General features: G+C 38.7%; 1 protein-coding gene across 6 annotated transcripts; it reads right to left on the bottom strand.

Annotated features, from left to right (window-relative positions):
* Nucleotides 1-68676: 68676 nt before the first annotated feature.
* On the bottom strand, nt 68677-287100 carry EFNA5 (ephrin A5). Of its 6 annotated transcripts, none has more exons than XM_032675812.1 (6): nt 286927-287100; nt 285093-286417; nt 113585-113877; nt 78535-78600; nt 78073-78153; nt 68677-72889 (listed from the first exon to the last, which is right to left on the bottom strand). In XM_032675812.1, exons 2-6 carry the CDS (start codon nt 285215-285217, stop codon nt 72768-72770), a joined length of 687 nt encoding a protein of 228 aa, XP_032531703.1. In that variant the 5' UTR covers nt 285218-286417; nt 286927-287100; the 3' UTR covers nt 68677-72767. The 6 variants fall into 6 exon arrangements, with proteins under 6 accessions (XP_032531703.1, XP_032531701.1, XP_032531702.1 ...); XM_032675810.1 differs by having other exon boundaries at nt 286931-287100; XM_032675811.1 differs by having other exon boundaries at nt 285093-286414; nt 286931-287100.
* Between the last annotated feature and the right edge of the window lie 1258 nt (nt 287101-288358).

Raw genomic sequence — 288358 nt, 5'->3', positions numbered from 1 at the left:
CTGTATCCCTTGTGTCTACAGCACAATGGCTAAAGTGGAAGCCACTTCAGCCACTTTCTCCATTGCATAATAGGAAATTTCATACAAACATCAATCTGATTTTTATTTTAGCTCCTTTGTGATACAAAGGTCACATATGTGATACATATTGGTTGTGCAAATTATTCTACACACAGCACCGATATGGGTCACACAGTGCTGCATTAGCAAAACTGTAAGCAGCTTGTCCATCCATTTGTCACCGATGAGGCCACATCTGGAGTGCTCTGCACAGTTCTGCACTCCCCTAGCATAAGTACACTGACTTGCTGAAACAAGGACATTGGAGGGCCACAGAGATGTTTATGGAGCAGGACTACCTGCTGTAGGAAGAAAAGCTGAGAGAAGTGTGTTTTTTAGCTTGGAGAGGAGAAATCTGAAGTGACCTGGAATAACGCAGTGGGAGTTTATAGAGAGGAAAAGAGTAAGGCACTTCTTGGAGATGTTCATTGAAAGGATGAGAGGCAACAGTCACAGCTGCAAAAAAATGAAATTCTGGTTAGATATTAGAGGTGAGGTTAACTAATGGTAATCACCAGGAGGTTGATCAAACACTGAAGCAGAGGCCAAAAGTACCTATGAAATCTTGGTCCTGAGAGATATCAAATTTGATAATACACAGCCCTGACTTGAACAAGAGGTTGAAGTAGGGAATTTTTGGGCATCCCTTCCAACATAATACATTCTGCATAGTGGCAATCAGCAAACAAAAGAGGTTTTGTCAATCAGTGTAATCATACCTAGATATGTGCCCATGTGACAATCTTCCACTTTAATCTCACCCTAAATGAGTTTCAAAATGTGAATTCTAAATCAAATCAAGACTTTGAATCATTTCAGACTTGCCCCATAACTTGCTATGTTATCCATCAGACTGCCAAAGCTTGTAAATCTTGTCAAGTCCGTACATGATTCAAACATGCGAGGAGTTATGATCTTATCAAACACGATACATAGGACCTAATAATAAAGATATATTAATCAATTTAGAAATCAAGATCTGGTTCATTTGTCTTATGTTTTCTAGACACCATGAGTTCCCACTGTGACTTGTGTGAGTCTAAATTTAACAAAATTATCTTCTTAATAGGCAGAAATAATGACACATGTCTGTCCTGGTCTCATGAAAGCAGATCCTTTGACGTTGAAGCTGAAAAATTTAATTAACAATAAATGTGCTACCACCATAGGCCTTTGGAAGAGATTCTTGTTTCATTTCCCAGTTATCTGGGTAGAGTTCTTTTTATTTCAATTTGCCTGACAGTTCAACAAACCATCTTCATCCTAAACTTGTTCTTCACATTTTATATCTACCACTATCTATCCATTCCTATTATAATTATTGCCCAGGCTTTTATGAATGACTCATATAGAAAGAATATCAAGCATATGCATTCATTTGTGCTGTTTCATGAAGAACTGCTTTGTTGGATGTTGACATAAAACATTTGTGACAACCTGTTAGAAAATGAAATTTGCCCAACAAAGTTCACATAGAGGAATCTATCAAAATAGTCATCAACACAGATGAAAAAAAAAAAAAAAAAACAAAACAAAAAAAAAAAAAAAACCCATATGGAATTCTTTCATATATTTCAAGGAACAGAAAACTCTTTCAAATTTGTAGGTCAAAGGCTACATATAGGGAGCAGTGTGTCAGTCAGGCAGAGGAAATGGTGCAGAAATTCAGAGAAAGTTTCATATTTCCCCTCTCCTCTCTGGTGATTCTTGGTTGCCTTTTTTTGACAAAGTGTTGTAATGGGAGACAACTTTAACTGAGGTGTAGGGGGAAGGTACAGCAACAAAGGAAGGAAATACAACTCTGTGAAACAGAGCAAAACAAAGGAAATATTCTCTACACCTCAGTAACAAAGCTGGGACTGTGCTGTAACAGCACTTGGGCTGCAACAGGTGGGTTTATGGTTTCACAGAACTTTTTGCTCTTCCCCATAAAATCACAGAGGTCAAACCAGTCCTCAGCCTAAATTACAGATATGTACATTTGGTGAACAGGCCTGAGGATGCTTTGACTACTGTAAGCAGAGAACACCTCTCACTGCATTGCAGTACATAGCATACAAAAAGAATAGAAAGATGTGGGGCCCTCAAACCACATTAATTCTTGGAACAGAATGGTGCTTTAAACATTTATTAGCTATAATACAGTCTTTTTACAGCTTTCCTCTTTTTACATTATTCAGAATAATGTACAGATTTAGAGGGATGATGAGCACTCAGACCAGTAGAAAATACACTATACATGCTGTCAACTGCCAAAATTTTTTCTTTATCTCCCCTCTGTTTTAAGTCATGGTAAAGATGAGTTTTCATAGTCACTTACATTCAATTTCATGTCTACTAAAGCTAAAGTTTTAAAATGGCATTATACTCCAAGACATTTTCTAAAAGATCCCCACCAAAGTCAATTAATATTAGACAAACAAAATCATAATCCTTTCTGTATCGGTCCAGAAAAAGAGCTGCATGCTATTTATCAGATAATTTATCATATCATGCTAGTATGTTTAAGCAAACCTAACATTCATTTGGAGGGAAAATAATTAGGAGATATTTTTTCCTTTACATAGAACATGCAGGCATATAAGAACTTGGTAAACTACACTTCTTTTGCTCTGATATTTACTTTGACAGCTTACAAAGAGCACAGAATGTATTTATTTGCTCTCACACACTAGTTCAGACAAATATATAATTTTCTTTCTGATATAGTACTGATCGGTATCTACTGAACTTCAGAAAATACACAAATCTAATCAAGCTGCATGTCAGTAGTTAAAAAATGCTACAGGCCACTGCTACAATGTTGCATCAATACTGATATGATAAAGCTATAAAGTCATATCAATACTAATATAGATTTTTTTTTCCCGAAACCACATGGATTACACTACACTAAAAACTCAAATAAATCATATTTCATATTGTCTGAGTTAATTCCAATGCCACAATCCTACCAGTCAGATATGCTGGTCTCCAAATTTATTGAAATCAAAGTGGAAAAACAGTTTTTACCACATCATAAAACTGTTGTTCATTCCTGTCTGACAATCTTTTTTTCAAGAGAAGGTCACACATCAAATATGTAAGAAATTTCAAAACATTCTGAGTTCCTTTCAGTGGTCCACATAACATGACCTAGTGTCTGTCATAGGTCATACCTATGATAAAAGAATTCTATTACTTTCCTGATTTGATTGCATGAGCAAACAACTCATAGAGTGAAAGGAAAGGGAAACATTAAATGCAAGACTTAGATCACCACTTCTGAAATGGTATTATAATGTACACAGTGACACTTTCAAATTTAAACAAACGTATGTTCATCAAACAACAAAACAAAATCAAACAACAGTACATAAAAGCAAAGAACAAGTTAACTTTTCCCTCTGATTTCTGACATGCATAAAAAATCAGTGAAAAACCTGTGAAATTCAAAGAAACAATGTAAAATCCTTCTGAAGCAATGAATGGCTGTTCTATTCATAGAATAACTAATGAGTCTGAACTGCATCATAGTAACCAAGCTCTTGATGACTGCCTTTCATTTTTCATATTTCATGAACAGAAATTTACACTGGATTACATGGTGATTTAATTTGTACCTACGAAACCACTCCAATCTTGCATTATCACAGTATTTTCCCAGTGCAGTCTCAAACTCCTAAGATCTAATCTAGTTAAGGAAGGCAGCTTGTAGAGGATATATTGTATTTAAAATATCCAGTAAAGAATGACAAAAAGAATCCCACCATACTCTAAAGTAAATTTAGTAACCAGTATTACATGAAATGTGTGGCATACACCTAATCGATAAGGGAGTGTCTTATTTTAGCCCAAGAAATCTCCATCATGTATGTATTTTAGGACATGTGAGTGAGCATAGAAACATGCATCTAGGTACAAAATATATTCCAAAATGTGAAGTTCTTAGAGCTATTCACACAATATACTTACTTGGACACAATACATACATCACTGAAATAATAGCGCTACTTGAGCTCTGACACAGGAGCGAACTGAATGGCTTTATATGGGATTAGTAAATGCAAATCACTCAAAATGCAGTACTTTCATGTACTTTTAGAGTACACAAAAGAAGTCAATATAAATTATGTACCTCTGTGATTCATACAGCTTGGGTTTATGCTAACCAAATCAAATATTAGAGCCTCCAAAACTCATAGGGTCAACTTACAAATTAATGAACAGTACGCTGCTATTTAGTACAATTAAATCGCATACAAGAAAAAAAATTAAAAAAAAAAGGTGAAAGTAAAGTTGCTATAAATGTTTTAATGGGTTCAGTATAAGTTCTTTTGCAAGTCAGTAATGCTAAAATAAAATTTCTAAGCCATTAAATAACATAATGAAAACATTAGTATATATCTCCATTTTTCTAAATAATCAGCATGTAAGCAACCAAAATAAGATTGCTCTTACTACAGGAATGGAAGGGACTTTAGAAATATGGTTCATTTCTATTATGGTTGTAAGAACTAAAATAAAATATCATGCACCCATTGATAGGGTGTCAGACATTTGCAGATAAATAGTGACACACACATCTCAGAAATCCAATGATAAAAAAGATAGCTAAATGATTACCCACTCCCAAGCACTGAAGTGAGCAAACCAGAAGAGAAATGTTCTGCTGCCACTTTAGCTTTGCCAGCTAAATATTCCCAGGTGTAGAGGCTTCTTCTGACACACCAGAGAAAGACTATGCAAATTGAAAGTATTAACAACATAACTAGTCCTCAGAGCACAGATGGTCTCATTACACTAATGAAAAGCAAAGGTTGTGCTTAAGAGATAATGTAGAATATGAACACAGAACAATAATTTCAAACAAAAACACTGTACTTAGAAACTCCCTTCATAAGGAAGGGCTAAAGAACTTTAAATAATTTTGTAGTTCCGATATTTGTTTGCAGAGAGATTAATCCCCAAAAGATTTTTGTGAAATAGCAAAAAAAAAAGTGCAGTTTCTGCTGGTTTGTTACATGTTGTGTGGGCAAGGATGTGGGAACAATCTTAATGCATCAGTTTTACTGTAGAGCTGAGAGTCACAGTTTAGTGTTCTAGCATGCACTAGTCATCTACTCATCATGCAGAGTATGCCCTTCTTTCTCCAGAGACATGATATTCACTGTTTGGGCTGCATAAAAGGTATGGATTAAGACATTAGGACAGAGTGATCTTTGGTATAGTCTCATTTGAATCACACTCAGTGAAACGCCAGGAAATCATCATCACCATCACTATGATAATGTAGTACAAGGGAATCAGGAGGAGGTGCTGCTCCTGGTTTTAGTTTCAGACAGGGGATTTCACACAAAAGGAGGAGAACTGGGCTGAAATATATTTAATAGCTGTTAGCCCATTTTGAGAGCTAAGGAATGAATTAAAATGCTTTGTTCATCAAATCCTTAAGGGCCTACTAATAAAATCCTGCCGGTAACATTACAAAGGTAATTTTGTGCAGTTTTAATTATATGTTCACTGCTATGACTAGGACAAATAATAAGATTTTTTCCCCTTCTTAAAGATATACCTGGGCCCTATCACATTAGAGGAGAAGGTGTTGCATCTCTCATTTGTTCTGAGGAACATTAATGCCTGCATTTTAAAATACTCTTAAGATACTCTCTGGGAATTAAAACTGATGGAAAAGGAATGAGTTTGGCAAGGTGACTCATTGTAACATCAATGGAGATCAAATTCAGTCCAATGCAGAGCAGAATTCCTGTGCATCTATGTATGAAGTAGCAGGTTTTTCTAAGCTACAAAAAACATATACACCGTTCCAGCCTTTAAAAATCCATGCTTTCAGACACCATGAACTCCTGCAGCTCTTAATTTATTAGTTTTATAATTAAGTAAAACAACAACAAGAAAAAGAATAAATTGGACCAATCCGTCTTTCCTAATTTGTGAAAACGATTCCACTGTTGGGACCCATCAACTAATGAAAATGTGGGAGAAGACTAGTGTATTGTTGCTGTTTTGCTACTGCAGAATTTGTGACTAAACTACTTCCTTTGCAAAGTGAATGGGCAACACTAGGTGATGCAGGGACATGGATTGTGTCACTATTTTACTTAAATAGATTTAATACATAATACTTGCTCATCGAAGGGCTTCCTAGAATGATGTCTCATTTTGGGTTCTCTGCTATATCTAGGTTTTTTGGAAAATCCTGATAGAAAATTGCCTCCATTCTCCAGGGCATGGACATGTATTTAGCTGTCCTGAGAAACTACAGCAAACTTCAAGGGATTAAAAAATTTTAACTTATTTTAATATTTTATCAAGTATCAGTAACATCAGAAAGATAGAAAGAATGGAGATCTCAGGTTTGACCTATGTGGATATTAAGGCACAGTTATGTCTGATCTCCAGGTCACATGGACGTGGGGAAATGATGGAGCAGTGATGGTAATTCTCACATTCACACACCCCAAGTACAGATTCTCTAGCTGATACAATTTCTTTGCAGCTATCTTTTTGTTTTTTAAAATTTTTTCTCTTTTTTTTTTTTTTCAGGCAGTAGAGCTAAGCAAATGAGATCTATAACATCCTGTACCTAGGGTGCAGGATTTTTACAGCAAACCAATATAAACTATAAAAAATAATATGAAGAATTATATAGAAATTTTTATCTGGAGTACATAGGGATCCTGGAAGTGAATGAGAAATTTTATTGTCCTATTCACTGCATAGACACAAAGGAAAACAGCTCTACCCCAAGCAGCTCACTGAAAAGGGCAAGCAGATAACATCAAGCAGATGCAGCAGATAATACAGATAACAGAAACCTTCTTCAAAACACGTTTTGAATGTTTTAAGATGTGAGAAGTCAGCGACCTTACTGGTTGCAATCACACACAAGAGTGTCAAATGATAAAACTAGTAGAAATTCTGCCTTTTTTGTTTAAGACATGTCCAGTTTCTCCTCCACTGTTGATCCTGTTCCCCCCTCAGACTGGCCTTACACTTCTTATAAGGTGATTATTTTCATCATCATTCTCCTGATGGATTTTCTCTGTTAGTGGAAAATGGCTGATGATCTCTGTAAGTTGTAACAGGGTTTACGTTACATGTTTGCACTTGGAAGTGTATATAAACCACACATGCCTCTAGTCTAGATTGTGTGGCAGATGCCAAAAACACAACTACTTCATCTGAAATAGTAAAAAGAGCATTATAAAGATCTCTGCACAATTCTACAGGGACTGGAAGGAGTGCATTGCAGGAGACAGTGGCTGTCTCAGTGCTTCCAAGTCTGCCGAGAGTTGTCTTTTTCTCTGCCACCTGGGCCTTGCAGGATAGACCTCATAGGAGCAGCCCTGCTTTGGCTTAACCAGAAGGACATGACATTCAGAGCATAGTGCTATATGACAGGAACTTCCACGCTGTCAAATATCATTTGTAATAATCACTGTCCAGCCTAGTTTTCCATAGGCGTGTCTTAAGGCACAGATCTTTCCATTAGTGTTCTTTTTTTTCTGTGAGTCATAACTTCCTTTGCCAAATGAAGTTATTTTTTTACATTTAAATATCATTTGAGATGGTTTGAGTGAAGGTCAGATAGCCTGCCCTCAGAAGAAATTCCATTTATTTCACAGTAATGTGTACCAAGTCTGGCACCTTAGTCTATCATGTGCAGGACTGACTATCATCAGAACCAAGTCACCAGAAAGAATGGATGATTATTGATTACTTTTGTTTCTCCTTAGCACAAATATAAAGTTGAAATCTTTCAGTATCTTCTTTCTTCTAAGGCCTCTACAGTACTTTCTCCAAAAATTTCATTGTGTAATCACTTCCATGATATAGCAGTTATCTTGGTGAACAATAGCTTAGAAATTAGACTACGATATGGGAGAGAATAATTTTTTTTAATTGCACTGTGCATCATTGTAACTATCAAGCTGCTTTTGTCTTACTATTTTTTTTTCCTCTCTTTACTTGTTAGCTTCCTTTCCAACTTTTTTAGCAAACACAGTTTAAATGTTCTAAATAAATGTTACGGCTGTATCAGTGAAACAACAGGATTTTTGAGAACAAGGAATATATTTATAGAATTTAATACTTTGCCTTCCATGTTGCAAGTCTGCTAAGTTAGAATACCAGTGTTGTTAATTTTTAATCTAGAAATTACTCTAAAATGTAAAACTAAAATTGATGTAATTGAGGTGGGGAGACATAAAAAATTCAGACGTGTTAGTAACTGAGCCTGTTTAATATCTTTATCGATAATCTAGACATGGGGATTGAGTCAGTCAGTTTGCAGATGACACCAAACTGGGCAGGAGTGTTTATCTCCTGGAGAGCAGGAAGGCTCTGCAGAGGGATCTAGGTAGCTGGATCAATGGGCTGAAGACAGTAGTATGAGATTCAACAAGGCCAAGTGCTGGGTCCTGCCCTTGGGACACAACAACCCCCAGCAGTACTACAGGCTGGGGACAAAGTGGCTGGAAAGATGCCTGGTGGAAAAGGACCTAGGAGTGCTGGTTGACAGCACCTGAACATGAGACAGGAGTGTGCCCAGGTGGCCAAGAAGGCCAGTGGTATTCTGGCTTGGATTGGCAATAGTATGGCCAGCAGGACTAAGGAAGTGGTTGTACTGCTGTCCTGGGCATGTTGATGGACACAAGTGCTGTGTCCAGTTCTGGTCCCTTCACTACAAGAAAGACATTGAGGTGCTGGAGTGAGTCCAGAGAAGGATAATAGACCTGGGGAAGGATCTAGAGAATAAGTCAGGTGAGGAGCAGATGAGGGAGCTGGGGATGTTCAGCCTGGAGAAAAGTAGTCTTAGGGGAGACCTTATCACTCTCTACATCTCCCTGAAAGGAGGTTGTAGCCAGGTGGGGGTCTGCCTCTTCTCCCAGGCAACCAGTGACAGGACAAGAGGCCTCAAGCTGCACCAGGGGAGGTTCAGGCTGGACAGTAGAAAGAATTTTTTCACTGAAAGGGTGGTCAAGCATTGGAATGGACTTTCTAGGAAGGTGACAGTGTCAACATAGCTGAAAGTGTTCAAGAAACAGCTGGGTGTGGCACTTAGTGCTCTGGTCTAGTTGACGAGGTGGCAATTGGTCAAAGGCTGGACTCAGTCTTGGGAGGTCTTTTCCAACCTAAATGGTTCTATGATTCTATGCTCTCTGCAGCTACTTCCTCTATGGCAGCTAGTGACAGGACACCATCTTCCACATAACTCTGCTCTTGCCTTCAGTTAGTTCAACACTAATTGCCTGGCCATTCATCAAGAGAGGGTGTCCTATACAGCATGTTTCAAGCAGGTTTCTCTAGTAGAAAGAAAGGAGAGCCTTAAGTCTTGCTTGTACTGCATTATAACTCATAGTAAGTGGAAATATGTTTTCATTTCTCAATATCGCATGAGAAACTGTAAAGGTGATAACTTATAGGGCAGCACTCTTCATTTTCTTCCATCTAGATTTTGTACTACTGCCTGATTACAGTCTTTGCAATGCCCAGAGCCAAAAAGCATACTTACAAATGTTTCTAAAATCACCAAACACAGACGCATCACTCATACTAAAAGCAAGAGCGAGTATGATATGTCAGACTAGTTGATTTGATCTTTTGGAAATGGTTTAGTATCTAAAATTTTGTATGCCATATATGAAGAAATAGTGTCAGCAGGATATTGAAAACCACAGAAAGCTCTGTAGGAAACATTAGGAAAGAACAGGGCAACTAAATGAATACCCATGGAAAACAGGTACTATAAAATTGGACCCCTGCTGTATCAGCCTTTGTGGATGATATTGCCAATTTGGAGAACAGTAGCTTTCACGGGGTTGGGTAACCAGAAGTTATATGGAATATTGCTTAAGTCTCTATTTTTACGTTGGAAACTACAACATTTTCAAGTATAGTAGAAATAACTCTATCTTCCTAGTATCCAACAAAATTGTTGTCTCAAGCTGCATTATCTATTTGGATTCACAGTAAAATTGTTGAAAGATGAAACACTGCAGAATCCATTTGTCAGCTGAGTCTGGGGATTAATTGACACAATTTTCTTAACATATTTTTACACTTATGTCTCATGTGATAAAGCAGTGCATCTGTTGCACTTATTTCCTTACAGAATAAAAATAAAAGGCGATAAAAGCCACATAAATATAAATATAAATGTAAATATAAATATAAATATAAATATAAATTATAAATATAAATATAAATATAAATATAAATATAAACAATATAAATATAAATTTAAAGTGAGTTATATGGGCAAATATAACTCCTTAGTTTTAGTTCTTCAATTTCTTTATGTTCAACTTATAGTTCTAAATAACATTCCATAATTGTTGAAAACTTAACTTTCACAAGCTTTTCTGGACTAATAAGCTGAAACTTGAAAATTTAATATGTTGAAATTGTAAGAAATCCTTCAAAATTTTAGCTTGTTTATTTTCCCAGTGAAAATAATTTTGCTAAGGAATTTTTGAAAATGGTAACTGACAAAAGCTTGAAGTTGGAAAAACCCCTTCTATCTGTTAGTTTCAAGTTCCTCTAAGAAATGAAAATGATAACTCTTTAAAGAACAATGTGAGAAGTTCACAATCTCCTGTCAAACACTGGCATCAAAGAAAATTACAATTATCTAGAAGGATTTTTTTCCCCCTATCTTTTATTTAGTAAGCCTGTTGAGTAAATAATGTCATATTACCACTCTGTCTCCTAGGGACCTGTAATTCTAAGATAAGCAGCCACTTCATTTTGCAGGAGGTTTCTTCTTGGTTTCAGAACTCTGTTGCAGCACACTAATTGATTTGCACTCAAATGTAATTGTTCTAAAAAGCAACAAAACCCTGACTCTCAAAAGATACAGACAAAAGCAGTTTCCAAAACATGCACAGTTGACATAAGACAGCCCTGAACTTCAACATGAAGAGTAAAAGAAGTATCATTTCCACAAAATGTAAACAGCTAGGATACATTTAGCAGGGTCAGAACACTTGGGTGCTACTCAATCTGGATTAATGATGTACAAATAATGAGTTGCACTTAAAACAGCTATATTGTCAAAACATTGCTCTTTTAATCCCTGATAAATTATGACGTTTATAAAAGCAGATTTTTGCAGATAATTGAAGATTATTTAAACATATGTGGAAAGCAGATTAAGTGTGAATCTACTGCCACTAAATTAAACTCTGTGTCTGTCATGAGTCTTTGTACTTCACCATTTCATAAATCCAGAGCTGGTTGTGTATATAAAATCCAGAGCTGGTTGTATATATATTTTTACTATAATCTGCTTTTATTTTATGTCTAGACTTTTCACAGTAAAAATGCCATACACAAACTAAGTTTTTAGGTCTTTTCAGTGCATCAGATCACAATGCATTAGGTTTTAAAACAAAATAAGTAACTTCCAGATTGGATGACCTGTTTTCACCCCTCTCCAACCTTCTTAAGTGGGAAATACAGGAAGAGCTTTCCTTAAGGATGTTTACATAGGTCCTCTGTTAGCATGGTTGTATCTTATTTAAAGGTGAGTGGTATTTCTTCTTGATTTTACAAAAAAACCCCAATAGTATAAACATCCTACTGCTTCACTTCTATCCATCTCCAAGTTACAAGAACACACAAATTTCTAATAACTTGTTTAAAAAATCCATATATTATTTCCTTTTTTTTTTTTATGATGGGTTAATGTCTTCTTGTAGTTTATTGATGAAGTTCCATGACTTGGGCCAACTGCAATGAGCTCCATCTTTAGGCATTTAAAAAAAATTCTAAATTTTTATGATGTTAAATAAAATTATATTTATAATTAAAACTGTAATTTAACAGTAAGTGTTCTTTGGCTAGTTCTCCTCCTTCAGCCTACCCTCCTACAGGCATACACAGCCCTTTTCTCAGAAAGAACACTATAGAACTTGTTGTGAAACTGTGTCTTGTACTTGGAGTAACAGTAGGTGACAGGCAGGTGCTTACAAGCTTGAAAAGTTGTCCTCCAAGCACACCCAGCAGAGCACCTCCATTCCTGTTTGACCAGTGTCAGCCAGAGCCATGGGCATGAGTAAACCAAAAGAAGTGGATGTGGAGTCTGTAATTAGTAATGTCCATGAAAACCATCAGCAATAATCCTGGCACAGCAAAAGCAATAAAGGGCTGAAGAATGAAAGGATTGTGTACAGGGCAATTTTAAATTCAAGCATACTACTTCATATAACATTTGAGGTTTTTTGTAAACCAACACACGCAGGGCAAGCTCTGCTGCTTGCGTTTCCTTACCACTCCCCAGCTTTGCCTTTGCCAAAAGTTGTGTTAATGATTATTTAGTCTTTGCTGCCTGTAGTTTCCTAATAATGGGAACAAAACAAACAAATCAGCTTCATAAATCTAATAGAATAAAATAAAATAAAATACCCCAAACATTATTATTCCAGAAGCTCTGAAATTAAGAGGTTCATCTTAAGCAGTAAAATATTCTCTTCTTGGCATCTCTCCCTATCGACTTTGTGGGCTGCCAACTTCAGTGCTTGGTTTATTGCCTTCATTGCCAGATCAGCATTGTATGAATCTGCTATATGCCAGTGAATAAAAACAGAGTTTATGTGAAGATAAACAGATCCATGTCTGATTCTGAACAGTGATGATAAAGTTGTGGGCAATATGAAGGGGGCAATTGGCAGACCCAACCATTTTGTAAATCAGGTTACAGGATAAAGGGTTTGTGTAGTTGCTGCTGTATCTTTGACAGTACAGAATGCAGTCACTGTTCAATGACCTGGCCAAAAGATCTTCTCATTGTGGGTTGCAAACCAGACACAGTAACACACAGATAAGAAAGTCAAAATAGTCCATTTCTTTTCTGTTGGGAGTTGGTTTTGTTTTCAAAGTAGGTTTAGGCAATCGAGACGCATTCTTGCCTTCAGACATACAAAGTGGTCTGTACATTGAATACCTTCTTTTTTCACTTTGCAAGACTATTTGGAATCCCTAGGTGGGGAAAACATCTAGATCAGTGTAGCAACCACTACTGTCTCAGCTGGTATAATGTTCTCTAGGAATAAAAGGTGGATTGATTCACTAACCGGGAAAACTGCAGTTTCAATTTCCATCATTTTTCTGCATTTTGCATCTGCAGCCCTCCCCTTTGGGATACTGAGAGAGTAAGGGAAAGACCACAGCTGTGATCCATATTCTCCACAGAACAGTCTAAATAATTTATCATTAAGAGTTACACCCCATAAACTCTTCAGATCTATAAAAGTCTGCACATAACTTTATCAGAGAATTTCCCTTACATTTACATTCATAAATCCAGTCTGCTTTCACCAAAATTGATGGAATACTTAAAAAAAAACACAGAGGTACTCACCTCAGGGAAAGTAAGTCAAATATCAAACATACTTCATTGTGATTACACTGCATCTTGATGGTCACTTTATATTTAAATATTTAAACTAATTGTTTGACAAAGTCTTGTAAATTTTGATGAACAGTTTTGAATAGTCTCCACATCCTGCCTTGCATGCAAATCATCACCTCCAGATTTTTCCAGTTTTCTGAAACTTAAGCAGTACCTAGTTTGATTATCCATTAGTGCCTCTCAGCATTTGGAACACTTTTTTAGATTTAATTGAATCCCTTGCGCTTAACAACCATTCCTGAGTTCCTCTCAGCAGAACCATCACAGGGCAGCTGCTTCCTCCAAAGTACAGGGGAAATGCAAACCTGCAGCAGTAGCAGAGCAGCTGATTCCCTGTGGCAAGAGAGGCAGAGCAGTAGGAACTGCTGGACTGGGCAATGCGGGGCCTGTGGGAAATTTTTGGGAATGCTTGAGTTTTCTCTCTCTTAAGCTCTTTTTTCCCCCTTGGGCTCCTACTTTTTTTCACCATACTAGTATAGTCCACTTCTTACCTTTCTTCTCTGGGTACAAATGGGGATTTCATCATTTTCCAAATGCTCACCTATTTCTACTGCACAAGAAGTGATGCAATTTCAGTGAGTTTCCATTGTGCTTCTTTTAAGTTATAAAATCTTCTTCACCCTAGCATAACTGCATCTACATTAGGATATTTGCACTGATCTAACCTACTGCTGTAGCAAGACTGTCCTTCCTTTTTGAGACAAGCAGGAAGGCCACAAAAACTGCAATTATAAATTATAATTACTGTAACGTGAAATTTTGAATATTGTGTTCACAGAAATGTTGTTAGAATGTATTTATATATTATTTTATGGTTGAGGTGAATTTATTTGTTAAGTAGCTAGATAAGGGGACCCCTTGTGGTCTAGTGGTTAGGATGCAGCACTCTCACCACTGCAGCCCGGGTTCGATTCCCAGTCAGGGAGACTCCCCCGGGCAGATGGAGCTCGTCAGCCCTGTAAGGCCATCCATCTAAGAGAAGGTCACTCTAAACAAACCTACATCCTGAGGACCTCGCTGCCACTGTCCAAGCTCGCTCGGCCCCGGCAGATGAACCTTAGGATTAAAGGGTGGGCTCAGCTCAGCGCACACTGTGTCTCACCTAAAAAATCCACTGCGCAGGCTCGAAGGGTAAAGACCTTTCCCAAATCTTCGTTCATGAAGACTGGCCATACAAATACAGCTAGATAAGCTTCTTACAGTGAATGAAATATGGGATGTAGAGGATCTACATCTAGAGGACGTATGGGTAGGGTTGCAGCGCATTCAAACATAGGAAACCTGAAACACCTGAGTTGTCTGAGACTGCAGGATCACAGATTAGCAGTCTCTCCACAGTAGTGTTGCTCTCAGACCTTACTGAAAGGCAACACCAAAAAGGATCTTCTCCAAGTAAAATAAAACTGACCTTGTTTTCGCCAGATTAAAAATTCACAACAGGCTTGTTTGACACAACAGTGAAATTATGCCAGTAGTCAAAGGATGATTGTACTAAAATAAACCAGAAGTTTCTCTCTAATTCTTCTCTATAGTTAGTTAAATTATCTATTCCAATAGAAGCTTTCTAAGCCTGAAAAAATTTATATTTTTTACCAGAACATATTGGAAAATTTTTTTCCAATATATTTACTAAACTTATTTCTGCAAAATCACGTAGTTTAAGTAGACAGTTAATTTTTATTTTGAATGCTCAGGTGTTTACTAGCATGCAAATTTTTTTCATTTTTGAAAGTTATGTTTGCATGCTTTTATCCTATTTGGCTTTCAAATAGACTTTTACTAGATGATGTGAAGTCCTTCTTCATTGCTTAGATGCTCCCTTGGAATATTCAGGGGGTGGGGGGAGACTGGCATCATGCTGCCAGTATCTGCTCTTAATGTATCTTCTAGGCACTTCAAAAACAATTACTTTGTTCCCAGTCCGTTCATGATCCAATAAGACAGGTAGAGAGGAAGGATAAAGCACCTGGGAGCAGGAGGAAAGATGAATAAGGTCATGCTTTCAGTGACAAGTACCCACATTCTGCCCTTTCTTGCCTCAGGTGCCTCTCACTATAGCTGCAGCTCAGCCTTTCACAACCCCTCATCTTCTATGCCTCACTCTGCCCTTTACTCATGTGAAGTTATTAACACTTTTCCTCAAGTCTCAGTATTAGATTTAAACATTCACTCAACCATACACGTGCACTCAATCAACAAGTAGAAACAGCCACTCCACGCATCTACAGCAAATTATTTTGTCTTTTGGTGGGGTTGCCACAAATCATTTTTCATTGATTGACTCATCTCCCACTTCTTATCTCCTGAATCTCCTCCTGCCACCAAAAGAAAAGGACAGGGTACAAGTCTCAGACATGCACCCGTGCTATTCTTTCTCCACTCAGCTCTGTGCCTAGTCCAGTCAATATCAGGTGGTCTGCTGACCATTTTTATCAGTGTCCTTAACCATGACACAAGTGCTGTGTGGAAATTCTTTAAAAAATTGTGATCCTAAAGATATTAAGCTCAAATATCTCCTCTTCTCTTGTTTTTCCCTTTCTTCTTAGCCTTCCTTCACCTTCTCCGCTCTTTTCAGAGGCTGACAGGAAGGACATATTAGCACAACATTTTTCTGGCAAAGTCAGCAGCTGTGTGTCCAGTTACTTATTTTATTATTTTTTTTAATAAGCCGTATTTCATGTCAATAACATAACCAGAAGGTCAAATTCTTCAATTTTAAAAAGCACAGTTATATGGTATAAAACTTAAATAATCATCAATACATCAGTACAGTGAGGGGTTGGTTCTCTACAGTGTTTTGTCTCCTCTTTACTTGGGTTCATAATTTTCAACAGGGTGGAGAGATTTGGCTAACCAGGCTCCTGAGATTTTCTGAAAATAAACACATTAAAAAAGTGGTAATCAAAGATATAGTTGTGTCTAAGACATTCCCAAAAATGGTACTATACAGAACAAGAGATTTTACTTTCTAATAGAGACACAGATCACAACTGCATTACAGATTCTTGGTTGGGATGTGTCTATTGTAACAAACTGCAGTGCCAGGCCAGGTTCCTCCTGCTAGCCCCCTAAGGATGCCATCTGGAGGCTGGCAGCAGGCCAGCTGCATTAGCTGGGGTTTGTGGGGGCTAACGAGCTGCTCCCAGGGGCAGGCTCTACATGCCAAGGCAGGGCACTGCACAAGTGTGAGGCTGTGGCTTCCAGACTCCCAGTGAGTTCTTTCAGGATGTCATTGTGGGGCACTGCACTGCACTACATTGACACATCTAAGTGGTTCTGCCACTTGGTCTTCTTATGCTTTGGAGGGAAAATAACACATAAAAGGGCAGACACCAACTAAATAGTGAACTATAATGTGCCAGCCACTTGACTGACCAGTCCTGTCCCACAGTCCACCTGCACGCTGTGACAAAGCCACAATTAAAAGAGCACAAGGGCACCAGTTACCACAGAGCCACCAGCGTCTTAGGCTTACAGCACACTGTAAGGATTTGGTTACATGTGTTTCTACAAACAGAATAATCCAGTGATTAAAAGTCATGCTTGAACCTTTACTGTCTTTTCTTCACAGAGAAGAAATTTGTTTACAAGCATTAAATAAGAATACACACATTCAAATATATTGAAGTCATTACAATTCTCTGACACTGTATAAAGAAAAAAGAGGCCCAATCTTCCTTGCACTTACTCAAGTAGTGCAGACACATTAATCCTTTCATTCAGAGAAGAATGAATAGGGGAGACTGCAAAATTTTTAGGGAGTTATTCAACCAATATAAAAAAAAACCAATAGAAAAGGAGAGACTAAAAGGTAAAACACACTTGATAGAAAGTATTCATCAATGTGTGAGCTATGACACACCTACTCTGTTAAAAAATTATGTTTTTAAGACTTTGAAGAGTCTCCAAATTCCGAATACCTTAATTTGAAAATTAAAATGGCATGTTTTTACTTCATTTTTGTTCTATATTAAATCAGCATTTTTTTCCTATGGGAATTACCAACTTTTAATCCATAACTTACAGCTGAAATACACATAAAGTCAAAATTCAGATGTACCTTTATAAGTCACCAGCACTACACTGTGTGGACTTAAGGAGCACTTTTCCTCATCTGACTCACATAGATAAGTATCTTCTCACTGTGACAAATTCAAGTTTAAAATCTCACATTTGCAGCTCATCCATGACGCTATGATGGAGGAAAAATGAAACATATAGTAAGAACACACAGAAGAATCATTATACAGATGTACCTGCACCTTGACTATCTCACAGAATCACAGAATGTGCTTAGTTGGAAGGGACCCACAAGGATCATCAAGTCCAACTCCTGGCCCTGCACAGGACCATCCCCAGGAGTCACACCATGTGCCTGAGACTATCATCCAAACACTTCTTGAACTCTGTCAGGCTGGGTGCTGTGACCTGGGGAGCCTGTTCCAGCACCCAACCACCCTCTGGGCAAAGAACCTTTTTCTAATATCCAAACTAAACCTCTCCTGACACAACTTCAGGCCATTCCCTGGGCCTGGACACCACAGAGAAAAGATCAGTGCCTGCCCATCCTCTTCCCTTCATGAGGAAGTTGTAACTGCAATGAGGTCTTTCCTCAGTCTTCTCTTCCATGCAGAACCGCAAACCATCAGTTTCACTGGAAGAAGTCATGAACCTATGCTAAGCTTGGTTAAAATCTGATCTGAATTTATAATAAAATAATAAGCCAAGTGAGCTTGTATTTCTTACTTTTTATGAGCATTTCAGAGATCTGTAGTTCTTATCTAATTTTTATGCTGGTGTGAAGCTGTGTCATTCAAATGAACTAGGATTATGATACAGTCCATATAAATGTCTTACTGAGGTATGCTTCTGTGGGTTAATCAATTCAAGTGATCTATGAAAATAAATTTCCTCAGTCAAAAGTGGTTGGGGACCCTAAGATGGCATTTTTTGGCTATGCTAAGAAAGCAGCAAGCACGCCTTTCTACAACTTCACAATTTTATTTGCATTACAGTCGTGTCTATAAATGCTTTCAGGAAGCTGCTGAAGTCTAAATAAAGATCTAGGGTTTCACCTTTATTATTTTTGCTGCTAATGCACTAAATTAAAAATGAAAACAAATAAACTTAAAGGAATTATGTGAGATGTAGAAAACAATGCCAGCATTAAGTTACTTTTCCCAAAACTGTGTTTCATTTTTAAACAGAGGCAGATGAAACCAAAAACACTACATGAGTACAATTCAATGCCAAATGGGGAGAAGGGTGCTGTAAATCACAGCCAGGTACTTTCTCACATACATCTGTCTCCAGTTCTGGTCTGTCAATGTGGAGAGACCTTCACAGTAGCCCAAAGGAATTTTGCCACCTCATTGTACTTGAGGCTTACTAGGAAGATCCCCACTCATGCTGAAGCCTACGACAATAGGAAATTCTGCAAAAGATGTTGATAAATACAGTCCTATGTATTGAGCTTCCCTGTCATCACACAGAACTATTTTTAAACATGCATATACATGTACATTACTATATACATTTTACTTTTTTTTCTCAGTGCAAGCATTATGAAAGATTTATATAAAATTCTGTGAATTATAGTTAATTTACAGGTGGATCTGATTCCTTTTAACAAAGATGAAGAGAAGTATCAAGGACACCATTATTTCCTTCACAATAGTCATGCTATTTTCAACCATAAGAAAAATTCCATAGCTTAACCTTTCATGTGCAACGGGTTCCATTAGAAGAACAAGCTAATAGCATCTGATTCTCATTTAAATGAGTCATCCAATTATGCCACAAACATCAAGGAGAAGAATGGGCTTAAGGATAGTCTTGGCCATTGGATACAATCTAAAAATATCTAAAATCTTAAGAACTGTAAACAGAGATGAGAGATTTATTATATGTTCAGAAGATCATAACACCACTGCCTTGATATGCAGCTATGAAGAGTCAGTCCATGCTCCAGTGTCTAAATTGGAAATGGCAACATTCATTCCAAATACAGGTAAAGAGAATGGAAGGGAATAAACTTTGTCTTTTGTGACCTGTATCACACAATATGTTTTTTTGTATTTTTACAGTAAACACACACACAAACAAAGCAAAAAGAAGACTGAAAAGCAATGCAATTGAAGTAACTACTTGCCCACAGGAAAGTACAAGTCTTTCACAACTAAGGACTTCAGATCTGGGGATTTGTAGTCCACAAAGAAGCACAGTTCATATTAAAGAAAATGTGTGAGAACCAAAGGACTCCAATATAAAATGGAAAATCAAACAAACAAACTAACAAAAGAAACCCCCACAATTTCACGCCATTTTGAACATACAGAGTAAAATCTTACTGCTGGTCTTTGAGACTGACAAAGAACAAGGGGCAAATGAAAGATCCCACAGCTGAGCTCAAAACAGGCCAAAAGCTTTGAGCCAATTGTGCATCAAACACTCATCCAGTTTAGATTTCTGTGCCTCCATCTACTTAGAACATGTGGAGATGGCGCCTGGATAATCATTGCGTTTCTTACCTGGCAGCAAAGGAAGGGCAAACTCCCTGTGACTGACTGACACTTAGCCATGTCAGGGAGCCTAATTTGATCACTATCCATATGTTCCCCAGGAGAAAAAGGAAGAAAAGCAAAAATTTGATTCTGGCTGCAAATGACATTTAATTCCTGCATTTAGCACTTCAGTTTAGCAATATCTGCACATACAATTCTATTAAGAAAGAGCAACTGTATTACTTATGGCAATCTTGTTTTACTATTTTAAGTGACGTAGTTTGTGTGGGCGCTTGTAGCTCTGCATACTTGTATGCAAATGAATAGAAGAAAAGACTGAATGCCTGCCAAACCGAAAAGGAAATAAGCAGCAGGGAATTAAGTGGGGTTTTCAGACTTCTAAGAAACAGTTACCAGGAAGAAAGAGTAAAACCCAAAAGCACAAGTACTCAGTAACTCATGCTCCTTGAGAACTGGATCATGTTAAAGGATCTGTTCAGGTGTATACAACCTTATTTTGTTATTGTAAATGCATAGATTTTTAAGGACAGGAGGGATCATTAGTTATGATCATCCATTTTCATCTAACACAGGCTATAAGGAATTTCTGCCAATGAAGCCTGAATAAAACCTGACACTTAATGAAGTAGGATAACATCTTTTAGGGCCCAGTCAATTTCCACAGAAACCCTTTCTTCCTGCTTCTTCTTGGAAAAACTGCACCAGCTGTGTATACTCTTGTGCACATTGCAACTATATGCATCACAGGACTGTCGGGGAGATTCTCTCCCATGCAGAGTACCTGAAGAGAAACAGGAAGCAGTGATGAGGGTCTCTTCAATGGCATAAATTTTATCCAGTTCCACTGTATATTCACATTAAAAACAGTAATCCACAGGGAAGTCAGCAATGACTTTCACTAGTCATTGCTGGATTTTATTGACATACAAGGGCAAGAAATCAAAACAAAACAAAACAAAAAACTTTTTACATGAAATAACAGAAAAAACCAATGCTCTAAATCATGGATAGGAAGAGCCAGCAAATGAAAAACACCGTGTAATGAGCAGCCCAGCTGAGACAATTTGGTGCTTCTGTTACTGGGTCTGATATTCTCCTAACCGCAGCCCTTTTCCCTTGCATGTCCTTTCTAGGTTCTCTGGTCTAGGTTCTCACCAAATTAGAAACCATTTGCTTGTCCACCAGCCTCCTCTTTCACCAACTGAAGAGCCAAGAGGGGACCACACTACTGCTGGTCCAGCTTGAGTTTTGTGTATAGGTGCAATAAATGACTTTATTATAATACCACAAATCATCGGTGAACTAACATCCAGAGATGTGGGAAATTTTATTTAGCTTGAATAAACAACAAGCCTCAACATTTTGTTTCTTTGTTTCCACAGCAAACTCCTTCTTTCTTGGCCACAGAGCCTTCCTTAAATCTCCTTTAATTCAGAGAATAACAATCATGGCTATAATCCTCAAACCTATAATTCAGATGTAATATATGGTAGCTATAGGATAGCTCGGGGTAGACTGATGAAATAGTGAATAGACAAGAGGTGAAGTTTACTCATAAGCAGAGATAAAATGAAAAAAATCTTGACTACTGAGTCCTGCTTTCTTTCTGACCAAGTAGTAATCGGTATCACTGAAGGAAAAGGGTACAATAATTCCTCTGAGGGTCTACATAGCAATTGTTACAGTAATTTGCATTTTACCTCAAAACCCCACACAGAGGTCTACCTCACAATGACAGTAAGCACTTTGACTTTCTGTTCAAGGAAAAGTATTTCACCTGGGAATACCAACCCCTACATGAATGGGTTTTGTATACACGTAATATAGGCCAAAATTCTGCCTCCTATCTGAGAACAGATGTTATCCTGCTGTGACTAGAGGCAAAAAATGAGAGAGAAGAAAGAAAGAAAAAGTGACAAGAAGCCACAATAATTTTCCCCTAAACTGTGACGGTTGTTCTTTCACCTTTGCAAATAGGCTGCATATTTGTTAGCCTACTGTTACTATTTTGTACTCTGCGTGTATCACATCAGGATTTTAAATATCTAGTACTATATTTTTGAAATGTTTTCAATTACATTAATATTTTCAGTGAAAAACGTGTCTGAAAACTGAGCTACTTCTGAAGCTCAGCATGGAAAGACTTCAAAAAACATTTATTCTGAAAGTAAAATAAAAAAAGAAAAAGAAAATAGAAAAAGAAACTGTAAGCATCTAAGCCCCAAATGCTTCTGCTCCATTTTGTCATGTATTTCATTATTGGGTTTTTTCTTTCTGTCAGTGTTGTCATAAAGTTTTTCTCGGGCTGTTCCTAGAAAAGACCCATCTTAATTTCCAGACACAAAGGTACATCACAACAATACTCAGTTCAGAGCTAGTGAAACTTTGAATATAAAAATATAAACTCTTATTTCTCTTAATGCTTTTAATATTAGACTAAAGGTAAGTTTAATAAAGAGAAATTGCAAACAGGTAAATTACTTCTTGTCTTTCTCATTAGGGTGCGGTGAAAATTAATTCCTATGCAGAAAGTGCTTTGAGAACTTTGCATGAAAGGCATTACTTTGGTTACTAGTATTATTAAGTGTTATTAAAATAAATTGGAGGCAGAGAACATCACGAGTGTTTCCCTGTGGGATAAACTGGAGAACTGGTCTCTGTTGCCTTGTAGCTCAAGTTTAACCTTTGAAGCACCGACATCATATGCATCTCATTTACACTGCAGAGATAAGGCTCCTCTGGGCCTTCCAACATCCCAGCCATGGCCTAAACACCTAGTTGACAGCCAAAATACTGTAATTGTCAAGGAACTTTGTAAGGCAATTTTGGACTACAAAAGGAAGCAATCACAACTTCACATTTAAATTTGTTTTGGTTTAGGAACACACAATTGTGAATACCCGGCCATGTGGATCAAATGCAAAATCCTCATAGTCTTAAAAGCCCATAACTTTATATTATAACCCTCAAACCAGTGTCTACCCATACATAAATTAAAATACTTTGAAGGTTTTACTTGAAAGGAATGAATAGAAGATAGCAGAATTATCAGTTTTCTCTCTGATTCTTGCTGTTGGTTTTCATGCTTTAGGAGGCTAACTAAGACTATTAAAGTGCCAGCCCCAGAGACCTTGTGTAACAACAAAATATGCATATCACAAAGTAGGATCAATGCACACTTGCTAAGTCATTAGTAGTGCCCACATGCAGAGGTCTTGACAGGATTGTACTGTTCATTAATTTGTTGTTTCAAAAATCAGGCTGTATCTGGACACAGGTAATCATATCAATTTCAGTCATATTCATTCACTGCCCTAATGTCCATCTGGATTTTGAGCTTTTAGGACTTATGCCTATAAGTACAAGGCAATGGTCATAAAACCTGCTTAGAAAGGTTTTAACTGAGAATGGCAGCCAAAACAAGAATGTAACTGACAAGAGATAAGACATTTCAGCTATTAACTCTGACATTTTTTGCTTTGTTTAAGATGTCAAAAATAGAGAGAGAGAAAATGTTAGTTTGTAAAATCGTTATTTTTTACATATAAAATTTTTAAAGCTTTAAAATATGTAAAGTGACCAATAAAATAAAATTCATTTTGTGTTGTTCTCATAAAGGTTATTTAGAAAGGTACCTTGGCATAGGCAAAACTGTGTATCCTCTTGAGAACACCTGTGAACTGTTGAGTTTAATTGGGGAACAGCTGGTGCTGATTGTGGGTTTTCTTGCTGTATCTCATTACTAGTTTCCCCTTTGCTCTTTCCTGATTCAGTGCTGCTGGTGTGCAGTGCTTAAAGAACCCTAGCAGGAATAAAGACAGTCAAAGAAAATTACTGAAATAGTTTCTGTGTGCATCTGTGTGCTGTTGAGACTTCTGCAGACGTGTGAGGTACATGGGTGGTGGTCTGAGGATATTACACATTGACTGGCAGTCCTCACAATATCTTTAGATCTCCATTTAGGCATCAAGTTTTTCTGTAGAGGTTAGGAGAAGCTATAATTTAAAACTATTTATGGGCTAAAAAGCTCAAGGAAGACAAAAAAAAGCACCCATAATAACCTTGTCATTTTACAGTGGAATATATCGCTTGCTCTCACTTCAACAAAATTATCAAGAAGTAATTATGTACATCCTACTGCATTATTGTGCTAAGCAGACTCAGAGCAAAGTTGCTGATCCTGCGAGCCAAACTGCCATCTTTTGCAATGTTTAGGAGAATTAGGAGTTCAGAGAGAAGACATTTTGAGTGCTGACCTTGACAAAAGTGGAGAAATTCAGGAGTGCACGAAGTACAAGAGTAAATGGCAGAAGAAAAATTAGGTTTTCTGGAGAACAGTAGTAAAAGAAAATAAAAGAAAAAGCCCTTTGCAGTGAAATTATTAGGCAGATGTCTATTTCAAAATAAGAACCTAATTCTGAGAAAGCCTGAAATTGACAATGGAAGAAAAACATTAAAATATTTTTAGAAGTTATTAATGACTTGCGTGAGATCAGAACTAGACTGAGACTACAGTCTTTTGAAAATGGAAATTCCCACATCTTTTCCCGATACATATGATCTTCCAGAGAGAAAACAGGACTAAAATTAGCCCTTCAGCTTGTGCCGTTTAAAAAAAATCGCAAGTCATCAGATATAGTGCTCTGAAACAGCTGTTACATGAACACTCACTTTAGCTTGAGCAGATAGTAAGTTTAAACATAAGTCACTGATGACAATTTTAATAACACAGATATTCAATTGATATTTATAAACTAGATTACTTTCAATTTGGGTAGTACTACAACATATAATGAAAATAGTACTGTGTAAATTGATATTATCAACATACAATTTACATTAATATACCTCATTATAACCACATGAATCCATTAAATACTTTGTCTTTCTAATACTGTTTTGATTTCCAATGCCTTTAACATTAAGCTCCTTTCTCATTTTCATATCTTTAAGTACAGGGAAAAAAAAGGCAACAAAGAAGATCATAATGTTGTATGCAGCAAGTGAAATTAGGTTTTAATAACATATATAGGACTTTGGGGTATAAGTATACTTTACTTACATATATAAATTTGGAAGTTTATGAATAATTTAAGTGACAAGACTTAATCTCTGCACACTAATCTGATGTAATGTCTCCTTAAATGGTATAGGACAGACGTATATTTTGACTTATTTTATCTTTGCATAGGGATAGAAGTATTAAATATATAAATATGCTCAGAAATACTTACACCTATGAGAGTACTGGGCATTTATGAATATTTATAATCCTGAATTGTGATGAGTTGGAGTTGTGTTAATTTGTGTTACCATTGATAATTTTAGATTTACCTATTAGCATTCTTACAAATCTCATTAATAGAGGTTCCCTTAGCAATGTGCTTTTACTATTTCTGCAGTTGGAGCAACAGAAAAAATGTAGTTGTTTTGAGACAATTTTCAGCTACTGTCCCTGCATCTAGGATGACATATTTACTTTGGCATTGTCATTTTTCTCTCTATTAATACAGTGCTATCATTGTTATTACCCTCAGAATTTCTATGTACACAGAATCCCTAAAAATGAAGAAAGAATTTATTTACTGGTCCTGGTTAAGATAAGAAACTTATTTGCCATGTTGAAACATATTCTTACTTTAAGACAGTAAGACATTCTTTATGTTGAATCAGATAAACATTAATATCAATTTTACTGTCACTTTTATGATTCTGGTAACTCCAAAATTTATAGCCAATCTAGACTATAATATTTTGTTACTAAAATTTGGTTTACCTACTGGGCTACTGAAGCAACCACCTCAGCATGAGGTGGCAGCTAGGTTCTGTGTTTGGAAAAAAGGACTCACTGATCACCTCCCTGCTTGTAAGGTACCTGTTCCCAAACAGAACTGTGCACATATCCATCCCATCTCTGTCAGACCCACCCACCTTGCTGAGTCAGATGCAATGATAGACCCATAACGATATCTCTCTGCTCTGCTAATGATTTCCTCACAAGAGAAACTATGACAGGTCGGTTCACAAGGAGCCAAAGGGTTCTGTTTAAGATGAAGACAAATATAACATTCGCCAAGACTATGAAATTATCTCTTTTTAAACAGCAGGTAAACAATTCTAGGACTGCAGCCTTTAAAAACATCGATAAACTTCCTGAAATTCACCACAGTAAAATTAATATATCTTTCTTAAGCTTGGTGCAAATAAGAGACATCACCCTAAGCAGCTCACAGTAATATCAAACAAAATCAGGTTATGGCAAGACACCTTGTTTTCATCATTCACCTGCATCTTACAGTTGCAATTTATATCAGAACCAAAGCCATATTTCCAAAGGCTAAAGATTTTTACATCAAAGGCTTGATTCTTGGCAGAAACAACTACTCATCTAGAGGAATTGTGTTACAAATGCAGAAATACTAGTTAGTTATGTTCAGAGAAAGAAAGTAGGTTAATAACAGTACCTTGCTCCTCCAAGGCAAATCACACCATTTTTAGCCACTCAAGCAGTCCTTGAGAGGTTTTCTTTAGGCCACTGTGAGCCATTGGAAAATTCACTGACTGATTTTAATGTGAGATTCATGTAACACGTGTACACACACAGAATCACAGAGTGTTTGAGGTTGGAAGGGTTCTCTGGAAGTCATCTGATCCAAACCACCAGCTCAAGCAGGGCCAGCTGGAGTCAGTTGTCTGGGGTCAGGTCCAGACAGTTCTTGAACATTTCCAGCAATGGCAAATCCACCATCTCCCTGGACAACCTGTGCCAGTGCTCGGTCACTCTCACAGGGAAAGAGTTTTCTTACAGTCAGAGGGAATTTTCTGTGTTTTAGCATGTGCTCATGACGTCTGGTCCTGTCTCTGTGCACCACTGGAAAGAACCTGGCTCTGTTATCTTTGCACCCTCCCTTCAAGTGTTTATATACATTGATGAGCTCCCCCCCGAGCCTTCTTTTCTCCAGGCTGAACAATCTCCACTTCCTCAGCCTTCCCTCATAGGCGAGGTCTTCCAGTACTTTATCTTCCTGATCCTTCACTGGGCTTTATTCAGTATTTGCATGTCTCTCTTGAACTGAAGAGTCTGGAACTGGACACAGTTCTGTCCAGGTGTCGCCTCACCAGGTCTGAGCAGACAGGAAGGGTCACCTCCCTTAGCCTGCTGTCAATGCTTTTCTTAATGCAGTCCAGAATACCACTAGCCTTCTTTATTGTAAGCAAATATTCTTCACTCATGTTCCAATTAGTGTCCTCCATAACCTCCAAGCCCTTTTCTGCAAAGCTGCTTTTCAGCTAGAGCAACTCACTGTATTCATAATAATTAAAAAAAAAAAATAGAAGCCAATAGCTATTACCTATAATCATTGTTCTGTATTTACATACAACAAGGTCTGAAAGCTATATTCAAATTTATGGATTCAAGGGAACATATACACATGTCTAAAATTAAATCTGGCTCAGCTAGGCACACATTTGTTCCAGAAAAACTATGTCCAGAAAGAACGAAAGCTTGTCCTTGTGATGATGAAATAGATAAATTCAAAAATTGCACCATCATTTTGTAGCTATCTTCTTGCCTTAGGAATCTTCAGTCTTTGAGACTAATCCAGGTGAATGAGATTCATAGATGTCTGAAGGCTGAATCATCTCTTCCTGACAGAAGGAAATGCCATGAGGAGAAGTGACCATTGAGCAAGCAAAGATAAGGACCTGAGACATGAGTGTTTCTCATGCCCACATGTCAACAAGCAGAAAGTTACATGTACAGGAGTTCAGGAACCTGTTGGGTTGGATGGGAGGATGCCCATATTTTTGAAGATGTCAGCAGACATCTGCAGAGGCAGGGCACGTGGCCTAGCAGAGGCACACATTGAGGGCGTGATTCTATACAAACTACATAATATCATGTCCAAACTCATCAATCCTGCTGCAGAGCAGGTTTAGTTAACATAAGTGCAATGTCACCCTGATAAAGGTCTGCACTGCTTTTGGATGTGGTCCTAGTTCAAGCATGTTATCTTGAACATGACTGGATCAGGCTCCACAGTGAAATACAAATATGTTCCAAGCATCTATGGATGCTTGGTAACTAAAACTAGCAGATATTGAGTAAGGTATTATCAGTAGCTCAACTAGCTTCTCAGTGTGAGAGATGACAGCTGACTGATATCTCTAAATCAGCAACCAAAGCCAACATTTTGGAGTCATTAAAAAAAGACTGCAGTAAGACAGGATGATAATACCAACAGTGTTCAAGAATTCATCTTATAGTTTACAATGCTCATGCCACTGTTACTGTGGCAGTAATACAGAAATGTGACAGAACAGTGAAAAATTATGAAGTATCCAAAAATGAAAGGTCCCATTGATCAGTCTCCACTGATAAAGATATGAAGTTTCTCAAGTGGTTAATCTGTTATTGCCAATCACTTCTTTGATTACCTGGGTGATTAGGTGTTTGACATTGGAACTGAAAGCAAGAGAAAATTCACTATGGATTTATACTCAATTTCCTACTTAGAGTATCATAAAATTGTCCATGCCAACTGTTAAAGCAGCTCATAATAAATTATGACTAAATTCAGAGTAAACCACAACAAGTATGTAATTCTCTTCCTAGTCTCCACAGGCAGCTGGGGGGACAATCATGTTTTCTCTTCTCTCCCTTTCTATTCCTTATTTTTGCTTCTCCTTTTGCCTTTGTCTTTTCTTCCTGGGCATTTTTAGCTGCAACTTTGAAAAAGCGAAGTTGAAAAAGTGAGCCTTAGCTATTGTTCTGAAGGCAGTGAGATTTGTGGTCTTTCTTATTTCCTCTGATAATGAGATCCAAACCACTTGCCTTGGTGCCAAGGAAGCCCTATCTCCAGTTCCCACAAGCTTCACCCTTGAGGCTGACAAGCTCGTAGTTTCTGAAGGAACATGTTTGCCAAAGGGTGTCAGTAATGCAGAAAGAGAGGTCCTCTCAGGGAAATCTTGACTTGTGTTCATCAGTTGTCTTGAAGATTAATAATGGGACCTTGACTTCGATCCAATATGTTTATGATTTCATAATAAATTTATTAAATACATTAGTTCATTAATTTTGCACTTTCTTTCAGCCAGAATGTGAAAATGGGGTTATAGAACTGAGAAAGAAGAGGAAAACAAGTGTCTATCATTGAGTATTGTGGTGGTTTGAAACTCCCAAGGATCTAATTTTTAAGTTCAAGCCCCTCCTTCCAGTTTGCCCCTGTGAGAGGATTCAGTGATGGTACGGACTTGATATCTTTTTCACCCCATGTGGAGAGTTTTCAGACAAAACACAAGCATTCGTTATTGGGGGAAGGGGAAAGTATTTACAGAGGTTTATTTACACTCACATATATATATTTACATTAAATTAAATTTCTCCTTTTCTTCAATAAAAGTCCAAGAAGAAAAGAGAAAAGTCTTTCTGTCACTCCTCAGGCCACAGTTCCTTCATTTCAGTTTTTTGTGGCACTGCTTAGTGTCCTTCATTTTTCCCAAGGCAGCAAATTCAAGTGTGGTAGTCAGGATTTTTGTTCTTACTTTGTGGAAACTTCAACCCTGAGCCCGAGCCTTCGGGGGATTTCCTTGTAGATCTTCACTCCTCTTGGGTTAGACCACTGAAGGCAGCTTTCAGTTCAGTCTTACCAAAGCTCTTTTGCTCTGTCTCAGCTCAGTAGCATGATAGAAGCAGCAGCAGCAGCAGCAGAGGGCAAGGCCACCTCCTCTGCATTCCGTCCTGGCTCAGCTCTCAGGACAAGTCAGGGTTTTTCAGCTCCTTTCTCTCTCTCCCTAGCTGCTGCTGCATTTTGGGACTCCCTAAGGGTTTGGAAGTCCACCCCTCCTCTTCAAGGAGTCTCTGGGGTTTGGGAAAGTGATACAGTCTTAGCCCAAACCAGCTCTGTTGAGTTTTCCTCTGTTTTGTTGTCAACTCTCCCTCCTGCAGGAACATCTCTGCGTCTTTCAGCTTCACGTTACATCTTTGTTACTGGCTATCTTTTGGCTTTTAGCCATCGCTGTCTCTGTTCAGGACTGCTCCGCTACTACTTTCATTGTCTTCTGCTGCTGCTGACAGTAAGGTGACTTTTCCAGCTCTTGATTACGGGACCTGGTCCAGCTTTGACACTATACTGGGTCTCCTGTGGCCTCAGGTGGGGGTTGGGGGCCCTCGGCCCCCAGAGGGGCTCACTGGCCCCCTGCTTCCTTGTGGCTCAGATCATGGCTACCTACCTTCTACACTGTCTTCACTACCTTCTCTTCTGTTTCTGTGGGCATGTAATTTCCATAGGGTGCACGTGGACTATTGATTGGTCCAGTATTATCAGTGGGGCAAACCATTCTTCATTACTACCTCAGAGAAAAGGTTTTTCAAACCACCACAGTATGTTTAACTCATTAGAGCTTTATAATTTTGTTTCTACCTTTTTGTCACACTGGTGACTAGTTGTACAACAGTTTTTAGTTAATTGATTATTTTTATACAGACAAACAGGAAAAAGTTAGGTATTCATTAATTTTTTTTCTCCCTATTTCCCATCTGAGGGAACTGACAGGCAAGACTTTCCATAGGAACTGGATTTATGTAGTACTCGTACTCTTCTCCAACTGTTTGTCCTGCTGCTCTGCTGGAGTTACCATAATCAGGTATGAACCAAACTCTCTGAAGCTGTTGCTCACAGCTTGGCATATCAAGTTAGACTCTAGTTGAAGGCGATCTAGACTAACACTCCAGACTCCAAGAAGTACCATCTGAGGCACTGGACACAGATTCACTCTTGCTGCCAATACCCTGAGTCAGACATGGTGAGGCACAATGAACTCACTGCATATAAACCCCAGACCCTTCACATGCATGTTGAAAGAAGGTTAACTTTTAGCTCAGAGATGACTGATCTTTCTATATAGATTGTCTTCTTTCTCTAAAAGGCAGGACATTTTGTAGACCAACTGCATACAATTCCCTAGCCTCCAACAACTGTAAAGATTTTCATTACTTAAAATATTGCTAGCATCCATCTTAAAATACTGATATCTTGAATATTAGAGGCATTCTTATCTCACTGGATCATGTAAGGTCCAGATTCTGAACACTCAGTTGCTTCTGTCAAGCAGGCTCCAGTCTGACGTTTACGCCTGTGCACTTCGGTGAGTATCTGTAATTTCAACATCCTGTTTCATTTTATCTGGTCTAATAAATGTGCATACCATACAGATGGTATTTTCTAATACTGATTGATGGTCTCAGCTGTATTTATGGCAACTCTCATGAGACTGGTCAGTAAAGTGACTCATTGTTCAACCGCTGCTACAATTTTTTAGCATCTGTCTGACTGACATGGAAATTAAAAACTGTTGTTCTATCACTTTCTTGCAAAATAAAAGAAACAATTCCAGTTGGGAAAATGTATTTCCAACTTGTGCTTTCCTTATTTATTTTATCACTCTACTACATATTATTTCCCTCCCGTTGTTTGGGCCCACAATAGAACTGCTCAGCTGCTTTTCCATGTGTTCTTCTTCTACCTGAACTCCTAACACATCATTTCAAAATAATGGATAAAAATATTTAAAAATTCCTTCCATGTTTCCATTTGAAAATATATCTCTTCCAGTCCACAGTGGAAAGCCCTGTTTGCTTTCACTGGCAAATGTACACAGCCCAGCAGCTAGAGACAGTAACAAGGGACCATAACCTGGGTGGGAGAAACAGTAATGTGTAGGATCATTAAATTGCCTTATTGCCAGCCTGGTAAGAAGTAGGAAGGTCTCCAGGACAATGCTGAAGCAGGAAACCTGTGAGATACAATGGGTTTTGCTGACTCGCTTGCTGGTACCAGTTCCTTCATGACTTCTTTAATTTGGCCTTTTTCTGTTCCTTCCTGTGGTGCTGTCGGCACTGATGCTTCTTGCCTGTTTGTCAGCTTTGATGTTTTTAGGGTGTGCAAAGCCAGTGTGTCAGCAAAGCCAAAAGCACAGTAATAATAAATTCCATCTGATTATAATTCAACAAGAGCTTGTACCAGCTTGATTGTCCTTTACCTTAAGGCTATCTGACAACACCATAAGGCTAAATTCAGAACGAACATGTAGAGGAGCTTTAGTTCAAAGGCTTTGAGGCTGGGCTGATTAACCTTCCTGGAATGTCAGGGTAGTCTTGTGCTCCACAGCCCAAGCAGGGACAAGCTCAAGTAGAACAAGTGACCATATTCTCACTCCACTCCTTCAAAAACGTGAGTGGGGGAGGTAAAGACATATGAAAGTGTGTGGATGATAAGAGAGTGTGTGGTGCTAGGCTGGAAAGACAGCAGAGACTCATGAATGTACACCATACTGGTTTTACCAGCCTCATGATATCTGGCAACATGAATGCTCTTGGTGCCATATTACTCTTCTTTAAGGCTTTTCTGCAGTGGAAGACCTCTTTAAGGTTGACAGACATTAGTGAGAGTTAAATCCAGAGAAAATCCCAAGAAAGTTGCTCTGCTGAACACCCCAAAAGCAGGAATGCAGAGACTAGATGGATTCTAGGGCTGAACTGTGGATTATTTTGCTTACCCATTAAAACGCTGCAGGGGTTTATTTATATAGACAATTTCTGATTTCACTTGACCATCTTTTTACTTGGTTGTTATTGCTGTTGTTGTTTTACAAAACATATCATTTTCTTATAACTTCTCCTACTTCTTAAGGTCAGTCATAAAAAATTGCTTACACATAACCCCTGAACTTGAATTTATAGTATCTGTCCTCCAGCTACCCTGTTATGGATTGACAGCCATGCTGCTTATGTCAAATACACCCCACAGAAACATCTAATGGACTCAGCAAATCGTTTAATGAAAGGAAAAGGAAGGACTCCCCACCAGTTTCATGCAGATCAATATAGCAATGCAGGAAGCACTGATCGAAAGTGGACAGATTAGTATAATATGACTGAAACTGAGAGTTAGTTTACAGAAAAGCAAAAAAGCATATCAATAGGTTTTAGACTTCCACACTGACGGAGAGAAATATCGACAGTGGTGGAAACCTGTCAAGAGGAAGATGACACTAGAGTCCTCCGGGAAATTCCTCATGCAATACACCTGGCTCCATCCCAAAGATAATACCAGGTGTTTATTCAGGAATGGTACAACAGCAAGAGGAACAAGAGGAAGGTCAGAGTAGAAGTGTCTTGGAAAAACTGATGTTGGAAACTTCATCCAGAGATTGAGAAAAAGTCAGGACAGGGGGACAGAGTGGGACTGAGAGGGCACACACTGAACAGGGTGCACAAGCAGCCACAGAGAGGGCGGAGGCTCTCGATCTTCATGGTGAGGATAGCCCTGATGTAGGACAGCTACCTTGCAAACTGAGGAGCTCAGGAAGGGAGAGTTCCCACAGTAAATCCTGTCCATTAAAAAAAAAAAATAAAAGTAAGGTTGGAGCTGGGAGCTGTTGTTGCAGAACACTCACGGTACATTCTGCCACTTCCAAATAACTCTCTAATGAGGATAAAGCAAGCATTGGTCTGCCCCACTCTACCAGCATCACTTCATGTGGCAATCCTCCCTTATCATCTGTGCAGTAAAAGTGATTCTGCTTTTTCTTGCTCTTCTCCCTAAATTGCGCACAAAATACACTCCACATCACCTACAGTTGGTATAAATTGTAATACTGTTCCTTTAAAAAGGCTCTGGCTCTGCAGAATATTGAAACTATGACAGATGTGTTATGTTTAGATACAATAGTTAGATAAATAGTTACATGATTCAGTCAAGATTACACAGAAAAGACAAGGCAGGAAAAAGGATGAAATATCTAGTTGTTTTTACTAGTGACCCAACTAGTGACCTGCCAATTCCCTCCTCCCTGTATCAGTGAACCACAGGGGAATGGGTCCTTTTCCAGCAAAGACAACCCAAGAAACAGCATAAGGTGGGGGAAGAACAAAATGGATTGGATTAGATGATCTCCAGAAGTCCCTTCCAACACTAACTATTCTGTGATTCTGTAAAAATAGAACGGAATACTCACAATAAATCCATTGAGCAACCATAACAGCATAGTTGCTGAATTCTACTGCCTTCCTCAAAACCTTTCAAATACTGTTACTCTTGAAAAGTAAGCACTGGTACACCCTCAGTATCCAAATTCACAAAGAGACAATGTCAGCATCATCCTTCTCCCCTCCCCAAATCATAAGATGTTGCAAACATAGGACAGCTTGGAGTGACTGAACCTATATGGCACAAAAAAACTACCAAAAATAATGGCTAGTAAAATCTTCTCTACCAATCCCAAAAGCGGTCTGTGGAGAAGTTAGCTATTAAGCTGAGCTTTGAGATCAAAGTACACAGAAGAACTGTTTGGAAGGAAATTCAGTTTTGTAAGGTGCTGTCTTGTAGCAATAATCAAAATGACAGGATTGCTGAGAGTTACTCATTTCCTGCAACTACCTAATTTGTAATTGTGGTAGCAATACTAGAACCACAGTGAAGCATTAGCTAGGTGTGATTTTCCCCTTAATTTTGTCAAAGAAGAGAAGTAGGCATTTCAAGCCCTGCCTTTTTTATGTGTAAACACACGTCTTCATTCAGAAACCAAAATTGGACCCCTCTGCCCTATGCAATTACATTTCCCGGATTCAAAATGGTTGTTTGTGCTTATCCTGTTGATTAATGGCGTTCACATTTAAATGGTCACAACCAGCCTTTGAAGTCATTAACAGCCTATTAAGATAAATGGGGTAACTTCACATCTTTTGTTTCAGTCTCCTGACTGTGGAACCAACAAAACCGCAGCATATTGATTTACAGATTAAAGACTACCTTCACAGTCAATGAAAGAAAAATATGGGGATTTAAATACAGGACTATGCTTCAATATTTGCTGAATAACTCTGGATAATGAACTATCCTGAAATTTCAACACCTGGAGAGACATTGTTACCTTAGTAATGGGGTAATGACATTTAAATCACTAACGAGTCGAGCACAGTTTGCACTATGATGCAAATAACTGTCAGCATGAAGTTTCCATTTAACATCTTCTAAGAGAAAATATATAAGTATTTGCAGCATTTAACTTCTCTGTAGAGAAAACATCTCCCAGGGTTTACGTATTTGCTGACTCATATTTATTCTTATACATAAAACAATAATGAGATCTCTATTGTATCTGTTTATTTAGAATGCAGCACTGATTCACGAAATCTAGTTAGAATTAAGTGGGGGCGGAGGGGGGGGGAGTGTTCTTCACAACAAGGAGTTGTAAATAGAACCATACTGTGTCTACATTATTGTGCACTGTCCTGGCTCAGCTACATTAGTCTTACTCAGCAGAAATGTAATTTACATGGGCTTTTGGAACACTCTCCTACACTAGTCTAATTCTGCAGTAATTTCTGCAGTAACAAGGAAGCTCAGCTATATACCAGACAAACACCAGTACTCTTTGACCTGGTAAGCTGTGGAAGCTCTCCCATGACCACATTTAAACCACACTGCACAAAAAAGCAAATAAGGAACAAAACAGGAAAAAGCATGCCACGCAAATTCTGGCTTTGAGCCCTCTGTGGCTCATGAATTTCCTGATAGGAAAAGGTGCATTATCATTATTGTAGGAAATGAATAAGACAGTTTTATTACAAGCAGGGGTTTCCATGGTTGCCTTGTGCCGAGATACCTGGAGGTCATTTTATCTGGGAAGCTGGGGAGCTATTTTGTGGCCGAGGACTGGTGGGCTGCTCACTGTTCTGCTTACAGTTACCTATTGCTGCTTACTGTTCTGCTTACAGGGTTGCTTACAGTTACTTACTCTTACTTACAGTTGCAGTGTGAGGACAGTAAGACCAGTCTGGGCTCACTGCCAAGGGACCATGCGGCCAGGGGCAGGGGAACAACTTGATAGGTTGGTTAAAACAACCCATGGACTGCAAGAAGAAGACTATATCACCTTTTAAGGAAAAAAATAGCGAGGCTTGGCATGGGAGGAGTGAGGGAGCGGTTATGTAAATCAAAGGGTCTTAAAAGGGCTCGTCCCTCCCATTTGGGGTGTGCTCAGACTTGGTCACGAGTCTGGTGCACCCAGCACACTGACAATAAAGTTCTTTGTTTCACTTTATTTGGCCATCTCCAAAATTTTAATTAGAGATATTTCTCACATTATTATAGAAGCTGAAAATAATTTTCATTAATTTCTACAACACTCTCTTTCCATTTTTGCCTCTAGAAAGTAGGAGGCAGATATCCTACATCCCCATGAGAAGTAAACAGATGGTTTATAACAGATCATAGAGATCAATGATTTTTCAGTGCACTGCTCCAGGTTTGAATCAGGTAATGAATTGGGACTGTTGATATAGGAAAGAACTGTTCAGATTGATTTATGGCAACAGATTAATAAGGCATCTAATTAATCTGCTTAACATTACTGAGGGACAGTTAGGCATTGTTATTGCTATTCTGGAGAGACACAAAGAGTAGCAGACAGGCAATGATTTGCCCAGGGCACCCAACAAGTCAGTAGTGAAACTGTAATCAGGACTTGGTAACTCCTATCTCCCTGCTGCCAAGACTAAACAGCCTAATGAACAGCACTCTGCACTGGTTCACCTTTATAAGGTTGTTCCTTGCTCCAGATTCCTCATGTTGGGGTTTTCTCTCTGCCACAGTAGAGGGAAAAACAAATTAGTTTTATCATTGAGCACTAAAAATGCAATGGACAAGCTGGTTGCAAGAAATCTTAATTTTGCTTTCAATAAGAGAAACTTCACCTATTATACAGTGCCAAAATCAGAGAGGTGGCTCTAATTTCCTCATCAGTGATCAGGTAACCTTGCTTAGGCAAAATATCTGACCTTTAGACAGGTTGTTAATTCACCTGGGAATTGGAAATTGGATTATTCCCTACTAAACCAGGAGATTCTTCTTATTGACCCTTAAGTATCACCATAATATTTTGTTCCAAAACAGTAAATAAATCGTCATTACTGACTGTTACTTTAAAACAACCATCATGAAAACTATTGTGGTATTATTCTGAAAATATTAGTCAGATAAAGCAATCTGGTTAAATTTAACTAGTTTTAAGTTTGCTGCTCTGGGGTTCAGTGTATTCTGGACGGAATTAGATTTGTGTGACTTAGATATTTTTTAATGATAACTGTTTGTTGGGGTTTTTTTCGTTGCTATCAGACACACATCCTACCAGAAGTATATTTCAGAAGCACAAAGATTTAAACCTAATTACTCACCCTTCACATTAGATTTAAATAGGGACAATATGAATCCAAAAGCTCCTATTTCCTCACTGGTTTTAAATTTTTTTTTTCCCCTCCATGAAACATGAAGAGAATCAATATTTCACAGCAAATCTATATATAACTGAAAAAAAGGCTACAAGCTCTGTGAAGTATGGCTACATTTGGGTTAGAGTTTTGGCATTATTTGAATAGAGAAATCTGGAGCATTTCGTCTTGATTATAAAACCCTAAGGAATGCCCTCGGTGTTTCACCACGTGCTAGGAGAGATGATGGGAGAAAACTGGCAGAAGTTATCTCTTCCCACCCAGTTTAACTGATTCAGACAGCGCAATTTTGTTGGAAGAGTCTGCTGGCAATCAATATGTCTCAGCTTGCTCCTATATGCCTTGCTGAGAAAGAGCAAGCTGTTGGAAAAGAATCAAGACGTGAAACTTTTTCTACTCTAGTTTAGAGCTTATGAAAGCAAATGATCTCCAAGGCACTAATCCTTTCACCTTGGTAAACATGCAACGAATCTAAATGAAAGAAAAACAGGAGTCCTCCCTACTCCTCTTCCTTCTGCAGCAGCACTTAGTCTTACAGGCTGCATGATGGTATCTGCCTTGCCAGTCCACTGCAGCCATCCATAAAGCTCAATTTTTTAAAAAAAAAATAAACTAAAATAAATAAATTTGAAGAAAATTGAGAGAAAGGAAGAATATTTTTTCCTACCCATTTCTCAACATGCATTATCAAACAGAAAACCAGACTTCGCCCTATATGAACAAACACAGGTTTACAAATGTGAATCTTTTCTGGCAACATCTTTGTTGCTGCCAGTGACAGGCACTCATTCTTCTGATCTGCCTGTCTTTCTTGGCACTAATTCTGCAAGTAAGTAAAAGAGCCTGTCTTTGAAAAATAAACAATTTAAGAATTACTTGTTCCTAAATAATTATTTGACAGAGTTTACTTATTGGCCAAATATTTTTGTACATGATATAAAGAAACCTGACTTACTGAGCTCAGAAGGCAATAAACACAATCAGGATTTTTACTGAGGTATTTGCTTGCTTACTTAATAATATTAATGGATTATCAGTAATTTAATCTGGCAGCTCAGATAAAATTATACCCTTCTGGAAACTTAGCATCAGGTCAAAGAAGAGAACTTTCTCTTTGTACCCTTAAGGAACAAAGACTGTGCCTAAAATAGCATTTTTTGTATATCTTTCTAAGGTTAAAGTGAAACAAAAGAGTAGTGAAATTTACAAAAACTCTAGTCAAGTATATTATACTTGGATTTTAATCAATAACACTGCATGTTTCTTCACTGAAGCTGTATAAGTCAGCAAACTGCCTCTGCCTGTTTAGGAAACACTTTTCTAAGAGCTGCCAGTCCACTCCGCCATATTTTTATATCCATTGATGTCTTAGGAAAGATTATTAGGTATCAGCTGTTTGCTGGCTGAATGATATAGACCAAGAACAGTTTACACTAGACCAGGTTGCTCAGAGCCCCATCCAACCTGGCCTTGAACACATCCAGAGACAGGGCATCCACAACTTCTCTGGGCCACCTATTCCAGCGTCTTACCACCCTCACAGCTGAAGATCAGTCCAAGAAGTTCTGCACTGCAGGAACAGGAGATGAAATGGAGAGTCAGAGTAGCTTGAAAGAAGTAATTGTCCAATACTTTACAAGATAGCTGACCTATCACATTTTTCTTTCTTGATATTAGTTAGTGTCACGGCTCAAGATAAATTTCTCCATGCTCTAGCATTTTTCTTTAAAAAAAGCATATCTCTGAGGGAGAGCGAAGTATTCCAAACCTTCTATAACTATATTTATCTGCTTCCTACTGAGTCAGAAGGATGGTTACATTGATGCAACAGGCCAAATTCAGCAAAATCTGCCTAATGTGTGGTAAGAAGCACTACCGTGCACAGGCATATCCTAGTGAAAAACTTTTCTCCTAATATTCTACCAAGAGGGAGCCTGCAAGGGAACAGTAGGAGTTTTTGTCTTTCTGTTATGAGGCTCTGGTTAAGAACAATTTTAGATCTCTTTCATGCTTTCCTTGAACCAGTCAATCCAACATAAGGATTTCATTATCCCTCTGCCATGGAAGTATGGCATGTAATATAGAAGAACATAAATAAACATAAATAAAGAAGAACAAACAAATGGACCAATGGATAACACACATATAGGGTTATTGGCTAGGTGATGTCTTCTGCTCCTACATATCTCACCTCTCACCTAGGCTGCAGTTAGATTTACCTGCCCAATACTGCTCCCTCAGTGCCATTCTATGACTAGTTGTTTACTCCAGAGCTGCCGTCAAAAGGCATAGTCTACTTTTCAAGAAATGTGCATGAATTTTCCTCTTTAGATACTTAACAAGTCAAAATTAGCTGGTGCAGAAAGTCAGTAAGTAGGAAATTCTTTGTCTCACCTGAACTCCAAAACAGCCTGAGATCAGGTACTACATTCCTTATTCATTTGCATTGCATATTTGGGTAGCTCACACAGGTCAGAACACAGTAGGGAAAACTTCTATAGGGAGGAGATCAGCCATGTGATTGCAGGACACAGTCACTAGTACTCTCCCCAGAAGTAATGTTTCAGTAGCCTGAGTGAACAATATCCATAACACAATCCCAGGCTCCATAATCTGCTTGGAATTTCTTCTTCTGTGAGCCTTAATGAAGCACAGTCATGCAAGCCTGCCATGCTCCTTCATCTACATTAAAAGCAAAGTAGCTATGATTAAGACTACTTTGTGGGCAAAATGATAAAAACAAACCACTGGTAGTTTTTACAACTAGTCACTCTATTTCAGTGTGTACTTGAAAATATTCCCCTTGCTATGGGGGTGTATGCGGGGGGTGGGGGGAAAGGGCATGACGCCACAACAAAGCTACTCAGCAGTTGCTTGTAAAGCATATATGTACACTAAGAGCCTGTGACTCCCTCCATGTAGTCTGAGGTCTCGGAACTGTGTTTATGCAAACTGCATGCTGAAATGCCAAAGCATGCTTAGACTAGCTGAGAGAGGCAATTAGGAGTTTCCTCACTTTGTTGCTTCATCAAGCACTTTAAAGGAATTTAGCTTTTTTTTTCCCCACGGAATGAAAGTGTTACATGCTCTTGCTTAAGAAATGCTGACTAATTCCAGAAGCCATTCACAAAAAAGTCATCCAATTACCTGGTGTTGAGAAAAAAAAGGTAAAGAATCAGTTCCGGATCATGTAGAAAATTTGTCTCCAACTCATTGATAGGAAAACATTTTATGACATTACTATTACGATAAAACTAGTATTATATTAGACAAAGGGGACTCCACCCATGGAGTTAGGGCATGGCACTAACACGTAATTCTTTCAGTGTAACAGTGACTAGTTGTAGTGGTTAACCAAATGGTTCTACTTATCTCTTTGTATTTGGAGGAAGAAAAAGGAAAAAAATGTTGTTCAAAGAACTGCATGAAAGTGCATGTTTCTTTTATGCTGAAGTTTTAACTATTTAGATACAGCTGCATTTAATCAAGTTGTCATCTATCATATCACAATAATCTCGAAGCTTTCTTACAAAATACCAAAATGTGGTCTATTTACTCCAATATTCTATCTCTAGTAGTGGCTAACATCAGAAGCTTCAGAGGTAGGCAGCTGCTGAATTACCTCTGCCCATGACAGAGCACCTTCTTCACTCTCTCCTAGCCATCAAGGTTTTATTCTAGCCTAGATACCCAGAGACAAACCCTGAAGTATAAGATTCTCTGTTAATATAAAAGTCCCTGGGTTTTGAATTGTGTTTTATATTATATTTATATCCATTTATACCATATCAATTTAGCTGTTTAATCCCAAATTGCCAGTGATTTCTAGGTGTCAACAGTATCCCACACTAATAAGAACTAAGTGCAAGATGGGGAAGTGTTTCTTTTTCTCTGTTGAATTGGCCATCTTTGGGGGACATTGAGTAGAACCTTGATCTTATAACTTTTCAAGGCCCTTTCAGACTTTTTCCCTCTCATTTTGTGCAAAGATTTCCAAGTCTAAATCAAATAACAAACTTAGCAGCATGGTTAATGCTCAGGAGGCTAGTGAACTGCAAGAAGGAAAAAGAAAAACAAGAGCAGCTTGTTACTTACTGCATCAGAAGCAGTTGAGAGACAACATTTCTAAGATGATGCTAAATAGTGAAGAATGAAACAAAGAGAAAGTGAAGGCAAAAAAAGTTTTTTAGGCAGAAAAAGGGAGATAACCCCATCATAGGCTCTTTCTTGTTTCACTTGTGCTGACAGAGGAAGTAGGCATGAGAAGAAACAGAAGGCTTGTCTCTCAGCCTGGACTGCTACAACTCTACTTGAGTCAGCATGCCAGGCACCATTTATAACTGGATGGGAAAACAAAGCCAGATGATTTTCCACCAGAGGACCCCAGGACCACGTGTTTTTCTAGGAGAGACAGACCCTTACATATTGCACCTTTTGAGCCCTCAGTTCTGCCCAATTCCCAGGAAACTTAGACTAAATTCTGCTTGTCCATGGTCCCATTTCAAGACTCCATGTGCAAGTTGTAGAGATGGATTATATACTCCACTCTAAATATATTGATATATCTTTTTTTTTTTTTACAGAAATAATTGAATCATAGAATGTTAAACAGTTAAAACGGACCTTAAAGATCATCTAGTCCCAACTCCTCCTGCCGTGTGCAGGGACACCTTCCACTAGACCAGGTTCCTCAAGGCCTTTCTTAACCCAGTGTTGAACACTGCCTGTGTTGGGGCATCTGCAAACTCTCTGGGCAACCTGTTCCAGTATCTTACCATCCTCACAGTAAAGAGTTTCTTCCTAATATCTAACAAAAATCTCCCCTCTTCCAATTTGTACCCTTTACTCCTTGTTCTATCACTACAGTTCCTGATAAAGAGTCCCTTTCTGGGTTCCCTGTAGGCTCCCCTTTAGATACTGGAAAGTTGCTATGAGGTCTCCATGCAATCTTGTCTTATAAAAACCCTTTTAAGTACCAGAAACATGATTTATATAAAAAGAAATGTAATGGCTAGCCTAGAAGATGTATTATTTTTCTAATTTGCATTAAAAGCAACATATATTCAATATATTACCCTGTACTCACTACAATTTGAGCTAGTGTTCATCAATGGTTCTAAATTACTGGGAAGATGGTAGAGGACCATCCATTTCCTTCTGTTTTCCAGCAGCCATGCCAAGATAATAAGTTGGAATAAGTCCTTTAAAACTATAAAACGTGCTGCAACTAGTGGAAATTTTTCCAAAATATGACTTTAATTATCAGCTAAGAGATTGCAGCATGGAGTTTGTGCCAAAAGGAAGCTTACATTTGAGTGCAACTGATGATATGATGAAGGACAGCTAACAAATCATCTCTAAGGAACAATTTCTCTTCTACTGAAGCCAATTAGGGTACAGGAAAGCATTCAGCGAACCCATTTCTTCCTCTGTCCAGTTTTCTCTATGCAGCCACAAAACTAAATTTACTGTAGCTTTGAAACTCCAAAACTGTAGACCAGGGTCTAAGGGTGGGGAACATCAGTTTTCTTTGGACTCTCTTGCGTAACTTCTGGGAGTGGCAAGAATGGGTTTAAGCATAACCACCTCCCACGGAGAAGTGCTACTGCCTTCTGAAGGGAAGGAACAACACAGAGATTGGGAAGACAGACAATTAAAGGTCATTTTTCCATAAAAACACAGTAACAACACAATGTGTCTAAACCTGCCTTAAACAGAAAGCCCAAATCACAGAAAATGGTCTCAAACTGCATTCTAGCCAAGATCCAGAAGGGACTTCCCCCATGCTCTAATAAAAAAAAACAGCTCAAATTCTGAATATAGTGCAAGATCAAAGGCACAGCTCCTATAACACCTGTTCAGTGCTAATTCCCCACACCAGCTGGATGTTCCAGTTGGTGATCCAAACCACTCATCCAGCCTGCTGTGACTCCAGAGCTGTGGGTCCAGCATAAGTTTAGCATATCTACCAGTTTACCCTGGGGATTCTCTGCTTCTTCAGCCTGCACAAACCTTAGCCCAGTGTGAAAGGCTGTGCTAAATATCACTCACCCAGGGCAGGTGTCGTAGACAGGCAATTCTTTCCACTGAGTGGGAAGGCTTGCAGGTCCATTCTGAGCATACATCCGTCCTGTGGCAGCATCCCTTCTGTCCAGCATGGAGGAGACATCTCACGGGTTTCTGTCTCAGTGAAGCTGTCCAACCTCTGCTCATCTTCTCAACAGGAAAGGCACATGAGGAATAGGAAAAACTCTTTTTATGATGACATATTTCAAAGTCTACACAATCAGTACTTTTTTAAAAAATGAGTGGTTACAACTTAAGTTCCCATAATCATGTTATGAGTAAGACATGCTGATGGGTGAAAAAATATTCATAATATGTTGATAGAGGTGGGATGAGATTTTCAAATGCCTATGGGTATTCAGTTCCCCTTGATACTACATGAATATAAGCAACAGGGTGCTACTGAAAATCCTACTCTCTGTCTGCATGTTTAGTTGCAAAGTACCTTTACATTCTGATTCTTAAGACTGAAGACTAAAACCCTAGATCTGTTTAAATCTGTGACAAATTCCCATTGACTTCCACAGTCCCAGGATTTCATCTTAAAATCTGTATTCAAGCACCTAAATAGTCTGGTTTAATAAGTATTAAAATCCCTAACAGGTCATTGTGCTGTCTACTCTTTTATATGGATCTGAATCATGGGTCACCTACCGCCACCACCTGCGATTCCTAGAATGCTTCCATCAACGCTGCCTTCGCACAATCCTAAACATCCACTGGTCAGATTATGTGACCAATACATCTGTTCTAGAACAAGCAGCAGTCACAAGTATTGAGGCCATGTTGCTGAGAACACAGCTGCGATGGGCAGGACACGTCTCAAGGATGAAGGACCACCACCTCCCTAAGATCCTGCTTTATGGTGAACTTGCCACTGGCTGCCGCAAGAGAGGAGCCCCAAAGAGAAGATACAAGGACTCCCTGAAACAACATCTCAGCCTTGGCCATATTGATCTTCATCGCTGGTCTACTCTGGCCTCCAACTGGGAGGTCTGGAGACACACCATCTATAATGCTACTGCTTCTTTTGAGAACGCACGCAGGATCACTCTCGAGGAGAAAAGACAACGCAGAAAGAATCACGTCTTGCCGAAACCATCCAAGGAGTCCTTCTGCTGTGCCTTTTTGCAGCCAGACTTGTCTATCTTGCATTGGCCTCTTTAGCCACCAGGACACTTGTAGCAAGTATGGGTAGAGTCCTTCCCAAATCTTCATTCGCTAAGCCTAGCCACGATGATGATGGTGATGAGTCCTGGTGTAAATTTTTAAATTTAACAGTGGATCTATATTTTTAAAATCTTGCCTCCAATCATATATGTGATCATTTTCATTTTATTAGTCATTTTAAAAATACAGAATACCCAAATATAGACCATATTTTGAACATTAAAATAGGGTAAAAATGTCATGTGTTGTACTCCTGGTTATGCCTTTTTCTTTTTTTTTTCTCTTTTTTTTTACGGCATAACATATGATAAAGGTTCATTTTAGAGAGTTGGAAATTTGACTTGACTTCAGTGTAGGGTGTAAAGGTGAGAAAAATAACATGTCTGAGTGTGCAAGTGTAAGAAACTTACCACTGGAATAGCCCAAGTGCTACAGGACAGATTTGAAAACATTTTGGCAATATTGTAGCTGGATCTGGGGCAGCACAGGGTGAGCTGGTTTTGTAGCTCACATCACTTCTTTATTAAGACAGTAAAACATTACCATAATTAAAGAAAGAAAGAAAAACAGTGGAACACTTGAAACAAACAAGCTACTTTAGTAAATGGATATTGACATGTAAATGAATGTGTTCTTTTAATAATTGATTTTAAAAATTGCTCTTTGTCTGAGACCTCTGTTGCAGTTTCTGTCCAGTTCAATTTTTACATCTGAAATAATGCCTGAATTACAGATCTCATAACAAGACCAGTGACAGATCCTAAACAGTAGCCCTATAATCAGGTTCTACTACAAAGAAAAGTATAAAAATCCTAGGATTACTGCATTTTCCTTTGTTTGCTTACAGTCCTATACAAAACAAAACCCTAGTAAAGATAAATTCATTACTACTGCTTTTCTCCTGCAGAGCATTAATAGGTTTTACAAATGAAATTCTTTTATTAATTTGATTAAGTCAAAAATCCAAGGTTCCAATGAATAATTCAAACTAACATCATATCTTCAAAGGTCATATGTAAAACATTATTATACGTCAAAAGTTCCTCACAGTCTAACATACATTTAATTTTCAATAATGTTGATTTATAGTTTTATAAAGGCAAATAATAAATATAATAAATTACCCTTATATTTTCTGATCTCAGTCACTATAAAATAACTGCTGTAGTTTTACATTTTCAGTGTGAAATATTAAATACATAAATCAAAACAAGATTATTTTTCATCTGGAGCTAGCTGGAAACTGGTTTTTGAAACTGACAAATTCATTTTAGCTGAAACGAATGTTTTAGGAAAAAGATCTCTACTGAGTCCATAGCTGCTCTAAAAGAAACAAGAATTTTTGCATTCTAATATCCCGCTTTAGTTGGCTTCCCTCTGACAGGTGCTGAATCTTGTAAATGCAATGGGTAGAAGCAGCTCCAAGCTTCTGAAAAGCGTTGTCCTCTTCTCCTTGCCAGTGTTCTCCTTGCTCTCTTTGCCTGCTCAAAGATCATTCTCTTCATGGTCCACAGCCACATTGCTGCTAGGCTGACATTCTTCTTAGCTGAAATCTTTTTTACGATATGTTCATATACACAAATATATACATACGTATGTATGTAGGTATGGAACTGTCCCTACAAATAATTGTTTACCAAGAAAAAACTTAGGAAATAATAAAAACTACTCTGATGTGTAAAGGTAGATTCAGCTGCTTTTACACATTTGTTGCCTCAATAGAAGCTTCATTGAGACATAGAAATACTGTTTTGCATCCTTGATTAAAAAGAGTAAATCTATTTTTAAGGAATTGTTACAACATTTAAATACATGTCAGCTCCTAGTGCATTTAAACATGCCTGAATAGGAAGGGAAGCAAAATAGAGTCCACCCAAGGCTAGACATTAGATGGTTCTGGAAACCACTACACACTCACACCAGGGCCTTTCATGAAACCTGGAACTGATCAAATCTTAGCAGCTTTTTTTGTCTGTAGAATTCAGTTTGTGGTCTACACACATTGTTTTTTCCCTTGATTGCTTTTTAAGACATTTTTAAGCTTCGCAATAATACATTGAAAGGACATCTGAGCAACATAATGTGGAAGAGGCCAATCAAACAGCATCTTTTGGAGCTACATGCTTACCTTTCCTTCCAAAGAGATAATGCTGGATTTTCCTTGTTCAATATACTTGAGAAGTATTTGTGTTGGATTCCAAAATATAATGTCTGCAGAGAGGGATTTGAGCAGTCTCTGCAAAAAACCATGAGCTGCAAGAGTTGGGGGAAAAAAATTCGATGCAAGAAGCAAACAAGATAGATCGGTATGACATGCCCTGTCCAAGCCAAGAGTGTCCCACCTTGATTTCATCAACCCATGCAGGAGATCCATTGTGTTTTATCTCTCCTTCTGTGTTTTGTGTATCCTGTGTATTTTACAATCCTGAATACCTTTCTCCCCCATAAAATCCCCCCAGATAAAGTGGGTTTTTCCTATGATGTAATTATAAGACCCTCATGATTTGTCAACCCGGGTTTTTCCCTTACCTCATTCTTGTGAAACCCCCCAATTGTAATAGGATGAATATGCATGCCCCCTGTTGAATATGTAGATCATGAACCCCTTAAATACCAAGCTGTAAGTCCAAATAAAACATTCCAGTTTCTGCCTCCACTGGGATCATCGTAGTTATTGACTCGCTACATATTTGCATGAACATAAAGAATAAAAGTTAATAAAAGAAAGCGTCTAGTATGGGGCAGTCCAATATTTTAACTTGGACTGTTTGTTGTTGGATTTTTGATGTGTGCATTTTGTTTTGTTTTGTTTTTATTTCAGCCTAATTTCTTTTATTTTGAGGGGAAAACAAACTCTGAAGCCCATGTAACCTGTTGTGGAGTTGTATAGCACATCCATGTGATAAGTTCCTGGGCTGTCCCACAGCTGAACATTATTTTGGCCTAGCTCCTTGGATAGGCTATTTGGTAGCTTACTGAGTATGACGGTACACACAGAGAGAAAGTTTTTTGAGCATGATTTTGAATTTTCTTTTTCTGCTAAGTAGATAATGCTAAAAAAGCACTTATGAACAGAGAAGAAAATAGAACTTTGCTATCGAGTTTGCTATTTGAGGAACCACTACTTTTGGAATTAATTTTCTCATAGTAACATTATTTTTGTTATTGCAGTTTACTTCTTTCGCCTTTATTTCATAGGTTTCAAAATAATGTGTGTTTCAACAGCTTTGTTGCTAGCTGCATTCAAATTCTCAAGTTAGCATTTCTCTTTGCAGTTGAAAATAGAACTTCCCTTTTGAATCATTGGAAGGAGACACAACTGGATGTCACAAATTAGTTAAACTCAGACAGCCAGGAATTTCATTAATGGTATCTGTAATTCTCTGTATTCATGCAGAGCCAGATCTTGAGATCTCTATGTGACTGTCATTAAGACAAAAATCCACTCAGGTAACTATGAATTTTATTTGCTCAAGACCTAGGGAAGGGTTTCAATTTGCGTGTTGTGGTTTCAGTCCTTCAGCCAAACCCTTACAGACTGAAAAGGCAATGAATCTTGATTTCATCCAGCTATTTGCAGACTAGTTTGATCTGACAAGAGAGGTGGTATAAAATCTGAACTAAAACATAATAGCAATGTACACTATATACTGGCTGAGAAGTCTCTTTTTTCATAAATGCTTCACCACGAAGCTATTTTACTTTTTTTATTCTTCCGGAGTCAAAGTATCCAGTAGACTGTGAATAGCTTGCCCACAGAAAATATTAAATGAACAACTGTAGAAAACTATGATCAAATAGAGAAAAAAATGAATGCTGGCCATTAACTCTGGCAAGTCCATCTTAAGTTAATACAAAAAGACACAACCATTAACTTCAGTTATTCAGTCTTGGAATTCTGCTGGATTCTTCAAGGGAGTCAGTGATACAACAGGGGTTGAAAAAAGACAAACATTCACTGCCATGTGAGGCAGAGATGAAGCATGTAAATGATCCAAGGATCTGTTTTCTCTCTGTCTTGTGCTTCTCTGTGTGCCATAAACTGTGTCCCATGCCTGTCATATCACAGGTAACTAATAGTCAGTAGTTACTCAACAGAAGCAGAAAGAAGACAAGAATTTAGAGGATGAAGTAAATCCACTGACAAAGAACCACATAGATTTCTAACACCTCTAGAATCCTATACTAAGTTGTCTGGTTGTTTACTTCTAAATTCCTTTGGGACTCCTAGTCCAAATCAGCCTTTATAAAATTTATCAAATCAGCAATTATTTGACAGGACTTTTAAAAGTACATTGAACAAAATAATTTATATGCATAGTTAAGCAACAGTCTTCGTTTTGCTCACCTCTAACCATTTGCAATTTAAAATTGTACAACTGCAGTGCACTGTGTGATTAGAAAAGTATGTATATATTATGCATATACAGATCATCATAAGTAACCACAAGAAAAAAAAAATTATTGCATCATGCTCTTATCCAAATTTTTTAGAAGCTCAAGCAGTTCTCCTTTTCTCTCTTTTTTTTTTTTTTTTTTTATCTTTTGCTTTCAACTACTATCTTCTGCTGACTTTAAAGGAAAGAAAAAGTGAACAGCAATTCTCTTCTGCATATATAAACAGCTGCTGAGGTATCGCATTATCTCCATAACGTAATTAACTTTATCACATTAAGCTCAACAGTTATTTGGTTTTTTTAAAAATCACTGTATTCTTGTAACTGTCACTCAAAGTGTTTTCCTTCATATTTGTCAATTTTTACTTTCCAACTTCATGGATATGTCTTCATATATTTAAAATATTGAGTTCTTATCAGTCCTCATGGTTACCTTTGAATTTTTATATCCTCTTGTTGTTTTGAAATTTGCTTTAAAGTAGAATGAAGCTGCCAAAGAAAAGACAACACTAAGTACACATTAAACAATTAATATCTGTCAAGGTTATGAAAATCTGAGTCAAATTTAGTTTCTATGAAGTCCAAGAGATGATGCTTTACAAATAGGTGAGATGGAGATCAGATGTAAAGAACTTAGACAAAATAGAAAAATTAACATCCTGAGGCTTTGAAACATGCAGAATTGCTGTAGAATCTTTTTTTTTCTGCTGCAGCTTGTCTATGTTGAAGTAATCAGGCAAGAAAAGGACTAGTGGATAACATAGAAAACTTATGATAAATTGAAAGCGAGGAAGTGAATGAAGATGAGGACAGTAGGTTAAGAGCAACTTATAAGGAACTGTAAATTAGGAGCTCATTTCTTAATAAGAGAAGAGAAAACTGAAGGTGACTGCAGAATAGTTTCATGAGGGGAGAAATCTCAATGAAGCAGCTCCCCGGACAGGCTGGCAACCTCAAACTCTGAAAGACCTAACCCACCTTGCAGAGGGTATTCTGTGTCTCTCAAAATGACCATACCCTGTCAGACATCTTGGTCATAAATCTTGTAAGTTTGTTTAAACTGTCGGGGATCAAACTGGTATGGTTTACAGAAAAGCAGGGGCAACCCAGATGTAAGGAAGAAGGAGTCATTGCATCATGTGGACTTGGGCAGAGACTGACCAAAACCCATTTACTCTCATGAACATATATGTGTGAGGGAGAGAGAGTACATCAAAAAAATCCATCATTATTATAAGTCACAAGGAAGAAAATCTTACCTGAACTGGCCGGTTGATATGTTTCTGTGATTTTACTTTGCCTGATAACAAATCCTTTCTACGGTTTGTGTCTCTAAGTTTCAAGGCTGATTGCTCACTAGCTATCTGTTTACAGGTTTTTGCCATCAAATTTTGATAGGCTCCATTGAGTGATTCAGTTGTGAGTTACGCTCTGCTCAGGAATTGCCAACATCCAAGCGTACTGCTTTCAGTTCAAGAAGTATGGTCTGTGCAACGTCCCCAGCAAAGTGCTTTGCCATACTGACTACCTTTAGTCTTAAAGATTTTTAAAATAATAATGTCCTTACATCAACCATTGGATGAATTAAAAACAATGGGTCTAAATGTGAAGACAAAGGGCATTTTGCTCTAGGAGGAGTGCCAACTGAGTGATGCTATTTGAATGGGCTCCAAGGCCCTGACTCAGTTACCATCACTTAGACGTCTGGTGCCATGTCAGATGTCATGCTGTATCTCGCTTGGCCTCCATCTGTCTCTCCAGAAGGCTGCAGGCCTCCTCATGTGCTATATCTACCATTTCAGATAGATGTCTTAGATACTTTAGGTTATCTAAATATTTGTGCAACACAACACAGTCAACCCTCAAATTTTCAACTTCACTCACTTAAGAGTGCAATTTTATTCAAAGAACAAAACACATACTGCTAAATATGAGTCACAGCTGGGAAGAAGACTCGCTATCCAAAATCCCATTATAGTCAAATGAGAATCTGGTCAACAGAATCTAGAAAACTACACACACTTTATAATAGGCACCTACATTAAGCCTATTCTAGAAGAGCTATTGCTGACAGCTAAACTAAGATATTTTAATCTGGATATTAATCCCATGCTACATATCTAAAGAAAAAAATATGAACACAATGTACAGGAACCTCTTCAGAAACCTCTGAATCCTTTAATAATTCAGAGCACAGAACAGGAATAGTGTGTGCCCAAGACCAAATGGATAATTTTCAACCCAAAAATCACAAGTGTTCAAAATTTCCAAAGTAAACAGAGCAGACCTTTTTCTGTTCTGGAGAATAAGAGAACACAAGAACAAAAAAGCATAATCTGATATAGATCAAATTCTCACTGTGTTTCTCTGCCTTTTACAGTATATGAACTTCAAAGGTTTTGCATCTCTATCAACTGCTTTGGACTACCTGTAGATTGATTCACACACTAACTATGTAGGATATGTAACAATAGCATTTCCTAATCATGGCACAACATGAACCATTTTGTTAATTAAGAGTCATCTGACTACCAAATAATGCTCACACCTATTTAGACAGAAACCTAAGACCTTAATAAGGTGCAACACTTCAAGCATTTAAAATGTAGATCTAAAGAACTGTGAAGATTTTAAATTACCAAGTAAGCATCACACTGGTCTAGGCAACACAATGAATCATTGTGAATCACTTGGCAGAAACTGCAACTCAACTTCAAAGCAAAAATTAGTAGCTTGGACCTCTGAGTGGAGTGAGCTATAAAACACTAATATCAGCTTTTGTATGTAGCAAGCTCATTAAAGAACTCTGCCCAATATCTTGTATCACTAATTTAAGGATTCTTCTTGCAACTCACCTTCTTTTCCTACACTCTCCTTCAATGTAAATGCAAATGCAAGAGGTAATACCACTGTAGTATGTGAACACATTTTCTCCCTCTGCAGTAGTCTTTTCCTTTCTATTTACTTTCCTCTCTGCAATAGCTTTCTGAAAATTCCTGTTTTCAGGCACAGCACTCCCAGAGGAGGCTTTGAAAAGAATTCTCAAGTCATTTGGTCAATCTCCTCTATGATATCCCTTCCCTCCTTGCCCTGTTCAGTGTTTTCATGATTTTAAACTGCGAGGAACTAAACTAGGATCAATAGATTCCCTGAGTTTGAGTCTGTAAGAAGTGGGCATTTCATGGAAAGCTGCAGTATTCATCCATTCCTCCTGCACCCTACTCTTCTACTTGCTCTCCAAAGCAGATGCAGAACAAGCTTTTCTTCCCCTAACTATGTCTGTTCAGAGATCCACTACTGAGACCAGGCTGGAAACACACCATACCACCCAGAAGCAACACAACTGATTTTAAAATTATTCTTCAAGTACCAGAGAGCCAAACTTTTGTTTACAATCAGGCCTTTTCCAGAACTCCGGCATGTGCAGGATGAATGCTAGCAACTTACTGAGCCAGCTGGATCCTAACAAGTCTATGGGACCAGACGGGATCCATCCCAGGGTGATGAGGGAACTGGCAGAAGAGCTTGTCAAACCACTCCCCATCATCTTCCAACAGTCCTGGCTCTCTGGGAAGGTCCCAGATGATTGGAGGTTGGCGAATGTCACCCCAATCCACAAAAAAGGCTGCAAGCAGGACGCTGGCAACTACAGGCCTGTCAGCCTGACCTCGGTGCCTGGCAATCACACAGCACCTTCAGGATGGACAAGGGATTAGACCCAGCCAGCATGGGTTTAGGAGGGGCAGGTCCTGTCTGACCAACCTGATCTCTTTTTACGATCGGGTGACCCGCCTGGTGGATGAGGGGAAGGCTGTGGATGTGGTCTATCTAGACTTCAGCAAGGCCTTTGACACTGTCTCCCATAATATACTCCTGGAAAAGCTGGTAGCCCATGGCTTGGACAAGTGTATCCTCTCCTGGATTAGGAGCTGGCTGCAGGGTCGGGCCCAGAGAGTGCTGGTGAATGGAGCTGCATCCAGCTGGCGGCCAGTCACTAGTGGTGTTCCCCAGGGGTCTGTGTTGGGCCCAGTCCTGTTTAACATCTTTATTGATGATTTAGATGAGGGGATTGAGTCCATCATCAGCAAATTTGCTGATGATACCAAATTTGGAGGGAGTGTCAACCTGCTGGAAGGCAGGAGGGCTCTGCAGAGGGATCTGGATAGACTTGAGAGATGGGCTGATTCCAATGGGATGAAGTTCAATAAAGCCAAGTGCCGGGTCCTGCACTTTGGCCACAACAACCCCATGCAGCGCTACAGGCTGGGCACAGAGTGGTTGGAAAGCAGCCAGGTAGAGAGGGACCTGGGGGTACTAATTGACAGGAAGCTCAACATGAGGCAGCAGTGTGCCCAGGTGGCCAAGAAGGCCAATGGGATCTTGTCCTGTATCAAAAATAGCGTGGCCAGCAGGACCAGGGAAGTGATCCTTCCCCTGTACTCTGCGTTGGTGAGGCCACACCTGGAGTACTGTGTCCAGTTCTGGGCCCCTCAGTTCAGGAAGGATATTGAGGTGCTGGAGCGGGTCCAGAGAAGAGCAACAAGGCTGGTGAAGGGACTGGAGCATAAGTCCTATGGGGAGAGGCTGAGGGAGCTGGGGTTGTTTAGCCTGGAGAAGAGGAGGCTCAGAGGTGACCTCATCACCGTCTCTAACTACCTGAAGGGAAGTTCTAGCCAGGTGGGGGTTGGTCTCTTCTCTCAGGCACTCAGCAATAGGACAAGGGGGCACGGGCTTAAGCTCCGCCAGGGGAAATTTAAGTTGGATATCAGGAGAAAATTCTTTACAGAGAGAGTAATCAGGCATTGGAATGGGCTGCCCAGAGAGGTGGTGGATTCACCATCCCTGGAGATTTTTAAACGCAGATTGGACGTGGCACTGAGTGCCATGATCTAGTAAATGGACTGGATTTGGACCAAGGGTTGGACTCGATGATCTCAGAGGTCTTTTCCAACCCAATCGATTCTATGATTCTATGATTCTAGGGGTGGTTTTAACCAATTTACACTGTCAAAACAATGTATTCAAATATTCATTATAGATGAGAATCAGACTCAGGGTCTCAGTCTTGTATAACTCAGCTGTGGGTATGTCTGTATGCATGAAGACAACTAACAATGAAAGTGGACTGAAAAAATACCTCCCTACTCAAAAAGAGCTAATTAAAAAGTGGAATGCAAAATAAATCAGCTAACTCGTCTTAAAAGGCAGAGAAGTGCAGCCCACGCAGGAGGAAGAGCCAAACTACTGCTATCCTCTTTCCAGAGGATAAAGGAGGACATCTGTGAAAAGTCCTCCCTTCAGTTTCTCCAGAGTAGTAAGTGCGGGAGTAGAGTAGACATTAATCACATTCCACCCTTTGTATTTGAGAAAAAAAAAAAGCTCTGTGGGGGGAATAATCTGACTGAGAAAAACCACCTACTTCTGGGGTCAGATTTCGTAATGAAATATAATGACTTTTTTGTTGCAGAGGTTCTGAATTCCTGGGTCTGTGTAAGTAGGAAGTTAGCTGTGTTTCTCTATTTTACAGTGGGAAAGATTCCCATCAAATCTCTCTGTCTCAGGATACCTTCCAGCAGTGAAGGGGAAAATATGTACAGACTTCTTGCAGCATAAGTATACTCTTAAGCTGTCCTTTCAGACGGTATGTAAATTCAGAGCTTTGATGGTCAGGACTGGTGCCACCACCCAATTAGTGGCTGTGCTGTTAGGGCTCTCAGATGTGTGGATGCTCTGTAATAATTTCATTTGAATATGATTAATGTTCTTTACTTTCTAGCTCAAGGTGTTTTCTTGTGTTGCTTTGCACAGCCAAGCAGTTTACACCCCAGTGGTGGCTAAACTTCACAGTGAAGGTGAACTGATTCATACATATATGTTGTCTCTAAAAAGACCTTGGGATCCAACAGGACAAAAGACATATTTAGAAATGCAAGTCATCTTTATCATCAATAAATTGGATGTTGGGGTCACAAAGGCCACATTCAGAGGCATGAATATTTTTTTATTTTCATTTGTATCTAAAAATATGGGAGATATACACCACAGTGCTCATGAAATTGTTCAAGCTGGTTTTAATAACAGTTACTAAAATGAAACTTCTCCTCGTGTCACAGATGAACTGGGAAGAAACAAAGAAAGAGAAGTAACTCCTGCAGCACCTTTGTGCCCTTCTAGAATTGCTGGTCATCATTCTTTCAGCAGTTCCCTTGTTCCTTTTGTGCAAAAGGTACCACCACCTAATGAAACAATTAAGGCCTGACAGTTTAAACATGTTTCTCTGTTCTTTTCAAGAATAAGTGCCAGCCATCAAGACAAACTGTACCCACTGCTTCACTATCAGCAGAGTCATACCAGATAGAGTGCCCTAAAAATAAAAGCCAATCTGTATGTGCAGCTTCATCAAGTCAGGTCATGTCAGCCCCGCAGGGTAGACAGCACTGTACTAATTTTATTATTCTATTTTTAAACACAACCTCCTTAGATCTTTTAGTGTGTCCCACATAACAATGTAGAATTGACACACTGCATTCAAGTTCCTACTCCCAACTACCCCCCCCAGTTTCTGAATATTCTACCCAGTCAGTATGTTTGCTGTCCAAAACAATGAAGAAGTGGTCATATTTGCCTTAGTGTCACCTGTTGTACATGCTTGGCTGTTCAGGGGTCATGAGATCAAATCAAAATTCATATTTGCAAAATCAATCAGCGTCAACAAATTAGTGCCCTCAGTACTAAATTTCACAGAGGGTTCCATCCCTTAAAACTGAACTGAATTTTAAAAGCACATGAACGCAGTGGCAGTGGGAGGGTTACATCCTGAATTACCACAGACACACTGATGGCCAGAAGTCACCCTGAGTGTGATTGTCTCACAGAGATAAAACAAAAATTCTTATTTTTTGGTATATCTGAGGTATTTGATCCTCAATAGCTGTTCTCCCACAAAACCAAGGTCACTCAAACTATCTAAGAGTTATAGTGCTAGCACAAGACATAAAAATAGAAGAATTGCCTATATTTTTCAAGGCAAATTGACAGACCTCCATTTGGTGCATAGCTTTACACCAACCTGTAGCTCTTATGTTACCATTCATATTTGAATTTTTTACATCAGTTGACACTGAGCAGGTACATACATTGTAGGGCAGCCTTTTCAAACATGAGCTGAATAAAAAAAGTACTTTCCCTTCCTTTGCATCTATTCCTCGCAGCAATTTCACACAACATGAAACTTTTAAAAAATCCTACCCTACACCAGCAATTTAGGAATTTGCACTTTGTGCACTGTTGACTAGAAATCTAAAAGAGTGTCAAGGCAAACAAAAGATATTGCATTTGGTGCCACAGTGCTGGTTCAGAACATAACAAGAATCCACCCAGTGTTCAACATGTGCACAATAAATATTACACAATCCTATGTGAGAGAAATGTAAGGAAGAGGAACTAGGATGTATCGAGCAGTTTGGCTTAGCTAGTTCTTTAGACACTCAAATTGTAATTTTTATCATAAGCATCACCATACTACCAAGGGTCAGATAGGCACATCTGTTAGGAACTTTAGGCTGAATCTGTGGACAGCAAACAGCTCTTGATACCCTGTCATAGTACATCCTTGAATAGCCATACTCTTCCCTTGTAGTGGTGGATGATGTACTGGGTTTGTGTGGCAAGGTGTTCATAGCAGGGGAGAGGGGGCCGACAGGGGTGACTTCTGTGACAAGCTGCCAGAAGCTTCCCCCATGTTTGTTGATGCCAATGGCAGGTGGTACCAAGATAAACCCACCACTGGCCAAGGCTGAGGCCATCAGTGATAGTTGTAGCACCTCTGGGATAATGAATTTAAGCAGAGGGGAAAATTATTGCACAGAAGCAGCCAGGAGAGAGGAGTGAGAATATGTGACAGAAACGGCCCTTCAGACCCCAAGATCAGTGGAGAAGGAGGGGGAGAAGGTGCTTCAGGCACTGAAGCAGAGATTCCCTTACAGTCTGTGGTACAGATCATGGTGACACAGCTGTGCCCCTGCTCTCCAGGGAGATCCACGGGAGTGCAGAGATCCACCTGCAGCCCAAGGAGGACCCCACACTGGAGCAGGTAGATGCCCAAAGAAGGCTGTGGTCCCAGGAGAATCTGGAGCAGGCTCCCAGAAGGACCTGTGGCCCCCTGGAGGGAGGAGCCCACAATGTAGCAGATTTGCTGGCAGGACTTGTGACCCCACATAGCATTCACACTGGCGCAGGCTGTGCCTGAAGGACCACACCACGTGGGAGGGACCTATGCTGGAGCAGTTCATGAAGAACTGTAGCCTACTTACTTTGAATTTCATGGAGAACTGTCTTCCAAGGGAGGGACACCATAGTGGAGCAGGGGAATAGTGTGAAGGAGAAGAAGCAACAGGGACAGTGTGTGATGAACTGATTGTAAACTCCATTTCCACCTTCCTGAGCTACTAGTGGGGAGGAGGTAGAAAATTTGGGAAGCCAAGCCCAGCAAGAAGGGAGGGGTGGAAGGAATGTGTTTTAAGATCTGGTTTTATTTCTTATTATTTTACTCTGATTTTTTTGGCAATAAATTCGATTAATTTCACTGAGTCTGTTTTGATTGGGATGGCAATTGGTGACCTAGCTTTCCCGCTGCCCATGAGCCATGAGCCTTTTGTTGAATTTTTCTCCTCCCTGTCCAGCTGAGGAGAGCATAGTGAGAACAGCTTTAGTGGGCACTTGGTGTCCAGCCAGGGTCAACCCACCACAGCTGGTAATACCATCCCAAGGAAGTTTAGGTCATGATAATGAGGTCACAGGAGACACCTAGGTCTGGTGCCTGCTGCACTATATTTCATTGGCTAATCCCCAGCTGGGTTTCTTTGAACTTGGCAGGGTGCTGCATAGTTGTTTTTCTTTTTCATTTTGCCCAGTTATCTCTTTGTATGTAAGGGACTGGAGCTTGTTTTGTTTTGTTTCTTTTATTTGTTTGGGTTTCAGCCAGGAAGGAAGGACGGACTTTGGCCTAATATTTGAATTGCACTTTAGAAATTACCTAATTTCTCTTCCCGCATACCTCATTAGCTAAGAAAATAGCACTGAAACAGGACTTAGAGGTCGCTATCGTCTCGTCTGCTTGACTACTTCCACAAAAATGTATACGCCTTACTACATGTAAATGATCACCTAACACAGCAGGATAATGACCTGCCGGCACCCTTGTTTATCTGGTTTCCAAAGGCTTTTCTGCAGCTTATTCAAAGAAGAGCAGACTGTAGAAAACAAAGAGCATGTCTTCGCAGAGATAAAATGTTGTGAAAAAAAAAAACTAACTGCAAGCAGGACAGTTTTAGGCACTAGTATGTGTTAACACAGCAGCATGTCTAACATACTTGGCTCCCAAGATGTTGGGAAGGTTTGCTCAGGTGATTTTTTGTTTTTGGTCTGCCTTAGCATATCTATGCTGTTACCATTATCCCAGTCAGCCAGGTGGCACAGAGCCCAGTATCATTCCACATGAATACATCTAAGAAATCAGTGTTAACTGGTCAAATACTGAAATTCAAACCTGACAAAATATATGCATCCTACCTATTTATCTCAGTTTGTTGTTCTGCTTTCATTTTGTATTTTCTATCTGTCCCAAGAATGATCAAGGCAAGAGTGAACAAAGAAGGATGAAAAACCCAAGGTTTGTGTTTATCAGACACAGTCTGAAAGACTTGCTGCTCTTAAATGTTTCTTTCACAGGAAGCAACCCTGACATGTATTCTTACCATTGGGCAGAATGTTGGGCAATGTTGATATGTTGGGCATATCAACATGCCAGTTTCACACTTGTGTCACTTACTAACATTGTCTCAACTTTACTTCTCAGAAAAATGGAGAAGAGACATACCAAAAGTTTCTCAGAAACATTTTCATAACTTCTCTTTTAACATGTTTTGTAGGCAGACAGAAGAATGCTGAAAAACAGCAAACTATGGAGATGCTAATAAATATATTTGTTTTGAAATATATATTTATAGCTGGACTCATGCTGGACACATGGGACAGTAAGTTTCACACATATCAAAGCAATCAGAAATTATTTTCATCTCTCTCACCACAATCTGCTTACGCTTCACATCCCAACAGGCTGAGATGTCTCTCCAATATAGCTTTTGGAATTTGAAGCCTTCACATATGGCCTCAGAGAATTTTGTTCCAGCAATTCCTGTCCAGCCATTTTTGTTGGTGTGAGGTTTAAAAGTGTTGCTAAGTGGCAATTCTACTGGAAAGCAAAGACATATCTATGCTGGGAGAGCTTAAATCCCCCCAAAATACAAAACACAGTGAAATGACCTTTTCTTCTGTTTGTTCTGTTGCAACAGTGTGTTCATGTAGCGATTTTCAGGCCTTGTAGCTGACTGTTTCTGCAGGACATTGGCATTCACTGCCTTCTTTGTTTCTGCATGAATATGTAAAAACAAAAGTGTCATGTTGTTTGAACAGATTTCTGGCCAGCCTTAATTTAGAACTGGAGTGTGTGCGCATAGTTGGCTATTTCAAACTATCAGTCAATTCCAAAAGGTTTGCTTTGTTTATTTAAGAGGTGAAAAAACAAGAGCTGGTGAGGCTAACTCTTGGAGGCTGGAATTATCATATCAAACAGTGTTCTAAACTTGCGACAACCAAGTGTCTCTTCATCTAGCTCATGCTTTTGGAATAAACAGTGCATGGCTTAGACTCAGTTTTCATACACATCATAAACTCCAGCCAAAGGGAAAAATAAAAAGAAAACCCTAGATTGTTATAACATGGCTATAAATACAGACAATGAATTATAACGGTAAAATATGTTACGCAAATTACAGCTAATTTTAAAATAACCCGATCTGACTGGCTACAAAGTGTAGAATTATATAATGTTGTTGAAACTCTTTTTACCCCTTCCAACCATTCTTATTACTCCAAGTTTTTAGTTTTAATAGCAATTGAGGAAGGATTGATATTGCCATGTAAAAACAGAAGTGGGCAAATCTGTAAAGCACTCCGAGTTACAGATTTTTTCTTATTTGCTTCAAGTGGGTAACTAGTGATTATTCCTCCTTGTGCACATTGAGTTTCTGGTGTCTACTCCTTTCTGTGATGCTAGATAGAGAGATTTACAAAGATGCCATTTGGCAGAATATTTTAGAGAGGTTTGTTATTGGTGTTTCATGAGTGTTAGGCATCACAAGTGGTTTTAGTCTCCCAGGTGTGTTTCTCAGCACATGGGGCTGGCAAAAGCTGCATGTGATGTGACAGCACAGAATTAAGTTTGAAACAACACTTAAACACTTTCTTTAAAGAAAGAAAGAGGGTCGCTGTCCAACTGATAGAAATCACACTTGGTAAACAAATTCAGTGAGAGGTCAATGAATTCTGATTAAGAAAAAACCCCAAATCTTTGGACCAGTAAGAGACAGTGCCCAGGAGCCATTTAAAGAGACCACACTACTTGACACTGTCCTTTTCAGGCTGTGATTGTCCTCTATTTCACATAACATATGTCTTACAAGGAGAGTTTTCTGATTTGGTGGATATTTACCCACCAGACAAAATGCTCCGTCCTTCCCCTCACCATCACAAAAATGTGGCCAAGGCAGTTTATTACGATGTATGAGGAGTTTCAAAGAAACAGGGCTGGGTGGAGGGAAGGGAATCAGCCAGGGAGTAATGCCAACCTCTGATAGTAAAGCTAAAATATGTTTGTCTTAGGCGTTTTTCCTGTCTCCCTGTTTCTGTGTGGAGTGCCAGGTGGACTTCAAAAGGGAAAATCTCATTCGGGAACAAAATGGAAACTCGGCAGTACCTAGAGTGCCTGTTGCCTCTGTCTTCACCTGCCAGCAAGTCCCCAGTGGGCCCATGGCCTGTTGCAGTCAACACTTTCTGGGTAAAATAGAGCTCTCTTTCCCATGTTCAATAGCCAGCCTCAGCACAGACTGACAATGTGTTAACAGTGTTCCTTAGGGCCTGGAGCGCTTCTACTGATTAATGTGTAGTTTGTCGTAGTTTGTCATAGCCATGGTCACCTTCCTCTGTTAAAAATAGTCTATCATACACCTTTTGTTTGTGCAAAGGCTTTTCAAACACATACATGTATCCACACCTCATGCCCTGCCCAAACAAGTTTGTCATAGGATCTGTTCTGGCCACCAATCCTGCATTACAACATTAATGATGGGAAGACTCTAGAGTTTGTTTACCAAGAAATGACTAGCTGCTGGAGTTGGGCTAAAGGGAGAGAGTACACTGACTCACAAGGAATAACCAATATATTTCCTTAATTCTGTGGTAGCTTGCTCCCTATTCTTGTTCCCAGTCCATTCAACACCTGTATTTGAAAATATTCAACTTATACCCCTAAGTTTTCATTTTAAATCTTAAGGGTAGAACTAACAATTCCCTGAAAGTAAACAGACAGGCAAATTACACAGCTGGGTACATAAAGCACAGTGGTGTGTGAGTGTATTTGTTATTAGCTGAACTAGGACTGTTTACAAGACACACTTTGTGTGATGATACAGTGTTTAAATTCTATTCTCTCCAGCATGCCCTACAGAGACAGAATTGCTATTGGATAGGCTACCTTGTCTTCTAATTTAGTTGAAAGAAATTAAAAGCCAGGGATCACAGCACAGCACTAGGTGACCAGTTCATAAAGCTGCTCTTTGTTTATTATTGGATTTCATACACTTTCATTGTTTTTCTCTTGCCCTTTTTGTCTAACAGTGGATACTTCTGAGGTTAGATGAGACATGATGCTTTACAGACTTGGTATCACTCATTCCGTATATGCAATAAGTGGTGCATTGTGCTGATGTAGACAGCTCCTAAATCTGGCATGTTAATACTTCTTGCCTAATTTTTCCAAATGGAAACTACTTGCCCAGAGTCACTGTGTGTTTTCTTCTTCCTTCAGAAGACTCTTCTTGGAAACCTCCATGCCCTGATGCTCCACCACAAAAATGGTTTTCTTTTTTATTTTCTCTGTAGGATGCCCAAGTAGGACATTCTTCTACCTTCCCCACCCCCCCCAATTGCATTGCAAGTCTGCATGTATTTTCTTTTTCCATTACCAAAATCATCATGTTTTCCAATTCCTCAAACACAGATTTAGTGCTGGGATATATATTATGAGGACTTCTCCTGGGTTACATACGTCTCAGTTCCTGCAAACACAAGTGGTGCTTCACATGGCAGAGGTGTGTGTTTTGATTTCAATCTTGTCCACAGCAACTTCTTCAGACTTCGTGATTTGTTCAGCAGAGAAACAGGGAAAACACAGAAATACAGAGTTTTGGTAATGTACTCAGCCTCCTGAAGCAGAAGCAGTTAGTAAGCTGCACTACGTCTCAAAATAGAAGAGCTTTATTATTCTTCACTGTATTAAACCCCACATTTAAGGGGTTATAAGTTATCTGTTGCCTAAGAGAGCTAAAACCAGGGTAGTGGTTGAGATGTTTAATTTACTCCATTGTAATTTGCTTGGTTTAATTATGTTTGAAACAAAGTAACTAGTTTCATAGTGGCTTCTGGGGTAGGTTTTCACTGAAAAAAAAGCAAAAAGGGCAAATAGTTGACAACAACAGTGACAAAACATCCAGATAATACTGCCAGGGATAACTTCTCCATGATACTGGTTGTGTTTTATGTATAAACACACAGAGAAAAGTATCTACTTGTTTTATAGCAAGCTTATTGCCCTTGATGGATGTTTTTAAAATAGTTTAAAAAAAGTTTGATTGTTTAAAATCTGAAGGATTTTTCTCTTCTCTTCTCTTCTCTTCTCTTCTCTTCTCTTCTCTTCTCTTCTCTTCTCTTCTCTTCTCTTCTCTTCTCTTCTCTTCTCTTCTCTTCTCTTCTCTTCTCTTCTCTTCTCTTCTCTTCTCTTCTCTTCTCTTCTCTTCTCTTCTCTTCTCTTCTCTTCTCTTCTCTTCTCTTCTCTTCTTTCTCTTCTCTTCTCTTCTCTTCTCTTCTCTTCTCTTCTCTTCTCTTCTCTTCTCTTCTCTTCTCTTCTCTTCTCTTCTCTTCTCTTCTCTTCTCTTCTCTTCTCTTCTCTTCTCTTCTCTTCTCTTCTCTTCTCTTCTCTTCTCTTCTCTCTTCTCTCTTCTCTTTTCTCTTCTTCTCTTCTCTTCCTCTTTTCTCTTCTTCTCTTTTCTCTTCTCTCCAGTGTTAGATATAACACCAAATAAACCTCTACAAGCAAAATACAGCAAGAAAGTAGCATAAGGTCTATGATGATGTATTTTAGTCTGCACTTAAGGTTAAAATCTTCTTTTATTTCTCTGATTGTCCATCCAAGCAAATTAAATAACTCTTTTTAAAAACACTCATCTGTGACTTCTTTCAAGTGACTGTTTCATTTTAAATTCTATTTCCTTTTAAGAAAAGCAGATTTACTGTAACAAATTCCTTTATTTTCCTTCAAATGCCTGTGATATCATGTGTCTGGGTCTCTCTGACTCATACATACTGCAGTGCCTAGCACTTAGGCAGCTTTTCTGGGCCAACTCTTAGCTGAAGCATCTTTTAGCTCCTACTGTGAGACAAAGGCTGCTACCAGTGACCCAGTTTGAGGCTTGACCTTCATCAGATGCGTAGTGAAATGTGGCAGGCAACCTTGCAACAAGGCACAGCCCCAAGTATCATAACAATCTTGAATGATAGGTTTGGCCAAAGGTAACATCCAGGCAAATGGTTTTTTGGTATCTTCAACTGGCAGAAATACGGAATGCACAGTAGTTACCCAGGATCCAAACCAACACCTGAATTGAGCTGGGATGGCAGCAAAGCAGACTGTCAACAGGACAGTGAAGGGAGACACTGGCCGAGAGAGTGAGGGTAAGCATATCCTTTAAGTGGATGTGTGTTTGTTTGCTTGTTAGACATGGCTTATATAAATGTGCATTGCCTGACACCTGCTCCTACAGGTCCAGCACCCCTGCAGATAGTAAACATGTAATTAAACACTTGCTCCAAAATTCATCGGAGGGTAAAATGTTGTGTCCCCTCCAAGCACAGTTATAATGAATTTAGAGCATATCACTTAAACACTAAAGAGATGAGGCTTTGAGCAGCTGTGGCCATAGACAAGTAAAATGAGTGCTGTTGTCTTCAGGACCTTGCAGTTCCTCACTAAAGACAGACCTTAAAGCTTCAGCATCGTTCAGCTGAAGCAGGGAGTAGAGTGGATTACCCTTCCCTGCCTCAGCTCATGCAAACCATGCGGCTTTGACTTGCGGCCCCTAAACCTCTGCATGTTGTAAACATGTGTTAGCCAGCTGCTCCTGAAAAGACCAAGCGAAGTGGCAGCTTCAAATTCAAATACAAATGCTGCTGGAGAGTATCTGAAATAAAAATCGTGTTCAAAAGTTGAAGGTCCCCTTTCAGTCAGAAACCTTGAGCTTTCTCAAAGTAAGCATGCAAGAGGTGGCTGTAGAACAGACCATAGATAAAACATCTGCTTTCTGCAGAGCTATCTGAAAAATCTGCATGTCCCATCAGACTAATTTTGCTGCTAGAGGAAAAGGAAGGGGAGGGAGATTGCAACATCTTCTGCTCTCAGTTAAGTCCTGCATGGAGAGGTTCATGTATTAACCACTTCACTGGTTTGTGCCAATCTTGTTATCTGTTCTTGTTAAACCTTTATTATTCATGGATCCAAAAATTCAATCATTAAAGCAGCATAAATATTCATAATGTGTGCATTCCATTTAGCCGCTTGGCAAAACTTCTCTGGAGTACAGGAGTTTTGAGGAAATCTGGCCAATGAGACCAGAGCATAGGAAGTGTTCATGGGTTTTCCTTTCTTTTTTACCTGCAAATAAATGCAGAATAACTAATCAAATAAACAACCACAAAAGGGGCACATATTCACCAGGAAGGATGATATGCACACTTGCTTTGACTTCTGTGTCAAGGGGAATGCAAGGCTTTTTGTAATGTAATTATGTGCAAGAACCAGAATATTATAAAACTAATGTAGAAGGCGTGATAAGCATCACTGCATGGGTTCATCTGGCTTTGCCGCACATTTAATGTCTAACCATTAACATCCTGCATGGTCCACACTCTTGTTCAATCCTTTTTTAAGGCAGAACTGCCATTCTTCTCTCTGCAGCTACACTAAATCAAAATGTAGCTGTATCCTGCTCTGTGAAAGTCAGTTTATCTACATTCTGCACTCCTGATCCAGCTTCAGGACCTTTCAGTGGCAGACATAAAACAACAAGAAGTTACTCCCACAACAAAGTTTAAAAGCCACTATTAAAGCATCTGCTACATGGGGTACTCAGCAGTGGGGAGGAGTCTTCTCATGTGGGCCTGGTACATCAAAATCCTGAGCTGCCAGCTCAATACGCAGCACTTCAGGAGAAGCCCTGTAGAGTGCAAGACTTCAGGTTTTTGCTGTTTTAGAATAGCAAGATGAGGTGTGTATTTTTAAATGCTAGCGGGGTTTTCAAAATTGAGCAATGTGGGCCTGATTGAACGGCAAAACTTTCCCTGACTTCTGCAAGCATCATGTTTTACCAGAGGACTCCTTCTAGAGAACACAGTCAGGCACTTTTCAGGTTTTCCATGTCATGTTTTTATGAATTTCCACAAATAAGCAAGTCTTCTACTCAGAGGCAGTTTACACCAGTAACCACTTTCTTGGCTTAAAATCTGCTGTGTACTTCCCACTGCTGCTTAGCCATCTGTGATTGAATGAGCTCTTTCTTCCCCACCCCTTCTCCACCCTCATTGTAGTGAACAGAAGCACTGGGATACATGCAGCGCCATGTAATGCACAGCATGCCAAGCTTCCACTGAAGTATTCACACCCAGCCAAGGGCTTGATTCTTCTGACCCTCCTCAGGCAAGGATTGTTGCTGCGGGATCACAGCTTGTCATTTTCAATATGTAACACTCCATTTATTCCCAATACCCAAGTATAAACAGACTGGAACTTCAGTATCATATCAGGGCTGCCACTTTAGGTCTGAAGATGCTTTGCTTTCGCTGTGTTCAGTTTCTAGACTTCTTATTCCTTAGTTCAACTATAGGTAAAGTGACAGTGAGAAGAGAAAAAAAAAAAAAAAAGGCCTCCTAAACTCTTTGGACTAGTGGTCAGTGATTAGGTAAACATTTAATTAAGATACCACAAGCTACAGCACACGAGAACAGAAGGCACAACTGGTTCTTAGCACTACAAGGATCAGAGGGACACTTACACCTACCGTATCCTAGTAATTTACTTGACCTTTCCTTTTACAAATACCACCCAGACAAAAACTTCAGTATTGCCAACAGCACTTTGGCTGTGGATAAGGAAGTGTGTTTAAATGTTAAATGTAAAAATTAGTACTGGAAAGTACATATTGCTAAGTGGGCAAGTGCGTCCCACGAAATAGAGCTTCATACTTTGAACTTAAGAACTGAGAGATGGCTGTGTCTAAGTTGCACTTGAAGTTGTGTATACCTTCCTTTACTTCAGAGATACAAGGTAGATAGGCATCTGGAAATCACTCTATACTCTTGATCTTGAATGCAGTGTATGCTTTCATAAAGTGCTGAGCAAACCAGAAAAATCTTCTTCTTTCCCTCCAAATACACATCTAGCTTTCCACCCTGCAGTTTCTCATATTTATATTCCTCCTTGTGTAATCAAATGACATGAGAACTTGCTTGAAGGACTACCATAGGAAAAATGAGTGTTTCAAGATGTGCTAGTGGCTGCAAGAGTTATCTTGCGGTTTGAATTCCTCCAAATAAAATATGACTGACAGTACTAGTCAGCTAAGAGCTAGGGAGGAGGGAACCAACAAAAAAAATCCTCAGCACAACATTTTTTGCAATATTGCTTCTTTATGAATTTTCCTTAAAGGTTATTTTTACATCTAACAGAAACTTCGCTTTAAAAGCTTCTATGTGGGTCTAAACAAAAATTTTAACAAAAATTTAAATTGGTGGTATTTCAGCTTGCTCAGTTAGTGGCAGCAAATGGAAATGATGCTGAAAGCAAACACAAATGGCCATGTACAAGAGCTGTCTGTACAGCATTTACAGGAAAGACTGAGTCTTGGTCTGGACTCCTAGACATACACCTGCAGTATAAAGTTAAATCATGTTTTAAACTAAACTTCCCAGTAAAGGCAAATGCTAACAAAAATAAAAGTTATAAGGAAGGAGATGCTTTTCACTCCTATGCTGTTAAAGCCTGTAAAAAATTCAACCATCCCAGTTGGTTACCACATCTCTAACCTATATAAATCAAAACTTTGTTTTAAATGAATAAAACCACTTTGGCACACAACCATATCATAGCAGTCTGATGCATGCCTGAATATTCCTAAGAACGCCCTCAGAGGTACTCTGTGAGCAGAAGTATTCTTCAGAAGGGAAGAAGAGGGAGTACAAAGACCCATTGTGCACACTAATGCAGAAAAATGAAATCAAATACCATTCTCAGCAAAAGCAGAGTGTCTTCTGAGCAAAGGCTATTAAGTGTGTCAGACTGCAGGATATTTTCTGGACATGGCTATTATGTTAAGACATACTGAACATATGTCACTTATAATCCTGCCCTGGTTGTAACATCACAGCTTCAGAGGAAAAATGTCTGGTGCAACAATTCTTTGTATCAAATACACACAGTTCTCATGAAGCTGTCACTTCTCATTTGTAAAGAAGGTTAGAGTTAAGTTATAATTACTACTTGCTGCCCTGTCAACTAATTAAATATAATAAAAAGCTTTCTGTGAGTTTAATGTTAACATGGTGCAATTACAGCAGCTTTGAATGCACAGTGCATGTATTACAGGTTTCGGTATTTGCTCCCCACTTTTTATGACCTAAATTCTCAGGTTTAACCTGTCATATGACTAGTGCGCAGGCACTATCAAAGACAACTATTCAGACATAAATACAAGTCACCCAAAGCAGTCCTGTGCATTTTTAGAGGCACATCATCAGCCTCTGGGGGCAGAGGTGGAAGAAAGGAGGAGAAAGCCAGCCAGTTTCTCCCTTCCACTTTTCTTCCTCTTCCCTTCAGGAGGCACCCTTGCTCAAATTCTCCCATCCACGAGGCTCCCACTGCTCTGAGCCTTTTTCCTCCCTTTAGTAAGGAAAAATACTGCTAATACTTCAAAGCCACTTCCAACCCCATCTCTTCATCAGTCTGAGGAGCATCTTGGTAGAGGAGGACTGAGTGCAGCTGCCCAACTCTGGGGCTGGTTCTACTCTTCAATAAGTAAGAGTTACACCATACAAAAAACCTTTTACCCAGGGAAGGAAGCAAGATTGCTTGGGAGGCCTAGAGCAGAGTAGAAATGATGATGAAGACCATGTAATGCTCCAGCACTTGGGCTGACATAGCTCCTTACCCTCCTAAGTATTTGGATGATCTTTGAACACATTTAAAAATGGTGAAGAGCGGAGAAGTCAGGCTTTAGATCGGCCAAGACATTGGTAGCTACAGCTCTAGTCAGTTGTGCCTACTGCATTTTTCACACTTTCCCATTCATTCTTCTCACTCCTCTTCTTTCCCTGGAAACATTCAAGGTCAGGTTGGATGGGGTTCTGAGCAACCTGATTTAGTGGAAGATGTCCCTGCTTATTGCAGGGAAGTTGGATTAGAAGAACTTTGAAGGTCCCTTCCAGCAGTGACCATTCTGTGATTCAATGTAAGTTAGGTACAAATAGCCCACAAAATAAAAATGCAGTTAATTAAACAAAAATGTAGTCTAAAAGAACCAATTAAAATGATGAAAATCTTTAATTTTATTTAAGTATAGTTGTACGGACACGTGTATATACAAATACAGATCTTATGGGGTAGGGATTTTGTTGCCTTTTTTTTTTTAACATTTTCCTTTAAGTTTATATAATGTAAGCATTTCAAAAACAGCACTCAATGAGTAAGTGCAAAGAAACTGCAAAGCAGGGCAGTACAAGCACAGGACCACACTGAGCTGGACTTTCATACCCAGATGCATACACAATGAGTGTCTTCAATGGGGTGTCAAGAGTAAGCATGGTAAGCGGATTTCGCAGACTCATGGGTAACCTCCAACATGCCAGCATCTATTAAACTGTACAGACAATGGCAGCAAGCCTATTGTAGGGAGATTTGTCTCACATCCGAGAAGCTCGAGGGTGAATGCATGGGAAAAACTCAGTGATGCCAGACCAGAAACAGATCTGCCCATTCACAGCTCCAAATTAAAAAAGGAGGAGGGTGGGAGAGGAGGAAGGGCAGGAAGAGGGAAGAGAAGTGTAGAGGGTTGTACATTAAAACTGGTGATTACAAAATCCAAGTGTAATGAAAAGAGGGGAAGAGTTAACACTCTAAGCCTCTGAAAGTGACTGAACCACTGCACTCATAAGGCAACGGATTAAGTTCAGTTTTGAGGGCTAGGGGTGAGAATCAACAGGTACAAATACAACCATTTTCCTTCCACAGTTACAGAGGAAAGGAAACAATCTACTCAACTACTCTCAGTACTTCCCAAATTTGTTTCTAGTTCTTTTGGAACCAAGTACATACACATATCGCAAATGACACTGGCAAGATCCTTTCTGGAAAAAACTACTCATGGGAACAAAACCAGAAGAAAAACAGGAGAAAAAAAATACAAATAAAAAAGAAACAAACAAACCAAATAACATAAAAGTTGTTATATCCCCAAAGCCTTTTTAGAAACAAACATGATACAAAAGAACAAAAACTAACACATAAACCACAGGGCTCCAACATCAGACCTTTAAACACTGAGGACAAAACACTGATCATCAAAAGTCATGTTGTTCCAGGTCTTGACATTGTGAAGTCTTGCAACAGATGAACAATTTTCAAAGATGAGTCCTGTATGCTGCAGTGTCATGGCCACTTGTCTCTCAGTTCCCAGCCATGATCACACTTGATGCTTCAAAGCTCTGTCTTGTAATCAACACGTGATTTTAATATCCTGAAAGTCTATTGTTCTCACTTACAAAAGACATAAGAATCAAATTAATACTTTATTATCAAACACTATATACAACAGAGGTTGCTAATAATACAGAATTTAAAGAACATAGCTTTAAGTTTTACTTGTCTTTCCTTCGCCATCCAAGTAAGTACAGTACAAAACAATATTCTAAACTAACACGAAATGTTACCTTGTCTACTGAAGGATACACAGTATCCACTAAACTGACTGATCCCTATTTTGCCTGCTTCACATTGCAATGCACTTGGCAGCCAGGAGTGCAGGTCATGGGTATAAGTAACCCACCTAGGCTGAGGGAAAATCAGTACCTCAGACTTGAGCTGGGGCAGATGAAGGGTAAGGAAGCAAAAATCTCCTCAATTTGCAGCAACATCTGCATTTAAAGCATCTAGAGATTTGCAATGCAATACAAAGCCCACCAACATTTATGTATCATGGTATGACTGGGATTGCCTAATGCCATCAAGTATCAAACTGACAGAGTCTGGTATGCTGTTCCCAGCCACGCCGTGCCAGGCAGCACTGGGATCTGCTGTGCAGTCACATCATTTTGTGTTGTCCCTCACCTACCCAGCAAGGTTCTGTGAAAACATGAAGGGGTGAGTTTCACCAGGAGTAACACTAGTGACAATCCTTTGTGGATAAATGTATGTCTTCAACTCCAACATCATTCAGAGACAAAGGATGACAAATGAAGTCACTGTTCCTACATTAAACTGGCACTGCTGGTATGACTGCCTGCAATTGCTATGAATCATTTTAATATGGTTACACATCATGCAATATTATCTGTACTCTGGTTAATAATCCATTTGATAAGGTGTATTTTGAATAAGCTCACCTCATCCAAAGCTTTATAATTCCTACATTCAGGAAGTATTAGTGTGTGTACCAAGCATATACAAAAGAGAGCAAAGTACCAGACAGCCTGTAATGAGATGATGACTTCCCTCACTGTTTGGTCTGTGTATCTTTATCCTGTGTACTTCATACTAGAGCAAATTTCCTGCTTTCCTCCTGTAAGTACAGGCCCTGCATTAATGAATATTGTTCGATATCAGGCAAGCCCAGGTCATAGCTCAGCATGCATAAAACCTCCCTTTACATCTCAAATTTATTTTTCCTGCTTCAACTCCTGGAAAGCTTTTTGCCATTAAAAAAAAAAAAAAAAAAACCACCAAAAAACAAAGCCTACGAAGTGCTGTTCATTAATGGCATCACTCAATTTTGTTATGGCAGACTTTTTCTTCATAATTAATATGGAAAAATCTTGTTTTGCTTGAATGCACTCCGTGTTTTGTTTCACATTTAATGTAATTACCACAGTTTTTGTCAGAAAAGCTCTGTTTCAGTCTGGGTCTGAAATTTCACTGATTATGCTTAGCATCCAAATTCCATGGTAGCCAAGCCAAAAAGCACTCCAAGGCTTGCACTTCCTGGCAAACTACTTTTTAAAGTTTTGTGTTAGCCAAGGCTCAGATTCCTTAACAAGGTCATACCTAATTCCATCAACAAGACAGTCCCATTTGCTAATTGCATCAAGGGTTACCACTTCTCTCACATGTTTGAACAGGACAAGCATATATACTCACTCTCAGCATAAAGTATATCTAAATAATGTATTTTCTATTCTAGTGGATTTTTAAAAAAATATTTTGTTAAGTCTTTGGGAGCCCATCTAGTTTATCTCCGGTAGATAAACATGTTTCCTCTACTCTTCAAACTGTGCTGGAAGGTGAAAAGACAAAAATCAACACTTGAATTCGTATTCCACACTTCTTTTCTTTCCCCCCACCAAACAATGCTATTAGAGTGCCCTGGCTTCTTCTACATGTGATTTATTCCCATGACTGAGGAACTTGCAGGAGAGACAAATCAAGAACACACTGAAGATCCTGTGTCCCAAACATGTTTCATCTGGCTACCGATGTCCTCTTTTAGCATGTATTAACACCCAGAGCAGCATCCAAGGCTATCAGCTACTAAGTCAGTGCTGGGGAAGGTCACTTTATTCTCAAAAGTGCCTCTGCATTTCAAGAAAAAATTGTAGCACCACGGTTGATTTGTTTTAAAATAAAATAATCCGGTGTGCATTATCCCCTTAAAACGAAATAACAGAGGCACTCACACCCCCAGTGAAGTTTCCTAAATCTGACCTTGCCTGCTATATGCTAACATTCCTAAATACCAAACTTCTTCCTCTCACCAAAGACAGCATTTCTACTTGTAAGCACAAATTTTACTGTCAAAGACATTTCAAGACAATCCTATAAGAAACATCATCTTTCCCTTTCAGAAGCCAGTTCATTTAGAAACTCCTGGAGGTAAGGGTGTTATGTCTACTCTTAATATTTCCCCTCCAGTCCTGACATGGTGACACAATGCCTTGCATGATCATCCTACAGTGCTGAATGAGAAGGCATAAATATTGTATCACAGAGAAAGACTCTCCCAGGTTTTCACTCACTTTCCTTATCCCTCACTGACTATATCTGCCACTATTCTTCCTAGTCCACATACGGATGACACAGTGAGCTAACAGAGATGACTTTTTAAAGGAGAATGCAGAGGAAAATAAGAATCACTAGTGTCACTATTATAGTTTGGCATTTTCATTTGGAGTCCTTTTATTTATATGGAGGGGTTAAGAAAGTCACAGGGTAGGTAGGGGTGGGTGCTGAAGCTAGTTATCCCCTTCAAATTTTTGCTGAGTTCAGGCTAAAAGGGAGAAGAAAAGGGAAAAATAACAATTTGACATCTGCAAAAACAATAAAGTCCCTTTCCTGGGATGAGCAGTTAGGTGGATCTTTGATGTTCCAAGACCCTGATATTTTCTGCGACAGGTTGCTGGAGCATACTCTGCTATAATATCAAAAGCATTGCCAGGAGGAACAACAGAGTTGCCAAAAGCCAGCTGGGTATCCTTGGTGTCTGTGCCGCGTTCTCACCACGGGATGGCTCGGCTGACTCATGTACGGTATCATCTGTTCAACAGAAAGCACACATTCCAATGAGATTTTGCATCCTTAATAAACTCTCACTGAACCGACAACCATAAGTAGATTTCAGTGCCTTTATGAAATAGGGCAATGAACCTTGTGCTGTCATTGACATTCACAAGCATGTAATATCTCATCATGTAATCAACCTGGGGCCTAGTCCTGCATTTCTTACTCGAAAAACTCCCATTGAAGACCAGAGGAGCAGAAAGTAAGCCTGATTTCAGTGGATTGAGGAATGAAAGATTCCTCTTCCACTAAAAGACTGTAGCTCTAGCTTTGGATGGCTCATTAGATAGCAATGTCAGCTGGGAGGCAGCTAAATAAAAACACCTGATTTTCAAGTGTTGCACATGCCCAGAATTAATTTCGCAGTTAATCCCCTTACTCAGTTACAGATTCAGGCTCCTGAATTTGAAATGCCAGCCTGTAAGCCCAAGCATATATTCCCTTCCTCACATAAAATTTCCACTGAAGTATACTGCACCTGGGGATGTGCAGGAGATCTAAGATCATTCCCCCCTTCTTGAAACAGAATTTTTAAGGCTAACACATGACAATCACCAATTTTATAGAATACACACTCAATCTGGAAAATCTCACTCCCTTTTATTGTACACAAAATAGAGAAATACATATGTGCTGTAAAACTAATGAGAAAAAGAACCAGATGAGTTGGGAAAACATGCTTACGCATTAGTGGCAGAAGAGAATACAGTAACAAATATTAAATTTATGGTACATAATAAAGCTTTGTTTAGTTTTCATAAACTACAGATCAGCCTAAAAGCCATAGATTGTAACATAAAAAAGGTCGGTAAAGTCAAATTCAGCTTCCGTGTTGTTACAGCAGTGGTATTTTTCTCTGCAAAGCCACCCATATCCCCCATATCCACATTCGGCCCTTCATATCCCCCATATCCTAATCTGGCTATTTAAAAAAGCAATCTGTCTGTCTGAGGTTTGCCATAAACAGTTAGCTCTGACAGAAATAAGCTAAACCTTTTTGGGAAGTGTGAAGTGGACTCAAAATGTATTCGTAAGTTTTTTAGAGTCCTTTAAGTTTCCAGCAAAATTAAGTGTAATAAGCTCCCCTATTTATAAGAGATATCAACATATCTATGATGTTTCTGTCTCATAGCTCCTATCTCAAGAAACTGCACTGTCAGGATTACACTGGGTGAGAGCTGTGCAAGTCCACCTAGAGGACTAAGGGAAGCAGGAGTAAGGACACTGGGCTCACTGAGACCACTTTGGAATAGAGCCTTTCATATTACTTGGCTTTAGCTACTAACAAGCTCCCACCCTTTCCTACCCGCAGAACAGCAGACAGAGCACTTAGCATAATTTAGGTTACTAGGCTCTTCAGCCCCAGCTCAGTTACACAGCAAGATGCACGGTAAACTGAATTAGCAATTTATCACCTGTACTTTTTTCAGCACTAATTGATGCTATAATCACATAAGGCTTATCAACAGGTTTCAGTGCACCTCAAGGCAAAAGTATGACAAGCAAGCACTGATCAACTGTAAATAGTTCACGTCTGTAAGAAAGGGACATCATCTCTACTTTGTGGTGCCAAGCAATAGCACAGAAGGCAATAGGCAGAAATTGATGCACAGGAAGTTCCACCAGAATAGGAGGAAGAACTTTACTGTGTGGGTGACTGAGCACTGGAAGAGATTGCCCAGAGAGGGTGTGACTCTCCTACTAAAAAGCCATCTGGACAAAATCTTCAGTAAAACATACTCTAGGGGACATGCCTGTGCACAGTGGTTGGACTAGGTGACCTCTGGTGGTCCCTTCCAGCCCTACCCATTCTGTGATTCTCTGATGTCAGTGGGAAAGACTGGCTGGAATGACTTTAGCTGCAGCTCTGCACCACGTATGACAAGGAGACCCTCCCAGGTACATTGAGCAAGGCCCCAGTATTCTTCCTCCAGAATTTTTCCAAAGGAATCTAAAAATTTCAGTGAATGCTGGCTACTGAAAAGTGACAATTCCAGTGGTTGTCAATACCAAAAGCTGTTTCACATTTCAGTTCCGAGTTACAATCTTGTACTTTGATGACACTGCAATGACAATACAGTGCTTCACAAACGCTTCCTTCCCAATTAAAATATACTCTAGGAATTTACAGAGAAAAAATAACCCTGTTCTAACTGTCAGTTCTATCTTCTTTCATATATTTAAAGTTAGCTCCTCCCAATTTGAAAACATTTACTCACTGCTGGTGAACTAAAACTAGAGAGAATTATGTGTATTACCTTCTATCTCTTGCATCATCAACAGAATGGCAAATAAGTCTGAATTTGCAACACTGAATGTCAACAGTTTTGTCCTAATTATATCAGTGAGTCAGCACTAAAACACAACAGGCCACAACTAGTGTAAAGCACTAATAAATCCTCATCCTCTGTGACTATCAGATACTGCCACAAATAGAACACTGGCTACAGCTAAAAAACTCAATAACAAAGTACTAAGCTAAAAACATTACTTTGCTTAAATGAAAAATATGGAGATCTTCTATGATGCCATTTTTATAAAGCCGTTCTTCACAGAAGAATTGATTTCCATGTAACATTAAGGGATTCCTTTTGAGAAATCATCTGGGTTTTCTGTCAGTGCTGTTGCAAGGTTTCTGCACTTGTCTATTAGAAGACACAATTCATCTGTGGTTATGAACATTAGTCTACATATACAATTTTCCTTGGAGGTGCAGAGGTATAACTGCACTTTCTTTAAGGCTTGGGAAAAAGGTTTTGCTTCATTTTAAACACTAAAGACAAGTAATGAACAGGAAAAACTCCTGAGTAAAATCCAGAAGGTCACTGCTAAAGACTGGAAATGCCACCAGTAAATAGAAAAAATTATTTTGACAGCCATAAATTTTTCAGATCACACGGCCTCATATCACATGCCCTTCAGGTATAACTTTCAGATATGCACAGCTGCAATTTTTGTTTAGGGGCTTTTTATTTTTATTATTAAGGAGAAACAGAAGGGGAGGACAGCAATAGAGCCAATTACTTATGAAATAAGTGTGACCATTACAGATCAGCTTCCTACCAATTTCTGAACAAAACCAGTGAAATTACAAGGGTTCAAAAATCATACAAATGGTGATTTTTAAAAGAAAGACGACAGTAAGTAATCTGCTGAACATGACCCTCCTGCCTTCCAATTCTTCTGTCTACTGTGGAAGAAGACAATGGCAGGTCAGATGAGAGCACAGAAGCAGAGGATGTTCGCCAGAGACATGCAAATTAGTACATTACACAGAACACATGCAACAAGATCCACCAATTAATAATGCAAACACACACTGATGTCAGCAGTGGGAGTTTTTTGGTACCAAACCTTCTCATTAAAGCTATTATTTCCTCCTGGTAACATAAACAGTATTTCATCTCAGACTGCAGGATGCTCTTTGTTTGATTTTGGTTCCTTGGTTTGCCTGCTGCTTTCTAATGATGTGCTTTTGTGATGATGCTAGCTAGTTATAGCCATTCAATGGGAAGTGAGCAGCACTGCTAAAAAAAATAAATATTCAGCAAGTTTACTAAAATCAGGCATTTATTACTCAGATGATCTCTTTTGCAAGCCAGTAACGAGAGAAATACACATTAATTAGACCATGTTTACCAAATCACAAAATGTAAAAAAGTGCATTGAGTTTTTAGATTCGTAGGTAACACAGAGACAGTGAAAGAACATCCTTATGTCTTCTGTACAAGAATGTTGTTATCAAATGTATAAATGTATCTAATGTAAATGCACTGTCCTTGCATTTAGGTTTGCTTAGAAAACATCTTTGATTCTCAAACCCCAAAATTTTAGGAGAGTCTTGAAAATTATTTCAAAGAAAAACAATAAACCCTATTGTTTATCCATAGGCATATCATTCAAATTGGATAATTTGTGAAAATCTTATTTATTCTTCTGCATAAATAATGAATTTTAATTAAAGGAACTGCACATAACAGAGAACAAAAAATTAGTACATTGCTACATACATAAAGAGGAAGTCTCCTTTCAAACAGCAGAAGAGAAAAAAATCTTGGTAATTGTTCTTCAGGGTATGTAGTAAATGGCATATGTGCAATATTTTCTGGTATAATCTGTTTGTTTAACTGTGTATTTTAATTATTGAGGCTTTAATAAACAATGTGTGAGCACTGTGTAGGTATATATAAAACAAACAGGTACACCACTACTACCAATACTTCTACATATCCACCTAATTTTAATGTCATGAGCCATCTCATTTATGTTGTTGGGATTACACATATACCTAGAATTAAACATGCCTCTATCTATCATAAACTTGAGCCACTCAAACAACACACATGCACTTTCTACACAGAGACATGTCAGCTTGACTGATGTTGGAGATTAATATAACTTTGCCCTGGGCAGATAAGGGGTTTCATCATAGCAAGCATCCTTATTCTTAAAGCAGTGTTTTGCAAAAAAAAAAACCAAAACAGAGAAGACCCCCCCAAATTTAAGTTTGCTTCAATAAAAACAGGAGAGAAATTTTTATACATACACACACACATACACACACACACACACACACATATATATATATCAGTGTATGTGCATGTGTGTGTGTATGTACACATATGTAAAAATGATACTTTGCCTAAGCATGTATACACACAAATATATATAATTTTAAAGGACTAATTTCTATATAAACACTAACTCAGTTAGTTGCATGCTTGTGTCATGCACCAGCATTAAACAAGCAGTGCTTCTGTTTTTCGGAAGGTCTTTTGAAACCATATATAATAAATGAGGTGTGCCCATTGACTTTTATTTGTAAACTTTGGACCCAGTTAGTAAATAGAGTGTTTTGCCAACATGCTGGGTGTTTGGCTTGGATGGGCCAGTGACTTCAGGATACTGGTGAAATTTTACACTGGCACACACCATATTACATTAAACCATGTCACCCAAAAAGCAAATAAGCAACATTTTTCTTCCCCTGATTAGACAAGGATGCAGGAAATATATCATACAGTGCATTAGCACTGCTGGAAATGTGCAAAAGCAGAGCAGTTGTACCATGCAAAGCATGCAGAGAGAAGAGGAAAAAACTACTGAAGCACCAGAGGGATACACGCATTTGTTAAAAGAGATTCTCTAAGCATACTAACCTGCTGGTTCTAATGAATTTTCTACTTTGTCGTTAACATCGAAAACACGATCATGAACACCTATAGTTTTCATACAGCTGTCTATAACAAAAATAAAGATAACAGCCAAATATGTTAGTGAGACACCCTTAAACTCCCCACTTTCCTTGTTTCCTCTCTTTTTTTTTCTCTCTATTTACTACATATAATTAAGCATATTCATATTTAAAGTCTGTGGCACTTGTCCAAATGCCAGTACACTCTCCTATCTGTACCCATTTCTAGAAACAAGTTAGCAACTGCGATGTAACTAAAGCTTTATGAAAAACAATAAGAAATACGATGAAAATCGTAACACAAACTTTGTATGTAAGAACAGATACAAGATTTAACAGCTAAAAAAAGATTTACTGCTGTTTACCAGACCACACAGTAAAGCATGCACTAGAAAGCCACCCTCAAAACTTAATCTGAAGAACTTACTTGCTGGTCGCACAAAGACCTTAAGCTTTAGGCAGGATCTCCTTCCGTTATCTGGGATCGCAGAAGCTGTAAAATGAAGAACAAGGAAAGACAAGTGGAGGAGTAAGAGTGTGCAATGCAGAACATATTTTGTGCTAAAATAAACTACCCTTTATCTTCCCTTCATCTGAAGGGCTGGACACATTTCAGTCTCTGCACGTAAGACTTAAAAGTGCACAAAGTAGCGTGACTACGCAAAAGCAGGAAAAGAACTGTAGGTTTTATTCTAATTAATTTCTTTATATTTGACATGGAAGTAGTGAAGCACATAGTATTTTTCAATGTTTCATTATCTCCTTTCACCTTTCCACACCTTTTTCTTGGAATCTTTTTTGATATGGTTTTTGCTGTAATGCATGTGTCCACTCCGAAAAAACAACACTTCAGAACACTTAGAGAAAAGCTAGTCTTGAAACACTAGGCCATAGGCTTCAACAACCTAAAAAGACGAAAAAACAAAATGACACCAAAAGTGACGGTGCTAAAAATGGAACTCTGTATATAGTCCCAGAAAAGTAAAATACACACCATTAAATTTTACAGCAAAGTCAGCCTCCATATGCATCTGCCTTTGTTGACAAAATATTTATCTTGCTTCAGTCAAAACACAATTCCCCATGTTATACAACTAACAAATTAAAATCAGTTTATTCCTTCTTTCTGCCCTCCCTCATCATTTCCCATTAAAAGTATTTAATTTTAAGAATACTTACTGTATTAGGAGAAAAAGAGTAAGTGGAAGCATGTCTAATCCTAATGCAAAGATCACACACTAAGATCTAGTGTCAACACCTACTTATTTCTCTGGAAAAGACTGCTGTTGTGAAAAATTCCTTTCTAGAACCATTCTTGCCTCAAAATACATGATCATAATATGCCTGCCTGTCAGCACAGACTGGACTCCCTTGTGTAATGTCTGCCAATCTTTACATACCGGTAACTTTCCTCAATTTTTAAATTGTACACTGGCCCACAGCTGAACATGTACACTGGCAACCAAGCAACTTGACTGGCGCATGCAGACTTTCACTTCCAAAAGACCATTCATGTTTTTTTCTTGCAAAACCCCTCAAAAGCTATTGCCAAAAAATATTGCCTGAAGCACTACAGAATAACTTCTATTTTATTGCATTAAAAAAGCGCCATGTATTAGGGTTAAAACGAGCTGTGTTTTGCATTAAATGGCAACTATTGGGAAGATGATTCAGCTGGCAAGATGTTAGTTTGTTCTGTTTATCCTTTTTTCATCCATTTTTATTAATTCTGTTCCTGTGTGTGACAAATAAACTAACACGATTTATACACAGAGATATGAATGCACACTCTTTGTCTTCACGTTAAGCTCACACTTGAAGGGCTCCTCAACTATTTGAAATAATTTCCTAAGTCTTTGATGATGTGCTTGGAAAGGTAGGCATCAGATTTTTCTTAGAGAACTTACCAAGAACTAGAAAACTCAGTACAAACAGAAAAAGGAGAAAGCAAAGAACATAATAAAGCTAAGCTGTGGTTCCACATCTTGAAAGTTCTTGAAAATTGTTTCCTTTCTTTAATCAAAAGATAAAAGTGAGTAGAAACTATGCTCCCCCCTTCACAATCCCAAGCAGTCAAAAGAGAGTTAACAGATAGTTTTGCTATAGGATCTTACTAAATCAAAGTCAGAAAATCTCCATCTATTGACATTTACAGTAACTGGTGTGTTATTTAGGGTATAATACCTGCACTCTGTGGCTATATTCAGGAAACTGTGTCCTTTCTGTGGTCCTCACTAAATATACATAACTGGCTAAACGATTTGTTAAGACTGAACAGGCAGTTGTAGATTTCTCAAAGATAAGAATCATACAGTCATTACCAAATTACCAGTATAAAGGTGGAAATAACACTTGCAAAATTAGACAAATAGAAACCCCTACAGTAAATTTACCACTAACAGATTTTTTCTGCCCAGAAATTATTCCAGAAGTGCATTATGACACACATTTATTTAAAGGTAAATTTTTAGCTCTGATGCTACATGCAGTTGCTTAGGTCCATCAAATAAACATGTTTTGCTCAGTGCTGATTATTATAATACTCTGTTATTCACTGACTAACTAGAATACCACTGACTAGCTAGGAGCCAATAAAAAATCTAGGCAAAAAAAATCCATTCTTTCTGGAAAACACAGAAAACTAATGCTTTGTTCATAGTGTTCAAAGGCGTACAGAATATTTGCACAGACTTAGGAGCAAATAAGAGGTAGTGATTGGCCATGTTCTTTGAAGAAAAACATTAAAATCCATTTGCTGTTTAAATCTCTTTCCCTCATTCTTCACTTTCCCCCATTGGTTTGCAACTACGAAGTATATCATGAACTACAGTCCTATGCAACCATAGCATTTGCACTTAAATCATCATCACAGAAACTGACACAATTTTAGTGAAAAGTATGAAAAAGTGCTTTCCAGAAAATTATGTACTCTCAATTTTTTGCAGTAAAGTCAGGAAGATGCCTCTTTAATCGATGTTTTACTCCTTCAAATGGAATAATGAAGAATAAAAAAAAAAAAATCAAGTAGCATTTTTCAGCACTCGCATCTGCCTAACAACCAAGACCAAAGTGGTGAAGGGATACAGTGCAACCTCTTTGGCCTTCCTGAGACATTAGGTACTTTTTGCCAAGATGCATGACTGCAATCAATTTTTTTCCCTTCCTTTCTTTTTCTCCCATCCTCCCTCCTTCTCCCTTCTCCTTTTCATCTTAAAAGAAAAAACATACCCCAGTGGCAGTTTTCGTCCTAAGACAAGATGTATCACCCACACGAAAGAGTCAGGAAAGGAAAAAGAGAACTCCTCTTTGTCAGCTGGGATCTGTAAAAGCTGTTTCGCAGGTAAACAGGGCTGTTGCTGCTACATGCCACTGAAATTAGCTACAGAATAAGAAAAGATGTCCTTTCTAGGTGCTACAAAGAGAAATTTCATTCTCCTTCCTGCACCAAATCAGGTTAGCCCCTGCGGCTTTGCTATAAGGTTTTTCCGTTTGCCCATTTTAAAGGTGATATTAGCAATAAATAGAGGCCAGTTCTGAGAGCAGGAAGCCTCTGATACTAATGGAACCTGTCCCAAGCAACACTTTCCATTTCAAAAGCCAGAATTCATTGCAGCCTTGCTGCACAACGAAAACAAACCTTTGAAAAAATGCCTTATAAGGCGCAAAAGTAGTTACATGCTCTTTTTCTTCATGGATGATATTAGACTAGAAAGATCTGATCTCGTTTGGTTGTGCCAGGAAGAATCACAACTGAAAACAGAGAGGAACTCTGCAGCGTTGCTAGTTCCTATATGTCACTACAATTCCTATGACACTTCCCTCCTCCCTTGCCCTACCTCACCTTTATCAACAACTTCATGACAATCTCTTGGGTCCCTCTTTTAAAGAAAATGTTTTAGACTTCATGGTTACATAAAGACTTTGATTAGAAGGAAAGTGAAACACTAAAATCCCTCTGAATAACAAGATATATGAAAACATCTCAGTGATTACAGAAATAACTGGTTTGGGCTCTTCATTATTTTTTTAAATAGGAAAATTTCACAGTTCAGAAGAATTTAAGTTCAGCCTCTGTATTCTTCAGATTGGAGATTGGAGATTCATCTCCATGAGCTGAACTAGAAAAAAAACCCATGCAATCCACACAGGACTAGATCTATACTGGATCCAAAAATGAAGACAAATTAGATAGGAAAATTTCTCATCTCTAAAACACTTCTGGTTATCATTTTTATACCCTGTAAGGAAAGGAAAGAGAGTGACAAAATTATTCTCTCCCTCATCTAGAGCCAACCATAAATATTTCAGTGTTTGTAAGCTATATTTAAATATATAAAAAATAAATTACACAGCTCTCAGCTAGAAAACACATGGTACATTATTAATATATTAGATATAAATAACAGGTTAGGTCCTTCCTCAGCCTGATAACACTTAGCAGTTATTCAATGACTGCAGGAAGCTGCAGATAGAGAATAAAAAGTAACATACACAGAAAACAGTTATGTAGTTCAACTTACTAGGATAAATCCCTAAAACTCATTAAAGAAGTCATCAAGATACGGCCCAATCAGTGTACAAAGTAAGCTAATTAAAAAGTAAATGTACAAACAAACAAACAAACAAAAATAAAATTTCAAAAGTAACTTGATTATCAGGACCTGCTAGAGGTGTGACAAAAGCTGCAATTATTTCCTTTCCTAAGACAGGCAAAAATTTGGCTGGCAACTACCCAAGGCTCAGTTATCAGGACGCCACAAATAAAAAGTGTCCTAAAACCATCCTATTTACTGATATTCACATGTAATCAATGGTTACTTCTGCTTGCCTCCTCACTCATTCTTTGCTTTCTAATTACAGGATTGCATCTTTCCCTAAAATACATCCTGATACAGAGAAAAAAGGAATCACAAATGCAGTCCAAATCCTCCTTTAGCACTACACAAGACATTTAACATTCAAGGCACAAGTCACTCTGGGCCCTATTAGACAGCAAACCAGTTCAGTGTAGAAAAGGGCTCCGTTTTTCTAAGTCACTCAGATAGTACCTTTGTTTAGAATGGGGGTGGGGGATACTGGTAAAGGAGCATCCTTTCCTTTATGAAGAAACCCAACACCTTCAGTGCACCTTTTGCAGACACACTGCAGATAGTAATTCTCTACTATTTTGTATTTCAATTACTGTTACCAGTTCACTTGGAGTATTCTCTAAGGGATTACAAACCAGTGATCATGAAACACAGGAGACAGTCTGTTCTCACTGCATTTTGAAAAATGTAACAAATGTTTCTTCTGCTCTCTGCTAAGAAGTCCATAAAACAGGGTCTCCTGTAGGGAAGAACTGAGAAATCACACCAAGATCTCACCTCAGTTCACTGCAGAGGTACTACTACCACCACCTCTGTTACACAAATTCTGGCCCTGGTAAGTGCTTCCTAACATAAGCACTAAACAGAAGAATTGTTTCAGACTGGGAAGCCAACAGAGGATTTAATTTGAACTTCTCCCCAGCACACTAAACGAGACATGCATACAGCTTAAGTAAACACCTAACACTTACTGTCCAGGCAAAAGGGCTGCACATGTAACTTCTGTAATCATGTGGAGAAACACCACAAAGAGAGAACCTGCAGCAATCCCATAAACAGAATGCTGCATGTTGTAAATCAGAAACTCATGTTACACAGTCCTTGCACTCTCTTAGTCCTGCAAGTACAGACAACCTGTCCAGCAGAAAAATATTTATAGCTCTGATTGCCTCTAGCCCTTTCAGGCACAACAGCACTCCCATTAGTCAAATCCATATTCCAAGTAACCTTATACAACATGAAATCGTAATTCCACCAACCTGAAGTGTTTTAAGCATCCAATATCCTGTGTTACCTAGCAGAGCTTTAGAAAGTTTATTTTTAAGAAGAGTCATGTGCTTCTTTCTTTGTAAAGAAATGAGTATGTGTGAGAGCATTAAAAATGCAGTTTTCCATTATGTTTGCCACCAGGCAATATTCTCAATTTGTGCAAGTAAGAAGAAAAAAACAGCCTATTAGTTGCTAGAAGAGCTCAGCCCTTCCCCCTGAAGGTTTTCATGTGATTTACCATACAACACAAATGTATGCAAATTAGCCAGGTAAATGCAGAATTAGTTATTAATATTCTTCTCACAGTTTAGATTGAAAAAACGTATAAATTTGCATAAACTTACAACTGAAAAAGTCAGCTAGAATTAAATCAATCATAAAGCACTCCTCTGTGCATACATAAGTAACACCACAGTTAATTGAAGGTTCTTCAAAATTATTAATCAAAAAGAATTACTTGAGAGGATGTATAGATCTTTCTTTCTTGTACATGTTAAAATAAAATAAAACTAAAAAATAGATAAATATTAGCCTTATGGAAAGCACAGGTCTCACCAATACTTGAGTTTAATTTAAAAGACTTTCCATGATTGCTCTTTCATTCCAACCTAACAGCAAAAGCTTTGTTCTGGTAGCATACGCAACTCCATTCTGGGAAATGAAAATTTAAATGTCCACAACTTACTCATTCTTCAGACCAACAATTAAGCACAATTCCTCAATAAATCACCACTAAACTTACTGGTAGAGTTGGCATAGCTGAGTCCACTCTCTCTGTATTCAGTCACAACCAAGATGAGAACGACAAAAAAAAAAAATTCCTGAGCAACTTAAAGACCAAAAATCTCAAGCCAAGAGAGAGAATCTCATCTGAAAAGCCACTTGATCTAGGACTGCCAACAATACTTGAAAACTAAGAAAAACTAAAATGGAAAGTAAATAAACAAACAAACAGATGACAGATCACAGCTAATACTGCCTATGGCTTAATAAAAGCAAAAGGACTATGGATACCAGCATTTCCAACTGTGTATTTTAAAATCCACAGTATTAATATGACACCTAATACAAAGGCATATTTGCATTACTCTTGCATACTCAACTGCATCTGTACAAAGTGAAGGTAAAAACAGTCACATTGCATTTTTGTACTGACCCTGTCTGTATGAAGATACATGCCTACACACAAACATGGACTTACATTCTGCATTCATTCAAAATATAAACGACAAAGTGCACAGCAAGAAGAAAAAGACTTGATAGAAGCCAAGTGCACAACACACAGATTGTGAAATGCTACGTTTAATTCCTAATGTCTTATACATAATTTGCACTGGCATTGCACTGTGTAAAACCACTGGATTATTATGGCCTACCTCTCAAGTGACTGTATTTCTCAGACCTCCTAAAAATAACCTAGTGAGTGGAAATGACTTGCCAGAAAAATGCTATTTTAGTGAGAGTTCTTGGAAGAAAGTAACAGTTACTGTTTCTGCACTTAATGCTGAATTAACTGTCCCAGTGCAACTGTTGGTCAGAAAGAATATAATTTTTCTTGCAGCTTCTAATGCATTGCAGCTTATATATCTGATTGAAGGCTGCATAGATTGAAAGTTGGTTTCACACAAAGTCATATAAAACAATACCAAGCCATGTATGTTAAGATATGTAAACCATGGACTTCCAAGCTTAATTAAGCCATTTGTTCAGTATTTCCTCTTAGCATGGTCTAGCCCTATATGTCTCTCAGGATGGTCCCTTTTCTGCTCTAAGGGGTGATTAATGACAAGCCTTCCCTGTTGCTGGCCCAGCTGGTGTACTGGAGTCAGACCTTTTAGTGCAGAACATCAAAGAAACCCAAACCCCAGTCCTTCTCAGTGCTGGACACCTCCAGAGGTGAACAGCATCTGCAGGCTCATATGAGGCAGACAGCATCACTTTTCCAGTCCAAAGGCTTATTATAGTCATACTGTTATCATCTGTCCTCCTCCCAAGTTGCCGGGTCCTGCTGAGTTCAGGAAAACCTTGGTGCAGTGCAGTTGGTACCCTTCACACCTTCAGGAGAGCAACAAACAGACGTTTCAGATGCTGGAAAATCCAACTGTGCCTGTTTGTATCTCTGAACCAAGCCCTGAACCAGTAAGAAGACAAAGCTCAGTTGTTCTTTGCAAAGACTATCTTTTTTTTTTTCATAAAGCAACAACATTTCTGTTTAGGGCAATGCTGTCATCTAACTGCAGCCTGAGCGCCTAAGAGAATCAGTTTTGCTTCTGTGGTGTTTCTTCTCATTAAAAAACAAATAAAGCTCTGCTGGAAATAAATGAAAGGCATACCTTACTTGGAATGGACTTTTAGTTGCATGTAAGTTCCTGTGAAATATAAGGAGGAAGAGATGAAGAATAGACCATACAGGTACTTCCACATGAAATATTTGCAGGTGTTCCTCTCTATAAAAGGTTTCTCTTTCATAAATGCAAACCGTATTACGTACCTTAAAGTAAGCGCTAACATTTCTGCACTAGCCCAATATTAATGACTGATGTCATACTTTCTATTGCAACAAACCACACTTATTAACTAGAAAGAATAAAAACCTCACATCTCATTACTGTTTTCAGTGGCATTAACAAAACCAAGTACAGTTATTGTACAACATTAAGAGCAAATTGATAATAAAACAAGTTAATACTATCAAATAAAGCACTTAGAGAAAAATATATCCTCTCAGAGTTTTCATAAGCACTTTTGTACTTTGATTTCCCTTGGTATCACTAGAAAAAAATGGTTTTCTTCAAGTAGTCTATCCATTTTGCTAATTTCCATCTCTAAGAACTAGAAGTAAGTAAATCCTTTGAAGAGACATTATAGTCTTGTTAGTAATGACTTTTCTTTTTGATCTTTAAAGCAACACATTCACCCACACGGAATTTGTGGGTATTGTATCATGTTACTAACTCATACACTTAATAGACTTCGTATTACTCATGGCTAGCTTTATCACTGCTGACACTATATTAAGGCAGAGAGAGGTATTCCATTCTACTCCATCTTCATGGGCTTGCCACTATCTTCAAAATATTTAGAAACTTTTCTGTCTTTATATGTCATCCTCGAAAATTCTGTCAGTTTATAAAACAAAGTAACTATAAATGTTGTGTTTTGCTAGGGTTGTGATGTGTATGTAGACATGAAAAGATATTTTTGTTACTCACCTAAGCAAAGCAACAAAATATCTTGTTCATGTCTAGCAGGGGAGGGAGAAGACAAAGACAGGAAGAGATCTTCAAGAAGTAGCCTTAAGATCAGGAGAAATTTAGGGGGAAAAAAAGCACAGAATGGGGGTGTATTCTGTTGTTATTTAAAATGAAGGTAAATGAAGAACAATACAATTTTGAATGTATTGAGTGCACATGCACTCAAAGTTTGCAAACGCTGCCTAGAGATAACCTTTGGTCAAAAGATTTGGAAGGGCTTTTTCTCTTGCCCAATTTTTAATAGCACCTTGGCACAGCCTTTACACAGATAAACCCAAATTTGTGCAGGATGGAAACCGGATATGAAACAGAAAAGATAAAGTTTGGAAAACACATGATAGTCCACTGTAATTCAAGCTCTTATTCTAAATGTAGAGATTCTCAGGCAGAGACCTTCTGTTTCATTACACCTACTATGGTGGAGTCCCAGGCCATGACTGAGTACGAACACAGTAACAGATGCCAGCACTATATTAATAACAATACATCTTTATCATGCGAATTCCCAGTTTGCTCAAGTCTTGCAGAGGGACTACTGAACATTCAATCACTCCACCAAACAAGCCAGGAATTTATATCCAGTCCTTGGAAGGATTTCCTTAACCCTTCAACTTGTCACCTTTACCATGAAAAATTCAGGAACACATCAAGCTGAAGTTTCCTCTTTACTCAAAATTTGTCCAGTGTACCAGGCATAGCACTTACATTTAAACTTCTACATTCCCGCTTCTGTCTTTCACTTGTCTAGCTGGTGTTTGGTGCCACCAGTCTCACTCATGCTTTGAAATCCGTATTTCAAAAAGCCAACCTATCTGAGAATAGGCACAGTTTCATCAAGGAGAACTCGTCAAGACTTTGACATGTCTCATCTATGCCACAAAAAGACCGTAGTCTGTCGTTAGTATGACTGTGGGAAAGTCTAAGACACCCATGGGAGAGCTAACCTTTCATTTTATTCTGCCACAAATTATTTCCTTCTGTGCTTTTTTTTTCTTTAAGAATAATGTATACCACAGGATGTTTAGCTCTATTCCCAGTGATCACTCCCAGATGAATTCAAATTTAGTGCACATATATGCACCTTTTCCATAACTGGGACTCAAAAGCCCTGGTGGTTTGGAAACCATTTTAAAAGCAATGAATGCCTCATCAGACATGAAACACATGGGTACCTCTTGAGGTTTCCTCTTCCTGAATGCTGTAACAACTGTCCGCTCAGAATTGAAGAGAATGCTACCTCTCTTCCAGAAAAGCCCCTGTTTCGCACTAACAATCTGACCAAGTAGATAGGGAAATTATCTCTATTTTCTACCTCCTATATCATGATCTAAGCAAGTGCCTCCCCAGTGCAACTATCTTCTTCTATTCTTTACATGTTAGCCAGTTAAGAACTAGCATAACCAAGCCATGAGCAGCTTCTAATGATGTTTTCCATATATATATATATAAGGTCATACATTTGGAAAACAATACAGGATAACACAACTTACTGGAAAACCTCCTTGCTGACACATTTCACTTCAAAAGAAATAGACAAAAAACTCTGCCAAATTAACTTTTCTCAACGACACAGTATCCTTCACTGCTCATTTAAATGCTCTAACCTACTGTGCTGTCTACACTCATCATTGCAGAGAACTCAAGCCTTGTCCTACTAGAGTAGCCCTGACAGTGAAGTGCACAATCCCATCCTCCTTTCTGTAACTATGAAGATCCACTACATTTGGTCTCAGCTCCTGGCTAGTCAACATTAACAAACACTTGCCTTGGATACAGTTCTGGTAGCTGTGCAGAGCTGCACGACAGTGTGCACCAGGTGCTTCTTTCTCCACATTAAAAAGAGGTTTCCGTACACTGAGTTTCTACAAAGAAATCTGGACACACTGTCATTTCCCTCAGTTAGGAAAAGAGTCACGTGAAATGCAGAGATGCTCTCCCTGAGTTACTACAACAAAACTAACAACCAAACGAACAAAAAATCCCAGTCTGAGATCACATCTCTCACTTTGGGATGTGAAGGAGATATGTGTGCATGATCTGATCTGGAGTCTTAAACGGCAAGGGTAGTGGATGCTTTCATACATATCTATGAATTTCATGATATGGTACTGTTGGCTTGAAGGCCAAAAAAACCCTGAGTATGCCTACATGGATGCTGTAGTGCCAGTTAAGGCAGGCTATTCATGCCTGGTGCCTGCCTATCCTACTCTCACAGCTGCCTCCAGGAGCACCAGCCATCCTGGAACACAGAGAGTTATGGCATCCAGCAGGCCCTGCATGACTTCCAGCCAGGACAATGGTAAACCTGGCTGTCTCATAGCCTCTTTCAAAATTGCATAGCCAGAACCAATGACGCCGAAGGATTTTTCCTGTTCTGTGTTCCTAGTTAATTTTTAAGATCTCTGTAAACTTCCAGTTCACCTTTTAGGGGTCACTGAATAACTTGGTTTTTAGCCAAGTAAAAGTGCTCGGGGTACACTCCTGCACTTTTCTCTTCTACCCTTGTGAAATATCCTGCAGAGACAAGAATATTTTTTTCTTGGATCAAGATGGATTTTTTTTTTTCTGAAAGCCCACGAGGTGTGTAATGAAAGATGGCACTGGAGCATCCTAATTACAAAACCCAGCAAGGCGCTTTCACATGCAATTTCTGGACTTCAGATTCTTGTTCACAGAATATTCTGCTGAGAAAGAAGAGATCATGAGAAAAGTTCAGAAAACAGAACCCAGACTGACTGTCAATAATTTTTCACTTCTGCCTTTAATACCAAGATCAAATAAAGAAAAATTGACCCTGTATTTGTAACATGTCATTCCATTTTTATTTGAGAAAACATCCTGAACTCCTCAGACAGAACTAACATGGGGAGAGGAACAACAGACATGGAAGGAAGGAGGGTTTATATTTTTGTTTTGATTTATTCAGAAAAATCATGCATCTTCATTGAATCATAGAATGCTTTGGGTTTGGAATGGCTCTTTAAAGATCATCTCGTTCCACTCCACCTCCCCTCCATGGGCAGGGACATCTTTCACTAGACCAGGCTGCTCAAAGCCCCACCTAAGCTGGCCTTGAATATTTCCATGGATGGGGCATCCACAACTTCTCTGGGTGACTTGCTCCAGTGTCTCACCACTCCCTGAGTAAAAATTTTCTACTAACACCTAATCTAAACCTACTCTCTTGTAGTTTTAAAACAGCTCCCCCTTGTCCTATCACTTTATGCCCTTGTAAAAAGTCTCTCTCCCTCTTTATTCAGGCCCTCTTTATATACTGGAAGGCTGCTTTAAGGGCTCCTTGGAGGCTTCTCCAGGCTGACCATCACCAGCTCTCTCACAGGAGAAGTGCTCCAGCCCTCAAGGTCTCCTCTGGAATTGCTCCAACATGCTCCTCTCTTGCTAGGGGCCCCAGAGCTGGACATAGTACTCCAGATGGGATCTCACCAGCGGGAGTACAGAAGGAGAATCATCTCCCTAGACCTGCTGGCCACTCTTCTTTTGATGAGCCCAGGATACGATTGGCTTTCTGAGCACACATTGCTGAGTCATGTTGAACTCTTGTCAACCAACAAGTCACAGTCCTTCTTAGGGCAGCTCTCAATCCATTCTCTGCCCAGCCTGTGTCTGTGCTTGGGATTGCCCCGACTCAGGTGCAGGACCTTGCACTTGGTCTTGTTGAAATTCATGAGGTTCACAGAGGCCCCTTCTCAGGCCTGTCAAGGTCCTCTGGATGACATCCCTTCCCTCCAGCTTGTCAACCACAGGTGTCATCTGCAAACTTGCTGAGGGTGCACTGATCCCACTGTACACATCACTGATGAAGATGGTTAAACAGCACCGGTCCCAACACTGACCCTGAGGAATGCTGTTTGTCTCTGGTCTCCACTTGGACATCAGAGCTCTTGAAACAGAGCTAGAGAAAAATAGCAGGTCTGAAGCACTATCACTGCTGGCTGCTTTCTGCTGAGCTGAAGTGACCATTTTCAGATCCTTTCAATCTGTGGTGAAAAGATCGTTATCATGCTACTCCCAGGAAGTCAGTCCTCCTGCAAGTTAAGCTCCTTTGTTATGAATATGGAACAGATGGAACCAAATCTATCTGCTCCATAGGAACAAAAACACTTTACAACCTAGCTCTTTCTATATTAAAGACTGTACTTAGCTCCTTTATAGCACTGGCTTTCTGTGCACTGCTGTGAGGTTTTGACTTTATAGGAAAAGGCGCTTCATAAAAGCAACAGTTCTTACTCCTAAACCAAAAGCAGCCTAAGAACAGTGGAAGATGAATGCAGTGTTTAACCCGCATGGCTCCTTGGAGATATGCAAATATTCAATTACTATTTTTTTAAAGCTACAAAAAGGATTTTTCTGAGGAGGAAAAACAGCCATATGTCGCAAAAAGACTGTGCATCCATGGCAGTGAAGTACACAGACGGTAACAGGTTACTACTTTATAAAGGTTGAATCCGACTATGTCATTGCAAGATATAACTCAAGGTTTTTTGTAGATGTGTAATTGTGGATTAAGAAGACACTTCCGTGAAGAAATTTGTATTGGTATTTCAAAAATTGACTTTTTTTTGGTAGGAAACAAAATACTCTGAAATTAGGTCCCCCCCATGAATACAAAAAAAAAAGATTTAATGCATCAATTTATTTCCAAATGCTGCATCATGTAGGACCTATTTCCTAAGACTTTAACAGAACTACATCAATATAGCAACAATTTACTGTCCAAATTGACAATATGCACAAACTGTAGCTGAAACCGATAGATTTACTTACTCACTGATCATTAAGCAAGTACACATAGACGATCTGTCACTTCTCTCACCCTCAGAACAATAACGAATGTTTATTCCTAGCCACACATGCACACATACACAGAGATATTGTTTATATCAACTTCTCATAAAAACCCATACAAAAAAAGTCAGAGGCCTTCTTTACTCACAGTTTAATATGTTTATACATTTAGTGTTTGGCTGCTTTTTCAGAATGATTCAAATAAGGACTTCTGTTGCTGAATGCTCTGATTCTAACCAAATCGAGTCTTCAGGCAAATCTCTCCCCTGCCAGAGAAGGCACAGCTTGCCTTAAGTCATAACCTTTGTTGGAGGAAGGGAACTGGCCTTGAAACAGATCATGAAGTAGATGTTTTACGCCAAATCAGAGTCTAGGGATACATATTCTATTGAAAATAAAACTTTTCTGCTGTCTGTTCAGTCATTTCAATTCCCTGTAGTGTGAAATACGAAGTTGCCAACAAATGGCCAGTATGCTGTGCAGCACAGCAGGGAGAGCAAGTGTCACAGATGCACCCAGGGCTGGATAACTCCTTCATTAGCTCTGCTTTTCAGCCCAAGCCTCAGCAGTGACATGTGGGTCATCCAATGGAAGGCGATGGTGCTTGTAAAGACAGGCTTCCATCAACTCCAATTACAGAAATTGTGCCTGCTTGCTTGAGGGAGAAGGAGTTTCATATAGCTGTATCCACAGATCATTAGTGGTTCACAAAAAAGTGGGTGTTTCAAATGATTTTTTTTCTAAATTTTCTCACCTGAGACAGACAGCTGATAAAATACCCATCTACAGGCTCACAAAAAAAAAAATCCCATCACCTTAATGTCAGGGTTCTGCTAAACAATTTATGTCAGAAGACCTATAGGAAATCCCATTGTTAAAGCATGGAGTACCTCCATACCAAGGAAGTGTAAGAATCCCACTACTACCATCTCTGTGGAGGTTGCATTTGAACAAAAGGCCAAGACAGGACAACTCTCCAGCTCCATCTGTTATTGGGCTCTTCATCTAAATGTTTCCATCTGATTAAAGCACTACCTGTCTGAAGACTCTTACTCTTGAGAGACAGATTTTAAAACCCTAGTTTTAAGACTTTTTTTTTCTTAAAAGGAATCTTGTACTTTCAAGTCAGTTTCCATCCACATTAACACTACGACTCTTTTATGTGTTTCTAGGCTAAGAACTGCATTTTGTGTTAAAAGGAAGGAAGAACTAACAATACTAGACAATCTTAGTCCTTGATTATGGGAGAGCAGAAATGGGGCTCAAGGTGATGATAATACTGTACTTGCACTTAAAACCCACAAACAACACAAAAATCCTGGTAAAAATACAAACATTAATTCAAAAGAACCTACTGACAAGCTTTCAAGATGTTTACAATTCACAACAGAGATCACATTTGCAGAGGAACTCTGTGCTTCATGTGCAAAGCATTTTAGAAATCAGCCCACTACTTGGATACTGAAGTGATAGCTATGTACTTCTAAAATTATGACTCTAATTGGGAATGCTAAACACTTCTGACATATGGCCTGTAATATGAAATCTATTTTACCTACTTTGGACTGGAACCAAGGAAGAACAGGGTTGAAGAAACATATGTGCAATTTATAGAAAAAAAATACAGAAACTGTGTCTACCCTTGGGTTAGGCGGTGAGTTTTCTTGGAGTTTTTTGTTTTGTTTTGTTTTGTTGTTTTCTTTCAATTGTGTGTTAAGATGTATTTTGGATCAGTGTTCTAAAGCCTAGATAAAGGGTCCACTTAAATATAGATGCACCAAAACCAATGTTATTTTCTAAAGTCAAAAAAGACCACTATGATCAAGTAGACTGTATCCACAGTTGTCAGAATGTTTTTTCAGAAGTCCAGTAAAGTGAACCAAATCACTAAATTTTTGTTTTGTGTTCAATGCACATACACAGTCTCTATTTACTTTTTGAATCTGAAGTAAACTACCAGTGGGAATTTATGTCTGTAAATTAAAAAAGCTGTTTCTTCATGAAAAGGCAAAGAAAAAAACCATACCACTATTTTTAGTCTTTTTCTCCCCCTTCTCTCAAAGTTATTATTTCAGGGGCTGCTTTTTTCAGCCTGTAATACATTTGCTCAAAAGCTAAAGCAATTTCATGGGACTTTCTGTTGCTGTTTTATTTGTGTCTCTTTCATTACTGTTTTTTGGGGGTATTTTTTTAGAATGTGCAGTGTTAATAATTTTACCTTGTATTTAAAAAGGGTGGAGTGCAGATTTACATGTACAGAATACCATATGCTGTTCACAAGCACTCCATGGAAAGGCATACATCTTTGTGCAAATCCAGCTGTACTCACACAAGTATCAAAATTGTGACTTTAATTTACATTTCCAAAGCACAGTGTTCCTCACCCTCCTAGTCAATACAGTTCCAAAAATTCTGCCTTCCTTTTCTGCCCATAACTTCAATGTGGCACCACGTTCCTCAAGAGACTTATTTTTGGTTTAAGTCTATATTTCACTCAAATATTCTACAGTTCACTAAAATGAAAAAATCCTAGGTGGAAATATATATTCTCAGCTAGGTTAGCATATTAAGAAATATTCTCCCTAGATAGTATTTTTAAGGGCTTTCCCCAAGCTAACTCTTAATGTACATCTTTTAAAACTTGTGTAAAATCTAAAATCAGATTTGCAAATTAACCCATATAATTTGTTTAGAAGCAATGCTATTGTTTCTAGTAAGAACTGGTGTTTCTAGTAACAGTTGGTGTTTCTGAGCTGGGACTGGTTCAAGGGTTTGGGATTGTACAGCGCCCCCAAATCACAGCAACACTGATTATTACAGTTTACTGCAAAGCTCCTGGAAAAGTGACTGTCCCTCAACCAAGAAGGCAGCAATAGCATGGCATGACACAGAGTTGGGAAAATCCCAGGGAAAATGAATATTTTATATTTTGCATCCCAACGATTTTGGTGGCAAACTTTCTGAGAAGTTTCCTTATGGAAGTTGGAACACATTTTGTAGAGAATGGCTCCTTCTGCCTTTTCTTTTGGAACGTTTAGGTTGTCCCCCCAAGTTCCTTAAAATTATCATCTCACTTCATGAGGATCAGCACGGCCAGTCAGATATGGCAACGCACTTTCTGAGCCCTTTCTAATAAGAATGGTGTGAAACAAGGCTGCGTTCTTGCACCAACCCTATTCACCGTCTTCTTTAGCATGATGCTCCAAAGGGCCACAGCAGACCTTGATGATCAGGACGGCATCTACATTCGATATGGTACTGATGGAAGCCTGTTCAACCTAAGGCGACTGAAGGCCCACACCAAGACCTTAAACCATCTTGTCTGGGAGCTGCTCTATGCTGATGACGCTGCCCTTGTTGCCCACACAGACAGCTCTGCAGCGTTTAACATCCTGCTTTGCAGATGCTGCTGAGCTCTTTGGGCTGGAAGTCAGCTTAAAGAAGACAGAGGTCCTCCATCAACCTGCACCTCAGGAAGTCTTCCATCATCCCCCATCACATTGGCCAATTAGAGCTCAAATCAGTCCAACAGTTTAATTACCTTGGTAGCCTCATCTCCTCAGATGGTAAGATCGACGGAGAGATAGACAACAGGTTAGCTAAGGCATATAGTGCTTTGGAAAACTCCACAAAAGAGTATGGCGTAATAAACACTTGAAGAAAAGCACCAAGATCGGTGTTTACAAAGCCATAGTGTTGTCTACTCTCTTATATGGTTCCGAATCATGGGTCATCTACCGCCACCACCTGCGTCTCCTAGAACGCTTCCATCAACGCTGCCTCCGTACCATCCTAAACATCCGCTGGTCAGATTATGTGACCCAATACATCTGTACTAGAGCAAGCAGCCGTCACTAGTATTGAGGCCATGTTACCGAGAACGCAGTTGCAATGGGCAGGGCACGTCTCCAGGATGAAGGACCACCGCCTCCCTAAGATCCTGCTCTATGGTGAACTTGCCACTGGCTGCCGCATGAGAGGAGCCCCCGAAGAAAAGATACAAGGACTCCCTGAAACAAACATCTCAGCCTTGGCCATATTGATCACCATAACTGGTCTACTCTGGCCTCAAATCGGGAGGCCTGGAGACACACCATCTATAACGCAGCTGTCTCCTTCGAGAACACACGCAGGATCACTCTCGAGGAAAAAAGGCAACGCAGAAAGAACCGTGTCTTGCAGATTACACCATCTAAGGAGTCTTTCTGCTGTGCCTTTTGCAATCGGATATGTCTGTCACGTATTGGCCTCATAAGCCACCAGCGTGCCTGTAGCAAATGTGGATGGTGCCTTCCCAAATCTTCGTTCGCGAAGCCTAGCCATGAGAGATTTCAGTGAGAATGTCTCTCCTTAGTGCACATCCATTACCATGAGTTACCTACAAGAAAGGAACTAAGTACAGAGAAGTAAAGAGAAGACTTTACAGAAGATACTGCTGTTCCCTGAGAAGTGTCATGAGCAGTCTCCAACTTACGTAAGGTTGAATTTATCTTTATCTCATTTTCATTTTCAAAGACACAAGCGATGTGCAGTGATAAGAGTATGGTATGCCACATCAAGGAACAACTGGTCAGATCATCCCATAGAGGAAGGAGAATGATAATCTAGTGAAATTATAATACAATGCCCAAGAAACACTTCACCCGACACTTAATATTAAAATATCTTTCAATGCAGCTAAATTATGAATATTTTTAGTTTGTTAAAATTAGCATTTTATATTCACAACAGCTAAAGTCATTAACACATAAAAATTATTTTTTAAACAGAGGTCTAACCAATATTGGCCAGAGAGGTTTGGAGTATTCAAGAATTGACTGGACTCCATCCTGTCCCATGTGCTTTGGGATGACCTTGCTTGAGCAGGGAGGTTGGACCAGATGACCCACAGTGGTCCCTTCCAACGTTACCCATTCTGGGATATTGGGATATAGATGTGTATATATTTATATATATACATATGGACATAAAAGAGAAGAAAATCCCTATGCACATACAGGCTAAACAAACACAGTAAATATAGGAAAAAAGCTCAGTAAGTTGAGAAGAAAACATTATTAGAAATGTTTTGTCTTTTTGAAAGAACAGTATCTCTTAAGACGACCTTCATTCTTGGGGAAAAAAAAGTAGTAATAGATTCACTGCAAGTTTCACATATGCTTATATTAAGCCAGGAACATAATCAAATTCTCAGACCCATTGTATTCATCAGCTGCCCTGTACTGATTTTGAGGAAAGACAGGGCACATTAACTCCATGACACAAGATTTCCAAAACCTCCATGAAGCAGAATCACCCCTGCAGAAATCTCTTTCCATCTGATGTTGAACAGTAGCCTTCCCTATTACAGTTTGAGTATTAGCCAGAGGAAGTTTCTCAGGAGAATAACACTAGCTCTCCTGATTTTATCGTGCCCTTTTCTTGTGAAATATTTCACTGAAAATAATTAGAACCTAATGATGCTTCAGAGGAGTCTCTACACGAAAGAAAAGAAATAATAGGAAGAAATGTTATGTTTGAGACTATCCTTCTTTTTACAGGATCCTTAGACATCCAATGGGAATGTCAGAGCCACCAACCAATTAAGTTTCTAATCTCTCTATAATGAGTTTTTTTCTCCTTCAACCCTTGTTTGCCTCCTTTGTAGAAAACAGATGATTTTCACTACCTTTTGATTTCCTTCATTTTATACCATCCTAAAATGCAAAAGTAGAAGCAAAATGGGAGCTAGCCATAACAGAATAAAATATAGCATAAAAATAATGCCTTGGAACATGATAAGCTCAAAAGGAGTATGCTAGAAAAATGATTTTGTCCATCCAAAACACATTGAAAGTGTGAAGATCATGTTGGCAGCTGCCTGAATTGCTGTTAAAATCCTGCAATATTAATTTCACCTCTTTCTTATCATTCTAGTAATTTCTTCCCACCCTGTACCAGGTTCATGGACCACTCCTACAGTATTCCATAGAACTACTTGCAGATACACAGAATAGGAAGCGGTCACGTGTACTACTTTTTCCCAGACATCTAAATAGGACTCATGAACCATCTTGAGGAAAAAAAAGGCATGATGTGGGCAAAAAAAAAAAAGAAGCATGAAGACAAAAATGAATCAAAACGTGCTGAAACCGCAGTCAGATAGACATCTCACTTCTCCTATGGAAATTTGGACTTGCCAAAAAATTCAGAAATTTGGGTGTGGGGTTTTTTTTAACCTCATTCTGCTTTGTTGATTAAACTGTTTCTGTTCTTAAATGAATTACACCATCTTGTATCTCCACTGCATAATTTTATCAAGGAGGCAACAAATCATGCTGGTTGTTGATGGTCCACGCTGAAGTGGAATGTATGGTAAAATACAGTTCTCCTCAAATGAATTGCTGAAACTGTTAATCTTTATCTAAGTGCCCATAATAACTATTTTGTTCTCTGTAGCAGTTGGGAGGAAAAAAAATGTCTTCCAAAAAGGATTTTGGCAGCCAATCTGCTTGTTAATAAAACCTGGAGAAACATTTATGATTAACATAAATTACTAATTCCTCTTTTAATGCCTAAACGTGACAGTGACTAATTTACACAGTTTTGCTTGAGCTGTCATTGAGTATTTCAAGTGGGACTGCGAACAAAAAATGCCGTTGCACTGGTGTACGTTTCTAAGCAAAGCTACCACAGGTGTAGGAACTACAGACAAGGAACTCCATCTCTGGCAATAACTTCTAACCATGCTGGCTGATTGTTCTGCTCAGGATGGTGGGAAAGTGCCAGCAGTGAAAGCCACCTAACACTCCTATTATAAGCTGAAAGTTGCACATTTTGTCGAGATCTCTGAAGTGGCTGTTGTTTCTGATACCTAGTCAGCAGCATGTTTTAGTGCAGACAACTAGTTCAAACAATTAGTATCTCTGCCTTGTTATAAATGTACTTTAAATGTATTCTTATGCGTGATTATTAATTTGAAACTCCAGCAGCATTATAATTTACCTGCTTATATTGAACTGCCAATAAAATAAAACTTTTGTGAAATACTAGAAAATTTGATAAAAGAGATTGCTAAACAAAACCTACCCATATCAGCTGCTCATGTATGAACTACACACATAACTTCATTCCAATTTTCATGGGGAAACACAAATTCATGATGTATCTGTGCATCACTAGCCAGAAGCAAAGAGGTGTTAATACTAAGCCCTCTTCAACAGGACATGTTGCATTCTTTTACAGTCCCCAGGTTCATGAAGAGAGGCACTACATTTAAGGCAGACAGCAAGTCCTGCTGCAGCTGCTGCTACAGATCCTGACTTCAGTCCCAATACAGAGCTCTATGCTGTAGGATAGCACATTCTTCAATGCCTCACAACCTGAATGTCTCTTGAAAAAACCTTGAAATATTAGAGAAAATTAGTCCACATGCAGTTACAAGCACTAAGATAAAGGAAAATGACCCAGTATTACCACAAACAGGTGTGTCAAAAAAAATACTTAAGAACAAATCCAAGCTTGTATCTTCACAACGTCCTCACCCACAACGCTTAAATATAATTTAGGTTAGCTAAGCGTTCTGTTGTACTTTTGCCCGAACACAGTCTGAATGTCACTATGACTGAATTGTCAGGGCTCTCTAAATTGATTAAAATACTGCCACTCTGATTATCCTTCAAATAATTAAGATCATTTCACCCCCAGAAGATGAGCAACAGCAGTGTTATTCCCCATATCCATCATCAGGAGCCTGGTTACTCTTGTGCACAGAGGTATGGCACAAGTGAAATTCTGATACACCTTCAAGCCATTCTTAATTCCCTCAAGCAGTGCTGCATCTAGCTGGCTATATCACTTGATACTTTAAATATTAAATATCTACGATCTAAAAGGGAAACCAGGGAGATTCTAGAGGGCAGTAGAAAATCTCATTTGGCCAATAATGTAGATCTGAGGATGACCAACTGCTTTTCTGAGGAAAGTACAAACATTTAAAAGGCTGGAAAAGATTTTTCAGAATAAAGCACTTCTATGTAGTTCTGAATACTCTGTGAGAAAAAAATCTTATTCTCTACATAACTTTTGCTGATTTGCCAAGACAGAAGTATTAACTGCATGTGCCACTGAACAGTATGCATTACTGGGGAAATAAAAAGAAATTATTGGGAATTCTGTAGCCTTTTCCTATTTTAAAGCCTCCTCTATTATCAGAGGGTTAGGTAGCTTAGAACAAATCTGCTTCTTTTAATCGAAGCATTTAAGAAAATAATGGAGTTAGATACTGAATATTAACTTATGAAACAAGATCATCAGCCAATTGCTCAGCATGTGGAAGCATTTTTATCTTGAGGTACTTTGGGTTTGGTCTACTGGTTGCAGGCATGCATGTATAATCAAGTTTGTATCATGACACACACAGTATCACTAGAAAAAGTGCTACCTTGGTAAGTTAGTCTGAGGAACAGGGAGACTAACATGCTGATGACATGGAGGCAGTGAAGTACAACACTGCTATTCCAAATGTCACTGCTATGCTATTTCCATTTCTGTTGTCACCTGCTCCATGTTACAAAACGTGTACTTCCAATACAACAGCTCATTAAACAGGTTTCAGTTTGCTCAGAAATCAAATTAGAACACTGTTACAGAGTTATAAGCCCTCAGATAATTATTAATATTACTCTCCACTTCTATGAGTTCTTTCATCCAAAGAATCCACATGCTTCACCTTATTAATCTCATAACATTCCAGTGAAGTACCACTACAGCGAGTCTCACCCACCAGCTATGTGCAGCCACCTCAGAGATGTTAAGTTGCAGCTGTTGAACATCAAAACTGATTTAAAGAAAGGACTGATGAATGGTCCATCAGGATTTAAAGAGCTGTGAGCAAATCATTCAGTGGTACTTCCAGCAGAACACTGAAATTTAAACACTTACCCTTAAGAAAATTGCAATGGGATTTTTACAAGGATCACAAATGTAAAAAAATCACAGTCATCAGTATGGAACATTTAGTCACATTTGTTTTAAGGCAGGTGCATCACATATGGCCTCATCAAGTTCCTAATGCTCCTTAAAGGTTTTTTATCCAAGGTCTAACCAATCCATCTTTTTAATGCCTGGGATTTGATGATAACAAATCTCAAACATGCTTTATTTTCCTACAAAATTAACTGACCTTTGTCAAGCAGTACAGGTGAGAAACAAAAAAGGACGAGAAAAAAACCTTGTCATCCATCTTTCCAACTGTGGTCACTCCTTTCTTCTGCTAATGTCCAAAAATCAGCACTTCACTAGATAGCAACACAAGTCACTGGTCTTCATGAGGGGTGAAGACCTTACAAAATATGCTCTAAAGAGCATATTTTAAAAGATGCAACTTTAAAAGATGCAGATATTTAGTATAACCGCCTCTCTTTTATGTTTTTTCCTACTATCAGGATGTTAATGGTATCTGAATTTTTGAAGCATGTGAATCCAAATCTTCTTTAAACTTGTTTTCTGAAAGACATTCATTCCCTTTGAAAAACTCAAACAATAGAGACCAGCACTTCCATGCATTTTCTCTTCATTTTCTCATATGGATTTCTCCCGAGTCCCAAATTATTCAGCACCTTTTAACGTTCCTTTTGAGGATTCTAAGAACACGACCAACGTCAGAATCTATTAGACATTAGTGATTATTTCTGCTTTCTTTTAAGCAGGACCAGCACTTAATCCTTCTGATGCTTTCTAACACAAACCAGTCCTTTAATCTACATGCTAAGCTAAGCATGAATGCCCTGTAAAGTCACCTTCCTTGTCCGTCTAATGTTATCACAAAAATACTTTTTAAAGTACACATTTATAAACCCTCTCAATTGCTTTGATTTCATTCAAAAACATATCAAGTGATTCTGGTAAACCAGCTATCAAAGCGGGATTCGTAGTAGAGTGGCATGTCTGATACCACTGCTGTCAAAGCAGCATCAGTGTTTATGCTGATCATATCTTGACTAAAAGGTTAATGGAGAACCTGGCAATAAACGTTTATCCAAAAGAAAATTGCAATTAACACACTTAAGATGTTTGTCATTCTCTCAGCATCCTTTAATAATGTTCTTTAGTTAATCTTAATTTTTCAGCTTTTGGTGTGAACCAGGATGTCCAGAGAGAGAGTTCCAAAAGTGATCTTCTGACATCATGTCTTCAAGAAACAATGAGGAAATGTAAGCATCAGCAGCACCTAAATTAACTAACACCTGCTGAATTGAAGAGAGATTGCATTTTTCCACTTGATGAAAGACAAATCCTGTCTTCACTTCCAAAGAAAAAGATCTCCTACTTAAATCAACCATTTTGGCAACTTCTAATAAAAGTTTAGCCTATGAATAAATAGAGTTCACTGTCCCCAGTACAAGCCAAGTATGTCACGACAAGATTTACCATTATTCTGCTCTACTCATTTCTCTAGAGTTCATACAACCCTATAAAGCTAAACTTTGTCCCAAGGATTTCAAGTTCCAGTATTTACATATTCAAGATGGAAAAATATCCAAACCAGGCCTTTTACATCATGTAAGTCACTGATATGAGGGGAAAAAAACCACCCAAAGAGGGTTTTTCTGAAAGACTTTTTCATAAAATTGCTCAGTGAAAAAAAGCAAAACAACCTGTCTTCATGTGTGGGTAGTCTTATTTGGTCCTGCAGAAAAAAAATACCATGGGTATTGGTCAAGAAGTCAAACACATTTAGCTAAGGACTTTGTGAGACAAGTAGTACTTAGGTCTGTACAAAATGACCTACTGCCTGAACTAGCTGATACACAATGTACTCAATAGGTAATTGCAAAAGATATCAGGTCTTTATCATAGCTACAAACAGAAGAACAGAAATTCCCAGAAATACAGAATATTGCTATGAAAATAGAAACGTATTTCTTTCCTGCAACTCTAAGGATGTTCTGAGGAGGGATCAGTATTAGGTGCCCTGGTGAACACGAAGACACCGTTCTCCTCTACATAAAGGCAATTTTTAAATCAGACTGATAGCGTATATACATTTACATGGGTAAATGCATAGATAAAACATTCATTGTGCCTTCCTTGAATTTTCAAGATGGTATAATTTGTCACTTATGCCAAAGTCAGTTTGCTGATTAAGAGATTCTTCTTTAATGGTATGACAGTTTACAGAGAAACCATATATCCTAAGTGCTGGATGATTTAAAAAACAAAACAAAACAAAACAAACAAACAAAAAAATCCCACAAAAACAAAAACAAAACAAAACAAAACAAAAAAAAACAACCAAAACCAAACCAAAACAAAACACAAAAAACCAAACCAAACCAAAAAACCAACCAAACCAAACCAAACCAAGCCCAGAATCTCCCCCCCAAAAAAGTAATTTCTACAATATTAGCAGTTAAATATTATTGTACTACCCCCCAGCTGAGATACAACAACAAAAGCACCAACTTCCTCCAAAAAAAGTAAGTATTCTAAGTAATCTAACCAAACCATTAGCAAAACTGTCTACAGTAACCTTTGATTGATTCTAATACTCTCCAGGATGCAATTGAGTAGTTGTGCTGTCTTCTTTACATTATCTCCTTTTCTAGCAGGAATTTCCTCAAGTCAGACTCAAAACCTGAGAAACAGTGTACTTACACCCCCAGAGAGAACCTCCTACCAAAAGATCTACAGTCAACAGCAGAAACTGCTGTGCTGACAACACCAACTGGTTCTGAAAAAGCAACATTTCCAGGTTTATAACATGATGATAAAAAGAGAGAGAAGTGTAGTTTTTTGGGGGGGACTTACATTTATCTGTTCTGATAGGATAAAATTACAGCTCACAGTCTTTCTGTTTTGTGCTCCCATTACATCAAACTAAACCTCTAGCAAATGTAGAGATCCCTAAATCAAATAACCATCTTACAGTGAGTTGTACCCATTCATGCAAAACATTGATATCTACTAATATTAAGGTGGTACTCAAGCAAGGGCAATGAGTTCTGTGCAGCTGTTTAATATCCTTCTTTTGAGCACATGAAAAATACCAAGTAACTGTTAATAAATTATAGTGTATAGATTTCTCTGTAATTTTCTCCCATATAGTATCACAGGCTATTCAACGTTGTCTCTGTAAAGTCACCTTTCTTAATTCTTGCTACACTGAAACCACTCCTAAAAGAATAAGAGCCAAGCTAGCAATCTGGAAGCTATTCCAGATTCGTAGTCATAGAAAGCTATTGTTAGGTCTGTGTTAATTTCCATAAAAAGTGAACACTGCCCTTCCTATGCTAACTGCTGATCTGTATATGGACATGTACAGTTCTCCCCAGTGACTTAAGACTTCTAAACTCTGCCAATTATTCTTCATTAATAATCAAAAATCCTTACACAACCACCACCAGCAGCAAGCAGTGGTACTTTCATGTCCTTACCCATCCACAGAAATTCAGTGGTTAGGCCACATGGAGAAAGCATTTCAGTACAGGTTCTACTACAAACATCTCAGTTGGAAAGCAGTGAAGAGACACAGGGCAAGTTGATGATAACAACTTACAGTTTTGAGACAAAAAGCCAGTAACCCTCCCAAAAATTAACCTGATCACTAAACATAAAATTGCACAGAATAGAGAAACAGACAGAGGATTGTAGCAGAGACTAAAGAAAAACAAGAGCACAAACAAGCACTCAACTCTTAAATGCACCGCAAAACATGGTAGAAGGGGGAAAAGAGAGCAAGTTCAGCTTTGCTGTCATCAGGGACAGCTACTGCCTCAACAAGACTTTAGCTAGAGACCTCCTTAATACGATAAGCTAACTACCTAATTAATAGGCAGTAGACGTGGAGTATTCAAACACTTTTTTCTACTACTTCTTTTTTCCTTAAGATCTTTAGAATCAAAGAACCCTCCAGAGGTGTGCAGATGGTTGCAGAGGGATGGTCCAACTACCTGGCAGTTGTCAGAGAAAAATGACAGCAGGATTTTTAAACAGTTCCACAGTTTTTGGAACATGGTGAAGATAACTTCCAGAGACGGAACGAGCGAACAGAAGAGAGATAATTTAATATTAGAAATAATGCAAATCACAGGTTTTCCCATAGAAGCAGCAGCTAAAACTGTTAGGGTGGAATGTCACTTGAATAAAAGCACTCAGAATCAGAAATTTCAGGAAAAGAAGGAATTAGCACAGAGAAACAAGGATGATGAGGGACAAACACAAACAAAAAATCAAGCAACAGGTAATATTGCAGGTTGCTTGGGAATACATTCTATGAGGAAAAGGAGTACAGGATGGTTGGATGTTATTAAGAAGCACATGTACAACTGAAAGTACGACTTTACAAACTGCTTCTTAATTTAATCGTAAATATAAGAACAACTTAAAAAAAGTTATTTATAACCATAATTAAATTTGAATCATAAAATCACATTATCTTGATGTGGACACAAGCAATACAATTTCCCAAAGGCCTTCTGAACTGACAATCAGAAGCTTCATGAAAATAAATGGTGACAACAAAGGTGACACAAAGAAACAGCACAAACATTTTGAAATAAAATCAGAAAGACACATGCAGAAGATAAAACTAGAAAGAAACTTTAACAAAAAGAGTTATACAAATAAACCACAGGTAAAACAACAGTATTTTTAAAAGATTAAAGGAGCTCTTTTCTCAAGGAGAATGGGAGAAAAAACTCATAAGTTATGTTTAGATACATTTCATGTAAAGCTCGCTAACTGCTAGAAAAAATCTTCAGGATCTTGTGGAGAAGAGGCAAGCAGCAAGAGGACTGTGAAGAAGAGCAAACCTACCTGTCTTTCTAGGAAAAGGGTATAAGCATATATAAATGAAAATATTCATAATGATCAAATGCCTAAATAAACAATACCTATAAAATCTTGGAGGATAAGATGATAAAAATGCCACAAATTTCTGAAGGATAAATCCCGTACAATACCAAGTTCTTGACTGAAATAACCGGAAAAACATATGCTACAGTTTAGTACTGGTACAACCTTTGACACCACACCAATGATGCACTGTTTTCATGAAAAGAGTAATGTGCTCTAGCTTAAATCAACACAGGAGCATGGTTTGGAAACTGAGGTCAGGATTCTGCAGTAATCTGTAGCAGCCTGCTTCTAGCCACGTCTTCCTTTTTTTTTATTTCAACAGCCCTGATGTGTATTTGCCAAGCTGTCACTGGTATTTTATTCAATACCTAGCACATTAATAAAAATAAATCACCCATAATTAAGTTAAAATAATGGAAATTATACACTCATTTTGAAATATATAATTAAGTAACATTATACATTTTAGGACTTTCTTCCCTTCCTTGCTTTTGAGTTCAACTCACTGTGCACGTACCTCACATTAACCCGAATATCAAAACTTATGTTCCCTTCCAGAGGACATTAAAATCACAGCCATGACACTATTTAGTTTCTGCTTTCTCTATATTCCATTTGCTTCTGTTTCAGTAGCAACACTATTTGTTTGTTTTCACACTAGCATACACTAACCTGTGGTGAGCACCTGCTAAGAACTAAGTAAAAATTGAGACTTCAGGTCATGATACATTATTTACTTTCCCCAGCCCACCCTAAGTAAATAAAAGTTAATTTCTCTGTAAATATTTAATAAGCTTTTCTTCTTTCAAAAGTAAACTTAATCAGTACTTTTTGATTGCATAACTATAATATTTAATTGACTTCTTCAATGTAAATTTTATATCAGACAGACAAGATTTTTTTTTCTTGCATTTTCCTAGAATGAACATGCCAAGAAGGGAGATCCAAGTTCATCTGAGCAATATATGAAGGCAATGGCATAACAAGGAAAACTGACGTTTTCCAAATGAACTGTTCACACAAACAGACAGTGACTGTTCACAAATTATTGCATTTGCTGAAACTAATGAAAGGAAGAGAGGCAAGCCACATCCTTAAAAGATAAACAGTGAAGAATTCTGACAAAGCACCAGACAGTAACTAAGCTAACCAGCTACTTATTATTTCTGTCTTTCCAGAGGTCCAGGCGACACAACATATTTTGTAACTCTTAAATAGAATGTGCCAGACTGATGCTATATAGTCAGCCTTCCATTTCTCCTGCAGAGAGGGCAAAAGTCAGAAAGGAAAGGAAGCCTTTCATGGCAAAGCACTAATTTCTTTAACATGCAGCTACAGAAAAGTAACAAAAGTGGTCTCCATTGCCTGAACTAGTACCTGCCTACAGTTGTGATGAGAAAACAAGAAACAACATTTTACCAGCTTGTTTCTTCAGAACAAATTATGAGAAAAAACATTCCAGGATGGACAACCGTGCCCTGAGAAGGTATACATATTATTGCTAACTTAGTTTACAGTGATTCCCTGTAACTGTTGCAGTGTCAGCCATGTCAGTGTTCTCATCAAAGTCAAGAATGAAGGAAAAAATACTTAAACTACAGAAAAGAAGGAAAAATGCTTTTTTTGTCCCTAAACCATGAAGTTTAGTTTAAACTAATACCTTACATCTCTTTGCTAATTTTTTGCTATTTTACCTTTCTTCAAAAAAAAGAATTCCATCTCAATGCATCATGGCTGGGCTTCGCGAACGAAGATTTGGGAAGGCACCATCCACATTTGTTACAGGCACGTTGGTGACTTATGAGGCCAATACGTGACAGACATATCCGGCTGCAAAAGGTACAACAGAAAGACTCCTTAGATGGAGTATTCCGCAAGACACAGTTCTTCCTGCGTTGCCTTTTCTCCTCGAGAGAGATCCTGCGTGTGTTCTCAAAGGCTTCCGCAGCGTTATAGATGCTGTGTCTCCAGGCCTCCCGATTTGAGGCCAGAGTGGACCAATTATGGTGATCAATATGGCCAAGGCTGAGATGTTGTTTCAGGGAGTCCTTGAATCTTTTCTTCGGGGCTCCTCTCTTGCGGTAGCCAGTGGCAAGTTCACCATAGAGCAAGATCTTAGGGAGGCGGTGGTCCTTCATCCTGGAGACGTGCCCTGCCCATCGCAGCTGTGTTCTCATCAGCATGGCCTCTACACTTGTGACTGCTGCTTGCTCAAGAACAGATGTATTGGTCACATAATCTGACCAGTGGATGTTTAAGATTGTACGGAGGCAGCGCTGATGGAAGCGTTCTAGGAGACGCAGGTGGTGGCGGTAGATGACCCATGATTCGGAACCATATAAGAGAGTAGACAACACTATGGCTTTGTAAACACTGATCTTGGTGCTTTTCTTCAAGTGTTTATTACGCCATACTCTTTTGTGGAGTTTTCCAAAAGCACTGTATGCCTTTGCCAACCTGTTGTCTATCTCCCCGTCAATCTTACCATCTGAGGAGATGAGGCTATCTAGGTAATTAAACTGCTGGACTGATTTGAGCTCTGATTGGCCAATGGTGATGTGGGGATGATGGAAGACTTCCTGAGGTGCAGGTTGATGGAGAACTTCTGTCTTCTTTAAGCTGACTTCCAGCCCAAAGAGCTCAGCAGCATCTGCAAAGCAGGATGTTAAACGTTGCAGAGCTGCTTCTGTGTGGGCAACAAGGGCGGCGTCATCAGCATAAAGCAGCTCCCGGACAAGATGGTTTAAGGTCTTGGTGTGGGCCTTCAGACGCCTTAGATTGAACAGGCTTCCATCAGTACGATATCGAATGTAGATACCATCCTGATCATCGAGGTCTGCCATGGCCCTTTGGAGCATCATGCTAAAAAAGACTGTGAATAAGGTAGGAGCGAGATCGCAGCCTTGTTTCACACCATTCTTAATTAAAAAGGGCTCAGAAAGTGTGTTGCCATATCTGACTTGGCCGTGCTGATCCTCATGAAGTGAGATGATCATTTTAAGGAACTTGGGGGGACAACCTAAACGTTCCAAAATCTGCCATAGACCTTTTCTGCTCACAGTATCAAAAGCCTTGGTGAGGTCGACAAAGGTTACATAAAGACCTTTGTTCTGTTCCCTACATTTCTCTTGCAGTTGTCTGAGAACAAATACCATGTCTGTGGTGCTTCTGTTGGCTCTGAAACCACACTGACTTTCAGGTAGGATCCCTTCTGCTATAGTGGGTATTAGTCTGTTCAAGAGTATTCTTGCCAGGATTTTGCCAGCAATGGAGAGCAGAGTAATACCACGGTAGTTTGAGCAGTCAGATTTAGTACCTTTCTTCTTATACAGGGTGATGATGACAGCATCATGAAGACCTGATGGTAGTTCACTGAGCTCCCAGCAGCGCACCACAAACTCGTGAAATTTGGTGTGGAGGGCAAGGCCCCCATGTTTCCAGACTTCAGGTGGAATTCCATCAACCCCAGCTGCCTTGCCGATTTTTACCTGCTGTATGGCCTTGAGGGTTTCTCCTAAAGTGGGGGCTGTATCCAATCCATACTTTACTGGTTGTTGTGTGATGGACTGAATTGTTGAGTCTTGGACTACACGGTTGGTACTGAAAAGAGTTTGAAAGTGTTCAGACCATCGATTCAGAATGGAGGTTTATCTGTTAGAAGCGTTTGGCCATCAGCACTGAGTAGAGGGCTTTGTACCTGGTATGTAGGCCCGTATGCTGTCTTCAAGGCTTCATAGAAACCTTTGTGATCACCCATATCTGCGCATAATTGAGTTTTTACAGCTAGATCGATCCACCACTTGTTCTGGATGTCACGGAGTTTCTGTTGGAGCCTGCTGCATGCGAGACGAAAGGCTGTTTTTCTTGCGTGACAGGATGGCAGTGCAAGGTGTGCTTGGTGGGCGGTTCTCTTCTTCCTCAACAAGTCCTGGATTTCTTGATTGTTTTCGTCAAACCAGTCCTTGTTCTTCTTGAGGGAGAACCCTAAGGATTCTTCGGAGGATTGCAGAATGCTGTTTTTAATATGCTGCCAGATTGTTTCAGGAGAGGAATCTCCAGAAACTGTGGAACAGTTTTCAAGCCTAGTTTGAAGGTTTGCCTGGAATCTCTCTCTTACTGTGGCTGATTGGAGATTGTTAACTTGGAGTTTTCTCCTTGGGATGTTGCCCATTTTGGGTTTGAATTTAAGATTGAAGCTGAGTTTGCAGCGCACAAGCCGATGGTCTGTCTGGCATTCTGCACTGGGCATCACGCGGGTATGGAGGACATCGCGAACATCTCTCCGTCGCACCAGGACATAATCGATGAGATGCCAATGCTTAGATCTGGGGTGCATCCAGGTTGTCTTCAGACTATCTTTCTGCTGAAAGATAGTATTAGTGATGGTGAGCTGTTGCTCTGCACAGAATTCTAGCAGGAGTCGACCATTATCGTTGCAGTTACCAACACCATGTTTGCCTAATATTCCTTTCCAGGCATCAAAATTCTTACCTACTCTGGCGTTGAAATCACCAAGGATAATGATCTTATCATCTGCGGGCACTTTTTGGGTAAGGTGGTGCAGGTCAGCATAAAATTTGTCCTTTTTGGCAGGGTCAGCTTGGAGAGTTGGGGCATATATACTAAAGAGGACGACGTGTTGGTTGTTGTGGAGCGGAAGGCGAAGGGAGATAATGCGGTCAGAGTGACCTGTTGGCAGATTTTCGAGTTTAGGAACAATAGAGTTTTTGATCATGAAGCCGACACCTGAGAGATGTTTTTCAGTTCTGGGCTTGCCTGACCAAAAGAGTGTGTAACCGGCACCATGTTCTCTGAGGCTTCCTTCCTTGTGAAGGCGAACTTCACTGAGGGCAGCTATGTCGATGTTGAGACGAGCCAGCTCATGGGCAATTAGGGCAGAACGCCGCTCAGGACGTCCACTATCCGTAGAATCAAGCATGGTTCTGATGTTCCAACATGCTATAGTTAATTTAGGTACACCTTTGGAGGCAGGTGCATGCCTCTGTCTTTTGCTCTTTGTGCGACCGCATTGGAAGAAGATGCCCGTTGGTCTGCGGTTAACCAACCGGGTGAAAGTGGAGATGAGCTTTGTTTAGGCCACCTTTTCTAGGCCCCTCTCCGAGTGGAGCAAGCAGTGCTGTCCTTGAAAAGGCTGCTTGGTCGTTCAGGGTGCTGCCCCAAGAGACTGTCATCTCCGGTCAGTCTCAAATGACCAATATCCTGAACCGCCTGCATGCGGAGTTGAGTCTGCGGCTCCCAGTGCACCTTTCACCTGCCGTTTCAACCCTCGTCCGTCGCTACAGGACTTTTTGCATGTGGGTAAAGCCTTCAAGCCTGCGCAATGGATTTTTTAGGTGAGATGCAGTATGCGCGGAACTGAACCCACCCTTTAATCCTTAGGTTCATCTGCCAGGGCCGAGCGAGCTTGGACGGTGGCAGTGAAATCCTCAGGACGTAGGTTTGGTTAGAGTGACCTTCTCTTAGATGGATGGCCTTACAGGGCTAAGCGAGCTCCATCTGCCCGGGTTTGAGATTAGAGTTGTCCTTCTCCTAGGATGACTGCCAGGAGGCTAACGAGCTCATCCTGCCCATAGATTTATTGTATCTGGCCCTGCTGTTTTGACCTGTCTGGCATGGGCGGCCCTACCGAAGGCATGTACCATCGCCAGCATAGCCCAAAACCACACAGGGACATACAGGCTACGTTCCTGTTAGAATGGTATGCAGTTGAATATCATAAAGCTCTTCAAGTTTTAAAGCACTTTGGACAATTATTTTGAAGGGAGCCCTTGGCAGTTAAATGACTCAGTTAAACTAAAGTTACAGGTTTTTAAATTAATGTTACATGATTTTTAGTGACCTATTGAATTTAACCACAGATAAGAAAAAACAGGTATAAGCAACCTGGGTGTATTTCAATAATGTCTTTCTTGAGAGTTCAATGGATTTTGTATGGTCTAAAAATGAAGCTATTAGCTAGACAGCCCAAGCTGAGATTGTTCATATTTTTTCCTTCACTTTCATGTTTGGTTTTCACCTTTATTAAACATTTATCTTTTTTTCTTTTTTTAAAATTTAAAAGACCAATTTTTATTTTTATTTTTTTTAGGCTTGCACCTACTTATGCCAACCCTGTGCTACATTTCATTGCAACCTTGTGATGATAAAGACTGCATTCCTTAACCTAACTATTCCTGCTTATTTTACAGAAGGTCTGGAAATGAATTGGAAAAAAAACCCAAAAACAAATTAAAAAGTACACAACCCCCCCCCCCCCACTGTTCCAAGGGAGCCTGATATCAGAGTTCTGATTGACACAGAACTCTGGTTGAAGTGACACAAGTACGACCGAGCCTACACAATGGAGACTGATTTACCTTGAACATTATCTACTTAACTCTGATATTTTTACATTATTTTGCATGCCTATATAAAAAACCAGTTTTAAATAAAATTAAAATTTGCTTTTTGAATTATTTTTTGTATTATTGTGCTGAAGCACAGTAACAAGGCACAGTTCTTCTGATGACAAACCACCACTCACTAAAGGTTTTTATTTGACTGAAGAAAAAGAAATCAATGGAAAACTATCCACTAGGACCCTTATTTCCCTGTAGATTAAGAAAGAGAAAACAAAAATCTCAATGATGAAGAAATGAGGCTGAAAAACAGGGATCATACGTACTCAGTTTCTCTGGTGAAATGAGCCGGAATGACTGTTTCACAGTAGAAAGGCCAGCTACACATAAGAAAGCGATATTTATTGGGATCTAGAGTCTGTCTAAAGCTTTTAGCTCTGTAGTCTAACACTGAAAAAAGAAAAAAATACTGCTGGAGCAGTCGAAACTTGTTACAAGTGACAGATACAGGTACAAAACAAGTTGATGTAATAAGATGTTTGTTGAGAGTATTAAATAAATGAGTTGCTCAGTGGAGTCGGAGAATCAGTTCTGTTAATTCACTGTTTTTAACCTCCTGCTGTTTTTACTTGCTTAGTAAAAAAGTTTTTACTTGCTTATATGCCATCTCCTGCACATCCTCTGGGTGCCCAGAGCAGCCCTGATCAGGCCTTCTCATCTGCTTGCCTCCTGCTCCCAGAGCACTCCCATCACCCACACTGAGAGAAACAGCTCATCCATGAAAAAGCTGGTGGGGGAAAAAGGAAGGTAGAAAAAAGGAGCCACTTAGCTACATACTGGGACTACTTAGCCTAAGAAATTATGACTTTAAATACCACTGACATCAGTACCATAATACCACTGAAAAACTGCACAGACCTCATTTTCCTTGGGTCATAAATACTACAGAGACAAGAATATTTCATCTGAGCAAATAAGAAAATCCAGGTAGTTCATATGCAAAGGATTAATGGGTTTTCCTCATATTTGGGGACAGCTACCATACTACCCTTCTTGCCCAATCCTCCTCCACCTCAGAGTGCTGAAATAAAGTAATAGCGCATTTTACTTTAAATGTCAACTGCAGTTCAGTAAACAGGCTGACGTGCTATTTCATGTGAGACAAGAAACTGTGATTTAATCTCATTTTCACTAGCTAGATTCCTAGCTAATGTATCTGGGGACAGTTTAACCCTGTGTTCACTCTAAGACATCTGCATTTTATACCACTTGGCCCTCTGTATTTTCACAGCACATAGGTGAAAAATTATCTGGGTTTCTTACACCTGCTGTGCAACAATGGGAAATCTCTATATACTCACAGATGTAGAAATATTCCCGGCCTGGCCTGAACTCAAATCCTAGTGAGAAGGGCGTGAAGAGTTGGAACTTTTCCGAGAACTTCAATGGTCCATTTGGGGAATGCGGTCGATTACACTCCCACCTCTTGAACCCCTTGGAAGTGTGATCACAGGAGCTGTAGCCATCAAAGTTCACCATGTACAGAACATAGCGTTCGGTCTTATCTTCTGGCACTGAGTCTTCGTAGTGAGGGCAGAACACATCCAGGTAGTCATTGATGCAGACATCGATGTGGTAGTCGCCTCTCTGGAATCTGAAATCACAAGAGGAGTTCAAATATGAGCACAGTTAACTCAGGATGACCTTGTACCCAGGGTAACATTCTCATAAAAGGGGCATCACTAATGGCACTTCATTTCACTCCAGCCATGCACATTCACTCTGAAAAATGACCCTTACAATTCACCAGAGCTATCAGAGACTGATTATGCAGGACTACAATCACACAACCTTCTGGATAAAGGTTTTGCTCTATTCTCTTACAAAATGAGTCTGTTGCTAACACCAAGTTATAGGCACTCTTCCCCTACAGTTTACTGAATAAACAAACAAAGAGAGTACCTGTTTTATCTAGTAGTGGTTTGGGGTTTTTTTAAGTGAAGAAAGAAGCAAGAAGCAGCAAAGAAGCCAAAACTGCATCAACCTTCCCAAATCAGTGTCTATATAAACATCTGCCTATGTATGCAAATAAATAAACCAGACATATCTTTTTCTCTTAATCAGGCAATAATCACCCCTGTGCTGAAAGCAGATTTGACTGCAAGTACTTATAGTTACTACATGAACACAAATAGGTTACTCTTTTTTCATAATTAGCAGCAGTTTGTCAAGATGTAAAGAAACGTCCATATTGCTTTCTAAAGAAATTTGCAAAGCAGTGCTTCTCCTTTGCCAAAAGTACACAGTGGAGACGTTGCTCTGTTCAGGTGACAGGATTCTAGGATATGAATTATCAGCACTCAGCCTAATGTGACAGTTCTGAGTGAGTGCCAGTTGAGAAATGCAGTGCAAGGCACCAGCTGAGATGTATTTTATTATTGCTGTTATTATTACTGATGACTCCTTAGGGATGAGAATGCTCATTTTGTTGGGGGGGAGGGGGGGGGGAGGGTTTCCTTTTTCCTACCCTCCATGTTTCACTTACATTACTTTTCTAATGCCTACCATAGTATCTGGAAGAAACTATGAGAACAAATTCACTGCCTCCATGGGAGCTTATACTATGATGGATTTAATGATTCCATAAACGAGGTCTGTATGTCCATTAAACTCCCTGGGGCAGCTAAAGAAACCAACCACTGACCTACTCCACTTCAGGCTGACTGGGCTACTTGTAGCTTCTCTCTTTCATGGCTGCGCTTGTCAAGTGTACCACAGAGCAATAAAAAGGCCATGACAGATTAAACTATAATACTTTTTAGCTGAGGGGCATATTTTAAACACCTGATGGGCTTGAAATCTGCCATCTGGATCCTTCTATCTAATTTCAGAGAAAAAGCAATGATTTGCTGGCCCTCTAAGGATAAATTCAGAGCAAACTATACCTTTTCATATCGCTACAATAATTTAACTTCAATAAAATAGCTTTTTAAAGAAGAAAAACTGCATACACATCAAAGCATGATATATCTGTATAATTTCAACCAGTGCACAGCCTCACAGTTCCACTCTGTAACATGGAAAAGCCTCTCTGAACAACAGATCTTCCAGCAGAATTTACATTTATCGAAACTATTGGTTAAAATATATATTTTTGTACTCCAGTTCTTTGAAAATGTGTCACCTGAACAGACATCTACTTAACACACTTGCAAAAATGTATTGTTTTCAAATTGGTGTCTGTTCTCTGAATCAGTTAACAGTACGCCATTTCTTGCAGATAATGAAAAAGAGTGTAAGTAACAAATACAGAAGTCACATTTGGGCAGTGACATCTCTATTTTTTCAGTTACAGTTTTAGTAAGTAAAAAGTAATATATATTTATATATCCGTTTGTGTGTGCATGGGGGTTTTTTAACCGTGTAGGTGATAGACAATGGAATCTTCTCAAGGGATTGTCAAGGTTACCTCTTATATCAGCCTATGCCTTCACAATAATGCCCAATTACAGTTTTCTGACAGAAAGTGTATGCTTCCAGGACTATACTTGATACATTATATGCATTATTATTATTAAACATGTTATTATTACTAAAATACTTAATACTATACATAATACAGTCAAGATCAGACTGAACTCCTTAATATTAGACTTTTACAACACAAATAACCTTATGTGAACTGTTTTTCCACATTTTAAGTCAACTTCTGAAGTCCAATTCATCTGGCCTCTTTAGGGCCAAGGTACATTGTAATAAGATGCAGCTATTTCTCTCCTTTAACAAAAAGAAGAGTCTAGAGGGGTAGTCTGCCCTGTAAATAGCTGAATTTGAAGGGAAGAATCTAGCTGCACAGTCCATGATAATGGAGATGGTAAGTACAAAGAGGCAGACAACTAAATGGGTGAGCACACCTTAAATCCATGTTAGCAATGAAATCAAATTCATAACCTGCACCACTGACATGTTCTACCCAATACTGCAAAAATAAGCTAATCTGTTTCCCTTTCGGCGAAGTTTCCTACTGTATTCTTGTTAAATAAACAAAACCACAATGCAACTTTCCTCTTTGATCACTGGCATTTCAGCAGATTCCTTCTTATTTCTCCTTTATTTAAGTGCTGAAGCAGTTAAGTGTCTTCGTTCATTCCACACACCCTTGCCTGTTAAGTGCAGTCTGCAAAGCAGGTCTTAGAGTGAAACACATGGACCAAGTCATTTTTATCCCAGTGTCTTTTCCTCCCTGTTCCCCTGCTCTCTTGAGTTTCATTCCACAGCCATTCACCATAGCTAGAAAGTGTTTACATTTACACATTTAAAATGGGAAGAAATGGTGCATATTTTAAGTGATCTAAACTGGCCTTTAGCCAGTATTGTTGGCACAGCAGTACACCTGCTCCAGGGAAAACACGTACTGAGGTGTTTTATCAGGCAGCTCTGAGTGAAGTCTCTTTATTCCAGGTTATTGGCCAACTAAGATTCAGAAAGCAAGTATTTTTTCCCCTCTTGGAGTATCTCAAAGAAATCAGTAATTAAAACCTCATCAAGTTTACTAAAGAGAGGCAGAACTAATTTTATGTTTCCAAAAGTGGCTGAGACCATTCTCATTTCTCCATCTACAAGCAGTGTTGTATTTACCTCCTCCAAGAGGAAATGCAAAGTCCTCTAATCTAAACAGAAAGACAAGAGATGGCCATGAGTTAACTCACAAAACAATTCATCAACTCAGATTCCTCAAAATTATTAAAGGAAATACCTCAGAAACACACTTCTAAGAATCTTCAACCACATTTGAGAAGAAAACACAGGCTGAAAACCTCTTACTAATAGGGTAATGTCAAGTACTAGACTGAAACAAAAGTTCCATTTCAAATTAAAGTTATCTATATATGGTGAAGATCAAAACATGTAAAGGGAGGGTGGAATCCATTAACAGATGTTTACCGAGATGATAGGAATAGCAGACCTCCCGTCCCTTTATCCAGTCCCATTCAGAACAGAAAGCTTTCTAATAGTGCTACTGATGTACTTTTCTCAATTAGGTCTTCATCCTGTTCTGGCAGATCCTCACCCAGACTCTCACACCCTTCTGGAACCATGTGATATACATAAGGATCTTTATACAAACCCCACTGCAAGGAAAAAAACAGTCCTCTCTAGATTTCCATAAGAGAACATTGTGTTGAGGCAGAAATCAATCAAAAAGACTTCTCGAAAAATCTGACAGGATCTACAAACCTTCTTGCTAATTATGTTATTTGTCTCCACACACTCTAGCTTAAACACAGAAAAACACAGCTGTTCTTCAAACATAATTAACCTTTGTTTTTTGTCAGGTAGCATTCATATAATGTCTTGGGAACCTGCATACTACAAAGCTACTATTAGGCAGTAGTGTTATAGAAGCCATTTTAAAGACAGAGTTAAGTAGTTTCTTAATCTAAGCATTTCCATAACCAACAAACATTAGCTTGCTACGCAAAACTTGCATGCTGCTTCCAGCAAAGGCTGTCATAGGAATGTTTCTGTGCTCAAGTGCCACTGATGAAATGTCCAGGTATTTAGGATGCAGAGAAATAACTTAGTGGTTATTTTAACCACAGAAACACAAGACTAGCAAAACACTTTTAAAGTAATTAATGCCTTCTGTATTGTGTTTATCCATTAACAAAAAGTGAAAGTACACTGTGTGCATGCTTCTCCTCATAATTTTAAGTCCTGAAGCATAAGTGGTTCATCTTGAATTTAATAACTTTGCTGGTCACTGAAACAAGTGACAATTTATTTGAACGGATATTTAGATCGCTTAGATAGATAAAAAATTGCAATAGTTTCTGCTTGTTGCCTCCCCTACAAATCCTATTAGTTATATGCTATAGCCCTTCCTGTAAAATCGACATACCAGATGCTCTACTTCAAGGCAAGTGTACTGGAAAATTTGCCTTTTACTATGTCAACCTTTCTTTGTTTGGAGTCTGTTCTGTCAAATGCATGTGGCAAGGCCTCACTTTGAACCAGAAAAGACTTCAAATAACTGCTCTGACAATGAATTACGAAATTCTGGTCTTCAGTCAGGTATCAGAAGGGATCAGATGCAAATGACCCCAATTCTGACGCCTGCTCAGCCTGTTAACACCAATGGACAGAGGGAGGACACTGCCACTGCTGAATGCCTTACACTATTCGCCCTGTTGTCTGATAATCCAAAATGTAAAGGAACATCAACAATATTCACTGAATTAATTTATTCTTTGGGTAAATACAAACCACAATTGACCATAGTTTTTCAGAAACAGCACAGCAAAAAGTTGCCTGCTCTGTTTCCTAAGGTAAAAAGGCTTTTGTGAGCAGCACATGTGCATACCTCGTGACTGCTGGTCACTCAGCTTCTCCCTTTTATTTTCATGACCAGTAAGCCACTTTAAACTAAATTTAATGGAAACAGTGAGGTCTCTGAAAGAAGTCTATTCCTACAAGTACCATGAACAAGGTAGCCAGACAAAAAGATTCCATAAGTATCCCAAATGTAGTTAGTTTCTGTGGCTGGGTTTTGGTAGCGGGGGGAGGGGGGCTACAGGGGTGGCTTCTGTTAGAAGCTGCTAGAAGCTTCCCCTGTCTGGTGGAGCCAAGGTCAGCCAGCTCCAGGATGGACTTCCTGCCACTGGCCACAGCCAAGCCAATCAGAGTAACAGTAATGTCTCTGTGATAACATATTTAAGAACAGAAGATTGTTGCGCAGAAGAATTCCAGCCAGGGAAGAGTGGAGTGAGAACATGGGAACAACAAAGTAGACACCAAGGTCAGTGCAGAAGGAGGGACAGGAGGTGCTCCAGGTGCCAGAGTTGAGGCCCCTGCAGCCCGTGGGGCAGACCATGGTGGAGCAGCTGTGCCCCTGCAGCCCATGGAGGACCATCGGGGTGCAGAGACCCACCTGCAGCCCATGGAGGAGCCCATGCTGGAGCAGGGGGATGCATGAAGGAGGCTGTGACCCCACGGGAGGCTCAAGATGGAGCAGGGTTCTGCTGGAGACCTGCAGCCCATGGAGAGGGAAGCCCACGCTGGAGCAGGTTTTTCCCGGGTAGGACTTGTGGCCTCTGTGGGGGACCCACGTTGGCACAGCTCATTCATGAAGGACTGTACCCCATGGAGGAGTGACCCACAGGACAGCACTTTGGGAAGAACTGCTGCCCGAGAGATGGACACACTGAAGAGGTGCATCAAGAACACTGTCCTGTGTCCTCCCCATGGGAGCAGGGGAAGGACTCCTCTCTCTGAGCAGCGACAACAACTGACCGTAAACCCCCTTCCCCATGCCCCTGCACCGCTGGGGGAAGGAGGGAGAACATGGAAGGAGTGGGGGGGAAGGTGTTTTTAAGACTATTTTATTTCTCACTGTTTGGCTCTTATCCTGTTAGTAATAAATTTAAGTACTATCTCCACTTTGAGTCTTGTTTTGCCCATGAAGGTAATCAATCACTGAGCTCTCCCAGCTCTTAACTCAGGAATCCTTAGCTGGTCTTTTTTTCTTTCCTCTGTCCAGTTGCAGAGGGAGAGTGAGAGAGCAGCTTTAGTGGGTACCTGGTATCCAGCCAGGCTCAACCCACTACATCGACAAAGGCTGAATCTCCAGTAGATTAAACATTTATTAGACAACAGAAACATCTCTTACAAATGATCTCAGGCAAAAGAAAGGGCTGAACTGAAAAAACAATCAGGTTGAAAACTAATTTTTCAACTTTGCGTCAACTGGTTATGAAATAATTTGCTTAAATTATTAATAACAGAGAGATAAGTTGGTTTTCGTATATGAAATAATACACAAACCCCAAACATTTTCTGGAAACCATTAACACCATTTAAAAGGACTACATTTTGATTGCTCTTAGGACGTGATAATGTAGTTACTTACCATTCCACAGTACTGAGCTCTCTCATAGCTTTTGTCTCTGTTTAGGTAGGAAGTGTGGTGCACCAGACCATTCCAACCTCTCCTCACATCCTATGACTGGAACATGGCAGTGGAATTTATGCCTTGTTATTCTTTTACACACGTCAAGCCCCCTCATTTCAACTTAAAGCTGTTAAGCGTGATGGGGGAAATCTTGTGGTTGTTAATTATCTGAGGGGTTGTGGGATTAAGTGTACCATTTTACTGCAGATAATTTTAAAGATGCTATTTCTGTGCTATGGAAAAATAACCTCTTTAATGCTTTCCTGCTCTTTTTACTGGCTTTGTCACAACATTTCATAAACTCTGTTTCCATAGCTCTGCCGACATCAACAATGATTCCAATGCACAAACAATGAAGCAATCAAAGAGCTATTTTAATTTTAGCTCTATTCAAACAGAAAGAAAATTCAACATTTTCCAGATGCTAAGAGAAGTGTGTTTGCTACCAGTAGCAAGCCAGTGACATTTTAGATGTCTAGCAGGATATTGCTACCCTGAGCAATCAAACAAAAAACCCCTCTAATAAAAAGAAGCAGTCTGTGATCTTTTAGTCCTTAGGTTACAGTTTCACAAGTTAAAACAAGTTCAAGACACCATGAAAAAGCACTATGTAGGACACAAAATCAAGGTTGTTGCTCAAAAAAACAGTATTCAAAAATTATGCCGAGAAAAGACTCTAAGCTAAGTATACAATGCAGAAAGAAACTTATTCTCTTGTCATTAAGTCCTCTATTCAATTAGCATTTAGTGGAGTAATTAAACACTGGGAAAGGATGCCAGGCTAATTGTTAGATTATGATAATTACACAGCTTTGCTGTGCTACAGCTGATCAAAATAAGATGTGGTCACACACATTCCACTAAAGCTTCTCTGCAATCATCAGGCTACCATGGGAAACTTATGACTATAATAAGGCCACTTATTATTCATTCATTATCAATCAGGCAGAGAAACTTATTATTTGTAACCTTCGTTTTACTCTCCCACCCACTCTGCCAGAACAAGCCTCCCAAAAGGTTGCACCCAGGTCTCTGCCTTCGGCTGGCTCCCTTCTCTCATAATTACACAGTTGAGCAGAATTAGGCTCCTGCACTTGAAAGAGTTCATCAGACTTCAAATTACTGTTTCACGACCAGCCGCAAGCGCCTATCACGTTTCTTGAACAAGCCCAGTGATCTCCCTGCATTTCACTTCACATGCATCTGTGGGAGATTTACCTTCCCCTTTGATTCTCCTATGTCCCTCTCATCTGGGAGATTTTTCACATTTACTTGGATGGGTCCAAGAGCAAAAAGTAGAAAAAAAAAAAAGCATTAAGATGGACCTCATGAGAAAAAGCGTCAGTTTTATGTGGCTCATCTCCCTAGAGAATCTCATGCCTTTACCCCTTCTTATCAGCCAACCGTACAAGAGAGACATTGTGCTTTCTTGTTTGGAGTGCTGGGGGGAGGTTTCTTGTTAAAGAACAGGGTTCTCATCAGCTACCATTGTACCTGGTACTTTATACTGCCTATTTACATGAGACAAACAAGCAATTTACTATGGGGACTAGAACATGGGAAAAAACATGAAACAAACCAGTTTGATCTAGCATTCAGGTTTTTAAAGAAACGAACTCATTAAGCAGTGAGTAGCTCTGAAGAGTCACAGAATTTTTGGCCAGAACTGAAGAAATTCACCCAGAAAAATACTAAATTCATGAAAATTATTTTTATTCTGTGCTGACTGAAAAACTAGACCTTTTAAAATGTTGGAAGCACCAACCCCTTCATTGGCAGTTGATCTGGAAATGTCTTAGATAGGACAGGCCAAGGTTTACAACAATGGTAAAATAACTGATCAAGCTTCCCTTTCTGGAACTTCACTTTTCCCATACTATTGAAATTTACAGCTATCCTGCAGGTAACACTTACAAAATTTTTAATTCTCTTAACTTCCAGAAGCAAGAAACTTCCTCAAACCAGTCTGGTAGAAGTCTTTAACCTTCTCGAGGGAAAAAAAAAAATCAAAAATTTTCACATTGTATGGGGGGGTTTTGTTTGTTTGTTTGTTTGTTTTTTTAATGTGCCTTGGCTGAAACACATTGTTTGCAAAACAAAGAAAGCCTGCATCCAGAGTGAGGCTTCTACTAGAACTGTGGCAAAAAAGACTGCAAAACACAGGAGGGAAAGGAGTGGGTTTTAATGGGAAAGGGATATGTCCTATTTAAAATGTACAAGTTCTTTGAATGACATACCTGTGTTAATTCCATTAACCTGAGAGACATGAAATACCTTTTTTTTTCTGGTTCTATTGCTGAACAAAAATTTCAGTTGCATCATAACAGTAAATAGTGCCAATGAATTTACAGTATAGACATATATTTTAGTTATTTTTATTATTTAAAGGCTCTTTAAGAAATAAATTCTATAAAAAAATATGTTTACTCCACTTACGGTTAATAATTTCCCCCTTACACTCATAATTATGTTTATTTATACAGCTGAGTCCTGTATGTATTTTTTATAGCTAGCACTGCAGAAAGATGTACGTTCAGTGACAATGCAAACATTAAAAAATAGAAACTAATCGCTCTTCTCTGAGTAGATATGAGGGAGGGAATTAACAAATCAACGTTTATTTCCCAACTATAAATCCAGAGATTCTCAAGCAGTGAAGCACCTTCACCCACTTAACTTCACACCAATCTGCACCTCCTAATCAATGAGCTGGACGTTTTTCATGTTGTGTATTAAAAGTGTTTCCTCAGACTCTGCATTTGTAAAGTTTGTTCAAAGCTGGCACATATGACTTTCACCTATCTCTTAGAATTTCTCTTTTGCTGCAACATGTGAAGCAAAGAACTCCTTGCATCTTGGGAGCTTCAGTAACACAGGCATGCTGTTGATGATCAGGGTGGTAAAGGGGTGCAACATGTCAGAGCATTGCTCCTGATGAGGTCAAGCTCTCATTTCTCAGCTGCCTCAGCTCTGATAGCTTTAAACCCAATGACTACAGACTACCTGACTATTTATTTTCCACTGCTGTGGGCATTTAACTTGCAGAGAAGGATGAAGATAGAAGGGAGGCGAAGGTAAAGGAAGAGCTACTGTTCTGTCAAAGGCATCACTTAGATTTACAGGGCAAACTTCAGTGTTGAATTGTAGTAACAATATCTGAAAGGTATCACACCCAACCAGATACTGAAGGCAGCCTCAGATTTGTGTTTAGAGCCTCTATCCACACTTTGAATCCAAAATGTCCAGGTTGAAGCCAGTCTCTTTGTTAAGTTGATTTATGGACACAAGCCCATTACTTGTGTTCACATTAGTACTACTCTGGAGTTCACCAGCAACATTTATCCCACTTTATCTGATGTGGAATGAGGAGATCTGGTAATTACTACTCACATATTTTTAAATGTGGTCATCAATATCCTCCACACATGACTCTACATTTGTCTGCTTTAGACATTAACGAAACAGAACATGTCAGCTTCATCTTTTATTCCATGCTTTTGCTTGAAAATACAAAACCTACCTCAGCTACCTCCTTCCTATACCAGAAAAACTGCAGTCTGCTTATTCAATAACCTATCTACTGTTCTTAAAAAAGTAAAAAGGTTTTACCTGAGCTCTGCTGTAGTGACACACAGTTACTGTCAGTCACATTTCAAAGATAATAACCTTTCCAGAGTTTAAATTCTTAAAAACCAAAATAAAATAAAAACAGAAAACCCCCACAGGTAGGAGTACTACTAAAGACTCTGAACTGGACTCTTAACAACATATGTTGACCATGTGCCTAACGTAGACGACACAGTCTATCAGCCTTGATGGAATGTGATTCTGAGAGTGGTATTTGCTAACCCTGCCTGAGGCATGTGCTGACATCTGTTAATGGATATGGAGAACAATGCCCTATCTGCAGAAAGGTCTTGCTTCTCACACTCACGAAATGAAAGAAAAGAACATTTGTCCAACAAGCATGTTGACCTGCACACCGAGTAACAGAGATAAACCTCAGCTAGTTTCCAGAAGGAAGTGCACGCAGCACAAGTCAGCTTCACAAATTTGTTTTCTCACTAATATATTAAAAGCAGAGTGATGGCTAACTCCTATAAACTGAAACCTCCATCTCTTTCATACTCCCAGAGGAAAAAAACTGCATCAGTTTGCACCAGTAAACACACATGGGCAGCATTTGAGAAAAAACATACATTTTGATAAAACTATTTGTTGCATATACCTACAGTTGCTGTTGTAGAGAAATGCTTTTCTCTGACATTAAGTTATAGTGGTTTATTATTAATCTCAAAATCTGTCAACAAAATTAATTTAAAATATTTTGTCACTGAATTAGAATTTGGAGACTCAGACACCCTAATAACTTGTAACAGGTAAAATCTACAACTTAATTTCCCAACATGCAAAAGCATAAAATGAAACTAATCCTCAAGATGTTTCACAGTATTTTTATGTTTAATAAACCGTGTATATTTTAATAAGCTCTGGTCATAATCCACATCCTTCAGCTAAAAGGAATTAATCCAGACATGATATAAAATAGCCTGAGTAAAATATACAGGGGAAAAAAAAAAAGCGCCACAGACCCATACAAACAGACCCAGCAACATAAGAAATTCCAGTATGAAACCACAATTTGCTATTAACATGAATAGCCTATAAATTCAAATACATTACTAAAAGCAATTTGAACTTATTAAGGTAAAAACCAAGTTAGAATAGCTAACAAGTACATATATTTATTTATCTGCATACAATTTGCTATCAGGAAAGTGGGCTTCTCAATCAATGAACTTATTTCTTGCTACATTATTTTCTTGTGTCTATTTAAGAGACCCACAGGAAAAGTATTTTCTTTCCTGACAAGGAAATGGCATTTTAGAGAAAGTTCTATGGAGAAATCTAATCATTTATCCTTGTTCCTGTTACCCTTCTTTATTAGTCTCTCTCTTATGCTAGGCAAACTAGGAAAAGAAGAACAACTGCAGTTTCAAATTACAGGAACACCAGTAGCACAACTATTATTAATGGTAGAAATTTTTTCTTTTCATTCCTAGAAGTAATTTATTCTAAACACTTATCAGCATATGGAGTAGAATTTTCCATCAGGTTTAATCTTGATACACACTGTCTCTGAACAATAGGACTTAAAACAATTTTTCACCTAGAGACATTTTTCTTAGGGTTTGTATATCATATGAATAAGATAGGTCCTGATCCAAATCAGTTTCTCTGTTTACAAATAGCATGTGAAAAAGTCTGCACTATAAAATGCCAATTAATCTTTAAAACACCTAAGAAATTGCAAAGATTATGATCTGATGGGCAACAATTTTTTTTTAACTGAACGAGACTAACAAACCATGGAACTCAATGCAGCTTTTATATTATTCCTCCCATTCTTTTTCAAATTATGAAGCTCCCATAACATTGTTCCTATAATGGAGTTGTGGAACTCTTATTTCTTCAAGAGTGACTGAAAGAGTTTTTCAATATGTAAAACTGAAACTTGAATTGATAAAAGTTGCAAAACCTGCTCATTTACTTTTATATATATGTGAAAGTTGCTCACATGGGAGAAAATAGAAAAAAATGCACTACTCTCAGATCAACCAGAAAATTCTGAGGTAAAACTGAAGCTACTCCCCTAATTTCCCTATTGCAGTTTTCTTAAAAGTGTTTCCAAATTAATCTTAAACAAATTCTAATGTTCAACCTGTAGTGAAATCGCTACATGCACAACTGAATTATGATCTGGCCTGCATAAAACACAGTAATATTTTTCAACGTAGAGACAAAGTTCAGGATAAGAAGCAGAGAATATCACAGGCAAATTAAACCAATGACTTCTTCCACTGCCCTCCCTTCTTCTTCCTACTTATAAGGGCACCAGAAGGCAGGTGTGACAAAGGGACTGCACAGGTAGCATGAACCATTACTGTGTATTGGGAAGCCTTTATATCCTTCCTCAGATGTTACAAATTAACTACTGAGCATACAAACTATTTCTTCATTTAGTTTTTACTCTTAAACACTAGTTTTGCATTAAAGAAACAACCCTAAAACTGAAGAATTAAGTGTTCATAGCTTAAGCAGATATGTGGGGCATAACCAAAAAATCTGAGGCTAAACAGCTTATACAATTTACACCAATTGTGTGGGCAAAATCTCAGTTACAGCACTCAAAGTGAAAAGCAAGAGAGCAGTCATCCTGGGCCAGAGCAAACTCCCATCAAGACCAACAAAATATTCCTCCCACACTGGCCAACATAAGATATCTAGAATACATTAAATAATAAGTCATACCTCCACAGCATGTTCTCACAACAGCCACCAATCTTTTGCATAATCAAGAGATTTGGGCTCTTTGAGCTTAGTAAGAATGATGGATTTTTCTTAATCAACTATTCTGACTATTTTTTGAAAACCTGGAAACTATTGGAATGTAGTGCACTATGGTTTGTGGATACTGAGTGGTACAGTTGGGTTGCCAAATGGAAAAGAACTGCTCACCTGCATTTCTGGGCCTGACAACTGACAATTTCTACCAAACATTCCAATTATACCATGATTTTCATAGCAAAGAAAGTAACAGAGAATCTATGATGCTACACTGTAGAAGAGTGATAAGACCACAAGTGCCTAACCAAATGCAGAAGTCCTCAAATGATTATCAATTGAACATTTTCACCTTTGCTACCTGCAACAGTAAAAGGCAAGAGTGCACTGTATCAACTCTTGAGAGACAAGATTCCTTTTTAAGGACAAATTTATTCATTGGAGAAAATGTAAATCTTGATTTCCATTATCCCAGATTCTAATTTTAATCACAATAACATAAGAATATATTAAAATCTGTTTAAATGCATCTCATCAGGTCTCCAAGGAGTCTTCCATATAAAAAAAAAAAAAAGCCTAGACAAATGAAGGCTGCTTAGTTTTCTACTGTCTCCAATGTAAGTAGCTACTTACATTTTGATGATTTACTGAAAGGGAATTCAGACCTCAATATTTGTCCTTTCATCTTGTACAACTCATAACAAAAATACTGCAACTGAAAAATCTTGTATTGCACTTCAAAGACATCCTAAGACTTTTATTGTCCAGCTTGTCCTGTGCTTTTAGGGATGTGCTTAAGGATTCGTAATCCTTTTCTTTAGGGACACTCTTCTATTGCTCAAATTTTCTCTATAAGGTTGCTGAGAGGTTATCTACGCCCAAAGATGTGTTTGGTGTAAGAACGTTTACAGCGAAGCAAACATAACCAAACTTGGTTGACATCTGTTTTTTCCTACCACATGGCAAGAAACATCTGTAGAGAACCCCACTTCCCACTCTCAAATGAAAAATCATCTCCTAAATTATGCCTTCCAAGCTCCCAGGAGCAAAGTGCAATTTAAGGCTTTGGAGTTCACCAAACTGGCAAACAACATGCCGCAGATGGGGGTCTTTTGCTTTTGTTTCCTTCTTCTTCCCTTTATCAATTAAGTGGGGGAAAAAAACAACCTTTAATTATTTTGTACATTAAATATGTCTAATTAAATAAAAATCATGGTTTAAAATACACTATAAATAAGTTTTAATTTATTAAGACTCTAACTTAAGTATATTAAGTATAGTAATGCGTCTATCTACTTTAGCTTTTACATAAAAGAAACAAAGCAGCCTGAACCTTCCAAATCGTTTAAAAAAGGTTAAAAGTTCCTTGAATTACAGAAAGAAATAAGCCAACAGAATATTACTGCCTTTTGCTAAACCATGATACTGTTTTTGCTGAGTTGCTGAATCAAGCTATTTAACTATTTTTTCCATTTCATCAGCCATTTTGCCTCTGTTTATAAACTAGTTCTGTTAATGATCAAGCTCTCTTAGCTTTTTAGTACATTTTCTCCCTTACTCACACCTTGGCATTTTTTAACTCTGGCATTTAAATGCCCTTAAATATATGCTAGATACTTTGCTAGATTACAGAATGGTCTGAGTAACAATGCATGAATATTTATTGTTTAAATCATAGCTATGACTGATGTAAAAAACACATCCTGACACTGCAGCTCCAAAGTTCCTAAAAGACTACAGACATGTGACTATTAAGGCCCTCTGTTCTAATAAGCAGCTCTGTTCAAGACAGCAATTAAACTGCTGCTTCAGATCTAAGCACATATTAAACCAAAGGATTAAGGTAAATGGTTAAACACTTTCCTGAAATGAGGCCTAACTGTGCAGAAAGCACTCAACAAAGCAGTGAAACTGCATGGACTAAATGTAAAATTATTCATTATTATGCTGATGTCAGAGGAAAACTACCTCAGCCAAAGGAGAATGTGTGAACACAGCATTTTATGATATGAAACATGGTAACGAATAACTTCATACCGAGAATCATTCATTACCAATATTATTACAGCAATTCCTCTTATGCCTCTCATTTAATTATTCTGTCTCCAGAAAACTGAACTACAGATATCTTAGTGGTCAATACTTGACTCTTAATCCACAGAGGGAAAGGGTTAAAAAGCTGTTATTTAATCAGTTGGCACATTTTACAGCACCCAAAAAAAAAAAAAAGTTCTTACTGGCATTAACATTTTAAATATGGTTCTTTGGTCCATCAGAAGATCATGACATTACCACCACTATCTCCACAATAAGCAAGATAAAAAATGACCTGAGACTTTATCAAGACACTACCATTGATCTTACTACTAATCTGAATGTAGTGGCAGCACGTAATTCCTGTGTGTTCAAACATTAAAGCTTAATTCACTTCACCCATGTAATTTTCTCAGTTTTATGTGCTAAGACAATGTTCTTCATTAAATATCCAGACAGCAAAAGACTAAAAAGACTATTGATTCCACTGTTTAGCACCAGTTATGTATCTGTATGTTGCATAGAAACACAAAATGTGTTCAAATGTGTGTGTGCTCATAACACATGGGGTATGGAATAGCCACTGTTCTTAATGCATTACAAATTACTAACTTGTGTTAAGGCTAATTGAAACCTGTTCTTCCTTTCAAAATCAATTATTTTAAACTTCTGAACCTATAGAGATCATTTCCCAGTGCAGCACAACAGAGAAGATGACTTCTTAATATGTTGGGGTTGATTGCCTAAACATTGTTTTTCTCATTTCTATATCCTTAAAATTGAATTATTTTATCTGTTGAACATTGTTATTTAAGTTCTTCAAGGTATAGAAAACTTAAGAATCTTCATTTTGCTAACACTACAAAAACCAGCTTCTGTTCTCAAAACTCTATTAAACTGCAGTGGTAGCGAGATCACATAGCTACAGAACAGCCACTTAAGCCGAGTTCTTCCATCAACAAATACAGAAAAAGAATCATCTTGACATAATTACTTTTAAGAACAGATAAATTTGGTGTAAAACTCCCAGACTGTCCCAAGATGGAATTCTTATATTCATTATTAACTGAAGGAATTCATATTCTGGAAAAAAAAAAGCCAACACTTTTTTGCTATTACATACTACTTTTTATGCTACAGAAATATTAAGAAATTTACATTAACAGTAATAATTTAGATATCAAGTAGACCACTTGGGCAGATAAACACCAGCAAAGCAGAACAGCATCAAAGCAGAACAACATCAGCTGAGTGCAAAAATAATATGGGAAAGCCAGAATTAATGACTGAAGCAGGCTTCAGGTAGAAGGAGCACATTGCCATTTACAAATACAAAGGCTCACCACATGACACCCACAAGTTGTATATTTGATTACATAGCTGACTGCTTAAAATATATGTGCTTATGTATGAAAATAAGTGTTACTGATAAAAATACAGAATTAGGTACACACTCAAAAACATATGCATGATATACCAATATAATGCCTACAATTTCATGCTACACACTAGGAACTTAAGCTCTATTTATTGCCTAGGTTAGTAAGCTTTCTCTTTTGAACGACAGTTCATGCCTTCCGGAATCAGAGTAATATAAATAGAGCATGAACACAACCGAGCACTTCAACAGAAGGAAAGAGGGTCTTAATGACAACAGGTGGAGCAAAACAGGTATTACTCAAATACTTGTTGATAGGATTCAAGAGTGCTCAAGGCCATATGATGCTTAGGGCCACAGGGGAAATCAGCAGAGACCTAACCTAGCTAATTGTCTGCCTTGATTGTGATGGTTCTGATTAGAAAAATAATCAGCTCTCAGCAGCCCTTAGGCTAAAATGCCAACTGAGAGCTTTTTTTTTTTTGTCCGATGATCGTGCACTGCAGAATGAATGACAGATCACATCATTAAACCACTCTTTCAAATATTAAAGGGGTTCCTATATGAACAAAGCCAACAATTCCCTTTGTAATTAGCTTGAACATTCTCCTTTGTCATGTTGAGATGGCAGTCACATAGCCTAAAAAAATGCTGACCTCCATTTTTTCTTGGATATGGAGAACTTTGTGACTGCAAAACAAGAGCTGTACAATTCCAGTGGTAACTGGACCAGTCAAAGGTTAAATAATGTTTTATTAAATTATTAAGAGCTGGCTGCACATGACACAAAATTTATCTTAATTCATTTTAGTGTTGTTTTCATTTTATCTAAATATGTCAATCCACAATAAAACATCCATTTTTCTTTCTCTAATTGACCACATCATCTCTACCTTTTTTTTTCAATACACGATTCACATTCACAGTCATCAGGAAAACTTCAAGCCAGACATATTCAAAACAGCTATCATACTACGCTTTCTCAATACTGCTCTCTTCTTTATTCTGAAACTTTTGGTTTATGACTACAATAATTTCATCCTTCCACTAGTTGCTTACTGCTGTAAAAAAAAAAAAGTGAATATTCATTTGAATGCAAAGTAACACGTATAGGCTAGTAGTTTTAAGATGCACATGTCACCATTTTTGCACCCTGGTAGATTAGCTGACTTAATAACTTCCAAAACAGTTAAGCATATCACACAGAAAAAGCTAAAAAGCAAAGGAACAAAGGAGCGCAAAACAGCTTTTCATAATGATCCAGCTTTCAGACACATAGAATGAAAGCCTTAAGAGTAGCTTTCAGTGTATCAGTTATGCAAGGACATGTAGGCATCCCTCCACATGGCTGACTGAAAAAGGAGACCCAAAAGCATGTCTTCAAAACAATTATCTACAATGAAATACAAGCCATTTCATAAGGGAAAGCAAAGTCTGAAACATCTGATCTTTCACATCCTCCCTTTAAGAATGTCCACATTAATAAAACTAAATATGTCATCGACAACAAGGTATATATATCTGAACAGCAAAAAAAATTAAAATCAACAGTCACTAAGTACACTTGACACCTAAAGATAATTATACATGTATGGGAATCCTGACAGCAGCTATTTCTCCTGTGCCCATTTTGAGCTATCTGTCTTCCAGAAAGTTCACCAAAAGAATGTGTCAAACTGTCTATTAAAAGTACAACCAAAATATGCAATAAACACATCCATATTTTAGCCTCTGACCCTTGAAAGCCAGCACATTTTTTACATTCTTCTTGTCAGGATAAGCAAGAATCAGCTAGTTGTGTGTATCTATGCCCAGCCCCACTCATGTCGCTAATGGGTTCTGTATAAGGGGAGATGTGCAGAACCCTTTTACATTTACAGCTGCCAAGTGTGTTGTCAGAAATAATTTAACCAAATAAGGAATGAGTAAATGTGTGAAAGAGCTTACTGCAGGCCTAGTTTATAATCCTCTATGTTTCAGGAGACCATACGTCTTTGCCAAACAGAAATTTTCTTGAAATGATAACTGTCCCCAGCTCTCAGAACACTGTGCAAGGACTGAAAGAGAAAACATGTTTTTCCCCAAACCAAGCTCCCTCCAGTTGTCTCTCCTCAACACTGTAGTTGAGGCTCAAAGTATTCTGGAGACAGAAACTTTTCAGTCGGCTTAGTGTGAGCTGCTCATTTCACCAAGACTGCTAATGAACTGTAAAACCAACATTTTGGTTCAGTTAACATTGGCATTCCAGCTCCCATAATGTATGACAACCCTGACTTACTGAAGTAGAACCTCCTCTTTTGACTCTTCAGCATGTAAGTTTCACCTGCATAATTCTGTTTTGCAAGCAGGATTTTCAGTCCATTTTTAATGCATATATACACACATGCACCTCCTACACCTTACGTTAGGGTAAACCTAACTACAACTATTCTTCTGATATGAAATCCAGGAAGCCACTAAACAATATTGTAATTAGAACCAATAGCTAATTAAATCAACTTTTGATTGCATTACTCTTTTCACTTATTAACTTTGCTGATGCCTGATGGTTTACATGGGTGTGATCAATAGCGTAAGTCAAAGGCACTGCCTATGCTACTACAAAGTCTCGCCACTGTCAGATTATTGGATCTGCTCCTCTGTCCGTCACCTGGTTCACAGTCTCCACAGACATGCTGGTGAAGCTCTTACAAAAAGAAGCAGTGTACAGTAGTAGGACTACACAGCAATACAAGAGATGAAGAGCCAGCTGCTCTCAGAACTGCCATGTAGCCAGGAAAGGTTTGTCTGAACAAGTAGAGCACGAAGTTGCACTACTTTCAAGGTTTCTAGCTGTAGAAGCATGTGCTCAATCTCAGTTTCAGCCAAAAGACACATCCCAGACTTTTCAGTACCCATTAAAACTGCAGAAAATTTAAACATCCTCTTGGTACAAATAGTGAAAATCTCAGAGTAAACAAATGTGCCTATGAGCTTAACCAAACCACTGATGACCCACAAATAGTCTCATACAAGGGTCAGTGTGGAAGAGTTGCCTTACTCACTGACTTATTACAACTTCAAGAAACAACTTGGGATTTTGAACTCTAAATCCTCCCTGTCAGTAAGCCTTAGATTTACATTACCAAAAAATGTTCTGCAGAGATGGTTTGGATTTGGCCAGCAGGGTTACATCCAGCATCTACAAAACTGCTCACGTTTTTGTTTCCAGCCTGCTCTGATAGACTTTGCAGATCAGCATCAAAACATTTTTATTGACAGTCAGTAGAATACCTGTGTGGAGTTCTATTGTTTCACTATTCACAGCCACAGGCTGTAAAATACCGCGTCGTAATCTTAGGATAGAGTCAATAGTTCCACGCTCTTCTCTGTTTTGGTCTAGGGCTTTGACAAGTCAAGTCTGTTATTTTCCATCCAGATGACATTCTACAGACCAGATCTCATTTGACTTAAACACAGCTTCCACAGTAGGAAAGGCAAGTGACAGAAGACAGGTTTTAAGGCTCTGCCCCTCTAACTTACCAACTGAGAAAGTGCTAAGAAGCCTTTCCCCACACCTACAGACTACTCAGCAGGATCTTGAATGCACAGAGGGCTGCACCTCTCAGCCACTTGGTACCTGACAACATATTATTCTGAGTGAGACCCATCACCTGATGAGCACAAAGTGTCCCAGAACAATAAGATTGTTACTGTAGGGGATCCCTGTTATCCCGTTTTCTCCTGCAAAGAAAATAATTTCTGCACAGTTTTGACATAAAGAGAAAGAAGCTCATCAAGGCATTTTGAGACACTGAAGGAGCAGAATGCATTAATAAATACATGAAGTTAGACCCTACTTTGACTATCCACCTTATTTCTTTGTCCATTATGGCTGGCAACAAAGAGGCAGGTAGATAGTCTCCATGAGAGAGGACAAGGTATCAAGCAGTAGATAAGGCATCTGAACAAATATGGTCTAGTGTTGGCCACATAACAGATTTCCTGTGTGCAACCCTGCCTCAGGTTTTCCTTGGTAAAAACAGCAGTATTTCACTGTTGTGGGAAAATAACCACTGACCACTGAGTCATTTGGATACTATGGGGACATATAAGTACCCAGTCAGGAAGATGAGAGGAGCAGTACATCCAACTTCCAAATTTATCTGCTATTCCTGCAATTTCAACACTCGGTTCTGTTTTCTGCAATGAAATTTGAGCAGCTGCACAGGCAGGAGACTTGCCAACATCAGGAGTAGCTTCTGCCACCTGAACTTCACCCAAATCTCTTCATACAGTCAGAAGATACAGACACTTACACAAGGCCATTTCCTTGCTGAAGCAGTCATCCCAGGAGTCAGCTAGAAGGAACTAGCTGTTGAATAAACATATAAGCATTACTGCTGTGCAAGTAACTTTTGGGTTTGGGACAGGGGAAACATTTAAGCCTCATAATTTAATTCTTAAAATTTATTATTTTTTTTAAATGCTGAAATTATTATTTCACCTTTTGTAACTGTCTTCCCTAAAACCACTCAATGAATTTGAGCATGGCTTTATGAATACCGCTTGAATATGATTTTTAATTATTATTTCCGTGCAAAGAAAAACAGCTGAAAAATAGAACTCAGTGAACCACAATTTGATTTTCTTCCTCTTTCAATAAATTCTAAACAGGCATTTCAGGAACCAAACATAACTGAAGTCAGTTTCTTTCACAAGAGGCAGGAGTCCCCTCATACAAATGGAGAATATGGGTGAGAACATAATACAAGAAACAACAAACTAACATTCAGCATCCATATTAGTCTGCGAACCTAATACATAAAAGGAAGAAGGAGAAGATATAGCATAAGATTTTACTAACAGAGAACTAGAACTTGCTGTCAGAGAGATCGGTTTCAGCTGGCCAAGGGCTCAGACATCAAAAGGAGTCCAAAGAATCCTCCTCTTCCTCTTTCTCTGTGCCTGCTTCTTCACTGTGTTTCACCCTAGCAGCAATACCTGGGGCTTACCTCCCCTCCAGCTGCCTTCCTGCTTCACGGCCAGCAACCCCTCCAGAGGGCAGGACCCTTCTCTTCCACGTCTCTCTTCCATTCCCTCCGTACCCCCGGCTGTAGCTTTAGCTCGATGTCTGGAATCCAGCTGGCAGAACAGCACTGCTTGGTGGGCTGGATGAAAAGCAGGGGAATCCTTGGGCCTCCCTGTTGACTGTATCAGGACTCAAGGACTGCTTGCCAAAGGCATGTCACTAGGGATATGCAGCACTTGGCAGTTCTGCCTAGAAACCTGGCTTGAAGAGTTTCTTTCCCCTTTAACCTATTGTATTACTATTACTTCATTTTGTTTTTATTAAATGCATAGTGTTTTGTTTAGGCACTTTTCAGGCCTGCTGCACACTGTAAAGTCTCAAGTGTGCACAGTGATGAAATGCTTCAGGGAGCTAGTTTGCAGAATATGAGGTAACATCAGCTTTGTAATTTAATTCCCAGTGTGTTTAGCACATTTGAGAACTAGAAATAAAATCAAACAAAGTTTCAGAGAGCAAGTCTCAGCAGCCAGTGAGGAGAAAAAATAAGAAAAAATGTTGTCTTTTTAGTGAGAGACTGGCGAAGCCCACTCCAGGGAAGAAATGCATCAAAGAGGTGGGTGACAACTGTCAGTGAAGGAATATACTGGAATTTGCCCTCAGTGGACACATTTATAGCATCAGCTGCCAAATGTCAATGAGTGCACCTGTGTCTTTTACAAGGAAAGCAAATGGGACAAGGCAGAGAGGAACAGTAACTGCCCTGCATCCAACAGCACTCACATAACTGCAGAAGTCAGTCATTCTGACATGCTTTTCTGACTGATTCCATATCCTGACCTTTCAGGTTGCCATCTTACTTCCAACTTGTGTAAAAATGTTCAACAGACAATTCAGGGAACAGTTTAAGAGTATGAAATTATCAACAGAGCATGCACTCCCCAATTCCTTAACATGTGTACTACATCAGCAAGTGACACCTTCTAAATTTTTATCCATATTTACCAAGCTTCTAACAACATACTGCTCTTTCATTCATGCTATAAACTGCATCTCAGCAATACAAGGAATACAGTAGCCTGGCTCTGGCAAGACTGGCCTGCCAAATCGATGCCTTTGAATAGAATTACACCCAATAAGCAATTACAGCTAGGTATGAGCCTTTTCTGCCAATCAGACAAGATGGAGACCTTTTCCTACCCTCATTTAACTTTCTGCCTGTTACATGGTGAAAGGATTGATTTATAAAGAACTAAGAGTGCATCTGCTTTTTGACTTAGCATCTGCTTTGTACATATTGATGAGACAAGGAAAACCCTCAAAGTGGATGAAAGAAGGGCCCACTGACACAAAGAAAGAGGTTGTGGACTCCATCCATTTTTTGATCTGCCTTCTACTACTGCCAGCTATTTTTGCTCATAAGAGTGTGCAAACTACCCCTAAGTGCAAAATGGATAGAGTACAAAGAGATTTGGTAACATCGCATAGGCATATTGAATGAATAATGAGGTTGAGTTGCAGCCTGTCACACAAAAAGAATAGCAATGTAACTGATTTTTTGAAAAGTCGACTGAGTAACATATAATTCAGCAATAGAAAAATACAAAAATAACATCTACTCTTGATGTACTCCTTCTTTGCATTTTAAGAAATTATTTCCTGGGGAAAACCATATGTGAAGTTATACTGAGTCATATTCCCTTACAATTAACTCTGAAAACTTCAAATGAAAAACTGGGACCATATTGCCAATGTAATCTTTATTACCAGCTAAATCCAAGTTCTTCTGAAAGAGATTGTTCATTGGTATGAAACACTCCAGAATAAGCAGCAGATCCATCTGAATATCTTCAGTCTTTAAATTTTCAGCTATCTAGATCCTTCACAGCTATTTCTAAACTCAGATAAGTCATTACTCAAAATGAGAATGGTAGGCAACATTATTTCATTCTGACCAACTCACAACCTATGCACAATGGACACCAATTCATTCTCAGTCAAGGCTGTAGTCCTTATACATAGTCATGGACAGTATTTTCCTCTGACTAACCATTCAAGCTGTTCAGTAGAATTGTGTGACTACTGTAATGTCTGAATTACCTAAGGTAAGAGGCAAGCAAATACTATCTGTGGGTGAGAGAAAAGCCTGGGCAATGTACCGTAGGCTATTTTACTTCAATATATCCACTTGGGTTCATAAAGTCCCAGTAGCTATGCATTAGCATGGCTTTGTCAGCCCTACACTGGCTCCAGAGGCACTCAGTAGACATTACATCAATCCCTCAGGTCTTAGACACATTAGATAAACTTGAACGCAGGACAAGTGTCTTTTTTTCTAGCTTTCAGCCCCTTGGCAGCTCATGGTTTTAAGTAGTGCCTAGCCCTTCTCCCTCTCAACTCCAGAAGAAAATCCCCAACCCAAGGGGGTGACGGCCCAGGGGTAGCACAGCTCCTTATCAGCCTCTCCACCCGGCAGCCCAGCACAGCCCAGGGTATTGCACTGATTGACTGGATAACTGTGACCCACGCAGTTTCAACACCAGGAGACAGGTTTCCCCCATTTGCCTCCCGCACCTGTCAGAGCCTCTCAGAAAGCAGGGGACATCCCAGGACCATGCCAGCTGCTTCTGGCCATACCTGCATCTGGGCAATCCCACACTGACCCCTCAACCATGACGTAGCTGAGAAGTGTCTTACCACTGAAAAGTGTATTAAGTGATGATGGAATCCAGGCTGCCCTCTTAGGCAGAAGATCATGGTAACAATCAATCAATTTAAAGCAACTGATTTAATCTAGCTGATTTGTCAAAAAGGCAATTATCTAATATAGGCAATACCTTTAAATAACCATCTAACTTATTCAGTGGCAATACTGTAGATTCAAAGAAAGCTAAACTGAGTTCTGAATTTCTCACTAAATACTTAGAGGTTTGCAAAAAGGTTAGAAATGAAGAAGGAATTTTCTGCTTCAGGCTACACAGATTCCAATGCGTTCTACATACTGTAATCTCTTGATCAATTATCTCCTTCAGTTTTTCAAAACATTCTTCTTCTAGGTTTGCCTTGATAAGCCTTGAGTATATCAGGTGATCAATGAAACTATAATAATTGTATGTCATGGTGAAGATCTTAACTGCATGCAGTTATTTGACCAGAAAAAGACACAAGCATTTTAGATGCACATAATAAGCTTTTGGCTGAAGCAAGTAGTCTTGCAGTGAGGAATGTAGCAAATAAACAGAAAATAAAACATCTGCTCCACTGATGAGCTGGTGTTAGTACTGTAAATTCAATTACAAACTTTGTTCCAAGCAAGCCACCCACAATGCTGCATAAGAAACAACAATTTCATACAGAAGGTCTGAATCTATTTCCATTCATATCACTGGGAATTCTACCACTATTTTAAACAAGATTTCACAAGACCTCTGCTTCTTGGCTGCAGATTAAGAAATAAAATAATTTAAAAAAAAAATCAGCACCTAGGTGGCTAGACTTTTAGTTTTGATTTTTCTGATGAATCTCACTTGTGCTTTTAAAGCTGTCTTTTTTGCAGGTTTAGAGTAGCCTCTGGTCACTTTACAAAAACAGCAAAACTTCTGGTTCCACCACGATAGCTTCAAGAAAAGGAAAACTGAAAACCAACATAACCTAAGAAGTTCATTCAAAACAGCTGGACACTAACACTGTGCCTGAAAAAATTCCCCAGTTTTGTTAAACAAATACAAGGAAGTATTCACATTGAATTGCTTCCCTTAAGGGGTGGTCCCCTTTCGGTAACTTTGAGACTTACTGTTGCTTTTAACTGCACAATCTTTCTTAGAACAATCCCAAAAGCCTCTTCCCAGCCAAAAATTTCAGAAATGGATTGAATACCTCTTAAATCACTATGAAGCAAGAAAATAGATTAAGCTAAAAATATGTTTTCTAAAAAAGCATTCAGAAATAAAATCACTAGGGCTTAACACTGCAGTGTAAGAATGTAATATTGATATAAAACGGAACTGTAACCAACAGAAGGACTGGATCTAGAGAATATGCCTGAGAAAACTCTTGCCAGAATTCATCTATTAATGATATAGATAGGTTTACCCACACAATATGTTTTACATAATTTTATATAAATCCACAAAACTCTCCACATCCCATTTTCTCTTTCCTTTTGAGGAAGGGGGAGGGAAGCAACATGCAGAGGAAAAGAGACTGAGAGACTTTCATCTGAAAATGCTACAATTGTGCATGGTTCATGATCTGTTTTAGAGGTATAAGGATGCAGTTATTGAGCCACATGTCTGGGAATGAAGTGTTTAGCTGGCAAATCTCTTCTAAGCACAGAAATAGTTTTCTTATGCAGGGTTCACTTTCAGTAAAGCTGAAAGCAGGAGGGCGTTTAAGTGTAAAGGAAAGTTACTCAAAGCAATACATAAATTTAAAGAGCACTGAAGAACTTTAAGTATGAAAAGCTTTTAAGGTACAGTAAAAGCAATTGCTTGCTGATAGAGCATCAAGGGGAAATTTATTATACACAATTTCACTGAGAGACAAATAAGTAGCACTCCTGCACTGAAGCAAGTTACCACAAAGTATTTTGGCCCTGGCTTTGCCAGTAAAATGCTGTAGCTTTCAATTGCCTGCCTGGCACATAATTTCAGTTCTTGACTGAAATAATAGAGCAATACAATTCAGACTTGCACCGCACTCACAACTGTCCTAAATTTGGAGAGAAAAAATTGCTCCAGGTTGCATCTCCTCTACCAAAGTGAAACAAATTTCAGCTGAAATAAACCTCTTTCCTCAATATCTCAATTATGACTTTCTTCAACAGAACCTGGGATTAAATCAAATACTATACATGGAAGGTAGTTGCCTCACACACAAAAGGAACATAAACCGAAGAGATAAGATAAACATCTGGAGAACAGTTTACTGCTTCTCAATCCAAGCTCTTTTGTTTAAGGGATGGGTGGCATTTCATGGTCTCCTGTGTCTCCTTAAGTGAGGGATGTTACCCGTAAAACTCTTTTGTTTTGTCTTTGATGTTAAATTCATGGAGCTGTAGGCAAAACAGCACCAAAAGGTTTATATACCTGTGATCCAAACATAACTAACCCATGTTTTCCTCGGTGACCATTCTATAATATACATTTTTGCTTTCCACCAAGATGGTATTTTCACAAGAAGAGCCGATGACAACATGCATCCTGTCCTAAACAGAGGAATATTGTTGAGCCTTTTCAGTTTTTAAAAATATAGCTCTTTTTCTGCTTGCATTGCTTCTACAGGCTAATGTAGTCTTACACTGACTTAACAAACACTCAGAAATGAACTGGCACTTCTTTCTATGCCGCTTTCTATGCCCTTGAAAACTTCTTCAGCTTCTTTCTCCTCTTTAAAGAGAGTGAAATATAACAGATTTAAGATTCTCTTATGATAGCTATTTAAAACTGAAAAGAAAACTCCTGGCAAAGAAAAATCGTTGATGTATTCTTTCTGCAAACATGGCTTAACGTGTTGGCCAAGCCAAACTGTTTTCATGTCACAGTAACTAGAGAGAGAATTCAGACCACTCCAGCTGAAAGCGTATGAAGCAGATAATCGAAATACTTATTAGACTTTACTCCTAAGTAAATTCATCATAGGTTCAGAAAAAAATCACTGAACACTCAATCATGTAGAGTTCCCATCAATTTCTATTCCTATTTTTCTAAGGGATTTCCACTTAAAATTATTTTGTCCAAACACATCAGCCTAACAGCTTGGGGACAGCAAAGAATGTAGAGAAAAACCAGATCAAGGTCATGGCAAAACAGTCCTGGATTCCAGGGAAGGGAATGCAAAGCCATGCTCTTTACACTCCCTACCTCCTACACCATCAGCAGGACAAAGTCACACAGACCACATCATGTATCTTGTGACTATAATAATAGTTCCAAAATTGTAACTGGGGCCCAGGAAAAGAGGTTGAGAGGGAGTGAATAAGCAACCACATGTATACCTACACATGTTATGGGAGAGCACCTCAGGTCAGACTCACTTAATTGGTAAAGAGTTCATAAATATCTAGTCAGGGGCTTCAAACAAGCCTAGGCTCAGACAAACCAAGACTCAACATTCCATTTAGATGTGTTATTCAAATACAGAAAGCTAATATGTGCATGAACTGATACTTATTTCTAAACATTTCTTAGGGGGGATTACTTCTCTTTTGGATTGGTTAGGGTATATTGCACACATGGGCACACAGAGCATATTCTTCTAGCACTTGCTGTGACAATCTGCACAATTGTGAAGCCAGCACAAATTATAATTTGCATGGATGTTAGAACAGAGTGTTTCAGCAGATGCAACAGTACAAAATCATAAAGCACAAATAGCTCAAATCATAAAGAATTAGGAGGAAAAGAAATAAGCACGTGTTTTACAGCTACAGATTTTTTTCCAGTCTACAGAGTAGAAAAGCACATGTTACTACAGGACTGAAGCTAGCAAAAGGTATGTTGCCTATTACTTAAATTCTCATTTCATCTCTCATGTGGTTATCATCCACTGCTCAGCTCTTTTTATATTTATTTTGTAAGAAACAGGCTTGCTAGGTTGTTGGTATGGGATTATTTGCCTTGCCTGGCTTTTTGATCAGAAGGATGTGTTTTGCTATTTCTCTTCTGATCTCTGCAGAATTGCAGTTGTGTTTGCCTTGAAACAGAAAACTAATATGCATGTCAGGTGCACAGATAGCACAGATTAGATGGAACAAATATATCTACATAAAATCTGTCTCAAATGATATTGAAAGGAATATTAAAACACAGATGCTTATTTATTTAAGTAGAAGAACTCTTGAAATTTTTTTTTCCCAAAGCTTGAAAGTTGAAAACCAGTTAATCACCAAATAAAATACAATTACAATAAAGATTTAAACAGGCAAGACACACACCAATAAAAAAAATTTCATTTTAAACAATCTTTCTTAGGCAGAGAAGGAAAAAATTGCTTTTAATGACAGTATTTTTAGCATGTACTTCATGCACTTTCAAGACAAAGAGGGGAGAAGTTGTTTATGAGAAAACAAACTAATGGTTGCATTACTAAGAGAACAGAAGAAAATGAATTCTGTAGTTTCTCATTTGTCAGCAAATTACTTCATAAGGTATCAGCTCATGCTAGAAGCAATCCTTTCACAGACATTCCACAATCATAATCATGCCAATCAACATTATTTAGAGGAGTAGGCTCACTTTCCAAAGGTGTTTCTGAAATATTCCAGTATTCAACTATCACACTCCTACATTACAAGGAGCTCCCTGGGGTCCTACAATAAAACCTCTCCTCCTCCCTTTTGCACACACATGTATTTTGTTTTTGGAACCAACTTTGAATCAGCAGCTCTGACAGATCTAAATTGAAATTCTATGCTAAAATCCATGTGACTGAATATTAACCATTTGTTTTCCCCTCTCCTCTATTTTTCTCTTTCTTTCTTGTTCTACCCTGTCCCAGAAAGCTCTGTTTCTTTCACAGTTTTCCCATCTCAGTTATGGGAGAACCTCCAAGTAAAGGAAATAAGAAGCCACACAACAGAAGGGCACTCCCTTCAGGGAACCAATAGGTAAGGCAAAGGCAACTTGAAGGGGAAAGAAAGTTTTTCCAGTCAAGAAATCTCCTATCTTTCTTTTCACTTACCTTTCCAGCCTCCTATGGCCCTCTGTCATGCTAGAGAGAAAGACTCAAACTACATTTCCTTTAAAAATAGCGAATAGAAGAGGGAAACACTGGGTAAGTTGTCACACATTTGTACTTGGTGGTGGTTTGGCACAAAACTTCCACCCTAGTTGGTTCGAACAACAGCAATGCTCAGTCAACAGACTGGCACAAAAAACATGAGGAATATGCTGGTCCACTGCTATCTTGATGAACATTCTCTCCACTGTACTTAGATAGTCGACTGTGTTAAATGTGTGTTCCTTTGATGTGCACCTATTTCACTTACAGACTTTTCCCTCTCTGCTCAGTCTCACCAGACAAAATGGCACTTGAACCATGCTAAGGTTGATGAGATGATCTTACCACTTTGAACTGTTTTAGTGACTGAAGATAGCAATCCTTCAATGCTTTCAAGGTAAGTATTTGCTTGTTTTGACAAGTGAAGAGATGTTGTGGCCATTTCCTGTTTCTACAGTATGTAATGTAGAATACAAAAATGTTGGTGCTCAGTGGACAGTCAAATCTATCACTAAGGATTGTTTGTTTTCATAAAGAGCTTGAGTCTGGTACAAAGGAACAAGGTGCAGTCATCTGGAATGGGAAAACTGCAGGCCACCCCTGTCAGCTTGACCATTCCTCTGTGCAGTTTTTCCATCCTTACTTAATGTGTCTTTCAGTACAAGACAAAATGCACAAATGAGACAAAGAAAGCCACTGCACCCTTCTCTGCCAGTGAACACCATTACATATTTCTGTGCAATAAACGATTTTCTCAGTGCAATATTTAGCCTCTAACGGAAGTTTGACTAACCAAAAGACAATAGAAACAAATTTCAAGGAGAACAAAAAAGGTATATACCTAAATTATACTTTCCCAGCAAAAGATATGTCATATGTAGTCTTCCCTTGTTCAGTGATTCCAAATGCTCTTCCAATGTAAGAATGTTCTCTAGTGATGAAATATGAAGAGGTGATGATTTCCTCAAATTAGGAGGACATTAACAATTAAGTGTTAATGTGAACATTGTTACATTAAGGCAATTATAACTGTATTCCATGAAGAGCAATAGGAAATAATTACTCTTATTCTCAAGCGATAGATCTAAGAGAATGGGATTCCCAATCTTAAATTCATTAGACAGGCAATTCCCATTTTCCAGTCTATGAAAGTATAAGTCTTTCTTTATTGGAAAGGTATCTCCTATCTTTCATTACCAATAGTATCGAGAAGTGAGCTACATATATTTTCAGGATATCCAGCCATCTCCAAGTACAATTCCTCCTCATCAACACTGCTCACCTCTTCCAGGTGCCACTAATGCAAAGTTCACCAAGGATACAAATACAAATTCTCTAATACAAAGAGAACCAAGGAACAGTCATGCTTATATAGGACAAGAGATTCCCCATGAGTATGCAAGTACTCTCCAACTGATGGTCCTCTGACCCAGTCTGAGGAAAACCTTATCTGGGGACAGGTGCAGGACACAGCACAATCACCACTTAAAATGTGCAGTACAAAGAAGTTGGCCCATAGTAACTTGCATGCCAATGTTCGGCTGCAAATGATCTTTCCAATGTAGATCTTCAAAGAAACAAAGAATGTCACAGTCCTCTCTGTGGGATAGGAAGCTTTGATAAATTACTAGGTGAAGAGAGAGGGTGGGAAATCTTATAATCTTATCTATAGCAAAGGAAGCCTAAGTGCATTTTTGGTGCAAAGCAAAATAACGTAGAAAAAAAAAAATTAAATCAGGCATAATGGCAGCATCGATGCCTCTAACCACCAAACAGATACTGAAACCTTCCATCCTCATCAACCTGCACTCTTTGCTGACTTTTATACGCTATCACTTCACACTCTCTGTATTAAACACAGAGGTACTGGTTAGCTGTAATAATAAGGAAAGCTTTCCAAAAAGATGTTAGCACAAGGAATGCGTCAGGTAACACAACAGTGCCTCCAAGGACTCTGGGACCTGTCAACCTCTGTAACTATATCCTCCTGGCCTGTCACAGTAGAGTTAACTGGAAACATCTGTAGTATAGAGATCAAGCAGAGGCAGTGGTGGCAGCTTATTTGCACAAGAAAGGTACAACTCATATGGGAGGTAAAGAATGTAGAATCACAAACAGATACAGATCAGTTACATGAACCTGATCAGTTATTTGAGATATATGCACTTATGAAATAAAACTACCCAAGTAATACAAATGCAAGACTGATGAAAAGCCTTTAACTGTAACATTGGCAAGCTAACCAGAATCTTCACAGTGAGAGCAAGTCTCCACTGACATGCAAAACACCATAAATCTGTTCAGCTGCTACACATGCTCCTCTGAAAAACAAACTATGTTGCTTTATGTTTTTGCTAAGGACCTTACAAAAAGCTAAAAATGGTAATTTGCTTAATCAGAGTTCATGTTGCACTTTATGGCAAGAAAATTCTTTTAACTATAAATTCTCTCCTCCTCCCAAAATGTGATGTACTTTGGGAAAATTCTGTTGGAGGTGGAACTACAATTTTTGTTTTTCCCAGTCCCAAAGCACAGATCTTTCAGTCTGTCAATAGTAATGTAGTACAACCTGGGGCTGTATGACTGATTATATACCAAACAGAATTCAAGAAATTCAAATGGTAAAACAAATTTATGGCTGGAAGAGAACTTGGCAGAATTGTGCACTTGTTCAGAGAACTTTGCATTCCTACAACTCTGTCCTCCTACTTCTTTATTAGAAATCAAGAGCTTTCAATAAATTAGTACAGGCTAGCTGCAGATTTTTAGGCCAATCCCTCCTCTTTTCAACTACAGAGTTTTTCCATGCCTGGGCACGTAAAAACGTGTCAGAGAAAACAAACAAAGTGAAAAAAAATAAGAAGAATCATTTTTGTTTAATCTGTAAGACACATGATTAAAGAAAAACTGGATGCAGAGTCCTCAAGGTGAGCATGAAGAACTGCATGAGCAAACCACATGATCAAATAAAAAACCTGTAAACAATTTCTGGTAGGCATTTTTTGAAGCACTTTTGCTCTACTTGCTTTTCATTTTATATTCTACTGACCCTTGGGCCCCGGCACATATTTACCACGGAAACAGTTGCAGTAGTTTACTGATTGTCGCCCCAGAACCACTCAGCCCTCACAAACTGCCTTGTTACCATGAGAATGGAGGCATATGGAAACATTTCCCCAGGAATCAGAAGGTACACACTTTGCCCCCCATAATCACAGCACAGGCAGATCTGGGCTGCCTAAGGAAGCAACCAGGAGTCCCCAGAGCATGGGTGCCTTCTGCAACCTCCACTGCTGCACCAGGGCTGGCAACAAGGTATGACAGCCAGCTCCACACAGCAACATCTGCAACCATCAAACCTACATTTGTTGAAAGTAATTTGTTGGAAATAAAAATTTCCTGAGAAATTTTGTGGAAAGACGATCGCCCCCAAACGCCCAGAGCTTTTTTGCTGACTGTAGTCCTCCTCAGTCCCTCTCATGTCCTGCAGTCCCACTTCTGAGAGTCCTCAGTTTCAAAACTAAGTCCATTTGTATCTACTCTTCGAATTGCTCTTTTTTCTTTCAATCTCAATTTCCTCTGTTCAACCACTTAGAAATTCAGAAGGTTTGTATTACCACATTGCCAAGGAACAATTCATATCATGGTACCTAAACAACTAATTATAAGATTTTGACATGTATCCACTTAAAATAAATAAATAATTAAAAAAAAAAAGAAAAGATGTTCTGGGTTTTCTTTTAGTAAAAGAAAAGCTCTCAACAGTCAAGAGCAATACACAGAGGCGCATGAAATAACTGGAAGGAACCACATTAGTGCTTTGTAAAGCTGGGGAACTAATAACAAGACTGCAGACGTTTACCTGCTTTGGTTACTGATAACTCTTAAGTGTGAATGTTACTGAATTCTGTAGCACAGCCTGCAGCAACACAAAACTGCAGAGTGGCTGAACAGAATGCAAAGATTATGACTTTCAGTGTTCCATTTTCACCCAAAAAATGCCATCAGCAGTTTTCTATGGGTAAAATTTCACTAGTTTATTCAAACTTGGAGTGTGCGGCCCTAAATTCCCTGGTAGAAGTTGAAAAAGACCCCAGTATTTCAACATTTCTTGTATATTCTATTACAAGTAAGGTACCTCATGGAAGGAATCCAATAGCCTGTGCTGAAATGGAATTATGCTTCTTTTTCCAGATCACTTTTGCTGACTGAAATATCTGTACTATATAACACTGCAGAAATACTTAAACCACCAAGAATATCAGTGTGTGATTTAACGGGGCATCTAAAGAAGACACTTGCTGACGTGTAGGCTACTTAAGGAAAAATATGCAAAAGCAGCAACAGATTTTTAAATTATATTGTTTTGTTTATAATTTTTTTTTTTCTTTTAGGGGCTAGGGGTGACTCCTTTGGGAAAAAAAATGTCCCCTTATGGAAGGAAAATTTCTTTTCTTTCACACCACCAGAGTTTGCTGCATGTTTCAACTGCTTTCAAACCTATGTCTGTGCAATTATAAGAAAAAAAGAACTGCTGATTATGTGTTTCTTCTTTAACAGTAATTAGGAAATAGGCCCTTATAACATTTTCAAAACATGCAGTACAGGATGCATTCCTGAACAAAAGAGGAATTAAAATTTTGTCAGGTGTTCAACTTCACAAATTTCTAATTATAAAAAAATTATCTAAATGTAGCCATGCTGCCTAAATATTTCCAAATCCATCCCCTCTGTGTTATGGCTGTGTCCACAACAGTGTAGGCTGAGCTCCCCATGGCTTCCTAGCTCAGTTTAACAAGCCATCAATTACAGCCAGATATTTAGAGGAAGGAAAAGTGATTGGTTGCACAGGGATTTCTGGACATTTTAACTGATACCCACTGAAAATACATGAGAAGGATTTCAAACTTAGAAAAAACCGACTGCCAAAAACTTGACGGATATATAATGCCATGATAGAAATGCTACACATTATGTCATATCTAATAACCCACTTGTGCCACATTACACAGCTGTTTTTGTTACACTGTTAGTGCCAAATACAGTCCCCTCCCTCCTTCTTTCTTCCTCACTTTAAATTAACAAAGAATAAAATTAAACTAGCAGTTTTGTGGATACCACTTCTATGCAGAACACTTAAGTTTTACCCTAAACCGAAGTTACAAAGATGAGATAAGTAATATTCTTGAGAGGGAACTAAATTTTTAGTTGCTTTCCCAAAGTCATTAAGAAAAGGCCTTATTCCCACAAGTTTACCCAGAATAATTAGCAGCAACAAACACTGGTACAATTTCAATATGCAGGTCAGCCTACGAGATTAGTCACAAAGGTTTTGTAAATTTCACTACATATGTACACAGATGTGTGGAAAACAAACAAAAACAAAACAAAGCAAAACAAAACAAAAAACTCCCCCCCAAAAACCAAACCAAACAAAAAAAAAATACAACAACAAAAAAACCCCCTATATAATGGATGAAGCCAGAATCATCAAGTAGTTTAGAATTTCTGATGTTCCCACAAACAACACGTTTTACGGAAAGAATCACATAAGTCAGATGTTAAAAAATACATAGCATAAAAGCTTCAAACTTTTAGACAGCTTGTAAAACAGTGGTAATGCAAGAGGGAAATGGTAAACACACTAACAAGGTTCATCAGTCTTAATAAATAGGACAGGGTCACACGGGTTTACTTCTGGAACCCATAAAGGTCCCTAAGTATCTAATTATTTCTGAAAAAAAGACTAAGGTTTTATTCCCTTCTATTTCTCAATAGACTAGCTCGTTCTTCATCAGATACCATTTTAAACAGAAATATACTCCTTCTAGGAAGCTAAGGTTTGTTTCTTATTGACATGATAGAATACTATGTACCAAGGGAGTATTACTAAGCAATATTAAACACTGCATCCTAATGGAAGTAACACAATATGTGTTTCTTAGGAGAAATATACAACAAAATCAGTCATGGTATTTGGTCATATAGTAGCTATAGATTTTGAAGAAAATGTCAGATTAAGACCAAGAACTTTCACTCCTATATTTCTGTTTTACTGCTGACTCTAAATACATCTTTTCTACCACCTTTCCAGGGGAAAGATGGGGTTATACTGTCACCTTTACAGGGAGGCAATTATGCTCATCACTAGGCAGATATCTAGTTCTTTGGGCCTAACATAAAATTGACAAGTGCTACTTGTTCATGTTTTTGTACACAATGATTCTATAGCACTGCTCAAGTTGGTAACTTCAGAAATCATAATTAACAAATGGTACCTTTGGGACAAAGAAAAACAAATAATGCATAATGCATCTGTAACTGCATGGTATATATATAAGGAAATACACTGTAGTGGCTAATAAAAATAGGACTTTGTTCCAACTGTGGTGCTAATTGGAATGTGATTTGCCTATTTAAAAGCAATAATTGAGCAGAACCCATGCTACCAAGATTCTCAGGCTTGTTCCACTTTTGGGGAACTGATGTACTGACCTCAACAGCTTAAAATCACAAGAGCAAATGGGAATAAGGTCTTAAACATACCCCTGCCCTCTGTTACTCTGCCAAGTAATGAAATGCGTTCAAGTGATGTGCTTCTTTGCTGAAGAGGCCACTGAAGAACTTGCTAGGTATCCCTGACGCCAAACAGGACATTACCAGAGAGCTTTAGAAAGTAGGACATGACACAGTAATTGATTTTGAGAGTGTCTTTCCCTCCTCCCTTCCTTTCCCTGGTTCCTTTTTCTCTTTCCAAACCCACTGCTTTGTTTTTCAAGCTACAAATCTTTATTCCATAGCAGCATACCTAAGAAATGCAACCTCAAACACAGCAGGTGATTACCACCTAGGACATAACATTTGCAAAAAGACTCTTCTTCATTAAAAACATAACAGGGAAAAAAACTCTAATCATTCAAGTAATTGATAAGCAATAATGTAAATACTAACAGCTCTCAAATTCTGCACTGGTTATATACAAAAGAATGTCACATGTGTCCCGTGGAATACAAGAACCATTACAAAACCCACAGGAAAAAATCAAGTCTCCTCCCTTCATCTCCAGATGATGAAGCCTCATCTAAATGATGCATGCACTATGTCCTTATTACGTTATCTCTGCAATATATTCAGTGCCCCTCAGATATTATTTAAAAGCCCTTGGGCTATTGTCTAAATTGAAATGTTCACTGTCCTCAGTATTTCAGTACTATTAAAAGTACAACCCAAAGTCACAATGGGATTTCTCCCTCCTCATTTTCTCTAAGCAAAATTAATCTTATACTTGTTCAGGCACCACTGAGCTCTACTCTCTGATGTCCTCATCTGATATGAAAGTTTATGTAGGGTTCCACATGGTCTTATACTATATACTGCTATATTCCTTAGAAAAAGAGGAATCTATATTGCTATATTTCTGTCAGGTGGCAAAATCCTGGGTACTCAGGATTTTGATAATGCCCAGTATCAAGAAGTAGGAGTATCTTCTTACAAACGTGACAATACTAGATATAACTGATTAAGTGTTTAGGTACCAACAAAAAGAGTAATTTAATAAATTACATATAATTCATCAAGTTATAGTTATTAAATTATAATGAGAAATAATCACTTCTATTAAAGCTACTGGTTTCCTGAAGGAAAACTACTTCAGTGCTTCAGCACAAAATGTGCATTCTAAAGAGTATCTGGAACACACACACGATTTGGCCTGTTACCCAATTCATGTGTCAATTGACAAAGACAAAAATCCAAAGTCACTGAAACACTTACCATGCCTAACACCTGTCACTGCTATTCCCCTGTCCAGCCAACCTCCTGAAACAGCTCACGGTCAGAGCCTGAGCAGTCCTCCCCATTTGCTGCCTCTCTCCCAGTCACCCCTATGCTGGCTAAACTAATTAGGGACTTGTCAGCTCGCTTGTGCATAGCTTAGCACAGAGCTGGGCACAGGGCAACAAAAGGAATCCCTCTGGGCTTCCTCACGACATCATTACGGCAGTGGAGCCTGTGATAGCAGAACATGAAGCCAGTATTTATACACAAGCAATAGAAGGGGGCCCTCCTGTATCAGGCTTAAGATGACAAAACGTCAGCTTCAGTCATCTGACAGGCTTTGGTCTCTCTCTGTAACCTCTTTCTTTTGGCTGCTCTTTTTTTATATACACATATGACACTAACAGAAAAATAAATTGAAAAGAGCACTGAGGCAAGGTGTATTTCACACACTGGTGCCAGTGTTTCATATCTTATGAACCTCAGGAAAACAATTCATCGAACTAATTAGTTTACAGTGTTTAAGCAGCTTGTTTCTCGTCTTTAATCTTCTTTATGTAATACTGTGAACAAAGCCATATTATCTTCTGATTTTTTCTTACACAGTTTAACAAATATGATCTTTTCTTTTTTTCCTAGAGATCACTTCATTTAGACCTCAAAGTACCCTAACCTCCTTTACTTTTTCTTTCTTCCTCAGGAGAACAACATATACATACCTACTGTTCTTCACAGACATTCAAGATTATGCTACATACATATACATATTTTCTTTTTTAAAAATATTATCCAGTTTGTTTAATTTCTCGTTTTCTCATAGAAAGCAGTTGTGTTTTGTTTCCTCTGAGAATAAGACGACCCGCTCTTCTCCCTCACAGGTCTGAGTACTCAAAGGGTGTCCCTTGCTTACAATCTCTGTACAACTTCCTTTAAAAAGTAAATAAACCAAGCAAACCTTTAAATCTGAAATAAGTCCATCTTTTTACTTTCATCAGCAATGACCGGCTTGAATTACAAGAAAACGTAAACATATAACTAAACAAATAACCCCTATTCATGAGTCTGGAAGCATGACTGTTTCCTATTCCTTAAAAGTGCCTTTGCTGATATCCAAGGCTGTGAGTGTGTCTGAAGCTGACTCAGATCACAGCACCGTGGACTACCACTCCCTGTTTCACACTGTGGCCCAAAAATGTAAGCAAGTCCTTTGAAATGCTTGACTCAGTAGGGAAACAGTATGAAACCTGCAAGAGGATAAGACATTACTGTCCCCACCTGGTCATTCTGCCTCTTGTCATTATCAGCAAAAATCAGCCAGGTGTGTGAACTGCATCTGCACGGAGGCAGCCAGGCTAACTTCAACCAATGTTGATGCTGGGTTAAATAAACCCATACTGAAAGATTAGATTTTCTTAGAGAGCTAATTGTATTTTCAAGTCAAAACATATGCTCAAGTGTATTAATGGACAGCTGGGGACAGCAGCCATTTAAGTGACTTCAACCAGGGACATGGGAGGATTTTGTTTTATGTCCAGCATATACAGACTTTTTGCAACAGGCACAGCCACTGCCTTTTTAAAATGTGAAAAGGGAGGCTGGGTACATGCCTTTTATCCAGTAGTACAGAGGCATATTCTACCAGTAACGTACATATTATTGGTATAATTCCTTCCATGGTTTTATACGAAGGCATTTAAAATGCGCAAACCATTCTGGAAACAGGAAACTGATACTCCAGCCACAAGGTGACAAAGCAAATATATTCTGTACTTTTTAAAGCTTTTATGTTTAAGCAAGATGTCAGATATCTCAGTGTTCACTGGTAAGTGTCTAAACCTTTTCTTTGATATTGCTCTCTCATAGGGAGATGTCATTTGTGAGTGACCCAATCCCCTACTTGGACATTTATTTCATGCCGATTGTTGAAGTCCCACGCAGTCAGCATTACTTTCCCTTTTGATCTTTTGCTCGCTTTAGAACTATCTGCTGTCCTCCCACGGTTATCCACACTGAAGTTCATTCATGATGTCTTTAGTTGTCAGATTCCCAGTAATTCTTAATTAGTACTGAGGTGACATTGCTGCCACTTCACAAGCACAAGAACACTGGTGAAAGCTCTGTTCTGTTGTGCCCTAGGAACTTCTCCCATCTGCCTCAAGGTTAATGCCTGCAACTCCTCTGGGAGCTAGCAGCTGCTTAAGTGAAGATACCCAAAATCTCCCAGCTTCTTGGGGATTTAGTGGTGACTGCAGACCGCTTGCATTTATTTCTGAATGCCTGAAAGGTTACTGGAACAAACTTCGTAAATGAATGAAAAGCGTGAAAAATATGAATGCTGTATTAACTTCCATTAACCTTCAATTTTGATCATGAACTACTGGATTAAAACTTTATGGGTTGAAGTTTTGCTTAAAAATTTTCTCTTTAAGAACATGTGCAATACCAGAACTGCCTAATGTTAAATATATGCAGGCTTTTCTGTTCAACATAGACTGGTACCTGTGGCTGACAGGAATGCAAGATGAAAAATTTCAAAGTTGTATAAGCACAGAAATCTTTAACCCCATATTCATAGGAAGATTTTGCAATCTTCTTAATTTCTCTCCTCATTAGTCTAGTTTTGGACTAATTTAACGAGGAATGAAGAGGGATGAAAGATGTCTGATTGTTCTCAATTCCTTTCTCTCATTTAAAGAAAAAAGCATTATTTTTTTCTTAGCAATATATGAAGCAGATCTGTTGTTACTCATAATATAATCCATCAATGTAGCCCAACATCCTCTAGAAAGTTTTAAGTGTTAGTTCACAAGGACAGAGAAGAGTTTTCTTCCCAGAAAAAACAGACTTATGGAAGCTGATGAAACAGGCACAGTTTTGATGTTTGCAATACTACTTAAGAGCATCAACTGCATCAGCTAAGACTGGATAAGACCAGTTTGGCAATTTTTTTTTCTGGTCAGCAGGAAAATTAATTCTGTAGCAGAAAAATCAAGTCTCCATAGGCTCATCTTCACAGATAAGTCTTTTAGCTTGTTTTTTTCTTTTTTTCTGATTTTTCTGAACCTGTTATTCTGAGTGACAAAAGACTGAGGCGTCATATTAAATGTATTCAAGTGGATGAAATATACAACATACAACATTTCATGTTTTGTTTTATTTCTCATCTTCATCCCATCATACTGCTGATGAATGAAGAGCAAATAGCTACATGATTTACTGTGGCTAGAAAACATCTATGCATATCTGGAAGAGAAATTCCTCCTCTTCAGTTCAAATCCACAAACAAGACTGCTCATTAAATGGCCATGTGACAGAAATCTATCAAACACTGATCCTACTAAATGCAACCCCTCAACCTATCAACTTTGTGATCAACCAAAAATATAATATAATCAATATTTGGCTCAATTGCACGGTTTGTGCGGTTTTTTGTGTTTTTTTGGTTGGTTGGTTGGTTGGTTAAGTCAGTATTCAAAGCCTGGCTAGATTCTTTGTGTGTGATATCCCACTATCTTTTCTTGAAGTTTGCGGGGGGGGGGGGGGGGTTGCAGCATCCTTTTTTTGGTTTTTTTTAGGGGGCTTTTTTGTACATTATATCAGATAACAGTCTTGCTCTGACTGTACCTGCTATCACAGTTTAAATCTCAATGAATGCACTACACCTGGAACTCTCCCAGGCCAGAACAGCCACTAGTAAAGCCTCCTCCCTTGACTGACAGTGGTCTGATTCAAGATCCACTCCAGTAAGACAGCAAGAATTCCTAAGAGACCTAGAAATACAGATTAAGCTGAGAAACTGTATTCCAAAGTGAGTTGTTAGTGCAAGAGATGTATCCACCCACTGTTATTCTACCTACCCTTATCCAACAGACAGTTAGGAAATACAACATAAATCAAATGATGTAAAGCACAATTACCAACAGGAGGGATTTCAGCCTGTATTACACTTGAAAAAAAACACAACAGGTTTTTTCCCTAAGAAATTCTTTACACAGCTCTGCATTACAGACATCGTGCTATAGCTGCTCTTTCCCAGAGGAATTCTCACTTTCTTTTCACACTCAGACATATGCACACCTCCCGCCTGAAAGGGCAAATGCTACAACCTCTGCTTGTCCTTCACTGGAAGAGATCTCCCCCTGGCACTGCGGGACTGTTGCACTCTGCATATCATCAGCAGGTGAGGCCAATTTCAGCTCTAAATGGTTTCTTATGTAACTCAAGTTTCATATGCACATCAGTAAATCCCTAGTTACTAATGGCACAGGCAACTAAATGCAGTTCCTTGGATATGTTATTTAAAAAAAAAATATATATACAAAAGCTAATTGCGAAATAATTGAGAAAGACTGCAAGGAATTGTTACTTATCCTCTCTCGATGCAGTTTTATCACAAAGCAACACCTCTGGGGTTTGCACCCGATGTTTGTGGGGATCATATTGTTAATTACTAATCAAGCTGGTTCACAATTATTAGTCTAAGGTGCTTGTTGAACACCAATAAAAATCTCACACTTATAACTCTCTTTAGCTTATTACAGTTTTATCTACAAGAAAAAAATAGATGCCATATACTTTTCCCAATGTATTATGAAAGTAAAAAGTGTTGCAAGATGCTTTAAAATAAACTTACTTAATTTGAACACTACAACTTCCTGTCTACTACTGTTTGTGATCTATACAGCTCCATTTGAATTTTTCACATTGTATTCAAAAACTATTTGCTTCTTACAGCACTTCTAGAATAAAGCTTGCTTCTCAAAGCTGTATTTTGATCTTTAGAAACATTATCAAATCCACTCACCTCCATTTGCAGTAACATATCGCCTTCACTTTTCCATAAAGTCCCTCTGTCAAAAGCCATTACCATAAAGAGCAGGACTTTATTCAGATGCGAACAAGTAATTTTCAAAATGAAGAGCCCAAATGATAATACATTATACCAACGCTGCTGCTGTGAACAGTATTTCTGATTGAGCTGATGCTTTGAGTTTTTTCAAACTATTCCAAAGAAGTGGTGGCTGGTATTCTTCCTACTTGGTGAAAACTGTTGGGTCACAATACTAGTAATGGCTAAAGTAGGATTTAATGCATGAACCTGATTACTTTTACCAGCTCAAATAGCAAATACTCTAGCTAAAAAGAGACTGTAGGTCTCAGAAGCAAAGGAAACATAAGCTAAAAATATTAAGGGACATAAAGAAGGTTTATAAAAAAAAGCCCACTAAGCAAATACATGTCAAACACCCTCACATTTGTATGCATGTCAATAAGAACATTCTTAAAAACTATTGTAAAAACATAAAAATAGAAACAGACAATAAATAGGCATTTTCTTTACCTGAAATGCTTGACAGCATGAATGTAATTAGCCTAGTGCAGTAGCAACATGGCATCATTCCTTATTGTGCCAGTGAGTAAACCTCAAGAAGAACTATATTTCTACTAGCCATTACCTGTGGCTTCAGTCAATGACAACAATAATCAAAAATAGTATTTCTACCTTAATAACCAACGAAATATAACATAACAATCCAATATATATTTAGATATGTATGCACTTTTAGTGGGGGTCTTTTGTAATAAACCTTCTCATCATTTAAAAAAAAATGGAAACCCTATTTTGTGAATCAAACTAGAATACTGTGATGAGTTTTATGACAGGAGGCATCCAGTTAGTTGCTAATTCATTGGATAAATATTTGATCTGAAAAATTCTGAAGTAATTCTACAAATTTATTTTGTAATATTGACTGTAACAACTACATACTTTGCTCTAGTATTTTCCCCTTCTTGAAAACATTTTAAAAAGGAAAAAAAAGTATCAGTATATGAACATGCTGTTTCCGGTTACTATAGATCCTTTTGATTTAATGAAATATTCTAATCTTTCACCTTCTTTATGTCACAAGATGAATTGGAGGAATTCTGCTTGACTCCAATATTCTGTCTCTTGGTATTCATATGATTGAATTTGAACCATATCTCATGCATATGCTAGACAGCTGAAAAAGAATTTCACCTTTTGAAAGTACCAAATAAGCATGTTCTGCTTAGAATAAGTCAGAACATTTACAAGCCAATTTACAAGCCAATTTAATTTCCAAGTTACCTTTTGAATTATCCGAGCCATCTCACTCAAAAGATATTCTAATGATAAAGAAAAAAATATGTGGCTTAGTATGTGAGTCAGCTTTTAAGGTAACATTGAAAAAATACAATTTTGTCTTTTTTGTATGTGTTTCAATGCCTTTCAGAGAAAACCCAAGCAGCATGCATACTAAGCGGATATTTATTCCAGAAGTTGATCCTTGTACTACAGCCATCATCAGTAGTAAGAAACAGTTGGGTAAATGAAAATTTAGCCATACAAGCACTTGTGTATTTTTACTGTCAAAGCACAGGTGCTTGTGACAGCAGAAACTGGTTATTAAATAAATTTTAAAACCTTATTACCCTTGATAAATTACAGAAAATAATTCAGCTCTTCTCTGGTCTTGCCTGTGTGTGCAAAAGTAAAGGTTGGGAGAGCAGATGCACTTCAGTGGAATGCAGTACCAAAGATGTGTTTTTCTTTCTAACTGCAGCTGCAGAACTTACAGAACTACACAAAGAGGCAAAAATGGTAAAGCCGCAGCCACTACATCCAAAACAGTAGGTGAAAAGGGCCAGCTGGCTGGCTTACACTTATGAATCTGTACTGTCTTTTTAGACTCTAACTATTCCAACAGCTCTGCAAAAGAAAAAACATCTCAACTCTCCATGAGAGGTACAGAGTTCTCTATGTGGTAAATTAATAAATTACCTAACTGCTTGTTAATTACATCCTTCCCCACTCATCATCCCAAGTATCCCTACACTATCACAAGCATCATCTCATCGTTTGAAAAAGGAAGATTACATGATCGCTATAATCATTATTTTCCAACAACAACCACAAAGAAACCTAGGTAAGTACTCTTATATGAAGCCATCAATGTGCACAGAATAATAATTAATCTTTATGCAACATTGCAATTTCTCCTCAACTACCTAATTGCAGGTCCAAAACAGGAACCTCTAGGCTTTGCTTAATGATTCTCTCTTGTGCCCTTCTCCCTATACAAGGCTCTGATCTGAGAGCAAAGTTGTGAACAAAAGTAAGTGAATACAAATGAGATCAAGACCAAGGTAGGTATTAACATCTTCCTCTGAGCAGAAAAAAATGGGTTAACCTTAAGTTCCTAATCATTGGACTGCTAGAAATTAAGGACGATCTGTCCTGGTGACAAGACCAAAGGAAGGATAGGGCCAGAGACCAAGGAACAGACATTTCAGTCTGTATTTGCTCTCACTTGTGACATTTGTTTGTTTAGTACAAACCAAACAGGTTTTGGTTTGGTTGGGTTTTTTTAAAGTATTTACAGTATATTGCTCTTTAGAATAAGCTGCTAAAGGCTGTTTCCTCCCCTTTTCTTCTCCTTGAAGATCAACTTTATCTACAGAATTCTTATCTTAAGTGAATAACTGATAAAAAAAATTAAAGGGTTCAGCAGCACAATGTGTTAAGTAATTGGACTCCCACACCTCTTTGTCTCTTTGCTAAATCTCCTCTGTTTCTTTGCTAAACCAACCCCCTCTGAATATCAATCACAGCTGAGCTGGAAATCACTGTTGAACAAAAGAAGTAATAATAATAATGAAATTTTAAAAATGCAAACACATTCAAAAAACTCTCAACAAAACAAACCAAAAATCCCAAACCCCCTCTCAAGAAAACCCGCACCACTTATGCAAGGGCATATTTTTCTCTTATTTCAACCATTGCTTCATTCCTTCATAGATTTTTTTATGATACAACGTAGTTCCCCCAAATTTTCTTTGTGCAACTCAGAGATAAGCACCTAAAGGCAACCTCTTAAAAGCATCTCTCTGTCAAGACAGCCACTAACATGAAAAAGTTATTTATCCAGAAAGAACATTACATTCATATTTATCTATATGTGGATATCAAATCATGCCACTACACAAAACAAACCACAGAAGTATGGCTATATCACAAGAAATTCCTGTATAAAGACCTTCAGAATAGAATTGCATTAATATTTTGGAGTTTGTTTTTCTGCTGTGGCTCACACTGCTTCCCGGACCACATGAACAGAGAAATGAAATTAATCTGTTTTATTCTGTAGTGAGAATGTACATTGGAGAGCCAAAACCCTGCAGTCACTCTCACAGCTGAGCCAACAGAATGGAAAGTGCGAGTTCTCCTCCTGCAAAGTCACCGAAGTTTTCTAGAATGGCTTAAATTCAGTGCATTTTGTATCAGTAAAATTCCTTGCACAAACAAACTCTAATAATGTCAATTGATATTTTTCTAAATACTGTATGTCCAACTGATAAGCATTTTAAATAAGAATGGGTTTTCTCACCACTGCTCTGAATCCTCCACAATACCTCTTTTGTTAAAATGTATCAGATGCTTAAGAGACTACAAAAAATGCAAAGTGGATCAACTATAACACTGTTAATATTGAACAGGTTATAGTACTGATTTAATATATAATTATTTTTTAACAATCCAAAGCAAGTTTACACTTTTCCAGATACAAACCAGAGCTGAAAGTTACTCCATAGTCTTGAGTTAAAATTCTGACTGAATTTCTCTATAAAAGAACTGTGTACACCTTACCCACCCCAGTTTGTTAAAGAGGGAAATACCTAGGAGGAAAATCGTGAGGAAGAACCCCCCTGGTTCATAGAAAGCTGTGTTTCGGATGATTACATTTGCAACTTAGGAGCTCTTCTCTGGTCTGCAACTGGATCAATACTTGTAAAGCGTCTGTCCTGCATGAAGAATTCTGCATCAAAGAAATATCTTCCTAATCGCACGGGTAAACTCAGCAGCTGCTTCTATCTTCCTTGAGTCTTGTCTACATGGAAAAATTATTCCCAAATAAGACAAGTTATGAATTTGAAGTGCAATAGCTGTTTCAAAATAGCCACCCACAGGACACAGTTACTTTAGCCTAAGAGCACTCAACATTCAAAAAGGCTTTAAACTACAAGATTATTCATGTCCACCTCTGAGTGCCCCCAGCGACAAGTCTCAAGGAGTATTAGACTCTAACTTGTCTGAAGTCCAGGACTACTCAGCTAGACTGCCATAATCAAGTACCCCTTCCAAGGGAAGACAGTTCCAAATATGTGCCAAAAAGACACCACTGGAACTAAAATATTTCCAGTTTCACTGTCACAAAACAGAAACAGTGACAATTGCAATAGAAATATGGCACTTCTCTAATGGCGTATTCTTTGTCCCTTTGATCTTCAGCATGCTCCATCTGCAGGAGAAAAACCTGCACTTGCTTTTTTCTGCTAGCTTATACGAATTATGTTACCGCTGTAAAAATCATACATGACAGATATAATGTTCAGGCTTGCCAGCTGCTCCCCAACAAATAGTATAACAGCCGTTTTAGTTTTGCAACATCTTCTCCAAGTTATGACTTCAGCCTGCAGGCTCTTCAGGAACAGTTTAATGCCTGGATCTCCTTTAAATAAATAATCATACAGGTTATACTTCAGAATACCTGCTGACCTGACAATAGTATGTAGCCAGTCCTTCTCTAAATCCCTTGGCAAAAATCATATGCTGTTAGTGTTGAAGAAGTTTGTTTCTGACTCACGATCCACTACTCACAGAGTCAAGGAGGATGTTATTGGGGAGCACTCAACAGTATCCACGTTAATTCACATTAAAAAACATGGGGTATCTGAAACTAGAATCTTAAAATTAGCAAGCAAACATAATCCTCTTTCCTTATTTTCTATTAGTTCTTGTTTGTACTTCCCTTATTCTGAGGCATTTTCTCCACATGTTCACATCACCCATACTCTATGCATTTTCAGGATAAAAATCCTGACATATTTTCCCCCTGAAGCTGTGATCATCATCTTTTGAAGCCAACAGGCACAGACAATGACAAAAAAGCCCATAAACCCTTACACTTGAAGTAAATGCCTGGCATAAGTTTTAGCCCAGGTGTATGCTAAATATAGGAGTATCAACTAATGACCACACCAGGAAAAATAGTATTTTTTCTGTTTTTAATTAGAGCTTCCATAATGGGGAGTTTTTTATTCCACACTCATTCTTCCCCTGTCAGTGTAAGCCATTTTTTTGTAATGCTTTATTTCAACACAGGAAAAGAGATACAAATGCCCTAGGGTGCAAGTATTACCAACACAGATGGACCAATCTTCCAAGCACAGAATGACTCACGGATCACAAATGAGGTAAAACCACACAGAGTATCTGGAGAAAGCTAAATAACCAAAACAAGTCAGTGACTCGGTTCTGTGGTGCTACGTGGCCATTCTGGTAAAGATAATCTGCCTAGTGAAATCATATTGATCAACAGCTCCAAGGCAGCTGTGAGTTGGCTCTGTGAGTCTATTGACTAGAGCCTTTCTTCTCTTTTTAATTCAAATGGCACACTTCTGCAACCTGACCCAGGCTGCAAGATCCCATCAGCAGATGTTGACATTATCTCCTCCTGATTGTAACAGCTCATCATAAACAAGTAGTCTGTTTTTTGAGCTTTGTTTTGGTTGAGTTCTTTGAAAAAAAACGGAATAGTGAAGGAAAAGAAAGATTATGATTTATAACTTGGTACAGAATGCATGTTGACACATCTATCATGTGTTTCCATTATCGTTAAAAAATCAGGACGTAATTAATCTGTATTTTCCTACCTGACCAAACACTCTTATGTTCCACTGTAGTTGCCACTTTCATTCAACAGAACACCTTAAGAAATGTCCAAAAATAATGGGTTTGTTCTGCTGTTGTCTCCTTACATTTCTAAAAGTACCTTTCTTTTCTCTTCTGCATCATACTGCCAGGCACAAAAGCTGAACTCAAATATACTACCCATGCTTAAGGTCAAAGACACATGCATTGTTTGTTTACTGGTTTACACTGTCTTACGAAGGATTTGTGAGGCAGTCCTGTGCTACATCCATGATCTTCAAACATGTCAAAATAAGGGCCATGCTGCACCGTGTAACCTTGACGCTACTGTTTCAGAAAAAGATTGAACTGTTCATCATGTACCACCAAACCAGATACAGCAGAAGAACAGAGTAATACTGAAACCCTCTCTCGAACAGCCAGATGCCTGGAAGGAAAACAATTCCTTTTGATACAGCTAAGAGACATTTCAAACATGGTCTGGTGCACAGATTTATTCAGATGGTTTTATGATTTAGGTTATTACCTATGGAGACCTTCAAGGAAGCTACTGAACACCCTTTCATGACATGAAATACCAAAATTAATTTACAAAGAGCTCAAGGCTAGATCTATTAAAAAATCAGGCAACTTTTTATGTTAACAACAATGAAAACAGAATGGGATTAGTGGGGAAATACAAATCAGACAGTCACACCCACAAATGCCTTGTTTATGAGTCAATGAGTACAGTGAAAGCTAAGTACCCAAAATGAGTAAGATGAAAAGGCCTCTTACAGAGATTTTGATTATTTCTCTATTTCCTTGAGGTACAATCTCATAGGAAAGGTACATAATCTAGCAAACTGTCCACTAGATTCAGTGTAGTCATTTCTCTCCAAATCCCAGTCTGATCAGCAACATGCTCTACGACGCTGAGTGACATGCTGTTTACCTCTCCCCTTGTTTTGTGCCTCTCCTGCACAGCCCTTTGCCCAGCCCTCACTTCAATGCTCAACACTACACACAAATTAATCAAGCTTATGATACCAAAGGATATTGTTAAACAAATAATTCCTATAATTTGTAGCAATAGTTGAAGTTTGACATTTGTTTTTGGAATCACTGGCTACCATAAATAAATGATTTATTAATTTTGAAAAAGGAAAAAGGTATCAGAAAAACAGTTCCAACCAGCACATTTAACTCTTAACTCAGTTCTTTTGTTTACACTGTACTCTTCAGCAGTTTCTGCATGGAATTACACCTTGTAGAGCAGTGTTGTGACAGAAATCACTGGATTAGTGCACTCATCACTGAAGATTAAATCTTGCATTCTTTAAATTCCAGCATTAGAAACAGAACTGTCTTAGGCTATTCAGAAACATCACATACTTTCACTTCTTATTTCCTTCAAGAAGGAAAAATAATACTGAACTGCTGAGAGGTGATACTGAATACAGATCAGAAATCTTAACTCTGTTGCCATCCGTTTTATATTAAATATTCAGTCATAACATTTTTGTCATAACCTAAATTGATTATACATTAATTATATTGTTAAGTCAGAATACCAGGAACTTCTGGCAGCAGCATAAGACTTAGTGACTCTCACCACTTCCCTTTTTCTTAAACAAGAATACATAGATTTTAAAATTTATGCAGTGGGCATGACATAGAAAGATTTTGATGGATATGCAATTTCTTCCTTGTATCTTTCTCCTGTCTTTCCTGGTTCACAAAACCTGAGAGCTAATGTAAGTGACCAGACTATATGGTTCATCAAGAGAAACTGTACAGCATACTCTGTTCTCTGAGCAGGATTAATCCCAGACTGGCAAATTCTCCTTCCACCCTTGTTGACTCAGAAGGGAGATTTAAATGAAGCTGCTAACTCTAATGAGCAGCACACTGGTGGTTGTCTGAAGTGAGCTATACACCACTTACAATCAAACTGTAAACCAGTCATTTCACTTCACTCATCTTGTTCAGGCTTCCCAGTGTTTAACAGACAACTCATTATCCAGTCCATCACACTGCCTGTCCACCTCTCTCCTCCAATTGTTTCGAGATACAGGATGAAGCAACTCATGCTATCTTACACAACCTGTTTTTTCAAGCCTCCCTGTTCACAGAAGGCTGCTGTTCACTGTGGACTGAAGGGAAAAGAACTCTAAAACAAAACCAAAAACCCAGAACCACCAGCAAACTTATTCACAGCACCTTTAGCAGTGCTATCGATAACAAGCGGTTACAAATTCCCCAGCATGCCAAGGACAGATGTCCTAAACGTGATCCCCTAAAATGGTATATTTCTTCTGGCATATTGGGTAAATTAACTAGCAGGAACCTCAGTAGTAGAAATGGAATTAAAATAACATAACCTTGACACTTTGGAGTTTACTCATTTTGCCATGAACAGCAGCTGTATCCTGTCATTTGTGATGGGAGTCTTTTGACAGCCCACTGCTACAAAAGCACACACATGGTCTTGAGTAACAGTAATTTGAGCAACAGCACAGAAGAATCAGGCCTTTTATTCTGTTCACATACAAAACTGCGCCATCAGAATTCGTATCTATCAGATCCCAGCAGAAAGACGTGATGAATGGGCCCCAAGAGAGCACTTCTCCTTGCCTTCGGCTGCAATGGCTTGCAGGCATATGACACTCCATCAACACTTGAAAGGCAGGAAGGACGTTCATTGATAACATGCATCTGCTTAGTAACAGCATTGGTGCTCCACTCCTTTTCCCATTCATTGCCTGCAGGAACGACTCCATTGAGAGACTCACCAACAACAGATGGTCCCAGGCTAAGGTGTAATCAGGAGCAGCTTGCTAAATTTACCCCAAACAAACACAACTGTAAGCTTTTGTGGAATCTGAACTGAATTGAGAATTTGGGTGGTACAGAGTGTTAACATGAGTACATCCCAAAAATGTATGATCTAAAGTTGTCAGAGAAAATCATCTCTGTCCTGAAGTTGCATATTTATACTCATGCCGCTTATTGTCTCAGCTTATATAATAGATGCTTATTTTAAGGGAATTTTTAGCTGCATTCTAATTAAGTCATTTACCTCCTACAGTCCTCTTTTCCCCTCGGGATATACTCTGCTGAAAATGTTTTAATGCAAAATCTACACTTTCATCACCTTCAGCTCCTGATATTTCATATGTCAACTGTTTACTCCATTAAAAAAATAAAAACTACTATTAAAATTGATCAAGTCTTTACCAACACAGAAAACTATGTTATAACATAGGACTGGATGTGTATATGCCTTGAAAGCACATTAGCTTGAAGTTATTTGCTGTTTTGTTGAACACAACATTTAAGTTTGGAATAATGCCCTGTTACAATCCACTAATAGCAATTCTAAGCAGAAGCAAAGAAAAAAAAGTAAAATATTAATTTCAAATGCAAGTTCTGTATCAATCTAGTATTTGAATTTACAGTCACTGTGCGGAAAATGAATGTTATATTTTTAAACAAAAATGTATACAATTGTATTAGAGAAAAATCAGTTATCTTCCACAGACTGGCATGTGAAATAACATCTTGTGTGCTAGTAGGCCGCACTATAGAACTGTAGATCTAACCCCACCAATAGATTTCATAGGGTGATTGCATGCAAACAAATGTATAATTTCACTCGTAGCAAAACTGACCACAATCTTATGCATTAATTTGAACATCTGAAGGAAAAACTAAAGCGACAAAAAACACAGAATACCAAAGTTTTGAATGCCATTGCTGAATATGACATGCCAGTGCTGCATGTGGCTTTAAAACCACACAAATGAAATAAAGCATTGCTTCATTTTATGTTATCCTACTGCCTTCAGATAGCAAAATCTGACTTAACAGTGAAAGAACAACAAAAGATAATTTCTTCAAACTAGCTTTGAACTGAGTAGCTTTTTTTTTACCTTGTAAAATTTAGGCCATTTACAAAATTAATGAAATCAGCTTCCTGAGGCTGTAGCTCTTCAGCAATATAAGGTTTTCAGAAGTCGTTTAACTAAAGAACTCCCTATACTTCAGTCTCAGGGTAGTGTACTGCTCCCTAACTGTACCCAAACCACTGCTCTTGGGGCTACGAGGTGGATCCTGACATGTGATTTGATTAAAATAACAGGAGGTGGCCCATAGCAGAGCTGGTTTTGACCTTGATCAACCCCTTGATCCACTTCATAGTATCCAAGCTGTCATCACAAGTGAGAATGACAAATGCTTAACTACAGGGAGATCTCAGCAGTCAGCCAAGGAGTAAGAAACTAGAGCTAAAACCAGCAGATCTGCCAAAACCCTTCACACCATGAAGCTGTGGTTTAGAGAAGAACTAGGCTGGGTCACACATCACAGCCTTGAAGTTCACACCACCATTTGTACACTCACCTGCTTAATCCCTTTTTAGCACTGAGTGATGGCCATAAAGAGCTTCTTCCCAGTTACCATTTCTGCATGTAAAGCCTTAGGTCAGAACTTCTGTCTCTGTGGACTAGAAACTCTCCTGCATAATTGCAATCTACTGCATCTATTTGGTACACATACTTGCACTGCAAATCACTACAACTAAGGATTTTTCTTTTAAAGCAATCTGCACAGGGTTTTTTAATCCTTACCAAGATCACAGACACATTCTTCTTCAGTTTAGGTATATTATAAATATTGTCTTTGATCTAAATATTTGTCAACATGAGAAATATTTTTTAAATCAAATCAGAAGTACCAAGTACAAGACTTCTTTTTAGCTCCTAAGCTCTTAAAAAAATTAAAAAGTATATTTAAAAAAAGATATTTAACCTTTAAAAAGCATTCAAGATCTAAGTGCTGTGACTTAACTGATAATAAATGTTTACTCGTTTATGGTGGAAGGTCTTGAAAACACTTAAGTACCGTGTCAGGACAGTTCCATGCCAAATCATTCACAGAGCCTATGGTCCTTCATGAACACCAGAGGCACACCCGATACATCCTACTGAGCTACAGAAACGGAGACGCTTCCTGGAGAATTTCCCAGATGGGCAACAGCTACTGTCTTCTGCTACCCCCACAGCTTCACCAATGGCTAAGAGGGGTTACCTTGCATCAGAAGTCACACTTGAACCATTCAAGAGGTGCAGACTTGATGTGCATTACAAACAACACATGGTCAAATACAACTGCAGCTTTGGGTAATACAGGCCTCTGGGTAAAAGAAGTTTTCTATTCATTTCACTAAAATTATTAACAGTTACCACAATGCTAAGAGCCACTGACAAAGACAGCCCAAGGAATGAAAAGGAACCAGAAAAAAGATGCTGCAGGAATGCTACAGTAATGCTTTTCAAAACAGAACACAAATATTCCAGAATAATAGAAAAGGAAGCTGAGAAGTACATCTTCCCTGAGAGATATATCTTTCAGATTTGGAACTATATAAACTTTTCTACTTTGTAATTATTATCAATGTTCTGGTTTTAGAGCAAAATTCATTTTGTATGGAGAGAACTGGTGAACACTTGTATCTGAAGATTCTGCCTGCTGATGTCTGCCTCTGTAGCACCAGCATTTTCATATAAATTTAATGGAGCGGAGTAAAAAGACCAAGCTGTAAGTCACACCACTTACTTGGGAAAAAAGGTAATAAAGTAATAACCTGAAGATTGCATAGAGAAGCCTGAGATGTATTGTGTGTAAATTGCAGATCATGTACTAAATCCACCTAAGGAAAGTGTAAGTTGTAAATGCAAAACCTAGCATCCATCTATCCAATTACAAAATCTACATGATAAAGCTATTTCACAAGTGAGTCCTGGGTGGATTTTTCTGTAACTTGTGTCGTTTTTCTGTTCCCAAGTCAAAAAATGAAACTAAAATGTGCTTGGTGGTATTTACTAAATTTGGCATTGAATAATTTTTTTCCTCTTTCGACTTTGTAAATTGTTAAGGTTAGCAAGCCTATGTAACCATTAAAAATAATTTTTATTCTTTGACTAAAGTGTGTGCCAATATACAGAAGCTAGAAAAATCACACAAAGCTACTTATTCAAAAGCCTTCGATTTGAGAAAGAGATTAAAGAAGCAGGCCTCTTCTCTGGGAAGTATCCTTTGGCTTCACAGCCTTGCATAAGGAGACTCCTTAATTTGAGGTGTTCCACTGAGCAGCTGATAATAGCAAATCTTCCCATCTGAAAGTAAAAGAATTACCACCAGCCTTGTACTCAGTTCCTGGTAGGTGGATCTGCCGGCAAGGCAGCAAGCCTCTGGTAAATTCATTCCCATGTTAAGCACGCAAGAGGCTTCCTTTTGCCCATTCTTAAGTCAGTGAGATAGCTGATATTTAGGAAGATAAGGAATTGCCTAATGAGATCCCAACCTTTGTTTGCTTAGTGTGGGAAGCATCTTTTAGCAATGCTAACCTCTCCTCACTTGCATTCCCGAGGTCTCACAGGTAACCAGACCCACACAAACCACATGCCAGTGCGGAGTTCCTTCTATTCCTCCTCTCCTGGTCCTGGCCTCCATCCCTCAAGCCGGTCCCCGTTCCTTCTCATGGCACAAAACCACGTAAAAAAGCTCCATAATAAAAATGCAGCATGCGAAGTGCCTCTGCGGGATCTGGAGGGTACCTCTGGCCCTGGCCGCAGCAGGAACCCGCAGAGCAGGCAAGAGGAGGCTGCGAGGTGGGAGCAGATGTCCTCCTTGGGGGAGAACATCCCTCCACGGCTGCCCTGCTCCTGCCGAGGCTTTGAGGGCTCCCAGTCGTGAGGGCACCGCGCCACGGCCGCCCCGCCTCAGCATACCGCCAGCTCCACGCAGCAAGCCTCCAGTAGAGGCTTTACTTTTTTGTTCTTTATTATCCTGACGTCAATGTAAAATAAAGGTAATTTAGCCTCAGGTTATAAGCAATATAAAAAACAGAAGGAGGAAGCTGGCAGCGGCAGCCTGACTTCAGGCTTCAGAAAGCCTGTGAGAGCCTGCCAAAAAACAATCTTAGCTGAAGGCATTAGCACATCTGAGGCACCCCCCCCCCCGGAAGCCTAAAAAGAAAAACACAACAAAACCGAAAATGCTCTCTCTAGCAATGCCACCGTCTCCACCTCCTGATGGGGGGGAAAGCAGAGCCTATGAATGGAGTTTCTGGGAGAACTGAGAATCTGGGAGAGAACAGCGACTACTACCCCAGATGAAACTAAGTATGACAAGTTCAGCCTGCAGCAAGTCTTTGCAGCCAAGTCATAAATCCCTCAAATAGGGTCTCATAATGAGCACTGTCTTAATAGATGGCACCTTGACCTGACAGGAGTTTGGCCTCCATTCCCTTGCCAGAGCAGCCTTGAGACACAGGGATGAGTAGTCCCTCCCCCTTCCAGGACATGTGGGGAGGGAGGATGGGGGCTGATGGATGGTTTTGTGGACAAAGGAGAGAGGGATGAGGAATAAACTGCAAACTGATCTGTGCAGCAGAATAAAAGCAGGATGTGGCAAGGTAGACCTAGGTCGATGTCACACAGATGCAAGCCTTGGAATTAGTTTCCTGAACATCTGCAGCAAATATAAAAAAACAACTGCCAGTACCAAGGAGGGAGGAAAAAAAATTAACACATCTCACGTTGCATGGATCAAACCAACCAACAATGCAAGAAAAAAAAAAGTTTTTTTCCTGTGACCATCACATTCACTGGATGCTCAGTTCCTATTTTTCTAGTTTAAGCTGTGTGTTTCACCACATCATTGAAGAAAATAATAATCCTTCTGCTTTCCCTGAAACTGTTTGGAAACATCCCCCTACTGAGACCTTAAACAGAGCCAGTCTTCCAGACCTAAACAAAGAAGGACCATTGCAAGGGCTTCTGGCATGCCCCTCCCCAGCCCCCAGCCCCCCCCCCGCCGCTGAGTGCTTCAGGCTAAATACAAATTGGAGTCCCCTCCTAGGAATCCACCAAGATCCATCTTAACAAAATGATCATGTACGTGATAGGCGAGAAGTACCTTGTGTGTTTTTCTTTGCCTATGAGAATGTCTGGAAGAAGAAGAAAAGGTTACTGTTTTGCCCATAATTATTTCTCCTCCCTCGTTCATCCTTGTTATGCCCAGAATAAGCAGAGAGAACAGCATACCAGCAATTACAAAGCTTTAATTTTTCACTTAGCTGTGTGCAAAGGAAAGGTACTGAGGAATGACCATTCATATGTGAAGAACTAAATTAATTTGCCCAAGAACATGAGTGCCTTCAGCACTTACAGAAATAACCCAAATGATCCGCTTACCTTGACAGGAAAACTGACTCCTTGCTTAAAGAAATGAAATAAAAAGGTACATATCCTAAAAATTCTTCAAACCTGGAACCTGATGCATTCCAAGGGATTGCCTTTTAATGTCGGAACTTTTTTTTAACTACGCTGGCTTAAGATTTTTGGTACTTGTAACTTTTTTTAACTATGCTGGTTTAAGATTTTTGTTACTTGTAACTTTTGTTACTTTTTCCCTCATTTGGCTGCTGCTGCCTTCCTTATCTGTCTTAAATGAAAAACAATTACCTCAACTAGGAACATCACAAAATCCATGCATTAGTATTTATTAAAATTATATATTTTAAAAAAGCCACAAAGACTCTGTTCTGACAAAATTAAAGGATTCACACAAAACATGCTTTTAAAACACAAATCTGGCTTAGCTTTCCAACAGAAGCTGGTAGAAAAATTGCTTACTATAAAGCAAAAGAAAAATTATCAAAAAAGCATAAAATAATTATGTTGTGGGAGGAGACTGAAAGCAAGAGTTATTCAAATCACCTAGTGGTCTGGGAAGCTGGTATCAATTTCTCCCTCGAGATAAAATCCTGGGCACTGAACAACTTGGAATAGCTCACAGCTGCTCTGAACACAAGTCTTTTTATGGAAAATGTCAGGGAAAGAGCATAAAAAATTAACAAATCCTGCTACATTTATATCTTGATTGATGAACTCAACGATGCAGCAAGGGCTATTGCTATCCTACAGGCACATCTTCTCCACAAACAATAGCGCAGTTTGAAGAGTCCATCTACCCAGCTTGGTGCAAGTCTCCTCCCCATCATCTGCCTGACCAGAACCGGTAACTATAGCACCCTTAAAGCACATAGAAAGTTCTTCAAACAGCTCCCCTCTTCCTATAGCAGCTGTAAACTTGTACAAAAATGCAAAAATACGTGTGATGGAGGTAGTCACAGGTCACACTACCTAATTTGATATTTGCCCAATTTTAAACAGAGAGTACACTTTCACTCTCACCTTCCTTTTTAAAATCAACTAAAACTAAAATGAAAACAAGGCAGCATAGGCTTCCATACTGCTCTAAGAAATCCAGCACTGATAACATACTGCAGAGAATGAGTTTTCTCTCTCCTCTGCAACTGACAACAGGAAACCAATACTATGAGTGCCAGAAAGACACCTGTTCTAGCTCAAACAGTGAAGCATGTCTAAGCAGAATGGTTCAAGTGGACAAGGATGTATTCTGCAGCCAGAGCTGGCTCAAACATCTTACTGTATCACAGAGAAAAACCAAACAGGGAAAAAGGGAAGGTCGCTTTGGAAAGAGAGGCAAAAGAAACTACACTTCTTCACAAAAGCCTTTCCCTGTTGTGCCTCCGACTTTCCTTATAACATCCTGTCTTGCATGAAAACATTTATTTAATAACAGTAACAGAGTAGTGGAAGAAGGCTTTTTAAGTTCGAAACTGGAGGAAGGATTGAATTAAGACTGGAGATGGTGGGAGCCTTTTGCATCATATGCCTTAGTGAATAAAGCTGGGGACACTTCATGCTGAATTAAAGTCTGTGAAAGAGTCATCTACAGCTAGAATTTGTCTTAAAGGGGTTTTTTGTGCTTTGTTTTTATTTTATTCTTTTTCAGGAGAAGGGAACTAGATGGGTGGTTTTACGTAATAAAAAAATGTGACTAACTAGAATGAAAAAAATGTATACAATCTGGATAAAGGAATTTTTAATGAAGGCACTGCAAATGACATTTTCCCTCTACTTTAGAATGCTGCAAATAGCAAATTAGCATACCTCAGAGTGGAATTTCTGCTATGAGAGAGATGAAAGGTTAACTGTCTAAACAGTAAAGAATATGTTTGACATCTATTTGGAAAAGCAAGAGTCTTTTAATAAAAGTAGAGGCCCCACTTGATGCTCCTGATTCTCCTTCAGTGTTTGCATACACTTTCAAATAATGAGAGAAACTCACTTCAGAAAGCCTAACTGAAAAATATGTTAAAAAAAAACCAAAACACTGAAGACTTCAATGCCTTGTTTGCTGGACTTGTTAGAGGGCTGTGGAGGTCACAGTGATTGACAAGCCTTTGGTGCCTTTAGGAGAGTGGCTAATGCATACAAAACACTCAAGAGGCAAGCTCTAAATACTGACCATGCCTAATAAGCAAAGGGCCACCAGTAGGCTGAACAATGTAGCAAACAAACCCTCATGAACTAAGGGTGGCTGAAAGATTGCAAATTACATTCTCCATCAATTAGTACCAATTAGAAAGCAGGAGGGTGTGATATACCATGCAAATAAAGATTCCTCCCCCATCCCATGCCCCCCCAGCTCCAAGGCATTTTCATAAAGCTAGCTTTGTTGCTAGTTCTTAGCATTCACCTTAATGCTGCACACACATGCCTGGGCTTCCACGCGGGAATTTGCTGTACTTGTTACTAGAGCAATAAAGTCACTGAGAAAAGCAAACTGGGTAAAGGTACACAGGTTTGAGTTTCTATATCCTACCATAACCTAAGAGCTAAAACTGGGTTTTCATAAGGTGTGACAGAGACAGGCAACCGTAGCCAGACAAGGCTCCTTTCAAAGAGAGCCCACCCCAAGCCCTCACTGCAGCCTTGCACAAACGTTGCCAAACGTATCGCTCTCAGTGGCTCCCCATTCAGTCCTTAAGCTCCACTTGGGCAGTGCAAAGGCGAAGTAACAGCACCAGGGTATCAGATGATGATTCTCCCTTTTTCTAGCTCTTTCTAAACCACGTGTTGTGAATTTTGTGGCTTTGTTCTATGTACAATTACAGACAGCAAACTGCTTCTACAGGTGTGCCATTAACAATGGTTTACAATATGATTCCATGGATTTGACCTCTTGTGTATGAGCCTGTCTACTTCTGCAGCTGTTTTAACTTTTCCTTGCAGTTTTGAAGGCATGGTATAACTCATTAGGTTACCCATCAAGTTGCATCTAACTTCAGCTAGCATTTTAAAGACAGCTGTGTCTGTTTAGCAAAGGAAAAACAGCCTTACCCAGTGTTTAAATGTCTACCTTCAACAAAGAGAACTATTGACCAATAATATTGACTATGCTTTTCAAGGCCTACTGAATCTCTACACAGGCTGGAGGAATAATAATATAAATGTGATTAAAGTTTCAACAACAGTAGGTTTCAAGTCAAAAAGAATCAGTGTTATTCTCTTTTACTGAAGTCACCTTAGGCACCTGTAATAAAAATAATACTTTGATCTTAATACTTTTCAGACTATTTTATAAAGGAAATGGCATCACCATTTACATATAGGGTACCATTACTGTACAAAGAACTCCTGTTCATTTCTTTTTTTTCATGCAAGTTTCAAGTGCTCAGTGGGTTGGGTTGGGCTCTTCATCTATTTCATTTCACCTACTGTTGTGAAAGCCTACTATGCAGTCCAAGTGTGATAAGAGAAACAAGACAGAGAAAGGTGCAGCAACAAAGCTCCACGGAAAAAAGCATAAATACACCACTATGAGAAAATTCACACCAGAGACAGCAAAGTCTATTCTTTTTATACTTTTTTAAAAAAAGAAGATATTGTCAGAAAACCTGGCCAGGTATCTATTTTTTGGCAAATCACAGGCATGCCTGAAAAAGCACTTAGCACAAAAAAAGAATAAAATATGAGTGTACTTCTTAAAAGTGAAATTAAGATCTTAAGATCTTGAGTGCCACAGTTAGTTCGCAGACTTGCTAAAAATGCTTGGGGTAAAAGAAAAACGACTTAAAAAGAAAACTTGCTTAAACAGCTCCATTTTGATATTTTCTGTGAAAGCAAAGACAAACAAAAAAAGGCCATGCACTTATTTGAGAAGCATTCTAATATGCATTCCAGCACCTCTGGAACTGAAACTAATGATACCAGAGCAAGAACTGGTTTTCTCCTTTGAACTCTAAGTACTGCTCAGCTTGTGTCAGGTGTGATAAAATGAGTGCAACCGTGACAAAGCACAGTGACTCACCCAGTCTTTCCCTATTTCTCATTGATAGCTTGTTTTTTCCTTCTTGGAAAGGAAGAGGTGCCTTCCATTCATTTCCAACAGGGCACAGAAGTATTTCAGGAGGTAGAGAACAGGATGTCACCAGGACAACACAAGTAAGCACAAAAGACAGATACAAAGAACAGAGTTCTTCAGTGGCATGCTTGTCAGATGTTTCGTAAATCACACTGTCACTGTATTACAACAATAACTGCTCTCTTGGAACGTAGTCTGGGTCATCCCTCTCTGTATGGGCTAGTTGATACAGTTTACAAATTCCACAGCTAGCCTGTCACTAACTACTATAAATGGAATAAACCAAGAGATCGTTCCTCAGTTCTTGATATGCCCTGTTACAGACAGCTGTCACAGACACAGACCACATGAGGTATTACCAGTCCTGATTACCAGGTTCAAGATAATGGCTCAAATCACAACGCCCTCAAGAAGGTACAAGGGCCTGTTTCGTCACTGTCGTGCACCTGCCCAAAGCACTACCAGGAGCATTCCCACCAAGATCACCACCTGAGTCTGTTAATTTTTAAGTGTTGTAAAGAACATTTTTTCTTCTATCTAATTTTACTCAATCTAGTTTGACAGTGATAAAGGATGAGTCGAGTCTTTGTGAAACTTCTCTTGAAAAGTCACTTTTATTCCAGCTTTTATATCCATTATATTTATAAAAGCATGAGTAATCATGGGCTGCTGCAGGCTAGTTGTACAGCCAAACACAGTGCTCTAAAGTTTCTAAATAGGGCCTTCATCTCCCCTCCTCCCAAGTCTCTGGCCCACACTATAACATATACTTCAAAATATTTAACTATATTTAACTGATAAACTGGTTTAAAAATTATAGTCTGTAAGGAAAACTTACCTAAACATACTGAGGCAGCACAGAAGAAGAAATGAGATAAAAAAGAAACCCTTTCCAAAATTCTTCTCATATTGCAGCAACAAATGACACAGCCAGTTTGAGGCAAACTCATTAAAAAAAACCCACCAAAAAACCACAAACAAACAAAAAAACAACCTTAATCCATTTCCACAAATTGCATTTCTTGTCTGTTTTTTATTTCTACTATAATTCTGTTGTTCTCCAAGTCTTGGTTGTTTCTTTACATACATGGTGGTCACGTCCATGCAGCTAAATGGATTCACCATTCATTTCTGAGTTCTTAATTTCTGGCCTGCCCATTAATCCCAGCCATTGTTATCTTTCCCTAAATGTCAAGTCTTTGAGTGGCTTCAAACCATAAGACAGATTTGTCTTAATTTCCAAATATGAAAAAAAAAATCCATTCCAAATTACTCTAGTGTTGAGCCTAGCATAACTTTGCCATGCAACAGTAACAGATTTCCTGTAACCCTTTGCAGCTAGAAATTTCCATGGCATGGTAAAAACATCCCTTTCTAATGCCTGGATAGTTTAAAGATAAGGGAGATCGGTTTTTTATTTCAGTTATCACAAATCCAGTTATACTAAGCTCATGAGAAACTATGAAAACCTCTAAAATTATGTAAAATTTCTTTCACTTAACTAAAAGCTACATGACTTTGTCCATAATCTGAAGCTTCCCCATAGCCACAACATTATTCATTTCTGATAGCAGAGTGGCAGGTAGACATGACAAAAATATTTATAGAACATATGTATACTTAACCATACCTGTTTAAAATTAAATAAACATAGATACATTAAAGGACAAAGGACGCAAACTGAATTAGGTATCAATGTCTCACATTGATACCAAATGACTCATGCCTTAATGTACAAAGTGGTTTTAGATATTGTTTTATCTTATTTCTACACGTAGTAACATTTGCACATGTATTTTATTGGGTATTTAAAGCAGGTGGCCTAGCTGAAGTAGAATACAAACGTCATCTACGAAGATGACTTGTCAGTGCTCTTCTGAAAAATAAAGACAGCAAAACCACATAACCAATTATAGAAATCTGCTCAGATCACTTAACAGATGTTGGTCTTAGAACCTAAAAATAACAGCAACTGACAGCAGCTGTCACCATTTTCAAACTGAACAAATACTGTTATGGATACACATCTAATTTTAGGGAATGTGTTAAATGTCTAAATTAACTTCGAAATAGCCCTAAGCTTGTGTGATGCACTTTCATAGAACATCTTTTTGTAAAACTTGTGACAGTCCTTCCTTTTCTTAGTCCCTTTGGCTAACTTATGTACCAACATATCCCCTCAGAAAATCCATCCATTTTTCAAACACAAAATGCTAAAAGAGTAAGACTGGTTTTTTTTCCTTTCACAACAGGTAATAAAAAAAATTACTTTCTATGTGGGTGAGGTGCAAAGGCAAGAAAGCGTCATATTTTAAATTTTTCTTGGAGCTTGAAATTTAAATTTTTGGAACTATCCTCATCCTACCAAAACCAAGTGAGTGATGGTAAAGGCTCATTGCACATGTTAATTGCAATATGTCTGGTTTTCATAAAGGAAGTGACTTATATCAGCTACAACATTTCTGACACTACTATGAAAACTCAAAAGGTAGTTGCACAAATTTTCCTTTTTCATAAGGATCAAGCCATCAGATGTTTTGATCAGTCACTTAAATTTACCTACCACAGAGAGCTGTGCAAACAGGAAATCTCCTCCAAGTTCCAAACCAAGACACAACATAAAAAAAAGAGAAGTGCTTGCATGTATATGCAAAAATGCAAAACATATGCCATGGATTGTGCCACTGGATGCAGCATGCCCTTGTTTTCAAAGGTAAGCAAGAAGAAATCTCAGTAGTGCACCTGCAGACCAGGCTTTCTGCAAGGATCGATGCTTCCAGAGAAGCATGAAAGGAGACCACAGGCCAGGCCACATCGTATTTTCTCAGCAAGGCTCTATTGCTAACAAAGAAGGCAAAGCTTATCCTGCTCAGTGCCCATATTCTACAAGCTTGCTGTAATGCTCAAAGGGCTTAAGTGCCCTTATCTGCCAACCCCCTGCTTCATTTCTTCATTGAAATAAATCCCTTTGTACTAACAAATGAGACTTGCTACTTGGCCTGTATGCAGATGAGGAAGGACAGAGCTGCTTTTACATCTGGCTGGCAAATAACCATCCATACAGGTAGTTTGAACTGTTTAGGGATTACAGACAAAATTAACTAAATGTATCTCCCTGTTCCCCACCCTTCGTCCACTATATTCTTTAACCCTTTGTATTATAATAGTAATCCAATGCACAGTGATTTAAAGGTCTCTATACAATTTTGGTGAATGAAGTTTTATTTTAATTATTTTAAATGAGCTATTTTTAAGAACACATTCCTGGACTCAGAGTGGACAGAAACAAGGAATGAGGAGAGTGGTTTCAAATTATTTAAACAGTGCCAATTCCTGCAGTCCTGCCATAGGCTTTCAAAGGTGTTAAGTCACTTAACAGAGTTCAGGATACCCTACAGTTCAACAGCTTAGGAATGCTTTTAAAAATTAGCTCTAAAGAGGAATATAGATCTTCATTGTAGCTATTAGAAATAAAAGGAAGGAGAGGATGAGCAAAAAGCTTAATATAGAAAAAGAAGTTTCCTGAATATATCTACATATTCCTTAGACGGCAATTTATAAAGTATGTGTTTTTCAGAAAATGTAGATATTAGAATGTTACCAAAAAAAGGGATATTTTTTAAAAATATTTTTAAAGCTACAGAAATAGCCTGAGATTTCATTTGACAAGGGTACAGAAGTCTCAACTACATCTGTGATTTCTGTCATGTGAAGCTTGAAGACAAAGAGGACATTCCCAGGTTGTAAAATAATAAAGGATTATTTCCAAAATGCTGAACTGTCCACTTTAAAACAAATTACGAAAGTTTCATCTGCAGTTTAAAAGCCCTAGTGTTTTGCACATCAACAACTCAAAATTAGTCACTCTTAAGTGTATGAAAGCTCAGAATTAAGTAACTTCAAAAGCACCTTAATTAAGAAAACATAAACAAACTTGAGATAAACATGGGTTCACCTTATAATGTAAGTATTTATATAAAGACTTATGCAGGTTATCAACACAAGTTTGTGTTCTGGAATTTTTTTGCATTCCTTTCTTCTCCTACAACAGCACTCTTATTTATTATCATATATATAGAAATAAGAATGTACCGTTTTTTGTTTATTCACCATGCTTTCTTACTGACTTCCTAACCTGTCCTTCAGGGCATTGCCTGCGTACCAAACTTTCTCCCTAATCATAAGCACTACAAATATCCTAAAGATTTTTTTTCTTCTTTTATATCACAGTTGGAAGAAATTTCACTTTCTATTTCACTTAGGGCTTTTTTATTTCTACTTGCAAGTCTGTTGATTAATAACAGCTGTGATTGCAGAGACTGATGCAAAGAGCTTATATTTACAGTCATGAAATACCCAGTCTCTGGAAAAAAGAACTGGACAGGTGGCAAGGATGCAGGACTTACTTCTGAAATGAACTGCTGTCCAACTTACATACATCGGTATCACTGAAAACAGTATTTACCTATCTACAAAAAATAAGCACTTTAAGTCACTTTAAGTCAACTTTAAGATATCCTTTTGTGTATTCCAATATGAGACTGAAAAAGAAATAAATTTAATCCTTAAAATACCCTACCATTTATTATTTGCTAAGGGATTATGTAAAAAAAATTTGGGTTTTGTCCAGCTTAACATCAGTAGTCTTAACATAGAAGATGCAAACTAGTTCAATAATGGGCCACAGTGTACATTTTCTCTCAGTCAAAATAGCACATAAAATCTTATGAACATAATTTACAAATCCGGTGAGCATAAAGAAACATACTGAAAGCATAAACAAGCAGAGGAATTAGAACTGTGTTGCTGAAACACCAAAGAGTTCTATACATTTCTTCTTACCTGAAAATTGTATTTAAAACGGTTGAGTTTAGGAAGTAATAGGACTTTCGTCCTGCCTGTATACAGTCTTTCATATGACTAAATTGGTGCTGCCTAATTGTTTCAGTAATACTGTTGTGATGAACAGACCATGTGAATGATGAGAAGTTGAAGCTGAGTCAGGTGAAGGCGTTTCATTCAGTCCCCACTTCCATTTTTCTACCTCCAGCCTTCTATAGCATAAACCAGTGTGCAGCCATTAACTCCTCAGTGTCACCTGGGTTAGTTCATGCACTTATTAGCATTTTTAAAAACAGACAGAACCAGATAGGAGTGTAGCCACATATGCAGTAATGTCAGCACCACAATCAGACACAATTTAACTTCAGTCAGGTGCAGCTGGAACAGCACATCTAACCTACCCTTTCATCTATGCCATCTAGAGTTTAATGCATTAACGTATTTCCTTCCTTCCTTCCTTCCTTCCTTCCATATACTTGTGATTCCTGAAAAAAGTTCTAGTCAATCACATTTTACGTTCTCTTCTTGGACATATGCACATAGAGATACAACTGGACTTCCTTGAATATTGAGCACATTGCATCTGGGAGGGATTTACAGAATTATACTGCTGATCATTTCCCTCTGTGATCAACAAAAATAATGATTTGATGAAAATACTCATATGCATAATTATCTAACAGCCAGCACAGCTGAAAAACTTTGAAAAAATGCAAACATTTTTTCTAGCATACTGATCATTATCAGAAATAAATTACTGGGTCTAGATGGTTGTCGGACATCAAGTCTTAAGATATGCAAGTACTGTACAATTGCCCTTGGCATCAGTATTTTGACAGAAACAGACAACAGGTGTCCCCTTCTCTACATCCATTCCTTCATCTTACAAGAAACATAAAAAACATTCTTTCTAGAATGAAATGGTTGATCCTGCAAAAATATTTCTAGTCATATTCACCAGAACAAAATACTGTTACACTCCAGTAACATTTATCTCTTGAAAATAAACCAAACACTCTGGACTAAATATCACCGGATCTACTTCAGGAATTAATTTTGCTACCACTGCTCAAATCAGATATTGTGGCATTGTGTTTTTTTCTAGCAATTTTTTAAATGAAACTGTTTGCCTTTTCAGCATTTACAGTCGGGTACAGTGATATCTATCTAAGAAAGGCACATTACTGTGAATCGCCTCAGTTACAGTATTCTAATGCATAGATTTAGTAATGGGTAAGAATTTGACTCATTGTCTTCAAAGAGTAGAACTCAGACTGTATAGAGAAGGTGGATTAAACTCATACCTATTAGTTTAAAAGTAGCAGATAATTTTTTATACTAAGGAGTGCATTTTAGAAGGGTATTATATGCTCCTAGATTGGAAACATCTCATTGGAATGTGATGTTAGGACTGACCTAAAATTTTAGTTTCTAAGAGCTCACACATGAAAGCAATCAAGCCTCTACTGGTATACAATAGGCTTTCAGTCTGAAGATTAACAGACTCTGAACTGTGACACAAATTGGTAACATGTATTTTAAATCTAAACTCTGATAAAATTTCTCAATACAGCAAACTTTCCAGAGGGTGGAACAATGTGATCAAAGCTGTGAAGCCAGTGCAGACTGGACTCCCTGCCTCCCAGCAGGGGTGGTGGAGGGGCACAGGAGTGCTTTTGCTCCACAGTGAATCAAGGAACTCTTTCTGGCCCCCTGAAATATCACAAGCATCCTAACCTTCCTGAAAGCTGCAAATGCAGTGCTTGGGAGTCTCCTTCTCATCTTAAAAGGCGAAAGTTCATAGCATGTATTGCAAAGACTGGGGAAAAAAAATCTTTTGAATTGACAGGCTTGCTTCTCTAACAGCTACTTCCTTTACACAGCAGATCTTACAATTTAATTGTATCATAACCAAGATGAATGGGACAGTTCACAACTCAACTACAGACTTCAGCAAACACCACGGCATTGAGACTAATACTCAGGCAATCCTTTTTCACAGTCATGAGAGGCAAATGTAAACACAGGCTGCCAGAAGCTGATACCCTCAGAATACATCTGGTGTGCTTATGCTTTAGTCCAGTTTAAAATAAACATCATGAAGTTAAGAAAAGGATGTTAGCAGACATATTAAAAAAGCAACTCAATAAATCCAATCCTCTACCCCACAAAAAGCCACAGACACAGAAATTTCCACGAGCTCAGTAAGTACTGGCAAAACCAGTATTTAATCCACACTTGGTGCTAGGGCCACAAGTAGCAATAGCCAGGTTCTCTGTTTTTACAGACCTGGAGACATCTACAATTCTTGGACCCATTTTTGCTCAGTTTATTATCCCTTACCATACAAATAGCAAATCTTAAATTCTCTGCATGTTCTTCTGTCCTCCTGTAGCTATCTAAGTTCTCAGGGCATTGAAGCTTTTGTCACCTCCCTTTATGGAACACTGCTCTCAACTATAGCATATCTATTATTCAAGATTTTCCATTGCTTTCATTTTTTCCACAATGTTGTCCTGTGCACTCAGAAGATAAAAAACCAGTAGCACGTGACATGGCAGTGAAACCCTGCAGTTAGGACATGCAACTGGTAGGTCACATATGTTGAACTGGATTTCCTAAGAACACTTCTAAGTGTCATTAGTCATTAAGCATGTCCTACACACAACAGATAGAGTAAATGCTTGTTACATTTTGGAGGAAACTGGCTCACTTTCCATCAGCATGAGTATCATCTTTCCAACAATAGCAAAAATATTCTCCTCCAGTAAGTGACCTCCAATGTCACCAGAACAGCCTTACCTGCACAGTCACTCACAGGATTAAGTTCCCTAAAACATACCCAAAGTTGAGGCTGATGACACCTCCAGAATGATTTTTTGGGTCCTGTTTCCCAAATTTTTCTTATTCCTCTTCTATCAAAATTTAATTCCACAGAAGAGCACATTGTGATAAAGATGTGTGGAGAGCCCTCTCCTTTTTTTTTTTTTTTTTTTAAGACTAAAAGTGACAATTAAAAGTCCAAACAAGGTAAACGGAACAGCACTGTTTCTCAGGAGAGTAGAACTGAAAAGGGAAAGCATGAACAGAATGAAAATACTGGAATCAAAACAGGATTTCTTGAAGTATTTATTAACCTCTGAAAGGTGTATATTCTCAAGGATCATGATCAGAGCTACTTTATTCTATTGTGGAAAATATTCTTATAAGCAAACAAAACTGGTTGACTCAGATCTGCTAGTGTCACCCAATATAATGTCAAATCATCACTACAGGAAGACTGCTTTGAAAAAGGGTAACATGAGGTCTCTCACAATAAAGTCTTGAATTTTAAGTAGATCCTTCCTTGCTACGGGAAGCTACTGATAAACAGAAAAGCAGATAACCACAGCATTCCATAAATTACGGGAGTGTATTGAACAGTGTGGCAAGGCAAAAAATACTGACATGTCATAATTTTCATGCTACATGCTGCATGGAGCAAGTGCAAGGTAAACAAAAAACCTTTTTTTTTTTTTTTATTTTGCACTGCAGTCATCATTAAGTCAATTTATCTGCAGCCTGTTCTAAGTGCACTTGGAGAAGAACATCACATAAATGCCTCCAAAATGCTTAGCTGTAATAAAACTATAATAATGATTTTATTTTGCAGCTGAGCTAAGGAAGGTGGAATGCAGGCATATAAATCTAAATTGAATACTTAAATACTTGTACTTAGGTTTCCTTCAGAGATTCACAATGAAAACTTAAGTCTGAATTCCCAATATGGAGATTTTTATACTTTTAATAGTCATATTTTTATTTGCTCTTCTGCCATAAATTTGGTTTTCCCAATATAAATACATCCTAATAACAGAAGTGGGGTTACATTTAAACTTGTTAATCCTCTTTAAGAAAATAAATTCTGTAATATTTGCAGGGATCAGTAATAGTTCCCATGGCAATATTGAAAAAAACCCAAGTTTAGTATTTGCCACATATATTATGTAATAAAAAACCCTTCCGGTATGCTTAAAATAGCACACAAGACAGTATTACACACAATAATTTAAACCTACATATATAATGTTGACATGTAAAATCCTGGTTATATACTTGGATTTATTACTTGCATGCTTCTTTATTTTTCAGATCACAACGTATTTTCATGCTGAAGTCTTTTTTTTTTTTTTTTTTTGGAATGTGCAACTTCTATTAGACTTATTTATATGAGTGGTACTGCAGAAGTAGCTGTATATTACCCAGAAAACAATATTGCACTCAGCTGAAAAATACTCTAGTTCAACTGAAAAACAGGCCAAATATACATACACAAATATTTCATTTTTATTACTTTTTCTTTATAATCCACTGAATCCCCATGCTAAACCATAAGGAAAGGTAGTTTTTACTGGATATCACATGTTTTTCATGAGAAAATTCAACATAAGTATTCTAGTGTGTCTCTAGGACCACTCCTCTTTTCATTATAAAATCATGGCATGGGTCTAATTCCAAGACAAGTTTAGCCTAAAACTTACTTTCTGCCTATTTTTTTTAGAAGAGGAAGTGTTTGGATTTTACTAACCAAGTTGGATTTCCCTGTTTTAAGATTTTGGGGGTAGGTGTGTCTCGGGGGATGGGGAGGTGTTTGTTTGTTTGTTGTTTGTTTTAAATGAAGGCGTTTCATAATTTTACATTCAAAAGCTGTGGTTCAGAACTGCAGAATACTGCTTACTGCTGTGAGAAAGCCATGCTGTTTTGCTGGGATTGTGTCTTCAGGATCTCAGTATTTAAGACCATCTAGGTGTCTGGATAGCTCCAGCACCATATTTAGCATTCAGTTACCACAAGCATCTATAAACTGTCCACCCTACTGGTGGAGGAAAGAAGAAATTTGTATAATTTCTATTCTACCAGACAGAAAATTGAGGAACAGAAAAAGTAAGTGGCTTATCTAGGCTTATGCACAAAGTCTGCTGCAGAATACAAAGTAAAACAAACTATTTTCAACACTATTCTAGCTAAAAGACCCACAACACCATCCTTCTGTTTCATTTTGAGTGTAAACAGTTTTAAAAATGAGAGTGCAATATGCACCATGCATATCAAATGTGCAAAACTGCATGCTGCAGCAAAAGGAACATAAAACAGAGTCAGCAAGAGAAAAATCACAAGAAGGTTGTCTTTTCAGAGTGTGCTTTGACATAATGCCTGAACCTTAAAAGCACACCAGAGAGAATCTCTCAGAGTTCTGTAAGGTGTAAAAAATCCATACAGAACCTAAATACATTATGCTAGGAAACCATTTTTGTTCATATAGTTATTTTCCTTTTTTTTTAAAGTGTGTCACCCATAAATACATGTCAATCATATGAGCAAGGGAGCAGCACATTTGTATAAGGTGAACAACGAGGAGTGACGCTCCTCAACTAAGGGATAGCTAAGAAATATACTGATGGCTAACAGGTAAAACGGTCCTTAGGCAAAACAAGTATGTATATCAAGTAGGCTCAGGACATGGGTGTTAATGGAGTATGGGAACAGCTTTGTTTTATGGGTCCCAGATGAGCTAAATGATTGTAGAGAGGAGCATAAGGAATTCTTTACTATCCAGAAGGCAAGCTTGAAAGAAAAAGCAATAGAGTGTGAACATTACATGGGAAAATTACTGGTGAGGACCCCTGTTTGAAAGTGAGCAGCCTGTTGGGATACATAGGACATTTGATAGGTAAAATCACTCTTGCCATTTGGGTCACAACCTCATTAACAGTCAAACAGCAGTACTGAAAATTAATGACCTGCATCTGACTGTCCAGTGAAAATCTACTTTTCACAACGATGTTTACATTTGAGAATGGATTTAGCAGGTGTCAGTTACAGCAGACTATTTGAAAATAACCAATTTTAACTAGAAAGCATTAAAGCAGAAGAAATAAAAATTATAATCTGTAATTCATAATTTGTAAGGCAGAAGGTGGAAGGATTTGGACATAGATGCAAAGAGGTCTTTACAGCATATCAGTGATAAAGTAGACAGAAAACTGGATGTTCTACATCAAAATGTATCAGAAGCATGAGGGAAATGAGAATAATGTATTACAAGAAACACAAAAATACTTACCACATCTTTCTGGCATTATGCTGACATCAAGCTATTTAAACTGCTTAAGGTTCAAAGGTACCATGTAATTATTACCCTACAGGATGGAGAGATACAGATGTTTTCTCAGCTCAAAAGCCTTCAGTTGTCTGCCAGGGAAATATTTCTGCTGTGAGATCCTCATAAGCTGACCTAACTGTACTGGAGCACAGACTTTTAGAAAATCCTGCAGAGTGGGGAGCATCAGGACAGAACTCGTTATTCAGCCTTCTGCCTGGACCTTGTGCAGTGCAAAGGGGCCATGGAGACTGACATTACAAAAAATCTGGCCATTCATGGACAGGGAAGGATTTATGTGATGATCATCAAAAAAGATTCATTTGAGAGCCAATCTCAACGTCATTTGCTTATGCATTTCGCAAAGGTGACAGTGGAATTCCAGATGGAATAATGTGGGGGGTGTACCCACCTTCAGGCACAAGCGGACTCTGAACAGTCACTAGACTCTGTCATACTAGTTATTCACAACTGCTCTGAGAGGATAGACCTATTTATCAGTTTTAATGAAAACTGCTACTTTCTTTGGCTACCCGGAAAGTGAAGAGCTATCAATTCTATTAAACAAAACAAGCACAAGGATTTTCATAACATGTATGTGAATATATCTTTTCTTTCAAGAAAAGAAGTGCTGCCTCCAAGCAAAAGATGGTCCAAAGTAAAAGACAAAAACATAATAAGTTTAGCAAATGAGAGCTTCTAGCATCTCAAAGATAGAGCTCCTGAGATTAACCTCTCTGTATTAGGGGTGTAGGGTAATGGCTCTTGTATTGGATGGTTTATGGTTTCTAGATCTATGGGGACCCATCTCAACTGAATTCTTTGACAGCTGATATGACAGAGATGTCCATTACTCAAATGGACAGCACTCTCTATTGATTAGTGTTGCACTTAGCAATCCCATTTGTCATTATTTTGTTTCTGCCCTCATCTGCGCTAGATAAAAAGAAGGAAATAATCAGGCTTTACAATAGTTAATTCACCTATAAGGCAAAATAAGCAATTAAAACAAGACACAGAATGCTTGGCACATCTACCTCATTTTTCCATATGACAGGCAGAGTAAACAGAAAAACTTAGTATTAAAAAGGAGCTACAGAAATGCTACAGTCACTACAAACTTTACTTAAGTTGCGTCATGTTCCTTTCATAGCTTCTTTATGAAATGCTTTTGTTTCTCTCAATACACAGTGGGAAAAAAGTCAAAACCCCAACAAAATAACAGAGCAATTACCTTACCTAATCCAGCAGTGAATCACCTGGGCAGATGCAACTGCATTTAATTTGATTTATGCAGTTTGACTGCAGCCATTCAGTATTCCCATACATATAGTATGTCTTTTACATAGTTCTCCATACAAAAGATTAGATTAGACGTGAGAAGAGCAACACTGAAACATTTAATGTCCTTCTTCATAGTACACATAAGTACCCATGTCACGGAGACAGAAGCTTTTTTTATTCCTTCACTGAACACAGTAACAGAAATAATTAAACATCTTCCAGACCTGAACTGCATAGTCATTAGTGAACAGTCAATGATTTGAACCACCACTAGAGCTTGAACTGCACTGTGCCCAGGCTTTTCAACCCATTTCCATTCGTAAAGCATTCCATATCCAGATTTCCCCTGAGAAATGTTTTATGATGCTATAAAGATTGTCAACCAGAGACAAGAGTCCCTCGGCACCTGAGCCACAGACAGAACTATCAAATAACCCTTAATTGCTGGATGACACTGGGTGGCTGGACTTGAATTCTGATCTCCAAATATTATCCATGCAACCATCTGCAGAGATAAGACTGTTATGACAGCAGCAGATAAAACCAATTAAAATGGGAAACAGTGAACGTACCAAGACCCTAACTTTCACTATAAGTAGAGTTTAATCACACAAGTGGCAAGATGCAATGTCCTCTCTCCTATATCAAGAACACAGCCTAGGACCTAACCTTCTTCTGCACTGGAAGGATGTATGCACATAGCTGAGAGAACAGCGTAGTCTGAGTGAAGGAAAACGCTGCATGTTCAGGACTAAACACAGCAGCTGTTAATGAGTCCTATAAACCCTGCTGGATTGCAAGTGCTGATACCAGTAGCACATATATGTTCGTTTTAAATTTAGGAATATGTTTACAGCTTCAGCCACCAGCATGAATATTCCAGTACAACTACAGGTTGTACTGGTTCTTCTTTCGCCTCACATCTGAGCAGCTTCTGCTTTCCATTCATGCACCCCAATCTACTTCATGATTTATCTCTTAGTGTTGTTGTCAAAACCCTCTGATAAGGCTGTAAGCTTTAAATTTTTACACAGTCAACAACTAAGAAATACAGCAAAGACGTTGCACATAAAAGCGACAGTGAAAAAGAATTTCTTAGTAAGCATATAAAATTTTGTTCATTTGGCAGAAAAAGGCAGAAACACAAGAAGAGAGAAAAATGGGAGGGTTGATATCAAATCTAATTAATGCATGCCACAGGGCAAAACCATAGTTGACTGCTGGGAACTAATGTTAGTAAGAAGAATCTGGTTAAATGAATCACAGATGTTAAGAAATAAAAATTCAGCTTTAGCCAAAAAAAGGCTAAAACAGAACCATGCAACATAGTGCTGCTTAGAACATCTTCTCCTCCACATTAGTTCTGCTCAAAATTCAGTTAGACCTTTATAAGTCATTAGGAGTAAGTGCTCAGTAAACAATAAAACAAACAGTAAAAGAAATACTTTAAAATTCATCCATCCATTATTTTTGTAAGGCTAGTAATCTCTCTGTGAGAACTCCATATAAAAATGGACTATCAGAAAAGCAGAACAGTCCTGACTCCTATTTTCTTGTATTTCTGATTATTGCCCTTTTTTTAATATTGCATTGTTGTGATGTTATTTAACCATTTAAAAATGCTATTTAAACTTCACAAAGGGACTCTCCAAGGGACATCATATAGACAGTCTTTCACACACCGTTTCAGTCAATTTCAGATGACGTTTGCTCACATTAGAAACGAAGAATATGCACTTTTTCTCTCCCTTCATAACCACCCTTGCAAACTGTCAATCTAAATAACGAAATAAAACATTTCCTTGGCCCCCCTAAAACTAATCTTCTATATAACCAAAGGTTTTGTTTGTCCAAGCCTCCCGATATGGACATCTCCTGTATCCTTCATATTGTACCTTCCTGTTTCTCACTTTATGAGCATAACTCACTCAGAGAACAGAAAAGAGGAAAAAAGGTGACTGAGCATGTTATAACTGGCCTTAAAAATATAAATGATAATGTTTTTAAAAACTGAATACACTGCTTAAAGATCATTCCCGAAATCCCAGTCATCTCTTCTTACTTTTTAGCTTTCAAGAAGCACTGTGCCCTTTCAATATCAGCATTCTCATTGAGCTCACAGAAATCTAAACACAGACGAGAAATGAACAAAAGCTTAACAAAACTACAGCTCTGGTACTTCCAAATGCATGACACATTTGAGCTACAATTTTACTATTTAGTATAGTTGACTTAAAATGCTTTCAAGTATTTTCATTCAATTTGTAAAAAAAATCTGCTTTTCCTTAAGCACCTCCTTTTATCTTAATCAAAATATGGGTACAATTTCTGAATCACCACATTTTTCTCCTTCTGTCTGTTGTGACCCTCTGGTGTGCTTCATTTGAATCAGTGAAGTAATTCTCGGATCACTACCTCTTTTCTCAAAAATATGGCAAGCAGAAAGGCCTATTTGAACTACTTACTTTATCATTCTAGTTTTGCTTATTTATCTACAAAAATATGGCTGGCACCATATATATGCAGTGCAACCCCGTGAGCAACACAGTATTTCGCATATGTATACTACCTCTCTTCAGCATTCAAACCATTGCTCTGCATCTTATTGAGATCACTGGCTTTCTCTTCTTCACCTCTTCTGAGAGAATTAAATACTCCCTTCAGAGTAAAATGGGTTTCAGGAATGAAGATAGTTGGCTAATGCTTCCATATTACTCTCTTATGGGAAGGATACAACTCAGTTCGTCTATACAGTTCTACTCCTCTGCAACAATAATTGCAGGTTTTGCACCTTCACCGCTCACATTCACTTTGAAGTTTTCCCCCTTCAGGCTTCGTCCCTCTCTGCCCTCTTCTCACTTGTTTTGATGTGGTTTGCACATTTCCTGCTATTACAATTAACAATGCACATACAGAAACAATAGCCACTGTCACAACACTCAGTTTCAAAGCTCTCTCCAACTTGCAAGACATAATGCACAGAGAGGACACTAATGAAAAGGCTGAATTTAAAATCCTATTATCCTGAAAAGGTCATGCCACGTTGAAATGTCCTTGGGAGACTGCTGGGAGATACTGTGCTCTTTCAATGTTGTGGTGATCATTTTCTCAGCAAGAGAATTATGCTTTACATGTCTGGACTGTTTAAGGGTGCACACATGCTAATTTAATTTATATTTTTAGGAGAGCTGAAGCTTTTACAGAGAAAATGCAAGGGGCTGTAGGTTGCACTGCGTGCACAAGGGATTATGCCTGTCTCTCAAGAGCTAAAGGCAGAGCTGCAAGAGGCAGCAATGAACATCAGTTCAGTGTCTTGGTAATGTTCTTAATTCACAATCACTGTCTTGCAAAGAAACTACTCCCATACACAAAAGGGACTTAAGTAAAATTCCCCTGGGGTTTATAAAGATCTTGAAAAGTGTTGGACCATTTATACTCTAAATAATTAGACTAACCCATACTGAGTACAGATGTATTACTACAGGCAATGGCTGTGCTACTGCTGTTTTGCTATTTGAACACCTTCATGCCATCAGTGTTCAAAATAACCTCTAAAACAAGTTAGTCCGTAGGTTTAGTTGCTTCATACACTCGGAAGAGGTAGCAGCCATAGCTATTACATGGTATTTCAGAGTAGAAGACTCATTAGCTATCTCATGGCCATGCCTATTCGTTGCACGCTATTTTACGAAGGCTAGGAATTTCTGTGCACTGAGACACATGGTCTGACAGACTGAGATGAAACAACAGAAACAAGAGAATTTCAAAGAACAATATAATTTTAGCCCCTTCTTATACTATAGATTATTGCCTATGCTGAAATACAATTCCTATGCATGTAGGTATAAGCAGAACTAAAATTACACACTATGTGTGAAGTTCCATTTATTTACTATTATTACATCCTAGGTTTGAAGAAAACAGTGTTGTATGTCCCAGTTCAACACTAAGTCTGAGCACTGCTATTTTACGTTTTGATTACACAAATCTCAGTACAACACTGGGCATGTGAAGAGTGGTGTAAAAGATATCCAGTAAAGAGTTAATGTGATTTCACCATATTCTGTGTTAAAATTTCCACTTTTTTAATACTCCTTCTTGTCATCCAGACACAGACTCTTCTGCCAGTATCTTCACAAGTTTATGCCTCAACTAGATATTGGTCAGAGGCCCTATTCTACAACTCATTACTGCAAGAAAAGATGAAAGAAGAAACAGAACAAGAAAGTGTACATTTTATTTTAATTCTTCCATTTTCTTAATCATTTTCTTCTCAAAGAACAGTTTTGGCTATGTTTTTGTTTTATGACTGGAAAAGACTTGTAGGAAGCAAAAACTAAGTCTCTCAGGAAGTAAAAATACATGGACAAAATAATATCATGGTACTGATGAAGAAAACTAAATATAAATATTCTTTTTTATGTCGTTCTTCAGGCACATCCTTAGCTTGCTGTGTAGAGGACCAGGAGTCTCCATGTCCAAAGAGGTGGGAAAAAAAAAAGGAAGCTGCAGATTTCAGAACCTGGTCCAGTGAAGACAGGAATCAATGTATATCAAATGTACTCAAACATATATAAAAAACCTGCATCATGTGGGCAGATAGAAAAAGGCGCACCTTCTCTTCCTGAAGCAAACAGCCTTTATGTGTCCTTGACCACAGAAACAAGAATACAGGCCAGTGTTCTCTCAGTTACCAGAGAGTATGATACAAAAACACTTGACATAGTAATGCACCAAGACTCAGAAATTCAGGGCAGCAGATTAGAAAATACCTAAAATATCTCAAATTCATGTCATGAATGGATTTTTTTTAATCTAATTCAAGTACGTGTAATTTCCTTCTAGAGGGGGCAAGATAGCATTCTTTACTGTCAAATGTTTGGGAGCTAAATTAAAATTATCTTCCCTGCCTTCACTGTTTCTCCTCACTCAGATCCCACAAACACAGGGGGTGAGTTTTGTAACTTTGTTCATGTAACAAACTTCAACAGAACTCATTTGGAAAATCAAGTCAAACTCATGCATAAACACCTGAGGGACCAAGGGTTAAGACAATCAGAAGGGATACTAAATGGGCAAATTTAATTCTTCACTGGTGTACCTCATGCCAAACTAAAAAGGAAAAAAAAAAAAAAAGAAAAAAACCCAAACCAAAACAAACAAAAAACTCACAACAACAACAACAAAAAGGAAAAAAACTGAAAGCAAGCTGACATCTAGCAGTTTCTCCTCAGGAGAGGTCCAAGATGAAAACAGCTGGGGCTCTGAAGAGCCAAATCAACATGCACTGGCAAAGGTGTCTCTTCAACACAGGTGTTCAGGTGTTCTCCATCTCTCACTTTCTTGAGGACAAAACTAACTTGCACATATAAAAATAGAAGACCGAAAAAACCCGCAGTCACTCTGAATCTTAAATCTCTTTTAAGTAGGATATAGGGCTATTCTCCACCTTATCATCACATCTAAATGGTGGTGGAGAGGGAGAAGAATAAGATTTCAACCAGCTATCTTATGGATTTTATTAGAAAAATATATATGGTCTTCAGGTATACTAATTGCTTTGGATTCTGCCAATACGTTTGAGCATGGTCTTCTCAGTAACTCAAGCCACAAACCAACAAGCTAAATAATATGGGCAATTCATCTACTTCCATAATGGGAGGTCAGCTACTACTCTGCAGATGGGAGCATGACATCTGGGATTTTCATTCATTTCTTTATTCATTTGTTCCTTATTATTGCCTGGCACTAGGACTGAACAATAGCATACAGAACTAACTACTGGAAGTGAGAAATACATCAAATCTTTCAGCAAAGACATTTACATCAAAAGTAACACTGCAAGCAACATCTATGAAGATAATTCATTATTTCCTGTTTAGAAAATCCAATTTGTCATGTCATTCTTATTTTGCCTAAATTCCCACAACTGGAACATTTCTGTTGGGTGTTTCACACAGGAAAGAAGCCTGACACAAGACAGTGCAGAGGAGAAGGTGGAAGGAAGGCAGAATTGGTACCCATCAGAAAATGCTTCCCTGTAGAGCCTGGCATGGAGACTCCCAACTCCCACCACTCCCCTACTGTCAGAAGATACCAAATCCCATCAGCGAATCCCTCCCTTCACAGTACCACAATGCAAAAGACGGCAGCCTGCTGTTGTTACCATTATTCGGTTACCTGAAATAGCACAGAACTATGGGGTGAATTACAAATGCCCAGCATTCCCAATGATCCCTGACACTTTTATTTGCTATGAAAAAAGTGCATTTGAACACTTCAGAAGAGTGTTAAAAACATTTGTCAGATTGCAAAGTCAAGCTTTTTGAAATTACAAAATGCTGAAAAGTTGCCATTTTACCTCAGTCTCAGTCTGCATCTACTTCAACATAGTTCAATATAATGTGATTATCCTACTATTTGTTCTGTGAGACCCCTGTGTCATTAATTCAGAGTGAAAAGAGTCTGTTCAAAGAACAGGTAATTTTTTTTTTTTGGTAGAACATTTCAAGTAATGGAACTGAGGATGTTTTTCCCCATTTAAACAACAGTCTTGCATCAAAAAATGCCACAAGCTTCTCATTGCCTCTTACTCAAGAATTTACTCAGGTTGCAAATACTGACGAACTTACATTTAACAATTCTGTCACCTGAAGGGCTTTATTAACTGTACTGTACAGAGATGGAATTGAAGCCAAAAAAGGTTAATGCAAGAGTGACCAACAGTTTGGGCCCCGTGATTTGCAATGGAACAGGGTGCTTAGCTCTCTGTCACTCATGTTCAAGGCATAGTTCCCACTGACTACAATTGCACCTGTGGGAGTTCAGCACTTCTGCAAATCAGATCCCGAAATTTCAACTCAAGTCACCCAGCAAATCAGGAATATGCAGTTAATAATCGTCTGTGCAACATCTAGGTTAAACCACTTGCCTATAATCACACATAAACTTTTGAAAAAGTTTATTTCACTCAACAAATTATATTCTTCCTCTGCCCAGTGCATCCATTAGAATTTAGAAACATTTTTTGAAGGGATTGCGAGTAATACACGAATTCAAGACAGAGCTGGGCCTGATAATAATTTAAAATTGAATTCAAGAGACTGACTTTAATATTCTTTCTTTTAAGGAAAGGCAGCTAGCACTGAAAGAAACCTCTGAATGAAGTCCCTGTGCTAGGCAACTAAAACAATTCAGGGAACAGAGGAGGAGGTCCATTGAGAAATGAAGAGGGCTAAGTCATGGCCAGTGACCACAGTTCATCCAATGCAGACTGAATCTGGTATTTGTTGAATTAGAAATGCGGGCAAGGGGGAAAACCACAATGCTTGTACATACACGAAGTCTTTCTGCCTCTAAAGAGCATAGCAATAAGAAGTACACAGCTTCTGAAATCCAGCATCCATGGCAGCTTCCCGGAGTCCCCACTGCTGGTCAGACCGCAGATGATCATCTTCCTCTGCAACCTGTGTGGGTACCAAATCACATCCAACCCTCTCAACACATGAAAAAATCTGCTTCTCAGAGATTCTTTTAATTGCTTACAGAACTCCTGGTTTTAAAGCAGACAAAAGAAGCATTTGGAAAAGAGCAAATACTGGGGTTTTTTGTGAACTTCAAAAGTAATTCTTTTTAACCTTCTGAAAACCGGAGACTGCAGACCAAGACCACACAAATTAACCTTTTGAAGGAGTCTATTTTCCTATGGACAGACACAATTCTTAAAAGTCACACACAGAAAGTGAAAATCCCCTCTTAATTTTTAAACTGTGGTGCCACACAAGCTTACCTATATTAACTATTTGTAATGAATGCGCTTCAAGACATTGGTAACAAAGGTAGCTGACAGTGTGCAGCAACCCCAAGCTGAATACCAGGCTGGGAACATATGTTCTTCCCTGTTGTCTAAACGCTTTCTTAATTTCCCAGTAAATAAGGAAATAAAAACTATGCACTGAACCTGTCATGTTTCTTACTGCATCAAAAACACATCTTCCACAAACATTACCTGTCTGTCAAGATATCAGACCTTGGTATGCCAAACAGTGCATGTGTTTTGTGATCTCAGCTGCTAGCCATATATATTTACTCTATCAGCTACTGTATTAAAAGCCTCATGTTTGTGTATCTTCAGTAGGACATGAAACATAACTAGTATCAAAGAGGTTAAGCAGTTCATCCTTGTTTTTGGACATAAAGAAGAAAAACACTATGAAATAAAAAATCCATGCTGTAGAGAACATTCAGACCTGTATTAAATGAAAAACTATGAATGAGATTTCTGGTTTCTAAAGGAAAAACATACAACTTTTTCTAAGCATGTTTCTTATACCAGTCTGGTTAGTAGAGCAATGAGCACAATGTGCTCCCTCATCCAGCATTCTGACCAGGATATTTCACAACAACCCCTCTCCCCCTGCTGCCCAGTCCATTTACAGAGGTTACAAAGAACTAAATTTCTGCTCTCAGCTCTCAATAAAAAAGAATGTCAGCTTTCAAACCTTGCCATTTTTTGAAAAAGAAGTATTTTAACTCAGCAGTTCTCACCGAGTACTGCATCATTCCAAAGACCGTTGTTAATTACTTTAAGGCTGGGGTCTGAAACCTGCCGTTTGAAAGCCACAGGTAGCTCTTCAGGAGCATGTGTTTTGCTCTTCAATCCTCTGGCACCAGCCCACAATTTTCAACAGCACACAAGCACAAAAAAGGGGTTTTTTGGCAAGAAAGGGCCTTAATGGCTATGTAGTCAACACAGCTCCAGAAGTTCTCTTCTGTATCTGCTAAAAACAAATCAAACTTTTGAAAGTCAATTTTGACAAGTAACGTTATCTCTCACCTCCCATTAACTTTGCTGAGACTTTGATATGCACACAAAACAAACAACAAAGTAAATAATCATAGCATCATCTTGATAAAACAGCAAGCAATAGTTCCTAAAGAGTTATAATTCTACTTGCTAGAGATTTTGTTTTGCCAAAAAAAACCCAAAAAACAACCAAAACCACAACAAAAAAACCCCAAAACAGCAATACTAAATCTTGTCTTCCCTGACAGCATTATAGACTGGTTTGCAGCAGGGACATCTCGGTACAGACTCTGTCTTGTAACAGATAGTGCTTCTCCAAACAAAAACAAACTTGCCTAGGCACAAACAGATAGAACAAGGTTTTCCTTTCCTCTTGTAACTTTCTGGAGGACAATTAATGACTGAAAATTGAAGGAGAATGGAGGGACCAGAACAGGAAAGAGATATAGTTTGTAAAGGCTGCCCTCCAACATTGGTACCGCTGTTCAATTCATCCTTGTGATCAATGTGGTTGTCTCTGGAACATCTGCTCACAAGCTGACAAATGATGAATCCCATCTCAGAATGCATAAAGCAGAAAAACAGCAGTCTGATAAACAGCTAACAGAAGAAATATATGCACCTTTCATAACGAAGACAAATCACTCATTCTCACTAAGTGCTTCCAACAGGAACACTAATTCTGCATTTATTTGCAGAGCATATGTACTGTGTCCAAAGGAGTGCATTAAAAAATATCTCCAGCAGCCAACTGGTTTAATTACATTACTCTTTCCCAATGTAACAACAGTTCTGAAACAATAAAAATATTAAAAGAGTCTCTACGAAAGAAAACTCTTCAGCAATATTTCATAGAGTTTAATTTTTTTCATTCTTGCTTTGGAGTGGGAGGGAATATGGTATGGAACACTTTTCTCCAAGACATAACCACAAAATATCAAGGTCACCCAACAAAGGCTTTCATGCACTTTCTCTTAAACACAGTAGTTATTTTAATTAATAACTCCAAGAATATATTGCAGGATTCTCTTTGGTTTAGATCTGGTCATGTGATTTTCCTGACACTAGGGGCACTGAGTAAATTGTAGTGCTCTTCCAAGCTGAAGAATAGTCGTTTTTAAAGCAAGGATGTTGATGAATTGTCATTTGCAATGGCCTAAGCAAGCACAGAACACCATATCTATTCCTCCTTCTGTGCTCTCAGGAGCGATGAATGGAAAAATGAAGCAGGAAGAGTTGGAGACCAGCTTGAGCTCAAAAACGTAGCAGATATAAGCAGGATTATTTTAATCAAACTGTGACGAAAAGCAGTTCTTCGTATTATTCTCCTAATCTTGTCTTCTGATTGCAAACATAAAGAGCATGGGAAATACGGTACCTCATTTCTCTGAAAACTGTTAATGTGTTGAAAGTAACGCGAACAATCACCTATCACACTCTGAGACATAAAAAAAGACTCTTTTTACACAGCTAGTTTCAGGTAAACCCTAACTTACAAATTATGACCCGTTTGTAAAGTCAACAAAGATGCTGGGGTACACACAGATTCATTAGTTTGCAAGTGCAAAGTAATATTTACCTACACTGGAGTAGCTGGATGACTTACATCCTACCATGTAGCGCCCACACCAGAGTAACATTTGCTCACAGATTGTGGATCACAGAAAGCAATTATCAGATATGCAAGTTTTCATGAATTGGACAGGAATGTTTAATAAGATCCAATTAGCTGTTTCCCACAAGATGGATTACACAGTCCACTAAACATATGCATCCCCTAATTCTAACAGGGATTCAGACAGACAAGCTGATGGGTTCAACATACCATTAAGACAGACCTGGAGAACCCTGAGGAGTGGACCCATGTGAATCGCATGACAGGTCTTGCAACATGGGTCGAGGCAGCCTCTGGTTTAAATACAGACTGGTGGAGGAAGGGATTGAGAGCGGCTCTGTGAAGAAGGACTTGGGGCTTCTGGTGGATAGAAAACTGAACATGAGCCAGCAACGTCCACTCGTAGCCCAGACAGCCAAATACATTCTGCATCAAAAGATGTGTGGGCAGCAGATCAAGGGAGGTGATCTGCCCCTCTGCTCTGCTCTGCTGAGATTCCACCTAGAGTACTGCATCCTGTGCTGGAGCCCTCAGCACAGGAAAGGCATGGACCTGATGAAGAATGCCCAGAGGAGGGCCACAAAAAAGGTCAGAGAGGCAAAGTCCCTCCCCTGTGAAAAAAAAAAGCTAAGAGAACTGGAGTTGTTCAGTCTGGAGAACAAAAGATTCCAGGGAAACCTTATTGCTTTTAAGAAAGATCAGGAAAGACTTTGTAGTAGGACCTGTAGCAATAGGACAATGGTTATAAACTAAAAAAAAAAGGCACATTCAAACTAGACATAGGAAGAAATTATTTACAAGGGTGGTGAAACACTGGCCCAGGTTGCCCAGAGAGGTTGCATATGCCACATCCCTGGAAACATGCAAGGTCAGGTTGGACGGCGCTCTGAGCAACCTGATCTATCTGAAAATGTCCCTGCTCATTGCAGGGGGCTTGGACATGATGATTTTTAGAGGTCCCTTGCAATCCAAACCATTCTATGATTCTGTGAGAGCAGACAGATCACTGCTCAGGAGTCTGGTGATGCTCTGTAGCTGCAGACAGTCTCTGGTAGACTATGATCTGCCTTGACCCAGTGTCTCTGCTTCACAGAGGATAAAATCCTGCTAGCACCAGCTTGTTGATGCTGCATGGGCAAGTTTCTGCTGTGCTCAGAAATGCCTTCCGCAGTGTGCTCTCTCATGCACACGCACAGAGCAGCAGATGAAAATTTTGTGTCATCAATATCAAGAACTGTACTTTCTTTTTGTGTCTTCACTGAAGTAATAGTTACTATACTGTAATGGCATAAGCCTTAAATTTCTTGAGACACAGGACTATGTCGTGGGACTATGGAAAATTCAAACTTCTCAACTGCTGTAGCAGTTCAAAAGTGACACAGAGAAGTGCTTAGAAGCCACACAAAATCACATTAGGAAGTTCCTCAAGCACAGTGACAAAACATGTAAGCTCTGCTACCAGCTGACATAACTTAGTAACCAGTGGAAATAAGCTGGTAGTCTTTATCCATGTAGAGAGGTACCAATTCACAGGAGCTACCATTACTTTTTAAATAGTCCTAAGTATTGCTCAGTCTTCTGCAAAGAAGTCAAGACTTGAATAAACTTATCTGCCACATCCCTCATTCAAGTAAGTACTTTAAAAGCCAGATAGTAAAGCTGTTCAGTGAGCTGAACCTTTTGTTTCAGTATTTGGGATAAATGTAATCAATGAGCAAAAAGTAGAATTCAAGAATGTCTCTTGCAGCTCCATCTAAACCCATCAGCCCACTTCAGAGGGACTTCTATAAACATGTCAAACTTGGCTGTACACACCATATGCATAGGGATGCAAATAGTAAACCAGTTTTTCCTGTTGTGACAGAAGTCACAGCTGCAAGTCGGGCATACAATTTTATATAACTGAGCTCCAAAATCCTAACAGAAGTGGGATTTAGATGGCAGAGCAGTTAGATGCATTTAAAAAGAGCTTAGCACACAAGGAAACCATGAAATTCTTCACAGTCTGATGGTGCATTTTAGTACTGATTAGTGTCAACCACATAGTTCAGTGCTCTTCCATAGCAACTTGAACATGACTTACTCAAGTAAGTTAATTCAAACTTATTAAAATAGGTATGTGTAGTGCTGCATAGTTACAGAGTTCTCTCAAATTACAACTGAAATTTCTATTACACAGATGACGCTATGCTAAGATGGCTTTGTTACTTTGCTTATCTTATGACCCCAATGTCCTGTCTATTCTTAGTCCTCAAATAAAATATTTTCAAGGTTGTTTTGTTTTTTCACTTGCATGAGGTTAATGTGGATTTTCCTCAGACAATTCCTGCACACTAATAAATTTCTAAAAATTCAAAAGATTACTATGAATGGAAAATAGAACTTCTACAGAACAGCTCAGTAATAACATATTTGAGGATCCCTGGAAGATTTTAAACTGTATTTATTTTCTAAACCACAGAACCTCAAGGCTTTGGTTGGTTGGTTGTTGTGGGGTTTTTTAAAGACATATTTAAGGAATCACTATTCCTTTCAGTGAAGAACAACAGGACAGAGAGCTGTGCTTAAAACAAAAACAGAAAGCAAAACAGACATTATTTTGCCTTTCTCCTACTTCACTACATTTGTTACCACATTTCACTGTGGTGGGATTCTGTTCTTGTGATCACTGTGCCACAAAGGCACCTCAAGTTATTACTCACTCTGTTAATCACTAATACGAACAGGGAAGAAGGGCCACAAAGTTTTCACATTAGTCTCACATTGTTCAGGGAGAAATAAATAATTCAAGTGTTGAAAGAGGATGAATTATAAAATGCTCTCCTTATAAACTTAAATTAAAGGTAAAGCTGTCACTTGTTTCTAAACCTTAGCTACCCTTGAACACTACATTACCCACAGTTCACTGTACTTCCACAGCACTTGCTCCTAATTATTTCCATCATTTTCCAAAGCCTGTAGATATAAGAAAATACTTAAATACAATTCTAAGTCTCAAATTTAAGCACTGTGGTTTCCCCAAGTTTAGCATCATTGCTCATGCAAGTCCAAGGCGTAAAATTTGACCACACGAAGCCAATTCAGTTAGGAGTAGAGAGTGTATTTATTTTCTACATGCTGCAGCAACGCAAAGAGGTCTTTCCTCTTTGCCATCCAAATAAACAAACTAAAGAAAAATCATGGTTAGGCTTCGTGAACAAAGATTTGGGAAGGGCTCTACCCACGCTTGTTACAAGCGCGCTGGTGGCTAAAAAGGCCAATACGAGATAGGCACGTCCGGTTGCAAAAGGCACAGCAGAAAGACTCCTTAGGTGGAATATTCTGCAAGACACGATTCTTTCTGTGTTGTCTTTTCTCCTCAAGGGTGATCCTGCGTGCTTTCTCAAAAGCATCAGCAGCACTATAGATGGTGTCTCCAGACCTCCCAATTGGAGGCCAGAGTAAACCAGTTATGTTGATCAATATGGTCAAGGCTGAGATGTTGTTTCAGGGAGTCCTTGTATCTCCTCTTCGGGGCTCCTCTCATGCGGCAACCATAGAGCATGATCTTAGGGAGGCGGTGGTCCTTCATCCTTGAGATGTGTCCTGCCCAGTGCAGTTGTGTTCTCAGTAACAGATGTACTGGTCACATAATCTGACCAGTGCATGTTTAGGATTGTGCAGAGGCAGCGTTGATGGAAGCGTTCTAGGAGACGCAGGTGGTGGCAGTAGATGACCCATGATTCGGAACCATATAAGAGAGTAGACAGCACAATGGCTCTGTAAACACCGATCTTAGTACTTTTCTTCAAGTGTTTATTTCACCAAACTCTCTTATGAAGCTTTCTGAAGGCACTATATACCTTTGCTAACCTGTTATCTATCTCTCCATCAATCTTACCATCCAAGGAGATGAGGCTACCTAGGTAATTAAACTGCTGGACTGATTTGAGCTCTGATTCACCAATGGTGATATGGGGATGATGGAAGACTTCCTGAGGTGCAGGCTGATAGAGAACTTCTGTCTTCTTTAAGCTGACTTCCAGCCCAAAGAGCTCAGCAGCATCTGCAAAGCAGGATGTTAAACTCTGCAGAGCTGCTTCTGTGTGGGCAACAAGGGCGGCATCATCAGCATAAAGCAGCTCCCAGACAAGATGGTTTAAGGTCTTGGTGTGGGCCTTCAGTCGTCTTAGGTTGAATAGGCTTCCATCAGTACGATATCAAATGTAGATACCATCCTGATCATCGAGGTCTGCCGTGGCCCTTTGGAGCATCATGCTGAAAAAGACTGTGAATAGGGTTGGTGCAAGAACGCAGCCTTGTTTCACACCATTCTTTATTAGAAAGGGCTCAGAAAGTGCATCGCCATATCTGACTTGGCTGTGCTGATCCTCATGGAGTGAGATGAGCATTTTAAGGAACTTGGGGGGACAACCTAAACGTTCCAAAATCTGCCACAGACCTTTTCTGCTCACAGTATCAAAAGCCTTGGTGAGGTCGACAAAGGTTACATAGAGACCTTTGTTCTGTTCCCTACACTTCTCTTGCAGTTGTCTCAGAACAAATACCATGTCTGTGGTGCTCCTGTTGGCTCTGAAACCACACTGACTTTCAGGTAGAATTCCTTCTGCTATAGCAGGTATCAGTCTGTTCAAGAGTATTCTTGCCAGGATTTTGCCAGCAATGGAGAGCAGAGTAATACCACAGTAATTTGAACAGTCTGATTTAGTACCTTTCTTCTTATACAGGGTGATGATGACTGCATCACGAAGGTCTGATGGTAGCTCGCCTAGTTCCCAACAGTGCACCACAAACTCGTGAAATTTAGCATGGAGTGCAAGGCCCCCATGTTTCCAGACTTCAGGTGGAATTCCATCAACCCCAGCTGCCTTGCCAATTTTCACCTGCTGTATGGCCTTGAGGGTTTCTCCTAAAGTGGGGGCAGTATCCAATTCGTATTTCACCGGTTGTTGTGTGATGGACTGAATTGCTGAGCCTTGAACTACACGGTTGGTACTGAAAAGAGTCTGAAAGTGTTCAGACCATCAATTCAGAATGGAGGTTTTATCCGTCAGAAGTGTTTGACCATCAGCGCTGAGGGCTTTGTACCTGGTATGTAGGCCCATATGCTGTTTTCAGGGCCTCACAGAATCCTCTGTGATCACCCGTATCTGCGCATAATTGAGTTTTTTCAGCTAGACTGATTTCAGCTAGATTGTGACATCCACTTGTTCTGGATGTCACAGAGTTTCTCCCGGAGCTTGCTGCATGCAAGACGAAAGGCTGCTTTTTTTACGTGACAGGAAGGTAGTGCAAGGTGTGCTTGGTGAGCGGTTCTCTTCTTCCTCAACAATTCCTGGATTTCTTGATTGTTTTCATCAAACCAGTCCTTGTTCTTCTTGAGGGAGAACCCTAAGGATTCTTCAGAGGGTTGCAGAATGCTGTTTCTAATATGGTGCCAAATTGTTTCAGGAGAGGAATCTGTAGAATCTATGGAATGGTTTTCGAGCCTAGTTTGAAGGTTCGCCTGGAATCTGTCTCTCACTGTGGCTGACTGGAGATTCTTAACTTGAAGTCTCCTCCTTGGGTTACTGCCCCTTTTAGGTTTGAATTTAAGACTGAAGTTAAGTTTACAGTGCACCAGTCGATGGTCTGTTTGGCATTCTGCACTGGGCATCACACGGGTATGGTGGACATTGCGGACATCCCTCCATCGCACCAAGACATAATCGATGGGGTGCCAATGCTTGGATCTGGGATGCATCCAGGTTGTCTTCAGACTATTTTTCTGCTGAAAGATAGTATTAGTGATGGTGAGCTGTTGCTCCGCACAGAATTCTAGCAGAAGTCGACCATTATCGTTGCAGTTTCCAACGCCATGCTTGCCTAATATTCCTTTCCAGGCTTCAAAGTTCTTTCCTACTCTGGCGTTGAAATCACCAGGGATAATGATCTTATCACCTGCAGACACCTTTTAGGTAAGGCGGCGCAGGTCGGTGTAAAATTTATCTTTTTCAGTAGGGTCAGCTTGGAGAGTTGGGGCATATATACTAAAGAGGACAACATGTTGCTTGTTGTATAGTGGAAGGTGTAGGGAAATAATGCCGTCAGAATGACCTGTCAGTAGATTTTCGAGTTTAGGAACGATAAGAGTTTTTAATCATGAAGCCAACTCCTGAGAGATGCTTTTCTGTTCTGGGCTTACCTGACCAAAAGAGTGTGTGACCAGCACCATGTTCTCTGAGGCTGCCTTCCTCATGGAGACGAACTTCACTGAGAGCAGTGATGTCGATGTTGAGACGTGATAGTTCATGGGCAATTACAGCAGAACGACACTCAGGACGTCCAGTATCCGCAGTATCAAGCGTGGTGCTGATGTTCCAGCGTGCAAGAGTCAGTTTGGGTAAACCTTTGGAGGCAGGTGCATGCCTTTGTCTCTTGATCTTTGTGCGACCGCATTAGAAGAAGATGCCCATTGGTCGCAGTTAACCAACTGGGTGAAGGGGAGATGAGCTTTGGTTAGGCCAACTTTTCTAGGCCCCTCTCTGAGTGGAGCAAGCAGTGCTGTCCTTGAAAAGGCTGCTTGGTCATTCAGGATGCTGCCAAAAGAGGCTGTCATCTCCAGGGTCAGTCTCTAGCAACCAGTGTCCTGAACTGCCTGCATGCAAGGTTGGGTCTGCGGCTTCCAGTGCATCTTACCACCTGCCATTTCTACTCTCACCCGTCACTACAGGGCTTTACAAATGTGGATGTCACCCTCGAGCCTGCGCAGTGGATTTTTTAGGTGAGACGCAGCGTGCGCAGAACTGGACCCACCCTTTAATCCTAAGGTTCATCTGTCAGGGCCTAGCAAGCTTGGACGCTGACAGCGAGGTCCTTAGGATGTAGGTTTGATTAAAGTGTCCTTCTCTTAGATGGATGGCCTTACAGGGCTAAGCAAGCTCCATCTGCCCGGGTTTGGAATTAGAGTTGTCCTTCTCCTAGGATGACTGTTGAAAGGCTAGTGAGCTCATCCTGCCCATGGACACATTATATCTGACCCTTCAGTTTTGACCTGTCTGCAGGCATATACCTCTGCCAGCATAGTTTGCAACCTCATAAGGGCACACAAGCTTCTCTCCCACTAAAACGATTAGGGCAAGCCTTTCACTCCCTACTTTTCCTGAGCCACCTACACACAAACCCAGGGATATTCCCAGGGAGATTCGCTCACCCACGACCCTCCAAGTAGGGCTGCCCCACCTGCCCTCCTGCCGGTCCGGGGACCCCATAGCCCGCCGGGCCCCCTCCCTCTCCCCCAAATTGGACTGGCAAACCTCTGTGTGCTCCAAAGTTCCGAAGTTCCTCCTCTCCTCTCCCCTGGTGCCGCAGCCCCTACCACCCCCACCACAGCCGGGAGCCTCCTCGGCATGGTGGCCAGGAGCAGCCTCCTTGGCATGGTGGGGCCAGGCTAAAGAAAAATGCTGTCATGGTAAAAGCACTGAGGTAAAAATAACTGCATGCCCATTCCACACAGACATACACACAGACAGTTCTCGCCTGCTTTGCAGCCCAGTAGTTCTGTTTTCATCTCTTCCACTGGGCAATGTTAAAACTATTGTGCAGTTCAACATCCCTGTTTCAGTGACACAATTTTTACAGTTGTCCAGAAGGCAAAAAACTAGCATTTCTTTCACAGTTAAGGAAACTAATACATTGCATCAATTTTCTACTGAGAGGACTGAAAATAGATCCTTGTGTTTCTGAAGGACAAGATTAAGACCTATGTGAACCACCTTTCAGAAACACCAAACTAATCTATAAAACGCCAGCTTAAACCAGACTGTTCACAGATGCAGAACCTCAAGTTCCTGGTAGACAATACTGCCGGTTCCTTTTCAGTACAACTCACAGGAACCGTTACTGTTACTAGCAATGTTTTCCTCTTTTTATTGTGGAGCCAAAAGTTGCTCCTTCAGTACAAATTAATAACAAACTTGGGATAGGAAGGTCTTTAGAAGACCATTACAGGATTTCGACACCATTTATGTCATCACTATGTGGCATCTCCTTTACAAAAGGGAAGGTCAGCAGGCTGTGCCATTGTGCTTCCAAGACTATATGCCAGAGATTTTATATGTGTATCCAGACAGAGGAAACACTTGCCTTTACTGGTTATAAAAAGATCAGTGTTTGATTTAATAAAGTCCCTGCCAAGAAAGCAAACTCCATTCTCAAATGTTTAACGCTAGTGCTCACCAGGTGACTGGGTGTCCCAGAGTGTTGCTAGAAAGCTACAGAGACTTTTAACATCTGTGGATTTCCCCAGTTTAAAACCAGCCCAATTCAGCTGTTTCTATACTTTGCAGTCTCTGTAAATACATGAGAGACGGGTTTGGCAAGCCTCTGTTCCAGCTCTGCATTACAAACTCATCGCAGCATCCTATAAATCCAGAGGTTAAAAACACACCTATGGAGAAATGCACATTTTAAATTAAAGTTAATAAACCCGTCTTTCTTGTCTCTGTAAAACATACTGTAGTTTGTTTAAGCTATGCACTTCCAAACCTTTGCCTGTTCAAGCAGTCCTACAGACTTCAGAGAAAACACTCATATGGATTCACTCATACATGTGCTTAGACATTTGCATGATTAGGGTAAAATGACTAAACATGAAGCAGACTGTCAAAATAATAATTTAAAACTCAAGTGCATAAATGCTGCATGCAACTGTGTATTAAGTTATTGCGATCTCTAAGAAAATTGATTTAATAAATATTACAGCAATAACAACAATAGTAACTAATACAGTACTTTGTGACTTCAGAACATGACAGTGACAACAAACCACACTGATCAGAGACAGCACCAATGTGCAGCAGGTATTTGTTCCTAAGTCCTTTTAATGGATGGGTCATGGTCTCACTTTTTTACGAGAAGATTATGGCCCATAAACATGTATTCAAATTATTCACCCTTCTGTCCTGCCCTCATGAATCTTGAAAACAAATAATTAATAAATAATGCATTCATTACATTTGCAGTGTTGTATTCCCTCATATCCATCTAAAGAAAGCAACAAAACTCAGAACCAAATATGGGTGCTGTTTTTATTTCCATTAATGGTTTTTTTAAAGCATTATATCCTCAGTAATACTTCATGATCCAAGGATGATTCATCCCCCCCACCAAAAAAAGTAAAAATCAAGACAGATTTTACCAATGAAAAATAATAACACTTTGTATGTACTCTAATATCATTTCAGTGATGCAGTATTTTAACACTGCTCTCTGTGCCACATCTATTATGAGACATGGCTCCTGGTTGTACGTCCTACCAGTCAGGCTACCATCAGCATGCAAGATATGTGTGCTCCCTCTGTTGGCTACCTTACTCTATAGTAGGAAAAAAATCACGTAAAAGAAAAAAATCTTACTGGGAGGGAACACTATATAAAGGTTTTGGCTAGGATATGAAAAATTATTTCCTAAGCAAAGGGAATGATTTTGAAAGGGAGCAAACACATAAGCAGCTAAATGTCTGAACTCCACCTGAAACTTAACCAGGTCTTAAGTTTTGCAAGCATAAATATCTGCTCTCAGAGTTTTGTTTGTAATGAATCAGTGACACATATTACTACAACCATCAGCCTCGGGCATGTGAAAAAGTATTTAGGTGTCAAAGTACTGGTATATCAAAGCACAAAAAGCAGTATCGAAAACTGTACAGCTGCTTGCAAATACCAAAGCTAAGCCACAAAAGCAGATTCAGAAAAATACCAGACTACATATGCATATTCATAGTACGTCATACCAAATTTCAGATGCAGATGTTAAGAAATATCCCTTTAAAAGGTTTCAAAAGAATTTCTACTTAATAGAAGAGAATGGCAACAGCTATTTCATTCAGCAACACAAATCAAGCATTATATGGCTGAGTAATTACAAAGTCTCGAAGTGGTGATACTGGTCGTAATATTGCCTCCACTTTCTAGACAGTTAATTAATTTGTACGATGTCAACAGTTCAGACCTCCTTACTCATGAACACCATCAAACAAACAACTGTGTCACAAGCACACCAGAAATGCAAAGCGCATCTCCTGCCAAGAGCTTCGCCCAGAAGCCTCTGAACCCAGCAGAGCTCTGAGGCAGGGGAAAAATAATAAAACAGGGAAAGACTGTAATGTAAACAAGGCTCTCCTGCAAGGCCGCAAGTTGTTAAACAAAAACATATTAGGTAAAAACAAGGCTTAGCGAGCCAGTGACTTATTTAGTCAACACAGGGGTGTGGGGCTGGCTGGAATTCCCAAATCAGATTGTCTGCCAGACAGTCAATTCCATTACCCTGCTCTGATAAAACCTTCAAAACCTTAAGAGAGCTATCCTCCCCCATTATCCAGCAGGATATCCAGCAAGCAGATGTGTGGTCCCGGGAGCAGGGGTCTTTTCTCACTTAGCTTTCTAGCTGGTTTTCTTGTGACTTATTTGTCACTCCCACCCCCAACAAAATGAACTTCAGCCTGCAGAGCTGCAGTGGGTTACCAGTTGACATCCTTGACAGAAAAACAAAGGTGCTGCTAGAAGCATTATTGTGACATTGTATTTAAAGTGAGTATCAACAGCTCTAAGACTTTCTGCCTTACATTATCAGGCTCAGGTATCATAACATATTATGACTACAGTATACAGTGCTGTATAAAAAATGGAAGGAAACCAAGCTATAGTTTTTGCCTGCTAAGGAACTGGAGCGTAAAGAACATTGCTGAGGAGTGGATATGAAACATAAACATGTATAGATATTATGCATTTTTCTCTTGACAGCCAAGAAGTGAAGATACCTTGGTCTTTATATTGCAGACAAAGCATTATTAGATGCCAGCTACGACTGGCTAGAAAAGCTTGTCCTCAGTGTAAATTCTCTCACTTCTTCTTTTAGGAAAGAAGGGGGGAAAAAGCACCTGATTATTCCTATATGAATATTCCTCTGCTTCCAGCAGTACTCAGAAAATAACAGTTGCATCATTTTTGCCCTATGAGACCCAAGCATGGATTGCTAGGTTAAAAGCCTCATATCCGCTCAACACTTTACATACCAAAAGGGATGAGAGTCCTCTAAAGCAAAATTTCAGTACACATTACTCTGGCAGAGGACATACCTCAAGAGCAATTGAAAATATCTCTGTAACTTCTCTTTTAAAAGTGTTCTGCCTGTGGCACTGAGCAACCTTACAGGAATCTGGGCTGCAGGCATGGAGTGGACAAGTCTCACTTGAAAGATTTTGGGGAATGGGTGGCAGAAGACTCGAAAACCCCTAAACCCCAAAACTCCAGGACTAGGATAACAAATAGGTTGTAATTGCCCCTTATTTCTACTTTCTCCTCAGCTCTCAGTTTCACATTTGCCTGTTTCCTGAAGAAACACAAGCACAGCATTAATACTGAGCACCTTAGACAGCAAATACGGAAAGTAAACACAGCCATCTACCATCCACCCATGCTATATGCCATACTGAGTAGTTTTTAGCTACAAAGATAAAGAAAGTTTGTCGAATAAGACAGGAGTCCATCAAATATGCAGAAAAATCACATACAAGTACCATGTATGATAGTCATTTTGAATCTGGAAAGCCATGATATTAGCCAGTGAATAGCTCCTTCCCCCCAACAATTCCTTTATTTTATTAAAGAAGTAATATAGTAACGTTACCTTCAATAGCAAAAAAAAAAAAGAGGATATGAGAAGGTCAAACATAGCTGTGTGGGTGCTATGCTCCACAGAGTTATAATAAGGAGCATCAATGTTTTTGTTTCCAAAGATTTATGAAACCAAATATGACTAAGTATTTATTTTCCTTAACAACCACTGCTTAAAGTATATTGAAAAAGAAAGGTAGAAACATGGGTCCAGTGGCCACTTGTACTTTTCAGAAAAGACATATACAGTGAATTCCTCAACTCCTTAGTCCAAAACCTAGTAATAATCTGTGATGCTGCTGATCCATCTGTTAACAGAGTAACTGTTTCTCAAGGATTTCATCAGCATGTACATAGAGTTAAACAACATAAACAGCAGAAAGGATATTTTCTCTTGAAGCAGGGGAAATAAATTATTGAAAAGAAGTTTTTTTAAAACAACTCTTTGTCCCACTGAAGAGTGAGGCTTCCCTAGTGATCCCTGCAGTATAATGAGTGGAATTACTGAGAGAGAATGTCATAAACAGCAAAGATAGTTGCTGATACATCTGGAAAGCCCATTACCCTTTAGAAAAGAACTTATTTAGATTTGGAACTTCAAAACAGAAAAATCCAGGATCCTTTAAACTGAAATGCACATATATGTAGCTTACCTCAACATCGATTTTGAAAGTAGGTAAGTAGACTAGCGTTTGATATAATGTATTCAGATTGGTTCTAGTCACTAGACAATTATAAGGAAGTATGTTTAGATAAAAATCTGAAAGTTGCTATATAACATCTACTTTAAATTCCACAGATACCTACCCCTAGAGTTTAAGTTCCCTGCACTTAACCTTAAAAAAAAAAAATTTTTTTCTTACATTATGAAACAAATGACAAATTTATCTATTCATAAGAAAATTATCACGTCATAAGAAATATTTGCATAATGGGCAGCAGGAGAGAATTAGGTAGTCAGGTCACATACTACATAAGTGCCTATAAAGCTGGCCTGCTTTAACACAGAAGTATGACGAAGTCTTACTGCTGAACAGCATTCCACTGACTTTGAGAGCATACCTGTGAATATCTGTACTATCCCAGAGGCAAACATACTTTTGTAAAGACTAGAATAATTGACAGTTAAAAATATAATATCACCCTACAAGTCACTGTAAAAGGGCATTTCAGTTTTAACTACCGTAATAATACAGAAACATAGAATAAATCACCACTCATGCTATAAAAAATTTATTTGTCCTCTGATAGCTGTCAAGTGATTCTGTATCTGATACATTTTTCTCAAACACAATTAAAAAAAATAAAACCAAATAAACAAAACAAAAACACCAAAACCAAAAACAAACAAAACAAAACACCAACCAGCAACAACAAAGAAGGCTTAAACAAACATTTCAGAGTAGGTGAACCAAATTCTTTTGTTTAAACAAAGGGGTTTTGAAATAATAAACATTCTTATTTTCCTGCATTTGAGACCATGCTGGACTATTTCAATAGCTATTTATACCTTTAATACAGAGAACATCTGACTTATGAAATATGTTCGCAAACCCTTTGAAATACCATAGGTCCACACTGCTGCAAACAGATGTTTTTGCTGACACAAAGAAAGAGTTAATGAGAAGGGAGATGATGGGGGAAGAGCCTTTTGCAGTAACAGCACCACTTTTCAGTGCACATATTACTACAAAACTACTTTACTACATACTCTGCCACACTACACCAAATTCTTAAGAAAATACTGCATGAACAATTTAGCAAGTGACAATCTTCTAGATTCCCTTTTTTTTCACAAGTAGCCTAAAAGTCCAGACACTGGATACTGCTCTGACATGTCAACATTTCTGACCTGTCAAGAGACTCCTTCAGCTCATGGCAGATGGAACTGGTATCAGTTTCCAGATTTATTAGTCTACTTAAGGAAAAGTTCACCAGTGATCAAGATTAGTATTTTGTGCCTTCAGAGCACCATCAGGGTTTCCATATGGTTTTCTGGATACTATAGTTTCTCAGCAAGTGATAAAGAGACTAGTAAGAGCTTGTGATAATATGAATGGTTCAAAATAATACTAGAATACAATACAAGCATCAACTGTCAAGAGCCTTAAAGATGAGTGCAGTGAAAAACATGTTGTGGTGACAGGAGTATCTAATAGTGGGTGTTATCATACTTCAATCTCCATTTCAGTCAGTGGCAAGATCAGCCTTTCCCCAATTTGACTCACACATTTCTCCTTAAAATTATACCAGATTTGAAGTTGGGGGGAAAATTCTGTACCTACAAAGGTGGTGTTTCAGGGCTGGCATAGTTTCAGATATCCATGTCTTTCAGTTAGTTCTGGAGTAACTAAAGGCATGCTTTTCTAGCATTTTCAGCATTTCAGACAACAGTGTTGCTCACTTTGTCATACAGGAGTTTCCACAAGCTATTTTCACACAGAGATGAAAAAGGGATACACAGAAAAATTTCTAAAGAACATCTGTAAGGAACCAACAAGTCTCTGCCATTCTTTTGTCAATATCCTCTTTTTTTACAAGTTCCTAAAGGGTGCTTCTTGAATATCAAATTATGAATATGATAGACACAGCAAGTAATATGAGATAGCCATTTGTTTAACAGGGCTAACCCCAAGCCACTAGTGCTTGCACAAGCTGTTAAGCTCTGTCATTATACCAGAGCTTTCCAGCGGCCAAGTGCAGAAGGGTCATCTCTCTGAGAAACTATATACCCTTTACTTGGTGTTTTATTCTCTGGGGTTAGCTGTAATGTGACCCTCAGAATGACTTGAGGCTCGAGGTTGGAAAAGTACAGATGCTGCAGCAGATCTGAAGGGAAGCAATACTGCGAGAGCAGTTTCGAGGCAAAGCCATGAAGAAAGTCCATGATGCTGCAGGGCAGACGTGTTCCCCTCTCAGTCTCCATTTTCTGTCACAGGCTTTCTGTGCACAGGAAAGGGAAAAAGGATCCAAGAACTTGGGCTGCACACTAGAAATGACTTTCAATTTAGGGAGGATGTTCTGGTGATTAGGAAAAAAAAACCCAAACAGAAAAAAAGTATGTGCACTTGATGCTTTGTATTTATTATAATCTTTATGTAAATGTCATGGTATCTTTAATTTTCTTTGCTAATACAATTTCTGGCCTTCCACAGTGAAGTTTATGTTTGTCAGAAGTACAATTTTTCCATTAGGCAAGGTTTTTTAGCATCTCAGGGTAAATGTTTAAACAAAAGATTAGGGAAAATACCATTCAATTGCAGTTTATTGATGAGGTAAACACCATGCTTTTAACACCATGTCATTTAAAATATTGCCTTTTAGCTACTGTGTTTCAGTTTTTGTTCAGCCTTGTTACCATGAACTATAAATACAATAATTACATATATGTTGTCACTGGCTGGTATGTGTCTGCTTTCATGCATGCACCTAAACAGAAACTGCTTCTGTTCCAAAGAATTTGTACTCCAAGAATCGCAAGTAATAAAGGGGCTAAAAAGTTCTCCATCTATCATCCCTTTATGTCCAACAAACCTAAGGAGAAGAGAGGAAAAAGACATCAGTATCCTTCTCTTCAGGCTCAGCATTACAAGCATGCCTCAAAGAAATATAGTAATTATTCTTGTCTGTATTCCTGACTTGGTTGTTGGGTGTTTTGGGTTTTCTTTCCCCCTCCTAAATTAGAAGAAAAGAATGTTTCAAAATCACCTCAGTTTTCAGATAGGAAACATAAAAGAGAAAAAGAAAGACAATACCAGAATGCATAATATTGGCCATTCATGGACATCTTTTAAGAAATCTTATGGAGAAAAAAGGTTAATTATAAGTGACACGGTACAATTCCTATCTAAGAATCCCAAAGTTTGCAAAACGAAAGGTTACCCCGAAGTCTAATAAAACATTATGCCTGAATGTCCCGTTCTCACACACCAAAGGGTACTGCTATTGTTCCCCAGCAAGGCAGACAGCTGGCACTGCGCTATGAGCGCCAGCCCGGCTGTAGCCAGCAATTCATTTACGACCCCAGCATCAGTGAGTCAAAGCAGATCATTTAGCAGAAAACCTCCCAGGCTGGTAGTCTTCCCATCCCTCACTCCCCCCACATGGTAGCAGACAGGTCCGGTCAGGCTGCACAATTCCCTGGCCTTCTAAAGCCCAACATTTTTCATGTTCATTTGAGAGGTTCTTTCCCTCTGATTCAAAGCTGCTTTCACAAACGTGTTAGTGGGTGAGAGTTTTCTATTCTCACGCTAGATGTGATTAATTTGTGGCATTCACATGGTTAGTTCGGCACAGACAATGGGAATGGACTGGCTCACACCCCATCTACAAGCAATTTATGCCACAGAAGTTCAGACTTAAAAAAAAAAGCTTTGACAGTAGCAAGTTTCCTGCTTGTTATGGATGGCATTGCGCGAAACACAATCAAGTATTTCTGCAAAAAGAAGATAGCTCTATTAGCAATAGTACCAATTATTATTAAAACAGACCTGACAAAGACAGAAGAGCATTTTTTCATTGTGACGCAGACGATAACAAAACAGAATACAAGAATCAGTTTTGATTCTTGTATTTTCTGATTCTTGTATTTTCTTTGGTTCATCCAGCAAACATTATGCACTAAGAATCGGATATGTCTGTCACATATTGGCCTCATAAGCCACCAGCGTGCCTGTAGCAAATGTGGATAGTGCCTTCCCAAATCTTCGTTCGCGAAGCCTAGCCATGATGTATATTACTCTGGCTAAAGCCCTCAATAGCAGTCCTATCAAATTCTGTAATCAATCTTAGAGCTTACCTTTAATGGACTAAGATAGTAAGAACTCACAAGCATCTGCAATTCATCTCTGTCAAAGAATATTCAAACTTCCTTTACTGCAGTTGACCTTCTATACAGACAAGTGTGGAAGATCATCTCTTAGCCCTCCCAAATAAGTTCCCTTGTACCATGCATCAGAAAGACAGCACTGAGTCAAATTTACACATAGATACATATATTTATACAGATATGAGAACGCACTGGACTTTTATCTCTTATATATACAACAAAACACCTAGAGTGCATTATCAGATGCATAAAGTAAACATGCACAGATCCTAACCTGCACCGAAAAAGCAGCCCTCAGTGTTATTCATGAAACAGCCTTTTGCGATTCTTCTGCATACCTAAATAAGCTAAGGACCTTCCACACAGCAGTCTTAAAGTATGCGGTCTATCATTATGAGAAGTGTTTCATTGTTTGCTGCCTCTCTGGTAGGGTTTTCTTTAAAAGAAAACTGAAAGGTACAAAACAGGAAGGTGAAAAATAGGCAAAGTGCAATGGATGTTTACTTAACCATACACTGGCACATGTTTAAAAGTAACTAGACCAAATTGCAAAGAAGGAGCCGGTGTATTGAGCCAGTATTCCGAAAAGCCATGTCAGTAAATGGAAAGTCCTCTTTATTTCTATCAATTAACCCAGTACCTTAAAGTCAGCAATTACATATGGAAGCATGCCCTCCACTGGCCTTGAATTTGCTTCATAGCCAATGTGTATAATTAGTCCTGATTAATATCCCATATTGCACATCAACAGTATCAGCAAACCCAAATGATCTACACTGCTGCTGCCACAGGAAGCCTTAGCGGTCTGATTGGTGCCTTTATCAAAGCACTCTGCTCAAATGAGATTGAGGGCTGATTTGGCACCCACACCGCCTGATTTATTAAGAGAGAAACAGCACTGCCTTCCACATAATCATCTTAATCCCTTGCATCAACTAATTCAAACACAAGGAAAGATTTTACTTATGTGCGAGCAATTACAAGAAGTTCCTGGTTGATGTCCAAATGGATTCATTTGTGAACAATACAATCTTGTGTATTAGGTTTTATCAGGTGACTTTACATACAGTAACCCATTTTCATTAATTGTGAGCACATTAAAAAGAAATAGGTGTGAACTTTACCTACAGTTAATAGTATTACAAGACTGTTTCCAAAGGGAAAAACAATTAAAACTTCAAATAAATTTGCAAGGATGTACACATCCTTGAAAACTGAAAAAAAAAAACCAACCAAACAACAAAACCCCACTGCAAGAGTAACTGATTGTCTGCAGCATGCAATTTCAACTGCTCTGGCAATATGTACATCTTGCTAACCTTACCTTCTTGGATTAGATTTGTCTGTAAGTGAAACTGAGTAACTAACAGTGGAACTGGTAGCAGCTGTTATTGGGGATCATTCCCAGTTAAAGAGAAAGCGGTCTGTGCAAAAAGCTTCATCGAGAGCTGTGCAACCTGCTGTGTGGCTTCTGTTCCTCTGGTTTGCGTCAGTCAGAATGGGAAGCGCTCCAGCACAAGGGATGCACATCATCTGACATGGAGGATAACGCATGGAGACCCACTGGGTCAGTCATTCAAGCCAAGGCACTCACTCATAAAACAACACGTCGTTACAAACTTGAAGTGCACAACCACTGAACTTTCCACTGTGCAGATGGCTTGTTGTCTGGGTACAGCATAACACACCTAAAGCCAGTAGAAGGGATCTCTGATTTGTTTTGGTTTATTTTATTTTATTTTACTTTATTTTATTTTTTCATTATTTTGTGTTAGTCATGTTTTGGAGGGGACGATGCTAAACTATGCCACCTGCCTTATGAATTGCAATGGAGAAATCTAGATCTGTTAATTAAAAAGTAATAGCAAATAAATTAATATCAGCATTTTGCTCTCTGAATAAAACCATACCCCAATGTATAATCCACATTCCCCTTCAGACTACAAGAAAAAAATGCAGTGGGATTCTCCTGCTAGAATTTCTAGCATGTTTCAAATGCAAGGGCAGTCAATGATTCTCATACGAACAAGGCAGTGTTCATGCACCCTTGTGTGTGGAGGAATACACAGCAGAGGTACAAGCTCCCTTTACTCCAGAGAAATGAAAGGCTTGACATATTTTAGCAACTAAATAACATAACTTAGGAATATTACTGTCTGAAAAGTAATCGTTGTTCCCTAAAGAATGACGTTTAGTATTCATACACAGCAATTTCCATATAGCCCAGCAAAATCTCTCAGAAAGCAGTACGATAGAGAACCTACCTACGGAGATGCATTTTCAACAGACATAGAGTACTAAATATTTTAAAGAAAGTACAATTCCCTAGCTTCATTCTGGAGCATAACAGTGTCTTTGGAGAGGGAGAAGAGGAGTGGTGGGTTTGGGGAGTGGGAGTGGAGGGAGAAGATGTGGCAAATATGGGGGAAAAAATCTGGAATTGCTTCAGTGCAGACTAATTTAGCAAAAGGAGAGAAATTTAAATTGATTGTGTGAACTCCTCCTTTCTCTGCTGATCTGGTACCCTTCCCACATCTGTCTTCAATTGCCCAGGGCACTTCCTGCTGTCTTCTTCAATATTGGCACTCTACTTGCCAAAGAAATCCTTAACCTGATCAGCTGTATCCTGACCAACTGTGCCACTAAAAGATCTTACCAAGAGATAAAAGAAAATGGCTTGGTAAAATAACAAACCCTAAGCCACAATACTTTTCCAGCCCTAGCTCCCTTCAAAGTCAGGGCAACCCCAGCTGGCAGCAGTAAGTGGTTGCAGTCCTGTGGGGCAGCAGAGCCACAGCATTCAAAGAAATAACTGAAAACTAGGAAGACAAACAAATGCTGCAGTTTTATGAGGCACAGTCGTAAAATAATTTTACATCCTGCTAGAGCACATTACTTGGAATTACTGTAATACAAACTAAGAGTTCTGAACGTAAGTTTTGTATCTTACTGTCCCTTCCATCACACTCCTATTCTCCATCCCACCTTTTCACACTTAATTCAATCTGCCTTTCACATTGTTTTGTGACTGGGGGTTTGACAAAGATATTTTTTAGCAATAGTTTTCTGCAGCACCAGAGTGAGGCCCCTTTTATCAATGCCTCTGTAGTACCTCAAGGTTTTGACAGAAAATCCTATGTAACACAGGCAGTGAGCTTGTCTGCCAGCACATTCCCACCCTCATCAATTGGAAACGCTTACTTAAGAAAATCTACTAATATGTTCCACTTGGCTCTGCCCACTCTGATGGCAATGCCGCTCCTGGAAACACGCACCAGGCAAGTCACTCTGAGAGCTGCCACTGACAGCTCTGATAGACTCCCCTTTTTTAACTACCCTACTTCAAACGTGCCAAAAGCAGGGGGGACGGGGTGGGGGGGGAAAGAAGCCTCCTGTCTGTCACCTGTGTGAGAATATGTCCCAGGGTGAGGATGGGCTGGCTGCCCTGGGGACCTCTGCCCTATGATTGTTCCCAACACTCTCCTCCAAATATCTCAAAGAAAAAGAGGGATCTAGAAGTGAGTACTCATAATGACTAAAACAAACCAGAAATCGTAACAACCTTTAGTTTGTCTGGCCTTGTTCTATTGTTCTGCTTCAGATAAGGTACTAATCAAATAGGAAGGGGGAAAGGGAAGAAAGTACTACTGAAAGCAAGTATGCCGTTCTCTTGCAAACACATCTTACCTTCTGGTACAATATTCTGGGTATGAAGTGCCTGGCAATAAAACATTATGGTTTCCTTCTATTGGCCATTATTCTCAGTATGCAGGATTAAAGTCTGCTTTCTGTAAAAACAAGTCTTCTAGGGTTTCACTGATGCAATGTTTAAGACTAAAGAAAGGTTTAAAACACTGTTCACACTTTCTTTCTTTTTTTTTTTGAGGATGGAAGAAAAGCTGTGAAAAATTTCAGAAAAAAAAAATCAATACATATCAACTTTGGTAGCAGCAGCTGTTGGCATGTGTTCCTTCTTTGAATAAAGCTGTCAATATAGCTAAGAGCTTAAGGGCCAATTTCAAGACAGTTACCTTCCTGAACTAAAAATTAATTATTATAAACATTCTTTGTTTCTGCCCCATCCCCACACTCTGTGTTCTCCTGTGGTAATCCGCAGAGTCAAGCTGTCACTTTTATGTGCATGTTTTGAGCACAAAGAAGGGGAACATGATACCATGGTAAACCTACTTCCCCCAGCCTGCCTCCTTATGAAACAAACAAACCAAAAGCAACAACAAACACCATGCTAAATCCTTTGGAGGAGGGGATAAAACCAAACTTAATTTGACTGATTGTGCTTAAGAATGTGGAGGAGTCATCCACACATAACTACCACAGTGGATCCTGGCATGCATCCAGAAATTTGAAACGCTAGAATTATATACGGTGGCATGTGTCAGGCCATTTCACTGCACCTAACAGTTGTCTCCAGCTTCATTTCAAGCTAATTAGCTGCAAAAGTCACTTGAGAAAATTCTCCCCTTCATGAGGATTTCACATTAAGGGCTCTAAAAAACAGCATCCCCTACTACAGAACTGAGGAACTTGGAAAGACTAAGAAATTCTGCACTAAATTGAGATGATCAATGTTTACCACAAATCAGTCAACACTATCAAGTACTAATAGGACAGAACCAAAATTTATTATTAAAAAAAAAAAAAAAGAAAGAAATCAATAAATTAGCCTGGCCAATGACAAACCTCATGGGTTTAACTTGATATGCCATTAATATGAAAAGAATTTGACAGTTTACATAAGGGATGTGACCTAGTGCCAACAACCTCTGGCTTCTACATTTTCCAGATGGCAAGAGATTAGTCTAAAGTCTTTATTCTCATAAGAAGATTTTTTTCCTGCATGGAACAACTATAAAGGACAATTCTGTTCCAAACTTCAAGTCTCCTTCTCAAATGTCTACTCAATTCCAGGCCTTAACTAATGTCTATTAAAAGAAGTCTTTAGGACTGAAGCTGTGAAGAAGAAAAAAGAATAAAAAAAGAATTAAGAAAAAAAGGCTAAAACAAACCCAACTTTAATGCTTGCCTTTAAAAGATATATTGACAAAAGCAGTGGGGGAGAGTTTAGACTATCATTAACTTAAAGGAAAAGGTTGGCAAGTTTCAAATGTGGATGTGAATACCTACTTGAGTTTGATCTTGATGGACTTAAGATGGGGGAAAAAGTTAAGCCTACTTACGTATTAAAAAATGCAGTTTTCTTAAATTCAGTATGCACCATTTTTCTCACTTTGGCTTATACCATCATTGACAAAGACTTTGAAGGACATTCCTGTTTAATATGTTAAAGAGCCACAGCACAGGGCATTGTCTCTGCTTTGCAAACATTAATATGAAAAATCATCCCTTGACAAAGCACGACACTACTTTCCATTAATCCCTGAAATACAGCAAAGAGGGAAACTGGAGTCTTTCATTGCTACTCATCCAGGGGAAGACACGGATGATTAATCAAAGTGGTCCATAAGGTGAAAATATATTGCGTGAAAAGTTACTTTTGCAGACAGAAATTCATAACCGATCAATCAGACTAAACATTAAAAAAAATAATCAAAAGATATTCTTCAGTGCCCGAGGTATCAAAAAAGTTATCTGTGAGAGTTGTTCACTTCTCCTTTCAACCATCACAAAGTATTACCTCATTTTTTGCTTTACTGGCATCACCATAGTAACCCTTCTCCTGCAAGAAATATTTCCCAAAGGCCACCACCCCTCCAGCACATGCCTTCAACACCTCGTATTCTGTGCCTTATAAATTGACTCATCCCTGAAGACTCACAGTAAATTCAAGTACTGAACACACACCAAACCTCAGCCATTGAAGGATCATCTCCAAATGTAAGCTTAACAAGTGTTCTACACAAACCAGACTTTGAAGTGATCTTCATTTTGGCTCAGTCCAAGATGTGGAGAAAGAGAGAAACTATTACCAAGACACTGTTTCCTTAACTAACCCCTTCTTAGCCCCTACCATTATTAAGTCATTTTACACAAGATCATCTTTCATTCTCAAATATATAAACTGGTAAAGATAAATTTATACTACTTTCCACATTACAATTGTGTCACTCAGACTCACAGGCCAGAACAGTCTGGCAACCATATAACTTTAGAATGTCATTTAAGGAAGTGAGCTAAGAGGATTACATCATAGCACCAGGTTTTCCTCAGCAGTTCAGAAAAAATATAATGAAATTTGGATAATATACCAAGTGATCAATGTAAGGCTTCCTTTGGAAGGAGTAAATGCTACAGTTTTGTTTGTAAAATATTTTGGGGAATGGTCAGAAACTAGAATTAGTATTAGAGCTCAGGGATGTAAAAATATTTGCCAGAAAGTGGTCTCTTACAAAAGACAGCAGGTTTTTTTCCCAGACAAGGTATTTGACCATTTTGGTCCAATTCTGGAATCTTCTATGATTATCAAGTTAGAAAAATACAGGAGTTTGACACGTTCCTAAATAACATTTCTTTTCAGTCCCGTGCTTGGACCAGCTTCAGGCTACAATGATCCCAGCCAGCAGGAGGGGTCAGTAAATCCTCCCAAACACTTCTCTCCACCTTCTTACCAGCAAAGGGCTGCTCTGCACCAAGTCAGAGGGTTAAATCAGTTTCACGATGATTCAGAAATAAACTCTCTAAAAGCCTTTGCCCATGCTGCTGCTCCAGGTGACAGCCACTCTGCTACTCTCACTGCATCACGACACCTCCTCTGCTTCTGCAATGCAGCGTGGTATCATCCCAGTAAGACAAGGTAGGTTTGTACACCTTTACTTGTAAGATTTTGTTTTAAACCCAGATTATCATAACCAAGACATGACAAATTATTCTAAAAACTCACTACCTGTACTTGCAGCTGAAGGCATCAGCACCTTCTGTAAGAGTATGAAAGTGGTGAAAAGCAACCAGGGGAAAAGCAACTGCCTTTCAGCTTGCTAAACTTTGGCTAAAAACAAACCATGAAGTTTCTGATATTTCTCAAATGCTCAGAGAGGATTTGATTTTGTTAACAAATAAGGAAAATTTAGGAGGAAGTTAATTCAGCACAGTAGAGGACTGAAGAAAGCCATACAGGTGTAACTGCCTTTTAATGTTCAACTTCCTTATGTTGGCAGCTTCTTTTTCTGCTTTCAAAAACGTTATTATCTCTTCAGTATTTCTGAACGCCCTTTTAAATAACATATTTCTTCAGATTCTCATGAAGACTCAGCTCCCTCGCCACATAAGTGTGCTTTAAGTTCTTCCCCTTTTCCTTCTCGTGTATCCCTCAGTTTCTATATATACAGTTTCATTTTTTCTTTAGTTACATTATACTGCATTTCTACTCTGTTCTCTAATTCATAACTGTTTATTTAATGCTTTTCAAGACATACTCAGCAGAGAAGTGCAAAAACAGAAGACAAGGAGTCTCAATTACTCCATGCCTGCAAGGAATTTCATTGGGAGAAAAGATATGGTACTTGACTGCTATTGAGGGAGCACTAGATCCTACACATGAGTGGGACAGCTGGAAATGCCATATATACATTTTGCTTTCCAGTTGCAAAAAGCTAGTTTCTTTTAGAATTAAATCAGAAGGTTCTATCTTGACAGACAGAACTATAGACCTGTTAAAAAAAAAAACAAAAACCCAAAAACCCAAAAAACCAAAAAAATCAGAACAGAGAACCATCATAAACAAAAAAATCCCAAAAATACCCCACCCAAAAAAAACCAACCCCCAAAGAAAGGCATACAGAGAAAACAAAACTGAAGTTCTACAAAGAACAATGCTAGTGTAGTGCAGTCTAACAAAAGAAACCTGATAACTCAGTTTATCAACATGGTTAATAATACACTCCGGGATGCATGATTCAAATACCAGTCCTATGCAATCTAGACAGCAGTACATACTTTATCAATAACAACTAACTAAAAATAAGTAATATAAAAGCAAACCTTAATTTTTCTTTGGTAGCTTGTGGTGCTCCTTTTAAAAAAAGCAGCTTTACAAGTATCTGTTGGGTTTTTGGAGGGGGAACATGAAGGCAAGTCAAAAGGAAGCATCTTTACAGTCCTGGGAACAGACTGTAATAAGAATATCATTAAATATATCATTGCAATTTTGTATCCAGTGGCTGGGATAGCTGTGCATTGTACCTTGAAGATGTACAATTCTAGTCCCTTAATATATACAAGAACATATACAAGAGCAACAGAAATTAACATATATTTGGACACTGTTCATGGTTTGTCTACCTCTTCTCTGTGCCAGTAGAAGATGTTTTCCCCAGATTGTATGCTAAATTGTGTTCACAGATCAAAAAGACCACAGGCCAATCAAACAGGTTTTCACCTTCCACTGCCAGCACTTTTTTTCAGGCCACAAAATCTAAGCCAAGATCCTCACTTTCAAAGCAGTAAAGAGCATTCACACTTCTTGCGTCCTTCAAAGTTCATCTGAAGATATATTTGGTTATTGTTTTCTTGAACAAATGAATCACAAATATATGAAGAGTAAGTATCCTTCTGGGATTCTGGCAAAGGGTTTGTATATTTGTGCATAGGTGCTGTTTACAGCAGTGTTTTCAGTACAGGGGAAAAAACCACATCTGCCTTTGTTTCAGGGATAGTGACTCCTATCTGTTAAAGCCTCAAGAGATAATGTTGACAGAACCAGAGTTACAAGTTGTTTAGTAGCACTTGGAAATTAGAGCAGCTCTTCACAACAGTGGGATGTTAACTATGATGCACCTAGCATTCCAGATGGACTGCATCCAAAATACACTTGTCTAACACAGAACAAGAAAGAATATCATTACAGAATATAAAGCAACATCAGCTTGGCCTCTCCCTACTTAGAAGAAATCACAGCACAGCGTTTTGCCAAGTTTTAGAAGGCCAAAGACAATTGTATTTTAAATTGCTGAGCTCCATAAAGAGTTGCTTTTGTAGAGACCTAAAAGGAGATATTAGTTGTTTAAATGTTTAAATGTGTCCCTCAGTAGCTTCAACCACGGAGCTCATCTCTCCTTTCTGAACAAAGCCATGTACCTTGCCAAAAGTTAAATTATATCATCGACAGAAATCACAGATCTTGTTTACCATCCAAAAGCTGAGAAAAATCTTGGCATGCTGGACCTTAAAACAACCCAAGGGCCTCACTTCAAACTTGATGGCTATGCTTTTCAATTGGGATTTAGCTGGCTTGGAGAGTGGGGACACCCTCTTTTAACTTCGGATTTTAGGTATGCCTTTGATTAGAAAAGCATTGTTCTCTTTTTCCATACAAACACTTTGTATTTAAAGGGAAAAACAAGAATGGCACTACTCCATCCTGTTCAGTAAAAGTCTGTGCTAAACGTTTTGTAAAACTATGGTCAGGTAAAAGACAATCTTCAAATTGGGAAAAGGCAAGCAAATTGATTTTGCACTAGTAAGCACAAACCTGTAGGCACACTGGAGCGGAGTACTTAGTACGCTGGCTTCACAGATAATCTGAGGGGAAGCTAAGGTTCTCACTTCAATGGGTGAGCTGTCTGGCAGAAAGTTACAGGCAGCCTTTCTACCTTCAGCAATAACCAAAGCAAAACGCTTTGTTCAAGGTCAGCTCATTTTCAAGCTTTCTCTGTGCTAAAATGGCTCAGCTGCTACCACCATGCATATCTTTGAAAGATCCCTGCAGTGAGCTGCAGAAGTCCTTCAAATCCTCACCAGACCAAAACTGGAAACTCAAGATAAGGGGAAACTGAAAAGAACAACAGCAAGCCCCAGGAGGCTAGTGGAGCACCAGCTGCACTCTACCTATCTGTTTTAAGAGACATAGTTTGTGATCTCTTCCACCCCGTGTAAGATTGTATTAAACTGTAATTCTGTTGCTGCTTTGTTCAATAATTTTATGTGATGTTTAGGTTCACTCTTCCTCACTTATAGCAACTGTAACTTGTGAGGAAAAGAATGTTCTTTGTTAAGAAATCATTCATTTTTAAATGCTCAGAGAGGCATTTAAAGTGTATCATTGACTAGATGGAACATCAAATCTGATCTTATGTGCTCTGGCAAGGAGTGCAGCAATATGTAAATTCTGTCACAAAGACAGTATTTTAATCAGCTACAAAATCATGGTCCTGAAGCTGCAAGAAAACGCATTTATCAACACAGACATTCACTCAACAGCTTCTGACAGCCAGACACAGCAGACAGAGTAATGTCCACTACTGAAGGTCCATGGATTTAAATATCTAAAATACAAATTTATCCATATAAATACCTTTCAAGTGTATTCATCTCTAGGCAAACTTTGTACCGAAGTTCTATTCAGCAGCTGTTTTGATTTCAAAATTACATTCATAAAAATTATATTTTTCAATATTTAATCTGCTTGTATTACTTCTTTCTTCTCTACTTTTTGAATGGTGTCAAGATCTTTACTTTCAGAAATTTCACTGCCACCAAAATATCAGAATCTGTTTCCTGATTTGCTTTAAGATGAAGGCATTTTCAAATAGTGTAGCATTATTTCTGAGATCAGAACATGCTTTGGTGAGGTGAACAAATCATATCCCCACTCCTAGAGAAAATATGTGAATTAATTTACAGAATACTCTGCAGACACAGCAAAGCACATAGAAAGGCTAGTCAAAATTTCCACTAGAGTCCTAGAAGTTTCTCTTTCTGTTTTTTTAACTCCTTACAATTAAAAGAATTATATTAGGCAATACTGAAGTATTTATTGAAGTATTCCCACACGGAGAAGAAACCCAGTGTCTGTTAAAAATCAAAGGAAACTTAAATGCTTCCAAATCTTATTCTTAACCAACATTTTAATTGAATCTCCATCTCAAATATTCTTTTTTTCCCTTAATCTAAGTTGCCAACTGCCAAAAGCCAGGCTAGTACACCAAGGAAATACATGAATTTTTATTTGCAGCATTTTTCTGAACTTTCCTAGAAGTCATCGATATTGTTACTACCAGAATCAAAGATGTGATTTGGTGCAAGACAGAGCCAATACCACTGCTCTTATTATGCAAACTAATCTGTGCACACCCAAACAAAACAGAAAAACATTTCTTCCATAGTTAAAACAGATGCTTAATGACTCCTGCCTTGCAATTTTACAAAAGTTGCAAAGCAACTGCAGCAATGCCAGGTGCATAAGTACAGACCAAAATTAGCAACAGAAGAGAGCAAGCTGTTGTTACCGATTTTGCATAACACTGGAATAGCTAGAAGAGAAGTAGGCTCCTCTGAGCTCCTTTCAGAGACCTCAGTGATATCAAGCAACTTGAAAATAACACTTCCAACACAATATTTTTCTACCTTTATCAACAGACATGCTCAGGACTTAAATCAGACAGCTTGCTCCCCAGCTCAGTTCAAAAAGACTGTTTATCATTGAATTGGAAATTTTATTGCTTATGGTGCATGTACTCAACTCTAAAACAACAGCAAGCTTAACAAAGCTCATAAACAGCCATCCAGTCATTTCAAACAACAGACAAGGAGAATTTTGGCTTTTAGGACAAACTGGTTAAGGAACTTACAGCCAGGATTCCTTTTATGGTTTCAAAGAAGAAGAGAAACCCCCAAGTTATAGTTACCTTACTATAAAGAAGTAACTGACTTCTTCCTGAGGTGCAGGGTAATTATTTTGTATTTTATATACTCCTACAATACTTTTGTAGAGAAAAGAAGGTGCAGAAAAGTGTTTGTTATGCTCTTTTCACAGTTCTTCATTATTTGGGTAAACATATTCACATCTTTAGAAAATAAAATGGAAACAACAGCTGAACCACAGCTTTTCAGCTTGCCAAGATCTACAGTGTGTGCCAGAAGATTAAAATAAAATAGGGTTAGTAAAGCTGGAAGCTTATCCAAAATATTACAGCAGAAATGCCTCAATTCTTGGTCTGCAGAAGAGGGAAATGAAAGAAACTTCTTGGGATGATTTACATTTGCAAAAAGGGTCAAAATGAAAACTGAGGGGACTGAAAGCAACTGTTAAATAAGAGAACTGATCTTTCACAGAGATCTCTGTGAAATATATGAGTGCTGTTGGCTGAACCTGCTTAGAAAACACTGCCAATCAACATGCAGCTCCTTAGCATAAAGAAGCCTTCTTCCAGGAATGTTTCATCCCAAGAGAAATTCCCTCCACAGGGAGAGGGAGAACCTATGTACTAACAATCAGTAGGGAGTGGAATCTGGAAACACATCACTTTGGATAGGAAGGATGACATTAATCAGGTAATAAATCAACATAAGATCCCACTTAATTTGAAATACATTTATGCTATCCTAAATTGCATAGTTAAGGAGCAAGCTGATCCAGTAATATATTCTACGCTTTTCAATGAGCTGCTGCAAGTTGGCACAAACACATCATTACTTCAGAAATTCTACAAAAAGCTTTGCCTCTTGCTAATCCTTTGTTCCTGAAGGCAGAACCCCAGCTATCATTTGCAACATGGAAATCACAATGAATTTTCTGTGTGTTTCTTTTTCTTCATCATTTCAGATCTGCAAGCCCTCAGTTTTTTATAGCTTCATTCTCAGATAATTTTAGAAGGCCATTTAAAAAAATACACATCTGAGAGAAGTACTAAGAATGAGTAAGCTGTTTGTAAACACCATGAAATAAGATTTCCAAGACAAACAGTATTTTTTACTGTTTTCATGGATAAAGATTATTTGGAGGAGGGAAATACTAAGACACACTGTATACTTAACAGAATAAAAACGCCCTGTTAAACCATCTTCACACATCAAACCTGCAGCAGAAACCCATTTAACCACACAGCATGTTCTGGGCTATCATAATGTAGGTGCAAAGGGTAAGACAAAAGTTAGAGATGACATGAGCCCCGGGCTGCTTAGCCAGGTTTTCAACTGTAGATTTGCAATATATACAATTTTTTATTCAACTCACTGTTGCAAGCTGAGCCACAGCTTCTGAGACCTCTCCTAAGAGCCAAAAAGGTGCACTTACAGCCCAAACACAGCACTCATCATGGCTAGGCTTCACGAACGAAGATTTGGAAAGGGCTCTACCCATGTTTGTCACAAGCACACTGATGGCTAAAAAGGCCAATACGAGACAGACATATCCGATTGCAAAAGGCACAGCAGAAAGACTCCTTAGGTGGAATATTCTGCAAGACACGATTCTTTCTGTGTTGTCTTTTCTCCTCAAGGGTGATCCTGCGTGCGTTCTCAAAGGCATCAGCAGTGTTATAGATGGTGTGTCTCCAGACCTCCCAATTGGAGGCCAGAGTAGACCAGTTATGATGATCAATATGGCCAAGGCTGAGATGTTGTTTCAGGGAGTCCTTGTATCTTTTCTTCGGGGCTCCTCTCGTGTGGCAGCAGGTGGCAAGTTCACCAGAAAGCAAGACCTTAGGGAGGCAGTGATCTTTCATCCTTGAGACGTGTCCTGCCCAGTGCAGCTGCGTTCTCAGTAACATGGCCTCAATACTAGTGACAGCTGCTTGTTCTAGAACAGATGTATTGGTCACATAATCTGACCAGTGCACGTTGAGGATTGAGCGGAGACAGCGTTGATGGAAGCGTTCTAGGAGTCGCAGGTGGTGGCGGTAGATGACCCATGATTCGGACCCATATAAGAGAGTAGTCAGCACTATGGCTCTGTAAACACTGATCTTTGTACTTTTCTTCAAGGGTTTGTTTCGCCAAACTCTTTTATGAAGCTTTCCAAAGGCACTATATGCCTTTGCTAACTTGTTGTCTATCTCTCCATCAATCTTAGTGAAACATTATTTACAGGATGGATTCTAAAGAAAAAAGGTCTCTGCAGATGCCCTTATATCCCAAGCTTAAGAACTCTCTCATAATGCAATTGGTACAAATCTCTAAAAATATGTTACCCTACAAGGTCTTTTTTCTTTAAAATGTATCTTCCTCAACCTGGTCACCAGCACAATCAAAACACAAACCCAAGCTGGTCAAAAACAGGACAGCAAACAGCGGTAGCACCTTGGAGGAGCATCAGGAACAGAAATCTGTCAATTTGTACCTGCAGTCTTGCAGATGTGGAGAAAGCAGTGTTACGCTCTGCTTGACTGCACAGCAGGCGAGCTCTCCCTTCATTTTTTTGCCCTGTTGTGTTGCCCTACTCTTATAAGCACAAAAGGCTCATGAGACAGGACAAGATTTTGGAGTTGGGGAGACTGAGGGAGGGAGACAATCTTATGCAGATTTTTCTTCTTTTACAAGTGACACTCAAGTTCTCCCTATATTCATACTTCCCTTATCCTGTTTTCACTGCACTGACACTAATCCGCCTTGAAATTGGCTGATTCTGTCCAAGCCATGTTTACATGGAAGCAAGTTTCATCTGATTGTCCCCATTCAGAGACCAGTTTCTGCTCTGTGGCAGGAGAGATTATTAAAAAACATATATTATGAGTACATGCTTTAAAGTGACTCAACTTGGAAAGATAACTGTATTATGTCAGCCTTCCACTCCCTAGGTCACAGAGAGGGAGATGTAGCCGTAAAAATCTCAGATGGAAATTGCTTTCTAAATATATTATCCTCCATAAAAGCCATTTACCAACTGCTAGTACGCACAAGACAAAGGAAAAAGATAAAAAGTGCATGTAACACGACAGAGTAGGGAGTGGTGTGGAGGACTCATTTGCATTATCACACTGAACATTAACCACAAGAAGGAAAAAACCAAATGCTCCCTGTTTTACACAAACATCAATTACATCTAGTAATTTCACTGATCACTCCTATGAAGCACTAATGCATACACCATTCTGGTTTTTATGGCACAGGCAGTGTTTCATTGTCTGTCTCTGCATCACAATTCCCCTTTGTTTGAGGGAGAAGGGGGAAAAATTTTCTCCTATGATCAGTAACATCTGCAGCTTCACATAAGGCCTTAAGATTACAGCACCTAAACATCCTAGCTTATTTCATGGCAGAGAACACATGATCATAGAATCATTAAGGTTGGAAAAGGCTTCTAAGATCATCTAGTCCAACCATTAACCCAGCACACCACCATACCACTAAACCCTGACTGCCACATCCACAGGCCTTCTGAACTCTTCCAGGGATGGTGATTTCACCCCCTCTCTGGACAGGCTGTTTCAATGCCTGACCAGCTTTTCAGGGAAGAAATTATCTCTCATACCCAATCTAAACCTCCTCTAACATAACTTGAGGCCTACTCTTGTCCTATTCATTGTTACTTGGGAGAAGAGACCGATCCCCTCCTCACTCCAGCCTCCTCTCAGGTAGTTGTAGGGAATGATGAGATCCCATTTGAGCCTTTTTTTCCCCAGCCTAACCACACCCAGCTCCCTCAGCTGCTCCACTCTTCCCCAACTCTGCTGCCCTTCTCTGGACACACTGCAGCACTTCAATATCCTTCTCGTAGTGAAGGGTCCAAAACTGAACACAGAATTTGAGATGTGGCTCCAACAATGCTGAGTACAGGGGGAACAGTCACTGCTCTGGTCCGGCTGGCCCCATTATTTCTGATCCACGCCAGGATGCCCTTGGCCTTCTTGGCCACCTCAGCACATTCTGGCTCATGTTGAGCTGGTGTCAACCAGCACCTCCAGGTCCCTTTCCACCAGGCAGCTTTCCAGCCACTCTTCCCTCAGCCTGTAGCACTGTATGAGGTTGTTATGACTCAAGGGCAGGACCCAACACTTGTCCTTGTTAAACCCCCTAACAACTGTCCTCAGCCCATTGATCCTGCCTGTCTGGATCCCTCTGCAGAGCCTTCTTACCTCCAGCAGATCTAAACTTCCATCCAACTTGTTGTCTGTCATCTGCAAACTGAGTGTGCACTCAATCCCATCATCTAGATCATGATAAAAATATAAAACAGGACTGGCCCAAACACTGAGCCCTGGGGAATGCAATTACCCAACCCATAGACTACCACTTCCCTGGGCCTGGCCATCCAGCCAGTTCTTAACTGGCCATCCAGCCAGACAAGAGTGCACCTGTCCAAGCCATAAGCAAACAGTTTTTCCGGGCAAATGCTGTGAGGGATGGTGTCAAGTGCTTTACTAAAGTCCAGGCAGTCAACACCCACAGACTTTTCCTCATCCACCAAGCTGGTCCCACTGTCATAGGAGACTAAGCCAAGCAGGAGCTGCCCTTCATAAACCTGTGCTGGCTGGCCCTGATCCCCTGGTTCTCCTGCAAGTGCTGTGTGATGGCACTCAAAACCATCTGGTCCATGAATTTTATATAAACACCCTTCAGTGCAAAAAACCCACACTTTTCCACCTAGGGTTTGAATAACACTTTCATGCTTTACAAGAACTTCAGCAGAAGAAAGGAGAGGCAATTCTTCCATTTTTTGAGCAAGAAGTCCTTTGCTTTTGTTTCCTCATTATCATTTAAAACATTCTAAAATGACCAGCCTTTAACTCCTTGTTTATTCATTGTTTCAGCAAGTGCTGCTAATCTGAAGAGAGCAGGATTTAATTCCAAATGCCACCAGTCACCTTTGCTGGGGGTCATCCCCAGCAACGCGTGTCCAGTAAATAAGCTAATAATTGTATTGTCTTTCCCTGTTGCTAACTACCAATTTCCTAGACCTATGAGCTAAGTCAGAAAAAAAAGAAGTGTTACTGGTTTGTTTCTCACTCATTCATCTTTCTTATACAAAAAAGAGGAAAGACACCAGCCACACAGGAGAGAATGTTAATCTAGGTCTTCCTTTATGCTACATTTCAAATTACACCTAAATTGCTGTAATTTTCAATTCCAAATAAAAGGTACACAAAATAAAAAAATAACTATTCTTTTATGAGTTCAAAAGCTTTTCCTTTATGAGTTCAAAAGCTTTTCAGCCTCCTAAGCTACAGAGCTGATAATTCTATCACAAAAAAAAAAAAAAAATAAATCTGTAGTTGCTACAGCAGCACCTTGAATTCATAAAGATAAACAAAGCCATCAGTTGGCTACATACACATGCACTGTACTCCTGCCCAGGTAGACTTGCTCAGTTCAGTAAAATGGACAAATCTAGAGCAGATTCTCACCAAATTCTGGAATAACAACCATAAACTAGAGATGGAAAACATACAGCAAAGTCCAAATCCTGATAATGACTGTAATTAAGATGATGTAGAGAGGTTGAGGTACTTACTATTTATTCCCTGCCTCCAAAGAGATATTACCTAAAATTATCCAAGAGGTCCTTACAGACAATGGAGACAGAGGCAAACGTTAACTTGTCAAAAGGTCAGCAACAGACACTTCTGACTCATCTGTAAATGGGAACCAAATATACTCTTGTCCACTGAGGACTAGAAAAACAGATATTACCCACCCACAAAAGGCCTCAGGGAATAAATACATTTGGCAATAACCATACACTTCATCAAGACTAAAAAAATAATCAGACACAAACTGCAGATTGTTACCAATCCCTAAATATATATTTGAGCTTCAAAAATGCAAACAGAATTTGACCCATCTCCTGGAATGGATTTCTTCTCCAAAATCTTTAACTCTAAGGGTAACACTGAGAAGGATGTGATCCTTGAAGTACTTGAAGAAATACATTAAAATACCTGTTCGATAAAGAAAATTTATAGCTTAGTGTCAAATATCCATGTCCCAGGGCTCTCTTTGCAAGTGTGAGTACAATTTATGCTACACAAACAAATCTACTGAGGAGATAGCTACAGCTCCTTTACCATTAGCAATGGACTCAAAAAAAACCCCTATTACCAAAAGCCGAAATTAAATGTGGTCTCATTTTTAGCTCCCATAATAAATTGCTACTTTCTAAAATAGATGTCAGCACGTAAATTACACAGTTGTGCACACTTTCTCATCTAGATCAAGAGTCAATTAAATGGCAACACAGCTAAGACTATTCCTCCAATACCTCAATATTTTAAAGGACTGTCACTTAAGTATACAAAGCGACTCAGTCTGCACACCACATGCACACAGTTCTTACTGGTTTCCAGTTACAGACAGCAATGGGGAGTGTATCACTGCCTGTCTCTGTCAAGAACATGGCAAGCAGCACGGTAGGGAACCAACTAAGATGTAAGGTAAGAGGAATAACCTGCAAAAAGAGTACTGAGCATAATTAACAATCATTTAAACCACTTTGCTTCAGAGCTCCCTGGCCATTATCAAATAACACGAAGATAAAACCTCTGAAATAGATCCAAACAAGAACACGGGCAGGGGTTGAGCACTGTAATTCACCACTGCAGGCAGGCAAAAAATTACCATCTTTATAACAAAGGACTGAGGGCACTGACAGATGTCTCTGGCAAACCATGCTGGGACAGCTGAATAACAGCTGCCCGCCTGCCCCTTCATCATTGAGCAACCTTTCAGCCATCTTCATCCAGAGTTTTCAGTATACTTGTTCTCCTCAGCAGCTCAAACTAATGCACTGACTTGTAAAGGGAGAAGAGGCACATGCTATTTCCTAAGTTTTAGCACAGGTACAAAGCTGATAACCTCTGGCACAGGGCTAAGTGAACACATAACACTGTACAGGCAATAATTTTGAGTGAAGGGGTGAAGCAGGGGGAATAAGCTATTAACATCAACCAGAAATAACTGTTAGATGCCAACTCTCAGACCTCCAATCTCTGATTTTCAGGAACTGCCTGATACTCATGCTGAAGATCATCTGTCATATCGCACGTTCATTCAGGCCAACTTAGGAGCACAGGACTGCAGAATGCGAGGGGAAAGAGAAGCCGGGGCAGAAACAGAGACAACCACCCACTGGATGAAGTGAGGAATCACCCAAAATGCAAGACAAGCAATAAGTTATTAAACTTTCAGGCAGTGAAAGTTATTATCTAGTTATCAGTGGAACAACCAAGTAGTCCCCAAAGAAAGGGATTCTGACCGGCAAGCAATCCACAGATGTCTTTATTTTCTTTCTTCTTGTAAATATACATTTAAAAGGTCACCAGTGTAAGACAAGATCAGAAGAAATGGATGACTGGAAAGCAGAAAGTAAGCTTTACCTTGAGATACTTGCTATGGACTGAGAACACAGAGAAGCAGAGAAAAGCAGAGAAGCTAAGAAAAGGTATGTACATGTAGGGTGAGAGAGAAGGGAAATTTAACCTTGTGCCAAAGACTGTAATGTGATTATCTTGTAGCTGCAGGTCTTGTACCCGAAGTGACACACACATTAAGATCAGATCCCCAGTGCCCTTCTCCCTTCACAGGAAAATAAATCATCACTCAATCTCTACACAGTATTCATCTTGGTCTATCAGGCTTTCTTTTCAGATTTCTTGAGAAAGGCAAGGCTGCCTGTCCATGCCAAATCCACTCAACTAAACGCCATATATATATATATATATATTATATATATTATTAGGCATTCAATTTATAATACCAAGCAACAAGATATTAAGCATTACACGTTTAGAGGAAGCCAGAATATTAAAAAGATTTTCATCCAAAAGCTATGGATATTTGAGTGTTTAATGTTTGGAAGCTCTAGTTTGTATGAGTTTTATTGAAACACAGAAATACTTCTCTTGGCAGGATGGTACGTTTCTGCTGTAAGACAACAGAAAACCATTGGCAGGACTGGCCCCACATGATCAGCTTGCCTATCACTGACAGCAAAAAGTACACTGAATGAGGCATAACAGAGGAACTTGGCTTTAAAATTGTTGTTAGAGTTCTCTTACACAGTTGGGTGATTCTATGAATATGGTAATAACTATAACCTTTAGAATTCAAGACAGGAACAGCAGATGGAACCTAATTAAGAGGGAAAAATTATTAATTCATCTTCATGAGAAATGGGAGAGGCAACAACTCTTTGCAAATGGAGGTCCTGTGTGTCATTTAATAAATGCAGAAACAACCAACTAGACCAGGGATTCATTGAGAAATAGCTATACCCCACACAGGAAGCCAAGATCCATTACTTGCAGCTTAAGACAAGAACAGCAAACAGTGGCAGTTTCTTTCACTGTACATGGCTGCTGTGGTCTGACTACATTCTCAACTTTAGTTTATACAGAAAGACTATGCAGAAAATTATATTTCTTTCAAGTTGTTTCAGTTTACCTTCACTTTGATTTAGTGAAAATCTCTGAAAAACTTGCATTACTCTGTCCTTCTAACAAATAATGCAAGGCAGTAGACACGTGATTTTGTTAGACTGACTTTGCCTCATACAGCTCTGAGTTCAAGATGGAGTAGGAGGCAGGAAAAAGCTTTCTAACAACTCAAGAAGGAGAGATGTTCTTTCTGCTGGAGAGAAGGATCAGGAATGGGGAGAAGAGATGAGGGACATAAATATCATCTTTGAAAAAATCTAAAGAGAAAATGCAAAGTGAAGATCTTTGTTTTCTTACTAGGTTGTGCCATGTCAAGAATGGAATTCATACTATGTTTCATTTGTAAAAATGTTAAGATAATTCAAGGAGGGGAACATAATAAAAGAGCAAAAGATCTCATTCCTAACTAGGTGCCTCACATTCATCTTCTCAAAAATTAGCTGGCAGTATCTGTACCTGATCCTCTTCCCTTTTCTCATGCTTTAGCACAGAAATTAGCAAGTGTGTGGAGATACAGCTGATTTATTCCTCTTATTCCAGCAGCGCTGAGTTTACTCCTAAGGCAACTCAATGATTCAGTTGAAGTAAAAGCACGTAAAACAGGTGAGAGATGACAGCCACATAAGACCCTTCCTCCATTCCAGCCAATGTGTTTCTAATTGCCTTTTCACCAAGAGGGGGGATTAAAAACAGTGAAGCTAAATACATACACACACCCCCCCCACACACAACTTCAGCTTCTTTCTACTCAGTCCTTATCTAGGCCCATTAAACAGCATTAGCTAGAGATGAAAGGAATGTTTTGAAGGAGACAGGAATGCATTACTATACCCAGTTGGGCAAACAGTGGTGCCAGTGATACAAATCCCATAAGCTGTGCATTGTTGATACTTATTTCTACACCTACCCCTGTGATAGTAGCATAAATATAAACCACCCCCTTCACAGTAGCATAAATATACACATTTGCATTTTGTGTGCATGTGGTGTGTGCACTGTTTTCTCTCTCAGGCACGAAGTATTTTTTCTTGTCTGCCTCCTTATTGCTATAGATCCCAACTCCTGCAGAGGACTCCTCTCCTTCCCCGTCCCCTCACCAGTTCTGGCTGCCTCCCTCTCACTTACATTTTCTTTAGCTCATGAGCATAACTAGGGAAATTAGCAAACATAACTTGTTTGCTCATCCAAAAGAAATCAGAGAATCACAGTATATCCTGAGCTGGAAGGGACCCACAAGGATCACTGAGTAAAACTGCTGGCCCTGCACAGGACAGCTCCAAGAAATCACACCACGTGCCTGGTCTGCTGCTATACTTTAACAAAACCCCACTTCTATCTTTTACCAAAACAAATAGTGAGAGAGCTGCAATACACTGTGAGGGCAGAGAGAAATATGCAGTATTTTTACTTAGACAGATGTCATGGTAACAGAGACAACAACAACTGCTATGAAATGTGTTAGCTTTACCAGACACTTCAAATAAAAAAATCAAACAATTACTTGTTAAAAAAGTAGAGTAAAATTAAAAATTGGTACTGTTAATCGTGAGCAGCATACAGATAGCACACCTACTGTCTATACTGAACTGTATAGTTCAACAGCTGCCCCACTCCAGAAGACACCTGTGTTTGCCCCTAAGCGCAGCCTTTTACTGGCCTCCCATGCACAGATCCCTATGTTTCTCTGACATTTCACTGGACAGCCCTGCAATTCCATAAAAAAAACAACACATAGGAGGCACCTTATGCCACCTACAGGCTCTACTACTGCTTTCTTTCTCTGAAACTCAGTGTTCATTTAAGGCTGCCTCAGTCTGTCTTTCGCAAACTTGGCTGCAGCCAACCTTCCACTCTTTGTGCAAAAGTCTTCCCAGAGGTGTCCTGACACCAAGCTTCCTCTAACCTGCCTGTTGTTTCTCACAAAACCTAGTAGATCTCAGGGTCCATTTCTGCCGTACATTTCTCTCCTCACATTCAGCAGAACTAACTTTTCTTGGCAAACACATCCAAGCCCCAGCTAGCCCTCACTACATTGCCTTTTCTCAGGACTACTGCAAGGATTAGAGCCCATTTAACCCTTCAGGAGCCTAAGTCTCCCTTGGATCTCACTTCTCCACGGAGTTCAGATAAAGCCAGCAGGATTACTTGCTTGAGAAAGAATTAGGTGTTCAAAGACAACTGCATTATTCTTTACCATTACAGAATGACTTTGCTATTAGTCATTTCCACATAGCAGAAATCAATGAAAGCAAAATTAAGAAACACAGCTCACTTTCTTCTGTCAATTTTTTTGAGAAATTGGAGAACTTAAAGAACACTACACTAAGCCCCAGAACCTCCATTACAGAAATACACCAAATATCATTGTAGCAAGAATCATCTCTCTGAAAATCATTCTCATAGAGACTGTAGCCGGGGGGAGAGGGGGGGGGGAAGAAAACCCAAATAAGCCACCAAAGCTAGGCAATGACAGGAAGAGTGTCTGTGTAGATAGATCTCCAAATTTCAGTGGAAGCAGAGCCTCTGTGATAGTATTAGGTTTTCACAGACAGACATATATAGCTGGTGAGGTAGGTTTTACTCTAATACTGTAAGGCAGAGCCAATAATGACCTGCAGGCAACTAGCTGCAATGCCACTTATTTTGGAGACCTCAATATAAAGTGTATTATTTTGGCATCATTTCTTGTTTTGGTTTCGAGTTTTTCTGGATGAAACAGGAAGGGAACCCTTTAGCTCTTTCCTAAACATAGACTAGAGAAGTTTTCAAGTGACATGATGAATTACTTTGTTGAGTCTTACAGGCATGATAAGTAATTTTTACTTAGAAAAGAATAACCTAACTGGAGAGGCAGGAGAAAGCTGTTCTGACATGTCTGCACATCTCCAAGATAAAGTTGGGTTATCTACCCTGCTCCTGGACACTCCTCTACATAAAAGATGCTTTCAGACTTTGTAGGAAACCACATCTTAAAAATCAGCATCACCATATTTGGCAGTTGCAACATTTATATACTCCAAGAGGTCTCTGTGGAAAGGCTATTGTGATCTCATGAATTATGAGTGTTGTGGTTTTTCATCTTGAGTCATGCACTCAATGTATTTTTAATCTAAAAGGTTTTTTACATGAAGAGCTTTGTACACATGTTAACAAAACAATGTCAGCCATCCCAAAATCTATCTCCTGGACACTCTGTGATCACATTGTCTTAAGCAGACTTAAGACCCCAAAATACTTTTCTGGTCCACATAATGCATCAGGTTTCAGTACCATTTTCTCTTCTTACCTTCAAAATTATATGCCCTCTTCTTCCTGTTTGAGACACCTGAAAGCTGATGGTCCATTGACAGCTGCCTGAATTGGTTTATTCTTTGTTAACTGTTTACTTTGGATCAAATGAAAGCAAAAAGGAAATGGAAAACAGCCCCACTGGGAGAAGACGCATGTGGGACAAATTAGGAGCCACTGTAAGATTTAAAAGTCTGGGGGAAAAACAAGACTAACTGGAGGCAGCTGTCAGGATGTGGTTTTTCTGTTTATATTCTTCTCCTTCCCTCCCTTAACCCCCTAAATGGATATTATGAGATAAAGTAAGCACGTGTATGTGTGTATGCACAAGCAAGAGCAAGTGAGCAAGCAGGTAACACTGATCCCTCCTCTTCATACAGAACGCATAAGAATATAATATAAACTGTATGAGAAAGGCAACCCAGTTACAGAAATAAAAACAACTGGTAGAGCCACTTATTTCAGAAAAAACTCTTCGTCTTATTCAAGTACCATAACATGCAAAAAAAATTGCAACTTTAGAACATTAGTTTTAATTATTAAGTGAGTTATGAACTGGAACTGGCAACCTAATCCTCCACTTCAGTTTTGTAAATGGCAGTCCTTTTGCTGGATCAAACTTTCCTTGTATTCCGTCATGCACCTCCCCCTCTAAAAACCAAACCAACAACTGTTAACAAGGACCACTGCCACATACAAAAGAAGAGTTGCTTTTTCAGAAGCAAACCCAAACCCTAAAACCAGAAACTTCTGCAGTGTGAGGCTTAAATTTAACATGAGTAAGTAGTGCGTAATTTCATCCCCTAGAGGAACTCATCCCTTTCACATCTTCTCATGACTATCTCCCCACTTACTCCTTCACATAATGTTCAACAGCTATTGTTAACTAATAGCTAAAGCGGTACTCCTGGAGATAAGAGACTCCCATCCCTTATCATATATTTTCACTTTCATGTAAAATTAGCTCAGGTCATTTTAAGGTGGGATGAACACCAAAGTCGAAGATAATGGAAGAGAAGACAGAAGGAATCAATGAATGGGACACAGCACAGGCTCTTCCAAACCACTGAGCAACTGACAATCTCCAGTTCCTCCAAAGATAGTTCTGCCTCTTCTCATTTTTATTATTCACCTCTTCTCTGCCTCTTCTTGTCTCTCCCTTCATGCTTATTCCACCTAAGCAGTCATAAATGAAAAGGAAAATATATGGATTTTAAACTTCCAGGCAAATCACAATTGCTTAGAAACCAAATTACACAAGAGCCAAAGAAGTCCTCTTTGCTCCTCCTGTTCCTTTTAAGAAGGAATATATCAGAAAAGTGGATCTGATTCCATGGGTGCTCAACACATTTAGAGACAAAAGAGAATAAAAAGTTTTAAGTGCAATCACAGAAAAACAAAACACAAGTGCCTGGTCAAAGCTGACAGATGCAATCAAGACTGGTTTTCCTTTAGCTGTTCAAACAGTTTGACTTTCCCTGCTGGGCAAATGAATCAGACATAGCTTAGTGGTAGGCATGTGCTTTTGACAGTATAGCTTTTCTGTGTAATTATGAGCTTTGGTCCTAGTTTGCCAAATTATTATTATTGCATTAAGCTCCTCAACAGGTGATGCTAGCAAAAACAATACTATAACAATACGCCTTTCTGCACTCTAACGGTCACATAAAAGTAGGCTCTAAGTTTGCTGTGACCAGGTTTCCAGTCATATGCACACACAAAAAACCAAAGATGGTTCTGTCCTTCAGTGTCACTGGCAAAAAGTTCTAAATCCAGTATTCCCAACAGCAAGGTATGTGGGACCCCAGTGTTGTGCTCCAGATTAAGCTATAACTGGCCAGAGTGGTTGCATTTTTTATTTAAGACTTTCTAAAAGCCTTTTGGTTTGCTATAACCTCTAATTAGTGTCTGGAGAAAGAGTCACACACTCTTCTCTAAGAGAAATTCTTTTTAATTTAGTGAGAAAAAACAAGGTATTTCGGCAAAAGGTTTTTACAGGAGAAAAATACAACCAAGAAAGCATTTCACTAAAACATTTAGCGCAAAAACCCATTCCACAGGAAACACCCACTAAAACAATCCATATACCAGCTTTAGTAAAACACAATTCATTGGTTTTAAGCCACCCACAAGAGAAGGAAAAGACTAAAAGAAAACAGATTAAAAGGAATAAAGAAAGACAGAAGAAAGAGAGAAGAAGAGAGAGAAAGCACAGAATAGTTACTGACAAGATTTGATGGTTTGCATGGTGCTGGCTGGAGAGGGAGAAGAGGGAAGAGAGAGGAGGAAAAAAGGGTTACCGACTCAGATGGATCAGGCTGCAAGAGGGAAGGAAAGGGAGAGAGAGGGACTGCATGGAGCCTCGTGTATTAGAGTTCAGTTTTCCCTCCCCGGCAGGATATCCTGTCAGGACCTTCCAGGCCCGACTGAGATTTGCTGTAGCCAGCCACGGGCTGCAGGGGTGTGGTGTGGGCGGGCTACCAGGCTGCTCTGCCTTGACTGACAGCCCGGCTGCAGGGCCCGCAGCTCTGCCGTGTGCTCTGCGTGGGCAGCGGGCCTTGCCCTCCAGCTCTGCCCTGTGCCCTCAGCACAGGCCTGATGTGCAGACCTTACCGTGGACCTACAGGTCTGGGCCCAGCCTTTCCCCACATACACACACACTCACAGTGAATTTGGTTCTGACCCATATCAATAATTCGGTGAGATATGGATCTAGGATCTCAAAACCAGTCAGAGGCTGCTCTTCTCTGTGTGTTATGGATTGTGATTAAATATATTCTCATCTCTTTGGGAAAAAATGATCATGAACCTTTCAGTTCAGTCCTTAAAACCAGAATTTTTAAGTGAAAAAAACATGAAGACAAAAATCATGTACTTTGTGAAGGATGAAAAAGGAAGGTTAGAATGATTTTTTTTCTGAATGTTTTGCTTTCATGTTCTTTGTAATAAACAACAGAAAATACACAAATTATTGCATTTTGTTCACTTAACTTCTGATTTCTTGAGGAAGTTAACTAACACGATCTCACCACAACACCCTTAATGACTTTACACAGGAAAGGTATTTCTCCTTGCTAAGAACACGCATAACAACAAAGACTGTTTTCCACAGCAAATTGCAGTTTCTTCTTGCAGTAACTACCATTCCTACTGCTATTTTTATGATGCAGAAGTAATTCTAAAATATCTAAATCTGTTTTTTGAACTACCACTCTGAGGTCACACCTAATGACCTCCAGGAAGAGGCAACAGTGCTTTCTATACACACACTGGAAAACACCATGCCCTCTCAGTCTATTTTAGTACTATATACTATTCATATAATACCACTATTACATGAACCTATTCACCATCATATAGTGCAATATGCAACAAAGCTCTCTGCCACACATTTAATTAAGAACTGACTGAGTCCAAAAAAACCAGGATGAAAGCTACGCAACTGAGCTACCCCCTATCACCCTCTAGGGGAAAAAAACCCCAAACACACAAAAGAAAGGAAAAAGAAACCCAACAAACCTTCCCACAGCAAACCAAAACAATAAAAACCCCAGAGTTGTCTTAGCATTGTTGTCACATGTATTTATTTTCCCAGATGCTCACAGGCAGCTGAGGTTGTAGAGACTGAAACCTAAAAAGACCTTGTCTTGTGACAAAGAAAATTTAAATATTTCTAGACAGTTATGTGCATTTGTTGTTACATTAAAAGCACCAGTTATTCCTTGTATACATGAGATTAATCAGAAAGAAATAAATATTAGTGTCATTGAAAGGAGATGCAATGGCTGAGAGAAACAAAAAGTTTTCATGTGCCTATGAATGGCCTTTAAATGGCAGTATCCTAGAGCAGGCTTGACCTTCTAAACATTTCCTACATTGCTTTTCTTCCTGGAAAGGACCAAAGCAGACTGACTGGGAGGGCTGGAGTTCCCCCAGTTCTTACTCCTGTATTCCTTCACTGGTTTGAAAGGAAGAAAAAACAAGAGGAAGTGGAAATAGACAAGAATGAGACAAAAATTAATAAAGAAATAACTGCAAACATAGTGCAGGAAAGAGCAGACAAAGCAGACGTTAGCACTACCTTTTGTCACTGAACAAAGTATTGGGCACATTTGCCACTGTGGCTGGCAAACACTGCACATCGTCTGGTAAGTTACATCTAAAGTACAGAGTTAGTGGATCAGACACTTAAAATTAAACTGCTAACACTCAGCTTTTTATTGCCCAAGTGTCATTCAGTAAATCTGTCCAGCTGGTTGCCAAAAGCTAATCTGGCAGGAGTCCAAGGCTCAAGAATCAAGAACTACTTGCTCCACACAGACTGTGTCCAAGCACATTTGCTCCTCTTCAAACAAACTTCTCCTCACAAGGAAGATTTTCAACCCACAGCCGAGCTGTCCCACATGCTGCACAGCATCAGGCTCTCCTTCCTCAGCATGCATCTCCTGCCACATGATGCCTTTCCGTCCCAGGCTCTGAAATGTGACTCTCAACATGACTCTTACCCATATGGATTCCCAAATATGGTGCTGGTGCTTAAATTCACATCTACATGCTTGAATCAGAAGCACATTATTGAAAATCCATTTCTTTCCACAGTGATCTTATCAGTTAACACATGGCCATAGTATGGGAGGGAGTAGCACTGTGAATCCCTACACCAGACAAAAGCTGTAAGGATGCATCTACTGGCTGCTTAGTGTGCGTGGGAAGAAGGCGGTGGGGGGGGGGGGGGCGGGGAAGCCAATCCTGTTTGTGACTGAAATGAAGCTGCAATGTTTTGCTTTACTGCCATGCTGTGGAAAATACAGTACAGCATTCAAGCCAAGATTCTTTTTCCACAGCGTGGCAGTAAAGAGAAGCAGCACAACTGCAACCCACCTTGAGATGCAGAATGACTGGAGAAAGGGAAGGACTAGACTACTTTTACTACTATTCAAACAACAAAGACACAATTTAAGAAGGAAAATGATCACGTCACTTACTGGAGAGATTAGGCCTGCTAATTAAAGGCAAGGATCTCCATCTTCTTCCAAAGGATGCAGCTCTTCTTCCTTACCGTCCGTCTGTTTCTGGTTTTGGCTCTGACCAAAATGTTCATTCCACTCAAAATGCAGACTGCAGACCTATGCACAACACCATCTGGCACAAATCATTGAAAAACGAAGTACCTTTCTTTGTTTGGTGTTAATCTAAAACAGTTATTAAAACAGATTTAGCAAAAACCTTGCTCCTTCCATAACAGAACCTTAAGTACTTGGTACGTGCATCAAAGGCAGGCCTGCCTTTTTGGTAGTTTCTGCAGACTCAGCCCTATGACAACTCATGGTGTTCAGCATGGCATTTACTACTTTGAGTCCTCCTATTCACCTGGTGGGATGCCAGTAGCCTTGTCAGGACTGGGACAGAGCTCCAGGTCTGCATATTTTAAAAAACTATTATTCTTAAACAGTCATGATTTATCATTGAGAATACTTAATTTGTACAATTTCCATTACTAAAGCTCTCCTATAGATTAAAGACATAATAATCCTAACAATTAAAATTAATTGCCTTTTGTGCCAATGAGGACTGCCCTACTTCCCCCTTCCTGGGGTTCTGACTCCTTTGATCTGTCCATCTCTGTTACAAACATGAGCTGCAGGAGTGGCAGGTTCAAGTAGAAATGAAGCAAATAATTCCTAAGTGGAATGAAGCTGAAAGTGGCAAGCAGCTGAGATGACAGTCTGAACTCTTATGAAAAATAACAATGGTAACAGTAACAATTTTTGTAGTTTCTACTCCAAACGATCTCAAAAAAAACTGTGGCTGGGAGATTCAGCATCATGCTGAATCACTGGCAGACTGTCAGCATACAGTCAAATACAGATAGTCTTGAACAATCACAAGAAACATTCCTCATAAAGAATAATACAAGGGGCTTTAAAAGAATAATATTTATTCTTTATTTATTCCTTTTGCATACAACGTTCTAGGTAATAAAATATTTTTGTATTAAACTAGCCTGTATTCTACTTTTCCCTTATTAATTATAAAAGATGATCAAGTTGAACAACTCAGAAGGTTACAGTAACAAATATATTTTGACAGAAGAAAAAATAAAGTGAAAAATTCAATTAAAGAAAAATTAATAAAAACAACAAAGATTGTGTTCAATAACATCAGTGGGAGTAAAGGATAGGTAATGCCTAAAAAGATGGCTACATATAAGAAAATAACAAACTCTGTTCAAAACACAGGCTTAAATTATAATCTCTACTTCCAGGCTTAAATAGATATATAGGGGTACAAAACACTGCACAGAACCATAATATTTTTATAGAAGGAAACAACATGCTTTGACAGTTTTCATTTGGAGAAAAAGCATTACAGCACTTTGTGCCAACTATGCAGACTTTCAGAGAGTTTTTTTGTTTCATTACAGGACTGTAGAGTCTCCCATTTCTGCACATACACAAACAATATAATACACAGAGAATTTCTGCTGAGCACAATAATTTTAGGAAGTATAACATATTTTTTCTTTCAGGTTCAGAGGTTACAATACCAATTTCAGACAGACTGGTAAACACTGCATCATTGGTATTTCCATAGTTTCCAATAAATGAGGCTTTGAAAACCTACGTGAACTGGCTTTACTATTCAGTCTTTGTAACGAAGTCATACTAATAAATCTAGATAGAAAGCAAAACAATCCTTTAAACTGCTGAGCTATTAACTGTTACATCTTATCACCTAAAAATGCTGAACCTCTTCCTTTCCTCATTGCTTCAGGGATGCTTCTTTCCAAGTGTTTTGGGTTTACTTTGCTGAGAGTTGGACAGAGGATAAAAAAACATCCACGGCTATTGGAGAGCTACAATCTTAGTGAGAGTTTCACAAAAAAAGGCTAGCTGCCATTTCCAGTGCAGCACACAGGTTTCAGCCATCAAATCTAAGACTACTAAAAACCAACCACAACAAAACACAATTATGAGACCGACTGCTGCTGTTGCCCACATTTTATCAGCTGGCACTTTTACAGTGATGCCGACACTATCAGTGCTCCCTGGCCCTGGGACGGAGGAGGGCTTGGCTTTGGAGAGAAATTTCTGGAAGGGCAGATTTGGGACAGCACCGCCTCTGCTGCACTCCCTGGAGTATTGCGTGCCACAAACAGCAGAGAAGCGTGAGGAAGGCACCGTCAGTGGGTGATGCAGCAGGCAGTCAGGGGGCTGCAGCACTGAGCCCACAGCCCACTCCCCTCTCTGTCTCCAAACATTTCCATACCCACAGAGGCGTGAAAGAGGGGCAGTGACAGGTACAAAACACCAAAACCTTGCACGAAACACTGTGGAGAAGCTTCTGTGCTAGTGCTGATTGGAAATTAACTCCTTACTGACTAATGTGGCATTCAAACAAAGCCAAAAAAACCGGGAGAATAAGAGGCGACTGATGATGGGCCATGAGCCATAAATCAGACTAGCAAACCAGTGTGGGGTGGAAACACTGGAATTGACCTACCCACAGAAAAGGTGTGGAAAAAAATAATTTCTTCTTCAGTTATACACTATCATGAAATTATGTTCACTCGATGGCTCACTCATCCCAAGGCATGCCTTTGTTCAGGATACCACATCGCTACCATCAAGGCAAAGTGAGAAAAAACCAAAACATCTCATTCAAGAAGTGCTTTTCTCCCTCTTCTGCACAAAGTGTTCTGTCTGCATTTTGACTACAATGAAAAGTGGAAGAAAATCAAAATAAGGAGTATTAAACAGTGTAGTTTCAGCTCTTCTGCTTCCTCCCACTGATATGTTGTCATATAAGCAGTGAAAATTAATCATCACGTTTTAAGAATAATTTGTATATTTACAAATTACGTTAAATTAAAGTAAATGTCATTGCATTATAAGGAAAAAACAACCCTGGTTTAGCTCGTTGTATTTTTTTTAATAATACATACATATAAAGACAGCTCTGAAGAGATGCGCACACACATTTGGACAGACATATATACATATCTATTAATGTGTACAATGCAGAGATCATAAAACTTGATCAAACATGAAATCAGAAAAGTAAATAAGTTGGATGTATGTTTATTTAAAAAACTAAAGAAAATCCAAGCTCTCATGAAAAAGCCACTCAAATATTCTTTTGTGTATTCGTATTTTTAGATTATTTAAACTTTGCTGGGCTATTCTGTACGCATTTTTGATCTGCTCACCTTCATGTTGTCTACTTATTTGATATTTACTGAGATTTAAGTGTCGATTGTTAATAAGAAGATCGTGACTGTAAATTACAGTATAACTAAAAAAATGGGACAAAAATGGCATAATGTAAAATATCCTCTCACAGAATAAAAGGATTATATATCTTCAATACCATACCTTAATGAACAATCCTTACATCATGTTTCAAAAATATGGGGTCTATTATATTGCTCTAGTCCCAAACTTTTGAGATTAAGAGAAGGTTTCTTGTTACTATGAAGTGACTATTACAGGGAGGTGATCCAAATGACCACAAGAAAGGCACCCAGTAAGGTAAAAAAATGCTTCTTTAAATTTCCGTTAGATAAATGATCAACAGTATTTTAAATCAGGCTTCCATATTTCTTACTGACAGCAGACATTTCCCCTTCCTCAGTGAGAAACAGAGAAGGAAAAAGAGAAAGAAAATGAAAAAGAAAAAAATCATAAAAGAGAAAAATAAACTGAAAAATAGAACAGGAGAAAAGAGGAGAGGCAGAGGGAGAGGGGAAACAAAATGGAAAACCACCACAAACACACAAAAAAGGTAGAGAAAGAAGACAGGGACAGAGAAGTCATGATTAAAATAAAAAAAAAAAAATTTTTGCCACCACATAGGAGAAAAACTGTCAACTGTATGGCAAAGCACAACACTGTACAGAACTCAGTCACTGGGGCACCTTACATGGAACTGCAACTGCTGGTGTTTATATTTGTCATAGTATTAAATACAATAGAGTAACTGCTAAAGGAAAGGAGCTCCTAAAAAACTTTCTATTTACTATCCTGTAAAATGTACACTACGCTGCCAAAATCCTCTTAGAAAGCTGAAAAAATGAACCTTCAAGCATACATCAGAAAAACCAATGAGGAAGCTAACAATCACCTAGATGAAACCACTAATAAGGTGCATTTTCCTTGTTCACAAGCTACAAAACAAGCCTCATTTTCTTCAAGTCATAAGGAAATGTAAAACTGGTAAGGAAAATTTCCATGATGCCTAAGACTATATAACCCTAACAATTTTCTTCTGCAATAAAAAAAATTAAATAGTAATAATGGAAAACCTTGGGAAATGTAGAGATTTTATTAGTTTTATTAACTCAACAATATAAACTGGAATTATCTCAGTTTGCTTATTTGCTAGTTACTCATTTCAAAGTGCCTCTCAGTGCTAATGAAAATAAAATCCGAAGTGCTTTATAAAAGAAATGGGGTTGGCTGAAATGACTAGAGATTTGTGGTTTATTTATGTTAAGACATTTTCTCTTCATTTAGTAACTAAATTGTTAATTTAGGAAGCGATACTTACATTTTTATATCTCCTGTATCATTAATGCCATCAAAATAATCAAAGCCAAACAAACAAAAAAGCCAAGTATTAAATATCATTTGGCTGATTAATTTATTTTTTGTCACTAGATATTTATTAATACCAGGATGCTAGAAAGGGGTATATTTAACCTTTCTGCCCCATCTCTAACTTCTTTAACTGTATGGTGCAGTGTGAGTATTTATGCTTAATCTCTTTTTTCCTCCTCCATCTATTTGTTTTCCTGCCAGTTTGCGCTCCCAGCCTGAACAAAATTAAAAAACTATTTTCAACTGATTCAGAGCTATTTAAACTTATTACTCCTTCAAGGATATTTTTATTTGAAGCACTTTAGGAATTACATTGCTAAGTTAAAATCAAAGTAATGACCCCAAGCAGAGATTACTGAGTTGCAGAGAAAATTCATATAAATAAAATTGGACTGAAAGGCATTTCCCGCTGAATGATAGCGTCTCGATTAAATCTTGTACTGGCACTAAGCATGCCTCGTGGTCCTAAACAGCCCATCACTTGCATTAAGACAATCACAAAGTGAATGAATACCAAACAAACCCAACCAGAACTTTGCCCTCAAAGCTGTTAAAACCTCTAATTTCCTAATATTTCCAGACCACTTGAGTGACTGCCTCACAAAACATAGGGATAATTAAACTGACATGAAATAACTGCCCTGTTTAAGTCCTAGGGGCAGTTTATCTAACCTTCTGATCCCAGGAGAATCTACAGCCACTCAAACACCTGTTTCTGGTCACCATCTTTCACAAAGTACTCTTCCCAGCGTATGAGACCATCTATCAGATGCACTAACATGGATCCGTATTTTACTCTCATTTATAACATCCACCAAATACAAATCTTACTCTCATCTGGAAACAAAAAACAATTTTGTTGTGGTCAAACGCTCCAGCAGCATCATCTACCTGCAAGAAAACCAAATACTCCAACCAAGTCAAAACATTTGATACTTCTTGTCAAATGTCTGAAGGACAGGGAAAAAACCCACAACTCTAATACCTGTCAAAAGAGAATATGCAAGTAGCATTACTTTTCCCTTATTTAATTAAAAAAAAAAAAAAAAAAAATAACAAAACCAAACCAAAACCAGAAACAATTCTCTTTTGCACATTTTTCCTGAAAATAAAGTAATTTGCATTTTGACTATACCAGTGACATGATCTCTAACTCCTTTCAATTAAGAACCAACCGAAAAGCTCCTCCTCAGGAGCTTCTGTCATTATGGGAAAAACAAGACCACTCATCGAAGATCTTCTCATCTGAGAAATGGTCTGGCAAGACCATACTCTACATCTTCCAAACACTGATAACATCTGCATATAGTCCCGTTTTATTTTAAAAATCAGTTCTTTCATTAGCTAATTTACAGGTAGCTTTCTGAAACTTCAAAATGACTTGGCAATCTCTTAAAGGATTTCAAAGGTTCACCTGATTTTTCTCTCACAGTACATTCACAATATTAACCGCACTTAGCGTAACACCATCAGGGGCCCAGTTTTATTATTTCTCTGTATGCTCCAGGGCTTCCATTTTCATTCTCAGAGCTCAATCACGATTTTTCACACAGTGCTCCTGCCAAAGGATAGAACAGTGCTTACCTGTGGTTTTTTTCTCTTTTTAAGCTATATATTCAGATGAATGTCAAATGCTGATTGAGAACATATTCCACGATGATCCCTATTTTCAGTTAAAATACATACTTAGGGTTTTAGATTTAACTCCCTGGCTTTTCAGTCAGAGTTACTTAGCTGGAGTCAATCAAGCGTGTGATTAGAAATAATAACTTGCAAGCAATGAATTCAAAAAGGTCAGATCTTCGCCAAACTTTATAAGTGTGGCAAACTGCTAACTCTCTTCTCACATATCTAAAGAAGATACTAAAAACATCCCTCAACAGACTCAATTTTTGGACTTCAAATATTACACTTCTGACTTAAAATTCCCAACATTTAAGGTCTCACTTTCCTTAAAGGAGCAATTAATACAGTTGTGGCTTTCCTTTTGTGGATACCTCCTATTAAACAACATTGTTGAAGTAACCACGACCAGAAACAAAAAATGTGAGGAGACTTTCAGATACATTTTTTAAAAATGAAGCTATCCAAAAGGCAGATATTCTTTTGTTTTCTTGGTACTAAAAGTCTACCAGTAATGATTCAAAATAAAAAACTATATGTTAATGATATTAGTTTCAGTTATCCTCTTTCAGAAAGGACTGGTAACTGTAAAATACAGTTGTCAAAAGTGGCACAACAGTACTTAAAAAATCACATCTCTAAGAAGGAGAAAATAAAGTTTGCTCTTTTTCCTAGGTTCTCTCCCTAGAAAACAAAAAGTCAAAAAATAGGGGGTTTTTTGGAGTTGTTTCCCCCCCCCCCCCCTTAACTAAATAAAAATCCAAATTCCAGTGTCTAGCACGCAGGATATTCAGGTATTACTCCACCTGGTTTGTATCAACAGCCTCCAAAGAATTACCTACCTTTAGAAAAACCTACCATGTTCGGATCAGCCTAAACTGGTCTCTGGTTTCAGCCACCTACTTTATCAACTATTTCCCACTGATACCAAAACACAAAGATGGATTTAAAAATCATTATTTGGCAGCAGTGCTCAAGAACTGCATAAAGCCGTGCTTCAGTTTTTACAGCTGAGATTCCTGGCTGAGAAAAGTTCAAGTGACTTGCAATAGTTTACTCAGAAAGCTATTCACCAGAACATCTGGAGGTGCTCACAGTTTGAAGATATTATTCACTTGCCAGCAACCCTAACATATTGAACTACAAATACTTTTAAATATTGTCCTTTCTGAGGTTTCCTCTGGTATATGTGAAGTCTCCTTTTCAGTTTCCAATGAGTGGTATCATACAACTTGCCATGTAGTCCTGCTCCCCAAATGCTATTCTGTGTCAGCAATAGCCACAAGTATTGTCTCAGGCCAACAGAAGCAAATCCCAGACTGAGTAAACTCTGAAATCCATCTGAAATATATCTCACATCTCAGTGTCAAAACTTTATATGAACACTGGATACAAAGAAGGATTCACCACTACCTATCACCTGATAAAAAAACAGTACTTAAAAGGAAAAATGCAGCATTTTGTTGCATTTCCTGTACAGAATGAAAATAAAATGCCACAAAACTGCTCTGAAAAATTACATATCTTTCCAGAACTGTCCTTGAAATCAGAAATGGCACTAAAAAAAAAAATCTAGATTAGCCCAAGGAGGATGGACCATAGATAAGACACCTTTCAAATCAGCATTTTATTACTAAGTTGCATTGCTTTTTTTTTCTCTTAGATTCCCCTTTCTTGAGGAAAAAATAAGGGAGTCTTGTTTAGGATGTAATATAAAATGGCTTTAAAAATGTTTCTGAGGACAACAATCAGAAAACACTTGAATATAATTATGAATATATGTAAAAGTAACTCCTGTTCTTTAATAATCCAATTCCTGTTATAAGACTCCACTAATAACTTTGTCTCATAATCTATGTTCAGTGAAACATTCACCTCCTGTATGATTTCTTTATTGAGAGTTTTCATTCTGTTTGCAACTTTTATTGTCTTCATGGGAGGTATATATAGAATCACGAGTATAAATATAATTTATATCTAGAAATAGCACCACAATCATAATATTCGTCCAATAGAAAAAAAATTATATTAACAACTCTCCAGCTCTCACACTTCATAACATATAATATTTTCCCCACAAATTCCTACTGTACTACGAGAGGGATAGCAATATTTTTAAAAATCCTCACAGGCACACTGGGGTCTTCTCAAAAACACTTAATCACAGCAGTCTTCTCACTCCACAAAATCTCAGTCATGCAAAACTACAGAGCTATCACTTGTTTTTATAGAAAAATAATAATAAAAAAATTTTTGAAAAATGAATTTATTTTAAATACTTGTAGGAAAACAATTTATTAGTCTTTGAGTGAACTGTTCATACAGTTATCAATCAGTACCATTTTTAGTTGTAATCTATTACCCACAGCTTTTACATCTATTAAAGCAAGTGCAATGAAAGACTATTTTTAGGGGATGAAAGGAGGACAACATGACATGTTCAAGATAAAAAGTAATCAAAGCAGCCAGATTTCTTTATCTAAAACTCAACTGAAATCCAGGAATATAAGAAGGAGAACAATTCATTCGAGAGCTTGACAGCTATTTTATACAAATTTGAAAACTAATCAGAAGAAAAGAAATTGAATTATTTCATCTGCTGCCAAAACTGTCCCCTTCACAGATTTAAAAAAAACCAACCAAACAAACAAAAAACAAACAAACAAAAACAAACCTTCAAAAAGATAAAAACTGCTTTTGCCCTTCAGTTATATATACAACGTAAATAATATTTTGGGCCCAACTTCAGAATCCATAGACTAGTGAAAATATTCCTTTTTCACTTAAAAAAGTATCAGTAAAGGCAAAGAATAATAGCTACTTGATTACACAGATGATTTTCATAACTAAGCCTTTAATTAAGCTTGGTTAGTATGTTCTGCTTTTAGAACCAACATTCAATAATATTTGAGAATAAAAAAATATTATCTGACTTCCTTTTGTAGGTGAAAAGGTATTTTTATCTCATTTAATTACTATGTCATATTTTAATTACAGCAATTCCCATATTCCCATTTGTTATCCACAAGTTATTAAATGTACGCACACATTTCTGCTCATTTCTTATGAGAAAAACAAACAGAAAAAGAAAGCAAAACACCAAAAAGTAGTTATATCTTAATGCAGAAGTAAGAATCATCACAGAGGGTGGGAATATCCTGCCACACCATTTCTGGGCCTCCAGTCTGGGGGAGAGGTGAGGGGTTTGGAGTGGCGGGGGGGGGAGACACTGGCGTTGAATAAATCATGTGAAATGTATGTCAGTCTACTCCTTTTACTAATCCTTATTGGTAAGGTACAGCTGCAGGACATTTGTAAATCTAACAGTCCATCAAAGCATTTGCATGGACTCAGTCCTTAAGTATTCATTAAGTTAAATTAAACATAACTTTCCATAAAGAACTATGCAGCATGAATGGGTGGGCAAGTTTGTGAGCAGCTACCACTATAACAATTTATAGTTTGTAATCCTACCTTATTACTTCCAAAAACATTTTAAAAAACACTTGGCAGCTACAAAAAATACTTAGTCCACACTATAAATTACTCTGGCAGAAAAATCTTTTATGTCCCTTAGGCACGCACTAATTTTTCCTTCTCCGGTGGAAAAAGATAACCTAAATACAGAAATACACCACCTCTCTTTATCTGCAGGATAGTATTCCCTGCATGTTCTTCTCCCCAGCTGTTTATGTTCTTTCCATGAGCACAAGTCATAAATAAGTCCAGTAAGAATTCAGGTAAATGCCATGAAACTACGCGGACCATCCAGATACGCAATTCCCTGGAAACAGTCTATACACTTTAATAAGCATGTCCTCCACCTAAAGACATCTCTATCTCTCCAAAATCAAGCACAGAACTATACCGCTGGACACAAAAAGTAAAAATACAAGTACCAAGGAAGTATGAGAGGAAAACTGTACGTGACAGAAGGGACTTATTCAAATGCACATCTCAAACACAAGTTTCTGAGATAACTCATATAATTTTTGACGCAGCCAAGAAAGCAACTGTCAGCTTTTGTAATTTAGCCTTCTTCTGGAAATACTTGTATCTGTATCAACTTTTTTTTTTACCTAGAAAGCAAAATGAAAAATAATAAAAAATCCCCAATAACATAAATAAAAATAAATACAAAGAGCAACTTCTGATATGAAGATGTTTTGAGATTTATTCTTGAGAGTGGATCACACCAAGCAGTATGGGAGGTAGTAGATGGGGAAAAAAATCATAAAAGAGATCCAAAAACCCTCTAAGGATAAAATTAAAAAAATATGTTTAAATTTACTTTTCGAGAAGAAAACATCTTTTCGAAGCCTCCACCTCCTGCAGCATAAGCTGACTAACTGTGGGAATGGCATGGCAATTCCAGCTTAATATTTTTCTTGGTGCCAGCAGCGCATTCCCTCTGCAGTGATAGCGTGCAGAGGGCAAGCCCTGCGCTCAAGAAAAGATTTGATGCCTGAGTGAGCCTGAGCGATGGAAATGGCAGTCAGGGGGTGAGACACCATCTTAGAAGTGCACCCTCGGTCTCTCCTGATGCAGTGCAATACATGAGTGGTTTGGACATCCAAGACAGACCCCTCTGGGCACAGAACTATAATGTCTTGTGTTTTATGTGGCAAAAGTCAGTTGAGCTGGAGGCCACAGAGACTATCGTGGCTACAGCACAGGCCCTGCACTAGACACCTCCCAGAGTCCCTTCCAGCCTGGATCGTCCTAACATCCAAGATTTAGCTATCAGACTTTTGACAGAAAGCTCATGGCTGTCTCATGACTGTCTCCAACCAGTGACTCCAAAGCAGACCTCTCCAACCAAACCAAAAATGGGCAGCATGTACAGGAAAACCACGGGATCAGGCCCAGCCAGCATGCGTTTGCAAAAGGCAGGTCCTGGTTGACCAGCCTGGTCTCCATCTATGACAAAGTGACCTTGTCAGTGGATGAGGGAAAGGATATGGATGTTGTCTTGACTGAACTTTAGAAAGCCTTGGACACCACTGCCCACAGCATTCTGGAGAAACTGGCTGTTCATGGTTTGGACAGGTGAACTGTTTGCTGGGTAAAAAACTGGCTGGATGTCCAAGCCCAGGGAGTGGTGGTGAACGAAGTTACACCCAGCTGGTGGCTGGTCACTAGTGGGGTTCCCCAGGGCTCAGTGCTGGGGCCAGTCCTGTTTTATAGCTTTGTCAGGACGAGGGGATCCACAGTGGGTTCACAACTGACACCAGGTTGGGCAGGAGGTTGTTACCTATCTGGGGGAAGAGTGGCTGGAAACTGCTCAGTGGAAATGGACCTGGGGGTGTTGGTCGACAGATGGCTGAACATGAGCCAGCAGTGCCTAGGTGGCCAAGAAGGCCAAGGGCATCCTGGCCCGGATCAGCAATAGTGTGGGAGCAGGACCAGGGAAGGGACCGTCCCCCTGTACTGGGCACTGGTGAGGCTGCACCTCAAGTGCTGTGTCCAGTTCTGGGCCCCTCATTTTAGGAAGGACATTGAAGTGCTGGAGCATGACTAGAGAAGAGCAGTGGAGCTGGGAAAGGGTCTGGAGTACAAGTCTGATGATGAGCAGCTCAGGAAGCTGGGGGTATTTAGCCTGAAGGAAAGGAGGCTCAAAGGGGACCTTATCACTCTGTACAACTACCTGAGAGGAGGCTGTAGCCAGGTGGGGTTCAGTCTCTTCTGCCAGATAATAAGCAACAGGACAAGGCCTCAGGTTGCACCAGGGGAGGTTTAGATTAGGCATTAGGAGATATTTCTTCACTGAAAGGGTTGTCAAGCACTGGAACAGGCCTGCCAGGGAACTGATTCAGTCACCATCCCTGGAGGAATTTAAAAGACATGTAGGTTCTACAGTTCTATAATTAACAGTTTAATTTTGGATCAATAAGAAATGTAGTTCTACAAGACAGATTTTCTATAACCAAATGCTAATTAACAATTACAATCAAGTATTAAAGGTTTGGAGCCTTCTTACAGTCTAACAAGGAACATAGCTGGACTGATTTGAGAAAACAGCACATTTTATTTATGGAGAAGTAGAAAGGAGACTCTTTAATTTCATACCCTTAGGTATTTATAGCTACTAAATATATAGCTATCTTAAAAATTAGATCTGTACAAATTTATTTTACAAATAATATATAGATATCTTACAAAAAGCATCCTGGAAACAGAGAGCAACTCAAAAACAAGACACTAAACCTTGAAGTGCTGTAGTCCTGGGGCATAAATGATACTTTGAGAAATTAGCCCATATTAGTAGCCCACATCTGAAGGTATTTCATAGATTGATATATCTCATTTTAAAAAGTTTTGATTCAATACCTAACCTCTTAAACTGCAATTACTTATATTTGCTGACTCACTAAGTGGTATAGTACACAAGAAATGGTAACTGCAGTATGAGTTAACAAAGCAGACTATACATCTGGATTTTAAAGTCCTGGCATATGACAACTTTTCTGACACAATTTATAATACACAACGTTTAATACTCAGTCTGCACCATTGCCATTATACTTCTGCAGCTGGGATATGAATTTCTGCCACCGCTAAATCTTTAACTAGAGGACCACAACTCAAGAAGAAGTTTTGAATAAAAATTAAAAGATGGATGCAAAGGAAAAACAGACCCTAATTCATACCACAAAGTCTTGTCTTCCACCTTCTCTTCCACAGGCAGAGGTAGGTTAGAGTCTTGATTTAGAGACTGATAGTCATATATTTGTGATATAGAAAGAATATAGAAAAATGTGAGTTTGTATACCGATTATATACACACAAACACATGATAATGAATCTATACAAACTGAAATAAAAATGTAAATGGCAGGTAACTATCTGAAAACACTGATTGTATTCTGGGACACAAAAGTAATTTCCAATATGAAAATAACTTCAATGAAACCAAGTTCTTCAAAATATTTTCCAACTGAGAAAATGTACTTCCTAATATCATATCTTTACATCTCCTGTTCAACACGGTGTCGAGCAAAAAGATTGAGGATTTTTCTTCCTCAGTGTCTAATTATTTTTCGCTTTGTTTTGCCTCCCTAATGTTATGGCACAGGACTCTGCTATAGTCATTATTTTCAACAGGACACAGGTTCCCTTCTTTATAGCTTGTTAGGGTATTTTATAGCACCATCACCAAAGAAGCTGTAAGGATTTGTGTTGCTTCATTAAATGTTACAAGGCTGTGTTTTCTGTATAAAATATGTTTGTACATTTTTTGTTATTATTGTCATAACAATCTTTGCAATATTTTCTTCATTTCTTTTTTTTTTTCCTTTTCTTGTTGTCTGCTTGTTTGGGTCTTTGTGGCAGAATTAATATACAAAATATTAATGAGGCAAGTTTCTTAAAGCATAGGGATGAAATTTTTGGGATCTCTGCACTATTCTTAATGATAAGTGGGGATGGAACATTAATTTTCTCTACTTAGAAACTATAAAAGTTATTAGCTGCTTTACCACCTGAAGAATTGTCACAGAGTGAGTATTTAGCATCAATATACCACTACCGCTCTGTATGAAGGTAATGTAAGCCAAGGTTTAGTTAAATAGTGTGTGGTCATTTACAACATGCACACAAGAAAGTCTGTTACTTAGTATGAAAATACATAATCAGTTCAAGTGCATAAAGACACCATGTTTATGTCAGGGGCTCCAACTATTAGAAGTGCGCACCAATTTCTGTCAAAATACAAGTGAGGTGCACAAATGTTTCATTATTTCGGCCATGCATCCCTTGTCACAATATGTCCATTTCAGCTACACCAGTAATGTTTATACAGGCTGCAGCGCTTGTTTTCACAAGAGTAGAGAAAGTCCTGCTCATTAGCACTACTCAGTGCCAGTTACACAAGAGGTCTACTTACAACTACACCACATGGCTGAACACCAGTTGCCTCAAAGACAAATACTGTTACAAAAAAAATTCAGTGTACATAGAGATCAATAATACAAACAAAAACAACTTCCTGAATAACTTACTTTGTTACTCTGACCAGCTTCCTTTTTTCTGTAAAGAAATATCCTTTTTTACACTCAGATGATAACAAACAAGTAATTCTGGGGGTTTTGGTGATTAGTTCACTCATCTAGACAAATTAGCAACAACAGAACTGCTGCTGCTCCTAAACAATTTAAACTTTTACAGACATTACTGGGTACAGACCAAAGCCCAGTGCAGCAATCCCTGTTGTTTAATAAAAAGGTTATTTCTTTTCATAAAGAGAAGCAATCATTCCTCTTCTGTCATATCGTGGTGTATGATCATGTACTACACATATGTACCAGGCTGGAGGGTCAGAAAAATAAAACTACTGACTTAAAATTTGGAAAAGCCCAACATAGGAAAGGGAGGGCAGAAAAAAAAACTTTAAAATTACCTCATATTTGTAAATCACATGTATTATTTTAAAAATCTTTCAATATTTATGATAAAAATGAGATACTAAGTTGCTTTATAAATTAGCAGAAGCTTCTGGAAATGACATAATTGATATTTTCAAATAAACGAGCGTATCTAATATTGTACTGGCATCCAAGATGGCAATAATATTACTGAAGTCATTACAAAATGGGGCAGTCTTTGGATCATTTTTGTGTGAGAGAGATTCCTGTGTATGCTAAAGTGATCAGAATTTCTGAAGGTCTGCAGCCTTTATAAAATATTCCTGGTTATGGAACTGTCTGTACTAGAATGACTGGGGCATTACAACCCTTTTACCATCCACTGATAGCTGTCACTGCACCAGCCCAAATCACGCAGGATTCACAGTAAACTACTCTCTGAGCACACAGACGTGTAATTCCTCTGAGAGCTTTACGGACGTGATTTATGACAAACTACAAAAGCTTTCAAGTCCTTGCTAGTCACGCAGCTCGGCTGAAGAAATCCTTCCCCTTCAAATGCCAAATCAAGATTCTGACGTGATGCCTGGTCCAAGCCCGCTCCCCTGCCTTCTCCAGGTGGCCATGCGGGTGGTTCATTCCAGGCAGCTGAGCCAGCTGGAGCTGCCTCACTCAACTTTCGCATCACATTACTTCCGCTTTTCTAACTTTTCCACTACTGAACACCATCAATTATGCACTAGAATAACAGAGGCTTGGCTCAGCAATGTAACATAAAGGGCGATTATGAGTGTAAATAATTTAAACACCTGCGTGCCATGTTTCTTTTAGCAGTGATATGTGGCTGGCGGATGCAATGCGTTCGTAGGGCAGGCTCAGACTTTTAATGTACTGACAACTCCCCCGTTCAGATGATGGGGAGGGCCTGCTGCAGTGCTGCTGTTGGTCTAGCAATAGAGTTAAAGAACAGAGTTTCTTAGTTAGAAAACAGAAACACTGAGAGTCATGCATGCAAGAAGATGCAAGTAGCAGTCTTCAGCCCAGAGAAGTTGGCAAACTCTGTTTACCTCTGATAACATAAGACTCCCTCACCTCTAACTCATTCAAAGGAAAGGTTAAAAATGAGTTTTCAGATGGAGAACGCAATGTTAATATTATAAAAGACAGTTACAGAACAACTTTAGGCTACTTAAGAGTGGAAGAGAAATCTGCCTCTTTTAAGGAACAGGATATTAGAAAAATTGATTTTGTACTATAAACTACGAAAGTCCATTTTCCTCTGCTAGGCCATTCAGTACATGGATGCTGCCACTTAGACACTGATATGAAATCTTAGAAATTGTATTCCAGAGAGTTTAATTTTGCTCCTAATATGCAATCCAGAGCGATCTCACACCTGCCGAAGTTTATGCACCTGATACTTCCTTCAAAATGCATAAGTAAAGATCAAAAGGGGGTCCTCCTCAGATAAAAATGACTAAGGAAAAAGTTTGCAATATTTGGATTAGTTTAAATATATTCCAAGTTTTCTATAATATCCTCTGCAGGATTCAGCATTTCTGTCACCAGCCTTCACAGTAATCAGTTGTGGGACTGCTCTAACATATGCTATTTTAAAATAACCAGGGACTGTAAAAAAACCCTGCAGTTGAGAGAGATAGCTTTAAATTACTTTTTTTTGTTTGCTTTGAAAATCCACTAATAATTTGACATTGTAACGTAGGATATATGTAATTTTTCATCTTGAAAAATACAGTCCACACTCCAGTTAAATGAGTTTTGAACCAAAACCACACATACAATAACACAGTGCATAATTTCACATCTGAATTGCAGGTCATGCTACACAGACAAACTCCAAAACACAAAGGGTGGGGATAGCCAAGGGGACAGAATTAAGAAATATGAAACTACTACATGTATAACTGAAATATACAATCTCTCAAACAGTGGTTTCAAAGCTGTGTTGGGATTTGACCATGTCAACTGAAAGAAAGGGGTGAAGGGAAGAAGGGTGTGTTGTTGCTTAAAACAGCAAACTTTAATAACGTTCTTATGATTTAGCAAATCAGTGTGGCCAAAGTCAATAAATAATCATGCAGCTATTTTCTGAAACAATTTCATTACTTGCTTTGAGCTAACGATTGGTAACTGAGGAAAATTGTTTTCATATTTCCTCCTGTTAGATGCATCTTTGCTAAATTCCCTTCAAATAAAGAGGAGGATTTGCACCTTTATTTTTGTATGAATTTTTCAAAGCAAGTTCTTTGGAAGGTTACTGGGTTCTTACTGCATACTTTTCCCAGTATTGATCAATGGCAAATAGCCTCGTTTAACTCCTTGTGCACCATCTTCTCTATGAACCAGCCCATTCATTTGTGACAGACTAGAAAGGCACACCAGACTGCAGAAGTGCCACTAAGTTCCTCTGTGATGAATACTGTATGCATGAAATTTGTTGCTGTATCACTGCCAGAAAACTTGAAAATCTCTTTCATCAAAAAATGTGTGAATGAAGTCAAGTAAAATGTCTATTTATTTATTTTTTACCCAGGAGTTTTATTTTATGCTGACTGGTATGTGGCATGCAATCGTCACGGAGCAGTTCTTTGCAGTCAGGTATTTTATGTGCCGTAATGAGGGGCATTTTATAGAAACAGAAATTATCATGGATTTTAGGGCTTAGGTAGCTGACAACCTCATAGTGGGAGACTTCCCTACACTTAAGAGAAAGTTTCTCATTATGTAATATAGATACGTTTCAGTTTGGTTCCACACAGGCAGGCTGACAGATAAGGCTAAACTTGTAAAACCAGCCATCCATGGGATGAAAGGTCTCAGCAGTGAGCCAAGATGTAAGGTAATTTTAATAAAGAAGGATTGCCACGGACAACATCTCTCTACAGGACAATTACCAGCTGTATAGTATTATACAGTATTAAGAGCATTACTCAACACTAAAGAAATCCTTCTCTGACCATCTCGCTATAAACAGTAATGACACAACAATATTACATAACTTTTATGTATTTACAAAAAAAATGAGAAATAAAGAAGCACAATACACTCAACCCTTTGTATTTTAATCACATCACAATACCCCAAAGTATTTTACTTTTCCAAGTAGGCTCTATTATTTATTGCTGTCCTTCCCAATGGTAATTAATCTGTTCCATTGATGAAAATGAGAGCAGTTCATCCACACCCTATGATTTGCAGGAGCACGTCTTGCAGGTTCCACAGTTTCAGGAATGCTAGATTGGGAGAGTTCACTACAATTAGTGATGTTTATTGTGTTTATGAAATAGTTTAAGTAGCCACAGTCAACAGAAGGATTAACAAGGACATATGGTCCAGAGATACTTAGAAAAATAATTAAAAGCAGCCATTCAAAACCATGTGGGCGGAGCATCCTTGTATGTGAGGGGGAAATACAATCGCGAACAGACCTCCTAAATTCAGGAATCTATGGATGCCTCTACCTCAGTCTGCTCCCCACTTCTGTGTGCGTGCGAAAGTTTGCCTGCCCTGCTCATCTGTGAGATTGCAAACAACCTTTAATATTTCATTTTGCCCAAAGCACAGAGCGTGCTCAAATTCAATACAAGGAAATGCTTTATCTCTTCCTTCACAGACTAATAATCCGACAAAACCAGAAGCGCCAGGGAGTCATGGCAAGTTGTGAGGAAATGACGTGCAGACACTTCTGAACAATTTTATTCCTGTTTACTGTTTGAGACACTTGGAGTGGATAAACACCAATTAAGTGGCTTTTGTTCACTGATGCATAAAACCAGACCCAATATCAAGGACCCAACTGGTTACCAGAATACTTTTAGTCGGACTAACTCTTTGAAACATTTTCCCCCCTACCTTTGTATGTGTTAGTAAAAATTACTTCCCCCCATTTTTTACACAAGAAAATGGGTTTAATTAATAAAATGGAAAAAAATGCTAATTTAACAAATCCACCGTAACACACAAATGGGAAACTGTATCTTTAGAATGCTCTGAAAAAGATTCTTATGAACTCCTAAATTGCATTATATTTTTAGGATTGCCTTAATTTTTCTACATACTGAGACTTACACTATCACCTCATTTCCTAATGACACCTAAAAAAAATATTGGCCATTTACAGTGTATCAGATTGTGTTGTGGACAGCACTATGAACAGCATGGTCTGGACATGCTCACAGAGACATTTAGATAGCAACACCCTTCTTCTCCCTTAACAGAAACCTAAAAACACAGACATTATTAAAGACAGAAGTCCAAAATTTTATAAGTTCTGAAGTGAAATTACTTAATATTTTATCACTTACAGAATGTGATCCTGTAGTTAACCGAACAACAGTTGAAGGAAATATGTGTTAACAAAATAAATTATATTTGAATATTAAACTATTGCTTCCATTAGAAGAAGATTCCAAATCACCAGTTAAGTTTATAAATAGTACCTACAGGATATGGTAATAGCCTATCAAGCACTTTTTTTGCTGCTTTTAATTTATCCAGCTATTCCAAGCTAATTAGAAATATTTCCACAATTATTTCTGCAACTATTCAGGAATAAAAAACACAGAGAAGGACAGGCAACATTTCTGACAAACAAAAGGAAAACAATTTTTAATATACCTGCCTTTAATACTAGGATCCAATAATTACTTCACAGTATATATTATTAACTCGAAAAAAGCAAAAATTCTAATTAAGGGTTACACCTTTTAAACAAAAACTGGGAAGAATCCATTCAGTCTGTACGAGCCCTTAGCTAAATGCCCATGACATTCAGAAAAGCACTATAATGCTGTTCTGTGATTCCATCAGGCTTCCACACCTGGCAGCAGTAGACACTGTCAGGTAAATTACCGCACACACACAGTTTGCTGACAACTGGAATAAAAAAAATGTGAAAAGGCTAAAATCAGACATGCCATGCTGGAAAATGGAGGAAAGGGACTAAAAATATTCCAGTGCTATATGCTTTTACATGTTAGAAATAGGCCCTCTACCATGGTATCTGTTTTTGAAGTCCTACCTTTGCATGTATCTCTAGCATTCTTTGCTATTAACAAAAAATTCTGACAGAAGACAGTGAGTGAAAAATTAATCTCTTAATGGCATTAAAAATTAGGCCTATTCTAGTATTGGGAAAAAAATATGAGACCAAAAAAAAAAAAGTCTGGCAAAACCTTGAATGTTGAGAAGGAACATAGATGCTGAACATGCTAGATGCTGAATATGATCTGAGGAACATGATCATAGGTCTTGCATAGCAAATATCACACAGGCACTTAAATATTTATTTTGACCAATACTGCAGCAATGCTTAGAGGTGATAGGATCCACATGGCACTTAAGAGACCAGAATTCCTTCAAAAAAAGTACACCATTCCTAACATAAATCACACATATCAGAAACATGAAATATTTTGAAATTATCCAAAATTATAATCAAAAGAGCCCATTAAGCAACTTCAGCATTACATTTACACATAGAAACACTGCACCTTTATTCTAAACAGTTCTGCATAGAGCTTTAGCCTGCTTCATCTAAATAGTTTTAGCCTGATTCAACATGAGATTGTTAGTCCAGTCTTAAATTCACCCAATACTATGACAATGAGTGAATCACACTGATGTCCTTGAAGAGCAAAATTTATACTATACATAGCGTCGCACATGCATTTATTATCAAAATAACAGCCCAGATGTTCCAGCATGAAACTACACATCCTGCAACCATAGCTGAAATGGGGCAGTACATACAATGGTTGTTCCCACAAGTGTCACACTACATCCAGCAAACTGAAGTACTGTTTATATACACACAAGCAATCTTTAGCTGAGGTGGTCTAGTCTTATCAATTCAAGTTGAACCTAAGACTCAAGTTTCAATGTTAAATAAATTGTTCTAATGTATAATGCTGTCTCTCATATAAATTGAATTTGGGACTCAAAAGATAATATGTAAAAACTTATTATTTCTTAAAACTGCACAAATTTTACTCACCTTATCCACTTCCATGATTATCCATATTATTTTAATGAGTTGAAATGTCACCTTGTATTACTGTTTCTGTTACAAATGATTTCTTAACTGCAGAGGTATCCCTCAACACAGCTATTCTGCTTGAGAAGTCTTGAATATTCAGAAAAAGGAGGAAGAATTCAGAAGTGTTAAAACAAACAGGAGGACTTATCTCTGTGCCCTTGCCACTCATTCTAAAGTAAGAAACTATCATCCTACTTTAATTTGGTCTAATTCTTTGACCATTTATGAAGCAGAGTTGTTTATATATATATTATCAGCATGCAGAACTCTACCACCAATTCATATGTATTATTTCTCCTAGGGAACAGACAAATACTCCTTTTAAAGTTTAAACTGGAGTTTCAGCCAATCCACAAATTAACTTGCTACAGCTTATTGGGGTGTGGGAGAAGAATCCTCAAGATCAAAAACTACAGAATTAGTCCCATTTATCCAAAGTATTCAGCCATACAACAGTCCAGCTATATGCTTTTTATTTAGGACAATTTCTCTCTTTTATGACATGATGCATTTTACTTACTTATTAAATAAGATTTAAATAAATGAAGTAGTCATTGTATAAGTCAAAAGCAAATGGGCAAAAATTGAGCTCTGTATCACAAATATTAACTTTAATGAGAAGAGGCACAAATTGGTTTTTCTGACATCAGGGGGTCCAAAGATTAAAAAATTAATGTCTGTCCATCCAGACAGAGAACAGCTGTTCAGCTAATAAGCCACATTTTCCACTTTTTGCACAGGAGTGCAAGACCCAAAAGCTGTGGCTGTACTGAAATTAGCTTTGCATGTACTTAAGTCATCAAGGAGTGGTCTTTGCAAAAAATAATTGCAAACCCTCTCTCCTAAACCCTACACTTCCCTTATTTCAGTGGTTAAGATTTTATCCAAGGAAAAAGCCTTTTAAGAAGTCCACCAATATAGAAACCACACCATACTTCAGGTAAAAGCAAAACTAAATGACCACTTCCTTCTGGTTAAATGTTTGCCACTTGTTAACCAGCTGTTATTTTCCAGACTTCCCAGACTGTTCCAACATCCACAGCTACCAATTAGGTCTGCCTGCAATTTTTGTCCTCTGTTTCCCATACTAAATTAAGAAGAGATCTTGTTCTAGCCCTTTCCAGGTTATTTCTTCCTGTGAGGGCAGCTAAAAAATACTCCTCATAAACAGGGCTATTGTATTTTTAAATTACAAAGAGCAGCTGCCTTACAGTGAATAGGGATATGTAACCTCAAATTGCAGTTCTTAAGAGGTCACAGTTTAAATCCAGTTATGTATAAAAAGGATGAGCAAACTTAGCGTTGATTAGCTGCAAAGTGATAGAACCCCCTTATTCACTTCCTTTCCTCCTTCTCCCCACTCCTCAAGCTAACCAATGAGAGAAAAGAAAGGGGAAAAAAAAAGAGGGAGAAAAAAAGCGGGGGGGGGGGGGAGGGGAATGACCCACACTCTTTGCTCCAGTGATCTGTTGTTTGGAGAAGGCTATCTGCCCGTGCACAGCCCCTTGGCCATCTGGGCCATGAAGAGCCCTCAATCCCAGCCCTGAATGGTAATTGTCTCAGAGAGCACCCTCACAGGCATTTCAGGCAGTGGGGCTTATTAAAATCCTGAAGGGCAGTAATCCCTGAATGCCACTAAAAAGATCTCCAGCTGCTACCATTTATGAAGTGGGCTTGACAAGAGAGAGAAAAGGAGAGCAAGGTGGGGGGAGGGAGGAAGGGAAGGAAGGAAAGGAAAAGGAAAGAAAAGAAAAGAGAAGAATTTAGAAGAGGCAAGTTATCCAAATAGGGCCCCCATCAGAAGAGTCACGTTTTAACATCTTAGGCTTTCTTGCCTCAGTTCCCAAAGGTACCTCCACCCTAATCCACCTTATGTGTTCTTTTTAACTTGCTCCTGAAGGGGTGTGGAATCTGGGGGGGGAGGGGAATACTTCATGAACATATGCTTACATAAGGTGTAAAATGAGATAGGAAAGAGAATCAAGGAAGGCAGGTGAGTGAGCCAGAAGCAGAACTGAGGTCTGCCTTTTCCGAGCTGGTATGAAGAAAATTTCTGGATGTGAAAGCAGCCAAAAAAAGGTTTTCCTGCATGTGTATATCTCTCCCCCTGTAATTCTCAAAAGGTCTTTTCATCTCATTAGGTTAAGCTGATTAATAAAAATTCAGCAGTTTGCCCATTGCTGCTTCAGAAGTGGTGAAGCAAGTTGAAAGATGCAGGCGGAAGGTTTTTGTGTTTGAGACAATAAGTGGGATGACTTCTTCAATCCTTCGTTGTCATCCTCCATTAGAGATAAATAGATACCTTGGCTCAAATTCTTCAAACAAACACTGCATTGCTACACTTCTTTATTTTCTATTAACCTTCCTAAAAAGCTTTAACCCTTCCAAAGTGCAGGGATTTTTGTGTGTGTTCTTACAATTCACCAAGTAAGTGAAAGCTTTCTCTCATTTAGACAAGCTGTTGAAAAGGCGTTCTTTAACACCTATGTCAAAAACAAAGGCTGTGGAAAATGAAGAATATGAGCTGGCCAATTGCTATATTTTAGTAAGAAGATTCAACTGAAGCTGAATGTGCAATTTGCATATCTTCAGAAACTGATATAACAAATAGGGGTTTAAAAAAATATTCTAGAGGCTAGAATTTTAAAATTCTGCATTAATGAAGTTGAAAGCCTATGAATTAATGTAATTCATCATCTAAAGCCCTAAGGGTAAAATGACATATCCGTTCTCTAGTAAAAATCTATAAATTTTGCATTTTGAGGCATCACATTTGCAAAATCTATTTCTGAAAACAAATTTTTTTCAAGTGTGTCAGAGGTTGACAACTCAAGTAAAAGATCAGGTCGAGAAATCAAATCACTTCTACCTGTTTCCTGATTATTCATGACAGAGCATATTACAAATTTAAAGTGTCTTTAAATTATTTTATGCACTAACATCAAAACATATTAATTAATACATATAAAACCAGCCCTTCAGAATTTCATACTGTTCTAAAACACCACAATGTCACTGTACAGTAGAAAGGTGCCTGATCAGACAGGCATGTTTAAAATACTTTAAACATAACATGTTTAAAGTATTTTAACAGATTTTGGACCAGAATTCTTTTTTCCAAAAATGTGACCAAAAAGAGTGCACATCATGCATTAATGTACATAAGTCTGTATAATTTTCTTTATTCTACATTAGGGTAGAGCGATAGAGCAGATATCATCAATCTTATCTGTTGAAACTTGCACAGATTATTGTAAAACATGCACCAATTTTGATATTCCACAAGGCAGGGCTAGTGCAGCTTTTAGCAAGAATCCTTGTGTTAAACCAGTGAGTGTTCTCTCAAGGCATTTGCTTTTTAAGTATGATTTGAGTTTGTATCTAACATGCACAGAGTTAAAACAACCATTTTCTTGTTCCATTTTCAAAAATGACCCAGAACTGTGCTGTTCTGAACTTTTACTTCAGATAAGAGACTAAATTACAATGGAAACTTTTAGGACCCTGTTAGGTTCATACTTTATTATGCTCTTCTTGGTACAACTGTTCTAATACTTTGCCAAAGGGTAAGTGGTTATGCAAAAGAAAATGCCCATGCATGTTGTGGACTCTAGAGAAGCAAATCTTAATGCTTCAAAAAGAACCTTCAAAATTTTCCAATAATATTATGCCAATCATGATATTAAAACTGTTATGTTAGATGAGAAATAGAGAAGTAAGGCATACACACAAATGTGAAAGATATGGAAAAATAGAAGGAAAACGGCTTAGACATTAGTTTGGCAATATCTGCTTTTATTTAATTGGTTTAAGTTACAACTCTTTTAATAGAAATATGAAATATACACACAGGAGATATATAGATATATAGATATCTATATCTATATCTCCTCTGTGTGGGCAAAAGCAGCAATTCCATTAATCCTTCCTGAGAATAATTTAAATGTATCACAATAAGAATATACAGCTGTATGTTGTCCTGAATGATTGCCTCATTGCAATTAAATATAGCAATGAAACCAAGTACTAGATTGTCAAGAAGTAAAATTATTTTGCCCAATTACAGTACCATTGTTCACTATTGTTTCTGACTAACCAAGTTAAGCTCATTTGTGTATTTCTCATTAATCATAAATTAAAAAGTCAGTGCAGAATCTTGTTAACAAATACGGAAGAATATAAAATTCAACTCCTTTCTGAAGCTGTAACACAGAGGCAAAGACAAGTTGACTGTGTTCAGTTAGGAGGTTGTATACATCCCTGATTCACCAGTCCAAAGCAATGGCCTGTGTATACTTAAGGAGAGAGCAACTCTTTACAATGTTTTGTGACTTCAATTAGTTCACCATAAGGCCAAACCACCATAGGAAAGAGGCTGTACCAATCAAACCAGGCAATTGGTTACAGTGAAGCTGAACTGAAAATCAGCACCTTGCACAGATGATGAGGCGTTTTCTTCCCTTTGTTCTCAACGAGATATCTTTCAACATAAAAGGTGTAAACTGTTAGCAGATCACTAGGCAAGGTACCTTTGTTGAGCCGCGTGCCCCACATCCATTGCTTCAGCCTTCATAGAGACACAACTAATAGGTCTTTGTACAATTTTTTGTTCTCTGTTCACTCATGAAAAATAATACACTCCTCTTCAGAAGACTGCTGGAGAAACAGAACTCCTCCCAGCCATTACAACATTTTAATTATTTTAAGTTTTCTTAAGAAAACATTGGTAGAATTAAATTTTTTTTTTAATTAAAGAAAAAGATTGCAATAAGCCCACTCAATTTTGTGTTATAACATTTGTCCATCATAAAATTTTGTTATTCCAAAACAGGAAAGGTAAATGGAGAGCTTCTGAGAGAAACAGTAGGCATGACTGTATATGAGAGTATTTTGGTACAGTACAGTTAGTGTACTTATTTGAAATTCAGACGTTTACAGAATAATAGAATCAAAAAAGGTTGAAGAAAACAAATGTAACTCAGTGTACAATGGTAAGTACCAACAACTATCTGTTTCTCAAACTGACTTCTGCTAAAATGGGAAAACACCTAGTTAGAATGTTAGCATAAAAAAATTAAGCTGCATTACGGAGCTGTGACACAAATGCAGCATTGCAGAGACAAAAACTTCAAAAAATAAGACTTGTAAGCTTTCCAGAATATTGATGGTTACAGTTGAAAAATCAGCCAGAGTACCGAGGAAACACCATTTTGGTTTTGGGGGTTTTTTTTAGCATGAGACTGAAGAAATCCACACATGAATTTGATTGGTCATTCTACTTTAAAAAATACCAGTCAATTCACAAATTAATATCATTTAGAACAGTTCATTTGGCAAGTACAAAGAAACAATATGTAGTTTTCCAAGTTTAACAATAAACCATTCCAAAATTCAGGCATTTTACTCTCTCTCATATACACGTTTTAAGGGTAAAATAAAGATCTCATGGCTTGTGTAACAAATAATTCTTCTGATTGTTGCAGAAGCAGTAACTCTAAATTTTCCTTTCTGTAAAATATCAATCATCACGTAAAATTGTGCTACGTGAGGAAGGGAGGCATGCACACAAATGAGAAGAGTATTTAAAAAAAAAAACAAAAAGAAAGAAAAGTGGCCCAGACAAGAGTCTGGTAGTTGTTTCCTCATACAGGCTGTACTGAAAGTCACTTTGCATTTGTGGCATACACAAAAATTCTTTTTAATGATGTTTAACTTTTTCAAGTTGCGGGTGTTTGTGATGAGGTGCTTTTCAGTAAAATATATTTTCCAGTTGTTAGTTTAAAATCCAAGACAGAAAAAAACCCTAAGAAATGGTTAAAACTGGAAAACTAAGAAGATGTAAATCTGTTAAGTGTACAAAATAGTAGTTCAAAGGAAAACAGATTCACTGCAGAAAAAATATAATCATAAACCTTCCTATTTTGTATCATAACTACAAACGCCTCTACTAGGCATTTCTGCCTTTGGAACAGATAAAGGATACTGAACAGGATCTGGTGATCAACACACTATTTACATACAGTATATGCTTCTCATTAGGGAAAAAAAGAGAAGAATGTTAGGGGTGGGAGGGATGACATGGTGACACAACAACCGAACAGATTTTATATCTTCAAGCATTCTAGACACCAAATAGTGATCTCTAATGAAACAAAAATTCTAGTAAAACTAAAATTTTAATCACATTGTTCCACAGCAGTTTGCAGTAATGTGTTACCTACCTATTGAAAGTTGTTTTCTCTCATTTTGAAATTGTACTGCTCTCTATTATAAACTTGAAAAAACAATGCTTTTGCTAGCTTTAAAACACTGAACTTCAAGTTTCTTATCTACATTATTTTCATAGTTTAGGCAATTCCCATGCTTGTCTCAACCTCTTCTACTCCACCCAAGAAGACTGGGTTTTTTCCTGCTACAGTGCTGCTAGAGGGTAAAAGCAAAGCACAGTGCAGATTCATCATTAGAGCACTGTCAAGCACTTCTTCTAGATAAAGGACTAATGCAGTAACAAGACAATCCTATTCCCATCTGAGGCGAGTAAACAGAATTTGCTTTAACACAGCTCCTTTCATATTCAAAATATCCCAATATGCTTTACAATAATGAGATAGATACACTGTCATTTCCGTAATCTCAAATGCAGAGGGCAAGGCTTTGTCTTCTGAGTCGGAATAAAAGGAGGTCATGGGTCCTTTGAAGTTTCCTTAAATCGCCTAGACTGAAGGACAGGATGGAATGGAGAAGTAACTGAGACAAAATAGAAAGGGAACTGAGACAAAATAAAAAGGGAGGAGGACAGGTGACCATTGTGAAATGTGTTTGAGACATCTCTTTCATCATATTTAAGCAGCACCAACCTAGAAGCAAAAATTAATCAGCTGGAAAGGCTTTTTTTCTAAGACTGGCAGCAGGAAAGACTTTTTTTCTAAGACTGGCAGCAGGAAAGACTTTTTTTCTAAGACTGGCAGCAGGTACAGTGCTAATCCTATTTTTCTTTGAAGACTTTTCTTGGGCAGGAATGGAGGGAGGGAGCTAGGAAGCCTGGCAAGATGAATTCCACTTCCATCACAGCAAGTCAGAGATCTATATGCATACAGAGATTCAGTTCAGGTGAATGTAATGTAGTAGGCTAAATTACCCACCCAGTCAACATAAGTACTCATCCAATAAAGAGGTGAAATATCCTGGCAAATGAGAATTTTAAAGGAACTTAGGAAAAAACACTTCTAAGGAAAACAGAAAGGGGCCAGGAAATTAAAAACAGATCAGACAGCTCCCCATTGCGCCTTAAAGAAAGGGTCCATCACCCAACCAGCACTGGCTGGCAGAAACTTCTTCAGTGAGGTTGGACTGGCGAAGGAAAGCACAACAATCTCCAGTCTGTGTTTTATTGCCAATCTTGTGTTCCCAAATGAATTAATAAAAAGTGGTGACCTAATTAAAGTACATCCTCTGCATCTTGCCTTCCTTCTGCACAGCCAGGCAACAGCTACCTGGAACAGAACAGCAGTGGTTAAACTCTCCAAAATACTTCATTGATCACTGCTCTGATTAGAGCCTCAGTGAGGGAGGGAGGGAGAGAGCTGCCCAATAATCCACCTTCACTGCATAGTTGTTCACAAAGGATTGAAGAACCTTTGGCAGGAACCATCTCTTAAAGCAGAATTTTGTGCCTCTTCTCCAATCTTACCTCGGTGAAATTAAAGCTATGTTCACTGAGCATCTCACACAGAAAGAAGGTGGACGATTTTGGATGCTCCACCTCTGCACAGCTTTATGCAGCCGTCAACGGGGCTTTGGCCCTTTTCTGCTAGAGCAGTTTTGCCTTCAGCTGTGTTCACTGTTTAATTTCCCCCACTGCCTTTCTTCTCCTAACACTTGCATACTTTAGCCTTGGCTAAGGAGTACTGACTAAGAAGGAACAATAGGTGCCTTTCAAGTCTTTAGAGTGAGCTTTGAGCAAGGCTCAGCTCAGAGCTCCAGTCAATATTTACTGCAGTTCGAAGCCACTGTTTCATGGCTCCTTCCAGGCAGAACACATTAGTCAGAAACCCCTGGACCTCACCTGATTTTATCCTAACAAAATAAAATAAAGGGATAAACAGATTACAAAGAAAAATATTTTTTTATTGGAAATATTCATAGTCACAGAACAAAAAGAAATAAAGGAAAAAGGAAGGGGGACAGGAAAGATAAAGAAGACATTCTACAATACCACAACTTATGTTTGAAGATAAATAAGCCACTTATAATTAGGAAAATAATTTTTCCCCTAAAGCTGATCAGCAAAGTTTGAAAATCACACATTACATGCCACTATATGCAAATCCATTTAAAGTGACACAAATAACTGAAGAATGCAAAGAAACCCACCTCTTCAGCTACCTAAAGTTCTTTGCAACACCTAGGTCACAGCATGACCACAGATTATAGCATGACTATACATTACATCAATGAATGCTTTTGCACAGATACAAAATTTTGATGTTTAAAAACCTTAAGTGAAAAAACACACTTTCAGCTTATCGAGTGAATAAAGACAGAAAAAAGAGTTAAGAACTGTCTTTTTTCACATTAAGGACCTAAGTCATATGCAAGATGTAATTATTTGTCCAAAAAAATGGGTGGCTTCACACATAATGACAATTCAATTAAATGTTTTTAAATTTTTTTTTCTTTAAAATTTCAGGATTATTTTTCTTTTTGCATTGCAATCACGCTCTATAGAAGTATTCATCTGTTTCTAGAAGCTTGCAGAATTGCAGCAAATCAAGAAAATCAAAAGAAGCGTCCTGGCAGAAAACTGAGGCTGCAATTTAGAGAACATCCCCTCCCCTTCTTTAGCTTCTTCTCTCACTCCCTGTAACAATCTACATTACAAAAAGAAAAAACTCCCAAAAATCACATTTCTGATACGGAAATACAACTGGACTGACAATCATACTTTACCTGTTCAAACTGGAAGGCAGCGGTATGATTTTTTGTTTAGAGTGGTTGGGGTCCTGTCTCAACATGCTTTCTTATCTTAGACTCCACTGAAAGTTCTGAGTCAAAGAGTCTGACAAGCCACTGTCAAAACAGGAAAAATTACAGCCTTACCTTCGGATGTGTCAAGATCTTTTGAAAAACACATTTTATATCAGCTCTGTAGTAAAACAGATGCAGAACACATGCATCTTTCCACCTTGCATGTTCAACTTTCAGATGCATGAAGTTTTGATTGTTCAAGTTGCTTTACTGGAGAATGTTGCGTTATTGCCATGGCACTTGTTTGATTTTTAAACAATCCCATCACATGGGATTTCCAATTCCACTCCTCTCACTTTAAGGGAATGCAGGAAAGCTTGTAAGTATCAAAAGTATAAAAAACCCACTACAATTAAAGGACTAAAACAGAGGTAAGACTCCTGAGTAACTAAGAAATATGCTTTTACAAAACAGAGTTCAAAATAAAAACTTATGAGGCTTCCCAGTCCTCAAGAAATAAGTACAGACACCTTTATACCAAGTTCAGTTTGTAACAAACTTCTCTTACCATTCTTTCATACTACATTCTCCTAACCTTATATGCAGGGGTGAGAATTTAATCAATATATGGATAAATGAGTTTTACATAATAAATATGTACCCACGCTCGAAATACTAGTTTTGAAGAGGAGTAAATATCTGGTAAACCACACCCAAAACAAAGAATGGGCTCTGCAGAAGTGGTAAATGAAAACACAAGGTAAATATTTTTAGAGGGATTTAATAATGGCCTCTTTTTTAAAACAGCTTAGTATTGTTTTTGAAATTTGGAGAGGAATAAAAGAGAATGAGGCACAGTGAAGCATTGTCAACTGAACAGTTGATACTTAATGTTCAATCTCTTCCATTACTGCAACTTGAAAAATAAAAGAACATACGCAATGATTCAGTAAATTCAATGGGAATGTCATTCGAACACAGCAGAGCATCTGATCAGAGTATGTTACCATGCTATTTCTTTTACCCTATGTACATTAGATAAATATGGCAGAATACTACTTACATACTATTCCCAATCACTTATTAAGGGAATACTGTAGAAGAAGATAATTAGTAATCCATATTATCATAAATCAGGATATGCTGTATTAATCAGATAATTTCTCAACTGACAAGCTGAATATGTGTAAACAGTATTCTTTCTTCTGAGACATTATTTAAATAAAAGCATTACTGCAGGGATGAGGACCACAAAAAGTTGGGAGTGCACGGAAAATTCTTTCTAAAACCTATGAGTTTATCTTAAAAAAAGAAATTAGTATTTCTTTTCCTTCTCAAAGGCAGGGATGTTTCCCAGACCAAAACTACTAATAAATTTATCCCTAATAGTAACCAAAAATAACAGTACTAATCTCTAGCTCATTTAACTGAAAACCACAGAACCTTTTCACCTGTGTACATCACCATCCTTTTGAGACTAAGACACTACCAAGACTCATTTTGTCTCTGGCATTGTCATTACAGCATGGAAAGCAGGCCACATTTTGTTTTAAGCGTAGGACTGAATCTGAAAGAAAACAGCTAATTCAAGAAGACTGCACTAAACCTACCTGATACTAATTAGTATCTAAAAATTAAGTCTTAGGTGCCTCCACTGTACTAGCTTTATGAAGTAAAGAGGCATACAAACACAAAGAGGAAGCAATCATTCCTCTGCCATACATTAAAAAAATGAGTACAGAAATCCTAATTGGGCGCCTCAGTGATCTGATTTCCTCACAGAAATTACAAAGGCAAAATTGCTTTCATCAGTAATAATAGATTAGCTCCAAATTCCACATCTAAAATTAAGTTCTTAGGAAAGTCTTCCAAATGCTTTGTTCTGAAGAAGGCCATTATATCAACACTAAATCAAGACAGCTAGTATGAGAAACGGAAAATGGAGATTTCTTTTTACAGTAAGCTATAAAATATACTTCAGGCAGACACAGGGTCTGAAAAAGTAATAATAAAATGATGCTCTAAATCACTAAAAAAACTTTTTTTTTTTAAAGCTAACTATCATGCTTCAGAGTAGAAACAGTGAATATGGAGATTCTCCCCATAAAGTCTTCTTTGCAAGTTAGTTCTATATAACTGAGATATAGAGAAAGGGTTTGCTTGGTATTTGAATGCAGTGAATAGCCATGATATAATGAGAAACAAGTATGATCTACCATTCTAATTTATTTTCCTTCTTCACCCACACTGTCACTTGTTATGATAATGTGAAACTTAAGCTTAATGAGAAATTTCATACCACCTTGATTAAAGATCCTCCAAATAACAACATTCTTTTTATTTTGTTTTAATTTCAGTGAAGAATCTCTTTATACTCTCAAAACCCTTAACCCTTCTGCAAATAAAGTTCCCATCTCCAATACAGATTTTTAGAGACTGATTTATATTTCATGTTTTTAAGTGAGGATTATGCTATTATGCATATTAAAAAATATCATGCTCTGCAGGAAGTCTTCTTAGTACTTTTTTCTAGAGGTACTTTGTCTGAGGACTTTTTAAGATGTAAATTCCTCAATAAAATTGTGTATGCATTCCTTTACAACATTTGTGAACTAACACAAAAAGCTATAAAACATTCACAGTACATTTTTGAAATATATCTTACAAATCAACACAGAAAATTTTCAAAGATTTCTGGGAACCTTGCAAGCAACTCACTACAAACACATGGAAGTAACATTAAACTGGGCCCAGTGTCTTACAACTGGATCTGCCAGTACCAACACTACAAAGCATGACCAAATTTCAACTGTATGCAGGATGGATACAGTTTAAGAATTAGAACAGGATTGTTTTGCAAGACTCCATTTTACAAAAAATAAGCTTATTTCATCATGTATCTTCTCAAATTAAACAAGGGTGACATTTCCTTACAGATGTGTCTTTCCCTTCATCACGTTTTATCTCATAGCCACTAGACATTAGCAAATCTGCTGAAAATCATGAAAAAATGTAATATGTGATACTCCATTAAATGAAACTGCCTCAAGAAAAATTGCTTTCTCAGTAGCCTCAAAATACAGTGACATACCACATGACAGGAATCACTGCTCACCGTATTTGTTAACAGATAATAAATTACATGGTTAATATGTTGAAAAGCTTACATTTGTAAGGAGAAGTAGCATTCTACTTAGGCATTTACAAGATCCACCTGGTCTTTCAGTAATATCTTGTCTAGAAGAGAGCAGTATACTGCATGTAGTGCTTTGGAAAATCCATAATCTGTATCCCAGTGGCATATTACTATAGCTGATTAATTTTACCTTCATGATCCTAAATTATTATTTTTTTTTGGCACACACTGAACCATACTCCACTATATAGGGCATTCAACATCTTAAGAGTTTCACTAATGCCTGTCTGCTAATGACATATGATAAGCCTGTTCTCAATTTTGAAATCACTGACACCAAAACAACTACTCATTCAACCAGGTTTGCTTTTACCGTTTTCAGCCGCTCAAAGGTAGAGGTCCCAAATGTGCACAAACTGTTAAAAAAAATTTTAGTCTAGAATGGACCCGACCAGAAAAAGACCCACTTGGTCCACAGCACACCCATGCTGCTGGGTCTCCTCACTGGATTCAATTGGGTGGCTTCACAGAATGACAAACCCAACTACTGAAACTCATACTCAGGAACTACACCATAAAACCATCAATACAGGACCTAAATCAACTCCCATCCAAAGCAGTGGGAGAATCGTTTTGCTCTGATAAAGTTGTATCTGAACACTGCCAAAAAAATGGCAATAAAAAACCATCAATAAATGGGGTATTAAAAGAAAAAGAAATACATGTTGCAGTGTCTGTCGAGGCATATAGTACAAACAAATAGACAGGCTTCCACTCCTCATGACTGCCCGTCAGTTCCTACTGACTTCTAATTTTAAAAACTATGATATGTATTTAAACAACTTTCCTTAATCAACTTTAAGGGACCATTTTTTGTATAGTATTTAAAAAACCTCCATGTGCAAAAAGCTGAAATAAAATCTAAGGCACCAAGCAGTCTCAAAAAACCCATATAGCTGCTGTCTGCAAATCTAGATACCTAAATATGTTCAAAATTCTGCTTCTGAGGATCTACTCTTTTTAAATCAGTGCCCTAAAAAATGCTTAAGTAAATTGCTCATTATACAGGCTGCAAATAAATAATTAGTAAATATTATTGGGAAGGCACAACTTCACTCTTTCGGTTGCCTTACGAACAGCATTTAAGATAATTCACACTGCAATTATGCACTTATGCTTACATTTGGAAATATTTGTGCATGGATAAATGGAACTGGCACGCATTCCTCTCAAGTTGCTTCTGCAGTACACCAAAATCTTAGCCTGATTTCACTTAAGATGACCCACACATCATGTGCTGAAAACAGAAAAAAACCCAAATGTGAACATGCAAATTAGCTGCTTTCATTCAGCTTTTTTTTCTTTTTTTAACTCCAGTTTACTATGCAGGGCACAAGCAAAAGTATACAAAGGGTAAGATGATTTCCACCCATTTAATAAATGCAGGCAAATACTGGCTTTGATCGCAGCAATTTCATTGGAAAGCTCAGTTCACCAGAGAGTGTGCAACACAGAATGAGAGAAAGGCAAAAGTGGCTGAAAAGCAAAGGGAAAAGTGTATGCAACTTGGGCATAAGTGAAGGGATAAATCTAACCCTAGAATTAAGGTCTTTTGAATACAGGAATAATAAACTTCCAAGTAAATGTCACTTCACTATGACTGAGTTTCCCCAATTGGGTATTGTATATATATAATTTTATATATATATATATATATATATATATATAATTATTAGGCACACACTTCCCATGTTCTTTCCCCCTAAAAGCAGAGCTGACAATGGTGACAGCAGAGTGTGTAATTAGTTTTTATTGTTCCCCTGACAGCCACAGCTCTGCAAGGACCCCTTGCCTTTCCCATTGTAAATGTTATGGAAAAATACACTAATGACAGGCATTTAATTATGGGCACAGCGACCATGATGGGAGCTGTGCCAAAAGTGATTGGCAGCTTTGGACATCAGATATTCACAGCAATGGTTCTTTTTCTATCATACCTTGTAATCCAGATTACGGAAGATATGAGTTTTTAAAAATATCTTTCCTGAAGCTTTAGTCATTGTCTAGAAATATTATTATTAATTACCACAAACACACAGAAACAGAGAGAAAAAAATTAACAAAATGGTAACTTTTTTTGTTAGTACCATGAGGTTTTTTGAAAGGTCTCTCCACTCACAATGCCATCAACATAAAAAAAACCCTACTGACTCCAGCATGTAGTTGACTTTTTTTAAAATTACACATAGTTACAAAGAGATGCTATGCCCTCTTAACATATCTTTATTCAGTATTTACAATAAACTGTTCCACATTCAACTGTAGTTGCTGAGGTGCTTTTTCGCCTGATTAATTAGCAATTGGGAGACACGCTCTTTGGCAGCTTTTGTATCCCTATTATTTCTTTTGGTTTGGCACAAAAACTCCCTTTTGGAAGCACCAGTATTTGTACTGTACCCCACTTAGTGATGGATCACTAATTTTTAATAAATTGAGCCCCAAGAGAACCGCAAAAAGATGTAAAAGTGTACTGGAGCGATAACTGTACACAAACAAACAAACAAATAAATGGGCAGGGGGTAAGAGCCCTTGCAGAACATAAAATATTAGGTCTCTTTCAGACTATATATGGAGAGCCTATCCAGGAGATCCCACGTAGTCTTAAGACATTGGTCTAAACTGGCTTTTAACTACTTGATCCAAATCTCTGCCTCTATCTTTAAAAAGCTTTAAAAAGTGACCAGCTAATGTGGATGTGCAATTTCCTAGAAGAATGCTATATCTGAATGTTCCTTCACTGTTTCTCATCCCTCCCCCACAACCAGATGAATGAAACTGCTCTGTGAAGCAGATCTCTATGAAGAATGACCACACAATCCTGGACCAAACGGTTCTAAGTCTATGTAGCAGTCACAAATCCCTGGCTAGGCCGAACAAAGCAACATTATTCCGAAGTGGTAAGTTTGGGAATATAAAAGTGAAGCTGTCTGGCTCTAAAGTGGTAACTTACAAATAGCTGCAGAATCACTGTTGGCTGTCCATCCCCCATCCAGCTGGCTCTCATATCAGTAACTTCAAAAATGCAGTTTGCCATTATGGTGGCTTAAGGCACTTTGTGTGCCAGTGCAATGACCATGCTGTGTGTGCATGTCAGAAGGTCAATACTTTCAAATTCCAGAGTCTCTCTTTATTTCCTTCTTTTCTGGAAACAATAGGAAAGAGAGCAGGATTGATAGCTCCTACTTTGTTAACTTCTGCTCACCAAATGCCTTGCCTGTATGAATACATAACTTTTTTTAAAAAAATCTGATTAGACATCTACTAAAGTGGAAAAAAACCCAAACACAACCAACAACAAAAAACCCAACCCAATGCAGCTGTTTTTCCTGCTCATTAACAATATTAACTGGTAAATTTCCTGGCAACAACTTTTAACAATTGCAGGGTACTCAACATCACTAAAGCTGCTAGAAGTCCTTACCTAATGCTCATGAATTAGCATTGAAGACTGACAACTGTACTACAGAGATCATCATCAAAATTACCAATAAAATACTTACTTTTTTTTATGTCTCCTCACAAAAAACCGAAAGAATCTGTATTTTATTTATACAGCACTACAAAAACTACAAGATGTTACACATCAAGAGATTTGGGGATTTTTTTGTTTAGTTTTGATGAAAAGGTTTAGAATGTATTCAGCCCCAGTTTCAAACACACAGACTGAGAAAAGATACTCACATTTATTTAGAAAATTTTAACAAATGCAAAGTAAAAGTTAAACCAAAAAACCCTATGTATGGTACCAGTATTAAAATAAAAATATTTATATGTTTCTTAGCAAGTGCCCATGTGATAAAATAATGTGATTTTAAGGTCTGTAGAGAGAAGGAAATTCTTCTGAGTTGTAATATGAATATGAAAAATACTACTTTGGAGTCCTCAGAAGCAAAAAAGGTAGTGCTTCATTGCTACCCACCTGGGAACAGCCGCAGCACTCAACCACTACTGATGAACAACTCTCACAATGTGGATGTGCTGGCCACAGCCCAGCACCCAACACCCACCCCCAAGCCAGAAAAATTATACCATTTCAGGGAGGAAATATTACATTATTTCAATGAATAAAGAAGGTCAATGATGTACGGAAAACATTAATTATGGCACAAAACATATCCTGTCAAAATATGCATCCTTTTTAAAAAGTCGTGAGGCCAAATTTTATCTCTCAGAATGAAACAAATATATTTTAGCAGAGGGTGACCAGTGTCGAAGTCGACGTATCTCCTACCCCAGTTTTTCTGCCTCACCAGATGTTTCTCAAAAAAATAATTTCTTCTCTGCACTCTAGCACCATTTCATTACTGTAATCAGAAACCAAAAACGGTGCCTATCAAATAAGATGGTTCTTCAAGAGTCTGATGAAAACAAACAAGCAAAAATAAAATTACTCGGTGATAAACAAGAAGTAAGATTCTTTTATTGTGGATTCTGCGGTTGAACAGTTCCTCATCAGATTAATGTGATGATCTAATGGCAGAAAACAAAATTAACAATATGAAAAATAACTAATACTGTACTTACAGGTTTTGTGAATCTAAGTTCCTTTTTTTTTTCATGCCATAAGTAAGCATGGATAGGTAAATTCTTCCACTAGAATATAATGCAAGTGACAATAAGAATTGTAATCTTCAAGGTTTTCTAAGTAAAAACTGTCGAACATGAAGAATTTCCTCTAAATTGATATTAGCAACTCAAGCAGACTTGCTAATTAACAGGACTCTTGTGTATCTTCTCGTTAGCTAATTTTTCTTTTGACAGCATTTTTACTGGTCATGCATTTAAACAGAAAAATGGCCATGAAACTACTAGCATACCAGCTCACACAACATGGGCGTCAAAACTATTTCTCTGCATTTTACAGCAGTCAAAAATAAACAAACTCATTTTTTTCATAAAACTAGGGTCTAACAACGTATTTTCATCCACCTGTCAACAGTAAAATATGAAAGATGTTTCCCCAGAATTGGGGGGTATATTTCTTTTACTAGAAATTCTGGCATTCTATGGGGGAGAAATCCTTGCAGAACAGTGAGGGGGTTTTTTACATATTTTCAAATACTTCATTTTAACACGAATTATTTTCTAAAATGCATAGGAATGGGAATTTGTGCTTTTGTAATGTAACATTCTAGGTTCAGTTTCCTAAAAAAGAGGATTTCAGACACATATACATATTTGCACACTATAAAATAATACCCACCATTTTAAATGAGCTCAACCATAATGTAGCTTGTAGAGACTACAATGAATAGGGAGAGTGCAAAACTGCAAGGAAGACTTCTAATGCGTGAATGATCCTATTCTTCCATTCAGATATGCTGAAGTACCTTACAGTATGGCTTACTCATAATAACTGTAATACCACCAGAAAGCAATTTCAATAACATGTCTGTTTATTTTAAACCAAGCGTTTTCATCTAATTATATTCATGTGCTGCTGAATGACTAAATTTTAAGCATAAGTGCAACAAAAACTTAAATGAAACAGGACTCTTTATTCTCAACAGTGAACTACACCATTTAGAAACACTAGAAGATGAGATTAATCATGAAACTAAAGACATTTTTTTAAGACCAATGCTCAGAACTGGGTAGCAGAGCAAAGAGTGGTTACTGGAAGAAAATCGCAGCTCCAAAATACTTCTAATTGCATTAAAAAATAATAAAAAAAAAATTAAAAACACTGAGCCAAAGCAACAGAGGCACATCTCATAGGCATGGACAAACTAGTGCCTACTCATGGTTTCTCCAGTAAAGGTTGCATCTCTAAGCTGTTCCCAATGACCAGCCTTCTTTATGCACTTTCTTGAAGTCTAGTATTTCAGCAATGCAGCAGTCCTCTGCCCAGCAACAGACTGGGTTAGGAAGAAGCAGTAACAAAGTACTCAAATAAGACCAGAGAGTTCTCTAAGCACATTCCTGTAATCTTCTCTGTTTCATTTTACATTTGTGTGCCTGAGTGCTTGCTTATCTACCTGCCCACCTACTGACCTGGGAACTACTAGTGTGTGAAGAAACAGCACACTGGGAAGATGGCCAAGAACTAAAACACGGATTCTGAAAATAATTTTTTTATTATTACTTTGAAATATAAAACAAGATATGATGAGACCTGGAAATTTGGTTGAAATTCCATCCACTTTCTAAACATTTGAGAGTTCACTAATTAAAAAAATTCATTTTCAGATTTTTTTCTCACACAACATTATTATATACTCTACACCACATCACCACCTAATGACTCACTTCAGCGCACACATACATATGTATATATGTGTATTTATACATAAGTATGCACATACCTACATTGAAATGCATACATATTCTCAGATGCGTATACATTACATATGCCTCTCCATATGAATGCCATGACCGTGGTTCCTTAAGGACTAATTGCATTCACTCACTTTCTCAGCCCAGCTTGAAACTGGTAGATTGCTGGGATCATAACAATAGGGGAGAGAAAGGAAGGCTCATCTTTTTCTGTCCCTCTTGAAAAGGGGACAGAAAAGGGGCTAGCAAAAAGAATGCAGTAAAGTGTCCTGACTATGTGCACTTGGAAAAGATTTAGGAAGAAGCATTTCATGAAGACCATGTACCACTTAACAAGGTGCCTTTCATACAAAGGTGGAAGCCAGTGAAACTATTGTTCTTTGTGCAGTTTTTCCATAGAAGGTTGAAACAGTTTCAAACCCCCACTTTTAAAATAAACACCAATGTTCTTTTGGAGATGCAAGGTGTTAATGAAACTACTAAAAGCAGAGAAAGTAGGTGTAAAGAATTAAAGGCTCTACTACTGATCTTTTAATTACAGGGAATCAGAAATTTCTTTAGCTCTCAGAGAAAGCTGCTGGATAAAATGCTCTCAAAATACAAGCTGTGCTGTTTCAAAACTGTTTTTTAATATACATATATATACAATACATATATATATACATAAGCATGCGTGCCACATATATATCCCAAATACTTAAGCTCCTATGATTCCCTTGACATAAGAAACTTACACAGAATACCAACACCAAAGCAAATGCCTTGATTGTGCCCCTATTCATTCCCAGCTTCTTAGTTGTTCTTAACATGCATAACTACTTTCTTCCTATTCCAACCATTTTGTCATGGCTTCCCAAAACCCTGTACACAGGCAGAACTGTATCTATATGGAAAACAAACAAGCAAAACCAAACCAAACTGAACAAACAACAACAACAAAAAAAAAAAAAACAGCCACACAACCTTGGCATATACAGCCAATACAACATGGTGAAATCTGTGAACACATAAAAATGGATGGCAGGATACTCAGAAATCCACCCAGCCAGTAAGCGTGCTCCAGAAGTGCTACAGTCAGAGCTTCTCAAAACTAAGTCTGCGCCTTTGGCTGGTCCAGGTAGGCACTAAAGTACACATCGAGTGTACACACATCTGTGTGTCTGTAGCTAACTTCGTAGAAGTTAGATCCTTTTCTGAAACAGTGCCTAAATACTCACCTACAAAATTCACCTAAGTTTAGACATCCAGGTTGTGAAATTCTAATCTATGCATGGAATTTTGCTGCTCCCAAGTTTCTATCCTAAAAAAAACCCTCCAGCAATATTGATAAAATTGTGGTAACCAGCTTAATTATGGAAAATCACCAGCTGAAGTTTTATAATAATTCTCTTACCGATTTTATACACCATTGTCTTGTATAAGACACAGCCAAATCCAGTAATACTCGTAGTAAAAAAAAACTTGCTTCTGTGAAACTACAAGCTTTGACCTCTATATATAACCAGAAACTAGACTTGAAATGCAGGTACTTTTAACCATCCTGAAACAAGTAGCAATTTATGATGCTACATAACCTGACACTGAAACAACTTACAGGGAAATACCTAAATACAAACCACAACCTTAAAGCACACTCCTGGCAAGCAGAAAAATGTATCATTAATTACAAGTCGTTCAGCTTGAACTCTGACAAGATTAAAAACAACAGCAAGCACCAGACACGCAAGTAGACCGCTTCAAAATATGGCCCAGGTACATGACATTCAGTCTGAATTCTAATTACAAGGACACTAGTACTCAGGATTAAATTAATATTCCAAAACAGAAGGTTGTATTCAGAATAATATTCTCTGATGACAACAGTTTGCTGTCCCGCATAAGAACATATATGCAAACAGTGCTGAAGACTAATGCACTTCAAGGTGACAATTAGAATTGGTGTACATTTAATTCTAAGCCTACACAAATAAACAAATAAAACATATTTTTGAGCTTATTTAAGGATTAATTTCCATTTTAAAAAAAAATATTAAAAGAAGTTATTTTATTTATACTTCAGAATCCTAATACCTGAACATATTCTTACTGGGAACTGGACTACAGCATTTATAGTACTTCATGTATGCTTATAATTAAACACATAAGAAGAGTAAAGAACAGCAATACTTTAATCATTTCTAATAAGGGACTTGGACTCTATAAGAATACACAACTTCATTACACATACATGCTAACAATAGTGATCAAACAACATTTTCTAATTGTTCTAGCAGAACTTTGGCAACTAACCAAGCAATGTAATATCAATTTGGCTAATAGACTCCTCAGGTATTTTATTTACCAAATATTGTTCACAGCAGGAGCACTTATCAATTGGGCCACTCAACAATTTACTAATGTGTTTTTCAATAAGGATGAAATCTTTACGTATTTCAGTAAGCTGCTGGACTTTCATACTAAAAAAATGAAACATCGTCAAATTGGAAGAATAATTATTATTAAATTCTTCAAAGTTTAGGTGAAATATTACTTTAGAATGCCTTTAATCACTAGCAAGATAATCAATGTTTCATTTTTTAAAGGTAATTAATTAGTTCTACAGCAGTTTATTAATTCTGAATAAATACAAAAAGAATTAAGCTAAATCACAATGGTGGTATCTCCGTCTAAAGAACAACAGTATATTTTGTCTTCTAATTTCAAAGAGTTATCACCAAGTAAGCATCCCTGCTTACTTCTGCATGAGTACATCTCTTGAGTCTGCCTCTGGATGCAGATAAATCACTGTAAAGTTATTCCTGCAACATTGTTAATTGTTCTAAAAATTTTCATAACCAAAGACAATTCTGCCTTCAGCTTAGATTCTAACTAAACAAATTCAAAAGAGAAGTGCTTTCTTTTCTTTGGGTCTCTTCCACCTACCATTCAGGTGTTTGCCTGTTCTTCTGCAATGATCATATTACTTGGAAAGCCCATAAAAACTGGAAAGCTGTATAAAAACTGCTCTTTCTCATATTTTTAATTCACGAATAAACATGACAGGTCCAAATAGGTATCTCCATTGTGAAAGAGCAGTGAGTATTTTAAGAAATGTTTGTTTTTAAAATGGAAGGTTTAGAAACATCTTAAAATTAACTCTTCCTCTAGTGTTTGGAGGAATAACAAAACTAAGTTTCCTTTGCAGTCTGCTGATGTTTAATGTTGGATTAATAAGAGATTCCATTACAGGTAATAAAATATGATAAACTTACTAGAAGCCTTACAAATCCAACTCAATGAGTAATACCTACTGACTAGGTAAGCGTTGCTTGTACCTTCAACTCTCTTTACCTATGTACAGTTATTGTACAAGCTCATCAAACATAAGACAACAAGAAGTGAAAAATCTTGAATGTAAGACTATTTTTGAAGTATTTTAGCTGTTATACCAGTAATGTGTGCATTCAGTCAAATCTGCTTCTCTCAACGATCCTCATTTTGCCCAGTGGGATTTGAGAAACTACTTTATTTTTTTACCAGCGGTTACATTTCATTTTGCCTAACAACAGAAAAAAACTTCTGATTTTGAGAGACAAACAATTTTTTGGGACATATGTTCTTTGATGTGTGATGTGATGTGCAACTTTTCATCTTATTTACTCTGAGCAATTTTTTTCAAGTAACACACGTAAAAAAGAGGAAAATGTAGAGACAGGCATTTAAACTCATACATGCTCATCATTCCCAGGCATGATTGTTTCTGTGGATAAATCCTCTCTGTTTCAAGCTTTTTGTGCCGACCATTTATCACTGAGGTGGTGTGACCAGGAACACAGTGCTGGACAAACCAGCTAACTCCGGGCACTTGAAAATTCTGCCTGTTAACTTGTGTATCACCTATTTTGAACCTGCTCTGGAATACCGAGTAGGGGAGTTTTCTGCAGGCGACACTGATCTATTAAAAAACACGACCTGTGACAAAAATCAATGTGCTAATCTCAAGCCAAACTGCAGTAGCAGAAGCATAAAAAAGAGATAACCTAAGATAAAACGTCCCCAAATTTACTTATAGTAGCTTGACAGGTTTACCAAAAAAACCAAACCAAACAAAAAAACCCCACCGAAAAAACCCAACCAACCAACCAACCAAACAAAACAAAAACCCAGCAAACTCACAAACAAAAAAGTAAGTCTGCTCATAGGCACTTTAACAAGGCAAAAGAATTTAATACCCAGCTGACTTTATACCTAAACACATGAACACCATCTGGAGCAGGGCTGCAATTGAAACTTGCTGATGCTAAACATGAGGGAAAACTCCAGAAAAAAATTATAAATGAAACTTCTCTTTCCACTGCTGAACGGCACACGCAAAGCCTGGTGCCAGAAACCCTCGGCGCGAAGGGAGCGGGGCGACTATGCCAGCACCGCTCGGCCCCGACGGCAGGGACAGCGAAGATGCTCCGGACACAGACCTCTGGCCCGGCAGGGCAAACCTACCTCGCTTCCTCACCTTCAGCCTGCCCGGGAGAGCCCCCCGCCGGGAGGGCAGGGCCGGGCAAAGCCGCTCCCGAAAACCCTCCCTCTCGGGGTGCTGCGGAGCTGGGGACCGTGGAGGCAGAGCCCCGCCGCCCTGCCCGGGGCCGCATCCCCGCTACCGTACCCCGCCGGGGCAGTTTCGGGGGGCCGCTACCTGCGCCCCCTCATTCCATCCAAGCCCCCGGAGCGGGCTCGGCAACAGGCACGAAGCTGCACCGCAGAGAGGAGCACCCACACCACGTTGGGGGAGCATCCGCCCGACTCCCCCGGGCCGGCGGCGACCGACCCAGGGGAAGTCTGGTGCGGCCTCGGAGGAAGAAAAGGGGGGCAATAAGAGAAAACCACCCTCGCCACACTCCCCATCGCCGCTACCCTGCAGCCCTGAACCTCCATTAAAATAAAGTTTTCCACGCCATTCTCCAGCCGGGGTTAGTTCCTGCGGTTTCTGGGCAAGAGTCTCCGGCGCCCGCCCGCCGACAGAGCCCCCCTACCCCCGCGCGCGCCCGCGGCCGCCCTGCGTACCTGGGATTGGAGCTGTTCCAGTAGACAGCGTAGCGGTCGGCCACCGCCTTGGCGCCGGGTTCCTGCCCGCGCACGCACACCCACAGCGCCGCGGCCGCCAGCAGCAGCATCTCCACGTGCGGCATCTCCGCCCGACCGGCAGCGCAACGAGGCGAGATGCGGCGGAAAAAAATTAAGAAAGGGGGGAAGAAAGGAGAAAAAAAAAAAAAGAATAAAAGAAAAAGAAAAGAAGGGGACGGGGGCGCAGGCAAGACTGGGTTGGGGTAAATAAATAAAAAGCAAGGCGCGCAGGCGGTGGGTTCCGCGGCGAGCCGCACCGCAGCAGCGAGCTGAGGGCGTCTGGCGCCGCAGTCGCGCAGCCGGCGGGCGAGGGAGATCCGCGGCCCCTCAGGGAGCCTTACCCCGGCACGGGGTGGCGGGGGCCGAGGCGGGTGTCGGCGGCAGGCGGCGGGCGGTGCTCATTCACCGGGAGTCCCGCACGGAGCCCACGGCACGACATACACCGGCCCGCCGGCACGGCGGACAGTCGAGGGGCGGCCGCTCCTCCGCCACTGCGAGGGGCCCCGACCCGCGGCTCGGGCTTCGCGGGGATGGAGGGAGCGAGCGAGCTGAAGAACGGCGGAGAAGAGCGGGCAAGAGGAGGAGGGGAAGGAGATCTTTCCCCCTGGAAGCCCACGGGGGGTCCTGGCAACGTATTAAAGGCGGCCGGTTGGGAGCGGGACGAGAAGTACCCGCAGATCTTAAAAGTACAAAGTTTGTGTCTTCCTTCCTGGCCCTCCGCTCCCCGCAAATGAAAAACAAACAAAAACAGGGAAAAAACCAGGGAGGTGAAGGAGAGAAAAGGGGGGGGAAAGCAAAACCCCTGAGGAGTTTGCTCGCTGCGCTGATCGAGTTGAGGAGCCTGTTCTGCAGCACAGTGTCTTGAAGGAGACTTTGTGGAGTGGTTTTCTTGTCCTTCCTGTTCCTGGGCGGTGGATGCACCAAGGACTAAGCAACAGCAAAGGCGGGAAAAAAAAAAAAAAAAAAAAGGCAAGGAAAAAAAAAAGGGGGGTCAGAAAAAAAAAATGGCCAATCCAAGAAATATTGCGGCGTGGAAACCAAGGAGATGGAAGTAAAAAAAACTGTTTTATGAGAGGGCGTGGAGAAAAGCAAAACCTCGGAAAAGTGGAAAATCAAGCCTGCAAACTCCTCTGATGATGCTGGTCTTGGCTGGCCTCTCCTGCTCGGGGAACGAAAGGAGCGATACGGCGAGGTGCGGAAATCTCTTTCAGCCTCTCGGAGCCTCTCTGCGATAAATCAGGGTCCAGTCCCGTGAACATCAACTTCTGCGGAAGGACAAAACAGTTTGAAAGAGCAGGGAGGGGGTGAGAGAAAAAGAATCCACTCCTCAGATGACTACATAAGGAGATCTTAAAAAAAAAAAAACACAGCCACCCCAGATCTTCTCGATCTTGCCCAACAGCTGCTCCCCTTTTCCCTCCGAAGCAGCAGCAAGAGCAGCAAGGAAAAATATACCACGCCAGCAGGCAAATAAATAAACTTGAATGCAGCGGCAGGCAGGGAGGGATCGTAAAGAGCGACGACGATTGGAAGGGCAAAAGTCAGTTTTGAAAAAAAATTGCTTTATGGGAAGAAAAAAATCTTTAAACAGTCACGCCCCCTTTTGCAATGACCGGTCCCTTCACTGCGTGTAAATCCGACATCAGCAACCTGGAAAAGCTAGGAGCCTGGCGCGCTGAGCTGTCTCTGTGCATGCGTGTGTGCGACAGGCAGCCGTAGAGATATATACGCGGTATAGCGAGGTACGCACGCACATACACACACACATACATACATACATGCACACGCGTGTGTCCGAGGCGGGATCTGGCGCCGGTGTGCGTGAGGGATGAAGGCGAGGAGGAGGTGCAGGCAGCCAGCTCGGAGCGCGGCTGCTGCTGCTTGATCATGTGGGATTTTTGCATGCAGTTTACTTGGGAAGGGGGGGGATTTGCCGGCGCAGCCAGTCAGGGCACAGCCTGCTGTTTGCTTACAGATTGCTTTTTTTTTCTTTCTCTCTTTTTTTTTTTTTTTTTTTTTTTTTTTACACCTCGACCTGATTGGCTTGCAACACGAGAAGGAAGGTGTCGTCCCGGGCTTCTCCTCCTCCATGCCAAAAAAATACCCAACCCCACCTTCTGGAAACCTGACTAATTGAATTACTAAGACATCGGAGTGGTTCCTGTGCAGTCTTACTGCTAAAGGTAACCGTTTCAACGCCGGATGCTGCGACAGGATTATGCGCGGGAGCAGCGCACGGACGAGTTTCCGCCCGCCGCGAGAGAAAAGCAGTGTGCCGCGTAATTCCACCGAAACAGAGAAACTCCTTCCCCGCGTTCCCCCGCACACTGCAGCACTGCGGGAGCCGGCGGAGGGGAAGGGGCTCCGCTGCTGTGCAGACACTGCACCCCCGACACCACTGGCGGCGGGAGCAGGCGGATGGTGGACGCTCCACCGCCTGTACTTCCTCGCATGCTCCGACGCATCCTCGCATCCCCGCGGGCAGGTGAGCTGCTCCCGCGGGCGGGGCGGGGCCGGGCGGGACGGGGCCTCCCCCGGGCGCTCCCGCCACTCCTGCCCGCCGGTGTTGCCGGGGTGACAGCAGCCAGCGCGGCTCCTGTCCCGTCCCATCCCATCCCATCCCATGCGGAGGCCGCCTCCCTGCACTCGCTCCCTCCATCGCCGCGCCGGGATCGGCGCCGTTCGGAAGCGCCCCGACTCCCCCCAGCGGCGGCGCCCGGCGGTGCAGGGCGGGCACGTCCCGCGGGGGGCTTGGCGGTGCCCTGGCATCGGGTTGGTTGGTTCGTTGGTTGGGTTCCTGATGGAAAATCCTTTTCTTTAGCGTGGAAAGCCGTTCCGGGTTGATCTTCACCGATTGCAACACGCAACCTGCTCGAAATTTCTGCTCTTCTTCTCGGAAGCGACTGAAGAGATGGAGTTAAAAACAAACACTCAAACTGCTTGGGTTTGGGGTATTTTTTAATTTTTTAGAGTATGTTTTTGGTTTGGAGGGGGGTGTGTTTGTTTTGGTTTGGTTTTTTAGCAACGATTTTCAAAGCTTTACTATTAAAAGCTTAAAAATTTGTGTCCCCGTGGTCTTCCTTCAGCCTTACTTTCAATATGTTGGCATCTGTAGGAACAGGTAGCAGGATACAAAGTACGTCAGCCAAGTACCTATCCCAGGCACCATAAACCAAACTTTTTTTTCCATTTATTTTTGTTAAAAG

Source organism: Chiroxiphia lanceolata, chromosome Z, assembly GCF_009829145.1.
Source record: "Chiroxiphia lanceolata isolate bChiLan1 chromosome Z, bChiLan1.pri, whole genome shotgun sequence".
In the NCBI taxonomy this organism is placed as follows: Eukaryota; Metazoa; Chordata; class Aves; order Passeriformes; family Pipridae; genus Chiroxiphia; species Chiroxiphia lanceolata.
The sequence above is the reverse complement of the archived record's forward strand: the minus strand, read 5'-3'. Positions and strand labels throughout refer to the sequence as shown.

Excerpts from the sequence above, each read along its gene's own strand:
- EFNA5 (XM_032675812.1), bottom strand. The coding sequence starts at position 285,217 with ATGCCGCACGTGGAGATGCTGCTGCTGGCGGCCGCGGCGCTGTGGGTG. Across the intron at positions 78,601-113,584 it reads CCGGGAATATTTCTACATCT|CTTCTGCGATCCCAGATAAC; the intron begins GTGAGTATATAG and ends TTCATTTTACAG. Across the intron at positions 72,890-78,072 it reads AAATTCATTAGAACCAGCAG|ATGATACCGTACATGAGTCA; the intron begins GTTAGTATGCTT and ends TCTGTTGAACAG.